Raw genomic sequence first — 288,358 nt, 5'->3', positions numbered from 1 at the left:
ACCTGCACCCTAACAAATTAGCACCCCTTTCATCAGATATGCTTTTCCTATTGTGGTTATCTCCTTAAATTAAATTTTCATCTGTATCATACCCATCACATCAAATTTGCTTGTGCCATATGTTCCTCAGTACTATAATCCAGACTGCAGATAACTTAGCACATGGGTTATCACCCTGATGTAGGTTAAACATCAACACGCCAAAATCTACGTTAGTCTAAAGTCAAAATTCAGTTTGGCATAACCATCATGAAATTTGTTCTTTTTGGAAATAAAGGGCCTGATTTAGTATATAACGGATGAGACACCAATTGTTAGGGTGGCCAAGGATATTACCTTTGCCATCTTGATGGACTACCCATCTGTACAATTCAGAGATGACCGTCATCCCAGGTAAATTAAAAGGAACTGCTGTCACTGAGATTGCTTTCATTCTGCATCTGGTGGATGGCTAGCATCACTTTTGATGGCCATTTACCAAACTTGTAATATTGTTTTGTTTTTCAGAAACAAACTCCCAAAGAGGGCATTGTGTCATAAAAACAAAAAACGAATGAACCCCACACTCTGGGATTTTTATACTGCGAGACCACACACGCAACCCATGACAAGCCGTGCATAACTGATTCCCACCCTATCTTTGAATGATGGCTGATACCACATGAGCTGTATACTGTGCATGAAATACCAAGACCACGTCCTTGAAGTGAGCTGCCACGTGACTTCTGCTGACAGCTGACAACAGCTCACGAGCAGCTGAGGCGACTCGGGGTGTAACGTAACTTAAAGGGGCACCCCTGCAAAGTACATGGATGACCCCCTCCAACCCAGTCACCGCCCGTGCACAGTGTACTGTGCTGAGAAGGCCCCTGGGGAGCCATGGGGGGGGATGCAGGAGCTAATGTTAGGGCACTGGATGTGACCTGTTAATCAGGCTCAATCCTAAATTAATAGAAAATACCTTCAGTCTTCTCCCAATCGTCTTTTCTTCCTCCTCTGCAATGATATGCAATACGCCAAATTGTTTCCTTTACCCCGCTTTTCTTCCTGAGCTGAGATATTTCATTAGGATGGTGAATATACAATCCATAACATGTGGCATGCTGCTCTACTGCTCAGGTTAAAGCAATTCTCGCCACGTGTTATAAAGTTTGCTCTCACTTCAAGAGAGAATTTAGATAATAGTCTATAGGTTAAAATGCAGCACCAGCAGAGCTAAGCCTGATTAACTGCTAAACAACACTTAAATGACACACAGAGCATCCTAGGGGTAAACCTCAGCAGAAAGGAAAATTCCTGTCAGCTACATGGTGCCTAAATGAACAGGTTAGAGAAACCATTGATCGACACATAATTACCAAATTAGAGAATTACCCTTGTTTGCTACTGTTATAGTAGGGCTATTTGGAAAGGCTCACAATGATTTAAGGGGTCCAACGCACTCTTGTCCACGGTTGGATAGAGGCAGTGGGGCAACCAATCCTGACACTGGTGCCCCAGGAGCAAAAAAGAGTCCAAATCACTGTAGCATCAAAATTGCTGTTACATGATAACAAGGGCTCTCATCAGATACTGAGAGCCAAGTGAGTAGAGTGGGATCACACTAGTAAGTGACAGTCCCACAGAACATATTTGGTTCAAAGCTGACTGGACAAGTGCAGCTGTTCCATCTTCTACCCTGCAGAGCCACACAAGGTGATGAGGACTACTTACTAAATAACTAGGGTGAAGTCTAACTCTTTTTAGAGGAACCACATCACTTCCGGAGTCTCTGTTTAGCAACTGGCTGAATCCCCCATCTCTGTTAATTAAGCTTTCATGTACACAACAGTCTGAATGCACACAAGAGCTCGCCAACAGCAGAGGTACCATGTGAGGATTCAGGAATGTAATATGTAGAGGTGTGCGAAATACACGTAATTTGCTTTTGTTTAATTATGCAAATTTCAGCAAAATATTGTGGAATTAAGTGAAATGCAAAACTAGCATTTGGTGCTTCATTTTAACACAAACGGCACCTGTGCGTCCACTTTGGACGTGAGTATGCCTTTTGCGATAAAATAACAGCACAAACAAAAGCACCACGGTTAACAGCTGCTCGCTCTGTCCTCCATGTTGATCTCATGCATTTGCTGTACATTTTTATTGCAAATGATTAATTAGCGATATTTGTTTACAGCAAATGGCGTGGAATTACGTGATGTGGTATAAAAGTGTAATTTCAGGAATTTCATGTAACAAGAGTAAGGAGAAATACCCGAGTTATGCTAATTACTCCAGTGCAGATCACGTTTTACCCAGGCCTAGTTAGTTGCGGTACTAAAGCCATAAAATGTTAACACTAAAAGGGATAATGCAGAGGCTGACCAGAATTCCCAAGCTGAAAACCAGGACACCCAAGGGGATGCTGGGAATGTCTGCCCTATTATGGCTGCAGGTGAGTGGGCCTTGCATTGCACCACTCCTGGTTCTTTCCTGTCTCAGGAGATGCGATTCTCCTCACAATTAATGACTGGGAAAAGGAAGAGGGCCTTAGAGGTAATGACTGAAAAGTGCCTTAGAACGGAGGAGATGCCTTTCCAATGGAACCCCAAATTTGATGCATGTCATGTTGGCTCGTGCCTAGTATGTACACCACAAGTACTCCTCCTCTCCTACAGTTACCAATGGTCGGTGTAACCTTTCTCTATTATAATGAAGCAGTGCTTAATTTGTAAATAAAAACGTGCCGGTGCACAAAGTCCCCCTCTTAAACACGTGACTGCTGCAATTAAATGTGGGAACCCGAATACTGAGGCGGCGTAATCCTGAAGCCATCTCGGACCTCTTTAATCTATATAAAGCAACTCCCTGCCCTTTCAGCTCACTTCTGCAGATTTCTGCTTTTTCCCTTTGTGATGCTTTTTTGTTTTTCTCTTCCTCCGTCTTTCCCATATGTGTCTTTTGCTCGCAGTAAATGCTTGAGGCAGAAGAATAAGCCCAGACCCTTAAAAATAGGTGCCGGTGCTCAGCACCGGAAACAACAAGCACAAATTAAGCACTGTTATGAAGACTAGTGGGTTTTGTTTTTACTGACATTTCACACAAAAATAGACGAGAACATTGTTTCCTTAGGTGTATTTTTTTCAAAACGGAAAAATAGGGAAAAAAAGCGTTTTTTTCAGTGACTATCCATCCATGCTGTCAATCATGGCCCCAAACAATGTCTGTGCAGATAAACCCGAAAGTTGGAAAAGGGATGAGATTATTTTATAGAGCGGCAGAAATGCACAAGTCTGTATTACAATGTGAATATTTCCAGAGAAGTACATTATTTTGGTACTTGAAGATGCTTTAAATACTAAACTTGGCAGGTACGTAAGCGCGAGTATGCATTGGTAAATCAAGAAATGCTGAAATATGCTAAAACCATCTTCATTTTTTCACACAAAGGGATTGAAAATGGATAACCAAGCGCTAGAGGTACAAAAGGATTACTGAAACGAAATCATTGAAATAATTACCAAGAAACAGAGATCCCTCGTTATGTTCTCTAAAGGTTACAGTTACATTTCTAGAAATAAAGTGTGTATTTCAGTGCTTACAAACGATCAGGGACGTAGTTATAAAACGTGCAGCAGGTATATATTCACCGGTGCCTGGAGGCCAGAGGGGGACACTGAATTCCGCCCATACAACGGTCTAGGGGCCCATTTTCCTTGCTTGCACTAGGGCCCGGGACCCTCTTACGCCACTGCTAGCGCAGATGACGTGGAAGGAGACGATCTTTTGAGTGGGGTCTGGAAACGTCTGCGTGAGCCGCTCTTTTTCGGGACCTGCACGACAGCCGGGGAGGGATGTCTGAGCAGGCTCTAGATTGTTCTTCACTATTCCCACGCCCCCAGGTCCCTGTACCAGCTGTTCTTATACCGCCTTGGGTTAGCAACAGGTGGGACCTGTCAATCAACTGCCAAACACAGTAGAAGCCTATGCAGTTTCAAGTCCCCTCACTCCTCCCCATTTGGCGGGCCCGCCCCACGTTTTCCTTGAAATTGACGCATTTCCTGATGTGGCATCGCACTATATCCATCCGGTACGGCGCACGTGAACGCGAATTTAAAGACAGACCGGCATGGCAGTCCAAACCATACGTAGCTCTGAGAGAAAACGTGTTTTGTCAGAGCAAGTGCAGCATTATTGAGAGCGATGCATGCATGCTGGAAGTAGGGGCGCGGGGTGATGCAATTCCCCCTCCCCGCCCCCCAAAAAATAACCATGCTGCAATTCATAAGATGAATGAGCAATAAAATGCCTTTACCTTTTGTGTTTATCTTCTCAGGTTTGCTTTGTGTTCACAGGCCAAGGTCATATGTCAGGCCATGTCTTCTGACAATTTGGAAACTGGTGTTTAGTGTGTTTTATCTGACTACAAAGTAGGGGGATTTGGTAAAACTCCCCTAGGTGACAATCTTCCTGGGGTACAGGAAGAAAAAGGAAAGGCTACAGAATGTCAATTTATTTAATACACAATAACATTTAAATAACTGTGATTGACGAACACACATAGTGTAAACTATATCAGCAATTAGGAAAGCACATATGAAGTAAACTTTTTTGTAATTCTGAAATGTGATGGAAACAAAGATTTTAATAGCATCAAAACACTTTCCTTAGTGAGGGGCACATGATAGTCACTGAAACACGATTTCCACATATCGTTTGTGCAGTATGTAGTTTTACCATTTAACCTGTGTGTCTATGCACATATAATGGTCACCTACGGAAAATGTACTGTCTGTAAATGACAGTGTGCTACTGTTCCAGTGCTTCAAAATACACCGCTAGCTACATTCTACACCCTTACCACTATTTGCTGAACTTGTATTTTTGTGACACTTTGATTTTTCAGAGTTCTATGACTTCAGTAATGTGACATTAATAGTAGCACCTCCACTGTGAAAATTATCCCAGCCGTACTAGCGCAATGTATTCTGAGGGGAGCTCTAGAGCTTTAAGTGGGGTGAAAAAAGTGAGTAGGGGGCTGTCTCTAAAAAATCTTGTAATTACCTATGTAATTAAGGGTGTGGCTTATATACTTATATAAAGGTGCATGTTTATGAAAAGTTCACGCAAAGCAGGGCTGCAAGAAAGCTGCTATGCTGCATTGCATTAACGGGAGACAGCTGACGAGCGCTGTACATACAAAGAAATGGCATTCTTCACCTACATACCTTTGTTGGCATGATGAGGCTGCGTAGCGCCAATACAGGCACCTTTTCATCATGGTTCAAGGCTCCTGCATGGTGCATTATGCATAGAAAAAGGAAGTAATTAGTAGAAATAAACATATTTCTCCTTGTTATGGTGTGGTTGGGGTGCATAAGATTTTTGGCGCGATCACAGGTTTACTGATATCAATAAATCTAGGATTGTGTCAGTTTCCTAGAATGGACTTACAGAAACGCCCACGCTCCAGCCGTGGAACGCCTACCACTGTGACATGTAATGCAATGCAGCGGAAGACGCTGCACTGTGTTACATTTCTTTACAAAGTCACATAAGGCAGCCCAAATCACCCCTTTCAGCGATCTCCATAGTGTGTCACCCAACCAGTATTTTGTGACTCCCTGAGCTTTCTATCACTGCATTCACATGTATAACGCTACAACTGACATACATCTAAAAGCTGGCCAGGACTATTGGCTTTGTCAATGGGTGTCGGCTCTTTAAGAAAATAAATAACAGCATTGATTTTGTTGTAAATAATTAATATTGAAAATGCTTTAATTTTGAAATTATGATGCTGAATTAAACATTATGGAGGCCTGGAGAAGGGGTAGTGGTGTTCAGAGTGTCTTAATCAGTCCCATTATGTTCACTCAAAGCTAACAATGTAGACCCTTTTACGATCCATATCTCCTCCATCCATATCTTACACCTTATCTTTTCCCTTCAGCACCCTGTTTTCATTCTCTCCTGAATTCACTTCCTCAAATCTCCTTCATTTCACTACCCCAAAAACACAACACACCCGATGTCCTTTAAGCATGGCATTGTCTTTTGCTTTCCTCTTGTCAATGTTTTGTCAACTGTGTACTTTCTTCACACACATTAACATAGATTAACTATTGCTCTGTGAGCTCAGCAGAGAGGCCAAGGACCAGATGACATTTTTTTGGGGAATACCTTTCTGACCCACTGATAGACACAGTGAGAAACTCACACTAACTACAGTTCAACTCCAGAGCTCTCAATCATGGCCTCTGTACACCTAAAGGTGACTCAATTCAAAGTATGCACTATGCTGTAGTAATAAGATACTCACAAAAAATCAGAAACACATCATCCTGGAAATATCAAACACTCAGAGAAAGCAAGATTACGTAAAACTAGTGCTGGAGCATTTCAGGTATGCTCTAAACAAGGTTGACGGGTCTTTCTACCCTAGCTAAGGGGTAAGAGAAAATTAACATCACATTTCAATCAACATTTTAAATTTAACATTATGACCGATTTGGCAAAGCCGAGAAGAGTTAAGATGGTTTTATTACAGATTCAGACTCAGGTTAATGTTGACAATTCTCAAGACAGGACTATAAATATATAAAATTACCATCTTATATCCAAGGTGTTGGAACAGCCGAAGCTTAATTAACAACCAACAAACAAAATATTCTATCAGTGCAATACAGAGCATAAGCATCCACCAGAACTTGATGTTCTGAGAAAAACCTATGAACATTTCTTCTAAGCATGAAGACAATCTAAAGCAATCTAATTTAGTTGACCAAGCAGAGAAAATCTATAAAAGTGGCAAGTCACTAACTGTCATGTGCTGGGCTACAAAACGTGGAACAAAAAGTAAAAAGAAATAATGTACAAAAATAATTTGGAACAACAACATCTGATGCAGGATTAAACTAACTAAAGTTGGTAAAACGTAGTAAAAAGGTAAGATGTCAGCATTTCAGAAGCGCATAATAGATTCTTCTCGTTGGGCCAGGAAAAATTCAAAGTCTTGTCTCAGCAGGCATTAGGAAAGTGAGGGGCAAGGGCCAAGAGGCCTATACAAAGTCCAATGGAAATCTGCTCAAAGTCCAAATGAGGTCTGTTGTAAATCCAACTGGGGATCAGTAAATTCAAGCCTAAAGTGAAGGATGATTTGTCCATTAATCACACAACATGGATCAGAAGTTTTAATTATCCAACCATAACGCATCATACGACAGGCACCATCAGCATCAGGAAAGATTCCCACTACTGTCATGCGAAGACATCCATGTTTGCTCTCCTGTATGACTTTGCAACAATTTAAAATGTTCATGTTCTCATTCAATTTCAGTTTCAAGATTACTTCCTCAGGCTCTCTATGAATAAGACAATAGGACATTTATTTCCAATGAATAATTTATGGGAACAATATCTGTAAAGGAATGACATGTTAGCAAAACAAAACAGTTTTTTTACGTTCCAAAAGTCTAAGGCCTAGCAAATTAATATGGCTATCTAAAGCAGAATAGAATTAAAATGCCACACTTTAGTCTTATTAATTGGAGCACATATGAACATTGCAATCGTAAGTTAATCAATAATAAGCTTTGTCAATATTCATGTTACAGTAAATTGCAGAATGAAACAACATGTTAATACTTTTCAGTAACTATATGGGGACCTAAATTTTTCAAAATTAACATACAACATTTAAAACACTTTTATAGAGAAATGCATTATTGTTTCACTGAAAACTATTTTTTAACATCATTAGGAAAGCTATGGAATCAATGCAAATGATTGTACTTAGATTAAAATAGCTTTACCACATCACATTAGATCACTAACCTACAGTGGATTATTCAGTATGGGTTTTCAGTGCACCTCTTCACAGTAAACGTATTACACATTATAATGCAAAACTTATCATATACAGATCATCATTGTAACACAAAAGCTTAACAGACAAATTTCAGCTGCACCAGCCCCCATTTTGATGGTGAATCTAGCTATCACATCATATTACAATCTTTCATATCAATGAGACAGCTCAAGATCAGAGTCGTACCAGGTAATATCTTCTGGACTCCTCCAACTGCTTAATATAATTGTAAAGATACTTCTATAGTCAAGCTCAAAAGCCTCTTTTCTTCTCCCTTTCTCTGTTCTCTTCACTTTAATTTCTTGTGCAGCTTGAAAGAACAAAAAACAGCTAAGGCACACAAGGCTATTATCAGCACAGGTCTCAAGATACTGCCAATAATTCCAGTACCTAGATTTCCCAACAACTTTCCAGCTGCTGAAAAACCATTCACTGTTGCTTCTAACTCCTTCAAATCTTCTTTCAGGTCAGTCATATTGTTAATGTACCTTCTTAGTTCCCTACTATTGTCGGGTATAAAAGTGCAACATTGTTAAACTTTCAGCATCTTGCAAACTCTGCCCTCTTTCTCAAGAAGGACCTCCAACGCAAGATGATTTTGCAAAACCATTTATCTTATGGAAACCATTTCAGTGTTGACTAAAAAGAAGACACCGGTTGTATCTGTAGACAACTTATCTGCAAAAGTTAATAACTTTCTTATCTTCAGATAATTTAGAATCACTCCTACAGATGGAATCATTGCACCAAAGATATCTATTACAATCTCTGAAGCAGTGGCACCTCTCTTGACCAGGACATTTGATTACTCATCCCACACAGGATCATCTTCTGAAAAAAACGAATCCGAAATAACGTACCATACCATTCTATCTGTAATCTAAAATAAGCTTGCTTTCCACAAATAAAATAAATTCCGGGATCTTTTCCATTCAACAAAAATGTCCAACTACTCTGAAATTGAAATACATGTCTGCACTCACTTGTTCCTACATATTTTGTTTCTGTCTTCAACATGGGTCAATATACACATACTTTCTCTACATGTTGCCAATTTAAAGTCAAGGTAGCCTTACTTCCTGCTGCTGTATGGGATCTTCTTTTTCCAAATTTTGTACAATTGCTTCTCTTTCTGGCTCTGTTTTCAGTGTTCTTCTTCTATCTTCAACGTGTCCTAAAATTTCATTTTCTAAAGGATTAAGAACACAGGTGAAATTATTTCTAGAGTCATAAACTGTACCAAACCTCAATTTAGACTCAAAGAAAGCTTCTAATGTCTCTATGTATTTTCCTTTGTCTACTTTATTCAGCGGTCTCATGATCAGTACTTCTGAAAAGACAAGATCATAATTTGAATAATAATACTGGAAATATTCCTGTTCATACAAAAGGCTCATCAACAAACTACATGAAATACCATATGTTAAGGGAAGACTGTGATATGTAATTCCCTCTCTTTACTGATGCAGGCAATTGTCTACAGACGTATCAGTTTTTAACATCCATTGTATCAACTAACTATTAAAGCAGTTTGTAATACGCATTTGAAGAAACATCTCCTCTTGAACTGTCTAAATGTAACTCCTTATCATCTAGTGTATGCATTCTATTATCTGTGGGCATTGTGGGACTCGGGACACTTGTTGATCTAATGTTCATGTTCTAGATGGTGTATGTAAGCTCAATCTGATAAACAATGCAATCATCAAAATAATTGTCACAATTAACACTTTTACCTAAAAGTATTTAAGTTTACTACTCAAGTTTCTAGTGGGCTCCATGAGTTCTCTAATCTCAGACCGATAATCAAAAATGAAAAATAAAATGCGAAAGGCTGCAGCAAAAATAGCTACTGTCTCTTTCAGTTCTTTCAGTCTTTTCGTTGTAAGCAAAGCAAATGACAAGCTATTGTCTGTCAACAAAGTTCAAATGTTAATTGCAAAAAATCTAATTTATATGCCTCTAATAAAAATGCAAATGTCTCTAATAAATATGCACCTCAAAATCACTAATAATCACATCCAGGGTGTACTATCTCAGTCTGTCTCAAAGTTCAGTTCCACCAGAAGAACAAATTCAAGTATGTCTAACTGTATATGTATTGTTAAAACAAAAGGTTGCAAACTCCTTCTCCCAGTCATTTGCTGCGAAGTATGTCCATTGAGGTGCTGCGTACTTTTGTCAAGGTACTCTTATTCTTATTGATCTTCGAGCTACGTGTCTGTCTGTATCACTGTCACTTGACCAGACTCTTCAGCTTCTGCTGGAACTGTTGGGGGCACTTGTACTACTGACGCAGTTTGTTCACTTAGCGCCATATGTACGAACACTTTTTCCCATAGACACAGATTGGGTAAAAACCTTTGCTACATCTAGCCCTTAGTCACTTACCTCCAGGCACAACTCTTTTTGCTTCAGCAGTAGGTCCTTCATCAGCATCCGAGTTTTGCATGGTCAATCATTTTTGTCTCGACCCTTCTGTACCAATCTGCTGCTGTTAACTCACTCCGTCCCCCACAGACCATATATATGCTGTTTTTGTTATTTGTACATCCCCAACAGCTTGACTAACCCGCTCCCTTCGTCTCACTGTAACTACTCCTACAGGGACTGGTGCTGTTTCATCAAGGGGGCCTGGAACTTTGTGAATGTGTGCTGCATGGATCCAATTAGGGAGACAAACACACTTCACAGCTGTCCTCGTCACCAGCACTACTTAAGGTTGCCCCTTCCACTGCGGTTCTAAGCAGGTCTTCCAGGTGTGCTTCTCGATCATAACATAGTCACCTGGACACAGGTCACGATGTAACTCCTGCTGTGGTTGGACTGTATCTTCTTCAACCTGATGAGACACAGACCGACCCACATTAGCCAGTCCTTTGCAATAATCAAGTACTGTGTCATCTGAAATGTTCTCAAGAACATTTGCAGGCACAGCTAGTAATCTCATGGTATGGCCAATGAGAATTTAATGTGGAGGCAATCCTGTTTCCCTGTCTGGTGTACTCCTCAAACTTATTAAAACATGAGGCAATGCATCAGGCTATTTCAATGAGGTGGAAGCACAAACTTTTGCCAGTCTGAACTTCAGAGTTTCATTAATTTGCTCAACAAATCCAGAAGCTTCCGGTCTGTAATTGCAATGGAGCATTCCTCATCTTGCAATGTTACACACAGTAATTTCAGAACCTCACTATTAAAGTGGGTCCCTTGATCTGACTCTAAAGAAGTTGGGAAGCCTAACCTGGGTATTAACTCCTTAAGCAACAGCTTTGCTACAGTAAGACTGTCATTTCACCTGGTCGGGTAAGCTTCAACCCAACAAGAGAAAATGCATACAATAACCAGGCTGCATCTCAGTCTATTTCACATGGGTAGCTCAATAAAATCAAACTTCATTCTGTTGAAAGGTACTCTTGATCTACCTATGTGACTCAGTGTAACTGCAATAGATTTGCTTACATTCATCTGTTGGTGTGACACACCTGTGACAAAGGGCTTCTGCCATCAATCTGAATCTGGGGTTAAACAAGGTTGCTGTAAAATTCTCACCCTAGCATCATGACCAGCATGGGCAGGACCATGGTAATGCATCGCCGTAGGTGGCAACAAACTGTTAGGCATCACAATTCTTCCATCACTTGAAACGCAAACCTCATCTTCATCTCTTTTGACACAACCTGCTCTAATCCAGTTCTGCTGTTCTTCCTCTAACACTTCTTCCTGCAATGTAATAACTTTCTCCCATGTGTCTCTAGCACTTAACAAAAAACTGTAATTTGTCTCATCATTTCCCTCATTTGTATATTTACCATTAAAGGCAGTACAACTTAAGGCACAGTATCTCAACATTTCATCGGCATAACTATTACAGAGGGTAACATAATCAGTGGCTTTGCAGTGTGCTGAACACTTCATGTCCACAATTTAGTCAGGTAACTGTAATAGATTTGATACGTTGTACACCTCTTCTCCATTCATAATAGATGATCCAGAAGAGGTTAAAAAGCCTCTCTGAGAACATAACTGCCCAAAATCGTTAACACCAAAATCGTACCGACTATCAGTGAAGATAGTCACCTTTAGCTGTTCAGAGACAGAGCAGGCTCTTGTAAGAGCAACTAGTTCAGCTATTTGGGCAGAAAAGACTCCTTGAAGTCAAGAGGCCTCGACTATACTTGAGACAGTGCAAACCACATAAGCAGCTCTCAGGCTTCCATCATGGTCTCTTAAACAGGAGCCATCAACAAACATCACATAATTTGATTCGGTAAGTGGAACATCTTGAATATCCGGTCTTGGCTTGGCGTGTAGCTCAGTGACATCTATACAGTCATGCTCAGTTTCATCAAAACAATCATTTAAATTTTTTTCATCAGCAGGAAGGGGCAATAATGTTGCAGGGTTAAAAGTAATACATTGCTTCAGTGTAATGTGTGGAGCAGCCAATATGACTTGCTCATAACAGGTGAGACGTGCACTAGTCATATGCTGAGATTTGGTATGGGTTGACAAAAACTTCAGCAGAATGGGGCACAAAACAGTCAGAGGATGACCCATGCCAATGCTTTTGCACTATTCTATGCCGACCCCGGTGCCAGCAACTGACTTAAAACATCTGGGCAACGCTGAAGCTACAAGATCAAGAGTGGCTGAAAAATATTCCACGGGCCTGTTCGCGTTTCTATGCAATTGAGTCAAAACTGAGAGAGCACATCCCTCCCTCTCACAGCAGCACAAAGTAAAACATTTATTATAATCAGGCATTCCCAGAGCAGGTGCACAACAGAGATGTTCTCTCAGCTCTGTGAAGGCATGTATGCAATTGTCATCCAATGGTACCAGATCAGACACATCTTTGTGTGTCAGCCTTTGTAAAGGCTTGGCCAAAAGGGAAAAGTTTGAAATCCACTGGCGACAGCAGCCAACCATTCTCAGGCACACCCTGACTTCTTTCTGAGCCTTTGGAAGATTGATTTTCATAATTGCTGAGATTCTTTTTTTGTGACACCTTTCGTGCACCTTTCTCAATGTGATGTCCTAAATACAAGACTTCTTTCTTTCAGTACTGTAATTTAGTCAGGTAAACTTTAGGTTCATTTTCAGCTAAGTGGTTCAACAGGGTAATTGTATCTCTTCTGCAAGCTTCCTGAGTAATGGATGCCACTATCAGATCTTCAATGCACTAAATCAGGACTGAGTGGTAGTGCATTTTAAGTGACTCCAGATTATCTTTCAAGATCTGATTAAAAATTTAGGAGCTCAGCACCATGCCAAAACACAACTGCCAAACCGAAACGCAAAGAGAAACTGGCTTTCCTCCTGCAAGAATATGGAGAAAAATACTTGGCACAGATCAATCATGGTGAACCACTCGGCTTCACATGGAATTTGAAATAAAATCACTGCTGGATTCAGAACTACATGATAACGAGGAATGACAGTCTCATTTACCTTTCTAAGCTCATGAACTCAGAGGTACTTTCCACTGGGTTTCCGCAATCCCATAATGGGAGAGTTACATGGACTTCCCACTGTTTTAAAATTCCCTGTTCTATCATGGACTCGATCACTGGGGTAATTCCTGCAATTATTTTGGGTGTTCATGATATATTGTGGTTTCCTTGAATACACACCATTCGGTTTCTCAGTTATCCTGACTGGCTGAACTCCTTTAATAAGTCCTAGCTTCTGTCCTGAAAAGTCCCACACTTCAGGAGACAGTGTCTTTCAAATCTGCTGGTAAATCATTACAGGTGAACATAGCGTATAATGTGACACTTGGGGTTTGATTCACAATTTTAAATGCTGCATCCTCATCATTTGCATGGATCTCAATTCCTCTTGATGTACAGCAAATGGAGCAGTTCAACTTGCATAGCAAGTCGTGTTCAAGCAAACTCATGGGACTCGAATCACACACTACAAATTGGTGCTCATCCTTGAATTAACCTATCTTCAAAGGGACAGCTTCTATCACAGTGTTGGGTAGTTGCTGATTTGCGACTCCTGCAACTTGAATTTCCTTTTCTGAAAGGGGCAAGTTTGGTACTTCTGCTAGTCTTACAGTAGAGTGAGTAATTCCTGTACCAACTAGAAAGGACACATGGTGACAATTCACATCACCATCTACATAGGGACCACGTTGATTCACTTCTAAGGATATGCCAAGTATGCACTCCTCTTCTTGCTTCAGATACCGTAATTTGAGTCTGAAAACTTCTCATTCTCTCAGATCAATCAAGGGAAACCGAGTTGTCAACTGGTCTGAATTTACATTTGTGACCTGGTTTAAATTTTGTCAAGAAACATTTGACTGTTGTTGGGGAATCAGAGCTTGTGAAACCTCCATCTGTTGTCTTTGGGACACATTTGAATTCTGAATATTGGGTCTCTGTACTCTCTGCATTTGAGCCTGAATATTTCTCTGTGTTTGCACAAATCCATCATTCTGAATTTGATCATTATTCACATTAAGGGGACACTCCCTCTTCCAATGGCCCAATTTGTTGCACATGTGACACAGATTTGTTCTCTTCAAAGTCGTCACATCCATCCTACAATCAGACCTGAAGCAACACATTGTCCTTTGCTTTGCTGCTGATAACAATTATTTCCCTGCATCACCTGGGCTCCCTGTTGATACACTCACTGCATTCCACCAATATTCCCTACAAACTGTGGATTCTGGTTCTTTGTGTAGCTTTCATTTGTATCACCATTAGCTTCTCTTTTAACTTTCTGATTTAAATCCAATTAGTCACAGCAGTATGACGCATATCATAGGATATTGTCAATCGGTTTGTTCTGCCAAACATGGTATTTACTTCTGGCTTTGATCTCTGAACAATTCTGAACACAAAATGACCCACATCTTTCGCTTCTATATTTTCAGTAACACTGAAATATTTGAAAGCCTGCAACTATTTCTCATAATATGAATGTATTGACTCCTTGGACTCGAGCCATTCTGCCAACTTACAGCTAATCAATTTCTTTGGGGGATGCTTTGTCTTTCAAAAATCCAATTACCTTCTGATACGTCTTCATTACCTTTTCCGACGGTACATTCATCACTGGATCTCTTGGAGGTTCACTGTCAGGCAAATAGACAAAAACTTTACATTCAGTCCACAAATCACTTGGTACCAGAATATCAATTCAAACTGTCCCACAAACATTTGGAAAGTTTCACAAATCTTTCAGTCTGCCTGTACCATTCTGCTGGATTCTCTCTAAATTGCGGGAAATCATTTTTGAATGACAAAATATCACTTCTACTCAAAGATACAAAAACGTGCCTCCATCAGGAACTTCTCTCATGGGATGCATCTCTACATTTCCCTCACTCTGACCTTTTTCAGAGAGAGGCAGTACTGTTCTCACTTTCTTCTGATCTCTTTTCTTTGCTTGTCGTCCTTCCCACTTGTCCTAAACCACCTCATTTTTGGATGTAACAAATTAGTTCTTTAATCTTCAATCTTATTCCTGGGGGTCTCATGTTCATGATATCCCTGCCACTAAATTCTAAATGATAGCTCCTTTTTAAAGGCTTCCATTTTTCTAAACTACCTCATATTTCCAGGCTAATTCAGCTAGTCTTTCATAAGTTTGTCCTACACGTTTTGTAATGTCCTTGCATATGAATCACAATTTGTCCTCTCTGTAGGTGTCTAATGGACAGTATCTAGGTTTCTCAGTATCCGCTCATTTAATTCTACTTTCAATCTGGGCACGTGTAATGGTATTTCTCCCTCTGGTCTTCCACTGCAATTTGTGTTTCCTTCTTTTGCACCTGCAGGACTCAAGTTATTGCTTCTCCTCTTGAAACCCTTAAATTTGCCTGATCTGGGGTATGCACAATAGACATGTCTTCTTAAGTGTTAAAGGGCACTATAAACAATGTGCATAGCAGGTTCAGATCTGGGCACAAAATATGGTGAGGATCTCTGAGGAAACCTCGCATCAGGAGTAAATTCTGTTTGACTTGTCGTTGGTGTTGGATCTGAAATGCATTTAGGGGTCAATGGTCTCAGAAGTGAAAGAATTATTTCTACCTCTGAACCACTTGGAATAACAAATACCTGAGCACTTGTCAACAAAGGAGCATTTGGAACAACTGGGGTATTTAGAATATTCAAGACATTTGAAATGTCTGTGACATTTGGAACATTTAATGCATGCGCATTATTTGCTTTCATACCCGGATCATATAAATGAACACTAGGACCTATTGCCACTGGAACTGTTAATGCGTCTGGATTAGCAAAATGTATAAAATTCGGTTGCATTGTCATCCCTACGCTCTGTCCTGTCCAATTCAGATTGAAATCTTGTCCTGTCTGATTTGAATTAACACTGTGTCACCGGATTTACATTTGGACTCATAGTATCTGATTAGGGCTCAGTAGGCATATGGAAAGTCACCTTTCTTGATGTTTCTCCTGACACTCCTATCTGTTCAGAATTGTATAGGGGGGGTGACAGTTGTATGAAATCATCATCCGAATCACTATCATATGTGTTAACTTTTTTCTCTGTCTCTGCTACCTATTCCTCCTTTTCTGTCTTTTTCTTACTCTTTGGTTTAGTATCTCCTTCTTCATTATTCCATCTTGCCTCTGTAACAGTTCCTATTCCTTTCTTCAATTCTACCCTCATAGTTATCTTTCTGTCTCTGGTGAGCTATGTGTTCCCAAGTATTTAGTGCTTCAAATTGTACTGGTGTAGAAGGTGTTCTCATCTCATATAACATTCACCTCAAATTCTCAATAATTCTCAAATTGAATGTTCCATACCGAGGAAATGCTAATGCACCTTCTTATGTCACTGCTCAAGCCACAAACATACATGAAGACCTACTGTGGACAATACATAATGACCTGGAGTACCTCTGGATGGTGTCTTTATTCCCTCTCTTACTGGGACAAATAAATCACTTTTCATCAAAAGTTTCAATGCTTTGAACAACTTTATTTTCAATCAAATCTCAATAAGTCACAATTTACTTTTCATTCAAATCAGGAAGTAACACTGTTCCCACAATCCTCTTTTTGAAGTTCACAACTAATAGCAGTGCAGCACTCTAAGCGTTAGTCCATCAATACCAGCCCCGCTTCACAGAAATGAACCTATGCCAGCGCTACTCACAATGACGTCAATCTCACTCCTTGCAGCAGCTCACTCTCCTTTACAATTTCTCTCACAATCACTCTTCACGCTAACCTAATGCAAAATAATGCAAGCAAAAACCAACAACAACTAACTACTCCTAAAGAATAGGGTAATCAAACACTTAAAATCAGTACAAAGATATGTTTTTCTGACTATGGCTTTCACAGTTACATAATGAATGAGATGTGACCAGTGGATCTTACTCTGATTGATACAGTTCTTCCATGTGCACTCATGATTCACTAATATCAACAACCCACACTCACTCAAGGAATACTATTGGCAGTGTTGACAATGTCTCACGGCCAGCACCTTATACTGCAGAAAATAAATTAACCCAGTTTCTTCTACACTTGTGCTTTATCCTGGGATCTTAGACCATGATCGACCTGTAAACCAACACAGCTTCCTAGCAGAATGCACCACATGCACACAATACCTTTGAAAACTCCACAAAACACTGCACAACACCACACTTCACTGCAATCTTTAGAAAAGGCAATGTAAGCACAAACCCCATTAATATTCACACATTTGCTGCAAAGGAATGACACTGAAACTCTATAGTCATATGAACCATGGGATCAGAATTTGGTGTGTTTGCACAAACTCATAATGGACACATCACTATGTCTGATTATTCTACCCCTTCGTGGGTGAAACCAGACCTCTGCTACCAGACTTGCAGGAGCATTTCAAGTATGCTCTAAATGAGGTTGATGGGTCTTACCCTAGCTAAGGGGTAAGAGAAAATTAACATCACAATTCAATCAGCGTTTTAAATTTCACAGTATTGCCAATTTGGCCACACAAGGAAAACCCAAGCAGAGAATAAAGTTAAAAGGGTTTTATTACAGACTCAGATTCAGGTTAATCTAGACAATTTTCAAGACAAGACTATAAAGATACAAAATTACTATCAAATGTCCAAGGTATTGGAACAACCAAAGCTTAATTAATAGCCAACAAACTAAACAATGTATCAGTGGAGTACAGAACTTAAGTGTAGGAGGCTGGCTCTCTACAGAGTAAACAAAAATTATGTGCACTGTGCAGAGAGTCCAAGCAACCCGACCTTGGTATCCAAAGGTAAAAAGCAGACCATCTAATGATCTGTTTTTGTGGTAGTGTGGGTGAGCAGTTAGGCTTATCTTGGAGATGTGCTAAACATTTGTTGTACTCACAATAAATGTGGACACACACTCAGAAGAATAACTGAAGATTAATTTACAAAAACACTTCAGATTTTCATAACACTTTTGAGACCAAGAGCATCAAAATCAGGTAAGTACTTTTTATGTTATAATTCTTTGAAGTTTAGAAAATGTTTGGGTTCTGTGCGTAATTATGCACCATAGGAATCAATGGTAAAAACTTTAAAATTGCATATAAAATCAGGCAATGCTCTCACAAGTGTCACCTTTTGTTCCTAGGTCAAGGTCAGTGAGGTGTCACATGGGCCAGCCAGAGAAGTTCGGGCATGTCCCAGTTTTGGCGGAAGCAGTGGCTGAAAGTCAGAGAAGGGGACCACTTGGAAACACACTGCACAGATGGACTTAAAGGTAAATATGGTTCAGGGCTCCAAAAATCTAGTCAACCACTGGCGCGTTTTATTTTATGAGGTCAAGCTATTTTTAGATTCCACTCTACCCTTCTGGCAAGTGGACAAAGAAGAGGTGTTCTGTTCAGTCAGAAACTGAATTAGCAATTAGGATGCCTTTAAATTTAATTCTTGTCACATTTGCTCTGTGTTCAAAGAGAGAGGTCAAAAGTCAGTTTGTCTTCTTGCAATGTAAATACTTTTCCTTGTGACTGCAGAGTTCCAGTTTTGTAAGGTGAACTATCTGACGGATGTGAAATGAAAGGCTTTTGGTATCAGGTGTTTCCTAACACACATTTTTATAACTAAGTCAACTTTACAAACATTTCAAAATATATTTCAGAAGCTGTGAAAGACCATTTTTTGTACTTCTGTGTGATGTGCAAACGATAAATCTTTTCAGAAACCTAATTTTCACAGATTATTGTTGATACACTACATAGTTTTATCAGTAAAGCTGCAAGTTAGTGGGAACGTTTTTGGACATTTCTTGGAAATTTTGGCCCAGATTTAAACTTTTTCACGCAAAACTGCGTTAGCGCAGTTTTGCTTGAAAAAGTAGAGCGCCAGCTAGCGTCATTCCAAGATGCCGGCCAGGCGCCATATTTATGGAATGGCACTAGCCGGCGCTAATTCACGGTTAGTGTCAAAATACATGACGCTAACCGGGTAGGGGAGGTCTAAGGAAAACTGGAGGTTGTGTGTGAAAGAATGGCACCAGTCAGGTTAGAGTAAAATAATAGCGTAATTTTTTTGACACACAACCCCCATGGACATGACTCCTGTCTTCGTAAAGACAGGAGTCATGCCCCCCAGCCCAATGGCCATGCCCAGGGGACTTTTGTCCCCTGGGCATGGCCATTGGGCACAGTGCCATGCAAGGGGGCCCAAGTTAGGCCTCCCCTAAGGCAATTTGAAAACAAATTAAAAATACCTACCTGGACTTACCTAGGATTGGTCCCCCCTCCTTAGGTGTCCTCCAGGTGTTGGTGTGGGTGGGTGGGAGTGTCCCTGGGGGCAGGGAAGGTGGTCTCTGACCATGGAAAAAGACTCACAGGTCGCCTAACGCCTTCCCATACCCAGGCGTTAAATAATGGAGTTACACATGCTTAGCATCATTATTTAAGTCCCTCCTCTTCCTGTGCGTGATTTTTGCACTGGAGGATAAACAAGGCGTTAGGGCCTTTGAGTCATTTTTTGCCCGGGAATGCCTACCTTGCATCTCATTGACGCAAGGTAGTTTTCCGCAGGCAAAAAATATTTAACTGCAATATTTTGGTGCTAGACATGTCTAGCGCCAAAATATAAATATGGAGTTGAATTTGCGGTGGATTTGCGTTAAAGAAATGGCGCAAATCCAGCGCAAACAGAAATATGGGCCTTACTGTCTGTAAATGACAGTGCATCATGCTTTAGTAATATATTTATTAAAAGTGAGTGTTTAAACATAAACTGAGAAACACTCCTGCTCTGATGGCAAAGCTATCAGTAAACTAAGAGGCAAGTCATGCATGGATCATGTGTAACCTATATGTGGGCTATTCTCCTATAAAGAGGATTTTTTGACAGCAGAAATGCTGAACACACATATTTGAAGGTGCACTCATATGTGAGAATGAAGAAAAAGGAGACTGTAAAATACAATATTTGCTTAGGATCACACAATTTGAGACCTGTTTCTGGGTCAAGTACATTACAGTTAGGTCAAGTAGATTATTCAAGCTACTCGACCTGCAGGTTTAGTAAAATGTTTATACTTTTTCGAGGCCTGGTGGGTCCCCTTGGAGTGTAGAGGCTACAAGGGGTTAGGGACCACTAGAGCACAGATGTTTTGTTGATGCAGGGGCCAGGGAGGCCGGGTGCAGCGTGGATAGGTCAACCAGGATTCTTGCGTCTTAGGGGCCTTGGAGCCAGGAGCAAGTCACATGGAGTGTTGCTTGCAGGTCAGCAGGGCTACTTGGGGGGTGGTTCTCTGGTGTACTGAGGCCCCTCGACTGGGGCTTGCCTCTGAGCTTTTGAGAGTCCGGAGTAGACTTTCCTTCTGGTTGTCCGACGTTGGGGGTCCAGGTATTAGAATGTATGAGGCCCTGGAAGTCGCAGTGGTACCAAAGTTGGCACACTGGTAGGTTTTTTCATTTGGGTCCATTGGGTAGATTTTGGTCAGGGTGCTGTGCTCGGTTCATTGGTCAGTGGCCGGTAAGTGAACTGGACATGGCTGTTTTTTTTCTTGCAGGTAGTGATGCCTTTACTCAGAGGGAGGTTCTTGGCACTTTAGTAGAAGGCTGGAGGTGCTCTGGGGTTTCGTAAAGTCCTTCAGTTGTCCAGTCGACCCCTCATATTCAATTGTCGAGTCCTGGGTGCAGCAGGCAGGGTGTGTCACCTTTTTCTTCTTGCAGCAGAGCTTCTGTTTTTGTGCCTCAGGTCTTCTTTGTCGCTGGTCTTATTGTGTTCTTCGAATCTGGTCTGTTGGTCTATGGATGCCTACTAAATACTGCATTTAGTGGGCGTTGGGTGGGTACCTGGTAGTGACCAATGGCCACCTACCTGTGGGAAGGGGTCACATTCCTAATCCTGATAGGGTATTTTCCTGCCATCCAAGATGGAGGAAAATGAAATGGAGTGGTCACCTCACCTGCCACACCAGAGAGGTGGTGCAGGCTGGGGGTGGCTATTCCTCCTACTCTGGCTAAGTTTTCCCGACGGTTTTCGTGCTCAACATGGGCGAGAAACCATTGGGCAGTCATCTACTGCTAGCAGCAGAGACATAAGTCAGATTTCAAAGGTGGTAAGGCCTTTGAAGCTGACGGCTGGTGCAGGGTGCCTGCCTGGGGGAGGAGCTGTAACACCTCCACCTAGGAATGGCTTTGTGTTCTGGCTCCTGAGAGCAAAGACTCTCATCCCATGAGTCAAGACTTTTGTCTGGTGGTGGCAGGATGGCTAAGACCAGTCAGCAACCATGCCAGAGCAGTTAGGTTTTGCAGGGGGCACCTCTAAGATACTAAGTTACAAATCCAACACTGGCATCAGCGTGGGTTTATTATTCGGAGTTGTTTGATAACAAACTAGCCAGTATTCAGAGACCATTATGTAGCTGGGGAACTCGTAATGACCAGTGACCAGCACATGTATTTATTACGGCTTGCCTGTACACTTACTATGTCTTAAGGTTTTGCAAAGGAACAGTAGGGGCATATTTGCTCATGCACCCATATACACCACAATAGATTATAGTGCACCCTGCCTTAGGGCTGTAAGGCCTGCCTGAGGGATGACTTACCAATTCTGCATGTTGTGTTAGTGAACATGGCACTCTTGTTGAGTGCCATGTTGAGTTTGCAACTTTTAAATACACCTGGTCATGCACTTGCAATGGCAGTCTATATGAGGCTGGTGTGGGCCCCTTATAGTGGCACAATTGGTGCTGCAGCTCCGGGGGACCCTCTTCAGTACCCATGCCATAGGTACCAGGAGTACAATTTACCAGGCACTTACAAGGGTGGTTGAAGTGCCAAACATAGTGCAGTTTTGGGGAAATATATCTGGCCCTGGGAACTTGTTTAGCAGGGACCCAGGGCACTTACAGTTTGAAACCACATCATTTTCCACGCAAAAAGTGGGGGACTAACAGTTCAAAAGAGGCCCTTTCTCACAATAAGCACCAGAACTTGATGTTCTGTGAAAAAAACTTTGAGCATTTCTTGAAAGCATGAAGACAATCTAAAGCAATCCAATTTAGTTGATTAAGCAAAGGAAATCCATAAAAGTGACACGTCACTAACTGTCATGTGCTGGGATACAAAACATAGGAACAATAAAAAGTTAAAAGGGAAGGTGTCAGATTTTCAGAAGCTCAGTAAAGAGTCTTCTCATTGGTCAGGAAAAACTATTGAGTCTTGTCTCAGCAGGCATCAGGAAAGTGAGGGGCAAGGGCAAAGAGGTCTATACCTTGCAAACTCCAATAGAAATCTGCTCAAAGTTTGAATGGGGTCTACTGCAAATACAATCAGATAGCGGTAAAGTCCAAAATAAAAGATGATTTGTCCATTAATTACACCACATGGCTCGGCAGGTTTAATTGTCCAATCATAACGCATCATACAACAAGCACCTGCAACATCAGGAAAGATTCCCATTACCGTAATGGGAAGGTATCCATCTTTGCTCTGCGGTACAACTTTGCAGCACTTTGAAACGTTCGTGTTCTCAGTCTTTTAGTTTTCCAACGTCAAGGTTACTTTCTCAGGCTCTCTATGATTAAGACAATATGACGTTTGTTTCCACCTAACATTTTATGGGAATGACATCTGTAGAGGGATGAGATGCTAGCAAAATAAAACAGCTTTTTGACTTACTGAAAGTTAAATGCCTAGCAAATCAATATGGCTACCTACAGCAGAATAGAATTAGAATAGCACACGTTAGTCTTATTAATTAAAGCACATCTGAACATTGCAATTGTAAATTCATTAGTAATAAGCTTTGTCAATATTCATGTTACAGCAAATTGCAGAATAAAATAACCTGTTAATACATTTCAGTAACTAAAATGAGTAACTATAATTTTCAACATTAAAATACGAGTTTTAAAACACCTTTATAGAGAAATTAATTATTGTTTTAGTGAAAACTACTTCTTGACATCATTAGGAAACACGTAAAGCAAATGATTATGCTTACATTAAAAAAGCTATACCGTATCACATTAAATCACTAGTCTACAAGGAATGCCCTTCAATATGGGTTTTCAGTGCACTACTTCACAGTTAACTTATTAGGGCTTCGCACATTATAATGCAAAACTTGTCACGTGTAGCTAATCTCTATGACACAAAAGGTAACAGCCAAATCTCAGCTGCACCAGTAGTGAAGCATAAACTGGAAGTAAATCTCTGACATGGGTTGCCTTAACTTTTTCACATTCAGTGTTCAGAAATCGATCAGTGTGTTTGTCTGTAAAGTTAAGGACGTGAACACAGGGCCCGTTTCAATTACTGTTTTTAATGACTACCGGGTCTGAGATGCTGGTGAGCCCAGTTAACCTGAGCAGACCTATGTTGTCTAGGGCCTTACTAAGAGATGTATAAACTGAGAGATGTCTTTGCTGGTTTTATGAAAGCAGTGTGTCTTGAGGGAAGGTTGTGCTGTGTAAGGGCTTGACTTAGAGGTACATAAAGTGATAGCTTATCTGACTAAAGTCATAATGAGAGCTGCGAATCCTGAGGGATATATATGTTTTTTCATTTCATTTCAACTTTATTTGGTTTATAAGTATAAACCATAAAAGGACACACTACTTAAAATGTTTAAAATATGCAATATGCAGGAGAATCTTATTCGTAATGTAAAATTCCATCATATAAACTGATTGATTGATGAAGGAAACTATAGAGTAACATACTTTGACAACCCCCTTATTGCTCAAACATAAAAAGGAGGTCTATGGCCAATAAAACTCTTTTAATTAATAATGGTTTTAAAAAATGTTTTGTTGAAAGTGCAATAAAATTTACAGAAAAATGCAAAGTGCCGTGTAGACTGCATTGTCTCCCATCACATGGACAGTGTGGTCCTTCTTTACTTCATTTATGCATCTTTGGAAAAACTGCTATGTGACGTACTACATCTAGCCTAAAGTGTGTCAATATATAGCGGTGCCTTGTGTTGTTTATGAAGGACAGATATTGGGGCAGGCATACCACCAACATGATGAAATAGCATATAGCATGTTAGACTGTTGGTTTCTGAGCTTCTATTACTCCTCTCTGCTCCTCTTTGAGATCCAAAAGCAAACATTTAAGTTATTTTTTCTGGAGTGACTGTATAGACTCCAGGTTTTCAAAAAAGAAGGTCAACCAAATGAAATTCAAAACATGTTCAAGGTCAAGACAACCCGTTATAAAATATCCCTAGTGAACAAAATCTCACGATCACATACCAAAGGAGAACAGTCTTTATATGAGTACTATCTCCAAGTATGGAATTCCTAAATTCATGTGGTTAGTAAAGGTTGAAATGGATTGGGGTAGAGATAAGAGTCTTTTTAGGAATATGTTCTCTTGACTTTGAAGAATAGCTATATCGGACATCCCCATATACCCGCCACATTGGTAATAGCAGAGAGGGGTCTGTTGTCTCATTCATTACTCAGTTAACTGGATGACTGCTCTCCTGCTTTGATGCTACTAAATGTTGTATAATCCATCCTTTAGGTCTGCTGCATAAGGCCTACTGAAACCCATATTTAGCTGGCCTTGCACTAAATCTTTGCAGAGTGACTACTTGCACAGGACAAGGCCTCACAGATGTGGTGAAAAGTTTGATATTTTTCTTGCATTCCCAGAGAAAAAAACTATTTTCAGTTCTTTTATTTCATGTTAAGGTAATGGATTAGATTAAGTGTATACTATAGAGATCACTATGCACTTTAAAGGCCACAGTTTTGAGGCACAGGAAGACCGCTTGGTGAGTCAATACACATGCCCCGAGGTCTATTTGTAACCCATAGGGTTTAGGCTTGAATCCCACAGGGGATAAGGAATGGCCTGCTTTTCCAATGTCAATAAAATGACTACTATTGGGTAATAATATTCTATTACAAGTGAGTTTGTGGTGTGCACTGTGCAAATGGTGATTGTTAAGCAAGTTAATACATGCTACAAGGAGGGAGAGATAGAACGTCTTTGTAGAACCTGAACAGTTATTAATGTCCGTTTTCATTCTTTCAGTCATCAACTATTTCATCTTGTTGGGACTCTAAAGGTCCACTGTAGAGGGCACACGCTTGTCTTGAGTTCCTTATTGTGAGCCGAATATTTTGATCCCCCCACATCAGCACACAAGACAATTATCCATGTGCATTGGAGGGAGTGTTTGTAATTGAATGAGACCCAGAGTAGGATTCTGTGGTATAGCAGGGCATACTATGTGCCCCATTTTATGTTCGAGAGTGGCTATCATCAGCTCACCAGGCTGTAGTGGACTCTCAGTGGTAGCAGCAACACCATTTCTAGTGGCAAGGAAGGCCTTTTCACCTGTCCATAGCAAGGAAAGTTGTCAACAGATGTCTCCAACTTTTGTAAATAGATTTACTAATCCCCTGTAACTGGATGTAGGACCTTAGCATTTGTGGAAGATTCATATAGAGCATGCATATAGCACACACTTTGCTATAGCAACCCTGAGTTCCTTTTTCTACCAAATAGCATTTTTCACATTTCACTAGAATCTAAGTTGGAGGATTGGAGAAAGCCCAGACAGAAGATGTGCATTGCAGGACAGCCCTCTAAATACTCCAGGGATCATTTATAGTGGGTCATAATCAAGAGTGGCAAGGAGGGAAAAAAACAAAAGACAGTCCCTCCCTGCCCTTTCCTGCTCCACAGTTCACTGGAAATGCCATCATTTCAGCCTGCAGATGAGTGGGACAGACTGCCCTTCTTTTGTGCCCTTGTGGTAGGTTTCCCCCGCTAAGGAGACTCCCAGCTCCACACCATCCTGCTTACATTTGGTCACAAAGACTTTGGTTGAACCAATCTGAATGGAAGAGGGAAAAGGGGAGAGAATTCAAGACTGTCTGAGTTCCAGCATTGCAATCAATCACCAAGATGCCGATAGGCGCTATACACAGGTGGGCTGTATTATCTGGAAATGAAGCAATGGTGTTGGAAGGGAACCACATCAAAGGAGGGGTCTGCAAGAATGGCTCACAATGCCAAGCAGGGATGGGTGCTTAGCTTGTTTGGGTTTGTGTCTGGACTGCAGAAAGGTCACATGCTGCAAGACCTGTGACCTTCAAGCATGGGGAGTCTACAGTAGCCTCCTGGGCTGGTGGTGGCACTTTGTATGCTCACCTGTGACATACTGCCAATACTGCAACTGCCACACGTACAGTGGCATAGCATAAGCCTCCACAGCCCACACAGTGTGGGGTGCCCTCGAGCTCCAGCGGGCCCCCTCAGCAAAGGTGGTAGGTGGTGGGACAGGCAGAAGGGGGGCACCTCTATGTATTTTGCAGGGCCCCCCTACATTTGCATTATGCCACTGCACACATGCACAAGCCAGTTGAACTGGGGTTAGGTTCCTGCTTCTCACGCTCTGTTGAACATGTCCCACAGAGCTACGTTGCCCATTGACACCACAGGAGCTGCCTGCTATAACCAATGAAGGGCAACATAAAGCTACTGTGTGACCCTGGAAGAACCCAGAAGAAGGGGTCAGAGCCTATACTAGCAAGGGGGTGGAATAAACAATTTATAGAAACCCTCAATGAGGCCAGTGGCCCCACTGAATACTACACATTTTACATCCCTGCAGAGGAGAGAATGCCATAGATGAAACAGTGTCAACGGTACCAGGAGTATTGGGGGTGGTGGCCCTACAGGAACAGCCTGGGGTGTACTCCACAGTAAATCATGAGGAGATGAGTATTTACCAACCTCATTTGTGATTCCATGCTATATTCTGCGCAATTTTATATTGTTGGTAAATTAAATAAAAAAATGCAATTTTTTCTAAATGAAAAGCCTTAACTGGACAGACTTATTGATCTGTATTAGTTGTCTTGTTGAAGCATGGGTCTCTAACCCTACCCCAGCTCTCTGAGTAAGCCTTGGACTTCACATCTTGACTTCCCTGAGACTCCAGTATTAAAAGGGTGTTCTTGGTGCTCATGTTTGAGCTCAATAATGGTGTTATGTCCCAGCTCAATAATGGTGAAAGGCTCTAAATGACACATTCCAAGTAACCCCTGACTACATTGGGACTTCTTATAAAAGTTCCTTCACATCTTTATTTTATACTAACAATCTTTTACTGTACTGTTTATCATAAACACTTGTAGTATAAGTGAGCCACACACAGTTGGGATGACATTTCACCCTTGTTATCAGCTTCAACAGAGAGGGTTATGACTGAATAGACTCTTATTCCTACCCAGCACCAACTCTCCTTAACGGTTATGATTTTCACCACCACTCAGTCTATTGACCAGATCGATTTGTGATTACAGCAACATAGCTTTAATTGTCCATTTACAAGAAAAATACCCACAAAATTGAGAGCAATAATCCCCTGCAAGGAACAGAAGCCTGCATACAAATCCCCTTCACATTCCATGACATAATTGTGTGATGTGAACAAGTTTCTGATATCATCGAGTCTAACCCATAAAAACATCACAGGTTTCCAAAAAACAATCTTTTACACTTTCTTTGCATGAAAGTACTTTTTGTGTTAGTCCTGAGTACTGATATTTAGTCTGATCTCTCTCACCATGCTCCTAATACCCTTGGCCCTATTTAGCCATGACTACATCCACATGGGACAGATAGCCAAGTGGGCTTTTCCTCTCTATAACAATTCAAATGGTGACACCCCTGTAGTAGAAAAAGGAGTAGTACTGTAGCCCCACAACACGTTTTACCCAGCTAACGTAGCTTTTTGTCTCTGCACCATGCCCATTGTATGCACTCCACCTTGTGATTTATTCTTTCATCCAACCATTAGCCTGAGGATGGTACAATGAGATGCATCTGTGCCATATGTACAGATTCTTTAAAAAAGCTCCAAATTCCTCTGCAACAAAGTAGGTCCCATTGTCTGACACTTTTCAGCACACTCTAACAAGCAAATACCTCCTCTAGGAACACTATGACATTCACTGTTGTCTGTATTGCAACAAACCTGATTTCTACTCAGTTGCCTATATAGTCCACCACTATTATGGCAAATATTTGGTGCATGGCAGATTATGAAAGGGTTCACAAATGGTCAATGTTTCTCACCAGATTTTCCAGATGGTCCAGGGCTTTCACTTGCTCTAGCTTGCTGTTGCCACAGTGGTTGCACATATAATAAACCCATGCACATACATATCAATATCTCTATCGATAGAAGACCACAAAAATTCTGCACTTGCTGTCTGTGTAATGAGTGTATATCTGAAATAGCCATCATGTAAAAACTCCAGAACTTTTTCATGTAACCATACCGGTGGTACAAAGCTGCCCTGTCACATCAAAAATCCCAATTTCACACACATTCAGAAATGACTGAATGTGTCCCTCCACATTTTTGCCTTTTGGCCACCCTTTGACCACAAATTCTGCAAACTTTTCATAACCTGCTCGATAACTTCATGCCACTGTATCTCCCAGATCACTCCCATCTCTCCCACCACACATTCAATAACACTCTCTTCATCATCATCTTCATAGTCCACATCTTCATATCATAGCTTGCATTGCCACCTCTTCACTAGCAGGTAACCTTGATAAACAAACTGCCATGGAGCTTTTAAGCCCTGGAATGTATTCCACATTGAAATTATACTGGACTGGTTTAGATGCAATGTGATTCTTCATCCTTCCCCCTTTCAAAGTTATAATTTGTGGTTAGTTTTCAACACAAAAATATTCTCAAATTGCAACTTTTTAATTTTTTTGTTGCTCACCAACAGCTCAGTAACTCCTTTCCTATCATACTCAGGTTCAGGATACATACCACAAGTTTACTTTCACACCTATGATTGTTTTGAGTAATCACTACCCTCAAACCATAAGTGGTTGCACCCGCTGTTGTGCAGCACAGTAATTCTGACATGTATGGTATAAGTGCTTTTGCTGAAAAAAACTTCTCTTTTACCCATATGAACACTTGACACTCATCGTACAAAGTATCATGTTTGTTCTTCACAAACCCTTCGAGATTCTGTTTTTGTCATAAAAATCTGTAAAATATTTTGTGTAGAATTCACACATGCCTTAAACAGACACTGCTTTCTCCTTGTTTAGTGGACACAGCACATGACCAAATGCTCTCACTAACCCCAGTCTTGGTTGAATGATCCCTTCTTTCATTACCACAGTCCCCAAATATCCCAGGTTCTCTCTTTTAAATTCCTTTTGCCTTTTCCCAAGACTCACCCGTTTCTTCATTATCTCCAATATCCATTTTAGGCAGCTTTCATGTTTCTCCGTATTAGGTACATATATGAGTATGTTATCTTGGAACATTTCTGCACCCTTCATTCTTACATAATGTCCTGACATATGGGATCCGCCAATGCTAACCCAAGTGGCATTCTGCAAAACTGGAATGTGCTGCATGAAATAAATGCCATTACGTACCTTTACCCAGGACCACATGAAAATATGCTAATGCCAGATACAGCTTAAAATAGTTTATATTCACCCATACTCTCAATCATATAATCTATGCACAGTAAAGGATGGCTCTCCCTCCAAATATCTCTCTTCAGACTTCTTAAATCCACACATACTTTCAACACACCCTCCTTTTTCTGAGCCAACACCAAAGGACTCAACTACAGAGTGGCGTCAACCATTTGTATTGCACATCTATGTTATCTTTTTCTCTAGTTCCTTCTACTGAATGTACACTGCATTTTGTGCTAAGTAGGAGCAACATGTTGTTATACTTTGAGCCTGTGTTTGAAACCACATATTCTGTCCAACTGTGCCTAAAATGTGCTGGCATACTCTTTATGTAATATAATTTCCTCTTCCTTGGCTCCAGCCATCAAAATCATCTTAAATACTCTTGACAAAACCATTCCAGAATGTTGAGCTCTTTTATCATCACATAGGTCACCCAAAAACGTTTCTTACTTTGCACCACATCCCTGCCTTAAAAAAACTCTCAATTCCATGTTGCTCTCCTCATAAAACTCTGGGGCACGATCAACAAGTTGCAACTTGATATCATCTCTCTTCACCTCAAACAATTCCAGTGTAATCATCAATCAATCAGAGATTTGTGAAGCGTGACTAATCACCCACAGGGCCTCAAGGCACTGTTTGTGGGCGTGCTGCTCAGTCGAAGAACCAGGTCTTGAGGTCCTTCCTGATCTGCCTCAGTGATGCGATCTGCCTGAGCTTGAGAAGTAGCATATTCCATGTCCGGGCTTCCAGGTAGGAGAAGGATCTTCCTTCTGTTGTGTTTTTCCAGATCTTGGGGACGGCTGCAAGGGCTAGCTGGGAGGATCGGACCTGTCTGTTGGGTACGTGGCAAGCGAGGCGGTGGTTGAGGAATGCCGGTCCTATGTTGTGCAGTACCTTGTAGGTGTGGATCAGGAGTTTGTATGTGATGCACTTGTTGACTGGGAGCCAGTGTAGGTCTCTGAGGTGGGAGGAAATGCGGATATGTGGGGGGATGTCCAGGATGAGTCTGGCTGCTGCATTCTGGCCTCTTTGTAGTCTTGATTGTATTTTTTTGGTGATGCCAGCATAGAGTGCGCAGTCGTAGTCAGGTTTACTGGGGACGAGTGTGTGGGTGACTGTCTTTCTCGTGTCTGAGGGGATCTACTTGAAAATCTTCCACAGGAGGCAGAGGGTCTGAAAACATGACGAGGAGACGGCGTTGACTTGGCGGGTCATGGAGCAAGAGGAGTCCAGGATGATGCCCAGGTTGCGTGCGTGGTCCGTGGGGGCTGGGGCGTTTCCCAGAGTTTCAACCACCAGGAATCGTTCCAGGCAGAAGGGTTGGAGCTGCTTACAAGGATCTCTGTATCGTCATTGTTGAGTTTGAGGCAGCTGGCCTCCATCCAGGTGGCGATTTCTGTCATCCCATTGTGGAAATTTCTCTTGCCATTTGCAGAGTCCTCGAACAGAGTGAGGATCAGATGGGTGCCATCGGCATAGGAGACTATGTTTAGCCCGTATTGTTTGATGACCTTGGCAAGCGGGCCTTGTAGATATTGAAGAGTGTTGGGCTGAGTGAAGATCCTTGGGGCACTCTGCAGCATGTGTCTTTGGGTACTGACGTAAACGGCGGTGGTCTGATAATCTGTGTTCTTCCAGGGTGAGGAAGGACCTGATCCAATCCAGTGTTTTATCTCGGGTATCAGTGTCCTGTAGCCTGTTGCAGAGGGTGGATTGGGAGATGGTGTCAAATGCAGTGGAGAGGTCAAGGAGGATGAGTGCGGCCGTGCCTTTGCGGTCCAGTATGATGCGTATGTCATCGGTATGTCGTCGGTGGCTGCTAAGAGTGCAGTTTCAGTGCTGTGGTTGCTTCTGTATCTGTTTTGGGATGGGTCCAGGATATGGTATGTCTCGAGGAATTTGGTGAGTTGCTGGTTGACAGGCTTCTCAGTTACCTTGGCTGGAAAAGGGAGCAGAGAGATGGGTCTGTAGTTCTTCTGCTTCCTAGAGTCGATGGTGACTTTCTTGAGTAGCGGGTTGATTTTGGCGTGCTTCCAGTCTGAGGGGAAGGTGGCAGTCTCGAAGGATTGGTTGATAGTTCAGCAGAGCTCTGGTGCTATGGTGGTGCTGGCCAGGTTGAAGATATGATGAGGGTATGGATCAGAGTGTGCTCCCGAGTGGATGGAGTTCATCAGTCTTTGGGTGTCCTCTTTGGTGATGGGGTCCAGGAATTCAGTATCTGGTGAGGTGCTAGGTCTGTGGTGGTGGGCGGTGTTGGTGGGTTTTGGTTCCTGAAGCCTTCGTAGATATCCTGGATATTTTGGTGAAAGAAGGCGGCAAGGTTGTTGCAGAGGTCTTGGGAGGGAGGGATGAATGAGGTGTCTGTCCTGGTGTTCGTGAACTCTTTGACAATGGTGAAGAGCTCTTTGCTGTTGTGAGTGCTGGTGTTGAGGAGTGCGTGAATGGTGGCTTTTCAGGTGGCTCTGATGTTCTGGTGGTGTGTGGAGACGGCATTCTTGGAGGCTGTGCAGTCTTCGGTTGATTTGCTGATCCTCCATTTCCATTCCAGGCATCTGCAGGAGCGATTGGATTCCTGTAGGTCTGCCATAAACCACTTTGGTGTTTTGCTCTGTTGATATCCTGATGATTTCCTTGGGGGGGCTCATTATAAATTTGCATCTGAATCAATTAATACGTTTAAGGTCACACCTTTCACACATATTTCTGCATAAGGCACTTAATAATCTCAACATAAAAGACAAACACCTTATCATTCATCTCACTTACTTCATGCTCTCCCCCTATTACCCTATAACTTTGGTACTGTCTGGTTTCAGCTAACTGTCCAAACTTGCCCCACGATCTACACATCACATTGTTTTCTGGACACGGTTTTACCCATGCACTTTAAAAGCCATACCTACTTCTAAATCATTTTTTTTTCCATTAAAAATGTTGGTGCATACACCCTCTTTACTATGCTTAGATATTCACAGATTTCTTCTTCCCAGTCTGATGTCTCATCTCGCTGTACAAATATTGTTCCCTTCTTTTCCCCATTTCAACTCTTTTGCTGGCATATAAGTTGGTATGCTCTTGGCAAAACTAATTGTTTCCTCCAATGATAGATCCTTTAGTTTTAATAGTCTTTAATAGTCTTTGCTGCACAACTAACTATTTCATCTTTCATTAATTGGTCAGTGTAATTATCAAACTGATCCGTAAAGATGCTACATACATATGTATAGATTCGCCTCATGGCATAACACCGCTAAACTGAGTGGAATGTCAAAATGTTTTTCCAACCTCTTCACTGTTATCTTATATTGATTCAAAACCTGCTCCATTAAAAAAAATAGGTATAGTAGATGTTTATGAATTGCTTGACCCTCAAGCCCAAACTGAGAAACAATAAACATTTCTTTCTTTCATCTTGATAACTTGTAATCCCAGTGGTTCCTAAGTACCAGTAAATGCATCAAACCATGGCCTCCACATGATGTGTGGGTTTCCTGGTGTTTCCATAAATAGTGGTGGTAGATTCACACTATGCATGTTTCCCTTGTAATTCCACTTCTTGATATCTACTGACCTAGTAAAACGTCAAACCTCAATGAAATAGCAAAATGTTACCCCTAGTTGGTCCCTTTGGTATGCATGCCAAACTGTTTGCACACTGCATGATAATATGAATATTACCTATGCATGATTATTCTTCCTTAGGGTCCTAATCCCTAGAAATGTTATGTGTTGGACACCCTATAATATTAACTTGCCTCACAATTTATTAATGGTATGTGCGTCTGGTGTGTGCATCACTGTAAACCTTTGGTAATCACTGTATGCCTTCAACCATCGATGACATAAACATAATTCAACTAGACTTTTGGGGCTGTATAACAGAAAGTGCCACGGCATGAGTGTCCGCTTTGTGCACCCACTGGGCACTTTGGTATTGCAAAATGGTCCGCAGATGCTTGTGCAGCCCCTTCTGTAAAACTGATAGCACTGGTGCACATGTAGTGCCAGGGCTATCATGAGAGGGCATTTCCTCATTTGCCTGTTGGTGTAGCCCCATGCAAAGTAATGGATTACTTTGCCACTCCACCCATGGTATATTATTGACTAAAGGCAGCCCTCTCGAAGGAAGAAAGTGGGTCCCATGAACCCCCCAGGAATCCCTTTGCAGCTGGCTGCAGTCACTCACTGCACCTGCCTGCAAGGGATCTCTCTCCCCTCTTGAATGGGCAGGCGGTTGGCGCCTGCTGTAATGAATCTCACCTGAGACTTTCTGCAGGAGCGAGACAAGACTACGAGGATATGTTCCCAACTTCCCAAACCCTGGCCGAGAGGCCCAATAATGGTCAAAGCCAGCTCTGGCAGCGGGAGATGAGGGGATGGAAGAGAAGACAATCTGGCGTTTAGGCTGTTCTGGTGAGGAGGCCTTTCTTCAGGGGAATTTCATCCAAGAGTCTCTTCCTAAGGACAAGTACAGGTTTAGTATTTAATTATATTACTTCTCACATCTCTAATCTTCACTCAAATTCTATTAAATGAAGGAATTCCTGAATTTCCCCCTCTCCCTTGGTAGATGGTGATTGTATGGTAATGGACAACTAAGAGATCAAAAACACATCACAGCATAAACCTTCTTATAGACAGGAGATCAATAAATCCTGGGTTTAGTCTCTTCCCATAGCATACCTTTAAATCTGCCAAAACATTTGAATCCTTCTAATAAATTGAGGAGAGACAAAACATAACTAACAACCAAATCAAAAGACAACCTAAACTGTCCACAAATACTAAAATGCATTACATCACGCATAATTGCAGATTGGCATTAATAACTTTAGTATCACAAGATTACCCAACTTTCTCTATGCCAAATCCCTATTATCATGAGTTAAATGCACATAGCATCAGTTTTCTTTTTGTACTTGAATGTAATATAACTTCTTATGTCTTTTCCCCAAAGGTTGTGTGATATGCCATAGTTCAAGAGCGAGAAGATAGGACAAAACCCTGAAGACACTAATAGAACAGAGTTCATGCAGAGTCAAATAAGTAGAGGAGCTTGTATACAGGGAGTGCAGAATTATTAGGCAAATGAGTATTTTGACCACATCATCCTCTTTATGCATGTTGTCTTACTCCAAGCTGTATAGGCTCGAAAGCCTACTACCAATTAAGCATATTAGGTGATGTGCATCTCTGTAATGAGAAGGGGTGTGGTCTAATGACATCAACACCCTATATCAGGTGTGCATAATTATTAGGCAACTTCCTTTCCTTTGGCAAAATGGGTCAAAAGAAGGACTTGACAGGCTCAGAAAAGTAAAAAATAGTGAGATATCTTGCAGAGGGATGCAGCACTCTTAAAATTGCAAAGCTTCTGAAGCGTGATCATCGAACAATCAAGCGTTTCATTCAAAATAGTCAACAGGGTCGCAAGAAGCGTGTGGAAAAACCAAGGCGCAAAATAACTGCCCATGAACTGAGAAAAGTTAAGCGTGCAGCTGCCACGATGCCACTTGCCACCAGTTTGGCCATATTTCAGAGCTGCAACATCACTGGAGTGCCCAAAAGCACAAGGTGTGCAATACTCAGAGACATGGCCAAGGTAAGAAAGGCTGAAAGACAACCACCACTGAACAAGACACACAAGCTGAAACGTCAAGACTGGGCCAAGAAATATCTCAAGACTGATTTTTCTAAGGTTTTATGGACTGATGAAATGAGAGTGAGTCTTGATGGGCCAGATGGATGGGCCCGTGGCTGGATTGGTAAAGGGCAGAGAGCTCCAGTCCGACTCAGACGCCAGCAAGGTGGAGGTGGAGTACTGGTTTGGGCGGGTATCATCAAAGATGAGCTTGTGGGGCCTTTTCGGGTTGGGGATGGAGTCAAGCTCAACTCCCAGTCCTACTGCCAGTTCCTGGAAGACACCTTCTTCAAGCAGTTGTACAGGAAGAAGTCTGCATCCTTCAAGAAAAACATGATTTTCATGCAGGACAATGCTCCATCACACGCGTCCAAGTACTCCACAGCGTGGCTGGCAAGAAAGGGTATAAAAGAAGGAAATCTAATGACATGGCCTCCTTGTTCACCTGATCTGAACCCCATTGAGAACCTGTGGTCCATCATCAAATGTGAGATTTACAAGGAGGGAAACAAGTACACCTCTCTGAACAGTGTCTGGGAGGCTGTGGTTGCTGCTGCACGCAATGTTGATGGTGAACAGATCAAAACACTGACAGAATCCATGGATGGCAGGCTTTTGAGTGTCCTTGCAAAGACAGGTGGCTATATTGGTCACTGATTTGTTTTTGTTTTGTTTTTGAATGTCAGAAATGTATATTTGTGAATGTTGAGATGTTATATTGGTTTCACTGGTAATAATAAATAATTGAAATGGGTATATATATTTTTTTGTTAAGTTGCCTAATAATTATGCACAGTAATAGTCACCTGCACACACAGATATCCCCCTAACATAGCTAAAACTAAAAACAAACTAAAAACTACTTCCAAATATATTCAGCTTTGATATTAATGAGTTTTTTGGGTTCATTGAGAACATGGTTGTTGTTCAATAATACAATTAATCCTCAAAAATACAACTTGCCTAATAATTCTGCACTCTCTGTACAGTAACTCAAGATCATCACACAGTAGTGGGTTACCCAATGAAAATAGTTCAACTATTCTTTTTTCTTTTCTTTTACAGGTACCACTGGATTTTACAACATCAAGCACCCGGACCTCAGCATCTTCCCAAGAACTGCGACAAGCATTAAAAAACACCCAGAGAATGAGATGTGGAAACGAGGCTGCATAGGGCACAGAATGAGAATTCAGATAGCAATTCCGACTAACAGGTAAGCCACAAGACTGGAGTAAGTGCATGCATGTAGGGGTTGGGAACCAAGAAAACACTAGAATGGCAAGCGGTTTGCCTAGGAGGGTAGAGTGCATCTCATAGACTGCATGCGCCACCTCTTGGCATACCAGGCAGGTGCCCCCCAGAGCAGTGCAACTTTGCAGCTGCCCTGAGGGCAGTGCATTCACCATAATAGGGCACACTTTCCCTGTTTGGGTCCGGCACACCTGTTTTAAGGTGAGAGGTTGCACAAATAGGGAACGTGCTCCCCTTTGGCATTATAGGCCCTGGTGTGAGCATCACTGACATTCAATTGTCATATATGATGTGTTTCAAAAAATAGGAAGTCAAAAGTTCCAGTCTCGCACTCATACCACAAGACACTGGCTCCACAATGATCCTGTGACAACTGCCAAACACAAACTGCTTTGGGAACTGAGACTCTGACTTCACTTTCCTTTTATAAGCTCTCAATCCAAGATGACCGTTGTGCCCAAAATCCCACTTTTCTTTGGTTTTAGTTTGGTTGTGGAGTTCAGCACTGTGCGTACCAGCTTTCATCCAAACCTGAATATCCTTACATCTAGCTTTCCAGTTGTGGACAGCTTTTAACACCTTTTAACAAACATCATTTTAACTTGTTATTACCTGCAACTCAATAATTAATAACACTGCTATTTGATGTAATCATGATACCAAACATCCCTCCAGAAGCCAGTAACTGGAATGCTAGGAAAGCAAAAACATGGGGTTCCTCTTCCCCTAGCCTATGAAGTATAGTGAGGGCCAAGAATAGGTAGATGCACAGGGGCTAGTGAACGTTTACTGACAGATCTCTTTTCCTTTCTCCAGACAAGTGAGGCTGAGCAGGGAAGGGAGAATGGTGCATAGCCTCAGAGAAGGCACAGGACTAGCGGAAGGTTCAAAATAGATTCATTTTCTTTTCTCTGGATATTTCAGGCATCACATCTCACAAGTAGACTATCATTACAAACCATTACTCAGAGAAAAAGGGGGGACATTGAAAAAGACATAACAAAAATATTTCAGCCAATGGTATGAAGTAATGTTCCAAAATATTCTCACGTTAAATAAAAGGCAACTCAAGCATAACCTGACTTTGGTGTATTGTCTTTAGAGATTTTCTCACTAATAGGTAAATGTGGGTTTCAATTTTAATATTAAACAAGGGCATGCTACCCATGTGTTTTATGAGAAAAATAAATGCATACATTGTTGTAACATTAAAGTTTTAAAACAGTCTATAACAGCGCTCTCTTAAATTCTGTAAAGTGCAAAGTACATGGAACATCAGAATAACAAAAAGAATAACAAGTCAAAAAAGCAAAATACAAAAGTTTATGAAAGAGGAAATAACGAAAGTGAAAATATATGTAAAAAAAATGAAAGTACTGCAATAAATATTAACCATGCATTAATAATATAGCATAGTAAATTGAAATATTAAAACAAATAATTCTTTAGTAGGATAATAGCATTCATATAAATTTCAGGAAAGTATATGAGGACCCGAAGAATAAAACATTGGGATTAAAGATGAGTCCCCATCAAGGTGGCTTAGGAGCTTCTTGGTAGCATCTTTTACTAAACGGACATGTATTACATGGTGTACATAAAGATGAAGCTAAGAGGGATCATAATACATTTCTTTTAACAGCCAGGTAAGAAAGAAACATACGGTCTATTGTGTCTCCATTTATAACATACACTTTTCCACTATGATTTATTTGATTCATTATTTGCATCTTTCCAAACTGAACAATTTTGCTGACAGTAGGTTTCCCCTCATAACTAAATCTTGCTAGTCCCCAAACTGCTCAATATTAAATTTGAAAATGATGAAGAAACATTTGTTTGGAAAACTGTAAGCTAGATTTGTTAACAGGAGGACCTTGGAAAACATTTGCATTAAAGTACCTTCTAGCAAAAGCATGTCCAACATCTATTACTATGTACTGTTCTCATTTTCTACAATGTACTGAGAGTTAAAAATAGTCAATTACATATGAAATAGTTCATAAGTGGTGCTGGTATTACAAGACATAGTTTGCATCTTAGACCAAATTCTATTCATAGTTCGAACAAACCTCAAAATATTCAATTAATTCTTATACTGAAATTCTACATTAGTTCTATTTATACAGATAATATTTATCAACTACGATCTATGTACAGTAGAGGTTTTAGGGACTTCAGTATATTGATTATTGATAAAGTTTTATTTATACAGATAATATTTTTATTAGTTTTATTTATACAGATAATATTTATGACCTATGATCTATGTACAGTAGAGGTTTGAGGGACTTCAGTATATTGATTATAAGTTACACAATTATAGTTCATACTATCCACAAAAAAATCAGATACATTAAATGAGACTAATTTTGTACACTGGCAATGAAATGTGTCAAAAAGATTAAGGGGGTCCTAAGACTGAGTGAAAGACCAGATGGTACTATGTTTAATAATCTATTTAATCTACAATGTTCCTAACACTTTTCAAATAGTCCAGTGAATAACCTTATTGTTAATCCAAGCTTTACCATTTTACCAAATGTTGTAATTAAGAAATTTGTGTTTTTCCGAAAGTATTTACAATGAACTTGGTTTCAATTGATGACAAGTATTTTTAAAAATATGAAGTAAAAATTAGGTTTTGTAATATATAATGTAATTCATTAAAAGAACATAAAGGCATGGGAGCATTTTCACCTTTTCTATATTTAGCCAAACATGTCTTGTCAACAAATTATGACCATCAATCCAGAGCCTAAAGCAGAAAGCTGAAAGGTAAGCAAAACAATGGGCAAATACCCTCATCTGTTGATTTGTCATGCCACATTGATCCTGCAAAACAAAGAAAATATATTCACCAGTGTAAAGGAGAGGTTATAGATACATCAAAACCTGGTTCTAGTTGAGTTGTTTACTCGAATTTCTGATAAACTGCATTGTAGACCTCTACGATTTTCATATGTTTCTTCATCACATGTACATTAATTTGCGTGGAGTATTTGTCTATACCCATGTATTTGAACACATTTATCCAATTAATCATTGTTGTTCTATCTACAGGTATGCCTTGTGCTTCTATTCTTGTTGGTATTAATTTAATGTGCTACTGTTGTGATCAAAGGAGATTGAGGATAGGTGTGTGGTTCTCATCATCCACATTGTTTTTCCTTATATTTTCTTATATATGACTTTCAGTCATGAACCATGAGTCACAAATCATCTGCTGCATTATAATTTGATGGAGCTCCTCTTATTATCTCTTCTTTTGTGATGTAAAATTGGTGTTGATTGTATTTTCACAATGGCAAAGTTCCATTTCATTTTAAAGTTTAGATTATTGAAATGTATTCTTGGAATGTATTCTGTTATTAGGAATGAAAGTTTAGGATAGTGACTTGTGAAGTCAAGGTCTTGGGAAATCCAGTAAAGATACAAAGAGTATTGTTGCAGTGTTCTAAACTGAAGGCCAACATAGCATTATTGCAAAGAAGTAATTTATCGTATAGTGAATATTTAAAACTTAAGGGGAATTGGGAAAGTGATGTTTTTGTATCCTAGCTATTGGAAGCAAGAATGGTACATTTATACTGTGTAATAAGTATTTAGCCTTTAAAATGACTGAAGAAGAACATGGTGTGGAGCGAAGATGTATCAGAATTAATACTATTCATTTATGTTTTCAATATTTATAGTCATATGTGAGTAAATGTGAAGTTTAGGTATTACATTGATTGTAATCGATGAACTGAACTAATGATAATTTAATTATGAACCAGAAGTAGTTATTAAATCCTGAACACTTTCAATGATATAAACTCCACATTAAAGAAAGTTCCAAATGTTATGCAAATCTCTTTCAAAACAGTAATTTCTGAGAATGCGTTGACCAAGTTGTGAAGAATATGCAACTGAGATATTTGTCAATATATTTTTTTATACTCTGGTACATTTTTCTCAGACTAGCTCTGAGTATATATTTATGAGGAAAATGTAACAGAAAATCTATTGCAGTCTGAGATTGGTACAATTCCGGTTTCAGACCATGCACTAGTTATTTCTGATATTGATTTTGTTCTACCTAATAACATTTCTACTAGATGGAGGCTAAATAGTTACTTGTTAAGGATAATAAAGTCATTTCAACATGTAAGGTCATTTGCTATTGATTTTATGTGAACAATACTTATTCGAGTAGTACTTAGGATACAAATAGGTCAGCTGCCACGCACTTTATGAGTAACCTTGTCTCTAAAAAAAAGAGAGAATTGCTGAAAAAGATTCCCAAGGAATATTTAAAACATTAATACTTTACAACTTATGCCGAAGATTCTCTTCATGAACTTGTGAGGCCAAAACTTGCTTTCTCTAAGAAATCTACTGAGAGAGCAGTTTGATTTTGGATTAAAGTAATGCCAGATGCCATGGAGGTCAAAATGCTTGCTCATTATTTAAACAAAAGGGACAGAAGTAAAAAAGGTAAACTATATTGAATGAAAACAATTGTAGAATTTTTCTTCTCTAGAAATTGCAAAGTACTTCATTAAATTTAAAAAAAGATTGTACCCCTGAAATGGATTCCTTTGCACATGAAAGTAAATATTTATTCTTATCAGTTCAAACAGTTTCATCTAGAAAATATTTGTCTTTAATACAAAATGATATAACCATCAATGACATTTCTCGGGTCATTAGTTCACACTTCAGGGGAAATGTGAAAATCCCCAGGGGCCTATGGGCTTCCTATATATTTTACTTAGAATTCTGCAAAGTTTTTATTTCGAAACTATTTACTTTTTACTTTCATTTTTATTCATAAAAAAATGCTGACAATACCTTCTTAGAAGTTATGCTTGATTAAAAATAGGCATGACTCTACTTTATTTAAATGTTTTACTAAAACTTCTCAGACATTGATTTTAGAGAATTTATATCAAGGCAGTGTATGAAATGGATCAGGAGCCTGTGAGAAACAATTAATTGATCAATTAATTCATTTTGTCATCTTTGTTACTCGCCATCTACTAACTATGATTACATAGTTCCCCTGTGGGTCCATTATAGCCTCCTGGAATTGAAAGGGAACTCCTGTTGTAATCCAAACTCTTTCTAGTGATTTGAACAGTTTGCTGTGTATACGTGACCTCTACACTTTTTACCCAAGTGGAGTACTTCAGCCCTTAGTAAGTTGGTCTCCTGAAGCATGGCAATCTGGACTCTATGCCTATAAGAGTAGGCTTGGGCAAAGCATTAAGCCCCTGCATGTTCCAGGTTACTAATGTTCTATGTAGGGCACCCATCCTGTGTATGGGGCACAGTACTGCTGAGTGCAAATGTCACTCAAACTATATCTAATTGAACCTCTCTAGTAGGGGAATACCCTTCAACCTGCCATGCTCCTGGTGTGCCTGGTCAAATGCCACATGCCAATACAGTTAACTCTAACATCCCTCCCCTAAACAGTACCACCTCCCAAGTCCCTTCCTCAGGACAAGTGCAAAACAATTGAACACAGCATTTGCTCAAGTGTGCTAAGTACACATCTCAGATTTCCATCATTAAACTTACAACCTCCATGTCTAAAAGTTTTGTTCATAAACAGTAAAATGCTTCATCACTGCTTTTCATCACCACAGTCTCAGGTGCTATGTCCATGGATTGTTCTGAAGAGTCTGCCAGCGACGCAGTTTCTTTAGATATTGTCTCATCGTCCCCTCTTATACTGCAATCATCCTGTACCAACAGCTGGGATGTGCAGTTTTCTCTGTTTAGGCATCATTTCTGGTGACTAAAGATCTTCAAAGTCCCTCTGGATATGCCCCTCTCCACCAAGACCTTCCAGGGGGCTCAATCATCAGGGCAAAGATTTGTCTTACCTTTCAAACCAGGTCTAAACCTCTTCTAGACTGTTGAAGAAATGACTCTTTCCCAGAGGTATTGCTTGGACACAATAACCAATTTAACATAACAGCAACCCACCCTTATTTACATTCTTCCTCAGGAAGTGAACGCTGAATGTCTATGTATAAAGGCCTAAGATACTTGTCAGTGTGCTATACTAATTTAAGCTTTTCATGTCAGTAAATTCATTATATGTCACAGACATTTACAAAAAAGATTTTTTCTTATTCATTTCTACCACTCCATGCTGGGTAGATGGCCTCTCCTCCCAATCTGTTCACATCTGCGTAGTCCTAACAGAACCAGAAATGTCTTAAATATTATTATAATAAATATACATTAACTTCCTTTACCTTTACCCAGCCTTAAACCCTAATCACCCTAACCTCCCTTTACCTCTACCCATCAGTAAACCCTATTACCTCCTTTACCACTGTTTACCTCTTACCCACTGCTATCCCTAAACTCACTCTTACCTCCCTTTACCTCCACCCACCCATAAACCCTAAAATCACCCTTACGTTCCTTTACCTCTACCCACCCTTAACCCCTAAGTCAATCTAACCTCCCTTTACCTCTAGCCACCTCTAACTCTTAAAATCACTCTAGCCCTTTACCTCTACCCACCCCTAAAAGCCTCAAATCAACTTTTTAAAAACTTACCTATGTTTTAAAGTACTGCATGGTAAGAGTAGAAATACTTACCTATGTGGTATTTACCTGCGTGGTAATGTATGCAAGGTAATGGATAAGTGGTAAAGGCTGTTTCCCCTCAATTATTATTGTAAAATAATTGCCAAAATACTGGCAGCAAAATTAAATACTTCCTTCAATACCTACTTTGATTGGGTTTGAACAGGTAACATTCAGATAATACTAGACCATTTATGAATATACTAAATAAAACCATTACACCCAAAATTGTCAATGGTGGCTATTATTCTGGATGCAGAAAAAACATTCATATGTGTATGAAGGGCTTTATGTCGATGTCTTTAAAATAACACAGGTTTGGACCTAAATGTATGAATTGGAAAAAGTTGGACATGATGCTAATATAAAATGTCTCAAATATGGAAATAATGAAATTAGTTCTCATAAAATAATTCATGTTATATCACAAGAACTGTGACACAGAGAGGACTAGTCCGGTTTCGGGGGGCAAATTAACCCCTAGAGATGATTTCTGGCTGAGGTAGTAAATGCAAAGAAAGAAAATGTATATAAGGAGAGATGATGTGGTGTAGTAGCTAAACACCATGGATTGGATATGGACTTCACTCCTTGTCCACAATGTGGGGGTCCGGAATACCATATCTCCCTGTGCCTCGCCATCTACCACCACTTGAAGCACTCATATGCAGCCTAAACACTGGCCGTACGTGCTAAATAAGAGCCAGACTTACTAGAATGTATTCACATGGACAATAAACTATCAGAGAGGGTCTGGCCTACCTTTGTAAACCACACCTTGCCACAGTATGCCTGAGTGCTTTCAGTGGTGCGACCTGGCAAAACATAAACATGCAGAGATCTTTACTTGACCATGGATCATCAACAAACCCCAGCATTAAAGATCGCAGACATCCTTGTTGGGCTTTAAGACACAAAGTACCATACTGTGACATCAGTAGATTTCAAGATTTCGTATGAATTTATGAATTGCAAAACATATAAGGAGCAAACAGTTTTATGGATCTGTGGGCTTCTGCAGACTACCTTGTGAACATGGCTAGCATTACTAACAGGTTGTCCTAAGGCCACCTGAACAAGATCAAATTGACGGAAAGAGTAAGGCCCAAATTTATGAAGGGCCTAGCACCAACTATTGCCACATTAACGTCATTTTTTTACGCTAATGTGGCGATAGTGTGGCAAAAACACTGCACCATATTTACAAAGTGGAGCAATGCTTGCATTGTGCCACTTTGTAAACCCTTGCTCCACATGTCTGCGCCAGGCATAATGCATGCAAGGGGGCCGTTTCTCCATTAGGAGGCCAGCACAAATGGTGCAGTGGAATCTAAGAGATTCCACTGCGCCATTTTAGCGGGATTTTTAACTTCTGCACAGAGCAGGCGTTAAAAGTAGGCACACCCTTATTTATAATGACCCTCCGTGTACTTCGCAGGATTAGCGCCATATTTTTTGGTGCTAATCCTGCAAAGTACAAAAATAGCATAAAAAATTATGACGCTATTGTCGCTAACATGCGCCATGGTGCACCACATGTTTAATACGGCGCACACATGGTGGCGTTGGGGGGAGAAGGGGGCCGTATGAAATGTGATGCTACATTACATGTAGCTCCACTTTTCTTAAATCTGGGCCTAAATGTCTGAGTGGTTATTCTTGTCTGTGCACCATTACCGTGAGTGTATACCTAGCTGTATATAACAGACACAAACATTTAGGAAACACAGAGTAAAACAAGACAATGAAAGAAAACTCAAAATACTATTAGTGATATAGGACAAAAGGTGCAGTGAATACGTGGTCAAGAGGGAATAATGTCTAAACAATTATGAAAAATAATTCAACAAGAAAGAAACACATGAAATGACTTGCTCAGGGTGGTCACAAATGGCCAAGAAGAGAAGGCGAGGTTGCAAGGCCTTCTAAATTCACAAACAGCACTATCATGCCATGTCTCTTTCAAACTGCCCCTCCTGATTTATATATTGGCAGTATGATGGACGAAGGTCCGTCAGGTCCTCAGCGTCATGGTCGTGTAGAGACTCCACCATCAATGAAGTGAAGAGCCGAAAAACGTCTGACCCATAACTCCGCCCCCTCCCAGTCACAATGTTGCTTTCCCTCGGCGTTGCCATGGTTGGTACACCTCCCCACCTGACCTGGCAGTTTCCATCTGATAAAAGGGGGTAAACTACCACTACAAACCCCTTGTACTGTTCCAGCCACAATGAACCTGCTTTTGGGAGGTGCTGCATATCTGCTTTTCAATCAGGATTATGACCCACCACGATGGTGCAGTCATAGGGGGTATATGTAGATACATGTATGTAATGTTAGAACTCATCATTATTGTGCTCATAAATATAAGAAACATACTCTGTTGATTTTTTGCTAAATCTCCTCCAGAATCTTTCAAAATAATGGCACAATTGTGATGGCTATAAAGCTATGAAATCTTATATGTAAAAATGAACCATACATTAGATATAGTGCATGTATGTGTAGAGACAGATCATAAAAGAATGATAATTCATGTCTGTGGTGTCGATGTCCATCACCATAAAGGTACTGCATGATAAAAATCAATTGTAGGTGGCAACTTGAACTCACTACTTTAATCAATACATACAAAATCTCCATCTATAAGACTCCTACACCAGTACATTTATGTCACATACACCTGACATTACATGTGCTCAAATGACTATCTCATACAAAGTAGATAACGCAAATGTACACACATATCTGGGTAGTTTATTCTAAGATAGAAATTTTTGTCTATATCAAAATTTCCTTTGGTCTCCTGAATGGTGATCACAAAAAATGCTTTCCTTTAGGTCTCGGGTCATCTTAACATGCCTGTCATATGTAAGTGATATTGTCCCTTTACCTATACAGTTATTTTTTAAATAATATGTTTAATAATTTAGGCTTACACCTTTCTGGCCACCCAATTCAGGATAAAATACCTGAAGGATATCAATATATAGAAATAGAGATGTCATCAAATCATGTGGTCATAAACACATAGGAGGCAAAATGTAAAAGCTAAATATCTTATTATTAGTTAGACATAAAACAACATGATTAGTCAACCCTGCTTATAAAACAAATGTTTATTGTACAATTTGATTGCTGGACACTAGAAGAAATCACAAGTAATGGAGAAAATTAAATTTATTACAAAAGGAGAGTCCTCGCTCACTTACAACATAAATAATGGTAAACAAATACAAACATAAAATCACAAATAAAAAGAAAATCTCAGAAACCGCAGTTCTGCTGCATGTTCCAATATAGGGACATTGCCTTCAAACTCAATGGCACACAGCTGACCTCCTACAAAAATAACATATGTCACTCCATATACATGATGGAATACAGGCACTTCTGTTGCCAATTGAGAGGATGGATGAACCTTTTTTGCAGGGGTTCGGGAGAAGTTTAGGTGATTGGGGAAGACGTAGGAAGGTTAAATGGGTTGGATGAAGGAGGTGTGTGGGAAGCAGAGGGCCTAGGAGCAGTAGTAGTGGTGATGGGTGGGTGTTGTTGTGCAGATGAGTACGTGTCTACTAGTATGGCATTGTGTGGTTGTGCGTTTGGGTGTGTGTTGTGCTGTTTGCCGCAACGTCGGTTAGTGTGATGTCAGTGTAGGTGGTAAATGTTGTGGCTGTTGCGGCTTTGGGTGTGTCCTTTGGGTGTATTTGTTTGGAGGATATTGTGTGCTTGTCTTTTGAGTGGTTTTAGTTTTGCTGATGTATTCTTGTCTGTGGGTGTGGCCTTTTGTGGTGTATGTGTTGAAGATGTGTGCTTGTCTGTGGGTTTATGTTTCTGTGGTGTATGTGTTGCAGATGTTGCATGCTTTACTGTGGATTTGTGTTTCTGTGGTGTTGATGTTTAATGTGATGGTGTTTCTTTTGAAGAACTAGTGTGTTTGAATGACGTGGTGGTGGTGAATGTGGTGGTGGATGTGGTGCTAGTTGTGGTGGTGATGTCTGTGGTTGTGGTTGTTGGTGTGCTGGTGGTTGAGGCTGTGATGGTAGTGTTGGTATGTTTATGGTTTAGTTTGTTGGTATGTTTTGCATGTTTAAGATTAGTGTCTCTGTGAGTGTCTGTGTGTTAGCCATAGTGTGTGAATGTGAGTGTGAATGCAGTGTATCAAAGACAAGCAGAGGTGGTTGGTGGTGTTATGGAGGAGGAGGAGTTGTTACAGAACAGGAACCATCTTGAAGGTGAAGGGGATGGTGGGTAGGAGGCAGTGAAGTCGGAAGAGGATCACAAATGTGCCATGCCCCTTTGTATGGCCACAGTGCACTGTGAATGCCATCCTGGAAGGCCAATAATTGTATCAACTGTTGACTGACCCCTGGAATGGTAACCAACAGTATAGTCTGCCAAACAGAAATATTGTGTAGCATGTCAAGAATCTCCTCAGTCATCACTGCTGGATGGACTAGGGCAGAAGCAGAGATATCTGGGGCAAAAGAGACCCCTGCCCTTTTAGGGGCTAGGTGTTCGCCAAGATAGAGGCGATTAGTAGGGAAGGTGTCGATCTTCTTAGTGATGGTAGTGGATGATGGTATAAGTACAGAAAAAGTGGTTGGGTCCACCACCACTTGGGGCTAGCTAGCCATGGATATCTCTGAGTCAGAGGAGAAGGAGTCCTCCTCCCCAACCCCATCACCCTCAATGCTGCTGAGTTCTTCTGTGTCAATTGTTGAATGTGTAAATTAATTTGCACATATAAGGAAAGGCATGAGGTGCATTGCATTTGTGACTGTTTGACCACACGTGTAGAGGTCACTGTCTTATTTATAACAGTGTCAATAATAGTGATTGAATTATGAACAGTTCTATACTTAACAAAAGCCTTAATATGTTTTTTGTAAAAGAAGTCCTTCTGGAAGGATATGTGCCAAACACAGTCATGAGCCATGGTAAACTTATAGGTGAGCTGGAATTTGCACAAAATATGTTACTTTCATATTGTATCCTTTCACATTTGTCAATGTTATACTTGTATACTTGTTTTGCAAGTATACATTTAAATTGGAACTTGTATTAGTTGTTACGTGCATTTCAGAAGCTTCACCATGTTACACACTATTAGGATCCAGTGGCAGTTCCACTGGATCTATACATCACCTTATAGTAAAAAAGGGAAATCATGGACATGCTTCCATACTGAGGTGAATATTTGGCGAAAATGTGAGTAGTCATCATATGTTTTGAGGACAATCCTATGTTTTTTGATATACACTGCATTCACATTTAGGCATCTGATAGGTTCATGTAACTGAACATCCACTGAGTAAAGTTCACCTTTTTGGAATAAGTGAATACTCAGAAATAGTTATATATATAAACAACACAATCACATATTATATACTTACTTCTCCATAATTAATTCAAACATCAATGTCACTCTCCCACTACATATACTTGACTGATGTAGTTGACCTACAAAAGAAAATGTTGAATCATACAATGGGCCATATTGTGAACAGCATATATACCCACCCTCTTGCTGCTCTCTGGCTTTCAGCTCCCCATCAAGGAGAGGATAGGCCACCAGCAGTATGCATTGGGGTGTCAGGATGTGTCACACCTGCTTCCTCTGCTGGGAGGACTACCCCAGCTGGACCTCTGCCACCATCTTGGTCGAGGGACATGGGTCCTCTCAATGCTGACAGCAGTGCAGGCTACAGCGCCTACTGACCATCCAATGTTCACACTTTAACGGCGATGGCCTTCCACATTTCCATTTTCAGATGAGGCTGACTTAAGATGTGGGAAAAACAAAATATGTACAAAAATGGTTAGATATCTGACCATTTGAACATTTCTAACTTAAAAACATCATTAGATTAGGCATTTACATTTTGAGAGTGGCAAAATAATTGTTCAGAAAACATATGCATTGTCCATTGTTAAACACATAATCATAGCTAGTTAATAAGTTTGGAATAATGCACATAATTATTTTTAGAAAAATGTTATTCTTCATGATCCATGTATCTAGGATGTGCGTATACACATATATCTACTTGTGGATATATGTGTATACATACACCTTATTTAAGTAATGTATGGGTTAGGAATCATATCAGAATCGCAAAGCACCTGCACATCTGACTAACTATTAGAAATTACACTTCGCTCCATGATTTGACATATATAATTTCTCAACATCAAATAACTAGTCCATCAATAAATATGTAAGTTGTTCTCCCGCAGCACGGGACTCTTACCGTCTGACTCGCTGCCCCCAGGGACACAGGGGGCGGCGCTTCGCAGCCCGAAGCCACACCAGACACCTTACTTAGCACTCCTGCAGCGCGGGCCGTGCCCGGGCAAAGCCCAGGCCAAGGGCGGACCCATCTGTGCCCGTCAGAGACCGACTGAGGCTGGGCTGGGCCACCCCCCTTGACCCTGAGGTAGGAACTGGCTTTGGATATATTTCTGTCTCTGCATTGTTGAGCTGTTGTTAGCTTTATAGCTGGAGGATGGGGAGGCGCAAGGGAAAAGGAAGTCCGGCAGTGGGCTCAGTGCAAACCAAAATCCCTAAGCTCCATCAAACTTCTCATACCCTGTCAAATTGTGTAACCAATGAAATTGATACAATGATTGAAGAAGTCGAATCTTTGCTGAAGAAAAAAGAGAAGCGTCCTCGGAAAGGGCCAAAAAGTGTTTCCCTTTCTCCCTTTTTTAAGGCCAGACTGCCTAGTAAGGAAAATATTGTCCCAAACGGCGACGCCTTGTTGGTATAGGTGGCTCAGGGAGAGGGCTTAAATGTAAAGGCCACGGGAAATAGTTCTTCACATCCAACTATAGAGAGTGCTCCATCACGTAGTGTAACAGTTCATGATATTCCTTGTACAAATTGTTTCTTGCCATTGGAGGGTCATGATCAATCCTTTGAACCAAGAAGATCTATTCCAAATTCACAACTTTCTAGTCATCAACCCATTGCAGTGCTCTCCCAGGAGGAAGTGGTTTCTCTCATCACTGACATAAAAGAAGAAGTGAGGGAGCAGAAACAAATAATGATGGAGGTACTTAACATCGTTCGACCTACTATCTTGACGAGGGACATTGTACCAATACAAAAGGAGTAGATGAACTCTACTATCTCTATTCCCCTAAAGCAGAGAAACACTAGGAGTGAGGGCTGCCCCAGCTCACCTGTTAGGTCTGCCCCTGGCAAAAGAGTATCCAGGCCAGTCCAATTATCCCCCTTAGGACCAAGGATCATTCTTGTGTTGTATCTACATCTTGCTTTTGTGCGACTTCACATCAAACCTCCCAATAGTGGTTATCCAATCTACATGTGTAAGGTACCTTCACTATCTCCCAATATACGTGAAGATAGTTCATCATTAAAAAATAAGGTCATCCATTGGATACGGCATGTTAGACAATGTGGTTCTATTGTCCATTCAGATATAATACCTGCCGAAATCTTACAGAGAAGGCATGGCGTTGGGATACTATTAAACTAATGCTATATAGCCTCAAGATGGTAAAAGGCTTGATATCCCTGGAGGCATGTAATGCTTTGCAAAATGGCTCAAATATTTGTTTTAAAGGTTGTTGGCCCGAGAATAGTGCCTTGATGAAGGAAACTCCCACCATCTTGAGCAATTGACTCCAAAATGCGGGAAGTGGGATTCCTGCTCCATCTGAAACGGTGCATCTTATGGCCTCCAAGAGGGAGCACACAAACTCGACTGAGAGGACCAACTCACAGGAGTTAACGCAAATAGATTTTCCCTCAGATACTGACTGACTGCACTTACCTTCAGCCCCCCGGATTAATAACACACTCTCTGTTGCAGACAATCTCCAGTCAGACACTGAACCAGATTTAGAATTGTCTTCCCCTAGGAATCTTGACTTAGCTAACAATCCAAATATGGCAAAAATCTACTAGGAGCCCCACTAGAACCCACATTCTTGAGTTCCCCCAGAGAGATCATATGGGTTCTGGGACTCCAACTCCAGACTTCATGTCATGGAATGTAGATGGAATTCGAAATAAGCTAGGTGATGTTGAATGGGGGCAGTATATTGACAACTTTAACATCTGTTTATTTCAGGAAACTTGGGCTACTTCAAAGTTTTATAGTCAGGTGTACAGCTCTTTCTGCAAGGAGGCTAGTCCGTCCTCTGCTGGAAGAGCAGGCGGGGGACTTATTACATGGATAAAAATCTCTGAGGTGGGTGAAATTAAGGAAATTTATATGGATTTGGTCGACATATTGGCTCTTTCAATACAGTTAAAGCAGGGTCCCTTGCACGTCAATATTTACAATAGACCAGGTCCTTCAAATCAAATGTCCAAAACTATCTGCCTGCTGAATGCCCTTGTGTTGGATTTTCTTTCTTCAAATTTTATTATTGTAGCCGGTGACTTTAATGTGTCCCTAGAGCCGTATTCTCTCTTTTCTGAGATTACGCAGGTAGAGGACTCAATATGGAGAATCCCTCCCTTCTCGTCTTTGAGAAAACAGTCCAAATCCAGCAATAGGGCCTTGCAGGTTATTGATTTCTTGATAAACCACGGTCTTCGCCCAGGAAACGGGCGCTTTCCCTCAGATATGCCAGCAAAACCTTCCTTTTTTAGAGGGTCCTATAGTAGTTTACTTGACGTTGTGCTTATTGATGTGAGGATCTGGCATGTCATTAAAGATCTTAGGTTGGGTAAACAATATAATAGTTACCACTCTCTAATTCTGGTAGCATACGACGGGCGTTTTTTGCGCCAAAAGAGATGCACAACAAAAGTACGAAGGCACGCTTCCCTTAGTGGTGTCAAATAATAAGTGTGCCATAAAATGAGAGTCCTTTACAAGCTAAAATAAATTAGTGGTGAAAATGCACGATTTAGTTTCAACCCACCAATCACCTGTTAGTCTCTGTACATACATACCAAACGAGATTATGGCCTTGCATGCAGATTTGTTTTCTTCTTTGAAAGAGATATTTTTCAGAACAGGGGGAATAAACAACCTAAAGTAGGAATTCACCGCAGGTGGTTTGATAAGACATGTACAGAAGCCAAGCGTAGTCTTTGAAAAGCAATAAAACTTAAAGAGAGATCTATGATAATCTCTGCAAAGCGTGAGTACACATTTGTAACGAAGACCAGCAAAATCCACTAAGAGATAACATGGCAGCAATTACTACTAGCAGCAAAGGATAGCAATTCAAACTGTTTTTGGTCTTTGGTGGCCAAAAAGGGGCAGAATGAGAACCCCAGACCTGATTGCCACATTCCCCCTGAAAATTGGATTGGCCATTTTTCTGAATTGTATAGACAGGAGTCTGTTTTTCATACTGGTAAAGACAGTGTAATAGTGTGTGCTTCTTGCTCTGTAGGCAGTCTTACACTGCATACTCTTAGGGATACTGAGATAGCCACTAAGGTCCAAAAATCAGGAAAGGCACCTGGATTAGATGGAATACCTTTTGATCTGTTTAAATTTGATCTTTACTATTGGGGCCCCAATGTCAACAGAGTGTCAAATGCCGTTCTGGCGGGCGGCAACTACCCCCGCTCTTGGAAAGCAGCAATAATTGTTCCCATCTAAAAAAAGGGAATATGATAGTCCCGGGTATTTACAGACCAATTAGTCTGTTAGATAACCTGCAAAAACTATTTTGCTATCAGGTCCTGAGCAGGCTCAAGGACTGGATAGAGGAAAATTAATCCCCTAGCCACCTTCAGGCGGGCTTTAGGCAGAAGACAAGTACAGTTGACCAGGTCTTCTGCTTCCTTACGATCAAATGGAAGACGGTGGACCTAGATGCAGGGAAACTCTTCTTCACCTTTGTGGATCTCAAATCTGCCTTTGATTGGGTCCCTCACCACAAATTGTGGGAGGTTCTGGACAGAGCTGGAGTCCCAGGATCTCCGCTAAATTTGGTTAAAGAACTGTATTCCGAGAGCTATGCCAGAATAAGGTGGGGAACAAATGGGGAATTAACAAGAGAGATTCCAATCCAAAAGAGGGTGTTAGAATACAGAGCATGAAAACTAGGTTGAAGGTGAATCATTAGGCTATGAGTAGTGAGGAAGTTAAACCCTAGTCACTCAAGGATTTAAATAAAAATGGATCAGGGAGACAGTATAGTAACCTTTAGAGGTAGAAAGTTCTGCAGTGTCATCTTAGATCCACTTTCAGATGACTTCAGCTGTTAGGCAAGACCTCATGTCGACACACAACACACTACACACCCGCCCGATCGAGGTGTCCGCCGTACTGCGGTCCTGTTTTGAATGTTAGTGTGGAGACAAGCGTATCTCCATGAAACTGAAGGGGTCACTTTTAGCGGATGTTCTGAATTCAGCTGTCCACCCCACTACACTGTGTCCTCTAAACATGTTATGTATGCCACATGTCCCTGCAATGGCTTTCACTATGAGCCTTTATACAGAGGCTCAGTTGGCACCCCACGTCTGAACACCTGGGGCGGACAGGCGAGAGTGCTGCAGGCACATGACCTTCTGTGTTCTCATCAAAGCCATGCAAAGAGTTGTTTTCATTCGTGCCAGTCAACTCTGGAATTTCATAAAGTAGAGAAGGCAGGGAAAAGGTATGAAATGCTCAGGGAGTACCTAACACACTTGCAGAGGTTAATTTATTTTATCATCGGCCTGGTAAGTCTAGCTCTTTAACTGCAGTCAACCATTATCACCCACTGCATTACATTAATTACAATGTGCCCGACAGGGTCCAGGCACTCCTGCGAAATAGATCTAAAGCAGGCGTAGCACCTTAAATATTGTTTTTCTTCCCTCATGTTACAGTTAGCTTCCTACTTATTTTTGTTGTAGGTACCCTGTGAACCTTTTATTTAGAATACATTTACAATAGTTTTTCAAAACTGAAGTTTTTTTAAGGCCTGCATGAAAAAATACTGCAGTCACCAGGGATGTGTGTTGGCTCCCACACTCTTTTTATTGTTTATAAATGCTTGTATTTCTTATTTATTTGACTGTGCTAATGATGCTCCCCAAGTAGGTTGGCCCAAGTCCCCATGTTTGTTGTTCGCTGATGACACCTTACTGCTATCGCAAACTGCTTCTGGTCTTGTTAACCTACTCGAGAAGTTTACGGGATTCTGTAGGGAGTATGGTTTACAAATAAATGCCACCAAAACTAAATATATGGTTTTTGGTGATATAAAACACAAAGCGAGGAAACAGATACTGTTGGATGGCAAAACATTAGAAAGAGTGTCCAACTACGAGTACTTGAGAGTCAGGTTGGAGGATTCACACAAATGGCCGGCCCAACTGTTGAAGTGCTCTATGAGTTTGAAACAAAAGTCAGGGGGTATCTTGAGATTTGTTGGCAGATCTCCCAGATTCTCTATCACTCCTGCGATGGAAATATACAAAAGGCAAGTTAGAGGGGGGGGTTATATAGTGCAGAGCAATGGGGTCATGGCAATTTGAAAGATCTAAAGAGAGCAGAGAATTTCTTTATAAAAGCTTTACTAAAAATACCTGTAAGCTCCCCACATTGCCTATTTGAATGGATTTAAATTTATATTCCATCTCAGACATAGCTGCTTTAAGACCATTGCTTTACTGGATTAGGATCTGGTCTACAGATACCCTGATCCCGTATAGAGCATGGCTGAGCACCTTGTTGGGTGCTTCCTCAATCAAAAAAATTGTGTGGTGCAGATACATTAAAAATACTTTTACCAAACTTGAGTTGGGTGTTATTGGTCAGATCCCTCCCATCTGACAAAAAATGCTACGCACATTGTAAAGGATGCATACTGGCTAAGCTTGCAAGTAGAAACGTTAGCAGCAGTTCCTTCTTCTAATATGACAGATAGTTTTTATCAGTAAAGTGCCAATATGAATTCGAGCATTACATGGATTTGATTACATCTCCTTCAGCACGTGCACTTTATATTAGAAATAGAATAGGATCTCTACCAGCACACGCTCTCACTTGCAGGTGGAACCAACCTGAAGGACACACAGACTTATGCCCAATGGGATGTGAAACCATTGAGTGCACTGCCCATGTTCTATTCCATTGTCTTGCCTATTGCAAGCAGAGGGCTCGCTGGATTATACCACTCTGCAGATCCTTGGGCCTTGGGAATCGGCTTCTGGCCCTTAGGAGCTGCGAAACGAACCCTCACTGGACTGTGGCATGCACATTGGCAAAATTTCTGGAGGCAATTTGGCACATTAGAGCAAAAACTTTGAGGGTCAATGTATAATGCATAGTATCAAAGCCTAAAATTGAGCATAAATTTGGGACTGTGAGGTACTGTATTGATGATAAGATACTCGTTGCCTCTATGAGGGTCTGTTTTTATCATTTAGTTTTACATTGAAATTTTGTGGTCTTGTATATATATATTATATTTTTATTTCCATTTTAGACTCCGTTTATGATGTATAATATTAATTTGGATGTTCCATCCCATTATTATGCAGAGGATTATATTCCTGTTCTTTTTACTCTCTATATTTATTAATAGCATTTTGTAAATTGTGCTTTTATGGTATTTTGTACCGAAAGAAAGCTGAATTGAATTGAATTGAATTGAATATGTAAGTATCATAATCATGCACTTCATAACTACTTTATCTTAAAAATTGTTTTTAAATGCTCCCCTTCATAAATGTATACCTATTCCTAGTGGACATTGCCTGTATGTTCTCTACTCTCTGTCAATGTGTATTTAGATTACATGATGTGTGGATAGTATCAGGAACTACTATATTGACACTTGAGAAATATAATTTTTTTTTGCCAGTTTAGTATGCATTCTGCATATGGTTACAACATAAATGGCTTCTGTTAAATCACATTTATGTGAATATGCAAGGTTCCAGAACCAATGCATTCCACGCCAGTATGCAAGTACATAACACATACAACACTGACAGAAATATGTTCTTGACTTGCCTGTTTAAAAAAAAGTCTAATACTCCCCAATAGAAGCAAGTACCAAGTGCAAAGCGAAAATAACGAGGAAAATGCGATATGAAATAACACAAACCACATCTTTTACACAATAAATATGTCATACCTGTTTCTCATAGACATTATCTTTCACATATAGACTATAGGACTATCTGTGAAATCTCAAAATTGTTAGATTAGTCAGAACATTAGTGGTATAATTTGCCTACCTGTTGATGTGGTATCTCATACAGCTGGCTATACTGGGACGGGATCTCAACGGTTAGAATTTCCAATTCATCTAGAGTAAAGTTTGGGGTCTTATCACCAGTACATTCCTCCATGGGCGTCAACAGCTCAGATGGAGCCGCAAAGTCACAGGAGGTCTGAAATGTACCTAATCTAGGAGGCAATTGAGAAGCCATTGGGAAAAAGAACATCACTAAGGTGTGTACATGCGTCAACATATTTCAAAATCATTGGACATTTTTTAAGCATTCGCCCCATGTTAACTAACATGTACAAGACTGACTATTTCCATTTGTCTTGACTCAGGCATCAGGCACTCAAGACTTGAAATGAAAATGCTAGAAAATCCAAACACAACTATGTAGCAACAACTGAAATGTCTACTTTTCTAAAATGGAAACCCATAATTCAATTCCACATATATTTGATATTCATGAACTTGTTATATGTGCAATGGCGGCAGTGGACTGTATATCTACACGGTATGTGGTACAAATTAAATCTCAATTGGTGGATCTCAAATTTGATTATTTAAAAAAAAAAAAATATATACATTTGATAGAAATATTTAATTAAAAACCTTTGCAGCTTCATGCTACATACACATTTCCAGTTTAGGAATACATGTGGCACTCGCAATATATGCTAACTGACTTGTTAACTGTCCATTGAGAGCAATGTTTGTTCTGAGCTTACACACACATATAGGTTGCTATTGTGTTGATATGTGTGTTGTCATGCAAGCTAATGCGCATAGGTTATCATTAAGTCTTCTAATGCAGAAATACTGTATGTGATTTGTTGTGTTTTGTATTTTGTGCAAATTGTCCCTTTATACTTAGGTTTTTACACATTGTCTTTTAGAAACATCCTTTAAACTGAAGACAACAATCTTGCAATGTTGTGTAGACGCCAACCTAGGAGGTTCCATACTTTCCCAGTCCTTGCCACCATGCAAGAGAGAGATCATAAACAAATACCTGCTAAACCGACAGACAATAAAGGATTTATGCCATCAATTTGAACCACTATTCATCATAACACAGAAGCCAACTGCCATCATGAGACCAATTGTGAAGACCAGGGCAGTTCTCTATTTGGCAGCCACTGAATCGTTCCAGCACACAGTATGTGATTGCAATGGAATGTTGAAAGCTACTTTTAGTGGTGTGCTATGGGAACTTGTGGAAGTAATGCTGTGTCACTGTAACAGCTTCAAACAATTCCCAAAGACTGGCATGGAAATAAACAATGTGAATGCTGATTGTTTTGGTTTGGGTGGCATTCCACATACCAGTGGTGCCATTGATGGCACCCACATTACCCTGGTGCCACTGCACAACAGAGAACAAGTTTACCGCAATTGGAAAAACTTTAATTCCATCAATGTACAAGTGGTGTGCCTACCTGATTTGCACATTGCTAGTGTGCGTGCGGTTCCATCCATGATTCTATTGTACTACGCAATAGCAGTATACAACAGCTAATGGCACAATTTGGGAATGCGAGGGCCTGGCTAGTTTGTAAATGTCATATTTCTATATATGTGAAACTGCATTAATATAGTGTTGTAAACAATGCAAACTTCCTACTCTAGTAGACCATGGCTCTTACCATCATTGAAAAATCCACCTACACTAGGGGAAGCCCGCTTCAAGAGGCAAATGGTAGAACCCATTGTCCTGTGAAGTGGGATTTTGGGCTCCTGAAAGTAAGCTTTCAGTGTTGTGATAAGTCCGGAAGAGCCCTCCTCTACTCTACTCCCAATGGCCAATACTCCTTTGTGAGTACATTAACGTTATGTAAAAAGAAATGTTATCCACCTACTATGATTTGCCCACACCTTCATTAATATGTGAGGAACATAACAGTATGTTTTTTTAACATGTATTAAATCAAGATCTCTTTAAGAAAATTTAGAGTGCATTACATTTCTTAAATCGTCTGTTTACACGTTGATCTGTTTGAGTATTTCAGCATGATTACTGACCTAAGACAGATTTTAAATTGATGCTGTCTACTTAGACAACATATTTTCACAAACCACAACTTAAGAAACAACAAATTACATGTAGAGACTGAAAATAGAGTATTCATGGAAACAATGAAATTGTTATTTCAAGTTGTGAACTGCTGAACAAAATAAACTGTGTTTAAACAGTGGTTTCATACACAAATACGATGTACATTATCGCGAGCACAGAATTGACAGCCATGGTGTTTGAGATTTTGAAAGTTCAAGGCTAAACTGTTTTGTGTAAATGTCCATTTCACGATTACTTCTCAAAGGCAAATGCAATATATGAATTGTCCCAAGAGTCAATGTTACAGCTGCACAGGAGAAAATCTCTCACTGGTCCTGACGATCAACCCCTCCCCAGGGTGACCAGTGGCTTAGCAGTTAAAGAGCTTCCTGTGATGGCAATTGGCTCCTGGGATTGCAGGGCCTCCTTTTCTGTGGAAGGAGGTGGTGTCTGGTCCACTGATGTTCGGGGTCCACAGAAAGGGGTAGGTGTTTCCCGTATAGCCCTACATATGCCCCTAAACACATCCTGTACCACCCCTGAAAAGGAGCACATGACAGATATATGCCTCTCCAGGTCATTGTGCTCCTATGCAAACTGCCTAATGTCAACCATAATTTTGTTGTTATCTTTGAGGAGCTTTACCACCTGGCCCATTTGCTCTTCATGCCAAGAGGGTGCTCTAATAATACTGAGACCCACAGTTTCCCCAACAATATGGGTATCAGTGGTTTCATTCTGCTCTGCAAATGCTGCTCTCCCTCAACCCACACTGCCTTATGGCCTTGGAGGAGATGCCACCATCTCACTGGATTTTGGCTCACCTGCAGATGTTGTGGTATCTGATGTGACTGCCAGCATAGGAGCCAGGATTGGGGTGTACAATGACAAAATAGTTATTTGCGATGGGCCACAGGGAGCAGTGCCTAATACTGCATGTTGCTAAGCGGGAGACACAACAAGGGGTGTAGCGTGAGATTCACCCTAGCAGTCTCCCCAAATACACCTGATAGACCTGGTTGCTCCTCATCCAGATCAGGACCAGCAGGAGCAGCATCCTCACTGATACTTTGGTAGGAGTTGGAGGAGTGGATTCATGACCTTCTGCTTTGGGAGCTGGTCCTACAATATGAGGTTACATGATGATCTTTGTTACATCTGTGTATAACGGTTTAAAAATTAGACTAAATAACTGAATTGGCCCAATCGTTATGCTTGCATACAAAATCTAATGTTGGAGCAACATTTTGCTTTACATGTTATTTTAAGGAATATTTAGGGACAGAAAGTTGACTTCAGCATTGGTGATGGCATCAATGTTCAATTTTATCTTCTTCCTCATACATATAAACTCCACAAATAAATGATGTACTTACATGTTCAATTTTGTTCAAAATCACACTTTTCAGTCATGCATCTGCAGCCCTTTCTCTTTTGGAGATCACTTTCTCAACCTGAGTTTACAATATGGATGCAATATTTCCATTTATGCAGCTAACTCATTATAATTTTACAAGCCACAAGACAGAAGCTGCACAACAAAGGAGGCTTATGTGAATTGTTCAAACTCTTACATACCGAAAAGGTCCCCTGGTAGCCATACAGTTTCAAAATGTCAAACCACAGTGACAAGTTACCCACACTAAATTTGATATGTGTTGCAGAGTATGCACATAGGTTATTTACAGATTCAGACATTCTATTCTATTCATTCTATTTATTCCTTTGATTCAGGTCCTGAGGACAGGATGAAGTAAGTAGCACTGTGTACAGGAATCTTCAGAGAGGTTTGACTACAACAGTTATGTCATGAGTTAACAACGTACTTACACTGAAATATTATTATTATTCTTTAGGAGACGTATGATTTGTAGAAGGCATGTGAAAAGAGGTTGAGATGCTTTGCATTAGTTTGCGTATCTGGAGATGATATACTGCTACAGAAAATAGATACTTGTCCTTTGATTTGTTTTAAACATTACACAGGAAGTACATTTTCATGGCAGTTTGGATACCATTCAGAAAAACAAAAATGGTTAATTTGTGTAGAAACTTCATGCTTTTTAAGATAGACTGGCCTATGCAGCGTGTTACCATTAGATGTGCTGTAGCTTTGCTGTATCTTTTACCAAATGCCTATCTTCATTTATTTTATGTTACAAGACACAATTCTAACTTCCTGGAGAATTGAAATATTGGTATTTATTTGCTGTCTACTTTGCTGTGCTTTTATTTATCTATTTGCATTCCATCTGGAATACCTGCAAACCCTTAAATGTGCAAGATCCACTATTCCCTTCCCTCCCATAGCAAGTAGTGCAATGCTCTGGCAGAGTCACCACCAGTCTGCTGGGCAGCCAGGTGTGCTTCGCAGGCCAGAGATGTTACCCTTCCCCGCAAATCATTCCATCGCCTTCTGATTTCCACCTGTGAACGTCTGCTGTTCGACACAGCACTCTCCCTTGAAACCATTCTGTACCACATTTGCCTTTTCTGAGTAATACTTGTATATTGGACAAGAGCTCCAAACAAGTGGGGCTCTACCCTAATGGTCTGATCCACCTTGAATGTCAATTCTGCATCTGTAAATCTGGGGTTTCTCTTCCCAGCCATACTTTACAAATCAAAAGGCTAATATAGTACGTAACAAAAGAACAAAAAATATAACAAGGGGATTTCAAGAAAAGATAGCACAGGAAAAACCAAATGATGTCAGCCCAAAATGGCTATCTGCTGCTGTTTACTTGTGAGAAAGGCAAAGGATCATGGTGTGGCATGGGCTGTGTTTTTATAGTTTGCTCAGCAGGTGTGATTACTTAGAACATTCTTTCAGGTGTGTGACTAGAGCATCCTTCATATACAATGCTATACCACAGAAAAACTGTTCCACAATGTATTTCCTCCAATCGTACTCCACTGCTGGCTCGCACCCCTGACACAGATATATATTTTGCGGGTGGAATCCCGCCACACCAACCCCAATGGAGGGTTTTCACATGGCAGAGGATTATTTGCTTTATTTGTGGTAGTCCTGCTACAACAACGGATCTTCCTCTTCTACAACAGGTGGCGGTTCTTCCATTTTGTATGTAAATTGGACAGCGTTTACTCTGCAAGGCCGGTGGGCAGAATTAAACCTCCATCATGAAAGATGGACAGCCCATCCACCAAGATATAAATCAGGACCTCAGTCTGCTATTCCATCCATTCCCAGACTACCAGTCCCCTCCCCCCTCACATTCTTAGTAGACGAAAATGAATGCTGAACATTCTTAAATGGACACCACTGGGTGTTGTTAATGGCACATTTCTGGTATCTATAATGTATTCTGCTGTGCTGAGGATGTTTTACAAATATACTATAAAATAAATTGCAGTCTGAAAAACTGGGCTTTCGCTTCAAACCCTTTTGTTACAATGAGTTCTTACTGACTTTAAACCACAGCTCAAAGGTCTGGCATGGTCTTCTCCTAAGGCTGTTGAAGAGGCTATTGAAGCACTACAGTTCTTTTTGCTATTCTTCTTGATAGTTCGCTGAATCCATTTAAATGAGCAATAGGCACTGATAATAGGAGTTCATTATGTGTCATCTTTGCAGAAGCTCCTCGGCCTGACATAATCTAGGCTTCTGCGTTCCTTCATGTCGGACTGCAGGCTGATCCACATGAAGGTTCCAAGCATTACTCAAGACCTAGCAGAATGAGGAAACCATGAAGAAATGTGGCATAATGTGCAGGGGGGTCTCCAGGAGCCCAAACCTTTCAGGGGGCCACATTCAGCCCAAGGTCAATGAATATCTGTGAGATAAGGAAGACTCATGGGCCCCTCTTCACATTCTGCAGTGGAGCCCTATCATTTTAGGTTACACCTATGGAGTGATCCCAGAGGTTAGAGAGACCTTTGAAGCCCAGGCCTCCTGATGTAGAACAATCTAACACACATACACTTATATTACATGCAACGATTTTGGACCCACATATCACTCAGGTTCAACAAAAGCTACTAGCATGGCTATTCCTAAGGTTACACTAGCATTACAGGGAGAGGATCTGGCCTAACAGCCAGAGCTTCAGACTTTGGCGTTGGGAACCCAGGTTCGAGCCTTGGCATCAGCTCTACATCCCTCCCAATTAACACTTCTGGATTTCTTTCCTCCTCCATTACTCCAGTCAATCTAAATAACAAACTCTCATGTCCGCGGCTCAAATTAACTCATAATAATACTAAAACTGTACTCATATTTCCAGATACTAATCAATCACTAATTCCTGTTGGGTTCCAGAGTAGCATGCTACTCACCGAAAAGCGCTTCGATGCCTCGTCAGGGGTAGTAAGCGCTATATAAATACTATTACAATACAATACAATACATCTTGTGATTCTGGGCAAATCATTTAATCTCCCTGCACCTACCAAAAATGAATGTATCTTTGTGTAATGTAACTGGTGTTCATGTAAAGCGCTCCAGTACATCTGGGATGAGTTTGTGCTATATAAAACCACAAAAAAAATACATGCTTAGGTTTCAGACAGCAGAGCTATTCCTCACATTTAACAGAACCTACAATGGCAGAAGGGCAGGTTGTGACATCTTACAACTCACAAGTCTGGCACTGAAACATCCCTCAAAATGCATAGTTCTTAAACGGTCAGAAGTATCCTTACAGCTATGTTTTCTGTATTTGTAAAGCGCACTATCACCCTTGAGGGCATCCTGGCGCTATATTCCACACAAAGGGGCATATTTAAGAGCCCCAAGCGCCGTTCTAACACCACACAAGCATCATTTTTTGACACTAATGTGGTGTTAGAAGGCCAAAAACGCCACGTCATATTTACAAAGTGGTGCAATGCATGCATTGTGCCACTTTGTAACCCTCTGTGTTACATTATGCCTGCATGCAATCTAAGAGATTTCCCTGCGCCATTTTTTTCGGCACTTTTAACGCCTGCTGAGAGCAGACGTTAAAAGGTGGCTTCCATTACTTACAGTGGGCCTCTTGGTGCTTTGCAGGATTAGCGTCAGAATTTTTGACGCTAATCCTACAGAGCGCCGCACTATCGTAGAAACTTCAGATGCTAATTCCCTAACTACCGCCATGGTGCACCTTATTTTAAATACGGCGCAAACATGGTGGTGTTAGGGGGACGCCAAGAGGCACAAGAAAAGTGGTGCTGCACTGTGTGCAGCACCACTTTTCTTAAATATGCCCTTTAGGCTTCAGAGAGAGCTACCAATCATGTTACAGAGATCAATCATCTTTCAGGCACTGGAGAACATAGTTATGTCTCTGACTACACAGTCCTTACACTCCAAGGTCTCCGAATGCAAAATAACTACACAGGCTCAGGCTTCGGAAAACAAAATCGTCTTTTACCTTAAGAGCAATCTCACTACCTCAAGACCCTTCAGGTTACAGGCTTATGACAGGTTCAGGCATCTGCCAGCATCTCCCTCCCTCGCATTACAGAGATGTTTCAGGCTCAGGCTTCAAGCAGCATAGTTCTATGAAGTTCTTTCAGGCTTCAGACAGCAAGCTTTTGGCACACATCTCACAGGTATAATTTAAGGAAACTAGCTACCAAAAAGAATTCCTAAATCCCAGAACAGTGGGCTATAAAAAGATCAAAACCGGAGCTGCCATCTAACTTCTAACACAGAAAGAGAGAGAGAGCGGGACTGAGAGAGTGAGACAGAGAGAGAGGGGCAGAAGAGCCATAGAACAGGTGTCAGGAATGTGGGCTTATCTCACACACAGAATACGTACCAGTAATGCAAGCTTTCCCAACACACCAGACTGGCTCAGCACTGGACAAGGACAGCTGCACTGTTCTTCACATACACCAGGCCCAGCACAGGCATCAGAACTGTAGGAACCTTTGATGGCAGTCGGACAATGCAGGGAGCCAGCAGTCAAGCATCCCCCACATAGCAACAGCTAATCAAGACCAACATTCCCTTACCCACAAAGCAGATAGCAGCAGGGCGAGTTTCAGTGACACGCAGACTGATACAACAGGGGCTGTGGCAAAGCAATCTTTTCTACAGAAACCCAAGTGTTGTCCCACAGGAGGCTAAATGCAACCTCACTTCACAGGCAGCAGCAGTTTCAGAGTCCCTAGTATAGGAGGCTGGCCTGGTTTATAGTGGTACCAAGGGGTACTTACACTCTGCACCAGGTCCAGTTATCCCTTATTAGTGTAGAAGAGGTGTCTAGCAGCTTAGGCTGATAGAAAAGGGTAGCTTAGCAGAGCAGCTTAGGCTGAACTAGGAGACATCCAAAGCTCCCACTATACCACTGGTGTCATATGCACAATATCATAAGAAAACACAATACACAAATATACTAAAAATAAAGGTACTTTATTTTTATGACAATTTGCCAAAAGTATCTCAGTGAGTACCCTCAGTATGAGGATAGCAAATATACACAAGATATATGTACACAATACAAAAAATATGCAGTAATAGCAATAGAAAGCAATGCAAGCAATGTATAGTCACAATAGATTGCAATGAGAGCACATAGGTAGAGGGGCAACACAAACCATATACTCTAGAAGTGGAATGCGAACCACGAATGGACCCCAAACCTATGTGAGCTTGTAGAGGGTCGCTGGGACTGTAAGAAAACAGTGAGGGTTAGAAAAATAGCCCACCCCAAGACCCTGAAAAGTAGGTGTAAAGTGCACCTAAGTTCCCCAGAGAGCACAGAAGTCCTGATAGGGGAATTCTGCAAGGAAGACCAACACCAGCAATGCAACAACGATGGATTTCCAGACGAGAGTACCTGTGGAACAAGGGGACCAAGTCCAAGAGTCACACTCAAGTCGGGAGTGGGCAGATGCCCAGGAAATGCCAGCTGTGGGTGCAAAGAAGCTTCCACTGGATGGTAGAAGCTGTGGATTCTGCAAGAACGAAGAGGACTAGGAACTTCCCCTTTGGAGGATGGATGTCCCACGTCGTGAAGAAGCTTGCAGAGGTATTCCCAGGCAGAAAGACCGCAAACAAGCCTTGCTAGCTGCAAGGGTCGCGGTTAGGGTTTTTGGATGCTGCTGTGGCCCAGGAGGGACCAGGATGTCGCCAATTGCGTGAGGAGACAGAGGGGGCGCCCAGCAAGACAAGGAGCCCACTCAGAAGCAAGCAGCATCCGCAGAAGTGCCGGAACAGGCACTACAAAGAAGAGTGAACCGGAGCTCACCCGAAGTCACAAAAGAAGGTCCCACGACGCCGGAGGACAACTCAGGAGGTCGTGCACTGCAGGTTAGAGTGTCGGGGACCCAGGGTTGGCTGTGCACAAAGGAAATCCTGGAAGAGTGCACAGGAGTCGTAGCAGCTGCAAATCACGCGGTACTCAGCAATGCAGTCTAGCGTGGGGAGGCAAGGACTTACCTCCACCAAACTTGAACTGAAGAGTCACTGGGAGAGAGTTGCTGAGTTCCAGGGACCACGCTCGTCGTGCTGAGAGGGGACCCAGAGGACCGGTGATGCAGTCTTTTGGTGCCTGCGGTTGCAGGGGGAAGATTCCGTCGACCCACGGGAGATTTCTTCGGAGCTTCTAGTGCAGAGAGGAGGCAGACTACCCCCACAGCATGTACCACCAGGAAAACAGTCGAGAAGGCGTCCGGATCAGCGATACAAGGTTGCAGTAGTCGTCTTAGCTACTTTGTTGCAGTTTTGCAGGTGTCCAGAGCAGTCAGCAGTCGATTCCTTGGCAGAAGGTGAAGAGAGAGATGCAGAGGAACTCTGATGAGCTCTGGCATTCGTTATCTAAAGAATTTCCCAAAGCAGAGACCCTAAATAGCCAGAAAAGGAGGTGTGGCTACCTAGGAAGGAGGATAGGCTAGCAACACAGGTAAGAGCCTATCAGAAGGAGTCTCTGACGTCACCTGCTGGCCCTGGCCACTCAGAGCAGTCCAGTGTGCCAGCAGCACCTCTGTTTCCAAGATGGCAGAGGTCTGGAGCACACTGGAGGAGCTCTGGGCACCTCCCAGGGGAGGTGCAGGTCAGGGGAGTGGTCACTCCCCTTTCCTTTGTCCAGTTTCGCGCCAGAGCAGGGCTGGGGGATCCCTGAACCGGTGTAGACTGGCTTATGCAGAGATGGGCACCATCTGTGCCCATCAAAGCATTTCCAGAGGCTGGGGGAGGCTACTCCTCCCCAGCCCTGACACCTTTTTCCAAAGGGAGAGGGTGTAACACCCTCTCTCTGAGGAAGTCCTTTGTTCTGCCTTTCTGGGCCAAGCCTGGCTGGACCCCAGGAGGGCAGAAACCTGTCTGAGGGGTTGGCAGCAGCAGCAGCTGCAGTGAAACCCCAGGAAAGGCAGTTTGGCAGTACCCGGGTTCTGTGCTAGAGACCCGGGGGATCATGGAATTGTCTCCCCAATGCCAGAAGGGCATTGGGGTGACAATTCCATGATCTTAGACATGTTACATGGCCATGTTCGGAGTTACCATTGTGACGCTATACATAGGTAGTGACCTATGTATAGTGCACGCGTGTAATGGTGTCCCCGCACTCACAAAGTCCGGGGAATTTGCCCTGAACAATGTGGGGGCACCTTGTCTAGTGCCAGGGTGCCCACACACTAAGTAACTTAGCACCCAACCTTTACCAGGTAAAGGTTAGACATATAGGTGACTTATAAGTTACTTAAGTGCAGTGGTAAATGGCTGTGAAATAACGTGGACGTTATTTCACTCAGGCTGCAGTGGCAGGCCTGTGTAAGAATTGTCAGAGCTCCCGATGGGTGGCAAAGGAAATGCTGCAGCCCATAGGGATCTCTTGGAACCCCAATACCCTGGGTACCTCAGTACCATATACTAGGGAATTATAAGGGTGTTCCAGTATGCCAATGTGAATTGGTGAATTGGTCACTAGCCTGTTAGTGCCAATTTGTAAAGAGAGAGCATAACCACTGAGGTTCTGGTTAGCAGAGCCTCAGTGAGACAGTTAGGCATCACACAGGGAACACATACATATAGGCCACAAACTTATGAGCACTGGGGTCCTGGCTAGCAGGGTCCCAGTGACACATAACAAACATACTGAAAACATAGGGTTTTCACTATGAGCACTGGGCCCTGTCTAGCAGGATCCCAGTGAGACAGTGAAAACACCCTGACATACACTCACAAACAGGCCAAAAGTGGGGGTAGCAAGGCTAGAAAGAGGCTACTTTCTCACACCTAGTGATAGTGCACACACAAAAGCAGACGCACATGCATGCACACACACAAGCACATGCACACCCTCGCAGAGCACACACAAGCACATGCACAGGCGTGCATGCACACACACATATGTGCAATTTGTAAGTGTCCTATCAAACAGAGTAGCCAGGTTCTGTACTAAAATAGGTACGCAGCTCCCGTACATGTTTATGCCTTGTGCATTAAGTACAAGTATGAATGCATGCAGAGAGGTGGGAAAGCCAACAAATTAACAAGGCGACATGAGCTAGAACCGAGCCAAGGGCATTGGCTGGCTCTAAGAGCCTGTGTATGAGCTGAGCCCTGAAAATTTTTCCATGTAAATCATGCAACAAACCTCATATAAGATATCATAAAGTCTCTTTAAAATTCTAAAAACATTATTTCTTTACTAAAACCAGTGCTTAATATGAGCCGGTGGTTTTCAAATTCAATATACATTAAAATGACTAATACCTGCTTCCAAAGCTATTCTTATAGTTTTTTAGGGCCTGGAACAGCCTTGATTGTCACACTTGTAGGAGTGCGATGGTTAGTTTTGGAATAAAGGGGTCCAAATAGATAGCTTCAAACGTTTATTAAGTAGAAAGGATGCAACCTCTGCCAGAACACAACGCAGCCCTCTCAGCCAGCATCCAGTCGCCAACTGACTGGAAGCCTGGCCCACAACAAAGATCCATAGAGATTCACTTTGGTTGCTAGGATACAACACATCTCTCCTTTTTAGGGTCGAGCCTGCGTTAGTAGATAGAAAAAGGCTCGGAGCCCTGTCCATGTTACGTCAGTGTCTTTCATTGGTTCGGGGGTTCGACTTTCAAAATCTGCTTGCTTTCATTAGTGGAAGGCACGCATATGTCATGCCTTTTCCGGTGGTTAGCCCTCCTCGAGCGCAGCGACCAAGTACTGAAAACATGTGAGGCTCGCTGTTTCCCGTCAGGTTTGTGGACTACTTTTTATCTTTGTTTCGCAGCGCGATCTCGCTTGGCAGAAGCCCAGCGCTTTGCATGACATCGACCCTGTTACATAGTTAATTGCACTTTTGCCGGTTACGTACATAATTGCACTTTTGCCAATAGGTTTCACTATGAGTGAACTGTAGCAGCGCGATCGCGCTCTTTTTTGCATTTTTTTTCTACCTGCATACCGTCTTCAACTGTCCGTACGAGTGAACTGTAGCAGCGCGATCGTGCTTTTTTTTCAATTTAATGTGGCAAGAAAAGTCCGGTTGGAAGTTTACAACTGCTAATAGCTTTAACTTGGAGAAATGTGAGACCCTATTGCATTGAAAATGCTTGTTTTTCTTTTACTCACATACTACACACACAAAATATATTGTTAACAAAAATGTCAAAGAACTTCACATTGTTACATACACTGAAAACTTCACATTGTTACCTATGACAAACCTAATATTCACTTGGTCCCAGCTGTAAAGTAACAAATCTGTTCTTTTCTTGCATAAATGAGGGTACTAACTATTTACAAATGTAATCTTTTAGCCACATCTGTCTAGTCGAAATTCGATAACTTCTTTTCGTATTATCATCGTTTATTTTCGTATTATCATCATTAATTCTCGATCTCTCCTCACAACTTATACTATGTTCTAAATCATTACACCGGGTTAATTTCCGTGCATTCCATTTTTTTCCATCGCTCAACCATACATTGTTACCAATCACATCTTCAACCTGTTTCGGCTTGGACCATTTAGACAAACCCTTCCTTTGACTATTCAACAAAAACGTTCTTACCCAATCACCGCATTTAAACTTATGTCTTATGTTCCTCACACAGTCATTGTGCCTTTTCACATACTTGCTTTGATAGTCCCCCTACCTTAACCATGATATCTTCTCTATTTATTTTTTTAACTCTTGATTTATCCATCCATACGGGTGTTAACTTAGTACCCGCCATCCTTCCCTTCAATAGACAAAAAGGAGTCTCTTTGGTGACAGAATGAGGAGTATTATGACAACTCCAAATCATCTCCTTGACAGCCTTTTTACAATCATATCCTTGTTCATCAGCCAATTGAACACTCCCCTTTAAATCTTCTCAAATCTACTTGTCCTGTAAAAAGATCTACTTGTCCCTTTGGTGCCATGTAGTGTGGCGACAAATTATGGCAGCAATCTCATTATGTAAGAGCTCCGATAATAGCCTCTCTGATTATGCCAGGGCTACTACCATAATAGGGCTTGAATACTTGCAGTTTCAATCCCTACTGTAGCAATTTCCTTATTTTGCCACCTTTCTGCAGATCTGCATACTGGGGCTGGAGGAAGCAGTAAGCAATAGTTCCAGGACTGGAATGCCTTTGAGTCTGCAAACCTACTAACCTACATGTTTTAAAGATTTTCACCAGCTTCTCTCTAATATTTTCCCATAATAAGAAAGGTTGGACATTTACTCCTGACAATGGCAGAATTAGAACTTCTTCCAGGGTTGGGAAGAAAGTGGCTGGAGGGAAAATCAACTTGCAAATGCTCAATAGATTTTCACATGAGCAAATCTACACATGCGTATTTACCCATGCTAAAATACAGTTCACAAATATTTTATAGGGGTACGACAGATACCATGGGTGCACTTTTGTGACTTTCTTTAAGAATTTGGGGCCACATGTAGGTAGGTTCAGATTTGCGACCTGCAAATTGCTAGTCAGAGCGACTCCCAATTTGCGAGTCGCAAATCCTAATGTAGGATGGTATCCCTGACACCATCTGTGATTCGCAAGGGCTTCGCAAATGTCCACCTCATGAATAATCATGAGGTGGGTCGCAATTTGCGACTCCCTTGCGAATGATGGCCCTCACAGGGATGGTGGTCTGCTGGAGACAGCAGACCACCATGCTGGTGACTGCTTTTCAATAAAGCAGTTGCAGCCCGTTTTCCTTAAAGGAAAACGAGATGCATTACAAAAACGAAAAATGAAACGTTTTCGTTTAATTTTTTCAGAGCAGGCAGTGGTCCGCACGACCACTGCCTGCTCTGAAAAAATGTTTACAATGACATTCACAATGGGGAAGGGGTCCTATGGGGACCCCTTCCCTTTTGCGAAAGTGTAAGCACCCATTTGAAATGGGTGCAAACTGCGATTGGTTTGTCCCCACGCTCGCGGTCACAAAACAATCCTACATTGCACTACGAGTCGCAATTAGGAAGGGAACACCCCTTCCTAATTGCGAGTCGCAAACCCATTTTACGATTCAGTAACCAGGTTACCGAATCGCAAAAATGGGTTTGTGCATCGCAGTGTGCTTTTTGCACGTCGCGAACAGAGAAAGTTGCTGTTTGCGACATGCAAAAAGCTACCTACATGTGGGTCTTGGTCCCTAATTAGGTCTGGTGTTAACAAAGACATTTTGTTTTTATTAGACTTCTATTTCTCTCTCTTTTGGCTGGCTTTACTGTGAGTGATCGCATTCTGCTCTTCTACAAGGAGCATATTGGCACACAAAGTAGTTTTGTTCAGTGTCGGGAACTACAGTGGCAATCAGTGACGCAACGAAACTGGAGGGTGCCCCTTTGCAAAGAACATGGAGGAGCCCCCTCTCCAGACTCACTCAGGAGGTGCTGTGCTGAAGGGGCCCCATGGAGGGCGGCTGCAGGGCCTTTATTATGCCACTGGTGGCAACGTGTGCTTTTAGAGTTAAAAAACTTTTTTTTTTTTTTTTGCCAGTGTTTGTTACAATGTTGAGGGCCTGGTAGCTCCCACAACAATAAAGTGTTACAAAAGCCATGTCAAAACAAGACACGCATTGATGAAACTAAAAGACTTATAAAAATATGTCAGATCAGTTGGCTTTGTCAGTGTTTGTTTATTTTCATGCTGTTGAAAATGGTTACACTGATTTTCGATTAGAAATATTTTTGGGAAATACTAGCATGCATCAACACATTTTACTAAATGACACTTCATTTGCATCTAATCAGAGAGCATTCTGGGAGCATTATACTTAGCCTCATTGCCTAAACTTTTCAAACATGTGTATACACGTTTTTTTTTTTGTACTGGAAGCAACGTCAGTAGTGAAGTGTGACCTTAAAACATTTATTTACAGCACTCACCCTAATAATGAAGGCTTTCAAATAATGAACCATAAATACAAGTTGGAACAGCATTATCTTTTGGAAACATTACCTCAACTGCAGAGAGTTCCACTCTCTGTAAACAAGCAGCCAAAGGGTTTGTGCTGCAGAGGGTTGGGCCTACTTGTCCCAAGGACAAAGTAAACATAAAAACTTGTTGCCCTTGACCCCAAACAAGATGTCCTGGGCATAGGAATTCCACATCCCTGCTTGAGCTCATTACCACTTTGACAGTGATTAAGATTGTAATGATGGATCCTTCAATTCTAAAAATGCTCCTGAATTTTACTATTGTTAGTTCTATTGATAAATTGGTCCGTTAATAATTCATCCTGCAACTGTTTGAATTTACAAGACACAGCCAATGTTCTTAATTCAGATATGTACTGTTCCACGGTTTCACCCGGAATTTGACTCTGGGAAAAAAACTTGTGCCTTTCCACTACTACACTAACTTTCTTACCATAGTTATCCTCCAAAGCTTTTATAGCCTTGCTATATTCATCTCCGTTAGCATTATCTGACACAGAATCATCATCACCCTCAACATTAGAAGATGCATTGCAAACTGTTCTAGGTAAAGTTTTTAAAACTCTTCTCCCTTCAACGCTCAAGTTGTGTCTCAAAATCGTTAACTTCCAAGAAGCATCAAGAGTATTTACCCCCTATCGCCTCGAGATAAGTCTTGAAGGCCTCACGCTAGTCTTCCCAGATCATAGATGGTGTACCAGGGCTTTGTAAAAATTTTGCGGGTGCTAAAATAGACGACATATCCATTGTGACAACCAAACCCCCCCACACAATATTATACTCAGTAATAAACACTTTCAGCGCACTTGGCTAAAACAACTATGCATTGTGTGTAAAATAACTGACTAAAATAAATAAAGGGTGGTCACCGTCGTCATTTCAGCATTCATGTGACATAGTCTCTCCGTGCTCAAAATGTAAATCACACAACTTGCTAATCTGTGTTGTTCTGTTGTGCCTTGTAATGTCGGTGGTCCCAGATCTGTAGGTATACACTCGTTGTTGTACAGACAACGAGCGTCCCAATGCACTCGGCGTCCTCCACCGATGATAATTTTCTGAGTTGACGTCAGTTCATCCGCTCAGCGTCCCTGTTGTCGTAGTAATCAACGTTGCATTCCGCTGTAACAGCGTGCGTCACGCTTGTACTCCACACCGCTCCCCCAATACTCTGCGCGCACAACTCTTGCTGACACGCTCGTGCTTCCACCGTAAGTGCCACTAGCGCATTTAGGGGCATATTTATACTCCGTTTGCGCCGGAATTGCGTCGTTTTTTTTTTACGCAAAACTAACTCCATATTTATACTTTGGCGTTAGACGCGTCTAGCGCCAAAGTCCATGGAGTTAGCGTCATTTTTTAGCGTGGACACCTACTTTGCGTTAATTATATGCAAGGTAGGCGTTCCCGTCTAAAAAATCGACTCCGAGGCATGTGCGTCGGATTTATACTCCCGGGCAAAATTCACGCCTGGGAGTGGGCGGGTAAAAAAAAATTACGTACGTCCGGTTTTGCGCCGTTTTTTTGCGCCTGCAAAAGGCAGGCGTTAAGGGACCTGTGGGCTCTGAAGGAGCCCAGAGGTGCCCTCCCATGCCCCCAGGGACCCCCCCTGTCACCCTTGCCCACCCCAGGAGGACACCCAAGGCTGGAGGGACCCATCCCAGGGACATTAAGGTAAGTTCAGGTAAGTGTTTTTCTTTTTTTTTTTGTGGCATAGGGGGGCCTGATTTGTGCCCCCCTACATGCCACTACGCCCAATGACCATGCCCAGGGGACAGACGTCCCCTGGGCATGGCCATTGGGCAAGGGGGCATGACTCCTGTCTTTGCTAAGACAGGAGTCATTTCTATGGGGGTTGGGAGTGAAAAAAAATGGCGCAAATCGGGTTGAGGCGAAAAAATTTCCCCAACCTGACTCGCCCCATTTCTTGACGCCCAAGCCCCATATCCCCCTACGCCGGCGCTGCCTGGTGTACGTTGTTCTTTTTACCGGCGGCTAACGTCATTCAATAAATACGGCGCCCGTATGGCGTTCAGAATGGCGTTAGCCAGCGCTAATTTTTTTGACGCAAAACTGCGTTAGCGCAGTTTTTCGTCAAAAAGTATAAATATGGGCCTTAGTTTAAATGTACACAATATGCGTCATTGACATAGTCATTGCTCATCGCACTCACCTGGTGCTAAACCATTGATTTGGTGCTCGACTTGATGCACGGCCTGGTGCTCGATTTGTGCTGGCAGTTTTTTTTCTTGACAACTGTGAAATAACACGTAATGAAGAATGTCCGATGACACTGCCCAAATCGCGGTTTCCCTTACCGATATCCCCAGTATTTAAATTATGCACATTTCGATATTCACGCTGGGTTCTCCTCCAGTCCTATGAGCCTTCACTCCGACAGGGGTTGATTTTTTCGAACACCCGAGATTTTCCACCATCCAAAACAACTTGCCTCCTTAAATAAGGTTACGTAGATATTCAGCATCCCATCCTTGTCACCAATCTTGGAATAAAGGGGTCCAAATAGATAGCTTCAAACGTTTATTAAGTAGAAATAATGCAACCCCTGCCAGAACACAACACAGCCCTCTCAGCCACCATCCAGTTGCTAACTGACTGGAATCCTGGCCCACAACAAAGATCCACAGAGATTCACTTTGGTTGCTAGGATAAAACAGTTAGTAGCTGTGATGGTACTGCAATTGACAGCGCTGGCAGGTGCAATGGGTGGTGCAGGTTTAGTGGTCTCCTGATGAACACCCTGGCATTTATGTTTTTTACAAACTAAGCACTGAATAAAACCAACAGCTTGCAAGGACTGAGAGCCCAACTTGGCAAAACTAACCAACCCACCTCAAAAGCAACAACCACTCACCCACCCGACACTTCCCCCAAAAAGCATCTGTCACTCTCAACCAAAACATGCATTGGCAAAGCCAATAGGTCTTGCCTATGCGAGACCTATTGGCTTTGACAATGTGTTTTAGCCATGCTGGGGCAATTTGGAGTGGAGTTAGGTAGATTGGAGTAGGGTAGATTGGGTGGATTATAGTAGGGTGGAATGGAATGGAGTGTGGGTAGATTGGGGTAGTTTGGAGTGAGGTAGATTGGAGTGTATTGTAGGGGAGTGAACTGGGGTGGGTTGGAGGAGTGGGGTAGATTTGAGTGGTGTGGGGAAGATTGGGATGGAGTACATTGGAGTCAGATAGAGTGGGGTAGATTGGCGTAGAGTGAGGTAGCATGGAGTGGAGTAGATTAGAGTGGGGTAGATTGTGGTAGATTGGAGTGGGGTAGATTGGGGTGGAGTGGAGTGGATGAGGGTGAAATAGGGTAGATTGGAGTGGAGTAGGGCAAATTAGGGAAGAATGGAGTGCAGTGGATTGGGTTAAATTGGAGAGGAATGGGGTAGATTGGAGTGGGGTCAAGAGTGTAGAGGCGTAGACTGGAAAATAGTAGGTAAGAGTGGGTGGGATAGTAGATAAGAGTGAGATAGTTTGGGTGGATTATGTTAGGGTAGATTGGAGTGAATTGGGGCAGATTGGAGTGGAGTGAGATTGGAGTGAGGTAGATAGGAGTGAGGTAGTTTGGATTGGGGTGGAATAGGTTGAAGTTTCTTTGGACAGAGTGGTGTGGGGTAGATTGAGATGGAGTGGGTAGACTGGAGTGGAGTACATTGGGTTAGGGTGGGCTAGACTGGAGTGAATCCGAGTAGTTTGGGGTAGACTGGAGTGGGGTAGATTGGAATGGGGTGGATTAGATGTGGTGGATTGGGGTAAGGTGGTTTGGGATGGCATGGGGTAGGGTAGATTACAGTGGGGTGGATTGAAGTGGAGTGGGTTAGATTGGACTGGAGTGGGGTAGATTTGAGAGGTATGTAGTAGTATGGAGTTAAGTGGAGTGGGTTAGGATGGGTGGGGTAGAATGCAGTGTGATAGATTGGCGTAGAGTGGAGTGGGGTAAATTGGGTGGATTGGAGTGAGTAAATTGGAGTGGAGTAGATTGGGGTAGAGTGGCGTGCAATAGAGTTGAGTGGAGTGCGGCGGAGTGGAGTTGGACAGATTGCAGTGGAGTTGAGATTGGAGCGGAGTGACACAGAGTGAGGAATCGTGGAATTTAGTAGGATAGGTCGGAGTGTAGGGTAGAGGGTTGATTAGGGTGGAGTGAGATAGAGTGGGTGTATTAGAGTGGGGTAGATTGGAATGGAGTGGGGTAGATTAGAGTGTGATAAATTGAAGAGGGAAGATTGGAGTAGGGTCGTTTGGAGTGGGGGAGATTAGAGTGGAGTGGGGTGAATTGGACTGGAGTGGGGCAGACCTGAGGAGGTATAGTGGGGTCGGGTAGATTGCACTGCAATGGGGTAGGCAGTCCTGTGCACCTCATTACCCGGCCCATTACTTAAATATAGGAGAGGGAATGCACAACCCCAATCCCAAGGACTTAATAGACCCTGGTGACCTCATCCCTTGGGGTCAAACACCATAAAAAGGGGAAGGGACTACCCCATTTGTTGGGACCAAACACCATGAAAAAGTAGAGGGGGCCATGCAGCCCCCTCACTATCATTATAGCTCATCAGAGAAGTTTAGCTTTGTCCTGACACAAAGGAGCACACAGTACAAGTCAAAACAAAAACCCTTTCGGGGTTAGAGTGGCACATAAATTATCTAAAAATGAAGAGAGAATGCTGGGTAGTTCCCATGTTTAGGTGGAGAGCAGCACCAGTAAGGAGTACCCTGCAACACTAGTGACATTCTAGATTTGCTCACCTCAAATGTCTATTTTTCTAGCAAAGTTTTTAAGCGTAGGATTAGCACAGTGCCATCCACGCCGAGCGAGAAAGGGACAAAGTATTTTGCTGTTTATACAGCAAAAGCTTTACGCATAGGATTGGCACAGTGCTATCCTCGCCGAGCTCTAAAATGACAAAAGCTTCCCACCACTCCAGGCACAGTATTACGCTTTGGATAGGTAAAATACCATTCAAGCCAACATGGAATGAGCAAAAGCAACCCCTGACATGTTTTGCTATCATTATAGTTCAGCAGAGAGGTTTAGCTTTGTCCAGACACAAGGGAACACCCAGTATAAGTCAAAACAAAACCCTTTCAGGGTTAGAGTGACGCATAAATTATCTAAAAAAGAACAGAGAACTCTGGTAGTTCCCAGGTTTAGGTGGAGAGCATCTCCAGTAAGAAGCACCCTGCAACACCTGCAACACTCTAGATTTGCTCACCTCAAATTTGTGTTTTTCTAGCAAGGTTGTTAAGCATAGGATTAGCACAGTGGCATCCACACAGAACTAGAAAGGAACAAAGTATTTTGCCCTTTGTACAGCAAATGCTTTAAGCATAGGATTGGCACAGTGCCACCCTTGCTGAGCTGTAAAATGACAAAAGCCTTTCACCTCTCCAGGCACAGTATTACAGCTTTGGATTGGTAAAATACAATCCAAGCCAACCTGGAAAGAGCAAAAGCAACCCCTGACACATGTTTCACTATCATTATAGCTAATCAGAGAGGTTTAGCTTTGTCCAGACACAAAGGAGCACCCAGTATAAGTCAAAACAAAGCCCTTTTATCATTAGAGTGATGCATAAATTATATGTTAATCCAACCACTGCCACGCATGGCCTTCTGTCGTGCCTGGCAGTGGTTGGCCACAGGGCCTGGCCTGCAACCACGCCCTGGGACCAACCCTTATAACCACCTAACCTTGCGCAGCGCATAGCCTTTGCCCATATGTGGTGTGGTTGGCCACAGGGCCTGGCCTGCAGCCAGTCCCTGCGGCCAACTCCCATAACCACGCAACCCCACACTGCGCACAGCCTTTGGCCATGTGCAGCGGGAGGTGACTGCAGGTCCGCGTGCCCCACCTGTCCCAGCCGATTTCGGCCCAGGGGCCCCATCCACTGGGGCCAGTCTTCTAAAATATTTTTTGAGGGGGAGAGGGCCATGTGGCCCGCCCTAGCCTGGGGCCTTGTGGTAATATATTTATTTTTGTGGAGGCATGGGACCATGTGCCCCCCCTCCCTGGGCTGACTCAGCCCTGGGGACCACATACCCCGGGCCTCGCCTTCTTTTGTTATTGGGAGGAGAGGGGCCACGCAGCCCCCCTTCCCAGGACGATCTCGGCCCTGGGGCCCCAGCCTAAACATTTTATTTTTGGGGGCCAAAGGGGCCGCTGCATCACCCCTTTCTCAGGCCCCGGGGACCTCACCCACCTGGGCCCAGCCATGTCATCTGGGTGGCCCTAGGGTAGCCAGTCAAAATGGTTGGGGACCGCAGGGGATACCTGATAGCACCCACGGTCCCATTTGGCTCTCCACCTCCTGGGGGAGCCAGCACTGCTGTCACAAAGAGGGAGCTGCTAAAGATGCAGCTCCCCCTCTGTGAGAGCAATATTTTCCTCTGTTTCACTGCCTGCATCTCGGTCCCCGCATAATCTAAAGTTTAGCCCCGGGGAGGTGGTGGTCTCCCTGGGACTTTAGAAAGCCCTTGGAGGGGGGCCCGTGTGCCCCCTCTATTTTTATATAATCAGCATGCCCCCGGGACCTAGTCCACCAAGGAGGTAAAATAACAACAAGCACAGCAGACTGCGCTTATTTTTATTTTTATTTTTTATTTTTTTTGGGCAGATCAGCAGATCCACTGCAGGTTTTGCCAAAAATGAAAGAAAATGCTTTTTTGACAGTGCTAGGGGGTTAGGGTATTCCTACCCAGCCCTCTTTTCCTTTTTTTTTTAACGTTCTCTTTTTGGACTCTGCTGAAGCTGACGCCGAGTCTCAAAATGGCTGCCAACATTGGTTGAAGTGTTGCAAGTCAATCAGATCTCAGCATCATACCTCTGGGATCTGCAGAGCCTCTGCATCCCTAGATATACAAATGTGGATTTCCTTTAATTTCTCGAAAACTACTCAATGGATTTACAAACAAAAAGGTTGCCTTTTGGACCTATAGCTACCTATCTGCCAAATTTAGTGTAATTCCGGCCAGGGGTTCAAGCTGTAGTCATGTCTTAAAACACTCCTTGGGAATTAACATGGGGAACACACTTTTTTTGCTCCCCACCCCCTTTTTCATAGCCCCCGCTTGAAGGATCACACTGAAACTTTCCATGTACAACAAAACCCTAGAAAATGTAGGAGGCTGGCCTTCTATGTAGTGTGCCAGGCGAGGCACACTGTGCAGGGGGTCCAGGCAACCCACTTTAGTTTACAGGGGGTAAAAACTAGATCACCTAATGCTCTAATTTTTAAAGTAGCTTGGTCGAGCAGTTAGGCCAGTCTTGGAGAAGTGAAATAACTCGAGACCAATTTATAAAAATACTTCAGACTTTTATGTAATTTCTAAGACCAAGATTATCAAAATTGGTTAAGTACTTTTCAAAATATGAATTTTTGAATTTTTAATAAATATAGGCCCTCATTATGACAATGGTGGTAAAAACTGCCTACTGCTGCGGCGACGGGCGATGAAAGACTGTCGCCGCTACCAGCCTTCTGCCGTATTATGACCACAGCCCGCTTCCTGCCACAAGAATGGCGTAAATGCAGGCAGATGGGGGTAAGGTGGCACTGCCGCCACCAGCAGCGCCACGCCAGTAGACCACTGCTAACCGTATAGTGAGAAATAATATGGCCTGGCGGTGTTCTGCTGGCGGGCGCTGCCGGCGGTAGCAGGGCCCTGTCACATCTCCTGCCGGAGGACCCCCTGAACACAGGTAAGTCGGGTCTCCGACAGGGGAGGGTGCTTTGGGTGTGCTCCAGCCAACCCGCCAATGTCATAATATGGCGGTAAGTACCGCCAACCTGTTGGCAGTACTTACCGCCATACTAACGCCGACCGCCGGGGTCGTAATGAACCCCATAGTTTTTTTGTGTGTAATTAAGCACCATAGAGATAAGTGGATTTAGGCCAGGAACCACTCTGCGCAACGAGCAGCTCCACCGGACTGCCCTCGTGCTGCTGACCCAGCCCTCACTGCTACCGCGAGTTCGAGGCCTCATCCCTGGTGTCTAGTGGTAGGCGTAGTATCGTGTGTAATCTTGTTTTCCTGTATTTTGTGTCTGCTTTATTGTGCCCATTTGCTGTTTTTGCTCCATTTTGCTCCGCTTTGCTCCGTTTTGCCCATTTTGCTTTGCCACTTGTCTCTGCCTTCTTTTCCGGCTCTTGCCAGTTCCCCGTCCCTGCGGCCCTGCGGCCCGCCCCCCTCGCGCCCCCATTCGCCACATCCTCTGCCTTCCAGCTGCTCCTCCCTCCCACCCCCCCTTTTTAATGGCGGCCGCTGCGCACTGCCCAGAGTGACCCCTGGCCTGATTTAGGCCAGGAACCACTCTGCGCAACGAGCAGCTCCACCGGACTGCCCTCATGCTGCTGACCCAGCCCTCACTGCTACCGCGAGTTCGAGGCCTCATCCCTGGTGTCTAGTGGTAGGCGTAGTATCGTGTGTAATCTTGTTTTCCTGTATTTTGTGTCTGCTTTATTGTGCCCATTTGCTGTTTTTGCTCCATTTTGCTCCGCTTTGATCCGTTTTGCCCATTTTGCTTTGCCACTTGTCTCTGCCTTCTTTTCCGGCTCTTGCCAGTTCCCCGTCCCTGCGGCCCTGCGGCCCGCCCCCCTCGCGCCCCCATTCGCCACATCCTCTGCCTTCCAGCTGCTCCTCCCTCCCACCCCCCCTTTTTAATGGCGGCCGCTGCGCACTGCCCAGAGTGACCCCTGGCCTGATTTAGGCCAGGAACCACTCTGCGCAACGAGCAGCTCCACCGGACTGCCCTCATGCTGCTGACCCAGCCCTCACTGCTACCGCGAGTTCGAGGCCTCATCCCTGGTGTCTAGTGGTAGGCGTAGTATCGTGTGTAATCTTGTTTTCCTGTATTTTGTGTCTACTTTATTGTGCACATTTGCTGTTTTTGCTCCATTTTGCTCCGCTTTGATCCGTTTTGCCCATTTTGCTTTGCCACTTGTCTCTGCCTTCTTTTCCGGCTCTTGCCAGTTTCCCCGTCCCTGCCGCTGCGGCCCCTGCGGCTCGCCCCCCTCGCGCCCCCATTTGCCACATCCTCTGCCTCCCAGCTGCTCCACCCCCCCCACCTCCCCTTCTTAATGGCAGCCGCTGCGCGCTGCCCAGAGTGACCCCTGGCCTGATTTAGGCCAGGAACCACTCTGCGCAACGAGCAGCTCCACCGGACTGCACTCGTGCTGCTGACCCCACCCTCGCTGCTGCTGCTAGTTTGAGGCCTCATTCCTGGTGTCTAGTAGTAGGCGTAGTAGCGTGTGTAATCTTGTTTTCCTGTATTTTGTGTCTGTTTTATTGTGCCTATTTGCTGTTTTTGCTCCATTTTGCTCCGCATTGCTCCGTTTTGCCCGTTTTGCCCATTTTGCTTTGCCACTTGTCTCTGCCTTCTTTTCCAGCTCTTGCCGGTTTCCCCGTCCCTGCCGCTGTGTCCCCTGGTGACTGGCTCACCTCCTTCCTCTCCGAAAAAACACAAAGAGTTCCGTTCCAGTCAAAGGCCACCAAGACCATATGCGGAGTCCCCCAGGGATCCTCAATCAGCCCCACCCTCTTCAATATCTACATGGATCCGCTCGCTAAGATCGTCCGACCCCACGACCTCAACATCATTTCCTACACTGACGACACCCAGCTCATCCTCTCCCTTACGAAGAACCCAGCAACTGCCAAGAGCAACCTCCACACCGGACTCCTCGCCATCGCTAACTGGATGACAGCAATCTACCTCAAGCTGAACTCAGAAAAAAACGAGATTATCATCTTCGGACCCAACAAGTCAGCATGGGACAACTCCTGGTGGCTGCCCACCCTGGGGCCGCCCCGACACCCACCACCCACGCACGCAACCTCAGCCTCATACTAGACTCTTGCCTCTCCATGACCCAGCAAGTCAACGTCATCTTGTCCGCATGCTTCAACACCCTTCGTATGCTCCACAAGACCTTCAAGTGGATTCCCATATAAACCAGAAAAACGGTCACCCACGCCCTCGTCAGCAGCAGACTGGACTATGGCAATGCCCTCTAGGTGGGAACCACAGCCAAACTAAAGAGAAAACTCCAGCGCATCCAGAATGCCTCAGCACATCTCATCCTCAACCTCCCTTGCCACTAACACATCTCCGCCCACCTCAGAACCCTACACTGGCTACCCTTCAACAAAAGGATCATCTTCAAAATCCTAATCCACGCTCACAAACCCCTCAACGACACCAGACCGGCCTACCTCAACGAACGACTTAACTTTCACATCCCGACACGCCAGCTCCACTCCACCGACCTCGCCCTCGCAACAGTCCCTGCACCCATCTTGCCGCCAAAACCTGAAACTCCCCTCCCCACCAACCTACGCAAGACCCAGGACCTCCTGTCCTTCAGAAAGCACCTCAAGACCTGGCTCTTTGAGCAGTAGCACCTCCCCCCAGCCCCCGTCTTGAAACCCTAGCGGGGGAGTAGCGCGCTCAACAAATAATTTGATTGATTGATTGATTGTATGGGAATCAAATGAAGGTCACCTGTAAAAATACATATAAAATCGTACAGTTGGTTTACCAAATTCTTGTTTTGCAGGATGGCCGAAGTCATTGATGGGCACACTGTACTAGCTGGAGATGTTCAGACAGCTCCCGGTTCCGGTCTCTGGAACTGGAGCTGGTGAAGGGCCACTGCGGGGGAGCACTTGGACAAGCACTGCACAGGAAGGTTTAAAGATGGTTCCTTTGGGTCCCATTGGAGTGGCGAGGTCACAAAGGGTGGGGAGGGGCCTTTAAGGCACAGCATGTTCTTCGGTGCAAAGCACAGGGCAGCAGGTGTAGAGCAAATCAGCGACCCAGGAGCTGTGCGCAAGGATGCCATCAGGAGCAGGAGGTAAGTTGGTTCAAGGGTCATTTGCAGGATAACAGGTGCACTCTGGTTGGAGGTCCAGGTTGTTCCTGAAGTCTCTTGACTGAGGCCTCCTCCTGGTCTTTTTTCAGCCCCAAGCAGGCTGGTTTGCTTGGTTTCTGACATTGGCTGACCAATACCCAGGGTATTGACACAATTTTACCACTGGAGGGTGCAGTGCCACTAAACTTGGCACACTTGAAGGGTTTGTCCTCGCAGTCGTCAGTGTGTCATTTGGTATAGATATGTTCAGGAGTTAGTGGCTGGTCAGTGAAGTGATGCTCACTGGCTTGCTGGTTTCTTGCAGTTGTAGAGCGGTACCTCCATTCTGGAGGGAGTTCTATGGTGATTTTTTAATCCTGTAGGTCCTCTGGGGTTCTTTAGAGTTTTTCTCATTGTTCAGCAGCTCCTTAGTGGCGATTGTCGGGTCCTGGGTGCAGCAGGCAGGGTTTGGCACCTTTTCTTTGTTAAAGCAGGTACACAGTTCTCATGCATTCGATCTTCTTGGTGCTGGTCTTCTTTTGTCCTTCGAATCTGATTTTCTGGTCTAGGGGTGCCCACTAAATATTGTATTTAATGGGTGTTTTAGGGGGAACCTGGTAGTGACCAATTGGTTATCTACCTTAGGGTGGCTACACCCACTAAGTGACCACTTCCTGTGTGGCAGGGTAATTTCCCTATACCTGGTGGGCTATTTTCCTTCCAGCCAAGATGGATGAAAACGAAATGGAGTGCCCCCCTCACAGGCAACACCTTAGGGGTTGTGCATGCTAGGTGAGGCCACTCTTCAATCAATCAATCAATCGAAGCATTTGTAAAGCACACTACTCACCCGTGAGGGTCTCAAGGTGCTGATGGGGGAGTTGCTACTGATCGAACAGCCAAGTCTTGAGGTGTCTCCTGAAGGTAAGTAGGTCCTGTGTCTGTCGCAGGTGGGTGGGAAGAGTGTTCCACGTCTTGGTAGCGAGGTGGGAGAACAATCTGCCACCTGCGGTCGCTCTGTGAATGCGTGGGACGGTGGCGAGGGCAAGGTCAGAGGAGTGAAGCTGTTGGGTCGGGGTGTGGAAGGAGAGCAGTCTGTTGAGGTATTCTGGTCCAGTGTTGTGCAGTGCCTTGTGAGCATGGGTGAGGAGTCTGAACATGATTCTCTTGTTGACAGAGAGCCAGTGCAGGTCTCTCAGGTGGGCTGTGATGTGGCTGTGGTGAGGGATGTCCAGGATGAGGTGTGCGGAGGGCGTTGCCATAATCCAGTTTGTTGCTTATGAGGGCTTGGGTGACCGTCCTTCTGGTTTCAGTGGGGGATCCATTTATAGATCTTCCAAAGCATGCGGAGGGTGATGAAGTAGGAGGAAGAGACGACGTTGACTTTCAGGGTCGTTGATAGTTATGAGTCCAGGATGAATCCCAGGTTGCGTGCGTTGTCAGTGGGTGTTGGTGCAGTTCCCAGTGTAGCAGGACACCAGGAGTCGTCCCAAGCGGAGGGGGTAGAGCCGAGGTGAGGACCTCAGTTTTGTCAGAATTCAGTTTCAGGCAGCTGTTCTTCATCCATTCGGCGATGGCCTTCATTCCTTCGTGAAGGTTGGTTTTGGTGGTGGCGGGGTCCTTGGTGAGGGAGAGGATCAGCTGGGTATCATCGGCGTATGATGGGATGTTGAGGTTGTGAGATCGGGCGATGTTTGTGAGCTGCGCCGTGTTGTAGACGTGTTGAAGAGGGTCGGGCTGAGGGACGATCACTGGGGTACTCTTCCTACCCTTTGTGTATTTTCCCACTGTTGCTCTAGCCAAAAGTGGGGGTTTGCAATTGGGGAGGCTGTTTGCTGCTAGCAGCAGGCTTGGGAGTGTAGTTTCAAGGGTGTTAAGCCCTTTGAAGCTCTAAGGCAGGGCTGTGCACATTCTTAGGGGGGGTAGGATAGCACCTCTTCCCAGGAAGGGCTTTGTCCTCTGGCCTTAGAGAGCAATGGCTCTCTCCCCAGTGGTCCAGGATCCTGTCTGGTGGTGGCAGGCTGTCTGGTGGTGGCACCTCTAAAGTGACCCTGTGTACATTTTATAATAAATCCAACAATGGTACCAGTTTGGATTTATCATTCTGAGTTTTTTGATACCAAACAACCCAGGTTTCATAGTTGCCATCATGTAGCTTTGAAACTCGTACTGACCAGGGTCTAGCACATGCATTTAAAATGGCTGCTCTGTTCACTCACTATGTCCCAGGTTTGGCAAGGACAGGTGGGGGCATATTGCTCATGCAGCTATGCCCTCAGATACAGTATAGTGCACCCGGACTTAGGGCTGGAAGGCCTGCCAGAGGCCAGAGTGGTGACTCATCTACATTGTATGCAGTAGGCAGTGGACAGGGCACACAGGCAGTGTGCCATGTCAAGTTGCATTTTAGGATTGCACCAGGACACTCAGCCTGCAATGGCAGTGCTGGGTGCATCTGAATGCATGACCCTAGAGGATGACACAATCAGTGCTGCTGCCCTCAGGGGCCTACCCTTAGTGCCCCGTGCCCTAGGTACCTAAATACCATTTACTAGGGACTTATAGTGGCAGCGAAAGGTATTGCCAATTACCTTTGCAATTTTTAGGGATAGAACTGGTTAGCAGGATCCCAGTGCACTCCAGTCCAAGTTGCATCCAGAAGCCAGGCAAAAAGTGGGAGGGTACTGCAACCATGTGCCAGTTTCCCACAGAGAGTACCAGTTTCCTCTATGTCCTTGCCTTCCAGGTTGAAGTGTTGCCAGTCAATCAGATCATAGCATGAGATCTCTGGGATCTGCGGAGCCTCTGCATCCCCAGATATACAAACTTGGATTCCCTTTAATTTCCCAAACACTACTGGACAGATTTAAACCAAATAACATAAAGGGCGCTTTCTCGACCAAGAACTACCTTTCTGCCAAATTCAGCTGCATCTTTTCTGTCAGGTTGCGACCAGTTAATCAGGGCCTTAGTTTTCACTAGGATTCACGAATCCGGAGCCGGATTCTCAGAGGATCTGCATCCCAATATAGATATATTTTTCTGTCCTTAAATTACTCTGAAACTACAGAATGGATTTGCACCAAATCAAAAAAAAGCATGATCTGTGGAACAGAATCTAGCTTTGTGCCAAATATGGTGTAAATTAGTTCAGCGGTCCGACTGTAGGCATGTCTAAAGGTCCTATGGAAAAAATAAATGGGGGAAATGTGTTTTGGACCCCACTTTTTCTCAGCCACTGCTTCACGGATATATAAATATGGGGGTCCCAAAATGCAAAATCCCCATGCATTTTCCAGACATCTTTAAGCATCTCTACGCCAAAACTGCTGAACAGAATTACACCAAATCTGGAAGGATGCTGTATCTTGTTCCGCAGATTGTGCTTTTTGTGATTTGGTATAAATCCATTCAGTAGATTTTTGAGAATTTCAGGTAAAAATTACTTGTATATCTGGACATCGGCGTTCGCAAGAGTCTCTTGAGAGTCTTGCGGGATCGCAAATTTTAAAATAGAGCATTCTCACTGGGTCAAGGAGCTTTTTTCACTTGGGCTATCACTCTCATGGGAGGCAGATGCCTGTGGGAGCAAGTGGTGTGATTGGCTGTCAGCAACATGAGAAAAATGTTGCTGGCAGCCATGACATGACTTGGTCAAAAGTACAAAACAAATCAGACATTTTTGCCACAATTCCACAGGACTCCTGCTGGGTATATTTAATGGGAGGAGGAAATGTATTCCTCCTCTCTGGGCCGTTTTTTCGGCCCCAGGGACCTCATACCCCAGGGCCAAATCTATGTTTTAAGGGGAAGGGACATGCAGTCCCTCTCCCAGAGCCATTTGCAGCCCCAGGGACCCCACGCCCCAGGGACCATTGTATTTTTAAGGCGTGCGGTCCCCCCTCCACGAGCCTTCAAATGCCCTGGGAACTGGTCCTCTAGGACCATTATTTTATACAAAAGGGAGAAAGCCATGCCCCCAAGCTTTTATTGGTCACAAGGACTCTAGCTCCCAAAGCCAGCTGACATGCTGTGGCCTGTGAGTCCCCCTGGGACAGAGTGGTTTCCCTGCCCGCAACTTGTGTTTGCTCTCATTTGGTGGGAGCATTTTAAAATCTCCTGCCAAAACAGAAGCAAAAACTTAGGAACTAATTTAGAGATTGGCAGATGGGTTACTTCGTCACAAACGTGATGGATATCCAATCTGCTGTATTACCATTTCAATAGGCTATTATGGGATTGTAATATGGCGGACGCAATATCTGTCAAGTTTGTGACGGAGTAACTCCTGCTGCAAAACTCAATTCCCAGTCGGCAGGAGCTTTAAAAACGCTCTTACCAGCTGGGAGTAGGCTTGAGATCTGTTTCCCTGCCTGTACTGATGCCAGCAGGGCAACAGAACAGATTGCTCCCACCCAGAAGGAGCAGCATAAAAAGCTGCTCCCTCTGGGCTGAAGCAAGGCGGACTCATGCACCATGCAGGGAGGCAGCCGGGTAGGGCTTCCCCATTACTCCTTTGGTGGGTACACTGGATGGGTACTGGGTCACCCATTTATTGCAAAGGCAGGCCCCGAGGAATGTGGTTCCCGGGGCCATGATAGGCTCAGGGAGTAGGACCATGCAACCCCTCCACCCTTTTTTGATATACATACAGCCCTTGGGGATGGGTTCCTCATGGTGTAATGAGACTTAGGGAGGCGGGGCACGTGATTTCCCCTCCCCTTTAGAATAAATGCAGCTCTGGGGTAATGAGGCTAGGAGAAAGGGACTGCATGCCCCACTCCCTTTATTTGAATAAATAAGGCCTCTGGGAATGGATTCCAGGGCCTACGAAGGTTTGGAGAAGGAGGCCACACACCCCCCTTCCATTTTTTATTGGTTTTGTTCAGGGGAATGGGATCCCTGGGGCCTAATAAGGTTCAGAGAGGGAGGGACGGCTGCAGACTCCCCTTCCTGGTAGATTTTGACCCTGAGATTGGGGTACAGTCATGGCCGATCCCCAAGTCCCTGCTGTGATGGCCAAAGGCTATGCACAGTGTTGGGTTGGCTGCCTGATGGGGTTTTGACCAAGGGCCAGGCCGAAGGCAGTGCATGGCAGGGGTTGGCTTTACATATGCTCATAAATTTACGTTAAAACCCCTAAAAATTCACTGAAGAAACAAAGGTTAAAGTAGCATTACTGGTAGACATGATAAAAAGTTCTGTTTTTGTTTTTTAAAAAAAAGCTCTAGAAATTTACTGAAAAAAAACAAAGTTTAAATTAACATTATAGTTAGGTGAGTATGTTGAATATGTCAATGACAACATTAAAGTTTTAAACTAAAAAAAAACACTGAAGCTAAATATAACTATATACCTCTGCCATGCACTGCTTTTGACCTCATATATTACATAACTCATGACATGTTCTTTCACATAACTTATGAAATCACTGATAAAATCTCAAATGACATCATTGATAATGTAACTGATGATATCACTGATGACATCATCCAAGCTTTTTTGTACAATTTCTCTATAAACTAAGGTAGCATTAGAGGACTGAAAGTAAGTGCAAAATAATATGAAGCATCATTAATGCCATCACAGATACATCTCCCTTAGGTGTAGGAAGCATGTTTTATGTGTAACACTGATCCTATACCATACACTTCACCGGTAGCTTAGTTCACATTAACAATGAACCACAGATATATGGGAAACTCTCAGTGTACAGTGTTCAATTTGTATAAAAGCCAAGGTCCTCAGGATGCTCAATATCTTTTTCAAAATGAATGCCCTACTACTGACAGCTTTTTTCTGAAAGAAACCCTTCACAGTCACTGAACCTACATTGGCAAATAAAGTTGATCTGAGTAGAAAATTGGGTACTGTAAACCATGTTCACTCTATAGAGAGAGTTTACACTGTACCACCGCTGTTTGCAGACAGTGAAATGCTCATGGGAAATTCACAAAGAGTATTCAAAAAGTATCTAATTAGAACAGTGTACACTCTATGCAATACTTGATCAAAAAAGAAACTATTTGCTCAAAATAACCAAGGTTTGAAGGTGCTAAAGATCATACTATCTGCAGCCTTCTACTGTGGTTAAAACTTTAGAGATAGCCCATCTTTTGAAGCTACATAAGCACATCCACATGGGTTAGTACCTGATACACACATTTGTCTATGTTATATAGAAATTGTCATGATACAGTGATTCTGTCTAATAACTCTAGGCTGTTTACAATACTTGGGGCCTCATTACGACTTCGGCGGTCTGGCGGTAAGACCGCTTCAGTGGCGGCCGCCAAAAGAATGCCATGTTGGTGGCAACACAACCGCTGTATAAAGAGTCACACTGAGAAGCCTGCCAACAAATAGCAAATTACTGAAACCACCAGGACATTGGAGGACAGAAATGAGGTGTCAGAAATCCACCCATCAGATTACAATCCACATATCACAACAGCTGTACTTCCATGGCAGAAAACCATTGGCAGTGCGAACCGCAGCAATCTCAACTCACAGCACAATGAACTCAGCACCACATTGAATAGTTTAAAACCCCACAGCTGACACACATCCCTACACACAACACACCTACACACTGCACTATATAATCCACCCCTACACAACCCACAATCCTTTGCAACCTAAACTCCACACACAGCCACAGACAAGTGAAACCTTACACAGGAGTAGGAAAACCAATATTAGGCATCCACATACATTTCACTACGCACACATCACACACCTGCGTAACATACACAACACACATTTTACTACCACACACAATCCACAACTCCCACCCACTCACATCAGAACACCTACACCTCACCACTTACTTTTTAATCCAGCCTTTCTCCTTTGAACACAACCACACTGTCTTCACCACCACTACCATGTCCCCACAAAAACACCCAGGATTCACAGGTGAGGAGTTGAGGGTCATGGTGGATGAAATTGTCAGGGTAGAGTCACACCTGTTTGGAGCACAGGTCCAGCAAATGTCAATTGCCAGGAAAATGGAGCTGTGGCAAAGAATAGTCGACAGGACCAATTCTGTAGGCAGCTATTCACACACAAGGGAGGACATCAGGAAGAGGTGGAACGACATCAGGGGAAAGGTACGTTCAATGGCCTCCCGGCACCAGCTGGTGGTACGCAAGAGTGAATGTGGGCCTCCATCTCCTCCCCTTACTTCACATCTTGGGAGGAGAAGGTCTTTTACATATTGCATCCTGAGAGCCAGGCAGGAATACCTGGGGGAGTGAAGTCTGGTAAGTTCCCACAAAATACGTCACCCATTTGTCATGTCCTGCAGGCTCCCTCACCACCTTAACCCACCCGAATTTACATAGCACCCACCACACCTCTGTCCAAATATTCCAATACCCCTCTCTGGCATGCCATATGTCCACTAAACTCACTTGGCTCCACAGCCCTAGGAAATGGCATGTGAAGTATTGGCAATTCATAGCACTACAATTCTTAGAATGCAATAACCCACCATCAGGAAAATCAGAACAGTGCACAAAATGTGAGATGTCATGCATGTGAAACTAACTACCAATATAGGCCATCTTGATTGTGCAAGTGTGTAACAGTGAATGGCAATGTCAGCAATGCAATGGCCCACTCCCACTATCATCAACAAGAAAACACAGCTATAGCTGAGTGCCGAATCATAATACCCATAGAATAAAGATACCTAAGATTAAAATGTACTCACCTGTTATGGAAATATTGATGTAAAAGTGGATGCATATGCAGTAGAACCGGTTACAGGTCAATGTCTATTGCATTCTCCCATACTGTATTACTACTCTGACACTACTGTGCATTGTACACCTCTTTGTGGTGCTATGTATCATGTCAGACACTTCAGAAGCCAAGATTGACCCTGTTGCCTGTCCTTAAAGCAAACTCCATTTTTCTATGGTACAAGGACAATGGATTTGTGTATCCATACGGTGTAGCAGCTACCCTCATAATTCCAGCCACCATGACTCAACCCTCCACTGTTTATATTGTGTGTTGCTAGGTACTGGTTACACATATTGTTTATCTGTTCACAATAAATCACACTTTAACACAGGTCCTGTGTATGTGTGATGAATCTACAATGTACAACTGTGTTGCATGGCAACGCTGCCATCAATATGTCCCTCTCTATTGTACAGCCTAGGTCATGACCATCACACGTGGACACTATCAGCATAAGACTTATCACATTACGATTCAAACAGGCATAGATTAAAAAACACCAGTATGCTACAGCTACACACATTTATTGGTAGAAATGCAAACAGCACATTGAGTATAACTGACAGTAACATAAGATATCTGCTAAAGTGGCGGACACTGCTAATCCACAGGAATCTGAAGTTAGGGACATACCAGTCTTCCCACAAACCAGAAGACATACAGAATGTTCCTTTGTATCACCTGGTAAAGCCTGATTACATGACCATACCTTTGCAACTCTAATGTAAATACCCCATGGTACAGACAGATATTAGAGCTGATGTCCCCAGTCCAGGGATCTTTCTCTTACATTGGTCACATACCTGTAGCGTTGCCACTTACCTATGTCAGCCCACAGACACATGCACATTGTTCTGCAAAGTAGGAACACACTAACAGCTAGGTCCAGGGTAGGTTAGATACAACAATAAACATTGTGATGGTAGAGGCGATGGTTCCACATTTTCATATGTGCCAGACACATATGGACACACCGATTGCACCATTTGTCCACCGATGTCCGCCGGCAGTGATGGTCCTGTATGTGGCTTACATGACCGCCATATTCTGTAGTATTGCTCACTTCACTCCTGACACTGCTGCCAGCAAGACCTCCACTACCTGAGCTGCTGTGTATGGCCTCTGGGAGCTATCATGCCACGTCCTGCAGGTGATAGGGCCCCAGCCTTCACCCCTGAAGAGCTGGAGAAGCTTGTGGAGGAGGTCCTATCCCTGTATGAACAGCTATATGGTGCACCAGGGGAGCAGGTGAGTCCAACAAACCTAAATTGTGAATCTGTCAATATCCTTCACAATGTTAAATACCTCAAATGAAGACACAATATATGGCATACCCATATAATGTGTGTTAGAAATGGGGTCTTTGGTTGACAGTCAGGTTACCCCATGTCCAAGCAAGGACCCTCACTCTAGTCAGGGCAAAGCAGAAAGATACCTGGTTCACCCCCACTTACCCCCTTGGTAGCTTGGCATGAGCAGGCAGGCTTAATTCAGAAGCAGTGTGTAAAGTATTTGTAGCAACACACACAGTAATACAGTGAAAACACTACAAAATGGACACTACATGAGTTTAAAAAAATAGGTAATATTTATCGAAATCAAACAAGACCAAAACGACAAAAATCCAAGATACACAAGTCACAATATGAATTTTCAGAATAATAAAAGTCTTACTTCATAGAAAGCAATGGAAATGTTGATTTTCCACAAAGTACCTGGTTTGCGTCAAAAATAAAGCTGCACGGGCGAGCGCACATCGGAAAAGTCACGATGAGTTGATTCCTTACTCGCAAGTGAGGCCGTGCATCGATTCTCCTCCGGGCAGGTCGGTGATGCATCGTTTTTCTCTCTCGCAAGAGAGCGATGTGTCGATTTCTGGATGGAGCACCTAGGATCCGCGCAGGTTCATGATGACTTTGACGCCCAGGGACAGTGCATGAAAAATTCGGTTAGAAAACCGTGCTGCATGGGGTTTGTGTCGTTATCAGCAGCCGCAAGCAGGTGTTGTGTCGTTTCTCCAGCCGCAATGCGGCAATCTACCAGCCGTGATGCAGGTGGAGCATCGAATTTAGCCGCAAAGCAGGTGGCTTGTCGTTTTTCAACTGCGCTGCAAGTGGAGCAACAAACATTTCCCTGCACGGTGTTCTGTGCGTGGATTTCAGTCCTTTTTCTGCCAACTTCACCTCTCAAGGCCCAGGGACTGGATAGGACACCACGTGGCAGGGCAGGAGTCTCAGCAGAGTCCAGGTGCTGGCAGAGGAAGTCTTTGATGGCCCTGAGACTTCAAAACAGGAGGCAACTCAGTTCAAGCCCCTGTAGATTCTTCTCAAGCAGGAATGCACAACAAAGTCCAGTCTTTGTCCCCTTTCACAGGCAGAAGCAGCAATGGCAGGGTAGCCCAAGAAAGCACAGTCACAGGCAGGGGCAGCACTTCTCCTCAGCTCTTCTCCTTGGCAGAAGTTCCTCTCGATCCCAGAAGTAATCTTGAAGAAATCTGAAGTCCAGGGTTTTGGGTCCACTACTTATACCCCTTTCTGCCTTTGATGTAGGCAAACTTCAAAGGAAAGCCTCTGTTGTTCACAAGATCCTGCCTTGCCCAGGCCAGGCCCCAGACACACACCAGGGGGTTGGGGACTGCATTGTGTGAGGGCAGGCACAGCCCATTCATGTGTAAGTGACCACTCCTCCCTCCATTCTAGCTCAGATGGCCCATCAGGCTATGCAGGCTACTTCCCAGCTCCCTTTGTCTCACTGTCTAAAGGGGAATTCACAAACAGCCCAACTGTCAGTCTGACCCAGACAAGGAATCCACAAACAGGCAGAGTCACAGAATGGTTTAAGCAGGAAAATGCCCACTTTTTAAAAGTGGCATTTTCAAACTGACAATTCAAAAAACAAACTTACCAAAAGATGTATTTTTAAATAGTAAGTTCAGAGATACTAAACTCCACATTTCTATCTGCTCCTAAAGGGAATCTGCACTTAAAAATTATTTAAAGGCAGCCCTCATGTTAACTTATGAGAGAGATAGGCCTTGCAACAATGAAAACCGAACTTGGCAGTACTTCACTGTTAGGACATGTAAACCACATCAGTAAACGTCCCACCTTTAACATACACTTCACCCTGCCCGTGGGGGTACCTAGGGCCTACCTTAGGGGTGCCTTACCTGTATAAAATGGGAATGTTTGGGCCTGGCAAGTGGGTACAGTTGCCAGGTCGAACTGGCAGGTTAAAACTGCACCCACAGACACTGCAGTTACAGGTCTGAGCCATGTTTACAGGGCTACTCATGTAGGTGGCAAAACCAGTGCTGCAGGCCCAATAGTGGCATTTGATTTACAGGCCCTGGGCACCTCTAGTGCACTTTACTGGGGGCTTACTAGAAAATCAGTTATGCCAATCAGGGATAAACCAATCACCAATACAATTTACACACAGAGCATATGCACTTTAGCACTGGTTAGCAGTGGTAAAGTGCCCAGAGTCCTAAAGCCAACAAAAACTGGTCAGACAAAAAATAGGAGAAAAATGGGATTGTGGGAAAGTCCCTTGTAATTAGAGTCTTTACAGAGGAAGTCCAAATACTTGAGATTTGATGAAAGGTATAGTAAACACGATTACTTCATGATTGGTCCACAAGTGGAAGGCATTCCACTTAGAGTCGGAGTTGCAAGATGGGTGCTTTACGTGATTATGATCTAACTCCACAGCTCGATTAAAACCAGTACGAATTTGAAAGGATGCATACAAGGCGTGCTCCAAAAAATGGAGAGGGTCCAAAACACTGTCTTCCTGTATGAGTGCCTGATTTGTGTGAACGAATAGTACGAAGGGACTTAGCCGGAGGACATGGACCCTAGTCCTCCTAAAGTACAAAAGTCGAAAAATGGGATTGTGGGAAAGTCCCTTGTAATTAGAGTCTTTACAGAGGAAGTCCAAATACTTGAGATTTGATGAAAGGTATAGTAAACATGATTACTTCATGATTGGTCCACAAGGTCCTTATTTATTAATATAGGTAGAACAAGAGGTTTCCAGCGTAGGTAACATCAGTAAAGAATCCTGAACAACAACATGTGAAACTTCAGCCAACACGTGTTTCGCCCCAGGGGCACGTAAGCCAGGGCTTTCTCAAGGCTGAAAAGAAAGGGGAAACAAAGTCCCACTCAGAGGAATACTCATAAAGGGGGTCTGATATTAAGACAAAGAAAGACTAATATAGAAACAACACCAAAGGGTGAGAAAGTGCTTAATTACGTGCTAAACATTAGTGTTCTCAGGTAAAGGTGATCCCAGAAAAGATACCCAGAAAGATCCAAAATAAAATGTAATTTAAAATTTAAGATAAAATTTACAAGACAACTAGTTAGTATCAATTTTTTTGTGTAGGTCAAAAGAGATAATATACACTAGATAGAGCATAGACACTAAGAAAGATAATCATCACAGTCGTAAATACCAAGAATATATGCATGAGGAGGAGGCAGTGTTTATAAGAAGTGTTAGAAAACAGTGGACTCCAATATAATGCCTAGAGGCAGATGCCAAGTGCAAAGGAGTGACCAAAAGTATGAAATAATAAGTGAAAATGAGTTATACAAGGGAGATAAACATTATAAGTAAACATACCATTCAGGTAAAGTAGAGCAAGTAGAGCAATACAGAACACTCTGCAATATATATAATCATGCGGTCTGTCCTTAATCTGCAAAAAATACACACAACTGTATACTATTCGATATACATGAAGAAAACAGAAAACAATGCTAGAACATTCCTAATCTTCTAATGTTATATCCTTGTGGTGATAATTATATTTGAGATGCTAGGAGTTATAACAACAGAAAAAAACATGAGCTTTTAATATCATTATAACATTATAAAACACTATAGAAAAGACTATAGCTAATATTTTCACTGTGTATTTTCCATTAGTCTCTCTACTTTAACACATTTCTATTTTTCCCATTTTTCCTATTTTTCTCCTTCTTCTTGTTCTCGAGGTCCATGGCACTTCTTTAAAGCTCATGTTTTTTCTGTTGTTATAACTCCTAGCATCTCAAATATAATTATCACCACAAGGATATAACATTAGAAGATTAGGAATGTTCTAGCATTGTTTAAGTTAGGGTTTTTTCTGTTTTCTTCATGTATATCAAATATACAGTTGTGTGTATTTTTTGCAGATTAAGGACAGACCGCATGATTATATATATCGCAGAGTGTTCTGTATTGCTCTACTTTACCTGAATGGTATGTTTACTTCTAATGTTTATCTCCCTTGTATAACTCATTTTCACTTATTATTTCATACTTTTGGTCACTCTTTTGCACTTGGCATCTGCCTCTAGGCATTATATTGGAGTCCACTGTTTTCTAACACTTCTTATAAACACTGCCTCCTCCTCATGCACATATTCTTGGTATTTATGACTGTGATGATTATCTTTCTTAGTGTCTATGCTCTATCTAGTGTATATTATCTCTTTTGACCTACACAAAAAAATTGATACTCACTAGTTGTCTTGTAAATTTTATCTTAAATTTTAAATTACATTTTATTTTGGATCTTTCTGGGTATCTTTCCTGGGATCACCTTTACCTGAGAACACTAATGTTTAGCATGTAATTAGGCACTTTCTCACCCTTTGGTGTTGTTTCTATATTAGTCTTTCTTTGTCTTAATATCAGACCCCCTTTATGAGTATTCCCCTGAGTGGGACTTTGTTTCCCCTTTCTTTTCAGCCTTGAGAAAGCCCTGGCTTACGTGCCCCTGGGGCGAAACACGTGTTGGCTGAAGTTTCACATGTTGTTGTTCAGGATTATTTACTGATGTTACCTACGCTGGAAACCTCTTGTTCTACCTATATTAATAAATAAGGAACTTGTGGACCAATCATGAAGTAATCGTGTTTACTATACCTTTCATCAAATCTCAAGTATTTGGACTTCCTCCGTAAAGACTCTAATTACAAGGGACTTTCCCACAATCCCATTTTTCTACTTTTGTACTTTAGGAGGACTATGGTCCATGTCCTCCGGCTAAGTCCCTTCGTACTATTCGTTCACATAAATCAGGCACTCATACAGGAAGCCAGTGTTTTGGACCCTCCCCATTTTTTGAAGCACGCCTTGTATGCAGAAAAAATAGGAGGAAGGAGACCAAAAGCTTAGGGATGACCCTGCAAAAAGGGCCAGGCCCAACAGCGTGTCTCACAAAAAGACGTAGCATGTAATTGAAACATCTATCTAAGTACTATAAAAAGGTCTCTAAAGAGTATCTGGACCCACTTGTCTAATTCATTGACACATAGGCAACATTTCAATGTCCTGCAATAGGGCCCTACTTAGCACACAGGATACAACCACAGACAACCACAGGGAGCATACCAACACCTCCAATACCATGGACACCAAACAATGTGCATGAAGGCCACAAACCATTGCACATACATGCGGATTAGAAACCTCTACATGACAACAATCTAAACACCTACATCACTAACAACTGTACAGACATGTGAATCCTGTTACTTAAGTCCAGAACTGATACTTTCATAACCAATTACTAATGTAACTATGAATGGCACATACACATAGAGTTAAGCTAAATAAATGACAACATTTACCATAAGACCAACATGTGCATGTCAAATGAAAGCCCTGCTACACTATTAGATCAGGAAGAAATGAGCAGATCCATTACTAGAACTGTCCAAACAGCCACAGATTAGCAAAGGTAAGTCTGGCAAAGATGAGGTCTCAACATAACAATATGCATGAAGTATCAATTGACACATGATGTAGCCACATAATAGTTTATGTTACACACATATAGGTATGGTACAGCCCTATGTAGCATGGACACTATCCATGGGTTAAGGGATCAGCAGCCTAGCCAGTTACCTGCTCAACACCAAATACATTTGAGTAAAAGTTATTTGAACACATGTATACACAGTATAAGTTGAATGTTTTGTCCAAACCAATCAGTTACTAGATAATATAAAGACTTTATTCAGAAAGCTTAGAAAGTTGGCAACGGTTGGTGGAAATTTAAATCAGAAATATAAATGATGTTGGTCAATAGACTGATATGGTATTGTGCAATAATTAACAACCTTTTATTATAAAAGAAAGTTTTTCATAAACGAGTATGTAATAGTGAATACTAGAGATGAATAATGACAATCAATGTGAGGTGTAAAAGAAATATAGTATGTTTACTATTTCTATTAAGTCTCCAAACATGTGGTGAAGTTGAACCAATCAGGGATTAGATAACAGAGATACCCTTTGAGCAAATTGAGAAGCACAGAGGTGATTGGTGGAGAATGGTGACACGTGAAAATTTAAAAGGGAGAGGCAATATGGCACCTCAATGGTTGAGAAAGGCCTGTGTTTGCCGAAACGCGTTCCTGAACTTTTCCTCTAGGATTAAACACTTTATTTTCTTGCATCCTGAGTGCTGTCCTTCTTTCAATTGTGCGGGGGAAAGTATTGTATGTTAGCCGCAGTGGTAAAGCGGCAGACAGTACCACTGGGGATTTGGTGCCGCAATACATCGCCGAAGCCGTTATCAGTGAATATATATTTTGATACTCCTAATAATAAGGAGAAAAAGGACACATTAATGACAGGCATATTATTTCAGTGCACTGTATGAGCAGTTGATGCACGGATTCATGGGAGACTCATAAATCATTAAAGATCAATAGGGGGCACTACCAATGTGAGTGCTGGACAATCCCAACTGAGACAATAAAAGCCCAATGGAATGCATGGAAATGTTTTATGTTCCAGATGTCATGAGTTGGAATTACAAATCATAACACTGTTTGTTACAAAGCACAGTGTACCTCCCCTGCACTCCATTACAGAACTTGGCTATATCTACATTAATAAAGGCTCCAAATCTAGAACTAAGAACACCAAGACTAGTAGGTGTAATAACAATTTGAATCACTTTCCATTAGTGGCTATCAAGTGTAAGAAAGATTAGTCTTACTAGCCACACAGGATTTTATGGGCCAATAGAAATTGAATTTTTAGAAAACCCTACCAATTGATTATAACTCTTTACCTTTCGTAGGTGGCATTGCAACTCCCATCAAGCATAGGTGGATCAGCTTAAGTGGAATATGGAAGAAAGACTAGCTAAACGCATTCAGAGAGCTGAATCAGTCTTTGAAATCACCAGCAATACTCGAAACCAGGGACAACCGTTAACAAGCGCAGGAACGGTTCGGAAAAATAATGTCAAACATCTGTTTTTGCAATTGGAACGTCTTATGAAAAAAGAAATTTCGAAAAGCTGGGAAATAATGACATTGCAAAAATACATACAAGTAGGGAGAGCCCCCAGAGGACTGAGGATTTTCATTTTGCCAAATCATTCAGATATAAGTCCTGAAATGCTTGAAGAATGGGGTATGAACACTATGGAATGTTCAAAATGCATAATGGAGATTTTAATAAAATATGCAAAACATGACATTGAAAAACTAAGACATAACATTAAAGAACTTGAAGAACAAATAGCGATGTTAGACCAAGAATTAGAAAAGGAAAAATGTAAAAAATCTATGAATACCTTCCTTGACAAATATGAAAATCAAATAGAGGAACGAAAAAAAAGTACGTTTTTAAGAGATGCTCAAGACTATGAATCAGGACGGATCTTAACCTTTGCAAAAAGATTTGACATACTGAAACAACAGCTTCATGCGGGACGGATAGATTTGGATCACACGAAGAATACAGAAACGAGTGGATCGGAAACAGATCTGAGTGAAGGTGAAGGCACAAGTAAAAATATAAGAAAAATGACTTTTTTAGACTAAATGAAATTGGTATACCTGGATCAAACAACACCGAGGAACATAGGAAGGGGAGGGAGAGGCAGAGGCCAGGGATGGCGAGACCCTACAGGAGTAGGAAAACGAGGAGGGGTAAAAGGAAAAGACTACATGCTACGCAGTCGGAAAGAACAATTAATTTACAGCTTCCACAGTCGGTAGTTGGGCAATCTGAAAATTTGATTGTCAATCTTTCAAATTAGGAACTAAACAAAGTAGAAACAGCAGTGTTATCAAAGGGTTTACGTTTTTGCCTGGAGAAACATCAGGATTTCGTCCAAACAAGAATTGACCTCTATATAAGTTTGTAAGGAAATTGAAACTGGCGAAATACTTCTCCAAACTAGGCTCTACTGTGACATCAGAAGTAGGCTCTGACATTGACAATCTAAATTTAAACATTGAACAAAGTACCGATTTAAAAACAATTTATGACTTGACTCACAATCTGAGAGATGAAGAGCTGACTGAAACAGAAATACTGGCCACATTGGGTATTGAGACAGATTTCAGTGTCAGAACGAAATTTAAACCTAAATCTAAATTTTGCCCCTCTTTCTCCCCAGGAAATAAAATTGACATTTTTCATGATCTGGTAGTGATTGATCTAGAAAACTTACAATCTCCTCAGAAACATGATAAGGAAAATCTGACAAAGGAACAAAGACAAGCGTTGAAAGGCTTGATGGATAACCAAACAATAGTGATTAATCCTGCAGATAAGGGGGGCAACACTGTAATTTTGAACAAGGATGACTGTGTAGAGGAAGCACTGAGACAATTGAACATGAATACAAATTATTGTAAATTGACGAAAAATCCCATCAATGACCTAATATGGGATCTGATTGAAAGATTAGAAAAATGGTACTCAGAAGGATTAATCAGTTATGATGAAAAATTATATATGATGAACAATAATCCAATTATGCCAACAATATATTTCTTGCCAAAAATCCATAAAACCTTAGATAAACCTCCTGGTAGGCCTATAATTTCAAGTATGGTTCATTATATGAAGGTATTTCGAACTATATTGATTACTGGCCGCAATGGTAAAAGGTTTGTTATACAAGATGTTGGAGGTTTTCTAAGAGCATTGGAATTTGTAGTATGGCAATCTGATTATTTGTTGGTTACAATAGATGTTGTGTCATTGTATACCTCCATTTCACATCAGGTGGGGATAAATGCAGTGAAATTTTTCTTGTGGCAAAAAAGTATTCATTTTCTGAAACATTCTGAGATGTTATTAGAAATGATAGAAATATGTCTCAACAATAATATTTTCCTGTTTAATCATCAGATCTACAAACAAATCTGTGGGACAGCGATGGGAATGACCTTCTCCCCGAGCTATGCGAATCTCACGATGGGGTGGTGGGAGATTTGCGTAGCTTGGGTACAAGAGAATGAGAGATACATGGACAAGGTGATCATGTGGCTTCATTACATAGATGACTTGTTCTTGATTTGGCACGGAACTGTGAAAGAATTTGAGGAATTCCTTAGCATACTGAATAACAACGATGTAGGACTACAGCTTACACACAAAATAAGTGATAGTTTGATTGAATTTCTAGATGTACAAGTGTATATTGCAGCAGGAGCATTACAAACTACATTATATAGGAAACCCACAGCAACCAATAGTATTCTACACGGCACTAGTTTTCACCCTAGGTCTTTGATTAGAAGTATCCCCTATGGTGAATTTATTCGTATTAAAAGGAATTGTTCGGATGAACAGGATATGAATGAGAAATTCAGTGAGACCAGACAAAGGTTCATGAATAGGGGATAGACATTGAAATCAATCAAGCAGGGAGAAATGAAGGCAAGGGAAAAAACCCGTGATCAGGTGATGGCCAACAAAAGAAATGTATTAGAACAGTTAGAATGGGAAAATAATGAAATTAGACTAATTTTGGATTATAGCAAAGAAAATCAACAAATTGTAAAAAAATAGAAAAAATATTGGCACCTGATTCAAAAAGATAATGATATTGGACATCGGGTGGGTACTTGTCCATCAATTACATATCGGAAAGTACCATCTTTAAAAGACATGTTAGTAAAGAGTCATTTTGAGATGCCCAAGACTTCTAATTGGTTATCAGGGGGTAACAGGGGTTTCTTCTGTTGTAGAAAATGCAAAGCATGCAAAATTGGCTGTGATGAAAAGTCCGTAACAGATTTCAGAGGTAGAGAAGTAGTGATCAAAGATAAAATTACATGTGAAACTTCCTTTGTTGTATGTGTCTCGGAATGTCGATGTGGTCTAAAATATGTGGGCAGTACTATATGTCCCCTAAAAAAGCATTCTAGAACACATAAGGGCAGTACAAAATGAGAATACCGCGTATGCTATTACGAAACACTTGAAAACTCACTCAGATTTGAATTGGTTGTCCATGAAATACTATGGTATTGCAACAATACAAAAACATGAACGAGGTTGTGATAGGGTTCAGAGACTAAGACGTTTGGAGTCCAAATATATTATCAAATTAAAAACTAAGATGCCATATAGGATTAATTACGATGAGGAGTTGTATTGTCATCTCTGATTTTGAATGTAAAAATAAGATTTCACTGCTTTTGTACAAATTTACAACCAAAATAATTTGTAACAATTTGAGGTTTGTTATAATAGGGATAAGTCTCCCTATGATGAAAGGAGGTACACATAGGTCGTGATTTTGATTAATAGTAATTATAATTTTGAAAGAAGTAAAAGCAATGACAGTAGGATATCATTACAAAGAATAATGAGGAACATAGTATGTATTGTAGTAGTTATAATCTTGTTTTTTGCTTATAATGTATTTGTATTTTGGGTGTACAAAAATGTATTTTTATTTTGTTATATTAGTAGCACGTTTGGGGATTTTTATGTTATTGATGGCTTGTTTCAGTACAACACACTTTGTAAAAAACTACATATTCCAGAATGCCACATAAAGGCATGGCTTAGTGGAAGAGTATAAGTAGTACATGGATTTGATTAATGATTTACCGTGATCAAGACCAGGAAGGGTGAACCGCGTTGGTGTTAGTTGGTGGGGTTTTTCTTATTTAATAAAAGAGGACTAATTAGAATCCTGTGAGTGCGGCATCTTTAACTTGAATGTTAAATTGGCAGAAAGATTTATGGGAATAGGTCCTTCCCTAATGCTGGCACTGACGTACTGAGCGTGCCTTCTTTGTGGACCTGATGGAGTTGAATATATGTATATATATATATATATATACATATATATATATATATATTTATGCATATAGAGTGGGAGAGACAGATAGATAGATAGATAGATAGATAGATAGATAGATAGATAGATAGATAGATAGATAGATAAATAGATAGATAGTCAGACTTCTGGAATGAGCTTCTGCAGGCCTTGTGCAGCATTTGAAACTTTGATGTTTTGAATTTACAATGAAAGACTCCCTGTCCTCCTAGACCTAAGCCAGCCCTGACTCCTGTTTCTTTTTGACATAGCTGTCTCTCTTTTAATTGGTTTTTTGACTTTTTGTTCCATACCTGGTGCCACAATCCCTCAGTGAATGTATGTTTAGTAAATGAATTAAATAACAACGACAATAATGATAATGATAATAATAATAACAATAATAATAATAATAATAATGACAATAATAATAATAATAATAATAATAATAATAATAATGATAATAATAATAATAAATAACACTAGTTCTTATTGTTGCTGTTGTTATTAGTATTCATATCACTATTATTCAGGAATGATTAACACAAGCTTCCAAAATAATTCAGCAAACTTCATTATGCAACATTATCACAAGAGCAACTGCTTTATAGTAAAGCTTAACAACACCACCCTTAACGCCTTTTCTGCTAAGCCTTTTCCCCCCCTTCTGTGCTAAACCTTGTTTTGGTTATTTGGGGTAATTTAGCGCATAGGCACTCATAACTTCTTGTCCACATAAGCTTTCCATGCCAAACTTGCGTTCTTTTTCTTCCAACATCTTGGGGATTCTAAAAGTACTTAGGGTTTGTTGAATCCCCTGGTGGGGACTGAGAAATTAGCCAACAAAGATCTATGATTTAGGGTTTTTGGGAAAAAATGGGAAAAAAGTGCTGCAGAAGAAAGCATCTGGTTTTTCTTCTCAGCTTTCAGGAACAGGCAGACCTGAATCAGAACACCAAATTTTTCCACACAGTTTTGGCATTTTACTGGGACATTATTTCTATTTTTGTGCTTTCAACCTTCTTCCAGTTAGTGGCGAAAATAGGTGTGAAACCATGGGTGGATCCCGGAAAGCTCTACATTTCTGACAGCTAGACAAAATTCTGAATTCAGCAAGGGCTCTTTTGTATACATCCTTCAAGGTTTTCCTATAGTAACAGTTGAAATAAAACAAATATTGATATTGAGTTGAAAAAAACTGCTATTTGTGTCTATGTTTTCATCTGTAAATTCTAATTATGGCAGATTTCCAACAGCAATATAGTGTTGCGTCTGTTGGATCCAGTGGCGTAATAAAGGCCCCTGCAGCCCCCCACAGTGCGGGGCCTATCTCCATGGGCCTCTCTCTGCACAGTACTCTTGCAGAGGCGACAGGCCCCTAACTGGGTCCAGGAGGGAGGGGCTCCTCTAGGGGTAATTTGCAGGGGGGCCCCCTTAAGTTTCATTATGCCACTGGCTGGACCCTTCTGGTAGCAGGGATATATTGTGCTTGTAGGTTCACTGAGAACCCTATGTTTTCCAGAGGCAATAACTGAGCCGCACCTGAATAATAGGTACCAAGGACACCTATGTATTTCCGACATGGACACAAGATATGGAGTTTAGAAGCAGTGGTTATTTGCACATCTCTGGATTTGGGGGTACCCATGTGAATTACAGGCCATTTGTCAAAATGACTTCTTTCTTACATTTGGAAGGTGCAAATGCAGACAAATACAATTGGTAATAACACGTGTTCTGCTATTCAGTATTCTCCAAAGACTCCTGATAAAAATGGTACCTCACTTGTGTGGGTAAGTCTAGTGCCCACAACAGGAAAAGCCCCAAAACGCAATGTGGACACATCACATTTTTCCACTGAAAACTGACTTGTTTTTCTCAAAGTGCCTAGATGCACTAACTCACCTGGCAAACCTGTACCCCAATAGTCCATGGTGCCTAGTAGGCTCTCCGCCCCTCAAGGGGGGGCAGAAAAACTGTGTCCATTGTTTTGGGGTGGGGGCATTGACGGGGCCATCATGGCCCTCCTCCACCCCTACACTAATTAAATTATTGATGTTCTAGTGGGCTTACTGCACTCCCTGGGGGCAGATCAGGGGCTATTGCTCCCATATGCCCCCAAAGGGGGGGGGCAGAAAGACTGTGCCCACTTTTTTTTGGGTGGGGACATTGACAAGGCCATCATGGCCTGCTCCCATCCCTACACTGATAATAAAAAAAATATTTCTTGGTGTGCTAGTGGGCTTTCTGGCACCCAGGGGGGCAGATCGGGGGCTATAACCCCCTTCAGCCCCCCCGAGGGGTGCAGAAATACTGTGCTCATTTTCTTTTGAGGTGGGGGGATTGATAGGGCCATCATGTCCTGCCCCCACCCCTACACTAACTAAACAAAAAAATGCCTTGTATCCTAATGGGCTTTCTGCCCCCGTGAGGGGGAAAGTTGGCGGCTAATTCCACCATCTACCCTGCCCCCAGGAAGCAAAAAGGCTGCGCTCTTTGTTTTGGAGGACATTGATAGGGTCATCATGGCCCGCCCCCACACTAAATAAACAAAAAAAACATGGCATCCTAGTGGGCTTTCTGCCCTCAAAGGAGAAGAACAAATTTTGGGAGATGGGGGCATTGACAGAGCCACCATGGCACGCCCCATCCCTAAAGTAAATAGACAAAAAAATCCCTGGTGATCTAGTGGGCTTGCTGCCCGCCCTAAGGATGGCAGATGGGGGACTATTGCCCCCATCTACCCCTTGGGGGCAGAAAGATTGACTATGCCCTAACTTATTAGGGGGAGCTAAAGCCCTTGCCCAAGGGGCTGCTACCTTCTCCCTGGTGCCTAGTGGGTGGTTCCCTGAGCACTGAGGCAGGGAAAGTGAAATGAGCTGATCGGTTCATTTTACTTTCACTTTCAGTAAAATTACGGCAGCACGACGTAAGCTGCTTGTCATTTCACTGAAAACCAAAAACAGCCTTGGAGGTGAGGAACTTGCTCCCCACCTTCCGAGGCTCAAGAGACTGTTTTTGCAGAAAGGAAATCCCTCTGGTGCCCACAACAGAGGGATTTCCTGCTTTTGTGCAGAACACAGAAATTGAGGTCGGCCATCCTCAACACAGAAGGGGTTAAAGATAACAGGAAAAAATATTTTAACCCATTGTATCTCAGTCTTCAAGGGTTTATCGTTGTTACAATGATTTTCTTGTAATGGAGGAAAGGAAGCGAGGAGCATAGAGAAACAATACTGGACATTTAACTGTTTCATGACATTACTCAGCGCTTTCACATTCCTCGAGTTGCTGTTAGATGTTAGAACGGGAAATCAAAATATCTAAATAGATTATGTTATAAATGTTTGTATGGTTATCTCGGAGAAACTATATAAAAAGATAAAAATCTGAAGCAGAATTCCAAAGAGAAGACGAATAAATGCAAGACTGAACAAGGATAGATCATGTAAAAACAGTAATAAGTAAAGAGAGAAAAAAGTCAACTAACGGGGCAGGGACTGTGAGCTTTTCTAGGTCTTCAAGAATAAAGAATTGCCACTGTGAGTAGGTACAAGGATGAATGAGACCATAATATTTGTTTCATTTCCTCATGAAAGGACTCATTGCCACAACCTGTTTCTTCCTGGCATGTTTAGTGCTTGATAAATGTTGAGACATAAATGGTATGTACTGACCTATTTAGTGTTTTCTTTTATTTTGCAGCTTTATTCACATACAGGATGTCAGTATTTTCCAGGCACAGCATTATAACCGCCCTTGGTTTGCTATATTCACTGAGGGTGTATATCTCTAGCCCATCTGTGAGCTCTCTGAGTATTTGGTTTAGGAGAAATCGTCAGACCTAACATGTTGGGTATGCGTTTCTTCATGAATGTTGGATTTCTTCACCTTCATCATCTTCTGGTAGTTCATACAACCTATGATTGTTTTTCTTATTTCACTTTTCCTCAGATATTTAATGTTTATGAAGTAGAAAAGTATTGTTCTCCAGTTAAGTTACTTTAACAGACATGTCTTAAGGTCACAGACCCACTGTTGCACGTTAATAATTCTATACTCCATGGCCACTTTTCATCAGTCAGTTTGAGTTTCTCACTAGTTTTTTTCATAAAATGTTGAAGTATTCCTACTTCAGCCAAAAGTTTTTCCAGGGTGGTGTTAGATTAAGAAGTAACAGGAGACAATGGGTCAATTTATAGGTTTTGCTCTGCTGAAACCTGTAGTATTTTTCACATTGATGGTGTTATTAGATGCCACTTTAAATGTCATTTTCGACTTTGGTTTCAAGCATTAGAGGAAGTTCTCTGTATGTCAAGTAAATTACAAAATGCCAGTTACTGTAGTATAAAGCAATATTCCAGTAATGGCAGAGATGTATATGATCTATAGAAGATCATTGTGAGAGAGACCAATAGATAAAATGAAACTGATAAAAAGAGTATAGAAATGCAACTGATTTTGAGGAATTATAACTGATGGTTGATATTTGAACACACTCTTAAATGAATAATCAGGCAAGTCCAATAATAACGAAATTTAAAATCTCGATAGACAATGGAAAAGAAACTGCAACCATGACAAGATTTGTTAAACAAATTATATCTTATACATGTGTTAGGCAAATGAAGAAATTGGGAGGCGGAGATGAAGAGACCACTATATAACCGTGCAATCTTTAAGAAGAAAATGCCAAGACAACTCAGTTAACAACCAAACTGCCCTGTGAGGACATCAAAATACTTACAAGATTGTGAGGAGCGAGACTATGTCAGAGCCTCAGAACATGTACCATGAAAATGATGCCTATTATAATGTAAAAAATTGTAGTATGAGGTCAGTGGATTATTCCACTATGACGTGCAATTGTAGAGCCACTCAGTAAATTAGCAAAAGTGTGATAACTACATGAATTTGTTCACTAACACATCACATTTTGAAGGTTTATCAGCCATCCTAGTCGGTCAAAAAGCAGGCTCCTGTAATACATTTGACAGACCCCTTCCCTCTTACCTGACACACTTATCCTTTCCAAAATGTAGAAGAAAAAGCACACTTCATTTCCATGGTTTTAACCTGTAAGCAACAGACTCCATCCATTTCCTGCATGGGCTCCCAATAGGTCATACCTTAAATTATAGAGAATAAGGCTTGGTGAATGGAAAGATTAATATGACTGCAGTATAATAAATGGTGCAACAAATTGGTCAACTTTTGCTTTCACTGACTTCAAGTGATTTTTTTCATGTCTTTGCAGCTTCATGAAATTCACAAAGGCCCAGATTTAAGAGGGCCTTGCGCCATTCTAACGCCAATTTAGCATCATTTTGTTTATGCTAATGTGGCATTAGAAGGCCAATGACGCTGCCCCATATTTACAAAATGACATAAAGCATGCAGTGTGCCACTTTGTAAACCTTTGCGCCACATTATGACTGCCCCAGGCATAATATATGCAAAGGGGCGTTCCCTCGTGGGGGTGGGGGGCGGGCAAAGAAATGGCATAAGGAAATCCAAGAGATTTCCTTGCTACATTTTTTTCGGCACTTTTAATGCCTGCTCACAGCAGGCGTAAAAAGGAGGCTTCCATTGGTTTCAATGGGCCTCTGGGTGCTTTTCAGGATTAGCATCCAATTTTTTGAGGCTAATCCTGCAAAGCGCTGGAGTAGTGCCAAAAATGATGATGCTAGTACCCCAGACTACCACCATGTTCCGCTGTATCTTAGATACGGCACACACATGGTGGGGTTAAGGGGTGCAAGAAAAGTGGTGCTGCAATGGGTGCAGCTCCACTTTTCATAAATCTGCCCAAAAGTTTTTTTTTTTTAAAAAACGCTTCTGAGTAGTCCTGAACAAACTAGTGTTTCGTGAGATGTCTGAAACTGAAAGATGATTTAATGCGAAATTTTGTCCTGTAAAAATAACTTTTTCTCGAAGCTTAGCCCAACAGTAGATTTGTGAAAAATCCTTAACAAGGACACTATTCAATTAGCTAAAAAGAAATGGCCACATACCCCTGTTGAAATACAACAGTTTTGTACAGCCCTTTCATCATTCCTCTAGATTGTTGGAAATCTGTACTATTGAACGTTTATTTCTATGCCCACTGCTGCATGCGGGGTCTTTGTAATTCCTTAGAGGAGAGTTTATTTTCTACCAGATGATCCTGTTGCTCAGCCTCCAAGGCCTTGGTCTTGTTATATGACTTTTTAAGAATGTATTTTTCCAATTTTACTTTTTAATGGATCTGTACTTTATAATGCTGCTAATATTGTTTATTTTTCTAAATACTAGAGGACCCCATAATTAGGCATCACCTACTGCAAAGTGAGGGAATGTTGTTCCTCTGTGCAAGATTCCCCAGAGAGCCTCCAAAGGACACTGACATGCAAGGTCACCTCTGGAGAAGATGTGTGAAGGCTGATTCAGCAGCCGGGACAGGGCCCTGTGGCATTTCATGGCAGCCGTTCCCTCCAGGAACAGCTTCCTGGTACCCCGCCCCAAAACAACCCATTTGTTAGTGTATCAGCAGGGCAGAAGCACCACGAGGGGGTGAGGTTCACCTTTAAGTGACTAGACAGAAACACTCACTCTGAAATGGTACACTTCGCATACAGTTCATAAGCAATTAAACAACACAGCATGGATTCTTGTATGTATTACCTAAAATTACACAGGTATTCATACAACGTGTCATAATAAAATCTTCACTTGATTTCAAGAGAAATACATCAATATGGGTCGGTTTCCGACGAAACGTAATTAAAAGAATAAACAAAAAAGCAGGTCACTGTGGCACTGGGTGTTTTTTTTAGTACAGGAGGGGCTGTGCCTTGAACAGCCCCAAACCTGTCTCTAGGAGACCCCCTGATGGCCACTGTTTATACCACCCAGTAGCACCACAATCTTGCTATGTTTCTGTGTAAAGCGCACACTCACTGCTGGGTTTGAAAAGTTACACTCATATTTGAGAGGTGGTGGCAGGGACCGCATTTGCATGGAGACTGTGAGAGCCCACAGTGTCTTTTGCTGACAGGAGCCACTACCACTCACCACTGTTCTTTGGAAAATCCGTGGTGCTGTCCACCCAGGAGGAGGCCGGATGCTGCTGGGGAGAAATTAACAAGTACTTTTGAAGGGTTTTTGTTTGACATGATTCGTATTGAAGCACAAATGGGTCTGGTTGAGTAGGAGTCATTTTGAGGCAAGTCATGGGGGTTTTTACGTCAACTGTTAGAGCTTGGAGTGGTCTCAGTTGGTTTGGAGGGAAATAATGCCATGCTCTGAATAAGAGTTTTTCTAGAAACTCAACCGGATTTGGCTCCAACAACGAAGAAACCCAAGCGGAGGCTCTTCTGTCCTACATACTAGTTGAGTTGCGGCGTGTATGGCTGTATTGGGAGGATCGGTGCTTAATTTGTGCTTGTGCACTCATTTTTGAGGGCCGGGGCTTATTCTTCATCCTCAAGCATTTCTGCGAGCAAAAGACACCTATGGGAAAGACGGACGAAGGGCAATACGAAAACGCGTCACAAAGGGAGAAAGTGGAAAGCTGCCAGAGTGAGCTGAAGGGGCAGGGAGTGGCTGTAAATGGATTGAAGAGGCCCGAGATGGCTTCAGGATTACGCCGCCTCAGTATTCCGTGTTCGCACATTTAAATACAGCAGCCCCGTGTTTAAGATGAGGGCTTTGGGCACCGGCACCTTTTTATTTACAAATTAAGCACTGGGGAGGATCCACTCTCTGTAGGCCTTGGTGGGAGGCAGGAGGCATGAGAAGTACGGACTTGCTTACTCAATTGTGACTGTATGAAGAGTACAAACGTTCTTAGTATCTCACATCAATTGTCTGTGATGTGGATTCACCGAACTCCCAAAAGATTTATAATGAACGCTTTCACCCAAATATTCAACGGCTGGAGTTACAGAGATCGTCTGAACTGTCCCAGAATATCACAGCAGAACTATTGCGAGATTTTTAGGTCTGTGCTGTGCAAAGTTACAAAACTTCCCGCCCACGCAGTTTGCAGACGTTCCCAGTCTGTGCACAGAGGTCGCGAGACAGACATTGTGTTGACTTGTTTGTCACCAAAATGAAACATCCTTAGAAGGTAAAGAATCTGCGAGAACATTTTCTAACAAACATGTATTGTTTCTGTTAAAAAGCGTTTGCCAGAAGCATATTTAGAAACGGAGCTCACGACGTCAGAAAGTTTTATGAAATAACCTTCCACTTGCGGAATCAAACCTTTTCCCGCGGCCAGTTTTGTTTTTAAACCCGAGGAGACGAACTTGTTCGGCAGTTTAAAAAGATGTGACCGAAATAAGCCCATGATTTTGGCATTTCTAAATAGCCAAAAAGGAATGTGTTCGTCTAAACCCGGGTCTGACTTTGCGGGTGAGATTGCAGGCAGGAAGCTCCCCCATCAGAGGCAGACCGACCTAGAACAACTGTGAGATACAAAGAAAAGCCTTTGGAAGGCCTGCGCCAGGCCGCCCCCGACATACTGCTGTCAGCCCCCAACACCAGCGCGTCAGGGGCACCAGCCTGACAGACGTGTCGAGATCCTTCTAGACCGCGTGCCAGGCATTCCGACCATGCCCTGCCAGACATTTACAAGCAACACTGCGGCCTATGGCGAAATCTCCATCTCCGTACACTTCTGTCTGCGGACGCGTGGCCGTGATGGGAGGCAGTGGATGTAGCCATCAGAGGCATAAATCTGGCGGCATGACTGTGCTGGAGCCGAGCATTGTCATATCTTTGTAGGGAAGCTTGGCCGGCCCTCCGCGTCCTGGTGCCAATTCCATTAATAGGAGGTGAGGCGGGCGCCTAAAAATAACCCTCCACCTTCTGATAAAGAGCTGCCCTTCCCAGAGTCCGGGGCAGTCACTCCGGACAGCAGCGAGAGCAGAGCACAGACCCCCCTCCACAGCCCAGTCATGTCAGAGCGTCGGATCCCCTTCACCTTCCTGCGCACCCCCAGCTGGGAGCCCTTCCGGGACTGGTACCAGGGCAGCCGCCTCTTCGACCAGTCCTTTGGTCTCCCCCAAATTCCAGAGGACTGGTACCGCTGGCCCAGCACCAGCTGGCCCGGCTATGTCCGGATGCTGCCCAACGCCACTGAGACGGTGCCCGTGGCCGCAGTCAGCCCCATTGCGGCCCCACCAGCCGCCATCCCCACCTACAGCCGCGCCCTGAGCCGCCAGCTCAGCAGCGGCATCTCGGAGATCCGCCAAACCTCCGACCGGTGGAAGATCAGCCTGGACGTCAACCACTTCGCGCCGGAGGAGCTGCTGGTGAAGACCAAGGATGGCATCGTGGAGATCACAGGTACGAAAGGGTGGGCCCTGGTCTGCCTCTCGGGAAGGTCAGGTGGTCCCAAGCATGCAGTGCTCACCATATTCCTTTTGACCAGATGGAACTGGTTTCAACTGTATCTTCTTGCAGCATGTGGGTTTTTGGACATTACCTGTGTCCAGAAGACAAGTAAAACAACCAGGGTGCTACTAGTTACAGCAATTACAAACTGAAAGCAGTAAACAGAATTTAATTGGTATTCTATTCCAAGCTATTAATGATATGTAAAAAAAAAACGCAGGCTACCTACTGTAGCCAGCAGAAATTATGTATTACAGGTCTAATGAAACTTCCAGCTGGGTGCAGTGGTTGTCTTAAAGGAATATGTCATGAATGATGGTCTCAAAGGCAAATAAAACGCCATAAAAAGAGACTTTATTGATCATTTATTTTATTTCAGTTTTACTTGCTTTTGTATAGTGTAGTCTTAACCCTTTGCACATTAACATAGCATATTAATGAATGCTAACGTTCATATTGGTATGGAGAAAATCGGTTGTGTATAATTAACTAACAGAAATGCCTAATAGCAACATTTAGTCCAGTGATAAGTGTTGCCAGTTTCGGCAAACATTGGAACTGAGGCTGAGGGAAATGTATAGATATCCCGGGAACCACACACTGTGGGCAAGCAGAAAAGACAAGCTGAGAATCCAGGACTAGTAGATCCAAGGTCAACAACTTATCCACTAGACCAGTTTTATTCGTCATGGTGCGCTCGCTGTGTGTGCAACCTACTAAACGTTTAATAATATTAGAATTCAGTGAAAAGTTCAAAGACCTCAGCCGCAGGGCTTTCTCGTGCTGACTAGACTCATGGAGATAACAGGATGAGCCAAGATCACCAAGAGGGCAAGAAAAGGACTGGAGACAAGACTTCAGGTCTCAAGCAACTGCATGAAAAGCAAGGATAGCATTCCATGGTGGATCAAATATTCTAGAAGTCAATCCACATAGTAAGCGCACACAAAAATAACAGTTCCTAGCAGATCTTCATATGACTATGAAAAATACGGATCCAGAACTGGATTTCTTGAGAACACATCCATAGGACCATTTGAACCACCACAAGGTTGTAACACTTTTGCCCTCTGCACTGAAACACTGGAATTCACACTCAGACTAAACTACAAAACCCACTTATTTTTCCCATGTCTGTCCCATAGCTCTCTGCACATTCTGTCAATGCATCCCTTGTTTCTCTATGACACTTTGTAACTGTGTGATCACTTGGCCACTGAGCACTACTACCTTGAAACCTTGCGTTTAAAAATGTGTGCAACTAGAGAGAATAAGTATCCTGTCTATTCCTTTGGATCTTTCTTCGTTAGTTACATTTAATGCTTCTTTGACCAGTAAAGCGTCATCAAGTTTCCATAAATGTTGAGTGAGTCCATAGTGAGCCACTGTTTGAAGAGATCATGGTGTACATAGTTGTCCTGCACAATGAAGACATTTTGGGCATGGTGCTGGAAGGCCAACCCTAAAGGATATGGGCCTTTCACTGGCATATCCAGTGGTACTCAGTCATCGGAAGAGCCAGTGCCAGCTCAGCCATCAGGAAAACAGAGCTTCCTCCAATTTTAAATGAGGCAGGAAACCTGGAGGCGGGTGCATGGAACATCCACTGTTTTTTTGGAGATGCCCCATCACGAGCCACCTGTAAATGAGGTCCTTAGACTCAGTGTTAGGTCCTGTAAGTCAGAGCCCGCGTAATCTGGAAGTCATTTGTTATGTTATGTTATAATGGTTTATATAGCGCCTAACTGCCCAGCGGCCTCGTAGCGCTTGTACTGCCATGGCGGTGACATACTGTTTATGTTTATACAGGAGATCTACATTTTTTTAAATAGCCAAGTCTTCAGATCCTTCCTAAACGACATCTCTTGAGGGTTTGCTCTCATTTTGAGAGGGAGATTATTCCAAAGCAAAGCACCTTGGTATGCTAGTGATCTTCCTCCCCATCTGGCTTTCCTCGCTATTGGGACTATTTGTAACTATTTGTAACTCAAGCCTACCCCATTCATGACATTGTCTGACCTTGGGCAAATCAGATTGTCTTCTGCTTCTTCACTTCCCTCATGTGCTGAAAATTGGCAGTAATGGTTATTAACGTGCAGAGAACTAATGGATTGTCAGACTTCCTAACAGGTTAGCCTTTCTGAGTCACTAGTAACGATGCTGCACAGCCAGCCACCTTCGGGCCTCTTCTGACATATAACTGAATCTGCTCCAGCCCTACCATCAGATCCCCCTGTAGCCCAGTCCTCACCTGGCTGACGTAGAACTCTTTGCCTGTCCCAGTACCCACCCCACTCTGGCACGGCCAAACTCTCTGTACTTCAGTGCCAGCCTCAATGTTACTGTGTCCTGCCCCAGGGGTGACCGTGAAAGAATACATGACGCCTCTCTGTGCAACAACCCTTCCGGCTGTACCCGCGCGCGAAGTCTGACACACCACTGCTGGAAATATTCCTCGAAGTGCTATGTTACACCGTCTAGAACCCGTTCCTGAACCTTGACACGGACTCGGAGGGATCTGGAGCAAGGGCCTAAAATAGGTCCCTGCAGTCCTTGCGGCGCACAGAGACCACAGCCCTTCAAGGGACCCCCATTCAGCCCAAGGCCAAATAATGTTTGGGAGATATGGGAGTCTCTGCGGGGCGGTGCGGGGGTAAATTTGCGTTAGCCACTGATTGGGAGCGGGCATTCAGCGGACTAGACTTTAAAATAGAAAGGCTTTGCTGCCGGCAGCAGGCGCTGGGGATGACACAAGCAGTAGGGATGACAGCTGTCCCGTTGAAAAAATGACTTTAATGTCATTGAAGAAGGGGGGCAGCCAATGGGTGTTGCAGAAGGGATGCTCAGCCTTCCATGGGAGAGCTTGAAGAACAGGAGCACAGAGAGCACGAGAAAGAACAAACAGAGGAATCAGACGGGTGGGATAAAGAGGGAGAAACGGATCGAGGCTACAAACTAGATAGCGCGCGGGAGTGAGAGAGGCAACGATGGGGGGGCAGAGAAAGAGTCGGAGTAGACAGAGTGGAAGGACTGGGCATTAAGGAAATGGCATTGGCAGTCATAGGGGCCTCCGTAAGCGAGCCTTTACCAGTCCTAAGAGAGCAGGAGAAAAAAGGGGTGCACAGAAAAACAAGCAGTGGCAAAGACAATAGATTTTGCCAATAAGAGCTGTTGTCTTTGGCAATGGTTTGTAGCCATGCTGTACAGCTGTTTAGGTGCTTTGCAGTGTGACTACAACTAATTTTAAAACCCCTATGAGGCATCCAGGGCTAATGCATATTTTTAAGTGCATTACCGATGGATGCATCATTGTCCTTTTCAGGGTCGAGCGCACCGTCCCTGTTGCAAACTCTCTTTGGGCTTGTAACCACGCCCATGTTATGCCTGTCGCTGTCATTAGTTCGTGGGCTTGCCTTTTAAAATCCGCTTGCTTTCATTAGTGAAAGGCATGCATATGTCACGCCTTTTCCGGTGTTTAGCCCTCCTCCAGCGCACCGGCCAACTACTGAAAACTTACGAGGCTCGATGTTTTCAGCCTGGTTTCTGCACTACTTTGTCTTTTTATTTTCCACGCAGTGGGATCGCGCTGGGTTTTACATAGCGCAATTGCGCACATTTTTTTTTTCTTTCTATATGTGTGGCGAGAAAAGTCCATTTAGGAGTTTCAACTCTAATAGCTCTAACTGGAGCAAATGTGAGACCCGTTGCATAGCAAATGCGAGACCGGCTGCATTGCAAATGCTTCTTTATCACTGTTTTTAGCCATGTTGCACAGCCGAAGTCGGCCGTGCTATACAGCACGAACAAAAGGCAATGGTATTGCCAATAGTCTCAAAGACAAGATCCATTGGCTTTGCCAGTGCTTGTCAGGTCTTGGCACAACACGCCTGTGCTTCTGAGCAAATCAGTTAATCTCCCCATGTTGGAAAAAAGAAAAAGATATGACATTTACAAATAATCCTATCACATAAAGAAAGCAATTTTGCTCATATCCAAGTCTTAGTGAGACACATTTGGAAATGGGTAACATTTGTTGTGATAATAAAAACAGATAATATCTGTTATCACAACAAACATCATTGTCAAAGGAGAATCTTCTTTGAAGTGGCGTGTGGCATAGTAAAACATACCTACAAGTGACAAGAGGTTCCACAAGGATGACACAAAAGAAGAAAAAATAAAAGTAGTACCTCAGTCACAGCATGATTAGCAGAAGGCCAGCAATCAAGCTGAAGCAACCAGTACTTAGTCCATGCTCCAGCCGAAAGAAGAGGAAGTGAAGCTAGCACACACGGGCCAACTAGAAGGCAGCCAATAAGACTGACAGTGAAGCCCATGAATGATAAGCAATTGGTGATCTGCAAGCCTCTTGTTGTATACATCTCTTGCAAGCGAAAGAGCATGCAGCCCATGCGCTGTTGTAGGCGAGACCTAAGAAGAAGAAGCTAGAAAGAGAGAAAGCACAAGAGCGACAGACACACAGACAGAGAGAAAGACAGGAGAAAAAGAATGGGCAAAGGAAGCCGCAGGACATAGGGGAATACCGAAAAGGAGAAAGAGGGAGAAGTAGTAAAGAAAGAGAAAGAGTGGGAATGAGGAAAAGAAAGAACAAGGGGTATAGGCAAGGGGGAAGGGAAGGAACGCTGGAAGCAAGAAGCAAAGGAGAAAATATTTGAGAAAAGGGAGAGGTAAAGAACAGGGTAGAGAGAGTGATAAAATGAAAGACAGAAGTGGGAGAGATAATTAGAGCACAAATTAATGGGGAACAATGAAGTGGCCTAGGGACAGAGTGACAGGGAGAAAGAGAGGTAGATACAGTGAGGGAAAGAGACAGAAGCTAAGAAGAAAAAAGTGTGGATGAAAGAGAGAAACCAGGATAAAGAGTGAGAGAAAAGAGAGCGAGAGAGAATGGCAGCGAAGAAGAGGAAGAAGCCGAGTGCCAAGGAAAACGGAGGAGAGACGTGGAGACAGTGAGAGAGGAGGGAGAAAGCGAAAACGAAGACAGAGAAAGTAGAGGAACATGTAGAGACGAGGGATGGCATAGGTGTTGTTTTAAGTACTTGTGCACTGAGGCAATTTGAAAATCACACACTCTACACACAGAGTGAGGCATCCTGGGAACAGTTGAGACTGACAGCGCTTCCTGAAGGGGCGGCCTGTGGCCCCTGTGCCAGACACAGGTCGGTGCCCTGGTGGGGGGCTCGTCGTGAGGGTAGGGTGACCAGGCGTCCCGGATTTGCCAGGACAGTCCCGGTTTTTCACCAGCTGCCCCGGCAGAGTTTGGGAAATTTAGCTCATGTTTCAGTTTTTAGAGAGGGTCGCCTGAAAACGGTGGGATGTTATTTTGTTTGTTTTCCACAGCTGAGATAGTTGGAAGCTGTTAACAGACATAACACTGGCTTTAAAAATTGCATTTATTTTATGTTATTAGTGCGTCTTCTGTCATTCTGCGCTGGTGAGCGCTGTCATTCTGTGCGCTCAGTTTAAGTAAAAGTGTAGTCCTTCTTTTATGTTTGTGAAATGTCCCGGCTGTTGGCATTACAATTCTGGTCACCCTATGTGAGGGAAACTTTGGAAAGATAGCTTCACTGGAAGGAATGTGAGGCAGGAACTTTGTACAGTAGTGGTATAAATATAGCCCAACCTCGGTGGCACAGGGCGCAGGGAGTCGGTGCTCCCTCACGAGGAAGGGGGCTGACTCACCGGAAGAAGGTTCTGCAAGGATCGAAGCAGTAGACAAGCAGAATCTTTTAACGCAGACCGTGGTCAGGAGTTTCTAACCTTTAGCACTTGAACGAGCAAAGTGGAGCACAGATAGCATCGATTAACTTTTCCACAGAAAATGATCTTTTGCGCTGAAAGGTGGCACACGCGCAGCACTGAAAGAGCATTGCACCGACTAGCACAAAACCTTTGAAATGATGGAAGAGAGTGGAACAGGGTGAGAACAGTGCAAACAACACCAGGGTTCCGCACTGCAGATCGACTAAAGTCATACACCTTTGTGTAGAACTCTAGCACCAAAAGATAAGAGGCGAAAACATTGGGAAAAGATGATTTTCCATGTGAAATTCGTGCAGTTTCGGCCAAAGTATACACGTTATGCATTTTACCCTTGAGAGGTTGTACGTGCTCAGAGATTTGTAAGGAAAGTAACTCACAACTTGCTCACCTTTGCACGAGGCACGACGGTAGCTCGTGATTAACACTGCAAAAATAAGACGTGTTTAGCACGAGCGTGCATCACAGGCGAGTGGTAACTATAACACTGTGGCCCAGATTTTCAAAACTCACAACGCAGAGCGGCACCCAAAGTTGCAACGCTGCGTTGCGTGACAGCAGCTGTCGAAGTGCATTTTAAAAAGTATGGGAACTGTGATGCTGCATGCAGGGGGATGGGGTCAGCAAACTTGGAGGTGGGGTCAAAGGTGCGGCTAAAAAAATAACATATTCTGTACGTTTTTATGGCCTTTCTCTGTCAAGTAACTACATTTAAAATAGCATGCAGCGTAAATGAATTTTTTTTTAAAAAACGTTGTTACTCATTGGGAAAGCACTGTAGAGGTCTATGTGTAACCATAAAAGGCTTCCACGTGACTCATGAAATAACAGCCACAGCAACAAAGTGCCCACTAGAACAGAAGAAATACCAACAGCTATAAATCTCCCAAAAAACAGATGAATTATAATTCAGACCGCAGCTTTAAATAAAAATATGTTTTGGAAATTCATTCATTTATTTTCCAAACATCACCCTACCACTATCTCAAATTACACCATTTTCTATCAAATATACCCTTGTCATTTGTTTATTAAAAACAATCCAAGGACACATTGTGTTTTTCACACACTGAATGACTGTTAGAGTAGGGCTTGCAAAATCACAAATCTCCATGTGACTTTGTAAATAGAGGGAGGAGACAGGTAATTATATTTCAAGTCCTGCAGGTTGTCCCAATGTGCAGTCTTATCGATGTATGCTGCTGCCTTCATCAGTGTGACTAGACTCTCTAAATTACATACTGTGCTGCACCTCAGGGAGCTTCTTCCAGGGTACTGGTGAGCTACTAGTAGCTCAAGAGCTACACTTTGGAGACCCCTGCGATAGACTGCTACAAAATTCACAAAATGTTTAAGATAAAATGGTACTTCCAAAATATAGATTTTAGTAATATTCTGAGTGTAAGTAATGCAATTTTGTTTACATTACTGTCCCTTTAACACCTCAAGGTGTAGTAAGCATGATATAAATACAATTACAATTAAAAGCAGGCACTTCACAGCCCAGTTGTTAACTCGTTGTACTACACTCGAAAATAATACATTTTTGTCATCACAAAACTTTGAGCGATACGGTCAATTAAAGCCGGTACCAGCTCCAAAGCATACTTTACAGTTGCAGATTAAGCAAGCAGGCGCCCTGGCAGGAAGGGTTGTTTACCTGTCTGCTTAGCTTTCATTTCACAGCACATGAGACCCACTGAATGATGTTTCAGCTGAGGAATTTAAACTGTTGGAATTAACCATCCCGGGATGGTTGTCTTTTTACAATAAGTAGGGGAACGGTGTTTCATAAATCATAAAAGTATGGGCACGTCGTGCCCCTCCGACCCCGCCCACTTCATCCACTGCATGACAGAAAGAGAGAGGGAAAGTGCCATAGCTTATATCTTTCAAGATATGGTAATATCCTTTTCTCCCATTAGCTCTGGCGCACAGTTAGGCTGCCGTGCGCGATACCCACAAGGCAAAACAAGCTTTGTGCTGGAAAGTAAATAAAAAAAATCATACACAGATTTACGTCACTTTGTTGCGCAAACCCAGTGCAAAATGTTTGTAAATCTACCCCTTGCTTTTTTTGCCATTGGCGCATCACAAGCACAGATGTCCTTACAACATTTCTTTGCATGAACCTCAGTAAATATGGAACTTGTGTAACCTTCGGCTTCCCACGGTGGGATCGGGACAGTGAGGGAAGGAACGAGGGGTGACGTTACATATTCACATAAAAGCAGCAGCTCTTAAGTCACTTTAATCTGGTTAACTGTACCCGCCTCAGAACAGCCAGGCTGCTGCGTTCATCTGGTTGCCTTATTGGACCTTTGGCAGTGAAGTAGGTTTACCATCCGCAGACCTATGCCCGGGACCCCATGTTAATGGGTGTAAATAAGATCTGACGGGGGAGGAGAAAAGGGAAAGGATTAGGAATATTCTAGAGAGCTGAACAATTCGGGATAGTTACAAGAGTACGAAGAGGCCTTCAGTTCTCTCTTCCAATGAGATCCACTGCTTTAATTTGTAAAAAAAATAAATATCTAAAAGCGCCCGTCCCCAGAGTATTTTTTTAGGAAGCTGCCACAGCTGGGTATCCATCTTGGCTGCAGCTCAGAGCGTGGATACCGCTGCAGTGCTGCTCTGTGCATACTAGGACCAGTGATCAAAATGGAAATATATTAGTGCTGGTATTCGCTACCTGTGTACGTTTCTTCTGAGAAATACTGCTATTCTCCCATTAAAAGTATTGCAGCTGTGATGAAGTGTTGGTAGGTACTCTCCCATTCAACTTAAGGAAATGCTGATACCCAGTACCTGTGCCCATTTACAGCACTGACTGAAGCGCTGAAGTTGAAGCTCACATGCACTGGCCAGCCTTTTTTCTGCCATCGTTAGCCTCAGCTGGAGTACAAAGGGTGACTTGAGCTCCCTGGTTAGGGGCCATCACATCTTTTTAAGAACAGAGCCCCATAGCTGCCAAGGTTTCAGTATGCTATGTGTGGCATTTTCATAATTTCAGTGTAATTATGAGTGACATTTCAGCGGCTATGAGTGACACTTTCTCGTGAACAAAATCAAGCAATGAAGCAGAGGGGACCATATACACATTTCAGAAAATACACCCATTTGAGCAACGAGAAACTGTTGGGGCTGGCAGTCGCACCCTGCTCTGCATCTTCCCACCTGCGGTCCGCATGGCAGGAGGAACACGGCATTTACTCCTGCCCACTGAAAGCAATGTCGCCTTTGATACCATGGATTGAGCAGTGGGTGTTTTTGTACGCTAATTAGGTGGGTGTGTGGTTTGGTGTTTAGGTCTTCAAATCTCTGTGGTTCGCTTTGCTGGGATATGAGTTTCTGTGATAGTGGGATATATATTTCTTGTAATATATAGAGAATCCTATACCTCCCGTTGTACAACAGCGCCACCTTGTGGCCTTTGATAAACAGTACTGGGAGCCTAGCTAGCAAAGTGAGAAACAAACGAGACAGTTTTATCGCACTTCAGGATACGATTCTTTTGCGTGACAATCTCAGGCATTGCGGTAATGTAGGAAAATGACGGAAAATGTGTTATTTTAATGCGAGATGCGATCCACTTAGCAGGGCTGGAGCCCAATAGCCCCCTGCAACAGAAAAGGCATTGCCTAGTGTCCCCAGCCAAGTTAACAGACTTAACTGATGCCATCATAGTGCGCATGATCGAGACCGGCGGCCAGCCCGGCCTCGGTGGATCAGAAGCTACAGTAGCTAAAGAATTGGCATTTTGCCGCACAGTATCAGCTTCCACTGGTGCTGATGATGACTGTACCTGGTGATCAGATCCCTGACTGAAGGGCCTTGCATGCCCTTCAATTCTAATATGGAGACAGTAGAAAGTTACTGATACCTGGACTGGGCATGACTAATAAGGCAGGCAGCACTTAGCTAGGTACATTTTCTTGTTGGGGATCAGGACTGATGTCCCGATCCAGGAATAATTACTGCAGATGGCAACACAGCAGGACCAAAGCCACAGACAGAGAGGTAAACTTTTTCACTCTCCTTTCCAATACACAGTAGCCCTCCTGTAACACAGCAGCTCAACAGAACACACAGGCACACTGTTCATACTCCCAGCAGCTTCCACCACATCTTGAGATTACTTATCACTATTTGTTTTTCCATATTTTGCCTTCGATATTGTGTACCATCGATATTCTGGGGTTGATATTCAGGTTGCACACCCTTCTTGATAACTCATGCAAGGGGTCATGGATTGGCTCTTGAGAGGACAGCTGGGGCTTCAAGAGGTGCCACTCGCCTCACAGGCTGTGAGCGTCACCTATAGCCTTGAAGTTGAAGGACAACTCCTCCAACACATCAGTCCCATTCTCAGCAAAACAAAGTAAAATACAGGATGCAATCATACAGGGTAAACCTTAGGAGCGAAGGACAATATAGAAGTACAGCAAATATTCAGCGAAATAACTTTACGTCCCACAGGACTCGGATCTTCCTCCATTCCACTCCATCTGATCAATCACATATCTCATGCAAACTTGTATCAGTCGAACAGCACACGCACATCAGTGATACATACTTGTCCTGGCATGAGGCACCCATTTTACTAATAGATGGTAATACTGTTTGAATATCTGGGGATAATTAAGGAACTACAAACTGATAGTTGGGTGAAAATTGTTCAGCTATGCATTTAGTGTCTAGTTATCAATGAACTAATTGCCAATTGATGGCAAAGCCCCAGTTTAACTAAATCTGCTAAGTTTATTATTAATTGAAGTTACATCTCTGTAGGGGTCTCCAAATAAAGAATATCTGTGAGTTGTCATTTCCCATTGTATCTCACTATGTTTGATAAAGTCATTAGTCCCCACATGTGACTTGTGCTTAGTGCAGGGTGACAGGATTTTGAAAAAGAAAAGCAGAGACATTTCACCAAAGTAGAAGAAGGACTACAATTATACATCAACCGAAGGGCACAGAATGACAGCACTCATCAACACAGAAACACCCACATGGAGGCACTATAAATGAAATGCAACCTTTAAACCCAATGTTATACCTGTTAATCTGATGGGAGCTGTTAACCCTTCCTGCTTGGAACACATAAAAACACGCCTCCATCCAGAAGCCTTTAAGTCACTCAGTATCTTAACAGTTTTGAATGTTGTGTCTTGTTCGATTTCATTAAAGGGTATTCCAAAACTGCAAGGCTTTCCCTGAAGTCAGCAGTGTGCAGTACTAGAAAGCAGAATGCATAATAACGTTCCAACATGGGGAGTACATGTTTTATCAGTGGAGAGTGAATATTGATTTACACGAACAAACAGTGCTTAATTTAAGCCAATGGTTTCCAGTGCTTGGCACTGGCTCTTAATTGTCAACACTGGCACCTATGACAGTCTGACAGGTGGTGGCGCTGTCTGCCTAATTTACAGATCGGATTACCAACAGTTGTTTATTAGTACAAAATACATTAAAAATTATTAATATCTGTGTCACAAACTATTTCCATAGGTTTGGGGGCCTGGAATATTCTGAATCGTCACACTTGTAGGAGTGTGATGGTTTTTAGTTGTGTTGGTACTGCCATTGGCAGCGATGTCAGGGGCAACGGGTGGTGCAGGCTTCCGCAGCCTCCTGACGGGACCCCTGGTACTCATGTTTTTACAAAGTAAGCTCTGTGCATAGAAGTTCACACACAGTACACAACAGAGAGAAGAGGTGGGTCTTGAACTTGAAATCTTTTTTTGAAGCTTTGTAAGGCAGCGTAAAGTGTTATGTATAGGATGGATAGGATTTGTTTCATTTCCTGGACCATAGACGGAAAACCAGGGCTCTATGTGCATACTTGATGGGGTTTTTGGGGCCATTAGAAGTGGGATGGAAAATTACTTGGTAGTCACCACCCCCTGAAGTACTAATACAATGGACATTGGTAACTCTGGGGGATCTGGGATTACCCCCACATGATTTTTGAGGGATAACATACCAGGACGGTATTACGCAAACTGCCCTGGGGAGGCACAAGTGGCATGTGCACCCGCGTTGCGTGCCCCCTGGCCACTTTAGTGTTACAAAATGGGCCACAGATGCTTGTGTGGTCCCTTTTGTAATACTGATATCGCTAGCACACCTGTATTGCCAAAGCTATTGTGAGAGAGCTTTCTTACCCTTTTATGGAGCATGTCGCTATGAAAATGAGGTAAGACGGCTGGAGGGGGAAAGGGACCCTGAGACATCCCCCTGCAGGCAAGAACCCCGTAGACATCCCCCTGCAGGCAGGTTCAGTCACTCACTACTCCCGCCTGTAGGGGGATCTCTGTGCCTCCTCAAAGACCAAGCATGTTGCCACCTGCACAGAGAAACATGGGGGTGCTGTAAACCAGCCTCTCTGTATTTCACCGAATGTGCTGTCCCCAGGGCGATGCAAGTTCATGGTTGCACTCGGAGCAGCACAATCATTATATTAAGGCACACTATCTTGGTCTGCGCCAGGTGCACCTTTAGTAAGTTTTGCCGTGGTGCCAACAGGGACAGTGCTCCCCATTAATACAGGCCCCAGAGTCAGAGTAGCTGTGCTGGGTCAGCATGTTTCCCCCCAGTATTTCGCAAAGACAACACTTTTGGGATTACAGGGACATTCGTAATGTGGGCCATAGTCTTTGGAGTCTAGCAAATGAGGAATTGTCCTCTGTGTGGGCTAAGTCGCGGAGTTTGCTCTTGCTTGCTACCAGGCAGTGTAGCTGACGTGTATGGAAGGTCCTGTAGATGTCACTTGTCATCAATGTCTAGACAGTGGAGTGAGTGAATACGGAAGACAGGCCCCCAGCGGTACGTTGGCGAGGGAGGCTAAACCACAACTGGATTCCAAGAGATGCTTGGCAGAGGTGAAGGAAAAGTCAATGTTCAAGTGTAGTCTCCATAGATGCCTACTGTTCCCTTGCACAAAGGTCACCTTTAGCACGTCCTAAGAGTACAGCTTGGTCCACGCTGCATGCTGGGACATCTAGGCCAAGACATTAAATACAACATGCAAAGCTCCAGGTCCAAGGATCCCTCATGTTGTGGCTGAATTTGCAGGACTGGCAGAAGACCACGCTTATGGCAAAGGGCGGGTTGGCAGCTATGAGGTGTGTGATTTGGTAGTTGGCCAGGAACGGGATAATCAATCAGTAAATCCGCGCTTGTCAACACCAAATTACATTATGCGCATTATGTGTGTCAGCCTTTGGCCTGCACAAAGGGGTACTCAACACTGCATCTAATCCTTCAGGTGGCCAGCTCTCCACCTCACGCCTCCAGATCCCATGGAGACCCCTGTGCTTGAGAGTCAAATGCTAATATCTTTAAAGTACAGGGAGCGATCGCAGGCCTTCTCAGATGGAGGGGACTTTTAGGTGGTTTAAATACATTTGTAATTTTCAGATGAGCATGTCCCTGGAGACCTATTATGTCTAGAGCTTGCATTCACTGGCCTCTGTCTCTCTTCAGGATTGCTCTCCAATGAACAATGAGCGCTCCTTTACAGTTTCGCTTGAAATTCGACTTTTTATGGACAGTTTTCTTGTCACACTCTGACTTTAAATAACCAAAACCGTGGCATTAAAAGGAAATTGCAGCCTCCATCTTGAAACAATTGTACCCAACTCTTTTCTTGGAGAAGCAGGGTTAAGCTCGGAAAATAATGATAAATAATATACTATTTAGGAAGCCAGAGCTCTCACTTCGTGTGTCACTTGGAAAGGGGGGGCTAAGATTGTGTTTCAGGGCTCACACAGCAGAATTCAATGTGAAATGGCGGATTAGTGACCTACCCTCTCTTCTCTTTGTCTTTCAGGCAAGCACGAGGAGAAGCAGGACGAACATGGGTTCATCTCGCGATGCTTCACCAGGAAATACACGTAAGTTCCAAAAACATGAATCCCTTCACGAATACAGTGGAGGACTTTACAAGGTGCCCAGTAACCTACAGAGGCAGGAATAGAGGAAATATTTGTCTGGGCCCCTGTCCGTGGCTAAGATATGTAAAGGCAGCCCCTCGGACATGTTTGCGGGAAGCAGTTTGCCAGGAATAGGAGCTCCTGAGCTCTGAGGGATCATGCAGGCTCACTACATTGAGCTCAGGTACAAGGGATGGTATGCTATCGAGAGAAGCTCCCAACCTCTGAGGGATACAGATTCACTCCATTGAGCTATGGTGCAGGGATGGTAAGTTAGCGAGACAAGCTCCCGACCTCTGAAGGATGCAGACTCACTGCATTGAGCTCTGGTGCAGGGATGGTAAGTTAGCGAGACAAGCTCCCGACCTCTGAAGGATGCAGACTCACTGCATTGAGCTCTGGTGCATGGATGGTATGTTAGAAGAGAAGCTCCTGACGTCTGAAGGATCCACTCACTGCATTGAGCTCTGGTGCATGGTTGGTATGTTAGAAGAGAAGCTCCTGACCTCTGAAGGATGCAGACTCACTGCATTGAGCTCTGGTGCATGGTTGGTATGTTAGAAGAGAAGCTCCTGACCTCTGAAGGATGCAGACTCACTGCATTGAGCTCTGGTGCATGGATGGTATGTTAGATGAGAAGCTCCTGACCTCTGAAGGATGCAGACTCACTGCATTGAGCTCTGGTGCATGGATGGTATGTTGGATGAGAAGCTCCTGACCTCTGAAGGATGCAGACTCACTGCATTGAACACTGGTGCATGGTTGGTATGTTAGATGAGAAGCTCCTGACGTCTGAAGGATCCACTCACTGCATTGAGCTCTGGTGCATGGTTGGTATGTTAGAAGAGAAGCTCCTGACGTCTGAAGGAGCCACTCACTGCATTGAGCTCTGGTGCATGGTTGGTATGTTAGATGAGAAGCTCCCGACCTCTGAAGGATGCAGATTCACTACATTGAGCTCTGGTGCAAGGGAGGTTATGTCAGCGAGAGAAGCTCCTTAGCATTGAGGGATGCTGACTCACTGCAGAACGCTCTTGTGCTCAGGATGGTATGTTAGCGAAATAATTGTAAAGTATATTTTCAAAGCATGTGTATGAAAACATGTTAGGTCATGAAGCCAGCATTCCCACTTTGTAAGCCAAGGCATGTTCTCTCCCCAGTCCACCACTGCTCCATCAAAGATAAGCCACCTGCTTTTCAGAGCAGTCTCACAAACTGGCCTCATCATAACACTAGTTTTCACATGTTAATATTTGATGTTTTCAAAGCTTTAGGAAGCCTCTAACAATATTCACAGATTCATAGGGCCAGATTTAAGAAAAGTGGCGCTGCACCCAGTGCAGCACCCAGTGCAGCGCCACTTTAATTGCACCCTTTAACACCCCCTAATGCCACCATGTGTGTGCCATATCTAAGATACATCAACATTTTTGACGCTAGTTCGGAGCTTTGCAGGATTAGCGTAAAGAATGTTGACGCTAATCCTCCAAAGCCCATTGAGGCTCATTGAAAACAATGGTGTGTCTCCTTTTAACGCCTGCTCTGAGCAGGTGTTAAAAGTGCCCCAAAAAATGACTTAGATTTCTTTGCGCCATTTTTCGGCCTCCCCCATACTTTATGCCTGCTGCAGGGATAAAGTAGTGCATTTGGTTAAGAAGAGGCCTAATGCATGCATTGCACCACTTTGTAAATTTGGCGCTGCGATTTTGGCCTCGTTGGACCACATTAGCGTAAAAAAAAGGTCGTTAATGTGGCACAAGGAAGCGCTAGAGGGTCTTAAATCTGCCCCATAGTAGTTTAAGACAACTCTATAGGGCGTTTTGGGGTCTCCCCCACCACCCACTGGAACAGCCCCATTTACAAAATGGGGACAGCATTATATTTTAAAATCATATTAGGCTGTAACATTGGGCAAGGCTTCCCTTCCAAGAAAGCTATGGACTATTTAAGGTGAATGCTGCAGTCAAAAGCATATTGAACTTGTAAGATTGTTCGAAAACTGAGAATGAGAATTGTCATTCGAGTAATGTTTGGAAAATGAAGGCACCATACATTACCCTGCCTTGCCTTCTTCCTCTTCCCCTCTCCCTCGTACCTCATACCAGCCCCTCGCCTCCTTACCTCACGCCTGTTTTCCTTTCTCCCACTCTCCGTGTTCCATCATTTCTCACTGTTTCTTTGCCCCGCCCTCCTTCCACTCTTCTCCTGTCCCCCACTTCTGCCCCATCTCCCCTGATTCGAAGTGTGGAGCCTGCATGCAGAGGCCCAGCCACATTGCACAGCAGAGGTCTGCCAAGGAATGGCCAAAAGTCACAAAGTTTGGATGTGTACCTGGGGAGAGACCTAACAAAGAGCCAGCACATGCTGGTTTGTTGTCTCTGCTGCCTCTCTGGCTTTCTCAGCCCCAGCCATACCTGGACTTCAGAGACAAGTCCTCCCTTGAATCATTCCAATGTCATAATAGGATAGTACAGTCCATCAAGTGGTCTCTACACGTAATTTTTTTTAAATAAAACACTTTATTTATTTTTCTCACACACCTCAGTAACCAATAGAACAGACATTAAGGAGTTATGGAGGTGGGCACCATCATGTTTACAGCATAGTGCATAAAGCAGAAACAGTCTAGTGACACAGTATAAAAACCCAGCCCCAACCACCTACCTCTTGACCCCCCACCACCACTGCTTCTCAGATGGGTATAGGTCCTACACAAGTCTGAACTTCATCATCTAGGGTCTGGGACTGGCAAGTGATCGCTACACGTGAAGTACCTCCTCACCTCTACTTACCCTTCTCTTTCTTACAGCCTGCCCCCTGGCGTTGATGCCACAGCTGTGGTATCTTCCCTCTCACCAGACGGAACCCTCACCGTGGAGGCCCCGCTGCCGAAGCCCGCTGTGGAGTCCGCAGAGGTCACCATCCCTGTCACCTTCGAGAGCCACGCCAAGATCCCGACATCAGAGGCCAAGAAACCAGAGGAGGCTGCTAAGAAGTAGCACGAAGGCCCGCTTGCTATTGTAGTAATGTCTCATAGTAATGTCCTTTTGCATGTGTGTACGCAATCTTTCTAAAATAAAGTAGAGAAAATAATCTGCCTGATTTTTTATTTTCTGAAATGCTAAATTCTTATTGTTTGGTTAATTTTTAGAATATATTTTAAAATTGTTCACACATAACAAGGTTGAGAGTTTCTTGGGATATCTGGTTCTAAAAGAATGTCTAAAAATTCATTTCAGGGCTACTTACCAGCACCCTTCACATCTGTTGGTTTAAGTATCATAGAATGGTGCACGCCATGATTCAAGGGTTGTGCTTCTAGGCGCTACAGCTATAAATAATGTAAGCACCAGTTCTTCCGCTATAAGACACCGGAGACGGGGTTAGGTGACCTGATATTTGGGAGGTTGTAATGCTAACAGATGACAAGCACCACTGTCCTTTTGCTTAAAAAAACAGATTTAAGTTATTTCCTTTAACAGCAAATTACCACAATTTTGTCAACATAAGTAGGTTAGTGTAAATTTAGTATTCTTAACTCCCCATTTATTTACTTTGACAATAGATACATTACCAATTATAGTCAATAGTAAAATAGAGGTAATAGCAGTAAATCTGCTCCTACCTATACTTGCTGTGAAGATATAGTGGTAGTTAGCATTCCGCAGACAATATTGCTGCAAATCTATATTTGCTACCTTTCTAGTCTAATGTTGATCTTTTTAAGACCTCCCATAATTTATTTACTTATTTTTAGCATTTGTAAACCGCATCTGTCACCTAAAAGGTATCCTGGCTCTGAAAGCCAAAAATAACCAGAACATCCTAGTACTATTCGATCACATAGAGGTCCTTAGGAAGACAGCAGGTTTTAAGAGCCCTTCTGAAGCAAAGGAGTTCAGATTGACGTCTGATACTAGCATGGAGCTGATTCCAGAGTTGGGCAGCCTTCACATGGAAGGCAGGTCCATTCTGTCTGATTTTTTTAAACTTGGCAATGTACAGAAGATTGGCTGAGGAAGAGCAGAGACATCTGCCGTGTGTGTATCTCTGGACGCTATTCTGGAAATACATGTAGCCAGAGCCTTGGGGAGCCTTGAACACCATACACAGTGCCTTGAAAATGACTCTGTGCCTGATCGGAAGCCGGTGGAGCTCCCTTAACGCTTCTGAGGCAGAGGATCGTCTGGACCTATCCAGTGCCAGCTTAGCAGCAACTACCTGAACTCCATGTAGTCTCTGCAATAGATAGTCAGGGGCTCCAAGAAGGAGGGCATTGCAGTAGTCGAACCTGCTCAAGGTCACACTACAAACAACCATAGATTTAGCAGATGTAGGCAGTAAGAGGAGAATTTTCCCCAAACCCTGTAGCAGTGAGAAGCAAGTTCCAGCTACTTTAGTGACATGTGCTTCCAGAGATAAATTATTACCAAATGTTACCCCTAGATTACGGACAATGTCCGAAGGGGAAAGCACAGCCTGAGTAGGTAGGGGGCACAACTTAGTTGGCAGATTGAAAGGAACTTTATTAGTTGAGCAACTTAAAATCTCTATTTTGTCACCATTAGTTTTCAGAGAATTGGTGTTAAGCTAGCTGGCAATATCCTTCATGCATTCTTGAAAAGTCGTGGTTTCAACCTGGTGGTTGCTATCCAGTTCCATGGTTAATTTTGTATCATCCGCATAGTTCACTATGAGGATATTATGAGATTTGAGAAGGGTCACCAGGGGTTTCATATAAAGATTGAACCAGACTGGTTTGAGAGCAGACCCTCGAGATACACCCTGCTTCACGTCTCTAAAAGCAGATCGAAAAGGAGGGAGAGCCACAGCCTGGCTACGTACTGACAAGAAGAATTGCAGCCAATTCAAAGCAACCCAATTTATTCCTGCTACAGTCTTTCTAAAAGAATATTATGATCTACCATATCGAAGGCGGCAGAGAGATCTAATAAAATCAGAATAGCTGATCTGCCATCATCGATTATTATACGGAGCTCATCTATATCCTTAAGGAGGGCTCTTTCGGGTCAGTGACCAGGCCAGACACCAAATTGATCCTCTTCTAGATGGGTATTATGCTCAAGGTGCTGAGACAGGATTTTGCTGATGTGCAGTTCCAATATTTTAACCAGGAAAGGCAGTAGGGAAATTGTTAGTTACCTGGAATAGCTGGATCTAATGAGGGCTTTTTTAAAATGGGGGACACAATAGCTTTGTTCCATGTTAATGGAACTGTACCAGTGTCAAGAGAATGAATACAAATCAGTCACAATAACAGGAAAGATTCTTCTGTTAGATCCTTCCAGGTCCTCTTGGGGCGCGGATGAAGGGGAGACCCTGAAGAGATGGAGTTAGCCAGGAAGAACCGCTCCTCCCAAAAAGGGCTCAAATTTCTCTACAACACTTCCAGGATTAACACACAGAGTATTGGAGACAATTTTGATTAATGGCCCTAATCTTACCAAAACACCCCATAAATGACCTACAATTGAAATAAGACACAAAAATAAACCAGAAGACGATATCTACCACTGTTTTTGAGTACTGGCCCTGGCAGGTATATCTGCAGTATCTGTTTTTACTCCACGTGTGGGCTCATAACTTGAACTCTAAAAGGCATAGGTACTTCTGTATTTTTCTGTGTGCTTTATAGTAATTTTTTATTATTTGTGTTGCAGGTTACAAAGTAAATACCTGTGATGCACAGAAGAAAACCAGAACACTCTAAAACTATTACAGAACAATGAGTCCAATCAGTGCATCTAGTTGGGTTTACCCACCTGTTTGAGGGTCTTAAGTCAAACTTGATCATTTGTATTCTGTGTTCCCTACTTCTAGATTGCACAGTTGCTGTAGCTAGATACCAACGCCCATATTTATACTTTGTAATGCCTCATTTGTGTCACTCTTTGATGCAAAAGCGGCGCAACCTTGCAAAATACAATTGTATTTTGTAAATTTGCGCCATTTTTGTGTCAAAATGTGGCGCAAATGCGGCGCTAAAAAAGTATAAATATGGGTGCAAATATTTATTTTACAATGTAAAACCTCTGACAGTCCAGGCTCACCTTTCCCACATTTACACTAAAGTGCAGGGCTGGGAGATCGAAACGTTTTAGATGTGTTGTTTGGACCTGTTAAGGGGCCTGACAGGTCAGTTTGTGGGCCAGTTTTTAGCAGTTTGTGAGCCTGTTGTATGGTCTGGTGGGCCGGTTTTTACTGCTGATTTCCATGATGTTTCCACAAACATTGCCTGCAGCAAACACAAATGCATGCAGTCAGGGTCGGATTGAGAATGCACAGTCGGGCATTGCCCGACGGGCTGGCTCCTAAGAGTCACCTGTGAGATGTTTGTTATAAGCCCTCTGCCTCCCGGCCCACAGAGCCTTGCTGTATTCACCAGCCCCCGTCGGGCTGCTGTAATGTAAGGCAGGCTGACTGTCAGGGCAGTGACTTGCGTCACTAGGCTTGCCACTGCAGACTTTAGCTTGGCCCCTGTGGCACTGCACGGACCCCCAAAATCAGTGTTCCTTTTCCCCTGTCGGGCTGTCAAACAGAGGTGGGGACGGGAAGTGTAAAGCAGCCTCGCTGGGGTGTTCGGTGTCTGGTGATATAGCCATTGGGCCATCTTCACTTCAGCCCCCATCACCCCATCCCACCTCCGAGAAGGCCCAGAAGCTTTTGTTCTTTGCTTCCTTCCACCTCTGCAAGCAGATTGCCCTGAGGCTATAGTGGGCTAGGGAGGGGGTGAGTGGGAAGTGACCTCCCTGGGGGCCAGTTGTTGCTCTTCCTCTAGGGCAGAGGTCTCCAAACTTTTTAATGCCGCGCCCCCCCAGTTGAAAAATAAAAATCACTGGGCCCCCCTCAGAATTTTTCACAACTATTTTATGAACATGGCAATGTTTAAATATGTCTAAACCTATTTAAACATTGCAGTTAAGTACTGTTACCTTTTTAAAACTGAAATAACATGCTTCTGCTTAAAACAAAGGCCTGTTATCTGTATAATATTTATTTTGGCCAGAGTCTGGGCCCCCCCCTGGGATCACTTCAGGGCCCCCGAGGGGGGCCCGCCCCCCAGTTTGAAGACCTCTGCTCTAGGGTCATTCTCACCTCGCCCCACCCCCGAGTTCGAACCAGCCCATAGGCACTGTCTTTCCTCTGGCCCCTCCCCCACTGGACCATCACATCACATTCAGGCATTGGTGGACAGGGAGGTATAAAGTATGCAGGGGCTGGGTTGGGGACCGGATGCTGTCACCTCAGCCTTAGTATCTTTCAGGGCTGGGTTTGAGGGGAGTGATGAGTAGGGGGCACCGGTGTGTTTGTACAGGCCTAGCTGTGAGGCTACCATGATCAGAGATGCCAACTTTGGAACTCAGGGACTATGTTGGAGCCCTGGCGTTAGCGCAACATCCTGTGATGCCGGGCAAATCACTTAATCTCCTCAGGCCTAAAATAAAAATAAATGTCATCTCCTCTAACGCAAGTGGTGCTCATGTAAATAGATCCAATGCCCTGCCAGCAGTTCACTCTATATAAAACTACAAGAAACATTTAAAACATATCCAGCCATGGTTCATGTTTTAATATTCTGCTAACACCAGAGCATGACAATTAGAGGTAAGTCTTTATATAAAATAAAAACCTAATTTATTTTTAACATGGCTCTTCTGCCTTTGTTAATTTGATGATCAGTCTCGAACTATTAAGGCAGCTTTAGAAATCAATGTAAAATGCATTCGTCTTACGTTTACTGTTTAAAATACATACTGATTAGGGGAAAAAATACCGGATTCGGGTGATTTTTATCTTTTTCGTACTGGCCAGGATATTAAAATACCAGTCAGATAAGGTGTTGTGGCCCTTGGATCATTATATTTCACCTTACCCGCCTGGCCAAACGCCCTGCTTCTAGTTTTTACCCACGTTACTGGCTCTATAAGCAATAAAATGTTAATGTTACCATACATTTCTATTAAGATGAGCCCAATCAATTGGTGTGGCATGAAAGGGCACGATCCGGGTATGTGGGGCTCTTTTTGAGGAGTGTCCGGGCCTAATTGTGATCCCAATCCGACCCAGCGTGCAGTCTCCCACACCTTCAAAATGACCACAGAAGTGTCTCTTTACAAGTACAAAACTGGCCCGATTTGCAAATGTGGGCCATTTTATTAGTCATCAGGTTCACTTTTCAGGTTATTTTAGTGCCTGGGCTTATTTTCTGTCCCAGTCCCACCCTTGCTGTGCATTAGCTGGGCTTCTTTGGTTTTACAATACAGGACCTAAAATACCGTCAGAAATGCCTGCTGAGTGTAACACGTGTGCAACAAGAGTATACAGGAGGCAGCACACAAACATGCAAGGTGCGTGCATGTGCACACAATACAAGTAGTGCTCACAGCAGGGTAACCAGTCAGCACTTAGGCAGTGCAAATCATAGAAGCCCACAAAACTAGTGAACGCACATGCAGTGCACACTGGCAGCAAACATTTAGCTAGTGCAGACACATTCCACATGCAAGCTTTGTACATACAGCAACTGCAAACATGAGCTGTGAATACACAGGGGCACTGTCCATAGGCCTTGCGCACACAAACATTGCACAGAACTTGAAACTGTAACCCTTTTTGGCTGTAAACCTTCTCTACGGCCAAAACAAGATTACAAGCTTCTAGTTACGTCTCGAAACAATCTATTGTAAACTCACAGTGGGTTTAGATCCCACCCATAGCTTACCATTGGTTGGCTTTATTGTCACTCTCATTTGCTAGGTTTTTATTTGTTAGTTTGTGTGAGCTTTTCTTCCTGTTCCTGTGCGTGTTCCTCCCTTGGACCATTCCCTTGTTACTTGTGGCCTTCCACTGCTTACTTTTCAGGCACTACTAAGCGTGTTTTCTAGCTGTCTTCCTCATGTACTTCTTTTCCCCCTCTGCCACACTCTCTGCTGCTCTCTCTGGCCTGTGTACCTCTCACTCCCTTGATGCTGCCCCCCCTCATGTGCGCCTCCTCTCCACCAGCGCTGCTTTCTTCCTTGTGTGCTTTTGTCTCGAGCACTGCTTCCCCCTCCTACCCGCCCGCTCCCTGTTGCTGTCCAATGGCGCACGCCCACTCCCACCCGCCCACTCCCTGTCGCTGTCCAATGCCACCAGCCCACCCCCTCTCGCTGTCCAATGCCACCCGCCCACCCCCTCTCGCTGTCCTCGGTCCCCACCCATCGTCTTTTTTTTCCTTTCTTTTTGTTGAGCACCAGGTAGCAAACTGCTGTCGGCCCGTCTGTCCTTGTGTTACTTCTATTTTTTTTTTTTATCTTACTGCTCCATCACTGACCGGCAAATTAGAAAAATAAAATAGAACCCATGTCATTTTTTAGGCGTGCATGCGTAGCAGAGCATGCAATATGATGTGGCTATGACTTTTAAGGAATTAGCACAGCCAATAGGTTCCAAAGGCAAGACCTATTGGCGTGGCCAATGCTCGTTTTTAGTGCGCCCGCGGTTCATGAGTGCGGTAAAGCCTAGACACACTTCCACCCACCAAAGCAGGTGCAATTTATGACCGGTAAATGTCCCGATAATGTCCGGAATATACTAAGGAACATGCGATCATTTCAAATTCTGCACGTTATGCTCCACTACCGGGTCTTTCCACAGAAATGGAGGGGTGCTGCCACACACGGTACCAGTAATTCCAGCGGGGAGTACCGCCGTACCACTCAACTCGTGAACGGCTCATATGAAGCTCTCACGCACGCCCATGTGCATCGCAAACATAGGCAGTCCCCACTGATGGTCACACGCACGCAGTCCAGGCGTCTCATTAGACACACGTAAGTAGCAAGCACGCATACACTGTTCTCACAGATAGAGCGCACAGATAGAGAGCTTTGTCTACCCACAGGCAGGACCGTCTTTAGGGCAGTGCGAGTGGTGCGGCTGCACCGGGTGCTGGCCTGGCTTGGGGGTGCTGACCTAAGGGGGCGCTCTTTTTATCAATAATGTAAGAAACGAGATCTAAAAGCACCTGCTGAAAAGTTCCTTTTGTGTCCAGTCTTCAGGAAACAATTAAAATGTCAAGACACCTCTTGTGATGAATGTTCCTGTTAGGGAGAGAAATTGGAGTTTTGTCTAGGGGCAGCTCTGACTCGCCATAAAGTAGCGCAGAGGGTTAATATGCCTGCTGCAAAAAACAGAACTATATTTTATGTGGATCGCTGAGTGTATTAGTAAAACCAGGCTTTGCAAGCGCTTTAAAACGAATGTATGTGAATGGGGGTCTATGGAGAAATGAGGAGCATATTTGCCAGCTGGTAGTGAGCGAATCCGAGGAACTGGTAACGGGGTTGGGGGGGGGTGCGCTAAAAAAGACTGTCACACAGGGGGCCACCAGGCACCAGCGCTAAAGCCAGCCCTGCCCACAGGCATGTCACACCTAGTTTGAGGGGGTGCACAAAGGCAGCGCAGACACATGCAGTACTCACTCATACAACATACATACACAGGCAGTGCCCTCAAAGGCTTTGCACACACACACAATGAACATGGGCAGTGCATACAGACACTGTACATTAAGCTACGCGCAGAGATGTCTCAGTGCTGGAGGCTTACACATCTATCACTCGATTCTGTGGGATGAGCCAATTCTGCAATCTAATGAAGACAGGTACCTCAGGGACAAGAAGCCGGTTTCCATAGCAACGGAGAAAGGCAGAGGAGCATCTGCATCACCCTCCCGGCACCTTACTGCAAAGCCGAGAGATGACCGAGTAGTGAGAAACCCCTGTGTGTTAGAGGCGGCAGCTACAGCCTAGAAAGAGAGTGTAGAGGGGGGCTGGGGGAAGAGAGGCGGTTGGGGAGTGAGGAGGGACTGGGAGAGGGTGGCAAAGAGACTGTACACCTGCTTGTCACCTTAAACACGAAATGACTAACATATACGGAGTGCCGTGTGATGTTCCATGTCTTTGTCCCCTCTTCGGTTGCATCATTGGTGCCAGGGGGCACGAGATGCTGATAGTGCCTTACATTGTGCTAGCAGACCTGTGCTCGCAGCTCCCCAAAACATACCCACTGATGCCTAGGCTTTGCCCAGCGCCCCAGTCCTTCAAGTGCAGCACTCCAAGTCATCCAGAGCTTCACCTAAGTCCTTCTAGGTTCGTACTGCAATCCTTCCACGGATGCACATCAGTCCCTCCAAAGCTGAGCTAAAATTCTTTCAGAGCTTCACCTCTTCTCTTACATCAATGCACCCCAATTCTCATAGACCAGGCCAGTCCTCGTGCAGCATGCAGCCCGACACATTTACATTTTTTTTTACTAATTTACAGACTTGAGTCCTAGCTGTTTAGGCAGGCTAACTAACCTTCCCCCTTCACAAGCTTGATTTATACCATTCTTGTACTTAGCGCCAAGAAACCGTTGGGTGTACTTGTGGTGCATAAGTGCATTCTAACATAACATATCATATAATTAAGAACTATACCCTGCCTCATCATTCCAGAGCTGCATCGTGGTCCTCCCAAAAATACTTCTGGAAGTGATCCAGTCCAGTATTGCATGAACTGCATCCCACACCTTCCACAGCTCGACAGTAAACCTTGTGGGGCTGCCCCGGGTTCTTTAGGAGCTGCCTCCATCAACCAAGAACAGTATAACTATTCCCAGTCCTTCAAGCGCTGCGCAGATCAACCAAGCCATGAGCCAAATTCTTCAAGAACTGCACCCCTCTCCTCAAGATCAGCACCCAGGCCAGGCGCAGCTGCACAGCTGTCCACCAGGAGTTGCATACCAGTCTGTACCGAGCTGCACGCCAAAGCCTCGAGACTTGCACCCCAAATCCCTTAGAGGTGCACAGAGATCCTTCAGGTGGTGCTGCCAAGCCCTTCATGAGCTGTAACTCACCCTTAGAGAAATGCACACCAATCCATGTGCTGACCACAGTCCTCTGAAAGCTGTACCCAAATCCACTGAGAGATGCACCCCGACTCTTCAAGACCCCAGTCCTTTGACAGCTGCAACAGCTGCCCCCCGTCTTTGAAAGCTGAACCCTTATCCAAGAGACGCACCCCACTTCGAGACCCAGTCCTTTATCCAGCTGCACCCACTCCTTTCAGAGCTGAACCCTTATCAATTGAGCAATGCTTTCCTATCCCTAGTCATTCAACAGCTGCACCCCCCCTTGAGAACTGAACCCGATCTCTGAGATCCAGTGCACTATGTTAAGACCCAAGTCCTTTGACGGCTGCACCCTCTTCTTTTAGAGCTGATCCCCTATCCATCAAGAGATGCACTCCATTTCTTCAAGACTCCCCTCCATCAGCAGCTGCACCCACCGACCTGAGAGCTGAATCCCTACCCATTGAGAGCGTTCCTATCCTTCGCGACCCCAGTCGTTGGACAATTGCACACTCCTTTGACAGCTGAACCCCCTTCTGCCTTGAAATGCATTCCACTCCTTCAAGGCCCCACTTGTTCAACATCTGCATCCACGCCTTTGAGAACCGGACTCTGTCCATCAAGATGCAGTCCACTATGTCAAGACCCAAGTCCGTGGACCACTACACCAACTTCTCTGAGTGCTGACGGCATATCCATTGAGGAATCAACTCCACTTCCTCAAGACCCCATTCCTTCAACAGCTGCAACCAATCCTTTGAGAGCTGAGCCTGTACCCATTGAGAGATGCACTCTGATCCATGAGGAGCTCAGTCCTTCAACAGCTGCACCCACTTCCTTGAGAGATGAAACCCTATCCATTGAGAGATGCACTCGGAACCATTAGGTGTTCAGTTCCTCGACAACTGCACCCACTTCCTTGCGAGATGAACCACTACCCATTGAGAGATGCACTCCTATCCATTGAGAGATGCACTCCTATCCATTGAGAGATGCACTCCTATCCATTGAGAGATGCACTCCTACCCATTGAGAGATGCACTCCTACCCACTGAGAGATGCACTCCTACCCATTGAGAGATGCACTCCTACCTATTGAGAGATGCACTCCTATCCATTGAGAGATGCGCTCCTACCCATTGAGAGATGCGCTCCTATCCATTGAGAGATGCACTCCTACCTATTGAGAGATGCACTCCTACCGATTGAGAGATGCACTCCTACCCATTGAGAGATGCACTCCTACCCATTGAGAGATGCACTCCTACCCATTGAGAGATGCACTCCTACCCACTGAGAGATGCACTCCTATCCATTGCGAGATGCACTCCGATCCATTGAGAGATGCACTCCTATCCATTGAGAGATGCACTCCTACCCATTGAGAGATGCACTCCTACCCACTGAGAGATGCACTCCTACCCATTGAGAGATGCACTCCTACCTATTGAGAGATGCACTCCTATCCATTGAGAGATGCGCTCCTACCCATTGAGAGATGCACTCCGATCCACTGAGAGATGCACTCCTACCCATTGAGAGATGCACTCCTATCCATTGAGAGATGCACTCCTACCCATTGAGAGATGCACTCCTATCCATTGAGAGATGCACTCCTACCCACTGAGAGATGCACTCCGATCCATTGAGAGATGCACCCCTACCCATTGAGAGATGCACTCCTATCCATTGAGAGATGCACTCCTGTCCATTGAGAGATGCACTCCTACCCACTGAGAGATGCACTCCGATCCATTGAGAGATGCACTCCTATCCATTGAGAGATGCACTCCTATCCACTGAGAGATGCACTCCGATCCATTGAGAGATGCACTCCTACCCACTGAGAGATGCACTCCTACCCATTGAGAGATGCACCCCTACCCATTGAGAGATGCTCTCCTATCCATTGAGAGATGCTCTCCTATCCATTGAGAGATGCACTCCTACCCACTGAGAGATGCACTCCTATCCATTGAGAGATGCACTCCTATCCATTGAGATGGACTCCTATCCATTGAGAGATGCACTCCTATCCATTGAGAGATGCACTCCTATCCATTGAGAGATGCACTCCGATCCATTGAGAGATGCACTCCTATCCATTGAGAGATGCACTCCTACCCATTGAGAGGTGCACTCCTATCCACTGAAAGATGCACTCCTACCAATTGAGAGATGCACTCCTATCCATTGAGAGATGCACTCCTGTCCATTGAGAGATGCACTCCTACCCACTGAGAGATGCACTCCGATCCATTGAGAGATGCACTCCTATCCATTGAGAGATGCACTCCTATCCATTGAGAGATGCACTCCTATCCACTGAGAGATGCACTCCGATCCATTGAGAGATGCACTCCTACCCACTGAGAGATGCACTCCTACCCATTGAGAGATGCACCCCTACCCATTGAGAGATGCACTCCTATCCATTGAGAGATGCACTCCTACATACTGAGAGATGTACTCCTACCCATTGAGAGATGCACCCCTACCCATTGAGAGATGCACTCCTATCCATTGAGAGATGCACTCCTACCCACTGAGAGATGCACTCCGATCCATTGAGAGATGCACTCCTACCCATTGAGAGATGCACTCCTACCCATTGAGAGATGCACTCCTATCCATTGAGAGATGCACTCCTATCCATTGAGAGATGCACTCCTATCCATTGAGTGATGCACTCCTATCCATTGAGAGATGCACTCCTACCCATTGAGAGATGCACTCCTATCCATTGAGAGATGCACTCCTACCCACTGAGAGATGCACTCCGATCCATTTGAGATGCACTCCTATCCATTGAGAGATGCACTCCGATCCATTGAGAGATGCACTCCTACCCACTGAGAGATGCACTCCTATCCATTGAGAGATGCACTCCTATCCATTGAGAGATGCACTCCTATCCATTGAGAGATGCACTCCGATCCATTGAGAGATGCACTCCTATCCATTGAGAGATGCACTCCTATCCATTGAGAGATGCACTCCTATCCACTGAGAGATGCACTCCTACCCACTGAGAGATGCACTCCTATCCATTGAGAGATGCACTCCTGTCCATTGAGAGATGCACTCCTACCCACTGAGAGATGCACTCCGATCCATTGAGAGATGCACTCCTACCCATTGAGAGATGCACTCCTATCCATTGACAGATGCACTCCGATCCATTGAGAGATGCACTCCTACCCATTGAGAGATGCACTCCGATCCATTGAGAGATGTACTCCTACCCATTGAGAGATGCACCCCTACCCATTGAGAGATGCACTCCTATCCATTGAGAGATGCACTCCTACCCATTGAGAGATGCACTCCTATCCATTGAGAGATGCACTCCTATCCATTGAGAGATGCACTCCTACCCATTGAGAGATGCACTCCGATCCATTGAGAGATGCACTCCTACCCATTGAGAGATGCACTCCTACCGACTGAGAGATGCACTCCGATCCATTGAGAGATGCACTCCTACCCATTGAGAGATGCACTCCTACCCATTGAGAGATGCACTCCGATCCATTGAGAGATGTACTCCTACCCATTGAGAGATGCACCCCTACCCATTGAGAGATGCACTCCTACCCATTGAGAGATGCACTCCTACCCACTGAGAGATGAACTCCGATCCATTAGGAGCTCAGTCCTTCAACAGCTGTACCGCTCCTTTGCGAGCTGAACCCCTATCCACTGAGAGATGTAGTCCAGTCATTCAATACCCAGTCCTTCAACTTCCACTCTTTTAAGGGATGAATTTCAATCCTTTGAGGGTTGAACCCAATACATTAAAAGATCCAGTTCAGCCCTCCAAAAGCTGCACACAATTCCTTGAGCGCGGCACTCCAGTGTTCCAGGAGCCGTACCTCAAGATTCCAAGAGCTCGCCTCCTGCTGCCAGGACCTCCAGCTCCTACATATCCTGATGACACAGAAATCTCAGGATTTTATTGATTCCCTATAATGTATTTATTTGAATTTATTTAATCGTAATTTAAGGCACACATACACTGTGAAAGAGTCTCTTTGCGCCATAGACAGAGAAGCATATGGAAATTCGAGCATTAAAAACTTTATTATTGGGTAAAGAAACGGGTTTACGTTCTTATCAGAACCTTAACATGATGTTTTGAGAAATGTATGGACAAAGGCATTTTGTCCCAGGCCCTGGCTCCTGCAACTCGTATCTACATCTTTCATATTTGAAGTCCGGGATATCAATAAGAAGTTGGTTCAGGAACCAGAAAAGACATTTCCGGGTATACTTTGTACATTTTGTCATCTGAAGTTTAGGACAAAGTGGGGGCAGATAATATGCCCCAAATCAGCAGTTAAAGTGATTCTTTTTGTGCAGGAAGCCAGTGCAACTCCCGCATAAGGTCAGACACTTATTCAGTCTTTTTCAGGATAAAAAGAATTCTCGCAGCATCATTCTGTATCTTTTGGCCTGTCTGTGTGTTTTTCTTAGACATCACGGAATAGGGTGCATTACAGAGATAAATACCGGAATGGATAAACGCATTGGTCACAACTATGTGATGAGGGAAGGACAACAAATGGATAACACGCTGTAGAATTGGAATATGGCGCATTCAAGATTTCATGGTAAGAGAAATTTCTTGGTCAAAGTCAAACCAGAATCTAAGCAGAAACCCAGATACCTGACTATAGTTATTGGGTCTGGGCAGCTTCCAAGGGAATCTGGCCACTGTTTGGCATCCCATCCGTTTTTCTTATTACAAGATTTCCAGCCTGAACGCATTTAACTTAAGGAAATGCTTGTTCTTCCCCAGTTGTGTGGTTTCCAATGCTGAAGGGAGGTGGTGTGAGGGCTGATCAGCTAAATTAAATATTACCCGTGTGCCATCTCCAGAATAATCTCCATTGAATTGATTTAGCCGATCCACTAATAGCTTCACACCGAGGTTAAAAAAGAGGGGGGGGGCGGGGCTGAAAGGTAGAGCACCCCCAGTGTAGATTGTCAGTTCGGAAGAGAAGTGACTGAGTTAAAACTATTAAGTCAGTGAAGTTCCATCAGTGTTGAGGTGATGTGGTCCTTTTTCTTCAAGGCCTTCAGGAACTGATAGGCTGAGTTAACATTAGGTCTTAAACTCAGGCACTGATAGATTTTTAGTTAAATTAGGATACTAGGACCAATGCACTCTCCTGCTGGAAACTAGAAAATGGTTTAATTAGAACTTCAAGTCCTTTTTGTGCCAGGTTACGTCCTGGCGAAGTCTTAATGTGTGAACAGTCACAGATGCTCTAGCGGAAGCATTTACTCCTTCTAACACGCACAATATGTTTCCCGCCGTGGCACAGAGCACTGATGTGACTCGTCAGCACCGGCACGCGACTCCACGTGCTCGCGCCAGTGGCTCGGCCTCCATGCGGCGCTGTTCTCTTTTTAGAGACCAGAATGAGTGAAAAGATGACTCCCAAGGCTGTGAGGTAGTTCAGCGGGATTTATTACAAGAAAAGATCAGCATATTTACAGGTATCTCTCAACAGCCTACGAGAACAGAACTTTAACATTAAACGTACAAGATATAGGATTCTCACATAGCGCACCGAACATAGAATTCCTAGAATCCCTCCACATTTAGAAAAAAACAACACTGAGGGAGGATGTACCAACATATCTTCTACATTCTGCTGGCCAACTTCACTGCACAGGATCAATGTTCTCAATCTCAACACGGCCGTGCTGGCCATTATGTCACACTCACTGCTTAATTTGAGCCGGTGGTTTCCGGTGCGGGGCACCGGGACTTATTTTTGAGGTCCGGCACTTATTTTTCTGTCTCAAGCGTTTACTGCGAGCAAAGACTCATATGGGAAAGACGGCGGAAGAGAAAAACGAAAAAGCTTTAAAAGGGAGAAAGCAGAAAGTTGCAAGAGTGACCTGAGTGGCTGTAAATGAATTAAATAGGCCTGGGATGGCTTCGAGATTACGCTGCCTCAGTCTTCCGTGATCACACATTTAAGTGCAGCAGCCACGTGCTTCAGAGGACAGCTGTGGGCACCGGCACGTTTTTATTTACAAATTAAGCATTGGTCACACTGGCATTTCCCCTGTAGGTTGCAAGCTAGCTGGGTGCTTTCAGGGCAGGATGGGGTCCCTTCTGCCCTCACAGACCATTCTATTTACAGCCTCCTACAGTGCAGAGCTTGTTTGAACAATTTTGCGACAGCTTATTTTGGTTTCCAGTCCAGTCCTGGGGTTGAAGTGTTCTAAAATTGTGTTCTCGGCCACTTAACTACCTGGTCAAGATGACTGAGTTATATATTCACTGATTCATTCATTACATGTGCGCTGCATCGTCAGACCTACACACTATTATTTACACAAGGATTACAACTGTTTGTGTAGCATATATGAGTAAGCAAGACTCACAATGTACACGCAGAAAATCTCAGTACAATTATGTCTGTTTGTGAACACTGCATTCTGAAAGGTGTGTTTATTGTTCACAAGTACTGGGATCTTATGAGGAATATAATATGACAAACAAACGAGTCCTTGGAACTGCTGTGTTTACTGCTTGGGGTACACTAGTGTCACTAGCACACATATCACACTGGCCCTCCTTCATGGCAGGAAACACTTCCCATACAGGTTACACTTTACCCTGCACCTACTCAGTATCATCTAAAGGATATCAGGGTTCACCCAAGGCAGGTGTTGGGGGCACTTGTCGGGAACAACTTCAAATTGTATCACCCATTTCCTACTAATTCAGGCCCACATAGCGCCAAACTATATTATGTTATATGTTACACTTTCAAAACTAGTGGCACACAAAAACAGTTGCAATGTGTGTTGCCCAGGACCACAAGAATCCCTGTGATGACACGGAGTAGAGAGGGAGTCAGAGGAGGAGGGCAGACAAAGGAGGAGAGGTTGAGATCATGAAATAGACAGAGCAGACAGAGATCCAGTGGTGAGCATGGTCACTACGCAGGGAGCCCTTGAAAGTTGGGGGTCCTGGGTAATTGCCCACATTACTATGCCTTAAGACGTCTTTGCACTTACTGCACACACATGTGCACCGGCCAACAAAGACTTTGGTCAAGGTAAGAGTGCTGAGAGGCCACACGCGTGCCGGCTGAGCTCTGTACACCTGGCATTGCTGTTGACAATATGGTCATAGTTTGTTGTTACATTTAAGTGCACTTGCACCTTGACTCTTTCTGTGAAAAGACAGCTGCAGAAGTCCCATTGGTGGTTCCTTCCAACGTCTTAGCTTGTTCTTTGCCACTCTGTGCTAGGTTTTGCTATAAGCAGTGGCGTAACAAAGGCCCCCGGAGCACCCTCGGTGCGGAGGGGGGAACCCCAGGGGCCCCCTCAGCACTGCACGTGGGCGGCAGGCCCCTGACTGGGTCCAGGGGGAGGGGGTCCCCTCAAGGTACTTTGCAAGTTTCGTTACGCCACTGGCTATAGGGTAGATAACATGATTGACAGCAACATTCAGTGTTAGTGTGAACAAACTACACTAGCTGTTCAGACATAAAACAGTCATTGCACAAAGTGAACAGGCTCCACTTGCCCACAGGTCTGAACTTTTGAAACCTTTATCCTACATTGTACCATGTACACTGCACCCCCTGTGCAGTCCGGAAACACACAGTGATTTCACACAACCCTGAATACAAATCAGCGTTAACGTTTGGTCCCTGCACACATCAGAATTACCTGCTGTACGATCATGATCGCACCCTCACACATGTGCCCTGACCTGCTCAGATGAACCAGGGATGAAACGGCCAGTAGAAAGGCACAACACGCGAGAGTACCGAGTCTCCATCTTATGACTCATTTCCAAGTTGAAACATCAGACCAGGAGGTATTTATCAAGCTCTGTAAATACCTGATGGCATTTACAGACATGGCAAAAACCTCACCACATTCCACATAACTTATAATCATATTATAGATGGGTGATTGTAATTTTCAGGTGGAATAGCAACATCCTTTTTTGCTCGAGGATTTCAGCAATGGGTTTGACTTCACCAAATTTGTGAAAGAAAAACCTTAGCAAAGCTTCACTTGTGGGTAAAAAAATCCATTAAAAAGTGTTTGCAGATGAATTTTTCTGCAAAAACGTTGTGCGAAGAAAAATCTGCCAAGAGTGAATTTATGCAGGCTCGGTTTTCTCAAAGGCTACTCTTACCGTATACTGTCGAGAAATTTAAAGCTCAAAGCATTCAACAAATTTCACAAAGTTTACAGACTGAGGGGCATATTTATACTCTGTTTGCGCCGGAATTGCGTCGTTTTTTTTTACACAATTCCGACGCAAAACTAACTCCATATTTATACTTTGGCGTTAGACCTGTCTAGCGCCAAAGATCTTGGAGTTTGCGTCATTTTTTAGCGTGGACACCTACCTTGCGTTAATGATATGCAAGGTAGGCGTTCCCGTCTAAAAAATGACTCCGAGGCATGTGCGCCGTATTTACACTCCCGGGCAAAAATGACGCCCGGGAGTGGGCGGGTCAAAAAAAATGACGTCCAGCCGTTTTAGCGTCATTTTTTAATGCCTGGTCAGGGCAGGCGTTAAGGGATCTGTGGGCTCGGAAGGAGCCCAGAGGTGCCCTCCCATGCCCCCAGGGACACCCCCTGCCACCCTTGCCCACCCCAGGAGGACACCAAGGATGGAGGGACCCATCCCAGGGAACTTAAGGTAAATTCAGGTAAGTATTTTTAAAAAAAAAAATTTGTGGCATAGGGGGGCCTGATTTGTGCCCCCCTACATGCCACTATGCCCAATGACCATGCCCAGGGGACAGAAGTCCCCTGGGCATGGCCATTGGGCAAGGGGGCATGACTCCTGTCTTTGCTAAGACAGGAGTCATTTCAATGGGGGTTGGGAGTAAAAAAAAATGGCGCTAATCGGGTTGAGGCGAAAATTTTGCCTCAGCCTGACTTGCCCCATTTTTTGGTGCCCAAGCTCCATTTTCCCCTACGCCGGCGCTGCCTGGTGTAAGTCATTTTTTTTTTACGCACACCAGGCAGCTCCGCCGGCTAACGTCATTCCATAAATACGGCACCCGCATGGTGCTTTGGAATGGCGTTAGCCGGCGTTAAATGTTTTGACGCACAACTGCGGTGGCGCAGTTGTGCGCCAAAAAGTATAAATACGGCCCTAAGTGTCTATTCCCTGCCCCCAAGGCCACAGCCACTCTTTTCACCAAGCTCATGAACATAAGTGAGTCTAAAGCCTTTGTCTTGTCTCTACACCACTATGTGTCATGTTTGCCAGGTTTGTATCCAGAAGAGGCAGTCTGCTCCTACACTCAAATCAAGGATGAACCACAAAGGAAACAGCGACTTGGAATAATTTTAACCTGGCCAATGAGGCTGATGGCACTACCAGCCGGAAGAGTTAATGTCATGTACAACCTGGTAGCCCCTCAGCACTGACCATCCATGATTCTGTTGCGATGTTTCTTACACCTGTTTATGCTGTTATACTGACACCTTGGTGCTTCAGGGAACTTTAGACCATGAAGAAGAAACAAATTTTGTCTGTTAGATCTTATCAACAAACACTAATGACTTCCAGAGTACAACCGAGCAAACTAAATCATTCTCACTGCTTCTAGGCTGCATGGTGGATTAAATAGTCCTGTGCCCCTCTTCTTCACCCTGCACTGCATCCTGTGAGAAGGGATGTGATTCTGTGGTCTTTGTCCTTCTGCATGACTGGATTTCCAGGCCCCACACTTTCATTATGGGATTTTGGCCTTTCACTCTAGTCCAGCCCTGATGTCCCCTCATACTGTGATATGGGGTGCCTTCTCTGAAGGGTTCTAGACACTCATGAGTGTAGGGGGCTGACTGGTGCTGATGCATTATACACAAACTTACACATGGTGGGTATCACTAATTGAAGGTCCTTGTATCTGTCTGACCTGTCTTGGACATCACTGGCCTCTGTACCATAGCATGTTTGGGTCATGCGCCCTCCTGGTCATTATGCGTTAGTTTAAAACACCACCTATTGTATACTACATCAAGGGATAGGTGCCACCACTATCAAGCAAGGTCCAGTTTTGGACCATCGACTTTGTGCCACATGGTGGGCAATGAGTGGCACTTGACTCTCCATCCTGGTACTCTCTGCCCATGCAACCTGCCCCGGCAGTAATCTATTGGCAAGTTACATCTTCCTTTTCCCCTGATGACGCTTTCGTGAATTTTATTTAAAATGTGCATTATTAATAGAGTGTAAAGCAATTAATCTATACTTAAATTCACATGGAGCTAACGTAGTTGAAACAAATTTGTTAGGACTTGCTACAGTGTGGTTTCGTGGCTCATGCTAACTAGGCTTCAGGTACGCCTGAATGCTTTCTTGTCTAAAATGGATGTCACAGTATCAAGTTTCCTGTTTCTGTTTCTGCTACACAGAGTCAAGTAAGATATGGATTTGTTAATTTCTGAATTACACTGCTCTCAAGGAAGGGCCTCAAACTTTGTTACATCATTTCAAGGATCTTTCACTTGCGAGCGATATTGCATTCAATCATAATGGTTCACTGTTGTTAATGTTACTAGTTTGTTCTGTCAACCTCCAGATAATGTTAGGTCAGAGGGGCTGAATCAATATTCATGTAGTAGGTTAGTGCTAAGGTGGAAGGGTTATGGACGCTTTAAAATTTGTAATTTGATTTGTTGAAAATGTAATTCTTTGCTCATATGATAATGAGTTTGCAGTTCTAATGCTTTTCTATTGAGAAAATGGCCATGTGAATCATTGTATTTTGGGGTGATCCAGAACTCCTTTGAGATCTTTCCTATGCTTTTAGGGATGTTGCCTGATTTTGGTCATTACGAGTTTGCCAGTCTTTTAGTAAGACCGCCGCAGTGACGACCGCCGAAAGATTACCATGGCAGTGAAAACGAGACTTCCGTATTACGAGTCATAAACGCAAAACAGCCCAAAAACAGCCACAAATCCAACACTGCCAGGCTGAACAACGGTGGAAGAGAGGCAGTCCCACCACCCACACCACCACACTGACAACATTCTGCCCTCCAAATTACGACCCACAAATCAGCACAGCGGTCTTTGCACTGCAGAAAATCATTGGGGGTGCGAACCGCAGTGGTCAAAATAGCACCTCCACTATAACACTACCCCACATTGGATAGTGCGAATACCCCACACCTGATACACATACACACATCACACACACACACACCACTATAAAACACACATCCACACATCCCAAAATCCTTTGCAACCACAACCACGATCTCACAGACAGCAAGGACCCAAGAAGCCAACACTTAGCACCCACATACCATAGGCACATTTACACTTCACACTCAGCACACACAACACACGTCACCATCTACAACACACACACATCACCACTGCACACAATCACAACACATCACCACACACAACCACCCACCCCACACATCCCATTAACCAAAAAACACTCAACCCTTTGCACCACCCACTCACAGCAACCACTACACTATCACCATGTACCCACAAAAACACCCACACTTCACCGATGAAGAGTTGAGGGTCATAGTAGATAAAATCGTCAAGGTTGAGCCACAGCTGTTCACAGCACAGGTCCAGCAAGAATCCAGAGCCAGGAAAAATTGAGTTATGGTGGAGGATCGTTGGCAGGGTAAGCTCAGTGGGAAACTATCTCCGCACAATGGAGGACATCAGGAAGAGGTGGAACGACCTACGGGGTAAGGTGCGTTCCATGGCATGACAACACTGGATTGCCAACCCCCTACCACCACAATTCACATCTTGGGAGGACAAGGTCTTGGCTATCCTGCACCCAGAGGGCCTGGCTGGAATACCGGAGGACTGGACACTGGTAAGTCATGTAAACTCCACTGGCACATTGTAGACCCGTACCGCAAGTGACCCCATCCCCCTTTCTCTGCCCACATCAGCTCATCCTACACTGATCCTCAACCCCCTAATCAGCTAAAACACTTTCCCTGCATATCCACACCACCCCACTAACACCATCCCAACCAAATCAGGATGTCTGGATTTGGATGACATACCTGGCCCATTTGGGACATCTGATCAATCACCCACAACCAGCCTCACCCAGCCCACTGCAGAGGACCCCACCCCTGTGGCCACAACACCTTCCCAAACCTGTGTCCCAAGGGCAGCTCAATTAGCAGTGTGCCCAACAGCACATGGACCTGAGTCTTCCCCTAACATCCAAAACAATTAAGGTCTTGGTGTCACTGGGAGTGGGCACACTGTGCCAGGGACACAGCCACAGGGGGTGTTCTGCTTTCCCTCTTATCTCATAACCGAGCTTACAGAATCTCTCTGGAATGCACTTCTGAGTTTAAAGAAGACATTTATTGTTATTAATTCCCCACCCACAAGTTCCTGAGAGACGAAATTAGTAGATTGGAAGCACACGTTCAAAAGCAGTCGCAGCAATGAAAGCAAAATATATCAAAGTACTTCTCTGTTGCAATGTACACAGCAAATATAGGTGATTATATTATAGTATAACTTCAAAGCAAAGCATAAAAGTCAAAATTCATCACCGTATGGGCAAGGCGGTAGGGCCTATACTCAGCTTCATCTTTCTGGGGTCTGCAAGTTGATGACTCCGGTCAACTGCGAGAAAGAGATTCTCTACCCAAACGGGAGGCAGGCAACTGACGTCTAGTTCCTGTCTGAAGTCAAGCAGATTTAAATCTAACTCTCTGTAGCCCAGAGTCATCCTTAAAAGCAAACTCAGTGTGAGAGCCCAAGAACCTTCGAGAGTGGCCAATTCTTCCGAGCCCCCGCTCTCAGACTGGATTGCGAGGTAAACACAAAATCTACGTGCTCTTATCAGCTAAGGTCTGGTGTGAAGAAAACAGCTTGGTCCATCTTGTGGAAAAACACATCTTGGAAAAACACAGCTCATCTGCAATGTCTCAACTGCAATGTCTAACCCACGTCAAAGCCAATAGGTGGCTAAACTGAATACAAAATGTAATGGCTAACTCCATGTTAAAGCCAATAGGCAGCTAAACTGAACAAAACATATAATGTGCTACTGGTGAACATTGAGCAACTAATATGCGCAGTGGTGAAACACAAAGTCATTGGTCAAACACAATTAATAGCATCACAGGGGGTTAGGGCCAGTGGGAGGGCACCTGTGGGCCAAGGGATGGGGCCACCGAGGAAAACGACTGGCCAGGAGGCCATCGCCCAAGTCCTGGGAGCATACCAGCAATCCCAAGACAGGATGGGCCAGATACTTGCCACATTGCAGGAGAACCAGAGGCTGCAGAGGGAACATCATCAGGAGGCCATGCAGCAGTGGCAGGCACTCATTGCCACCATGGCCTCCATTGCAGGGGTGCTGAAGAAACTACCCACCATCCTGCGTGAGTTGTCCACCCACCAGCAGGCCTCTTCCACTAGCCAGAGTCCAACACAGCCCTCAACATCTGCTTTAGCTAGTGGAATGGAGGCCCTGCCAGAGGACTCACAGGCCCTGGCACCCCTCCCTCTGTAGCTGAGGGCCCCCCGCAAACGTGGTCGCTGAGCCATACATCCTACAAGAAATGAAGGCAAGACCAATCCCACTGCCAGGAAGTGACCCTCTCCTGAACTGTCTCCCTTGTGTTTCACTGAGACACCCTATTGACTCTCCACTGTCATTGCCACATTTTCCATTGGCCCTTGGATACTGGCCCTGTACTACCCCCAGCTGTGCCTTCTTCTCTGATGATTTCAAACACCATGACCCCACTCTTCTCCACTTACAACTATATTGTCAGAATAAACACCATTGAGCACATATACTGTATACATGTACTTATTGAGTGGTATACCAATGTTTGTACTCTGAAATAAAAATGTCAAAAAATTTCAGACGAATGTATGTCACGGAAGGGGATGGAAGGTGGAGGAAAGTGCTAAAAAAATAGGTCTTCCTTGCACAAGATCTGGTGTCTTCTCCAAAGGCAGCAGACAGATGAGACAGGAAACTGAGTTAACACAACAACATTACTTGTAAATAGTGCAAGACAGTGAGAATAGACACATTAGGATGTCAATTTAGGTGGCCACTAAACATGCTGTGCTCTTACAAACTTACAAAATGGGATATGAATTACTCAATGTGGATGAATGGAACATTGCTTACAGTACATGACATCTGCCGCACTATAACATATGTCAGTACCTCACAGCTGACACATCCAAACAGTATCCAAAGTTACAATTTCAATGACTGCTTCTTAACATCCTGGGCTAGGAGTTCTGTCAGTGAGAGCCTTACAACTGAGGATATGTGTGTGTCAATAAGCCCAAATGGTAAATCCATGTGAAAAGACTGTAAACTGTTTCCAATAAAAGTTGTCACATAAGGTAGTGCAACACATAGCATAAACATGTTAGTAAGACAATATGTACTGCAACACTTGTGCTGAATGTATACATCATATCCCTCGATTTCTCATTGTGTACAAATAAGTCAATCACCATCTGCACAGTAGCCATAATACCAGTTAAGTGATATTTCATCAGCCACACTGCAGATCAGAACTGTTTCATATAACAGTTTTTGCATTCATACCTGACTGTCATTGGAAGTATTGGAGGATCAGCTGAGTTCTTGAGTGCATATCATCCTCATCGTCACGATCTTCATCACTGTCATTTGTACCTTCATCTGCCACCATTACAGCTGCCACCTCCTCCTCCTCCAGTAAAGGAACATGTCTTTTGAGGGCCAATTGTGTAGCATGCAGCAGGCATCAACTATCTGGCAGACCTTTTGCGGACATTAGAGCAGGGAACCTCCAGAGATGTGCAGACATCGGAATCTTGCTTTCAGTAAGCCAAATGTGCATTCAATCACCCTTCTTGTTCTGCCATAGGCCTAATTATAGCGATTTTTGCCTTCTGACCTGGGATATCTCACTGGTGTCAGCAGCCAGGATAGGTTAGGATACCCAGAGTCACATGTGTAGAAGACATTTGCACACACTACAATCTAGACGTGACATAAGGTAATCTGTAAAGAATGAATAGCTAATTGTGGAACAACAGAAGAATGGACCCACCAATGATCCAAGTCCGCTCGCTCTGTACTTGTGCCATCATGTGTGGGACATTGCTGTTCCTCAGAATGTAGGAGTCATGCACAGATCCAGGGAATTTGGCTGTCACTTGGGATATGCACTGATCAGCGAGCACATTAATAGAATGATCATTTTTCTGGTCCCTAAATACTTGTTCATTGATCCTGGGAGGGATCAAGGCAATGTGGGTGCCATCTATTGCAACTATCACATGAGGGATATGTACTACATCATAGAAGTCAGCCTTCACAGTGGGTAAGTCAGCACGTTGTGGGAACCTTATGTAGCTGTCCATGTCTTTCAGCAAAGCAGACTGTACATCTTCCAACACAAAACTAAACATGCGTTGCAACATACCTGCTGCCAAGCCTACTGTCACCTGAAAAGAGCCAGAGGCTAAGAAGTGGAGGCCTGATAACAGCTGTACTGTTGGAGGGATGGCATAGGGATTACATATGGCTGGCAGGAGAACCGGCTCCAACTGGGTACAGTTCCCTGATGGTCTGACGGTTCAGATGATACGTCTGTATAATGTGACTTTCTTCCATAGTAGCAAGGTCGACTAGGGGCCGGTAGACCGGTGCATTTCTCATTCTCCCGGTATCTAGGCATAGGATAGAACAAAATTCATGACAGCTCTTACACTGTCTTTACAAAAAGTACACCATAGAAGCAGCAAACAGAACAAGTCATGTAAGGTATTTGATAGCTGACACAAGGAAACAGTTATTCGAACACTACACAACTGTGACATCCTGGCTGTAAATACCATTGCTATACTTGTCACAGGGGTCTGTACAGAGATGGAAGTCAGAAATAGTAATATTGTCCATAAGTTGGATACAGTTATCAAACTTCCACACATTGAAAAGATGATACATTATACATATTAGCAGGTGATACTCACTTCACTAGTGAGTTCACATGAGTTGACCTTGTATATCAAGCAACTAGTGATTAACATCAAGCTATGATGCACTAGGATGACATAGAAATCATAAAAATATGTAAAATAGCAGCCGCCTGACCTGCATGCAAAGGACAGATGGAAGTGACCTCATTCCGCTGGCGTTAGTCGTCATGGCGGTAGGTGGTCGGAACCGCTGTGCAACTCCTCATTGGTTAATATTGGGGCCAATGATGATCACCGCCGGCGGTGACAGTCATGACCACAGCAGCAGTGACCGCCATTTTCTATAGCCCAGCTCACTTGACTCCTGACACTCGAGCAAGCATGACCTCCACTGCGAGAGTTGCTATGTTCTGTGTTTGGAAGCTACAATGGCACATACAGCAGGAGATAGGGCCCAAGCCTTCACCCAGGAGGAACTGGAGAAACTGGTGGAAGGGGTCCTACCCCTGTATGGACAGTTGTTTGGGGCTCCAGATAAACAGGTCAGTAGAATTTAGAATACTTATCAGCTAGGGTGGTGTTTGATGGCGAAAGTGTGTGAATACTGACATGGCAAGATTGACTGCTGGGGTTGTGTTGTACGATTAACAATGGCATAATATGGACTCGGAATGAGCATGTGCTGTGCATGCTCTTTGTAGGCCACCTCTGAAGGTGTACTGTAACTCTACATAATTATCTCCTTTTGTCTGTGTCTCCCATGCAGGTCAGCACCGATCAGAAAAAGGGGATATGGAGAGCCATCGCCAAACAAGGGCAGACACTGGGGGTCCATAGCCGGCAGAGCATCCACTACAGAAAGCGGTGGGAGGACCTGAGACGCTGGTCCCGGAAGACCGCGGAGGCCCAGCAGGGGACGTCCTCCTAACGAGGGAGGTGTGCCCGTATTAATGAGGTGTGTATACATAAGATAAGATTATAGTCTCTGGCTATTACTTCCACTGTTTAGAAGTGGTGTAAATTAGCTTTTCAACACTATGCAGGCAGTAATATGTTGGTGCTATACCTCCTTGTCCAGTTACTTTTAGACACACTCCTATGTTGAGTGATTCTCAAACCTCTATTCTCTATCCCTGAGTCTGCTTTAGATAGCCAATGCCATCTTGTCAGGGCTGATATTGGGTAATAAGTACTGTGAGTAGGTAACTTCCAATGTGAAATAATTGCATTGTTGTGAGAAAGTAGCCTCTTTCTAGCCTTGTTAACTCTATATGTCTAATGCCTAATGTCTATATGTCTATATGTCTAACCTTTACCTGGTAAAGGTTAGGTGCAAAGTTACTTAGTGTGAGGGCACCCTGGCACTAGCCAAGGTGCCCCCACATTGTTCAGGGCCAATTCCCCGGACTTTGTGAGTGCGGGGACACCATTACACGCGTGCACTACATATAGGTCACTACCTATATGTAGCTTCACAATGGTAACTCCGAATATGGCCATGTAACATGTCTATGATCATGGAATTGCCCCCTCTATGCCATCCTGGCATAGTTGGCACAATCCCATGATCCCAGTGGTCTGTAGCACAGACCCTGGTACTGCCAAACTGCCTTTCCTGGGGTTTCACTGCAGCTGCTGCTGCTGCTGCTGCCAACCCCTCAGACAGGCATTTGCCCTCCTGGGGTCCAGCCAGGCCTGGCCCAGGATGGCAGAACAAAGAACTTTCTCTGAGAGAGGGTGTTACACCCTCTCCCTTTGGAAAATGGTGTGAAGGCAGGGGAGGAGTAGCCTCCCCCAGCCTCTGGAAATGCTTTCTTGGGCACACAAGTGCCCAATTCTGCATAAGCCAGTCTACACCGGTTCAGGGGACCCCTTAGCCCTGCTCTGGCGCGAAACTGGACAAAGGAAAGGGGAGTGACCACTCCCCTGACCTGCACCTCCCCTGGGAGGTGTCCAGAGCTCCTCCAGTGTGCTCCAGACATCTGCCATCTTGGAAACAGAGGTGCTGCTGGCACACTGGACTGCTCTGAGTGGCCAGTGCCACCAGGTGACGTCAGAGACTCCTTCTGATAGGCTCCTTCAGGTGTTGCTAGCCTATCCTCTCTCCTAGGTAGCCAAACCCTCTTTTCTGGCTATTTAGGGTCTCTGTCTCTGGGGAAACTAACGAATGCAAGAGCTCATCCGAGTTCCTCTGCATCTCTCTCTTCACCTTCTGCCAAGGAATCGACTGCTGACCGCGCTGGAAGCCTGCAAAACTGCAACATAGTAGCAAAGACGACTACTGCAACTCTGTAACGCTGATCCTGCCGCCTTCTCGACTGTTTTCCTGGTGGTGCATGCTGTGGGGGTAGTCTGCCTCCTCTCTGCACTAGAAGCTCCGAAGAAATCTCCCGTGGGTCGACGGAATCTTCCCCCTGCAACCGCAGGCACCAAAAAGCTGCATTACCGGTCCCTTGGGTCTCCTCTCAGCACGACGAGCGAGGTCCCTCGAATCCAGCAACTCTGTCCAAGTGACTCCCACAGTCCACTGACTCTTCAGTCCAAGTTTGGTGGAGGTAAGTCCTTGCCTCCCCACGCCAGACTGCATTGCTGGTAACCGCGACTTTTGCAGCTACTCCGGCCTCCGTGCACTTCTGGTGGAAATCCTTTGTGCACAGTCCAGCCTGGGTCCACGGCACTCTAACCTGCATTGCACAACCTCCTAAGTTGTTCTCCGGTGACGTGGGACTCCTTTGTGCGACTTCGGGTGAGCACCGTTTCACGCATCCTTGTAGTGCCTGTTTCTGGCACTTCTCCGGGTGCTACCTGCTGCTAACAGGGCTCCTTGTCTTGCTCGACGTCCCCTCTACCTCCTGGTCCAATTTGCGACCTCCTGGTCCCTCCTGGGCTACAGCAGCATCCAAAAACGCTAACCGCACGATTTGCAGCTAGCAAGGCTTGTTGGCGTTCTTTCGGCGGGAAAACACTTCTGCACGACTCTCCACGGCGAGAGGGATCCGTCCACCAAAGGGGAAGTTTCTAGCCCTTTTCGTTTCTGCAGAAACCTCAGCTTCTTCTGTCCAGTAGAAGCTTCTTTGCACCCACAGCTGGCATTTCCTGGGCATCTGCCCATCTCCGACTTGCTTGTGACTTTTGGACTTGGTCCCCTTGTTCCACAGGTACCCTAGATTGGAAATCCATCGTTGTTGCATTGTTGGTTTGTGTCTTTCCTGCATTATTCCTCTATCACGACTTCTTTGTCTTCTGGGGAACTTTAGTGCACTTTGCACTCACTTTTCAGTGTCTTGGGGTGGGCTATTTTTCTAACCCTCACTATTCTCTAATAGTCCCAGCGACCCTCTACAAGGTCACATAGGTTTGGGGTCCATTCGTGGTTCACATTCCACTTTTGGAGTATATGGTTTGTGTTGCCCCTATCCCTATGTGTCCCCATTGCATCCTATTGTAACTATACATTGTTTGCACTGTTTTCTAAGACTATACTGCATATTTTTGGTATTGTGTACATATATCTTGTGTATATTTCCTATCCTCTCACTGAGGGTACACTCTAAGATACTTTGGCATATTGTCATAAAAATAAAGTACCTTTATTTTTAGTATAACTGTGTATTGTGTTTTCTTATGATATTGTGCATATGACACTAAGGGCCTGATTCTAACTTTGGAGGACGGTGTTAAACCGTCCCAAAAGTGGCGGATATACCACCTACCGTATTACGAGTCCATTATATCCTATGGAACTCGTAATACGGTAGGTGGTATATCCGCCACTTTTGGGACGGTTTAACACCGTCCTCCAAAGTTAGAATCAGGCCCTAAGTGGTACTGTAGTAGCTTCACACGTCTCCTAGTTCAGCCTAAGCTGCTCTGCTAAGCTACCATTATCTATCAGCCTAAATTGCTAGACACCCTATACACTAATAAGGGATAACTGGGCCTGGTGCAAGGTGCAAGTACCCCTTGGTACTCACTACAAGCCAGTCCAGCCTCCTACATTGGTTGTGCAGCGGTGGGATAAGTGCTTTGAGACTACTTACCACTCTTGTCATTGTACTTTTCATAAGAGAAAAATATACAAAACAAGTTCAGTGTGGGTACACATAGCTAAAAAGTTTTGCATTTCCTCTTTTCACTCTTTTCTAAGTGCTGAAAAGTACTTCTAACTTTCTAAAAAGTTTTAAAAGTTTTTTTTCTCTGTCTTTCTAAAAGCTCTGACAAACTTTTTTCACTTTTTCTATCACTTTAACTCTCTCTAAAAATGTCTGGCACAGGCCAAAATGTTGATCTGTCCAAACTTGCATATGATCACCTTAGCTGGAAAGGAGCAAGGAGTCTCTGCATAGAGAGAGGTTTGAGTGTAGGGAAGAATCCTTCCTTGGAACTGTTACTTAACATGCTTAGAGAACAAGATAAAGCCAGAAAGGCCCCATCTGTAGAAAAAGCAGATAATGGTTCCCAATCTGATCCAGGGACACCCCTAGGAAAAGATTTAGGAAAGAAAAATCAGAGCCTGCCCATTACTAGACAGTCTAGCATGGTTGGTACAGATGTAGAGTCACACCATACAGATAGTGTTGTCTCACATCATAGCAAGAGCATTCATTCTCACCACAGTAGAAGTGATGTTTCTGTTAACCAAGCTGTTAGGGTGCCTTCTGTAAGGGATAGCTCTCCTTCTGTCCATTCTCACCATACTTCTGTTTCAAGACATGTCCCTCCCACCCACCCTGATGACAGATTGTTAGAAAGGGAGCTCAATAGATTGAGAGTGGAACAAACCAGACTGAAGCTCAAGAAGCAACAGCTGGATTTGGATAGACAGACCTTAGAAGTAGAGAAGGAGAGACAGAAACTGGGTTTAGAAACCCATGGTGGCAGCAGCAGTATTCCCCATAGTCATCCTGCAAAAGAGCATGATTCCAGGAATCTGCACAAGATAGTTCCCCCTTATAAGGAGGGGGATGACATTAACAAGTGGTTTGCTGCACTTGAGAGGGCCTGTGCTGTACAGGATGTCCCTCAAAGGCAGTGGGCTGCTATCCTATGGCTATCATTTAGGGGAAAAGGTAGGGATAGGCTCCTTACTGTAAAAGAAAATGAAGCTAATGATTACAAAGTTCTTAAGAATGCACTCCTGGATGGTTATGGCTTAACCACTGAACAATACAGGATAAAGTTCAGAGAGACCAAAAAGGAGTCTTCACAAGACTGGGTTGATTTCATTGACCATTCAGTGAAGGCCTTGGAGGGGTGGTTACATGGCAGTAAAGTTACTGAGTATGACAGCCTGTATAACTTGATCCTGAGAGAGCATATTCTTAATAATTGTGTGTCTGATTTGTTGCACCAGTACTTGGTGGACTCTGATCTGACCTCTCCCCAAGAATTGGGAAAGAAGGCAGACAAATGGGTCAGAACAAGGGTGAACAGAAAAGTTCATACAGGGGGTGACAAAGAGAACAACAAGAAGAAAGATGGTGATAAATCTCAAGATAAGCATGGGGATAAGGGTAAAACCAAAGATCCCACTTCAAATCTTAAACACTCTTCAGGGGGTGGGGATAAAACAAATTCTTCCTCTTCTTCTCAACCTACACAATTTAAAAAGCCTTGGTGCTTTGTGTGTAAAAACAGAGGCCATAGGCCAGGGGATAAGTCTTGTCCAGGTAAACCCCCTGAGCCTACCACCACTAATACATCAAGCTCTAGTGCCCCTAGCAGTAGTGGTGCTAGTGGTGGGACTGCTGGCAACAGTCAAGTTAAGGGTGTAGTTGGGTTCACTTATGGGTCCATAGTAGAAACTGGGGTAGTCAGTCCCAAGACAGTTTCTGTCACACCTAGTGGCATTGGCCTTGCCACACTGGCTGCTTGTCCCCTTACAATGGATAAGTACAGGCAGACAGTTTCAATAAATGGTGTTGAGGCCTTGGCCTACAGGGACACAGGTGCCAGTATCACTTTGGTGACTGAAAACCTAGTGCACCCTGATCAACACATCATTGGACAACAGTATAAGATTATTGATGTCCATAACTCCACTAAGTTTCTTCCCTTAGCTATAATTCAGTCTAGTTGGGGTGGAGTTACTGGCCCTAAGCAGGTGGTGGTATCACCTAGCTTACCTGTAGACTGTCTCTTAGGTAATGACCTAGAGGCCTCAGGTTGGGCTGATGTAGAGTTTTATGCCCATGCAGCCATGCTGGGCATCCCAGAGGAATTGTTCCCTCTCATTTCTACTGAAATGAAAAAGCAAAGGAGAGAAGGCCTGAAAACTCAGGATCCCTCTCCATCAACAGATAAAAAAGGTATCACAGTATCCCCTAACCACCCTACCATTCAGGATACCATTCCTGTGGTGGGAGAAACCTCTCCTGGGGTGGCACCTGTTCCAAGGGAATCATCAGTTGGCAAAACTGTACTCCCTGAGGTGGAAGTACCTCTCTGTGGGATAACTAACATTGGTGAGAAAAAGAGCACCATTTTAGTTAACATGGAGCATCCCTCCAACCCTCCCAGAGAAACTTTAGTGCAGAAACTCTGCACTGCCTCACAACACTTAGGACAGCATCCCTGCCCTAGTGTGGAGCTCATAGGACAGCATCCCTGCCCTGCTCCAACCCAAGAGAAACAGCATCCCTGTTCTCTCTTCCAGCCATATGGACAAAGTTTTTGCCCAGCTATGGCTTTTCTGAGACAGCATCCCTGTCTGGAATTTCCATCACTACAAATAGGTTCAGTGGACAATTCCCACTGCTCTAAACTAAAACTTACTGATAGAAACTCTGAAAATACATCTTCACATTGTTGCTTAGCTAAAAAACTTCAAACAGGGTGGTTTACATCCCCACAGGGAAGTAACCATATAGTGGATGATAAAGGGAGTAACCAGTCTATTGCAGAGCTACTCTCTACTTATCACCACTTAGACAATAAAGTCTCAACTGGCCAAGGTTAGCCTTATTGTCCTTCGTTTGGGGGGGGGGTTGTGTGAGAAAGTAGCCTCTTTCTAGCCTTGTTACCCCCACTTTTGGCCTGTTTGTGAGTGTATGTCAGGGTGTTTTCACTGTCTCACTGGGATCCTGCTAGCCAGGGCCCAGTGCTCATAGTGAAAACCCTATGTTTTCAGTATGTTTGTTATGTGTCACTGGGACCCTGCTAGTCAGGACCCCAGTGCTCATAAGTTTGTGGCCTATATGTATGTGTTCCCTGTGTGGTGCCTAACTGTCTCACTGAGGCTCTCCTAACCAGAACCTCAGTGGTTATGCTCTCTCATTTCTTTCAAATTGTCACTAACAGGCTAGTGACCAATTTTACCAATTTATATTGGCTTACTGGAACACCCTTATAATTCCCTAGTATATGGTACTGAGGTACCCAGGGTATTGGGGTTCCAGGAGATCCCTATGGGCTGCAGCATTTCTTTTGCCACCAATAGGGAGCTCTGACAATTCTTACACAGGCCTGCCACTGCAGCCTGAGTGAAATAACGTCCACGTTATTTCACAGCCATTTTACACTGCACTTAATTAACTTATAAGTCACCTATATGTCTAACATTTACCTGGTAAAGGTTAGGTGCAAAGTTACTTAGTGTGAGGGCACCCTGGCACTAGCCAAGGTGCCCCCACATTGTTCAGGGCCAATTCCCCGGACTTTGTGAGTGCGGGGACACCATTACACGCGTGCACTACATATAGGTCACTACCTATATGTAGCTTCACAGTGGTAACTCCGAATATGGCCATGTAACATGTCTATGATCATGGAATTGCCCCCTCTATGCCATCCTGGAATAGTTGGCACAATCCCATGATCCCAGTGGTCTGTAGCACAGACCCTGGTACTGCCAAACTGCCTTTCCTGGGGTTTCACTGCAGCTGCTGCTGCTGCCAACCCCTCAGACAGGCATCTGCCCTCCTGGGGTCCAGCCAGGCCTGGCCCAGGATGGCAGAACAAAGAACTTCCTCTGAGAGAGGGTGTTACACCCTCTCCCTTTGGAAAATGGTGTGAAGGCAGGGGAGGAGTAGTCTCCCCCAGCCTCTGGAAATGCTTTCTTGGGCACAGATGTGCCCAATTCTGCATAAGCCAGTCTACACCGGTTCAGGGGACCCCTTAGCCCTGCTCTGGCGCGAAACTGGACAAAGGAACCTCCTGACCTGCACCTCCCCTGGGTGGTGTCCAGAGCTCCTCCAGTGTGCTCCAGACCTCTGCCATCTTGGAAACAGAGGTGCTGCTGGCACACTGGACTGCTCTGAGTGGCCTGTGCCACCAGGTGACGTCAGAGACTCCTTCTGATAGGCTCCTTCAGGTGTTGCTAGCCTATCCTCTCTCCTAGGTAGCCAAACCCTCTTTTCTGGCTATTTAGGGTCTCTGTCTCTGGGGAAACTTTAGATAACGAATGCAAGAGCTCATCCGAGTTCCTCTGCATCTCTCTCTTCACCTTCTGCCAAGGAATCGACTGCTGACCACGCTGGAAGCCTGCAAAACTGCAACATAGTAGCAAAGACGACTACTGCAACTCTGTAACGCTGATCCTGCCGCCTTCTCGACTGTTTTCCTGGTGGTGCATGCTGTGGGGGTAGTCTGCCTCCTCTCTGCACTAGAAACTCCGAAGAAATCTCCCGTGGGTCGATGGAATCTTCCCCCTGCAACCGCAGGCACCAAAAAGCTGCATTACCGGTCCCTTGGGTCTCCTCTCAGCACGACGAGCGAGGTCCCTCGAATCCAACAACTCTGTCCAAGTGACTCCCACAGTCCAGTGACTCTTCAGTCCAAGTTTGGTGGAGGAAAGTCCTTGCCTCCCCACGCCAGACTGCATTGCTGGGAACCGCGACTTTTGCAGCTACTCCGGCCTCCGTGCACTTCTGGCGGAAATCCTTTGTGCACAGTCCAGCCTGGGTCCACGGCACTCTAACCTGCATTGCACGACGTCCTAAGTTGTTCTCCGGCGACGTGGGACTCCTTTGTGCGACTTTGGGTGAGCACTGTTTCACGCATCCTCGTAGTGCCTGTTTCTGGCACTTCTCCGGGTGCTACCTGCTGCTAAGAGGGCTCCTTGTCTTGCTCGACGTTCCCTCTACCTCCTGGTCCAATTTGCGACCTCCTGGTCCCTACTGGGCCACAGCAGCATCCAAAAACGCTAACCGCACGATTTGCAGCTAGCAAGGCTTGTTGGCATTCTTTCGGCGGGAAAACACTTCTGCACAACTCTGCACGGCGAGAGGGACCCATCCACCAAAGGGGAAGTCTCTAGCCCTTTTCGTTCCTGCAGAAACCTCAGCTTCTTCTGTCCAGTAGAAGCTTCTTTGCACCCACAGCTGGCATTTCCTGGGCATCTGCCCATCTCCGACTTGCTTGTGACTTTTGGACTTGGTCCCCTTGTTCCACAGGTACCCTAGATTGGAAATCCATCGTTGTTGCATTGTTGGTTTGTGTCTTTCCTGCATTATTCCTCTATCACAACTTCTTTGTCTTCTGGGGAACTTTAGTGCACTTTGCACTCACTTTTCAGGGTCTTGGGGTGGGCTATTTTTCTAACCCTCACTATTCTCTAATAGTCCCATCGACCCTCTACAAGGTCACATAGGTTTGGGGTCCATTCGTGGTTCACATTCCACTTTTGGAGTATATGGTTTGTGTTTCTCCTATCCCTATGTGTCCCCATTGCATCCTATTGTAACTATACATTGTTTGCACTGTTTTCTAAGACTATACTGCATATTTTTGGTATTGTGTACATATATCTTGTGTATATTTCCTATCCTCTCACTGAGGGTACACTCTAAGATACTTTGGCATATTGTCATAAAAATAAAGTACCTTTATTTTTAGTATAACTGTGTATTGTGTTTTCTTATGATATTGTGCATATGACACTAAGTGGTACTGTAGTAGCTTCACACGTCTCCTAGTTCAGCCTAAGCTGCTCTGCTAAGCTACCATTATCTATCAGCCTAAACTGCTAGACACCCTATACACTAATAAGGGATAACTGGGCCTGGTGCAAGGTGCAAGTACCCCTTGGTACTCACTACAAGCCAGTCCAGCCTCCTACAATTGTCAATGGACTTATGTACATCATGAGTCCTTTACCTGCCTGTCCTATATTTTGTGTGCAATGTACTTATCTAGGACATTTTTTAAAAGTGTTAAAAGAGTCAGATTGGTACGTATATGTGGGTAGTTGGTAGTTATTACCATTGTAGAACGAATGATGACAGACTGCAGCATGTCCAAACTAGTTGTTTTGTGAAAATTAGGAGGGAGCAGCTTGAATATTAGGTTATGTCTACATGACCAATATGTGGGAAGAATGTATCATGGCCATTCCTTGCCATGCCAGAGGCCTCTTCTATCCTTGTGTGCATCAGCATCATCAGGTGAAGGAGAAGGGGCACCAGCGAGTGGGGAAGCTGAAGCCCACGGGACACAGGATGGAGAGTCCACCAACGCCGAAGGGGCCAGTGGGACAGAGGGCAAGGGGAGGACCATGGGGGAGACAGGTACAGCTACATAATCTTCAGATTCCTCCTCCAATGGAAGGTTCCCTGACAGTGGCAGACCCATCTGGGTCCATCCCAGCATCATCCTTGTCCACCACCCCCCTCACCAGCACCGCCCTCTCTGTGGCTTACCACCCAGCTGCCCGTGCCCACTCACCCAGGAGGGTAGGCATCTCCTTCGCCGCAGGCACCAGTGCCCCTGCCCCAGTCAACCCTACTGCCCTCAATGAGGAGGCTATTGACCTTCTGAGGTCCATCTCTGTTGGGCAGTCAACCAGTGGGAATGTCATCCGGGGACTGGCATCCCAGATGCAACAAAGTAATGCCTACCTGGAAGGCATTAACGGTGCCTTGGCTGGCCTGCAGAGATCGTTTCAGGCTCTGGCCTCCTCTTTGACGGCAGCCAGTGTCCTTTCATCTTCAGTCCCCTCTCCAGCTACCTGTGCCCAATCCTACACCCTCCCCCATTCAGAGCACACATTCAGACCAGCATTCACCCACTACAGCAGACAAGGTGTGCAAAGACAAACATAAGCATGCACACAGTCAACACACACCTGCAGACACAACAACAGACACTCCCTACACTGTCTCCCCCACCACCTCCTCCCTCACAGTCACATCATCGCTCACACCTGCTATCACTACACCAACCCACCCTGATCCTGCCACCAGTCATATCATACCCACAGACACCACAAGAGCAGACCTGCAGACATCCATCCCACACACCACATCCGCACTTACCACAACAACCTTAACAACCACATGCAGCACATCCACCTTACTTGCAGACACCACCCCAACATACACTCACACATCTTGCATCCCATCTCCCTTTATCTCTTCCCCCTCCTCCTAAAAAACATATACACCCACCAGACACAAGCACACATTGCATACACCTGCATCCACATCCAGCACACCAACACCTTCTACAACCAATCCCTCTACCTCCACTCCTAAACCTTTTATACATGACTGCCCTGTGTACCTAAAAAACGTTTTGACATGTTCCATGCTCCTGCCCACCCTGTGATGCCCCTAAGTGCCATGGCTCCCTGCCTCAACCCAGTGCTTCCACCTCCCTGCTCTCCCATGCCTTCCCCTCCCCCCAGTAGTGCCCATGCCTCTCCCCCTGCAAAGAAACCAAGCCCTTCAAAGACTAAGGTCTCTACTCTGATCCCAAGATCCACTCCACCACAATCAAAATCAAAGGCAACCCCCTCACAAACCTAAACCCAATTCCAAGCCCCCACCACCAACAACTCCTCCCACCCCTGAGGTGCCTGCCTGCCCCATTGATGCCCCTGCCATGTGGAGGCCAATTTGCAGTCAGGAATCATGTTGGGGCATGTGACTGTGTCCAATGCCCCTGGGACACTTGTGAGAATTGGACTGGCATGTAGGCCTAAGTTGTATATAGTTTTTAAAATTTATTAATTATTTCAATACATCTGCAACACTGAAATGTTGGTGACAAGGTTAAGAAATTGCCCTGGATTTCCTTCAACATGGTTGTGCTATATCTGTACAAAAACAAAGAGGGAGAAGGAGGTTGTGGGGCTGGGTCTGTCCTCCTCATAGCTTATATAACATTACAAAAGAGGCCCAGCTAAAAGAACTACTTCAGGATGGATAGGAAAAGGGATTTTCCTAATAGAAAAATCCTCACCCACAAGGGTTACCCCTTGGTGGCATGCTTCATCATTGGGTTTCTTCCCGGTCTGCTACAGAGCGGGGTGTGCTATGACCTACAGGACACGGGGAGCACTGATGTAGTCTTGTAAATGTGAATCACAAGAGGGATAGGTGTGGTGGGGTCTTGGTTGAGTTAAAAATACCTGTCTCCTAGTAATTCCTATGATTTAATAGATCTCTTGGAGGGGGTATGGTTAAAAAGGGGCTGCAGAAGTGGGGGATGTAATACACCTGACTTCCTAGTCTACATGTTTCGGAGCCTTACCCCTAGACTCCGCTTCAGTGCCAAGATTGACTCCTTGGTGCCACTCCTTGTTTGACTACCTCTAATAAAAGCATAAATAATACATGCTCTGTGATATCGTGCAATTCACCCAACTAATGTGGTATCATAAGATGATACCTATCGTTTATGGTGTCCGTCATTGATACCGTAGTAACCTGAGATGTGGATGGGCTATGACTAAAATGTCCACTCATTCACTTCAAAGAGAAAGCACTCACAGTGGAGGATTACTAGTGGGTTATTCCAGAACACCATAAAGAGATTAATTGTGAGTCCACGCTGTTTGAAAAAGAACGATGATGGGTCTATAAATTATGCACACACCAAATTGGCCTCAATGAGAACATACCTTGGAGCCTGCTAATGAAGTATTAACATCAAATTAATCATTAGTCGGATACACATCTCTTAAAATGAATGGTACACCTAGGCAGCGCAAAAGGTCCTATGTTCATCTCATTCCTTTACATTGCATAGTGTCACAAAGAGCAAAGACTCATCAATAAGTATTAGCCACTCACATATACATCACCATCGCTGGAAGAAGGGAACGAGTAACCCTTCATTAAACACAAAAAAGAAACTCCCAAATAATTATCAAAACGATATGGGAATCCCCAGTTTTGCCTCAGTAAGCCCATGAAGCCCCAATGACCTCCGTGCAATTACAGGCACCCACAAGGGATACCTACTTTTAGGGTCCTTCTGTAACCCCCTTCGTGTCATGAGAGGCCGCCATCTTGGGGAAGTTAGCGGTCTAGTGCTGCACGCCTCAGCATGCCGAGATGCAAGGGCTGCTGCTCATTTAAACTTGGCTCCCATGTGAGCTTTCAAGATTCAGACATCTTAGGTGAGCATTAGGTGAGCATTAGATAGAGAGCGGGGAGGTGAGCATTAGGTACAGAGCGGGAGTGTCACTTTGAGGAAGTAAGTGCCTTTGAACATTGATTACACCGCGCCACAGACACGATAAGAGGATTTGATCCTAAAACTTTGCCAAATCTTTAGAGTGTGACTACAAGCACACACCCCTCCCAAAGGAGCTATGATATGAGAGTCCAAATACTATCGAGTAGGTTACGCATGCACCAAGTGTGTGCTGTTGGTGTGTTTCACTTGTTTACATGTTTAAAAGTTTCAAATGTAGTATGTCTTGTATTGTTTATTGTGAGAGTACTTTGGTCTCTCATTCCTGATATTCATGAGTGCTGTTTCCCACGAGTGGGGTGCAGTTTGCAAATAGGTGGCACCACACCAACAAACAAAATATATAGCGACCCATTACAAATGATGGCTATGATAACTATGCCTCTCTTATATTTCCACAGGTATCAATGATGGACACCATAAACGATAGGTATCATCTTATGACATCACATTAGTTAGGTGAATTGCACAATATCACAGAGCATGTATTATTTATGCCTTCATTAGAGGTAGTCAAACAAGGAGTGGCACCAAGGTCCTGAAGAGGATCCTAGGGGTAAGGTTTGAAACATGTAGACTAGGAAGTCAGGTACATTACATTCTCTACTTCTGCAGACCCTTTTTAATCATATCGCTTCCAAGATATGTATTAAATCATTTTAATTACAAGGAGACAGGTATTTTTAACTCACCCAAGACCCCACCACTCCTATCCCTCCTGTGATTCACATTGACAAGACTACATCAGTGCTCCCATGTATCCCGTAGGTCGTAGCACGCCCGCTCTGTAGCAGAACGGGAAGAAACCCAATGATGAAGCATGCCACCAAGGGGTAACCCTGGTAGGTGAGGCTTTTTCTAACAGGAAAATTCTTTTTCCTATCCATCCTGTGGTAGTTCTTTTAGCTGGGACTCTTTTAAATGTGATATATCTGTATACATTAGTGTGTGTGTCGTATATGTATGGGATGTATCTATGTTGCTGCATGCGCTGGGTTGATGAATTGTGCCATGTGCTTGTTGCGATGTTTTGTTATGGTGGTGTGTGGCATTGTTTGGTAGTGGTGTGTACATCCGTGTATTAAGTGATGACTCTGTGATGTCCTTTGTATGTTAGTTGGTGGACATGGCATGTCACCTGAGGCCTTGTTTGGATGTCTGTACTATTTATTTGATTGTGTGTTGTTGCTACATATTGCCGCCAGTATGTGTTGTCAGGTGGAGTTGTTCAATGTGCCTTTCTGACAATGCATTTGTGTGTTTGTGATGTTGTTGTTGTGTGATTGTGGGGTGTTGTGTATGGATGTGTTTGACAGTGAAGGTGGTGTGGGTGTGCAGTGTGCATTGCACATGTCTCTTGGCTGTGCTGTGTGTATTTAGCAAATGTGTTTGTGTAGTTTGTGAGTGCGTGTGTGTCTGTAGATGTGTGTATTGATACAGGTGTTTGTTTGCGTGTGTGTGTGTGTGGCCGTCACTGCCCGTGCCCGGTGTTTGTGTTGTGTGTGGGTATGTAATACTGCCCTTCCCTCTGGTGTGTGCTAGGCGGGGGTACTTACGGTTTTCGTCTTTGTCGCTGGTCCTGGAGGTGTATGGCGAGATGCAGCAGTGGAAAGACTTACAGTTCCGGTCCCATGGCGGCCGCGGACGCGTCTGTGTACCTGGAGGTCAGTGTCTCCTTTTATACTGACCGTTTCCACCAGGCTTTTCGTGGAGGTCGGACTGCCCCAGAAATCCTGGTGGTCTGCTGACTCATAATATGGTGGGCGGTGAATTGGTCCCCTCCGGCCTGGAGGTGGCTACCGCTGTTGGCGGCACAGGCGGTACTGGCGGAAACTTGGCCGTGTTGCGGTGGGATCACCGCTGAGGTCGTAATCAGTGCTTTAAATGGGCCGATAGGGTCCGGTACTCAGTACCAGCACTTTTTTTATTTTGAGAACAAGAGTACCTGCCCTTCTCAAGGAAAACATAATACTTTAATTGGAGAGTACCAGCACTTCTCAGAAACAAGCAGGTACTCTGGTGCAGAGTACCTGCACTTAAATTTTTCCATTTCAAGCACTGGTCATAATATGGTAGTCTGCACCGCTGGCCTGGCAGCGGTGTGACCGCCACCACAGCCGTGACGGTCTGTGGCTGCCAAGCTCGTAATGAGGGCCTTTGCCTGTCATTGATTTTTCCTAATATTCTGCATTGTTCTGTTACTGAGAGCTTTCATGAAAATGATTTTGAGCATTTAAATGAAGCTTGCTGCATCTGCAGTTTACTATTTCTGCATAATACCCTTTTAAATTCTGTAATAAACCTTCATGTTTTTTCTACAAGTTCACCCTAGAACTCACTCATTGAGTCAGTCCTTTCTTTAATTGACTGTATTTAAAAATACTATTTTGCATCTTCTCTCTGGGACACATTGACTTGTGATTCGAGATTCTCACCATCCCCAGTCCACCCAACTCCTGGGCACACCATTGAACGGTACAATTTTGGGTACAGTGCTTTCACGGTGCATCCACACCTCCAATCCCTTGCTCACACTTCTCAGGTCCTCATGTGTTTCTTCTGTGCAGGCCACTGCAGGCCACCTTTTCACATATGTATCTTTTGTCTTCTCTTCCATACTCTTTTCACTGTGCTCTGCCTTACCTCCAATTCTAGTTCTTGTAAACTCATTCTTCTCCATTTGTCTCCCTAGTAACCTTTTGCTGCCCTTGAATCTCTGGTGAACTGCATCTTCTCTGTGGAACATATCTGGTACGCCAAAATCTGCGTCTACAACGCCTTGTTCTCATAGTTATCTCAAGGAGTTGTTAAACCCTACAGTTACAATCTTTAGTTAAAGAGCCATAATTCCTGGTGTTTTTTTCCCTTTGAGTAATTTTCCTAGAGTGTAATACTACTACGTCAAAATATCAACCTACAAAGATACTGCATACACTATATCAACCTTACACTACATCAATCTTGGACTGCTTTGATATTCTGCCTAATCTGCCCAATAAGCCTGTTTTATGCTTGTGTGCATTGCTCATTAGCAGCTGGTGCTGTTAGAAGGAAGATCAGCGGTTCTTCACCTGTGGTGCACAGACCCCTCTGGGGTCCTGACACCTACTCAGGGAGTTTGAACTGCTTAGGAAATTAAATATTATTAGCAGGTTAATATAGAACATATACATAAAAAAGCAAAATTGAAAGTTTAACAACGCTTTGAATTTGAACTGGGAAGCTGAATATTAAGTTGCTATTTTTACCTTAATTGGTGGGAGCAGCAGAAGTAGGGCAAACAGACTCAAGTGTGGATGATTAGTGGCCTCAATTGAAGCAGCATTGGTATGCGCCAATAAAAAAAAGAGCATGCGTTAGAAGCAAAAAAGCCAAAGTGATATGCAAGAGTATATCATATCGCATTGTCTTTTAGGATTAAAATTATATTTTGAAAATCCTCAACCTCGATGTTTGTTGAAATTCACATTTAGACTTTTGCATATTTTGTGTTTGTGATTTAAATACAATATTTCACAATTTATGTATGTGTTTAACATATACTTGTTTATAAAGCTTGTGTATTGTTTTTGAGGAAGTTCAAATTACAGAAATTACATTAGTTGGGGATTCATGGCTTTCAGCAGTGATCCAGGAATCACTTTGTGGGTAACTAGGGTTAAGGGGTGAAGGTTAGAGATGCAAAGGAAGGATAGGACAGCGGTCACTAGGAAATAATTGTATGTGACTAAATTGTGGTTGAATATAAACCTGCAAAAATATCACATCCGCTAAATCGTCTACCACTATATTATCAAGATACATATATATTTACTTTTTTCACTTTCACATCCACTTATCTAGACTTATCTTGCAATGTAGTACAGGGTTGGACTGGGACAGAATAAGGCCCAGGCACCAACATAAAAGTGACCCCTAGTAGAAATAAGTGTCCTACATTTACAAACTGGAACAGTTTTGGACTGTTACACACATGCTGTATACGTATGTGGGACCCCACATGCATTTATGCTTGCTGAAGGAAATGTTTGTGGTAATATCAGGGAAAGGACCATTAAACAAACCTACCACCAGACCACTAACTAGGACGACAAGCAGCCAAAAAACAAGCCACACATTGACTTGTCAGACCAGCCATTCTGGCACAGTCAGATTGCCCTATAAGCCAGCCAGGGGCATAGCTTCCACTGTGCACATGGTACAGGGGCATCAGGAGACCCAGGGCCCCAAGGGACCCACTGAACTATGATTAGTGCTGTATTTTGTAATTCAAACAACAGCCGGAGTCAATTTCCTTCCTTGCACTACACTGCACTACACTGTCTGCATTACTGGGCCAGTCCGACCTTGGCTAGTATCCGGAACACATGATTAAGCCTCAGTACCAGTTAGGTATCACCACAAACCGAATGAGAGTACGGTCTGCCATGTAAACATCAGAAGAATGCTGGAAAGTCGCGCAGAGAACTCAGGGGCGTAGATCGGTCAGTAAATTTGGGGGGAGGGAGAGAGGGTTTCAGATTTTCCGACAATCAGGCTGGCATACAATGTAAAAATACATTATATGACAAGAAGGGTGCATGGGAGGGGCACAAGGGGCAGTGGAAATAGAGAGGAAGGTGGATTGGTAGGGGTACTGAGAAAGGGAAAACACAATATTATGTAAAACAACCAGTTTTTTGATAACTTTAAAAACTGAGTGGGAGAGAGTGTGTGCGCTTTTGTCTGAATGAATGTACAAATTCCTGGTGGAATCCGAGAGACATCTCCCCATACTCCGCTGAAAGCATCTGTACCTAACTATTTATCAGACAATTCATTTATTAGCTGGGGAGGGGTACCCCTCTACAGCTAGCCCCTGAGAGAGCTCTGACCACAACAGGTTACACCAGTTGCAGAATACGTGTCCATTCCATAACGTGCAGAAATTAATATAAATGGTTCTGGCTGACGTTCAACTTTTTCGAAGAAACCCAGGAACATGGATACGAAAATGCTTTTCGAATGAACACCCAGTGTTAGTGAAAGGCGAAGAGAGGATTATCAAATTTAGGTCACGGTAATGCAGTACTCAGAAACCCAAGCTGCTCGACCGATGTTGATAAAGAGAGGGGCATAATTACGGTACATCTGACTTTCGTGGACCAGCTCCCCAATTGCCATGGCGCCATCTAGTGGCATTTACTAGGTACTACAGCGGACTAGTGCTCATGAATAAACCATCCCCACCCAAGCCCAGTTTTACAAAAATATGGCTTAGCAATAATTAGAATCGTTCATGTTGCAACCTGTAGCACTTTAATTCTCACATGAACACTGAACCTAGATGTGGGTTCAATTGTTAGCTAGACAGAATTGCAGTACGCCAGTTAAACACACAAGTAACTAATGTCTAATTTTGGAATTCATGGCATAATGGTCATTGTGCTAGCCTCAACATGAGGCCTTTTGCAGCGGATCGTGTTTACAATCTGAAGTAGGAGCTGTCTAGCCCTACCTAGATTTACCTGTGCCTGGGCCTCCGATCAGGCCTGGACCTTGCAGGTCCTGTGTGGTCTGACGCTTCCTTCGGGACACAGTCAGTGACGCAGTCTACTTACTGTAAAAGGCTATTTATTTAGGACAGGATTGCATCTTATACATAACATTTAACGTTGTCAAATAAATTCCAAATTTAGAAACCCCCACCCTTTTAGCTTCTCCTTGATCATCCTTTTCACTCATTTCTTCACTTTTCACTTCCATTCCCCCACACATCTCCCTTTTCCTTTCATGCCCTACCTGCTTTGGGCATCCCCCACACTCTCATCCTTCACCTGTTTCTTTTTCCCCCCTGGAAGGGTGGCCAGGCCCGCATCTGACTCTCCACCCTCCACCATCTACTGCCACCCAGCACAAACCCTTTTGGTGTTTTGCTGCCCCACCAGCGAAACCCACTGCAACATAACACCATTTAGACCTTCTCTCTTAGCCACATCCTTTCTCCCCACAAGTCGACCACAATTAACCTGAGCTCTATAAGATAATAAGTATTGCCCAACTCCGACAGATGCACACCATCAGCCCTGAACAGCCCCTCCTCACGTCTCAGAACCTTGATATTGTGTGCCCAACAGAAACCTCACGTCTCAGAACCTTGATATTGTGTGCCCAACAGAAAACCCACATCGCCCAATTGAGCTTTCTCCAAGCCCTTTCCATAGCTCCATGCTTCGTTGCCCCTCTCCATATCCGTCTAGGCACAAACTCCGTCCAGACCAAGCAAGTGCCGTGCAATTTTTGCCAGAGCAATTCCAAGTCCTGTTGCCTATGTTGCAATAAGGTGAGCCCTGACCGCCACACCAGATCATTCTCCCTAAGATGTATTAACAGAAGATCAGAACACCCCGATTTGGCATGATAGACGTTAGAAAAGGAAGCAAATTTCTCCACCTCATGCCACTCTTTCCCCACCAAAAAACTTCATGTTGGCTACTAGGCAGTCCTAAGGCGCGTCCATAAATCTGCCTCTCCGCAAATTTCGCAGCCCAATGGATAAACAAATGCCCAACCAGCCATGTGACAATTTTCTCGCTCCTGGGACCAGGCATGCAATCTTCAAAGAAAACAAACTGTAATATCACCTTTGACAAATCCCTAACTCTTGCATGCAAGATCCTGCTAACAACCCTACCCCTGGTCCCTGCTGACCGGCCGTCCAAGTCCTCACCTAGCACTCACAGCATCTAGAGCTCCACCTCCCAATCCTCTTAATCTGTGCCCAGTCCCATCCTAAATGTGCCGCAGCTGTAGCCGCCCCTATTCTGAAAGAATGCGTGCCATAACCTTGGCCTGCCTGCCTGTCCATCTCAAAGCCATCCGTAATACCTGTAACAACTGGAAGGCTGTGAGCTTTTTACAGTTGGAGTTGCTAAATACCCCTCCCTCAACTGTCGTCCTCTGTGCTTGAAAACCCAACCACTCCAGAACCGGGCAAGCTACTGCGTTCCCCCCCTTTTCCAACCATACCCACTTTCCTTTCCCTAGCTGACCACCTAGCCATATGCCCAAACGCTCCCCAGGCATACAAACTTCTTCCAATTTCACGCCCACTGATTTAACTATGCCTAAAAGTCAGACACCCGAAATGCCCCAAAAAACATCCACACCATGAATAAACAAAACAAGGCCAGCTCATATGCATCTGCACAACATACCGGTAAAACATGCAATAACTCCAATACTAACTCAAACGAAATCAGTTCCCTCACCACCTTAACTTGCCCTGCTCTGGCCCTTCCCCAACCTTTCAGCATTTTTCCCAACAGGTCATTCCTAGCCGAATCGCAATCAAAAAATAACTTTCAATAAAAAGACACACCTGCCAGCTTTCCCCCAATCGTGGCGGGTGACAAACCCCTCCGTATCAACAAAAGTACAATATGTAATGCGCGTAACTCAAGTGCCATGTTGTTCTGTAACCAGAATTCCCCCACAAAACGTTCAAATCTCTGAAATTCCAACCATGCCAGTCGGTAGCTCCTCCGAGTGGATTCCGCTAATGACATCTCCACCAGCCCAGTGATCATCATGCCCCCCACTCCCAAATGTCTGCCGGGACTGCTGTCTTGTTCTGTTCTGCTCCTGGTGCCAAACTGCGAAACCGTTGCCACTGTGAACGAGACAGGGAATCTGCAATTGCGTTGTACACCCCAGGTATGTGTGCAGCTTTGAAAATTTAATTCAAGGATAGACATCTATGCATAGAATGCCGCAACAAACGCAGCACTCTCAGATCTTTTGCCCTCTGTCTGTTCACCAGTTATACCACTATCATGTTGTAAACATAGAAAACTACGGTCCTGTTTGCCAGCTCATCCCCCACACTGTCAGCGCCATTAGCAGCAGAAAAAATAACAAAAGGCAATACTCCTGCCCTGCTGGAGCCATTTTCCCAGCCATGTCTCTGCAAACCACATTCCATCCCGAAAGAGCCCAAAACCAGCAGCCCCAGCTGCCACTAAAAATATCTGAACTTGACATATTGTGTCCTTCTCCCGGAAAAACATGGAAACCCTATTGAACTGTGTCAGAAAGGTCTCCCACACCCGGATGTTCTCTCTCATCAACCCCCGACACAAATCCTGTGGTGTGGGAGGGCAACTCCAGACATGGCTAAACCTAGACGCCTGCAAAATGTCCTGCCCCCTCCCCCCCGGAAATCCCTGCCTGCAAAGTTGAGGTAACCAAAAAGCTTCTTGCGTATGCGTCCCAGAAACTCCAAGATCTCATCCACCTTACCAGATGGTAATCTCGCCACTAAGGCTTCCGCGTCCAGTTCAATACCCAAGAATGTCAGCACGAAATTTGTGCCCTCCGTCTTTTCTGGGGCAAAAGAGGACCCCAACATCCTGTGCCAGCCTTTGGAAAAAATTCAGAGCCTGCCAGCAAGACCCAGATCCTGCCTTACCCACAAAAATGAAATCATCCAAGTAATGAGCCACCTCCCGATGCCCATTTGCTTTTACGCAAACCCATTGTAAGAAAGTATTAAAGGCTTCGAACAACGCACATGAAATGGTGCATCCCATCGGGAGTACTCTGTCAACATAGATTGCCCCATCCAGCTGCATCGCAAGTAATGCAAAGTTCTCTGGGTGTATGGGCACCAACCTAAAGGCCGATTGTATGTTACATTTTGCCATCTCTGATCCCCTGCCGCACCCACAAACGAGCCTAATGACGTCATCCACTGATGCGTATACCACCCGTGTGTCCTCCTGCGTGATGAAATCCTTCACCGACATCCCTTCCGGCCAGGACAAATGATGTATGAGGTGAAACTCACCACTTGTCTCTTTTGGTACCACACCTAGCTGGGAAATCATTAAGGCCCTCATTACAACCCTGGCGGTCGGTGATAAAGCGGCGGTAAAACCGCCAACAGGCCGGCGGTAAAACAAATTGAATTATGACCACGGCGGAAACCTCCAACACAGACGGCCACTTTAACACACCGACCGCCACAGTGGTAGCAACAAGCACCTCGGCGGTAACCACCAACAGCCAGGCGGAAGACAATGTACCTCCCACACTATTACAACAAGCCAATCCACCAGCTTTTCCGGGGCAGTACCAATGCCATCAAAAGCACGGCAGAAACAGGACACAAAAGGGAAACGACTCACCTCTGGACACTCAAGGAAGAACCACGACGCCATGGAGCCCGAACTACAGGTGTTTCCCATGCTGGTATACCTCCTCCTACACCAGGAACACGATCGGCAGCGAAGACGACCATGGTGAGTACCGCACCTAGCACACCAGGGAGGGGTGGAGGAAAAAGAGAGTGACACACACACGCAACACGCAACACCCCTACCCCAACAACATACACACAAACAGATGCAACAACATTAAATATCCACCCTGTTTCCCTTAGAAATAATGCAAGGACGAAAGGAAGTGAGTAAAGCCAGTGTAATAATATAAAGTTCAAGAAATACATCCTCAAAGCACAAAACAGTATCTACAATATATAAAAATGGGGAAACAATGCCCAGTCCAAAATGTCCATGGCCCACAGGGCCATAGCACATAGGCAAAGGCCACACTTGACTCCTGCCTCAATACGGAGAGAACACTGCTGGGGCATCAGGTCGTAAATACACAGGCACCTCAGGGGGAAGGGGAAAGGGAAGGGTGGGCACCACAGCTGGAAGATGGTACAACGCCACTGCTCCTGGAGAGGGCTACATGCCCTCTGCGATGTCCTGTGGAGTGCAAGGCCACAGTCTCTCTAGTGGGTGTTTTGCCCACTGCTTGGTCCAGGGGAGTGGAAGGCTACAGTCTCTCAACTTGGTGGTTTGCACACTGCTCGGTCCTGGGGAGTGCAAGGCCACAGTCTCTCAAGTGGGTGGTTTGCCCACTGCTCGGTCCTGGGGAGTGCAAGGCCACAGTCTCTCAAGTGGGTGGTTTGCCCACTGCTTGGTCCTGGGGAGTGCAAAGCCACAGTCTCTCACGTGGATGGCTTCTCCACTGGTTCTGGAGGGGGCCTTGTGCCCAGTGTGCTTCATCCTGCCAAGGAGGGGGTGAAGGTGGCCTTGGGCCCAGTGATGCAGATCTTGGAGGGTGCAAGGTCACAGTCTCTCACCTGGGTGTCACACCTACTGTTGTTGAAGAGTCCAGGACGCACTACAGGTCATGGAGGCACAACTACACACTGCCAGCCGGTGGTGACGCCTGTTCAGTGGTGGCAGTGGCGGGGCTGGCGGTGGTGCTGCCAGTGGTGGGTGAAGGCGCCAGCCCTTCTCCCGCAGCCTCGGACGGCTGCCTACTGGGGCTGCTGCTGCTGGCAGTGGTGCTGGTGGCAGTGCAGGTGGAGGTGCTGGCGGCAGTGCTGGTGGCGGTGCTGCTAGTGGTGGATGGAGACTCCAGCCCTTCCCCCGCAGCTTCGGACGGCCGCCCACTGGGGCTGCTGCTGCTGGCAGTGGTGCTGGTGGCTGTGCTGGCAACAGTGCTGGCGGCGGTGCTGCCAGTGGTGGGTGGAGGCTCCAGCCCTTTCCCTGCAGCCTCGGACGGCTGAAGTGCCATGGGTGGTGTTGTTTGCCCAGATGCTGCTTCAGCACCAGGCACCAGATCCATCCTGCCTGCGGCGTCTGTGCCTTTTTCATTGCCCTTGGCTGCTGGTGTTCCCTTCCTGCCCTTGGCAGTAGGTTTTGCCTCCTTGCTTCTGCCAGCTGGTGGTGCCTCCTTGCTTCTGCCAGCTGGTGCTCCCTTTTTGCCCTTGGCAGCGGGTGCAGGCACACTGGCTGTGTGGACGGGTCTCTTCACGGTGCCTCTCACAACTGCAGTAGCTGCAGAAACTGCAGCTGTAGACTGGGTGGCTGAGGTGCTAGCCTGGGTCCTGACCACCCTGGCCCAAAGTGAAAGACGGGGGGAGGGGCAGGGAATAGGTCAACAGTGGGAAAGAAAAGCTTTTTAGGGACACTGGGGCTGGAAGAGGGTGAATGTTTGGAGTGGAGGAAGAGGGAGTGGTGGTAAGAGGTGTCTGTCTGCTGTTTTTGGGTGCAGGTGCATGGGCTGGATGCTGTTGTGAGGTGGATGGCTGTTGGGTGTCTGAGTGCTTGCGTTTGTGTACTTTGGGAGGAGGGGGCACAGACACAGTGGGAGAGGACACATGGGACGTGTACATGGATGTGGGGGTGGTGACTGCCAGTGAGGGGCGTGTAGTGATAGGGGTGATTGTGATGGAGGTAGTGGATGAGGATTTAGTGCATGCAGGTGTGAGTGGAGACGCAACTGGGAGGGAGGTGGACGACGAGGAGGAGGGGGACACAGTAGAGGCAGTGGATGTTGGTGTGTCTGCATCTGGATGGTGCTTGTGTGAGTGCCTGTGGGATGAAGTGTGGTGCTTGTGTTTGCCTGAGCCACACTGTGTGTGTGTGTTGATTTGGGTGCATGCTGGTCTGAGGGGAATGGGACTGGGTAGAGGAAGTTGGAGGGGGGAGGCTAGAGACAGGGGCAATGGCTGCCATCAGGCAGTTGGCCAGAGCCTGGAACGATCTCTGTTGGGCCGCCATGCCAGAGTGAATGCCCTCCAGGAATGCATTTGTTTGTTGCAAATGCCCTGCCAGACCCTGGATGGCATTCACAATGGTTGACTGCTCAACAGAGATGGATCGCAGGAGGTTAACAGACTCCTCACTGAGGGCAGCAGGGCTGACTGGGGCAGGGCCTGAGGTGCCTGGGGCAAAGGAGATGCCCACCCTCTTGGGTGAGCGGGCACGGGAAACACGCTGAGGGGCTGCTGGGAGGGCGGTGCTGGTACGGGGTGGTGGCAGTACCTGTAGTTGGGGTGGCCACAGAGGTGTCCGCCACCACCAGAGAGCTTCCATCAGAGGAGGCGTCACTGTCCGAACTATCCCCTCTAGTCTCCGCTGTGGTGCTCCCCTTGCCTTCCTTCCCACTGGTGCCCTTCCCGTCGGTGGATTCGGCCTCATGGGCCATGTGGGATGCAGCTCCCTCCGTCGCCGGTGCCTCTGCTCCTCTGCCAGATGATGCTAATGCACACAAGGACAGGGTGACAAAACAAAAGGGGGGGGAAGAGACAGAGGATACACTTGGTCAATGCCAGCAACAACACCACAGTTGGCGTACACAACACACAGGGAACACCCCTATGCACTAAGCCATGCACTACCAGTTACAATGCTAGTCACCAGGCCATGGGGAACAATGCCTAACTCCAATAGCAGGACACCTGAAACCCACAGGACCCTGCCCAGTAGTAGATGCCCACTAGCATATTTGGGTTTGGAGTGCATCTGAGCCTGCCCATCATGGTACCTACCCTGCCATGTTCATCCTGGCCTAGGGGCACCCATAGACCCACATCCCCCACCCAGATAAGACCTCAACAGGTGCAATTTTCTGATTCTGAAACTGTACTCACCCCCTTGTGGCTTCTATGATGCCTTCAAGCACCCATCCAACTCCGGATAGGCCACCGCCAGGATGTGGAACATCAGGGGGGTCAGGGTACGACGTGCACCCCTTCCTCGTTGGGAGGCCATCCCCAGCTGGGCCTTCCTTGCCCAGCGGTGCAGGTCCTCCCACCGTTTGCGACAGTGGGTGCTCCTCCTGTCAAAGACCCCCAGGGTCTGTACGTCTTTGGCGACGGCACGCCAAATACCATTTTTGTGATGTGCACTGACCTGCAGAAAAAGATGCATAGAAAAAGGTATTAGTCATGCCTTCTGGCCTGTTACACTCATGGTCCACCATATCCCTCCCATCCCCTTACGCACAGACATTGCCCACCATACATGCAGCACTCTGCCCAGGACCCCTCAGCCACCCCCCCCACACGAGGCTTACACACATAGCACTCCATGCATTCATGCCCCGTGCATCGTGCTCACAGTGTACTCACCTGTTGGTCTGGAGGACCATAAAGTAAACGGTACTGGGGTAGGACCCCCATCCACTAGTTTCTCCAACTCCTCCGAAGTGCAGGCAAGGGCCCTTTCCCCAGACACTCGAGCCATGGTCAATTCCAGACACAAGTCACAGCAGCACTTGCAGTGTAGGTCCTCTCCTGTTGAAGGTCAGGTAGCAAGTGAGTGAACAGATAGAAAATGGCAGTCACGTCTGCGGCAGTGCGTATCGTCACCGCCGGCATTCATCACCATTGGCTACTGGAACCTATAGGCCCCAATGATAACCAATAAGGTGTTGCACGATGGTCATCGACCGGCTCCGGCAACAGTGCACAACGTCAGCGGAATTACCTCATTTCCACTTGTCCCTCCTCACAGGTCAGGCGGCCGCCATTTCAGGGGGGAACAGGCCATGGCACCTAACGTCTGCGTCACAGCAGACATAGGCACCATAACACACCTACACGTTCACATACTGTTTTTGTCACAAAATGCAAGGCATTTTACTCAGAGGATATCTTTGAATATGACCATCTGCTCACCGATTTTCACCCTAGAGTTCAACCGATGAGGATGAGTAGGAGTTGGAGACATATCCCCATGTACAGACCCCTGGTGGACCTGGCAACAATGGAGGACAGGCACATTATCCTAACCTACAGACTTGATAGGGCCACAATCCAAGAGCTGTGTGCCCAATTGAAGCCTGACCTGATCTCAGCTATCCGTCACCCCACTGGGATCCCCCCTCTTGTGCAAGTCCTATCAGTGCTCCATTTCTTGGCAAGTGGCTCCTTCCAAGCGACAGTGGCCATGGCAGCAGGGATGTCACAGCCTATGTTCTCAAACGTGCTGAGTGTTGTCTACCCTGATGAAACACATGCGCAGCTACATCGTATTCCCCTAGGTGGAGGATTTGGCCACAGTGAAGGCTGACTTCTATGCAATGGGACATATCCCCAACATCATTGGTGCTATTGATGGTACACATATTGACTTTGTTCCCCCCCCCCGGAGAAATGAACAGGTGTTCAGAAATCGAAAGAGCTTTCACTCTCTGAATGTGCAGATAGTGTGCCTGGCGGAACAGTACATCTCCCATGTCAATGTAAAGTATCCTGGGTCTGTGCATGAAGCCATTATCCTGAGGAATATCAGCATCCCATACGTGATGGCTCAACTCCAGAGGCACAGGGTGTGGCTGATAAGTGAGCCCATGGTCCCCACCCAGTGTCTGTTGGTATATGGGTGTGTGGGTTTGGTCCTAAGGGTGAGTGTCTGGCTAACAGGTTCCCTCGATATTTACAGGTGACTCTGGTTACCCCAACCTCTCATGGCTACTGACCCCAGTGAGGAATGCCAGGACAAGGGCAGAGGAACGTTACAATGAGGCACATGGGCGAACAAGGAGGATCATTGAGCGCACCTTTGGCCTCCTGAAGGCCAGATTCAGGTGCCTCCATCTGACAGGTGGATCCCTGTGCTACTCACCCAAAATGGTCTGCCAGATTATCGTTGCATGTTGAATGTTGCACAACATGGCCTTGAGACGCCAGGTGCCTTTTCTGCAGAAGGATGAGGCTGGAGATGGTCGTGTGGCAGCGGTGGAGCTTGTGGACAGTGACGAAGCGGAGGAAGAGGATGTGGACCACAGAACTATAATTCAACAGTGCTTCCAGTGACACAGAGGTAAAACACTGTAACTTCACCTTCCATTGCAGTTTTGTGTTGTATATTTTCACTGGCTGGCTGCTGTTCCCACTACTATGGCCACTTATTGTACCCTTTAACATGTCTATTTGCAGATATTTGTGTCCTCCTGTGGCTCCTGGTGTATTGACTGCAGCACATTACAGGTCATAACTATGTATACATCACTGTACAGTCTATTTGCAATGTCTACTGATTGTTAAACGACTCTTTTCCAACCCAACAAGCCAGTTTCAGCATAACTGACCTGTCAATAAATCTCCCAGCCCAGTGAAGGGCTTGAATGTGCCCTTGTATAATGTAACAGGTGTTCATGTAAAGCGTTCCAATACCTTCGAGTCAAGTTTGTGCTATATAAAACTGCAAAAAAACAAGCATTTGCAATGCAATAGATCTCACATTTGCTTGAGTTAGAGCTATTACACCTTAAATTCAGAACTGGACTTTTCTTGCCACATAAAATGGTCAACCCTGCCTCATAATTTCATCTTTTCCTGACATAGAATTCAAGTGGCCCTGCACATAACTAAACACTTTCATTTACCTTCTTCCTCTATCTGCAGCAAAAAATGAAAATGTTGCCATTTAGCGTCTGTGACGGGCCGCTTCAACAACAGGTGGGCCTGTCAGGGTGCGATGACCCGGCTTTTGCTGCCACTTCTGACTTGGAAGTGCAGCGTCCTTCCACCAATCCCCATCTGGGTCATGGGGAACAGAGAAAGAACTTTCGCGCCATGCCCCGGCTCCATAAAAAAAGACGTTTTGGAAGGCAAGGCGGCGGACGTGTGGCATCGGGGAAGCTGGAGACTTGCGGTGGAGAAAGAAGAAGACCAGGAAGACGGCGCTACAAGTCAGACCGAAGACCCGACCAGAAACCTCCTGGCAGCGTGGATCCACGAAACAGCGGCGCGGGAGGAACCCCAGCTCAGGCAGAGACTCAGTAAAAAGAAAAGGAGAGAACAGAGACAATACCATTATACCTGCAGAAAAGAACCATTCCATCCTCCTGATGATACACCCACTGCGGTATTGACAGCAGCCGGTAGCTTTCGACAGGCCCAAAGGGAAGATCCAATCCTGAAGCACGCCTGGCAACATGCCTTAGTTTTTCTCACGGGTAGAATTTCCCAAAGAAATCTTTACTGATCAAGGGACCCCTTTCATGTCTAGACTCATGCCTGAGATATGTCACACCATAGGAGTAAAACAGATCCGTACGTTGGTATACCATCCACAGACGGACGGTTTAGTCGAACGATACAATAAAACCATCAAGACATTGTAACGAAAAGTCATTAGTGAGTCGGGAAGGGACTGGGAAAATAAGTTACCCTTAGTCCTATATGCCTTGCGTACCCATATACAGTCCTCTACCGGTCACAGCCCCTTTGAGTTATTGTTCGGTAGACAACCTTGTACCCTACTCGAGATGTTAGCAGAACAGTGGGAGGAGTCTGAAGATGAGGAAAAGGATCTTTTATCCTATACTAAGGATCTTAGAGATAACCTATATTCTTTATGGGAAGAAGCCCACAGTACCTTAAGGGAAGCACAGGCCAAACAGAAAGCACACCACGACATACAAAGTACGTCTCAAAGACTAGAAGTAGGAGATAAAGTACTGGTATTATTACCTACCAGTGAGAATAAACTGTTGGCAGATTGGCAAGGTCCATATACGGTATTAGAACAGGTGAACCCAACCACCCATAAAATCAAGATACCAAGAGGAACAGGGAGAGAACAAATCTATCATATTAATTGTTAAAGAAATGTTAAAATCAGAGAGAATCACACACATCCATGTATATCACGACAGAAGGCGATCAGGAAATACCCTTGTATCATCTCCAGTATAGTGGTAGGGGGGACCAACCCATGCCCCAGATAAATACCACCTTAAAACCTGAGCAGCAGAAGCAGCTTGAAAACCTAGTTCAGTCCAACCTGGACGTATTCTCTAAAATACCCAGCCGAACTTCATTAATTCAACACCCCATTCGTACGATAGGTGATAAAGTAGTTCAACAATGGCCATATAGGATTCCTGAAGCCAAACGACAGGTGGTGAAAACCATGTTAGAGGCAGGTATAATTGAGCCATCATCCAGTCCCTGGTGTTCTCCTGTCGTCTTAGTGCCAAAACCGAATGGGAGCACCAGATAGATTCTGCATTGACTTTAGGCAAGTCAACACAGTGTCCCACTTCGACTTCTATCCTATACCCTGCATAGATGAACTCTTGGAAAGGCTAGGCCAGGCCACATATATGTCCACCCTTGATCTGACAAACGGGTATTGGCAAATTCCACTCAGAATGGAAGACCGGGAGAAGACAGCATTTTCCTCACCCTGCGGTCTTTATCAGTTTACCGTATTGCCTTTTGGACTTCATGCGGCGCCTGCCACCTTTCAGCGTCTCATTGATATGATCCTTAGACCATTCCAAAAGTATGCTGCTGCATATCTAGACGATATCGTAGTTTACAGCGCCACTTGGGAGGAACATCTTGCGCACTTACATCACGTGATACACGCATTACGGCACGCCAATCTCACTGCAAGCCCCGAAAAATTTAAATTGGGTCATACTACCATCAAATATCTAGGTTATATTATAGGGGAAGGGCGAGTTCATCCCCAAGTGGAGAAGGTTCAAGCTATTACCCACCTACCTCTTCCCCGTCATAAGAAAGACGTCCGAGCCTTCTTAGGCATGGTAGGGTATTACTGCAGATTTATTCCCCGGTTTTCCACTCTCGCTGGACCCCTCACTGACCTCTTAGGAAAAGCCAAACCGTTTGTCTAACCTCTCTCCCCAAGAAAAACAGAGTTTTGAAGTGATCAATTCCTTCCTAATCTCAGAACCGGTGCTCTGTTGTCCAGACTTCACTAAACCTTTTTGGGTTCAAACTGATGCCTCTGATGTTGGCCTGGGGATGTGCTGAGGCAGGCAGATGAGGAGGGGTCCCTGCATCCCGTTGTGTACATCAGTCGTAAGCTATTACCCAGGGAACGCCACTATCCTACACTTGAGAAGGAGTGTTTGGCAATCAAGTGGGCTGTGGAGACCCATTGCTATTACTTGGCCGGACTGGCTTTTACGTTAATCACAGACCATGCTCCTTTGACCTGGATGGGCCATCATAAAGACACTAATGCAAGGGTTCTCCGGTGGTTCCTCTCACTGCAGTCTTTCTCCTTCCAGGTTCTTCATTCTCCGGGATCGCTCCTCCTCAATGCAGATTACCTGTCCAGGTATCCTGGTGACGCATGGCTCTATCAGCCACTTCCTAGGGGGAGTGACTGTGACGGGCCGCTTCAACAACAGGCGGGCTCGTCAGGGTGCGATGACCCGGCTTCTGCTGCCACTTCTGACTCGGAAGTGCAGCGTCCTTCCACCAATACCCATCGGGTCATGGGGAACAGAGGAAGAACTTTCGTGCCATGCCCCAGCTCCATAAAAAATAAGTTTTGGAAGGCAAGGCGGCGGACGTGTGGCATCGGGAAAGCTGGAGACTCGCAGTGGAGAAAGAAGAAGACCAGGAAGACGGCACTACAAGTCGGACCGAAGACCCGACCGGAAACCTCCCGGCAGCGTTGATCCACGAACCAGCGGCACGGGAGGCGCCCAGCGCTGACTCCGGCCACGCTTGAGGAAAGCGTGGCCTCTGCACGTGCGTGCCTTTAAAAAGGGAAAACACGGGGAGGCGGGAAAAGGGGTGATTAGTGAGGAAAAAGGGGGGAAGAAGAAAGTATTGCTTAATGGATACTGGCATTATTTGATCATATAACCTTCAAGGTACATTTCTATATTTGCCATAATCCTGGGTAGCCACATCAAGAGAGAGACAACCAGGACAATACATACCCAATACTATATGAACTCCGGTGGGAGTTAAAGAGACAGAGGAGTACAGTAAGGTCATCCCATCCCGAAGAAAGGGCAGGAGACAGACAGAAGCAAAAAGGATAGAAAGATAGAGAGAAAGAGAATAAAAGAGGAAAAGATCAAAAGAAACCGGAAAAAAAAGAAGAAAAGAGACAGTGAAGACAAGAATCAGGAAATAAAGAAAAGAAGACAGGACCAGGGACAGGAGAAATAAAGGGGGGGGGGCAGAAAGGGACTAAAGGAAACTAAAGAGAGAGCAAATCACTTACCTGTGCCTTTTCACTCTTTCCCCGCATGTGCCTCCCGGGAGCCCTAAAAGAGAAGACGAAGGAGAAAGCCTCAGAAGGAACGTCAACCAACCCCAGAAGACCAACAAACTTTTTGTTGCTTAGTATTGTTTCATACCAAAATAAAGGAACTTACCAACGTATGCGACCACTGGCTATCTGTCCTCATTGTGCCACCCTGTCACAGCGTCCTAATTTAAATGTGCCTTGCTAATTACAATAGAATACCACTGTCACCACCCCACCATTAGAGTTGCTGGCTGGCTAACACAATTCCCCAAACAAAGACACAAGACAGCCACAGAGGAGAAATAAACTAGAAGGGTCACCCAAACATATCAAGAATGTTCAAACAGCCATAGTGTAATAAGGATGTTAAGTTGGCCTGAATTGTGTCCATAACTGTAATAAGGAGAGATTATGAAAACAAACACAATTATCATTTAACCCTTTATCAGAAATGAGATTGTATTGCTCAAAGCAGTCCCTAGAGGGAACCAAATCAAAAATATAATTTGTAAGAAACATGGTCATGAAACCATATTGTGAGCCCCCAGATAGCATAACCCCATGAAAAAGAACGGAGAAAGTAATGGAGTGTAACCCTAACCTACGCCCCTAGAGGATGCTTTTAGGGCTAGCAGACCTACTGCAATAATATTACAAAAAAGGCATTTAAAACAAAACTTTTCCTTACTGTTAAACAAAAGTTAACACCATGAGAAAGCTTAAAAGACATGGAATGGTGGGAGGGGTTATTATTTTGGAGTCCCCACTAACCTAGTGTTGGGATGCAAAAATGATGTAGACAGAAAGAGCATATTGTGGTCAATATTTTGATGGTGCTCCCATTGTCCTAGGACCACCAAAGGCTGAGTTAGTTATGAGCAAAAATGTTTTGTACAAGTACTGCCCTGCAAAGTATTATAGGTCAAGTTTTTGTCGCAAATAATGTAATATGTTGATATGACTGTAATGCTTTGAACAGCCCATAGAGGCCACCACAATGAAAATAGCATTTGTAAGAAACGTGGTCATGTAACTATATAGTTAGCCCCTAGGGGGCATAATCACACAAAAAATAGCAATACATAATTTAGAGTTATCATATATGTATCCCTTAGAGAGCATAGTGCATTACATAGTTTCAGGGGTAGAAAGACATAGCAATTATGTTACAAACAAGGCCCTTAAAACACAAGCTATTCCCAGCTGGAAAAGAAAAGCTCCAGCCATGAGAATACTTAAAAAGACACTGAAAGGTGGGAGGGGTTATTAATTTGGGGTCCCCTCTAACCTAGTTGGGGGACCCAGAGATGACCTAAACAGAAAGTTTGGGTGGTGGTCCCATTGTCCTAGGGCCACCACAGACTGAGTTATGGGCAAAAATGTTGTGAAAAACCATGCCTGCAAAACATTATGGGTCAGGTTTTCCCAGAGTGCAGTGAATATTGAAGTATTGGCTCTCCCACTGTACCAGGAGAGCTGCTTTCCCTTTGAGGATTTTTGCTTTATGTAAATCATTTACCAATTTCAAGTGTTTTAAGGGGAGAGACACAAGAAATTTCTCTGATAAGGTAACTGTGAACAATATGACTAGTGCTTCAATACCGCTGCCAGTCGAGTTCACGCTGTTGTGACTGTTCAGGCTCTCAGTGCCATGGCCGTCATGCAGCACGAAGGGGACAGACAAAAAAAATGGTTTGCCCACGCTGAAGTATATCAACAAATGTGCATTAACCCATGTAACAGGGGCAGTCTGCAAGGCGTGACAAAAGCAGTCTCAAGGCAGGACAAATGTAAAATAATTACCAATGACATCAAGTGATTTTTGAAAGCCAAGCCCAAGAAGGAGTGAAAGTGATGGGTGTGACATGGGTATGGTTAAAAGCCCACAATACTAACAACAGGTCAAAGTGTTTGTGCGCTCGACCTAAAAATTTCAATCCACTTGGAAAACATTACATTTTGTTACATTGTATACTTAGGAATGACCACAGGAGGGCGTGGCACCACCCAGGGAACGATGGCATAATTATTTAATACTCAAGGATAAAAACCTAGGGTAGGTGGCGGGGGGCACCAGGGATTCTGAGTTTACTTTCTTATTACTGCTCTACTAGCAGAGACAATATTCACTTCCCCGCTCCTAATGGATGTGACTGGGCATCCCGGCTGCAATTAGCTGGCCGGTTGCCTAGCAACTCACATCCGTGACAAGTAGCCCCGAGCGAAAATTGCTGAGACGCTCAACTGGGAACTCCGCCGTTTCCTGCAAGGAATGCTTGGGCAGCAGCTCAATCTATACTTCCGGTAATAGCTTTCCGCCAGGGGAGCCATACCAGTTGTGCTGGTGCTTTTAAAGCCTTTACTCAGAATACATTGCAGGAAACAATGGGGACGAGCTTCTAGTGGAAATGCGCCTTTAAAACAAGGGGGTCACGTATTGTGATAGGTGAAATCACAATGGTTGTCTGTATTTCCAATGTGCATCTGCCGCTGCAGGCTCATAGCGCTTGAAGTTCATTTTCCTAGTGTACAGGACAGCGTCAGAATGCCTTTCTGTTGCTATTGCAGCGGGTCAGCATGGCACAGCGGTGCAATCAGCGCTCTCTATGGAGTAACAATGTTGGAAGTGGAGAGGGCGTCTGTTAAGGAAGCGGAGCAGGGCGAAAGGTTGGCGAAATGATAGTAATTTATCTTTTTCGTTAGGCTCTATCACAAGCAGCAGCCTCATCGCCTACAGAGTATTCAATAGGACACATGGAACTCTGCTGTACATGAAATATAAATAGTGACACTGGAATTATGCGGCAGCGGGGTGCCAAATTATGCGGCACGGTAGCCACATTATGTGGCATAATGAGGCACAATTAGTAGACGTTTTATTTCGCCATTTTGCATTTTCAACTCACATCATTGCATGTGTGGGGAATGGTTTCACCTCTTTGGTAGCGGTTTAACGCCTGACTACAGAAATCAGCAACGAAAAGGCGATGAATTAACGTTTGCAAAGGGTCTGCCATTGAGGGGGACCACCTGTGGCGTTTCTCGCCAGTAACACGTTATCCATTTCTGCCAGAAACATACTTTTTTGTTCAAATCTACAAATTAAGCAGAAGGTGGTGGATGTGTTAAGTGAAAGTAAGTGCAGAATTATGTAAAAACGCCGCAAAATTCCGTAACTGAAGTGGTCCTGTGTGTAATACCTCGGGCCACACCCGATACTGCTGAGTGAAATAATATGCGTGCATACACGGATGTGGTCTCATGGGGAACTGCGTAAGCGCAGCCCCAGCTATATTATGTAACATCGGTTCCACGTTTTGTCTGGACACGCAGAACCGGTTACAACGTAAAGGAGAGTCCGGGTTGCTCTCTACACTGTGCACAATCCACATTGTTAGATAAACGACCACATGGTAGCTAGACTAGTGCTTTAAATGGGCCAGTACTGTCCGGTACTGAGTACCAGCACTTTTTTATTTTAGTAAGAAGAGTACCTGCACTTCTCAAGCAAAACGTAATACTTTTAATTGGAGGGTACCGGCACTTCTCAGAAACACAGTGTACCTGCACTTCTATTTTTCCATTTCAAGCACTGAACTAGACGTTAGCCCCCACGAAAGGTGGCAGTCTGCAGGGCCTAGAGCCTAAAGTGCCCTCTAGCGTTCTCCCATTGTCCATGCGCACATGCGCCTTACGCATCCTGTTCAGACACCCCCAAATTCTAAACCCCCGGGCCTGATTTAGAACTCGCCTGACGGGTTAGTCCATCACAACAGCGACAGATATCCCGTCCGCAGAAGGATATCTCGTCCACGGAAATCTAAATGCCATAATGTGCAATGGGATTTAGATTTCAGTGAACGAGATATCCGTCACTGTTGTGACAGAGTAACTCGACCCGAGCTCTAAATTAGGCCTTAAGAGTCCTACATTTCTTAGATATCAATCCACCCCAAAACCTTTTAACACTCAATCCATGTGCCCGTCTACACACAGTGTCTCAACATTCTCAACATCGCTGCTGGGCTGTGACCACCTTCTGCTCACACTGTTAATCCACCTGACTCAATCCGCAAACACTGCCTTGTGAGCTAAGTTCCCCAAGCTATGTGTTGCCGCTCCTCACTGTTCGCCCGTCACCACAAGCTCCCCGCTCTGCTGATATGAGCTCCCATTGGCCGTGTGGAGTTCTGCCTCCCTTCACTCTGTGCCCCAAAGTACTCACATCGGTTGTGCACATGTCCGCTGTACTTGTGCGTAAGCGCCTCTAGAACTCCAGTACACTGCTTATGTGAGTCTTGAACTTGCGCTTACGTGCTTACGTGGGGAGTGCCACCAGCCATCCGCTCCTAGTCATGAGAGTGAATACGTTGCAAAGTACAATACTTTACCCCGGTGCAAAGTTTCGTAGGTCCAGCACTTGCACTATTGACTCCTCCAGGCTTTTAATTCGTAAATAACTAAATAAGCTGAAGTGTGGATAGTAGTGTTGGCACGTTTTCTTTTTTTAATTTCAACTGCATTTTTAGTTTTCTTGCCAAAATGAATATTTATGTATTTACATTTTGTCAACGTTGTACATAAGCATTAACGTCTACTATCTCATGGGAGAGGTGGTGGGGTGGAAACCTGATCTCAGGGTCAGGGGCTCGGGAGTTCTACCCAAGTGTCAATCTGAACTCTGACCTGGGCTCCGGTCAGAGCTCCTTAACCCGGGACTGCAGGGCATCATCCTGGGCTCTGGGTAACACAGTGCCAGGACTCCCTTTCGCGGGAGTGACATGAACACGACAATGGTACCCAGCTTCCCTATGGACCAAGCAGACTCAAGAGGTTACGCCAGATCCACTGGGATTAAGGGTCGAACCTTGATCAGGACTAGATCTTCCCCGTGCGCTATTGGGTGTTCTCACGTGTCTGTCAAAAATGTAAGCACAGCCTTAGTGTGAAATACCTAGATAAACACTGTTCCCAATTTAGGTATGCAGAGCTATACTGGCTCCTGTATACTAAATAGTTATGCAATACTTCTTAAATAAATGCAAGAGAATTACTTCCGCAGGTAATATTCATGTATACATAGAATATAGAATGGTTCGCACTAACACCTACCTAAGTGCATAAGTATGAGTCTAGAAAATCAAGTATCGGGTCTTCGCTAAACACGTTTTCTAGGTTAATCAGTTCTCTTCTTCCTGTAATCATAATATGAAATACACTATCAATCTAGCTAAGAATCGTTCTGTGCTAATTGAATTTGTGCATGTAATGCAATACCTTACAATGAGTCCTTGATTACTTCTACACAACACTGCTGAAAACAACAACTAAATGTATTTTCTTATAAATGATTTGCGCAAACACAAAAATAAATGGTTAACTTCACCAACCCTTATCAGATAATTATACCTCTTATCTGTAGGTACATCTTGCCGGGGTGCAGACTGCTGCCTAAAATAATGTCTTTAGTGTTTTCTCTTTTGCAAGAATCTATGGAAGCGGAGAACAGATGCTGATCAAACAACAGAAGCCTCAATAAGGCAAGTAACTTTTAACTTGTAGTACTTTCAGAGATGTTACCTAATCCGCAGGTTGCCATTTTGAATAATGCCTTTGTTTTGTTTATCTCTGTCTCCAGGTTTTGCTTGCAAAAATGCAGAGGACAGGAGCAGGGGAACCCGGCGAGGACGACGAAAAAGAAAAAACTGCAGAGAAATGCTGAGGTGAGTGCTGGGAAAGGAACTGATGACGAGCAGTCGTCTGGATGCAGGGCGTAGTCTAAAAAGGCTACGTGCTTCATCTTAAAGAGCCCACAGCATTATGTGTGTGGCGTCAAACACATGGAGTGTTGGAGAACGAAGCCTAGATCAAGGGGCTTTAACCCATGGACCAGCTGGAGGTAGGATCCAGGGCCTGGTCAGAACTTCTTAAACTGACCAAGGAGAGGAGCCCTTGCGGTGCCTGTGGGACTCCATGAAAGACATTTTGCAACATGGCAGGATGGGTAATAGAGCCCCGGAGGGGGCTTCTATCCCAAGGCCAACCGGAGCTCTGACTCTAGGGTCCTCACCCAGGGCGTTCCTGAGCACTACTCATTCTTGTTATCTTTGCACACCGATTGACAGAGAAGGACATTCAAGAGATTGTGTCAAGTCTCCTGGAGCCCTGACTGGTTCAAATAGCCCTCATTGGGACTTCCATGGCTGATCTCAGGGTCACATTAAAGAAATGACATGTTTTGTTAATTTTAAGTACCAAACGCCAGAAGAGACATTGGCATGGAACATTTTGCACCACCCATGTAGGCATGGCTAATGTCTTATAGCTGTAATTACACACACCCCTAATTATAATTTTGCACACTTCTAATTATTATTCTGCAAAGTTAAGAGCAAATAAACAAACACATTCACAGACAGAATGAAGGTAAAAACAGTTGTTTACTGTGGAATTAATTTCTTATGTGGTCAGCCTGGATGTGACTGTTTGGTGTTGAAATGTTTTTCAACTGTAGATCCCTGGTGGATTTCAGGACAATTGCTCTTTGTAGTATTAGGTGTGTTCCAAATGTTGTAAGCCTTGTTATAAAATTCAATAATATTACCTTTGAGGAAAAAATATTGAATGCTTACAAAACTGTGTTATAACATTATACAGGATATACTTAAAAGTTTACAAACTTTGTGACTCCTAAAAAAAGAAAAAAACAATTATTTTGCAATAAAGTTCAGTAGTTATTTGTTGGCTCCATTATTTTCTATCGAAGTGTGTTGCATTACCAGTGGTTGGTTAATGTGTGGTGCTGGACCTATTCCATGTCTGAGCTAGAGAACATTACTACTGGTTTGGGTTATTTTTGGCTGTAGTAACTTTAGAAGTGCAGTTTCTGAATAGTCATGGGCTCATTATTTTGAGGGTGTGTGTTTGCCCATTCACTAAACCCCTACCACCCCTCCCGTAAAGTCTTACCCCTTCCTAAGCCCCTCCCATTGTAGTTAGTATTCCTAATTTTCTAGGCACTCCCCTCTCCCTCCCACATTCACTACAAAAACATATGGGTATGTGTTCGGAGAGCTCCACAGTTGAGGAGAAGCAGATAGGAGCACCCGAGGAACAGTCCCCAACACGTAGGTTTTAAAACAGTATTTTTAGTAAGTGAGTAGTACTTTTGTTGTGTTAGCATATGCACTATAAAGTGCATTTTGTGAATAGGGCCCTTAGACTAACCAAGCCAGGGTTGTAAATCTGTACAGGTATTTCACATCCTACCAATACACATTTTTCCTGGTAAAAATAAAGAACTGGCTTGGATGTTCACAACCATAAGAAAATGTTACGGCATAGGAAAAGGCAACTATTGTTTGGGTCAACCACAGGTCAAACACCCCAACATATGTTATGTTATGTATTGCATAGTTTAGAAAATGCTGCATGCACCCTTGTGAATGTCTAAGAGCGCAAAACCAAGCACACAATCACCTGCAAGTGTATCCTGGCACTGAGCAAATGAGTGTGTCTAGCCCCTCCTGTGGTAGGTGAGTTGACTGAAAAGGCAGGTCTTGAGCTTCTTGCATAATTCAAGAAGAGTGGAGTCTCTGATGTGGAGTGGGTATTTCGTTCAACGGTTTAGGAGCAATGTAAGAGAACGCCCATCCTCCCGAACTGGGTCTGTGTAGGAGTGGGATGTGTGTGAGTAGAGTCCTGCAGAGCACAGGTGTCTGGGTGGTTGATGGAAGGAGCTGCAACTGTTCAGGTAGCTGCAGCTGAGGTTGTGTGGTGTTCTGAATGTCTGTGAGGAGTTTGAAATGAGCATGCCTGTCAGGAGCCAGTGGAGCTCCCTCATGTGGTTTTTGTGTGGAAGATTGAGTATGCGTCTGGCTGCAGAGGTCTGGATGGTTTGTGTTCTTCTGGTGAGTTGCTTGGTGATGTTGAAGCAGTAGATAATTCTGATAGGACATAATAAGGTTCCTTAACAAAGTGTCATCTATGAGAGCTGCACAAACTTTCTGTCTTGAGAAACAGGCTGAAATGCTCATGATGTTTTGTTTTGTTGAGGACCAGATTGCAGATCCTTATAGAAGCATGAATCCACCTCAGAAAGTAATGAATCCTGTTACTACCCACCAAACTGATCATGAACTCGGAGGCATCTGAGGACCTGGGAAAATCCACCGGATAGACTTAAATGGCCACATTACCCCATTTCAGAGAGAGGAAGGGAGTCTAAAGCTGCTAAATGTAGACTTCCATGTACCACACAAACCATTCCTCCTCCCTTTCATGTGATCCCAGACATCTTCTTTATTTACTCCAAAAGAAGACGGTGGTCCACAATAAAAAGAGTGGCTCTCAAGTTCAAGAGAACCAGGAATGGCAACCAACAGAAAACACTAATAGGTTTTTCTTATATCCGGTGCCACAGATGTGGCACCACATGCCTGCCAGAAAGATTGGTAAATGTCTAGCAATGCTGGATCCTCTAGGTGATTCTTCACTTTGGATAGATAATGTTCTCTATCAGCCACCCCACAAATAAGTGATTCAGGATGGGATGAGCACTTACTGACCTTGTTAACCTTTGAAAAGATATCAGTGGTTACTATGGATGCTTCCTAGATAAATCCCCTAACTTCCTAGGACTATCAATCTTTGATCTGATGTCAGAAATTGTTATGGCTAAAAAAAAAGGCAAACTAGTGACTAAATACCCCCTGGACTAACTTTGAAATTCAGTGTTCAGTGGGATTGTTAAATTCTAAAGATTTTAAAATCTACTCTGGTACTGGTACTGATCAGCAACAGATATCTTTGTGACAAGTGGTTGACATTCTAAGAAACGTTGCTATTTTCTTTAAGCAGTAATTTCTCAATGTTTGCTTGTCTGTCAGTAATTCTGATTAAGGGCGAACAATTTATTCCATATGTATCATATTTCTGATTTTTATCTTTATTTTGTATGTACTGGAGAAACAGTATTAAAGACATTATTCCGAGAGAGGGCGGTGCTCCAATGGTTTGAAGGATGAATAATGTGGATTTAGTTAATTAACTTGCAAGGTGTACACCTTTTTTATCCCAACACATTGGTAACCACGCTATACAATTTCCTTGTGAATGTGGCGGGCTGCATACAAATGGTTGACTTTTATGTTCAGATGAGTTTGTAACACCTATGAAATCATTGTCTAACCAGGCAGAGTGAAAGAGAGCAATACTGAAGTTTAGTAGTATCCAGTGTAGATGACCTCGATGTTGGAAATGGAGACAACAGACTGATTTACAGTTTTGTGGGTGTGGGGCATCTGACAAAAACAGCAGATAGCCGTCCATAATATTTAAGATTTATACATGTCCAGGCACTGTAAAGAGGGTGGAATCGACATACGCTACTTTGTGGCAGATTTCCTGCACACATCAATTCAAAATCACCCCCAAAGTCTTCATACCCTTTCATGACTCCGCCAAGCATGTAGCTAGGTGGAACGACTCCTATACAGTGAAATCCCTCCTATAGGACTGATGAGGCAGATCCCCTTGAAAGTGGCACAGTGTACAGGTGGACTACAGATGGCACATACTGACAACTGGTTATTAAGATGCTGCTAAGAACTGAATGCTCCAATGACCTGTGTCAGTGTTTTTTTTACATCAAAAGGGCTAATTGATGGATCAGGCTAATTGTTTGTCTTTAAAGATGAGAGTCCTAAACACAAAATTGTAAACCCAGAGAAATTCCATAGGAAAATCCACACAGGAAAATCCACATGAGAGAAGGTTCAAAATGCAAGCCACAAAAGTTTATTCAAAACGAAAAATCAATACATAAAGGTGTGGTCAGTAAATCACTTCAAAAGGCCCATAATGCAAATAAATATACAATATAATTTGGCAGCAGAAACCGCCCCCTAATCTAATCAATAGCCAGAACCATTTATGGTCCAGCACAAGGCAAACGAGAATAAAGGAGCATTTGTCATATAGACTGGTCAGTTAGCAGGAGAGAAGAAGACACCTGTAAAAAATCTAAGTTCTGTTCAGATGAAAGCTGCGTCTGCCTCTAATGAGAGCAGGGGAAATCTCTGGCTCGTCTCCCTAACGGTGAGCCTTTATACACTTCTATACATTGAAACAGTACAGTCATTGTGGTCTGGCATAGAAAGTTACATATTACTATCAATAGTAAAACAGAAAACACACCACGTGACAGTAAGACTACTCTACTTCTTCTGAATATTCCTGTGTTATGCCGTACAAAAGAAACAGCACACTGAAGATATAAACATCATCTCTGTTCAGCTAAAGGAAGTGGCCTTTAATTGTGTATACACCTGTAAATGCGCTCTCTCCAGGAACATCAGGAAAAAATGAGCAGAAATTAAAACATTTTAAAAGTGTTACACTGCTATGAAAATCATAGAACTCATTACATCGCTTATATTTACCTGAATGGTCGAAGATCACAATGGATGCTCCTCGGTACACAAACAGAGTGAGAGAAAATAGACAGTGTCAGGCTGCACCTCCCACACACTCCCAATGTGCAATATGAAAACACGAGTAGGCCTAGTTTGGCCGATTTAATACTCTCATCATATTAAACACAGTTTAAGCATTGCATTTATCACTTTGTAGTATTGATTAGAACTCAAAATATTAATTGTGGAATCTACGTCCACACTTGTAACCAGGAATAGTCATCATGGCATGGCAACAAGACGAGACGATGGTGCAGTGTGGATGTTGTTGGGCATTGATTTGGGCAGAGACACAGAGCCAAGGTACCCATTCATTGGTTACTGCAGGAGGCCACTGCCTATTTGGGCAGAATGTAAGGCTTTGTGGCCTGGAAGCTGATCAGCCTTAACATGGGTATGCGAAAATACATTTCGTTGCTAATGATATGTCTGAAATGCACTGAAAAAACAAGCCCCAGATAGTTAATCATATATAATTAAATAATGAGTCTTCAGGCTAGTCTGGTTCCACGTTTCAGTAAGTGTGGGGTCCAACCAGCCATCATCCTCTACAATACCGGTTGCATAGCCTACCACTGTGTCTAGCTCATGGAGGGGGAAGGTGGAAATCACAGCTGTGCAGTGCTTAGTTTGTAAAAGAATGAGTGCCAGTGCCTAAAGCTCTGCTCAGTAGCCCACAGGCGGTAAATTAAATCAATGTGCCGAATACCAAGGCTGCATAGTCCGGAATACACTTCAGGTCTCTCTAATCCCCCACCAGACACTCATTGCCTCCTTATCTCACTCGTGCAGGTTCGAGCTTTCTGCATTTGTGACCTTCTTTCTGTCTTTCTCTTCCCATTTTGTAGCTTTGTTTGATTTCCCTCCCTTGCTCTTGGTAAATCTGTGATGACCCAAAAGAAGTGCTGGTACTCCACAGGCAACCACCGGCTCAAATTAAGCACTGCAGCTGTGTGGTCCCCAAATTTTATACACAAAGCCTATAGACCCAGTTTCAAGCCCCTTCGTGTTAAGAAAGGTGACACTTAGCCCAGCAATGTTGGGGGTCAGTATAACAGCTAAGGTCTATTTAAGGGAAATATGATTGATTTACGAAGTATGCCCAGAGCCTTTAAAAGGAATCCCAATAGCATAAAGGGTAGTTGTCAAATAGGAAGATCACTTTGTGGAAATCTGGAGAAAATTTCAAATAATTTAGAAATATTTTTTAAAATCTGTTTCGTCAGAGCTTTGAGCCACTTGATCTAACAGCAAGTTGAAACCTCCAGCGATGAGAAGTCTATATCAATAGAATAACCACAGGCAGGAAAGACAGCACATCCGCTTGGCAAGGATGGAAGCACTTTAAAGGCGCTGAAGGTAAGTGGGTCACAGCTTGACATTTTACAGATTATTTTATCTCTTGACTGGTGGGCAGTTTAACGGCGAGCCTTTCCAAATAAGTATGTACTCAGCTAGGTACAGTACTGCACATTCAGCAAAACACGTTGGCAAGTGGCATCCTGTGACTTATGTCCCCCGTGTGACACCCAGGAAAGAGGCAGCTTTTACCCTTAGGAAGTTGGCAGCATCATAGAACGTGACATCAAAGAAGTTTAAAAAACACTACAATAAATCCAAGGATACAAAGGGAGGTAGAGCATCCAGGGATACAAGGATCAGCAGTGCACCCAAGGACATAAGTGGCAGAAGTAGACACACATATATAAGCAATAACACTGCATACAAGAACGCAAAGGACAGCAGGACATCCAAATGAGGAAGGGAGAAAGTGTGTTCAAGGAAGCAAATGGCAGCAGAACATTCAAAATACAAAACGCAAAGGCATGTACAACATACAAGGAACAGTTCTGCATCCTCGGATACCAAGGGGAGCACATTACAAAGAGCCATAGCACATTAAAAAATGAAAGGGCAATAACTCGCCCAAGGATGTAAGATGCAGTAGCTAATCTGATTATTCAGAGAGTAACACCAGATTCAATGGCTAGAGGGGGTAGCAACCGATACAACAATGGCTACAGCTTATCTGAAGAATATCCAAGTCAGCTTGACATCCAGTGAATAAAAAGGGAGAAGTGCACCAAGTAGATACAAGGAGGAGGAGCACATCCAAGCAATAACAGGAGACAGGACAAACAGGTGGACAGGGGACATCAGATCTCCCGAGGATGCAAGTGATGCCAACCCATCCAAGGAGACAAGGAACAATAGTACATACTAGTATAGAGGGTACATTGCACCTTCAAGACTAGAAAGTGAAGAAACACAGATCCGGATCCCAGTAAAAGCATCACGTTCAAGGAAACAAGGATACAAAGGTCAGCAAAGCTTCCATGAATACAAAGAGCTGCAATCTATACAAGTGACAACGCACATCCTAGGATACGAAGGGCAGCCGCACATACATTTTACAGGGTGGAGCAGTGCATCAAAAGAGGTTTCATGTAATAAAAGTGCCTTTTAAAATGTTGACTACACTTCTTGAAATTGTTGAGGTAATAACGTAATGTCCCTCATTATTACCTACTACAATTGTAAAAATTTCAAACCTCAATGTCATTTATATTACATGGATTTTTTTTGTTTCACTATTTCTTTATTGGAACAAATCACAAATGCAATACATAGTACCACTAACGCCAAGAGAGTGAGATTCGTTACAGCTGTAGGAGGAACATTAGCTACATAGTGCATCCATGGTCCTCCGGTGTGCAGAGGAACACCCACACCTCTGTACCATGAAAAGGCTTGCTGCTCATCCCTGCTGTGGGGGCCTGGGGAAGACGGGCTGGCGAGAGGGGGAACAGACAGAAAAGGGGCGATGATACACCACCTATATAAGTCAAAGAGTCCCCATGCATGGAGGATGTGCACCCCACCAGCACAAAACTTTTCAGTTGGAATATGGGTTACAGGGCACTGAGTTCCAACAGTAAACAAATAAGACATCACGGCTAACGTGCCCGGGTACTGGCTTATGGAGCTGTGGAAGGAGCAAGGGGATAGGTCATGGTATTGCAAGCAGGGACCCGTAGGGGGGTAGTCGCCTCTTGAGGGTCTACCGGAGTGCTTGATATCTCTAGCAAATAATTTGTCGAGTACATGACATTGTTTTTACACTTGCCGAAACGCAGTGATTGCAGAGGAGGTAAGGGGATAGTGTGGAGGCTACAGATAGCTTGATCCTGTCGCAAGAAATACGAAGCTCCGGCTTCATAGACATGTCGAGATTGTGACTGGGGAAAAGAAAAGAATGAGAGTGCCATGAGGACAAAGATGAGGTAAATGAAAAGGGGCAGGATTAGACCAGGACAGGGATAGCGTTAAAGAGGGGTGGAGATGCTTAAGGAAGGGTGGGTAGCCACCTAAGCCACGGGGAGGGGGATATCGTCCAAGAACTCAGATAGAAGGGGTTGGATCCTTGGAGCATGACTTAGGGTGGGTGGGAGAGAAGAAAGGTGATTAGGGCCGGGAGGAGGTAACAAGGTAGGGGGGGGAAGGGGCCACATGTAGGGTCAAGGAAGAAGCAGTTATTGATGCAACAACTGGTGTTTCACTGGATGTCCACCTCAGCATGGAGAAAGGAAGCTCAAGTGTGGGAAAATACGTCCGCCTGATCCTGCATATTGTAAATGACCTGTTCATACGACAATGTTTGATAAATTGCCAACAGCCATTTCCCATGCGTGGGGAGTGCCGTAGCTCTCCAATGTCGGAGGATGCAGAGTTTGGCCGTGGCAAGTGCAGTGTGAAGAAGACGCATTTGGGGATGCGTCAGGTCCGGAGAACATGTAAAGTCAAGGAGCAGTAGTACCCCGTGCTGTAGTGGGATCGGTAGTGGCAGTGTTTCTCGCAGTGTGCGCCCCGCCGCATCCCAGTAGGTGGTAACCGACGGGCTGTCACAGAGGATATGGAGGAGATCGCAGAGGACATGGGGACAGCACCAGCAATGTGCATGAGGTAGGAGGCCTGCCGACCTTAATTTAACAGGCGTCCAGTACCAGTTGTGGAGAGTTTTAAAGAGGCAGAACTTCATCCGGGCTTCCCTCGTTCCACAATCGTGGGCTTCTAACATGTCTGCCCAATCTTCCTGGTCAATTCTATTTGGAGCTTCAACTGCCAGGAGGTACGGAGGTTGTGAACAAGGGGTATGGAGTAGAGGTGGCGGATCAAGTGTGCATGTATGCCGGACATCACGCAGCTGTAGCATCCCCATGCATGAAGATAAGAAGCAAACGGGGAGGGTGGCAAGAACCAGGGGTGCAGGCCCTGGCTGCCAGAAAGGCAGTGTTGTAATTGAGTATAGCGTCAGTCTTGCCGGGCGGGGAGACAGAATTCCTCTTACAGCGTAGTAAAGGATTTCAGGTCTCGATCTGGCAGGACATGTCCTATGTGTGTGATGCCAGCCGTTCGCCATACATTCCAGTCCAGCATCTTTCTTCCAATCCTCAGCTTTGTGTTACCCCATAACAGGGCTTGTTCATGGAGATGAGCATCCACCCCAAGGAGTTTGTGGGCGCGTTTCCTAGAACATATCTTGGCTTCCACCATGCGGTAGCAGGAAAGCATTCTAGCTGTCCCATCTTCATATATAGGGCTCGTACCCCTCGGACAATGCAGGAGGACTTGTTCAATTTGCGCCCACAGTGGTGGATCTACCTTCTCGGGAAGCATATACGCCATTTGGGAGAGGTGCAGCGACAGCACGTACATCTCTACTGATGGTAAGCCTAATCCCCCGCAAGAATGATGGGCTAGTAACTTGGCTTTGGTTAGACGGGGCGGGTAGATCCCCAAACGAAAGAGCGTATGATCTTGTCTGCTGAGAGCAGTAGAGGTAGGGGTGTCAGCAGGGGCAGCATACCCAGAACATAGGTAAAGCAGGGTAGTGTTACCATGCATACCACCTGGGCCCTCCTCCACAGTGAGAGGCTGAGCCTGGGCCACTTGTCAAAGTCTAATCGTGTTCGTGCAGTGAAGGGATCCATATTGTCCTAGACCATATGTTCCAGGCCTCTGCCGATAAGGATCCCCAAATATTTAAGATGGGGGAGGGGTGTCCAGCGGACTGGCAGGCCTGCAATGATCAACCTGTAGTGGATGGGAGATTGGTAATGCTTCGCTTTTGTCCCAGTTTACTTCATAGCCCGAGAGGGCTGCAAATTCCGTGAGGATGCCTTTTAGGCATGAAAGGGAGTGCGGAAGATCCGTAAGTATAAGGAGGATGACGTCTGTGTATAGATATAGCGTGGAAGTACTGCCTGGAACCAGGATTTCCAATATCTCCGGGGTTTGACGAATCTTGGCGTCTAAGGGTTCCATGGCCAAGAGGAACAATAGGGGGGATAGCAGGCAGCCCTGATGGGTCCCACGGTTGATGGGGAACAACTTCGATAGGAAGCCCCCGCAGTTCACCTGCGCAGTAGGCAAGTCATGGAGCCATCTGACCTCGACAATAAAATCATACCCTGAACCAAAGCGTATAAGGACTTCGAACAGATACCACCATTCAATCCTATCGAACGCTTCTTCAGCGTCCAAAGATAGGGAAGGGCCTCTTTCTGTAACTCTCTGGCTGACCATAAGTTATGTGCCATTGTGCGGAGGTGAATACGGGATCAGCAACCAAGTACAAATCCCAACTGGGTATGTGGATAAGAGAGGGGATGACTTTGCGTAATCAAGCCACCAGCACTCCCGCTAGGTTCTTGATGTCACCATTCAGAAGGGAGATGGGACGACAGCTTCTGCAGAGCAGGGGGTCCTTCCATTGGTTCGGAAGGACATTTATGAATGCCTTGTTAGAAATCAGACCCAAGGTACCAGTATGCGTTGTTTCCTTGAAGGCTTCATGCAAGGATGTAATTACATCCTCTCCCGCCCACTTATAAAATTCTGCAGGAAATCCATCTTCGCCTGGGGCTTTATGGTAGAATAGTCTAGAGATCGCCTGGGCAATCTTGTTCTTGCTTATTTCACCCTCCAGGAGGCTCCTGCCATCGCTGTTAAGACAGGGTAGGGGGACATCCATTAAAAAAGGCGGTTAGGGATTGGGTTCACTGTAGTTTCTGGCATATACAGAGAGCAAAAGGCTGCAGATTTGTTAACAATATCCTTGGGGTGCATGAGGGTAACACCAGTCGTAGAGCGTATGGCTGGTATGGCTAAGGCAGCTTTCTGCTGCCACAGCTGAGCCACCAACAAGCGGCCCACTTTCTCCCCCTACTCATATTGATGGCCCTTCATCATGCTGAGAGCATATTCCGCCTTGGTGGTAAAGAGAGTGTTGAGTTCCCTTTTGGCCTTTTCGAGTCAACAGCATAAAACAGAGGAGGGGATTGTAGCATATTGCTGCATGAGGGCCAGTATCGCCATCTCTAACTCTGTTTGTTGGATGCGTCTTTTAGCATTTGCTACAGCCACATCTTTCATCAGCTGGCCTCAAACAGTCCCCTTGGCTGCAGTCCACAGAACCCTCCTTGAGGTGACTAAGCCCCTATTGTGTTCCAGATAGGTGGCAACATGAGTTTTAGGTTGTTCATTGCCCTGTAGTGTGTGGTAGCACGAGATATTAAGATGCCATGGCTTTCGTCCTGGGCCCGGCTAGCCCCAGGTTGTGGGTGAGGAGGACGGGAAATTGGTCAGAAAGGGCAGCTGCCAAAATATGGGAGTCTGTAACGTGGGCCACCGTCCCTTGAGTTATCAGTAAAAAGTAAATTCGAGAATATATATCATGCACCGAAGACCGAAAAGTGTATTCCAGCTCCGCAGGATGTGCACGGCGCCAGTGATCCGTCAAGCCATGATCCAGAATGATATAATTCATCAGGGCTCTATCAGTTGCATTACAACGGTCTAAAGGACCCGTTCAATCCAGGATTGGGTCACGCACCACATTCCAGTCGCCTCCCAGCAGGAGGTGCACTTCCCCAATTTCTGTAAGGAGATGATCGAACTGTAGGAAGATGGCCCCAACCAGGGCATAGACAGATCCTACACATAGCTCATAGTTGCTGATCTTTAGTTTAACTAGTATGTAACGACCCTACAGATCCGTCCAAGTTTTAAAGATGGTGAAGGGTAAGGATCTGTGCATCAGGATCACCACACTACATTTCCGGGATACGCCTGAGGTCGGGGTCAGAAGGCTTGGGCAGCTGCTATGGACTACTCGTCCCACCTAGTTATGCCGCAACTTTACTTATTCAGAAGAGGAAAGGTGGGTTTCCTGTATAGGAGCTATGTTTACCTTCTGGGACTGTAAATAGTTAAGTACCTTTTTCCTTTTAATGTAATGAGTGTGGTCATTAACATTCCAAGACATCTGAGATAGTGTGGACATGATCATAAGCCCTCATGAGTATGTCCTTGGAGGTAAGTGCACGTGGGTCGATACCAACAATGGGAGATGCCCAAGCAAAAAGGTGGTGGGAGAGGGTCACAGGGGAGGGTAGGCTAAGTGGGAGACCCCCGGTCACAGGGGGGAGGGTACAGACGTCAACTGAGGTTGTGTGTGGGAAATGGGAGATGATGCTGTTAGCAGCTGAGAAGGGAAGGAGAAGAAGAGAAAAAGAATTGAAGGAGAAAGGGAGGTAAAGGGGAGGGGAAGAAGGGTCAAAAGGAGCCAAAAAACAAAACAACTCAGAGGCAGGACAGGGAGAGCCCTGACCAGAGTCCAAAAACGTTAAACTGCCGGTCTAAACTCGCTCTGCTCGTGCACCGGAGGTCCCCACCCACAACTTGGAATGGGCAGAGGGGACAGCAGGCGGCTTTTAACAGTACAACCAGCTATGACGGATTTGGAGGAGAGGAGGGGTGGTATATACTTGCAACCTGTATGTGAGGAGCTATATGGGTTGTGAAACATGGCAGGGGTGGACGGTAGCCATAGTGATCAGATAGACACACCCTCTTACATAGACATGGCCTGGGCCCGGCGGGTACGTATGGGATGTAACGTCACATTCCTAGCATCTGGACTTGAGGGAAGGATGGACTTTGCATAAGTAGAACTACTGTTAAGGGCACAGAGATTATAAGAAGCATCCTAGGGTCCTTGCAGAGGGACATTTGTGTAGCCCAGAGAAGGAGAGACCATATGGGAGGGCTGCTCGGTAAGTGGGATCACATGATGTAAACCTCAACAGAGGGGCAGGGGGAACCCCAACATTCTTACAAAATGAATAAACCATCCCAACAGTGTTATACCCCAACCATGAGGCATGCCCCTATAAGCAGGGCTTCCATGATTCGTAACAGAGCTTAAGGCTAGAAGGGGTGGTCCGGCCCGACTGCCAGCATTCTGCGGGGGCCTTGCGGCCATACCAAAGTTAGAGCGAGGCCCAATCGTCTCTCTCTGGTCACCCAAAATCAGGAAGGTAAGTGGAACAGGCCCACATAAAATGAACAAATACGCAGTAACATTAAACAGTAAGTAACAGAGTACTCAGCCAGCTGATGGGCAGCAGCCGCTGAATGACCCATCGCCGATGGACCCAACGGTGCAGACATGTGCAGGCTGAAACAAAGAGGGGGGTTAAAGTCAAGTTTCCGTAGTCAAGGGTTTTAGCGGTGATATGGATTTGTCTCTGCTCTGGTCTTGAGTAAGATATGCTAACGTCTGTATGGCAGTTGCTCTGTCCTACTGTGATCTATGTTGTCTGTCCATATGCCTTCACCTTTTCTGGCGCCCACCTGCGGTCCATTGGTCCTCAGCTGTAGATGTGGAGGAAGCACTCTCCAACGGATGCAGGCTGCCCTGAGGCCTCAATGTTGAATAGTCCATTGGTTGTGAATGGATATTGTCCAGGAAACTACACAGTGCAGTAGGATCCAAGAAGTCTCTGGATTGGCCCCCTTGGGTGATCCACACATGTCGAGTTGTCAGAGTTATGGCCGCAGGGCTAAAAAGGCTTTCAATCAAACAATCAATCAGTGCATTTATAGAGCGTGCTACTCACCCGAGAGGGTCTCAAGGCGCTGAGGGGGGGGAGTTACTGCTGCTCGAAAAGCCATGTCTTGAGGAGTTTCCTGAAGGCGAGATGGTCCTGGGTAGTTCTTAGGTGTGCAGGGAGGGAGTTCCATGCTTTGGCTGCCAGGTAGGTGAATGATCTTCCTCCGGCGGTGGTTCTGCGGATGCGTGGGACGGTGGCGAGAGCGAGACAGGCTGAGCGGAGCTGACGGGTGGGCATGTAAAACGAGAGGCGGCTGTTGAGGTATTCGGGGCCCATGTTGTGGAGTGCTTTGTGAGCGTGGGTGAGGAGCCTGAAGGTGATCCTCTTGTTGACGGGGAGCCAGTGCAGGTGTTTCAGGTGGGCAGATATGTGGCTGTGGCGAGGAATGTCGAGGATGAGGCGTGCGGAGGCGTTCTGTATGCGTTGTCGACGTTTCTGAAGCTTTGCGGTGGTGCCTGCGTATAGAGTATTTCCGTAGTCTAGTCGGCTTGTGACGAGGGCATGGGTAACTGTCTTTCTGGTTTCGGCGGGGATCCATTGGAAGATTTTTCGGAGCATGCGTAGGGTGTTGAAGCACGATGACGAGACGGCGTTGACTTGCTTGGTCATTGTGAGGAGGGGGTCCAGGATGAATCCGAGGTTGCGTGCTTGATCCGAGGGGGTTGGTGCTGTGCCCAGCGCCGTGGGCCACCAGGAGTCGTCCCAGGCGGAAGGGGATTGTCCGAGGATGAGTACCTCCGTCTTGTCTGAGTTCAGTTTTAGGCAGCTAAGCTTCATCCATTCCGCGACGTCTTTCATTCCTTCCTGTAGGTTGGTTTTGGCGGTAGTAGGGTCTTTGGTGAGGGAGAGTATCAGCTGGGTGTCGTCGGCGTAGGAGATGATGTTGATGTTGTGTTTGCGTGTGATGGCTGCGAGGGGGCTCATGTAGATATTGAAGAGGGTTGGGCTGAGCGAGGATCCTTGGGGTACGCCGCAGATGATCCCGGTGGGTTTCCGTTTCTTGTTTGTGTCCTGAGAAAAGTCAGGGGAGAGGCGCACTTCGTGACCCTCTTAGGTGTAGGGGCCATGTGTTCGGGCTGCAGTGAGAAGCTGCTGCGCCTGCTCATGCCTTTGGAAACAGGCTATCATCTGACGGGGTTTCCCGTGGGCTATCATCTGACGGGGTTTCCCACGGGCATCCATGTGCAGGGGCCCTATCCTGTACGCTCTCTGGAATTCCAGTAGAGGTGAAAATGAAAGGCCCGTGATGGTGGGAATAATATCCTGAAGGAAAGCTCTGGCATCTGTGCCTTCTGCTCGTTCTGGGACCCCGAAGAAGCAGACATTGTCCCTACAACTTCTATCTTCTAGGTCCATGAGTTTGTCTCTTAGGAACTGGGACGTAGCCGTCGGTTGGTTAAGCTTGTCATCGACTAGGGTAAGGCGTTGGTCGAGCCCTGTCACTCTGTCCTGGAATCCAGCTATATTAGTGCGGAGGGACCAGAATTCCAAGGTCAACTCTGATATCCTGGTGTCCATACCTTTGAAGCGTCTACCCACCACTGCTATTTCCTGCAGGATGCGTTCTATCATGGAATCTGGTTGCGCACCCAGGTGGGCGTCAAGTGCCTCTGCAATGGGGTCCTGAACGTTGGTGGGCAATGACCTCCGAGAAAAGCAACTGGCGGGCTGGTTTACCGGTGGGTTTGTCCGAGGGCATATGAGCTCGAGGGGAGTCACTTCCATTGTAGGAGGCTTTGCTGCTCTTGGGTCATCACAGCACTTAGGATTCCAAGCCTGTCCAGGCTGCAGGATATAATGTCTCTGCCCCAGTCGTGTCTTCATGCCCACTCTGATAGGCGATACGGACAGGGGAACCCAGAGGGTGTCTCACGTCATACCATGCAGTCAGCGGTATTCACTGCAGGTAGTGTGCAGGAAAATCCCCACACTACAGGCCTTCAGGTTGAAGAATGGCTAGGGACACAATGTCTTGTGATAAGGGCCAGGGATCCCACAGGAAAGGCACACACATCCCTACCCAGAGCGTCTGTTAAGATGTCCTTAGCATGTGTCGGATGGGCAGTGAGTGACAGCACACTGAGAAGGGGAAGCCAGGACAAATGCACATTGACAGTACTTCAGTCTCTCCTGTATGGGCTCACATAAAGAACGGCTGAATGGTGACCAAGCGGCAGGTAATGATCCCAGGGTTGGTAGGTTGCCTTGTTTCACTGTCCTGGACCACCTGAAAAATCGACTGGCGCCAAAGAGTGCCCCCCCCCAAGGGCCGTCCCTGCGCTCTCAGTCTCCAGTAGATTGTTACCCTTAGGGAGGTTTGTGTTATCTGTGTACTGGCCTGAATATGTAGGGCTCCTGGTCCCCCACTCTCTGTCTGGGGGGCATGCAGCGTGGGGTTGGTAGTGGTTCCGTAGCTGGCCAGCACCTCTTCAGCTTTCAGGGCCGGTCCATCTCCACGGGACCCGGGAGCCTTGATTTCCTTAAAGGGGGGGGCAGGGGGTGCAGTGTTCCCTTTACACCCCCATCCCCTCATATTACATATGAGGAGGGGGGAGGCTGTTATTTTCCAGCGTGCTGTTTGCCCCACCAGTGATGGCCGCTGGACGCTCCCGCCGTCACAGGCTGCCTAGGGCACATGGAAATCGAGCCCGAGGCTTCATCAGGCCAGCAGGCTGTGCTCTGGGGCCTCTGATTCTCGGACCTCAGCTCCACACCGATCCGCCACCCCCCGCGCCTGCGGGTTTTCAGGGTGCCACCACTGCCCTGGGGACGCAGTGGGAGGGGGTTACAGCGCCATCCCTGCTCCCTTAGCACCGGCTCCGGTCCCTCTTGGTCCTCCGGCACGCAGAGCTTCCTCAACGAGCGGCCACCTTGTTCGTGGCCAGACCTCGCCCCTGATCCTACATGCATTTTTTAACCTATCTAACTGCACCCTATTAAACCTGTTAGTTTCCATCAATGCTTCACATCCCAGAACTCTTAAAGCCACAAATTAACTACTCCCTAATGCTACTCTTCTGTGAACCCTAAAAAAGCTGTATTACCACTTAACCCTACACTTTACTGAACCTAAATACCCCGTATTTCCCTTTATTGTTACCCTTCCCTGCAGCTTTGAACACAGCTGTAGCTAGAAGTGTACGGGCCACCTTGCACAGTGAATCTGCAAGTACTACAAAAGTTCCCCTTCGTGCACTGAGACTGCAAGGTTGAGAAAATCTATTCCCAGTGTAAATGCATCATTTATTTAATTATACACTAGGGGCCAGATGTAGCAAAAAAGCAATTTGCAAGTCGCAAATTGCTATGCAGTACGGTGTCTCAGACACCGACTGCAACTCGCAATGGGGTCGCAATGACCCACCTCATGAATATTCATGAGGTGGGTCGCAAATTGCGGCAACCATTGCGAGTATAGGCATTCGCTAACATGGAGGCCTGCTGACGTCAGCAGACCTCCATGTTAGCGACCTGCTTTTAAATAAAGCAGTTTTCTTTTCTGAAATGTAGCCCGTTTTCCTTAAGCGAAAACGAGCTGCACTTAAAAAAAAAACGAAACCTGAAAAAATATTTTGGGGTCCAGTCACAAACTGGAAGGAGTCCCATGGGGACCCCTTCCAATTTGCGATTGGGTTACCATCCACTTGAAGTGGATGGTAACTGCGATGCCATTTGCGACCGCACGCAATGGTCCTTCCTTTATTAAAGAAAAATAACTCTGATCCGGAAATTTTCTCCAATTTTCGTCCAATTTCTCTCCTTCCTCTTTTTTCCAAAATTCTGGAAAAACATGTTAATTTTCAATTGACCCAGTTTGTAGAAACCAGTAATATCCTCCATCCTTCTCAATCTGGTTTTCGTGCCGGCTATTCAACGGAGGCAACTTTACTGGGTGTGACTGAAAATATCCGTCAACAAATTGATAAAGGAGAAACAGTAGCTCTCATCCTATTGGATTTAAGCGCAGCTTTTGATACTGTATCTCACTCTTCTCTTTTAAAAACTCTTAATATCAAGGGTATTGGCGGCAAAGCCCTCTTGTGGCTGTCCAGCTTTTTATCCAATAGGACTTTTCAGGTTTTTTCTCACACAGCTTCCTCTCTGATTCATGCATCTCCTTACGGAGTCCCTCATGGCTCCATTCTTAGTCCACTACTTTTTAATATATATGTCAGTCCTTTGGCAAGCATAGCAGAACAAGCTGGTCTAACTATCTATTCTTATGCTGATGATACTCAACTTATTTTTTCACTTTCTCCCAAAGAAACCTCTAACTCTTCCTCTTTGCAAATAGGACTATCTAAGATAGCCAATTGGATGCATTTTAATAAACTCAAACTTAATGGAGGAAAGACAGAACTCCTCATTTTTGGAAACAAAAAATCACTCTGGGGCCCCCAACATTGGCCCTCTGAGATGGGTGCCCCCCCAATCCCTTCTCTTTCTGCATGTAACCTGGGCATCATTATTGATGACCAGTTGACTATGAAACAGCAGGTGACCAAAGTAGCTTCTACCTGCTTTGCTATCCTGAAGTGGCTTCGTAAAATTCTCTGGATGCTTCCTGTGGCTGCTCAAAGAACCGTGGTCCAAGCGCTGGTTATTTCTAGACTGGACTACGGTAACGTGCTCTATTTGGGTGCAAATAAAGAAGTATTACACAAACTTCAAGTTGTTCAGAATTCTGCGGCCAGGCTTCTTTGTCAACTTCCCAGAATTGCTCCCACTTCTGGTGCACTTCGTGAACTACATTGGCTGAAAATTGAGAATCGCATCAAATTCAAAGCTCTATGCTATTTGCATAGAATTACTATGGGCCTAGCTCCCAACTATCTTAAAACTTTGGTCCAACTCTATCGGCCCTCTCGTTCTCTTCGATCCTCTAATCAACATAAATTCCAGGTGCCCAGATTCAGATGTACCAAAATGGGGGGACGTTCTTTTGCCTTCTTAGCTCCCTCTCTTTGGAACTCTCTTCCTCTTCATTTACGGCATGAAAGGGTGTTCATTAGATTCCGTAAGGAGCTTAAGACATGGCTTTTTAACCAGTAATCGCCCAAGTTGATCTCCTGACTCTGCCTTTTGTCTTGCATTGTCTTGGCGCCGGGAAACCTCCGGGTAGCTGTGCGCTATACAAATCCAATAAATAAATGGTATTGCATCCCAATGCGACTCGCAAATAGGAAGGGAACACCCCTTCCTATTTGCGAGTCGGAAATGCATATTGCGAGTCGGTAACGACTCGCAATATGCATTTCTGAATTGCAAACCCACGTTTGCGAGTCGCAAACGGCGATTTTCGCCGTTTGCGACTCGCAAACGGGTTGCTACATCTGGCCCTAGGTATCTTGAAAGATCCTGGCTGCCTTATTCCCATTCCCAGCGCTGCTAAGGGGTACAGCTAGCACTCAGGTATATATTATTTTTATTTTCTTCATGCCAGACTGGCAGTGACAAAAGAGAAGAAAACAGAGAGGGCATGAGCCCCCATGCCCTTGAATAAGAGCATCCCCTGTACTCCTAATCATCACCCTTCCCCAAACAGTAAAATCACTGTACTACCTTTAATGTTAACTATCAATGAACTTTAAAAATTCTGAACTGCCCCCGAATACTAACCCTCCCTGGGCCCTACAAAAATTATCTCTTAACGATACCGTTACCTGACCCAAAATAAAAACATACTTTCTCTCATTGCTAACATTTCCTGAGCCTTTACTACTCTTTAACACTACCCTTCTCACAATTCTTCGAATTCCTAACTACCCTTCAATGCTATCCATCCCTGAAACCTAATAATGTAGAGCCACCCTTTAATGCTACTCTTTCCCTAAAAGTACACAACTATCCTTGAACACTAGCAATCCCTGAATCCTACCAACCCTTTACTACTCCTTAATCCAAACCCTTCCCTAAATTCTAAAAAATCCTTACTAGTTCCCCACCCGCTTACCCACCTCACTGTAAATGTTCCTATTTTAGCAGGAGGAGAAACGATTCTCACTGCTCCGAGTACACTTACCTTCGCCCTATAAGGCCAAACATTGCTTGATTTATTTTGTAGCCATAACTTTTTTCATTCTATTTTTTAAGTAGACAAAATTTTTTATACTACTTTACAAAAGTCTACTTGTTTCACATGATATTTTAACTGCAAACATCAAAGGATAACAAGCATTATCACAGTCAACAGGACTGGCTTTTTTAACAGTGTAAATGTTTTTTTTTGTTGATTGGTGAGCTCATGTGTGTGATTGCATTGATGGGTAGATGTGTGAATTATTCACTAAATAGATTAATATTTGACTCAGTGAGAGCATGGATTCTTGAGTGAGTCGGATGTGTTTCAGCACCAGAAGACACATATTCCACAGTGATAATCTCTTTGTTTTCAGGCACATGCTTGTTCAAATCAATACGCACACCTCTCAAACACACAGTATGCCAATATATAACCCTCTTACCCGCTGCAGCCAGATAGACCATTCTGCCACTCTGCTAATTTCATGTTTGGTTGTAAAATAGGGGGCAGCTTTGACAGGAGGACAGGTTGCCATTCCCCCGTCATGTTCCAATAGCCCCATTCTAGTCGTAGCCTCCTGCAGTGTGGATAGAGTTTTACCAAGTCATATTCTGGATAGTTACTAAAAAAATTGTGGGCAAAGGGATATTTCTAAAGACTAAAATATGGACACAGCCCCAATTATACAGAAGGCAACACAATGTATGAAAATATCAAAATAAACAGATGATACAATGACACAGTTTACAGCACACCTATTCAAATATACCAAGGAAAAGACAATAAATCTTATAGGCAGTTTCGAAAGGGGAATATCACAGTTTATGTCAGGGTTTTCCGCAACACACCGAAGCATTATGCAGCCATATGCAATTTTTATGCCCACTTGAAAACTATGTGCCAGATACGCACATTGCAGCACTAACATTTGTCTACTGTACTCACTAAATTTCTAATACTAAGAATAAATAGGTTTGCAAGCAGTGGCGTCTGGTGAGGTTTGTGGTGGGGCTGGCCTTGGGGGTGGAGGGTGGGCAGAGGGGGGGTGGCGAGGGGGTATGCATTTTTTCAGGAGGTTAATCCCCATTTCGCCATTTATTCTTCAAATTCTATTGAACAAAATTGGGATACGTGTTTTTTAAAATAAAACAAAAAGGAATAGCTTTCATAGGCCTGACTTGGTAGGTAATTCTGACTTCCTTCTTTAGCGATGTGTGCAGCATCAAGACATTTTGGGGTTAGTATCTCCCTCACAACATGTTTGTAAAATTAGTTCTCTTATCTCCATGTGAAAACATCAGGCTGATGTACTGAGGATAAAAGGATAGGTAGGGGCTAATAATCACAATTTTAATGATTTTGCTGTTGCATAAATAAGTTGCAGCTGTCTATTGAGCCAGTGCATGCCAGAGATAAAAAGGCATTCAGGATGGTCCAACAGAGTCAATGCCTACTTAGTCCATAGACTAATATATAGTTAGTTTTCCTATAGTGAAATTCAAGATCATGCAAAAGGCAACTCACATAAACTAAAAAAAAAAAGAAACATTCAGAGGTACAGTATATACATGCAACACATTATTTCAAATTAGTGTCAAACAGCAGTGAAAACATTAGAACGTGCAGAGTTGTCGTCATGCCAACACCAAAATGATGAAAGGCTGAGCCTGCAATGCCAAGCTTAAAACCTATGACCTGTAGGCACATTTCACCATGAGCATTAACCCACCAAGCTATCCCTCCCCTACATCTCCAATGTCTTGTTGGTCATTTCTTCATAATTAAGTAATTGCACTGGGTGCGATTAGTATATATACCTTTCATGTGAGGAGGTAACCTGAACTGGACACAGTATTGCCCATGTGGTGTACTGGGACAGGACATGATAGCCCAGACACACTAGGCATGCCAACCTGGCAAAGTTACACCAGAAGAGCTTTCACGGTAGAGGATTCACACATCCAGGTGCAGTATATTAGATAGGCCACAATACTTTAGATGTCGCCTCCTGGACAGGCTACAATACCTCACAGCCTCCTGAGAGGCTACATTACTTCAGCCGGAGCCCACTGGAAAGGATACAATAATTAAGATGTGGCCTCCTGGACAGGCCACAATACTTCAGACCTGGCCTCCTGGACAGACTACAATACTTCAGACAGCCTTCTGGACATGCTACAACACTTACGATACAGCCTCCTAATCAGAGCGATGATCAATAAAATAATAAAGAACACCATGTCAGGTGCTTGTGCACCTTCACTGGGAGGGACACAATATAATGTCATTTACTTAATTTGCTACCAAAGACGAATGGCAGAAGCCCACAAAATGCTTTTAGGCCATGTGGCGATGGGGCCCCCTGGATCTCGCCTCCCCCTGCACAGCAGGGGCTGCAGGGCTCTTTGTTACGCCACTGGCCTTGACATCGATTTATCAAAGAGGAGTGATCTGCATGAGAGGGTTGGGGGTGGCACTGGGAGAAAGTAGAATAAAAACATGAAACAACCAGAGTAAGTTGTTCATGTTGGTTCTTATCTCATGCGCCACTGTATGTTTGATGGACATTTTTTTTTTTTTTTGCAGTTTAATATAGTGCAAACTCGACCGAAATGTATTGGAGCACTTGACATGAGCACAGTTACATTACACAAGGACACATTCATTTTTGTTAGGCACGGGTAGATTTGCCCAGAATCACAGATTTATGAGCCAACGCCGAGACTCAAACTTGTTTCCGCATCTCTTAAATGGGCAACTCTGGCTGTTAAGCCACATCACCTCTGGGAGAACGATGTTAATTTTAGATTTTTTACAATAAAAGATAGCTCGGTGGTTTAATGTGCCTACAGCAGAGGTCTGCAGTAAATGGTATGGCGGATTTGAACTTAGGCCTGTATTGACTCATCGTGTCATCCTTTTTAAGTCAATAAGAGAGACACTATCACATTCCATAATAAAATACGCATTACTTTAGGGGACAGTTGTTTACTACGAATCGATAAACATGTTCACAGATGTTGATACAATGAAAACAGCAGCTTGTGCACATGGCCCTATGGTCCTTTGGGGATTGTGTCCAATAAGTTTTTAAGGAACACGTTTAAGGAAAGAGCATTCCACTCAAGAAGTCCTGCTAGCGCCCTACTGCAGTGACTGCACATTCGAGGAACTAGTCCATGAAGAGCAGATGTGGCTGGTATAGACACAATCAGAACTACCCAGGTTTGGGCTCTTTAGAGGAAAACCGACCCACTATGCCCACCCCGCTCCTCCCCACAACCTCACCGGCATCACCCCAAAACCACCCAACTGAGTCCAGACCAGTGAAAATAAAATCACCATAGTTCACATTTAATTGGAACCTTACTCAGTCAATACTAATTGGGCGCATGTCATTAATTGGATCGCCAACTGGCAGGTGTTTTTATGGGAGTTTTATTCAGCCCTAGCTTGTTAGGCAAAACATTCTGAACGCTGGGACTTGCAGTTTTGATTTTCCATTGGGTTACAACTTTACACATTCCGATAAACAAACTGCTGTAGGCATAACAATCCCAAAATGGATAGTGTGCTTCTGCCACACGGGGCCAGGGAAAACACTAATATTACAGAGGCTAGAAGCACTGGCGTTTGACTTGTCTGTGGCAAAACATGGTTCTGTGACATGTAACATACTGAGCCCGGCAGCAGGTGCCTTGAAGTTGATATCTGGACTGGAACCAGTGGATAACAAGTCTGTGCAGCAGATGCATGACCTTTGAACCATTAGACAGGCACTGTAGCTTGGCATCTGCGCACATGAGTCTCAGGGATATCTGAGTGAGCTGTAAGCATGCAGGTTACACACATCTCTTTGAGGACAGTTCATTATTAATTAAGGAGACTCGTCAATCCGCAGTAGGCACACCGACCCGCAGAACTATCTGTCTAAGACTGACAACCACTGCAAGCAGGGAGCACGTGTTCCTGCAGCAGGTGCCAGGACTAACTGAGCCATCTCCCCTCAATCGGAACCAGAGGCCTGGCTCTCTTCAGTAGGCACACTGACCTGCAGAGCAGTGGTGTAACAAGAGGCCCCTCTGCAAAGAACACATAGGGGGGCCCCCTTCCGGTATCCTTCAGGCCAGGTGCTGTGCTGAGGGGGCCCCCTGGAGCTCAGGGGCCTTTGTTACGCCACTGAGTAGACCCTGAAACAGGCCCAACAGTTCTAACAAACCTAATGGGCCTGGGCCTGGGCCTGGCAGCTATGTTCTTTTACCTTACAAGTCTGCCCATCAACTCCTTCACACATGACGTCGAGTCACAACACTGTGCCCACACGAACCTGCAGTGTGCTATGCACAGGGGAACACACTAGCTGAGCTCTCTCAGCTCACTAGATAGCTGACGGCATGTCATGATGCCTCCAAACAGAGTCCGGACAGGAGCGAAAATGGCATCCAGCTCCAAATCACACGTGGGAAGCAGCCGATGAAGACTCAATTTGGCTTCCCGCCCAAGGTCCGTCTACCACACCCTTTCTCTGTGACGAGTTGGGAAAGGGTGGGGTGACAATGCTCTCCACTCCATGATTGACATGGAGCCTTAGCGATACAGGCCTTTCATCTGAAACGCCCAGGGTTAACTCTACTTCCACATCATCAAGGGGTGCAGACTGTGCCTTTGTGCTCAGTCTTTGCCAAGCTGATGACATCACAACACTCAGGGATGTGAGATTGTCAGCCCACCAGCAAAAGCCCAGGGGAGCAACACAAGAGCATGGTAAAAAAGCGCAGTGAGTCACATGACATGATATGTCTGCACTAGTCAGAGTCTGTTATCCATCAGCAACAACGATGCAGTGATGGTAAATGGGACAGACGTGCCCCAGTTCTAGCAACAACCCAAGTGTGTATTATTTTAATTAACCAGATTTAGCATTGCTGTAAATGTAAAGGGGGCTGAGTCCTGATGTCCTTTCACAGAAACCGCCGCTCTTTGCCAGTAGAATTTGTATGATATCCTCAAATTTTGTGCACACAGTTCTTACTAGTCTTTCAAGCTGACAGGAAACAAAATTCTAACAGAAATCCATAACTTAAGGTCTAATGCTGCCATTAAGAGACAAATAACTATTGTGTACAATTGGACTTTGGGGAAGGGGTGAAGAGTTGACGTGTCCTAGCCAGGAGGAGGTAGACTGGGCAGAAGGCACACATATACGGGCACCTAGTTTCAAATGTGAGGTGCGCACAGCGGAGGCCAGTCATAATAAAGAAATCGGAAGCCAGCTATCCTGTGCTGTGTCTTCATTCAGGGGCACACCCCTTCATGAAACGACAGCTTGCGATAAGGCAGCTGAACCTGCAGCTCTCTGATCAGCCAATGAAACCCTGCAGTGCAACTGACCCAGTGGCTCCCTGCAAGCCCGCACATGAAGCAAAGCCAGTATTGAGATCCACGAGACAGACTGGTGCTGTCCATTCGGTCTGCGCGCTGTACAGTGAGTCAGGTCCCAGAGACCACTCTAGCTCCATGAACATTACCTGGAGGGGGCCATCTTGAACTGGGCCGAGTCCACCAGTCCTCCTCACTCCAGTGTCGGCTAGCTTGGATTGGGCCAAGTCGGATTAATTATCTGAATGGCATAAGATATTTTAGATTGGGTTGTCACCTCCTGAGCAACAACCAATTGCAGCCAGGCCCAACACTTCCTGTCAGCGGCAGCCATCTTAGATTGGACAGATGGCCCAAAGCAGCACTTTTAGGCCTAAAGCAAACTGCACTGCAATCTGCACACCCCGGATCCCTGACTGGCCCACGATCAATATGTCTCAAGACAGCCAAGCCACATACAACACAGCTGTTTTCGTGAAGGTGTAACCACCTTTTGACATTACAAAAAATCACAATGTAGGTGCAAGATGAGCCGAATGGACTTAAAAATTCAACAACTTCATTGACGCCCTGGAGGAATCTGATGATGCAAAAGTCATTGATACCTTAAGAACCTTCCTGGTGATGGAGTCAAAGAAGTCATCAAGAAGATCCCGAAGGAAGAAGCCAACACAAAACACAAAGTAAAAGACGCACTTGCCAAGAAATTCGACACTGCCACAAACATTGATTATGAAAGATACACATTCAATAAGGCCCGACAACCTAGAGCAGTGATACTCAAAGTATGGCCCGGGGGCCGCATGCGGCCCTCCTGACATTGACATGCAGCCCACAGGTCAACAGCAGCACTGTGCTGCTGTTTATTCGACTTGGCACCAGCACTAAAAAATGTTAAATAAACGGGCAAGTATTTAATTGAAGGCTTATTGAAAAGACAGTAACTAGGGTGTCCTGGAACTCAACTTTAGTTCTGACATCAATGCGGCCCTCGGTCACCTCACAGACCAAACAGTGTGGCCCCTGGGAAAATGTTTGTGAGTACCCATGACCTAGAGAGACCATGGACGAATTTGTAGAGCACCTGGAAGCCCTCCTCAAGCACTGACATTTTAACGCATTCAATAATGAGGAAGCCATGTGGTTCAGGATCACTGATGAGTGTTAGTCAAACATTTCACAGACGCATGCTGAGAGAAATACAAAATGCTAGTAGCAGTATACACCAAAGAATGAGCTGAGAAACAGGCAGCCGCCATGGAAACTGAGATGTCCCAGAGCTAGACATGCAAAGTGGACACCAGTCCCGCACAGACAAGCACAGACCAGCACCTAGCGGGTCCCAGAAGACGTGCTACAGATTAAGTCATTCCTACTGAAATGCCTGGCCATAGGGCAGGTGTCTTAAGGGTTGCAGCAAAGAACAACACTTCATATCCGTGTATCAGGCTCAAGACAAGAAGGAGACATCTGACCATCACTGACCCCAGGATAAGAAAGAAGGGGGAGAAAATGCTGCCATAGATCGAGGGACACAGCAAAACACCACTACCGAGCATTGCATCCACATCCAGACAAAAGCCCTCCACATCATCCTCAGCACTGTCTTCTGCACCAACAGACAGCAACAGCAAGGAAGATGGATATCTCCTGATGCTGTCCACACACAGCCAAGGAGGTCAACAACCCTCTGTCACCCTCACAATAAGAGATTGCGAGGTGGATTTCATAGTGGACAGTGGTGCCACAGTCAACGTAATAAGCAAGATTTAGCGCCCCTCCCAAATCCTCCCCAGCCAGCTGAAACATGGAAAAAGAACTACTTGTGGGCCGAGAAGATGCCCCTGCACTGTACGGGAAAATTCACCATGACACAAGGAACAAGCCACAACTGCCAAAATCTACATACTCAGAAGACAGACATCCACACCAATACTGCTGTTCGCCTACTACTCAAAGACGTGCATGCAGAAGGAGAAACAGTCCAGCATGTGAAACTAAAAGGGCCAACAGCCAAATGGCCTGCTGTCCACCTGCAAGTAAACAAGCACACTAGAGACTTCATCACTGATAGTGGTGCGTCCATCAATGTGATGCCCTATGACCATTTCACGAGCTCACACCCACTCCAGACCTTACATGCTCAGACATTCAAGTCTACGTGTGGGCTGCATTCAAACCTCAATGCAGTCAAGGAGCTTTCATGGATACAGTAGCACACAGAGAGAGACTCACCAAAACTGCCATACATGTCCTACAGGACAAGACATCAGGAGCATACCTCCTTAGCTTCGCAACAGCCACAGAGATGGGCCTCATCTAATCAATTACTATGTACAGGCCAGCCACAGAGTTACCCAGAAATTCCACTCCATTTTCAGAGGCCTAGGAAAGCTAAAAGGGATACATGAACAGCTTCACATCAATGTTGCTGGTCTTCCAGTGTCGCAAAGACACCAGCAGGTGGCCTTCCACCTGCAGTAGGAGCACAGAAAGAGATTATCAATATCCTCCACTTCAACATAAAGGAGATGACCAAAGGCCACACCCCACGGATGTTCCCAACAGTGGTGGCACTGAAAAAGGACAAGAAGGGAGATGTGCGGGTCTGGGTTAATATGCGCCAGCTGAACAAAGCCATCGAGCGGTAGCACCACCCAGGTCCCCACATTGCAGACATGATCACCGAACTGAATGGTGCAAAACTGTTTTCCAAGCTCGATCTAAACAATGTGTACCACTAGATAGAGCTAGAGGAACAAAGTTGATACATCACTACCTTCGCCACGCATATGGGATTCTTCTGTTACAATCAACTGAATTTTGGAATCTCATCAGCTGCAGAGATTTTCCAAGATGTTATTCCCCCAAGTCATCCAACCGGTGCCCAACGCGTTTAATTACAGTGATGATATCCTGCTATTTGGAACCATGTATGCCAAACACAATGCAAAAGTGGACAAAACCTGTCACCTGCTCCAAGATGCAGGGTTCACACTCAATGCAGACCAATGCGAGGTCCACAAGATCAAAGTGAACTTTTTGGGCACATATTTTTGGAGCGAGGAATGATGGCTGGTTCAGACAAAATAGTGGCCCTCACCCCTGCCAGCCCACCACGAGATGTTACATGCACTTCAATCCTTCCTGGGGATGGTGAACTACTGTTCTAGATATCTACCGGACTATGCCATCATCAGCACTCCCCTGTGCCACTTCACAAGACAAAATGTGGTCTTCTGGTGGTCACCCGAGTGTGGCCAAAGTTTCCACCAAATAAAAGCGGCAATTAACAAGGCAACCATCATAGCCTACTTTAATCCAAAACTGGACATCGAAGTAACTGTTGATGCCAGTCCAGCTGGGCTTAAGGGCCATCCTGGCAGTGGACACCGGAGTACCTGCGACCCAGAGAATAGTGGTAGCCTATGCCAGCAGAAGCCTCCCTGACACTAAAAGCGCTTATTCCCAACCAGAGAAAGAGAGTCTGGAGGTACTCTGGGCTTGCAAATATTTCCACATATTCCTATATGGCAAGCGGTTCACCATTGTGACTGATCACCAGGCCCTCCACACAATTTTCTGAAACCCTACAGCAAAAATGCCACAAAGGATTGAAAGGTGGGGAATACGCATCCAGGAATATGACTATGTCATAGTCCACAAGCCTGGCAAGGACAACAATCACTCTGATTACTTTTCAAGGCACCCGGTGCAGCAGACAAACAACATAAGTCCATAGCTGAAGAACACCTCCACTTTCTTATTGACACAAACATACTCCCTGTTCTCTCACTTCCACAAATAGCTATTGCCACCATGGAAGACAGGGATCTTATGCCAGTCACTCATGTCATACAGACACGTACGTGGAAGCATAGCAAAGACTGGAGTGGTATCTCAGAAAAGATCAAGGCTTTTCACAATATCAAGAAAGATCTATCAGTAACTCAAGAGGGACTCATACAAAAGAGGGGGTGGGGGGGCGAATGAAAACAAGTCACTGACATTTCCCACAAAGGCCATCGGGGAATAGTCACCACCAAGAGGGCTGTGCGTGAGAGACTGTGGTTCCTGAAGCTAGATGCCATGGTAGAGGACGAACTGCAGGCCAACCAGCTTTGTAAGTGCCTGTCATCGAGGTCATAACAGCTGCCACTAGAGATGTCAGATCTTCGAGATGGTGCATGGGATCAGTTGGCGGTTGACTACTTCGGCCCATTCTCCACTGGCAAATACTTACTTGTGGTGATAGATGAATATTCCTGATTCCCGCTGTTCAAAATTATTTCATCCACTGTGGCTGCCAAGGAAATTTGAACCTTGAGCAACATCTTTGCAACTTGGGGAACTTCCAAAAATACTCAAGCCTGACAACGGACCCCATTCACCAGTAGAGACTTTAAGGACTTGGTAACTCTCATGGCAACTAAGCATCCCCAAATAACCCCATTGTGGCTTCAAGCCAATGGTGTGGTGGAAAGATTAATGGACAACCTCAAGAGGACAGTCCAGAGCCCTACCAAGGAAGGTCTGGTGCTTGAGAAGGCACTATTTCAGGTCCATTACACATACCACACCACCCCTCACTTGACAATGGGCAACAGCCCTGCCAATCTCATGTTTGGGCGAGCCATGTGAACCATGCAATGGACATCAACATGCTCTGTCGATCCTGACAAAGTCAAGACCATGGTCGGTAAGAAGAAATAGAAGATGAAAGTGAATGCTGACATCAAGGTGTGAGCACACACCATGATCCCTGAAATGGGTAACTGGGTGGTAATCAAGCAACAACAGAGGAGTAAGTCAGACACTTTATACAACATCGAATTGCTCCAGGGGACAGAGCAAACAGGAAACATGATCACCGTGACACGCAGGGGAAATCAATCACATGGAATGCCTCACATTTTGAGGTGACCTTCCTACATGCTAGGAAAGCACATGCAGTGGGAATGCCATGAAGTTCGAAGCACTGACAGAATCCTCTAGTGGGCTGAGGGTGAATGAGGTATCTCCATTTAAGAAGACCACTTGCTCTGCCCGCCACATGACCAAGCCATGAAGACTCATTGAGGAGATATAATCTAGGAAGCAGAGGACTGGGTTCATGTTTAAAACGGGGAGCAGTGTAGAGTTGGACTTAAAGCAGAGGGAAGAGGAAGTGACATGTCCCGGTTGTAGTGAGCCACCCAACCACTACCATACATTCTATATGGCATACACCTCAAGAGCCGGGCACGGCCCAAGGGCATAAATAAAGGGGCCCCTGCCCCTCGAAGGCAGAGCACATATCCACCAGTGATCCTCTGTATTGTGTCCCATTATTATAAAGCTACTAGGCCGTGACAGGTCCCAACACACCCAGTACCTCACCGTTCCAACACTGGAGAGGAGGAAGGCCCTCACCATGTGCCATCGATGTGTGAGTTTGCTCCAGGTGGAAAGAGTTGCGTGGATGAACAGAGCCGTGGAGTACTGTGAGTAGCATCGCGCAGAAAGGGAAAGTGAGGCCCAGAGGGACTGAGAAGCACTGTTGGGTGCATAGGAGCAGCCGATGCCTGCGTGAGAGCCACAGAGAGTGTGGCCACGCCCGAAGAGGCAGGTCGGCATAGTGCCCATGGTGCCTAAGAGGGCACACGTGTAGATTCCAGGCAGGAGGCCTTCGGCAGAAGGAATCCTGGCACAGGAACACGTGGTGTGACGTTAGCAGTCCAGGGAGGAGTGAGATCGAGGAATCAGTGAGGACTGGCCCCCGGCAACATCTGTTGTTTCAGGAAAAGTATACACATCTGCACCCCACACTGAACTGAGACAGACAACAGGAAAACATGATACAACATTAAAGGAGGTGCTGAGTGGTCAATACAGGCTGTAGTAAGAAGGATAGTAAAAGTCAAGTGTAACAAGTGTAGATCCAGAGAAGGGAGAAAGGTTAATGTGAGGCTGTGGCTAGCCTTCAATGAAATGGGAAGGCGACAAGACAGTTTAAGAGTGCAGTGGCGCAGAGTGAAGCAGCAAGCACAAAAGACAGTCAGAAGTTGTAGAAGAAGCAAAGCTGTTACCAGGAGAGATGTCAACATCTCGTCAAGAAGCAACAGCCCTGGTGACACCACAGTGTGCACATTCCTCAGTCATGGCGTTACCACCATTCAGTCAGTTGGCAGATCCCGCAACAGATGCACCACAGTGACGGAAGTGGATTGGAAAGTTGCAGCATTATTTTTGTGCCACCTGCGAGCGGACGGCGCTGTGAAGAGATCAATGATGCTACACATCGGGGGTAATGAGCAGTATGAACTATTTGAAGACTTGCCCAACAGAGGGGCTGATGATGACTTGGATGCTGCTGTAGCATCTCTGAGCAGGCATTTTGACCCCCAGCTCAAGCCGGACTATGGAAGATTAAAGTTAAGACAGGCAAGGCAAGCTGAACAGGAGTTGGTAGACACTTTCTTTGTGTGCCTATGCAAGTGGGCAGGCACGTGTACTGGCATTGATAAGCAAGGCAAGATCAGGGCACAGTTGACACAAGGGTGTCGCTTATCCAACCTGCATAAACTCATCCTAGGATAACCTGACATCTCGCTAGATAATATCTTAATACTGGCCCGCTCTCATGAGTTAGCTGACAGCTTGGCTGGGGAAATGGAATCAGCTCTGGCGCGCAGCACATTGGTGCAATCCTTGGCACAAGGGGTGAAGGTGAAAAAGGAGCAGGTTGTTGCAATACAGCGACAGCCGGTGGCAGAGAGAGCAACCCCCAATGTGAGGACTGGCGAAAAAGGGTATGGGAGCTGTGGAATCGTATACCATCTGCTGAGAGGGTGTCCAGGGCATGGAAAGCAATGCCCTAAATGCGGATTTCTAAATCACTTTGCTAAAGTGTGCCACACCCCTATTGCCGCCTTGGGGGCGAGTAAGAAGGGATGGAGGATTTCGAACATCTAACATTTACCGCTGGAGGGAGGAAATGGACACTAAGGCCCTCATTACAACCCTGGCGGTTGGTGATAACGTGGCGGTAATACCGCCAACAGGTTGGCGGTAATAAATATGAAATTATGACCACGGCGGAAACCGCTCAGACAGACACTTTAACACTTCGACCGCCAGGGCGAAATCAACAGGCACCACAGCGGTAACCGCCTAAAGCCAGGCGGAAGACAATGTTCTGCCCACTGTATAATGAGACACCAATCCGCCACCTTTTCCGGGCAGTACCAGTGACATCAAAAGCCTGGTGGAAACACTGCACAGAAAGGAAATGACTCACCACTGGACACTCAAGGAAGAACCACGCCGCAATGGAGCCCGAGTTGCATGTGTTCCCCATGATCTTCTACCTTCTGCTCCACTACGAACACCAATGCCGGCGAAGACGACCATGGTGAATACTGCCGTCTAGCACACATGGGAGGGGGGGGGAAGAGTGACACACACACACATGCAATACGCAACAGCCCCACCAACATACACACAAGCTGATGCACAAACATTACATATTCACTCCGTGCCCTCAGGAATAATGCAAGGACAAAATGAATTGATTGAAGTGAGTGTAACAAGATAAATATAGTAGTAATACATGCATCCAAATCAACAAGTAAATACATATTTACAAATGTAGGGACACTGTCCAGTCCTCAATGTCCGTGGGCCAAAGGGCCACATCACATAGTCCAAGGCCCCACCTCACTCCTGCAACAACATGGAGAGAATACTGCAGGAGCATCAGGTCAAAAATAGCCAGGCACCTCAGGGGGACAGGGAATGGGGGACACTTCAGCCGAAGATGGTACAACACAACTGGTCCTGGAGGGGGCAACATGCCCATCACTCTGTCCTGGGGTGTGCAAGACCACAGTCTCTCAAGTGGGTGACTTGCCCACTGGCTCTGGAGTGGGCAACATGCCCTGTGCTTGGTCCTGGGGAGTCCAAGGCCAGTCTCTCAAGTGGGTGACTTGCCCACTGGCTCTGGAGGGGGCAACATGCCCCATGCTTGGTCCTGGGGAGTGCAAGGCTACAGTCTCTCAAATGGGTGACTTGCCCACTGGTTCTGGAGGGGGCATTGTGCCCAGTGAGCTTCATCCTGGGGAGGATGGGGTGAGTGGATGGCTTCTTCCACTGGTTCTGGAGAGGGCATTGTGCCCAGTGAGCTTCATCCTGGGGAGGATGGGATAAGTGGATGGCTTCTTCCACTGGTTCTGGAGGGGGCATTGTGCCCAGTGAGCTTCATCCTGTGGAGGATGGGGTGAGTTGATGGCTTCTTCCACTGGTTCTGGAGGGGGCATTGTGCCCAGTGATGCAGATCTTGGGGCATGCAAGGCCACAGTCTCTCAGCTGGGTGTCAGACCCACAGGATTTGCTGGGGCCAGGCCGCACAACAGCCCATGGACACAGGACTAGACAATGCCCACCAGCGATGACGGCTGCCCAGTGGTGGTAGTGGTGGTGCTGCTGGAGCTGGCAGTGGTGGGTGGAGGCTCCAGCCCTTCCCCTGCAGCCTCGGACGGCTGCCCGCTGGGGCTGCTGCTGCTGGCAGTGGTGCTGGTGGCGGTGCAGGTGGCGGTGCTGGCAGTGGTGGGGGGAGCCTCCAGCCCTTCCCTTGCAGCCTCAGACAGCTGGCCACTGGGGCTGCTGCTGCTGGTGACGGTGTTGGTGGTGGTGCTGGTGGCGGTGCTGGCAGTGGTGGGGGAGGCTCCAGCCCTTCCCCTGCAGCCTCGGACGGCTGCACCACCATGGTTGGTGATGGGGGCTCCGACTGAGTCCCTGCACCAGGCCCCTTGTCCTTCCTGACTGCTGTTGCATGCCCCTTGCCCCTCCTTCCTGCAGTTGGGGCTGCCTCCTTGCCCTTCCTTCCTGCAGCTGGGGCTTCCTCCTTGCCCCTCTGTACTGCAGCTGGGGCTGACTCCTTGCCCTTCCGTCCTGCAGCTGGTGCTGCCTCCTTGCCCTTCCGTCCTGGAGCTGGGGCTGACTCCTTGCTCATCCTTGACGCACTTGGGGCTGGCACCCTGTCCATCTGCCTGGCTGGTGGCCGGGATCCTTTCCCACCTGGAGTAGTTGGGGACACTACTGTGCCCGTAGGCTGGGTGGCTGAGGTGCTTGCCTTGGTTTTGACTTGAGGGACAGGGGGAGGGGAAGAGGTCAACAGTGGAGAGGAGAAGCTTCTTAGGGACATTGGGGCGGGAAGAGGGAGATGGTTTGGGAGTGGAGGAAGAGAGAGTGGTGGTAGGAGGTGTCTGTCTGCTGTGCTTGGGTGCAGGTGCATGGGCTGGATGTTGTTGTGAGGTGGATGGCTGTTAGGTGTCTGAGCGCTTGCGTTTGTGTACTTTGGGAGGAGGGGGCACAGACACAGTGGGAGAGGACACAGGGGATGTGTGCATGGAAGTGGGAGTGGTGACTGTCAGTGAGGGGCGTGTGCTGTTAGGTGTGCTGGTGATGGGGGTAGTGGATGAGGATGTAGTGCATGCAGGTGTGAGTGGAAAGGAAACTGGGAGGGTGGTGGACGACGAGGAGGAGGGGGCCACAGTGGAGGCAGTGGATGTTGGTATGTCTGATTCTGGATGGTGTTTGTGTGAGTGCCTGTGGGATGAAGTGTGGTTCTTGTGTTTGCCATGTCTACTCTTGTGTGTTGACCTGGATGCATGCTGGTCTGATTGTGTGCTTGAGATAGGTTGGGGTTGAGGGGAATGGGATTGGGTAGAGGAAGTTGGAGGGGGGAGGCTGGAAACAGGGACAATGGCTGACATAAGAGAGGAGGCCAGAACATGGATTGATCTATGTTGGGCCGCCATGCCAGTGTGAATGCCCCCCAGGAATGCATTTGTCTGTTGCATTTGGGCTGCCAGCCCCCTGATGGGATTCACAATGGTTGACTGCCCAACAGAGACGGATCGCAGGAGGTCAATAGCCTCCTCACTCAGGGCAGCAGGGCTAACTGGGGCAGGGCCTGAAGTGCCTGGGGCGAAGGAGATGCCCACCCTCCTGGGTGAGTGGGCACAGGAAACTCACTGAGGGCCTGCTGGGAGGGCAGTGCTGGTACAGGGGGTGGCAGCTGTACCTGTAGCTGGGGTGGTCACAGAAGTGTCTGCCACCAACAGGGATCTCCCATCGGAGGAGGTATCCGTGTCCGAATTGTCCCCTCCTGGTTCTGCCGTGGTGCTCCCCTCGCCCTCCGTCCCACTGGTACCCTCACCGTCGGTGATGCAGCTCCCTCCGTCACTGGGGCCTCTGCTCCTCCGCCAGATGATGCTAATGCACATAAGGGCAGGGTGACAAAACAAAAAGGGGGGGGAGACACAAAGGATACACTTGGTCAATGGCGCCAACAACACCACCGTTGGCGTACACGACACACTCACACACAGGGAACAGTCCTATGCACTAGGTAATGCACTACCAGTGACAGTGCTAGTCACCAGGCCATGGATAGGGACACCTAACGCCAATTGCAGCACACCTGAGACCCACAGAACCCTGCCCAGTAGTGGATGCCTACTAGCTTGGTTGGAGTACTTTCACATCAGAACCTTGCCCAACATGGGACCAACCCTGCAATACCAGGCCTGGCCTAGGGGCACCCACAGGGCCCACACACCCCACCCGGATCCCACCCCACTAGGCACAAGTTGTATATTGGGGCACTGTAGTCACCCCCTTGTGGCTGCTGTGATGCCCCCAAGCGCCCATCCAGCTGCGGATAGGCCACCCTAAGTATGCGAGCCATCAGGGGGGTCAGGGTTCGACAGGGACCCCTTTCTCGTTGGGAGGCCATCCACAGCTGGGCCTACGCGGTCTTCCATGCCCAGAGTCTTAGGTCGTTCCACCGTTTCCGACAGTGGGTGCTCCGCCTGCCCCAGACCCCCAGGGTCCGCACGTCCTTGGCGATGGCACGCCATATACCCATCTTTTGATGGGTGCTGACCTGCAGGGAAATGGGCACAGGGAAAGGTATTAGTCCGACCGTCCTGCCTGTTACACTCATGGCCCACCATGACCCTTCCGATCCCCGTTAGCACAGACATGGCCCACCATACATGCTGAACGCTGCCCAAGGCCCATCCACCACCCACCCCCTATATGAGGCCTTCACACACAGTACTCCATCCATTCACGCACCATGCATCGTACTCACGGTGTACTCACCTGTTGGTCTGGAGGCCCATACAGCATTTGGTACTGGGGTAGGACCCCATCCACCAGTCTCTCCAACTCCGCCGAGGTGAAGGCAGGGGCCCTTTCCCCAGTTATACGAGCTATGGTCAGTTCCAGACACAGGTCACAGCAGCACATCCAGTGTAGGTCCTCTCCTGTTGAAGGTTGGGTAGCAAGTGAGTGAACAGATAGAAAATGGCGGTGACGTCCGCGGCGGTGCATACCGTCACCGCCTGGGTACATCACCATGGGCCACTGTACCCCATAGGGCCCAATGTTAACAAATGAAGACTTGCATGGCGGTTTTTGACCGCTTCCCGCACCAGCGCACAACGTCATATGAATTACCTCATTTCCACCTGTCCCTCCATACAGGACAGGCGGATGCCATTTCAGGGGGTGGGGCAGGCCATGGATCATAACTGCGTCACAGTACACATATGCACCATTTGGACATTTCCAACAAAATACTGTTACAATCACAACATGCATTAAACTGTAGTGGTTGAAATTAAAAGATAATGACCAGCTGCTCACTATTTTACCCCATAGTTTGTAACCGCTGCCGATGAATAGGAGATGGAGACATCCCTCTATGTACAGACCCCTGGTGGACTTGGCAACAATGGAGGACAGGCATAATATCCTCACCAATAGACGTCCCAGGGCCGCAATAACGGAGCTGTGTGCCCAATTGGAGCCTGACCTAATCTCTGCTATCCGTCACCCCACCAGTATCCCCCTCTTGTGCAAGTGCTATCAGTGCTCCATTTCCTGGCAACTGGCTCCTTCCAAGTGAGAGTGGGCTTGGCAGCAGGAATGTCTCAGACAATGTTCTCAATAGTGCTGACCAGAGTGTTGTCTGCCCTGATTAAACACATGTGCAGCTACATCGTATTTCCCCCGGTGGAAGATTTGTCCACAGTGAAAGCTGATTTCTATGCCATGGGACACATCCACAACATTATTGGGGCTACTGATGGAACATATATTGCATTTGTCCCCCCGGCAAAATGAACAGGTGTTCAGAAATGGAAAGAGCTTTCACTCCATGAATGTGCAGATGGTGTGCCTGGCGGACCAGTACATCTCCCACGTCAATGCAAAGTATCCTGGGTCTGTGCATGATGCCTTTATCCTGAGGAATAGCAGCATCCCAAAAGTGATGGCTCAACTCCAGAGGCACAGGGTGTGGCTAGTAGGTGAGCCCTGGTTCACACCCAGTGGGTGTTGGTGTATGGGTATGTTGTGGGCCATAAGGGTTAGTGTGTGGCTAACAGTTGTCCCTTGATATTTGCAGGTGACTCTGGTTATCCCAACCTATCATGGCTACTGACCCCTGTGAGGAATCCCAGGACAAGGGCAGAGGAACGTTACAATAAGGCACATGGGCGAACAAGAAGAATTATAGAGAGGACCTTTGGCCTCCTGAAGGCCAGGTTTCATTGCCTCCATCTAACAGGTGGATCCCTGTGCTACTTACCCAAGAAGGTCTGCCAGGTAAGCGTGGCATGCTGTATGTTGCACAACTTTGCCTTGCGTCGCCAGGTGCCTTTTCTGCAGGAGGAGGATGCTGAAGACGGACGTGTGGCAGCAGTGGACCCTGTGGACAGGGAAGATGAGGAGGCAGAGGATGAGGACAACAGAAGTGCAATAATTCGTCAGTACTTCCAATGACACACAGGTAAGACAGTGTAACTTCACATTTAATTGACAGTTTTGTGTTTAACATTGTCACTGGCAGGCTGTTTTCCCCACTTCTATGGCCACTCACTGTACCCTTTGGCATCTCTATTTGCAGATATTTGTGCCCCACTATCGCTCCTGGTGTGTTGACTGCAGCCAACTACAAGTCTTTCCTATTTATACATTACTGTACATTTGAATTGCAATGTTTAAACCTGGATAAACAAATACATACTTAAATCATTTGACATACTCCATACTTGTATTTTTTTCAAAGGGTGTTTATTTAAGTGCTAAGAAGTAGAAGGGTTAGTGGAATGGGCAGGGTTGATGATGGAGAAAAGTCCAGGATAGAGTCCAGTCTATTTGTATCACAGGTGCATTGTCCAAGGGAGCATAGGAAGGGGAGCAATGGCAGTTCAAGGTGGACAGGGTGACAAGAGTGGGACACAAGGGTGACAATCAGGAGAGTCTTATTTCCTGGCAGGGGTCTTGGCAATAGTCTCTGGCTTCTGCCTGGATCGCAGGGAACGTTTGCGGGGTGGTTCTCCTTCTGCAGGGGGAGGGGTGCTGGTGGTCTGTTGGTCCTGTGGCAGGACCTCCTGTCCACTAGTGGCAGCAGAGGTGGAAGGCCGTTCATTGGTTTGGCCAGTGTCAGGGGCCCTGTGGTGTGCCACTGCCTCCCTCATAGTGTTGGCTATGTCTGCCAGCACCCCAGCAATGGAGACCAGGGTGGTGTTGATGTCCTTCAAGTCCTCCCCGATCCCCAGGTACTGTCCTTCCTGCAACTGCATGTTCTCCTGCAACTTGTCCAGTATGTGGCCCAGCGTATCCTGGGAATGTTGGTATGCTCCCAGGATCGCAGTGAGTGCCTCCTGGAGAGTCGGATCCCTGGGTCTGTCATCCCCCTGTCGCACAGCAGTGCTCCCAGCTTCCCTGATGTCCTGTGCCTCTGTCCCCTGAACCGTGTGCCCAGTGCCACTGACCCCAGGTCCCTGATCGTCCTGTGTTTGTGGGGTGGCCTAGGGTCCCTGTAGTGGTGGACACACTGCTGATTGACATGTCCTTAGGACAGAGGTATGGGAACGCTGGGTGGGTGCTGTGGTGGTGTTTCCTGAGGGGGAGGCTCTGTGGTGGTGTGTGACTGTGCCTGGGTAACCGACTGTCCGGAGATCCCTGATGGGCCAGGTTGGTCATCCAGATCAAGGCGACCAGAGCTTCTATCATCACCGTGGGCCTCTTCTGTGGGGGACTGGATGTTGCTGGCACCTCTTCTCCGGTGACATTGGCTGGGGTACCTGTGGGGATGTGAATGCAGTGTTATTGTTTCTGCGTGCGACATATTGTGCATGGGTGTGTTGCCCTCTATGGTTGTTGTTGCCCTGGCAGATTTGCCTTTGTGTGAGTTGCTATTTGGTGGGCTAGGTGATTCTCTCCAGTGTGCATGCAGTGGTGATCGGGGTCCATGCAGGTCTGTGAGGAGTGTCCATGCATTGGTGTTGCATGCAGGGCTTGGTATTGGGATGAGTGTGTTGTGATGGTGGGGTATGTGGGAGGTGGTGAAGTGATGGAGTGAGGGTAAGAGTGGGGGTTTGTGATGGCATGCAGGTGGGGGAGGTGATAGTAATAGAGATTTGACTTACCAGAGTCCAGTCCTCCTCCTACTCCTGCCAGGCCCTCAGGATGCATGATTACCAATACTTGTTCCTCCCATATTGTTAGTTGTGGGGGAGGAAGTGGGGGTCCACCACCAGTCCTCTGTACAGCTAGTTGGTATCTTGCTGCCATGGAACACACCTTCCCCCGTAAGTCGTTCCACCTCTTCCTGATGTCATCCCTTGTTCTGGGGTGCTGTCCCACGGCATTGACCCTGTCTACGATTCTCCACCATAGCTCCATCTTCCTAGAAATGGATGTCGGCTGCACCTGTGATCCAAATAGCTGTGGCTCTACCCGGATGATTTCCTCCACCATGACACTTAGCTCCATCTCAGAGAACCTTGGGTGTCGTTGTGGTGCCATGGGTGTAGTGTGAGGGGTGAGGGTGTGTGGGTGATGTGTTGGGGTGTGCGATGTAAGGTGCATGAGTGGTGTATAGGTGATGGTGTTATGTAACTCTGGTTGTATGGGTGCTCTTGCTGTAACTCTCTCTTGTGGCAATTATTTCTAGTTGTAAAGGGATGTGGGTAGTGTGGGTGTGTGTTTTATAGTGGTGTGGGTATGTGGGTGTGGTGTGTGTATGGGTGTCAGGTGTGTGTCCAATGTGGTGTAGTTTTGTTTGAGTGTGTGTATTTTTAGAGCGGCGGTATATACCGCCAATGGTTTACCGCCATTGAATGTCTGCCGCGGTGATTCGTGGGTCATAATGTGATGGGCGTTGTTCTGTTAGCTTAACAGTGTGGGTTTGGATACCGCCAGTTTATCACTGACCTTTGGGCTGGCGGACTTGTGTGTGTGGCTGTATAGTGATGGATTGGTATGTGTGTGTCATAATATGGTTGGCGGTTATCCGCGGCGGCATTATGTTGGTGGCAGTCGGCATGGCGGTAAGTGGGATTTACCGCTAATGTCATAATGAGGGCCTAAATGCCGGTGAACAATGCCAACACTCAGGCTCAAGATGAAGAGGAGGAAGAAGACATGTTTACCACCTCCTTCACCGGAAGAGAAAAAGACCTCCTCCCATGTGTCAGGTGGACATTGGTGGAAACTTGATCACAGCGTTTAATAACACAGGGGCATCGGTGAATGTTATTGACGCTGGTCAGTTCAAGGGGCAGGACCCAAATCAGATATACTTCTAATACAAGCCAAAATATATACCTACAGGGGCACAGATCCCATCCAGCTGCAAGGGGTTATCGAAGTGGAGGTGGTACATGGAGATACTAAGACACATGCCAAGTTGCATGTGACCCGGGGTGACACAGGCACCCTGTTGGGTTGTCCCACAGCTGAGGACCTTGGCTTGGTATTCTTTGTGAAGCAGGTACACCACTCTCATGCGGATGACATTCTTGATGACTTCCCTGGACTACTCAAGGGCTTTGGGAATTTGAAAGATGTACAAATAAAGCTCCACATCGATAAAACAGTAAGGCGAAGGGTCCTGCGTCATTGGAGGGTGCAGTTTCATCTACGACCGTTGGTAGAAAGGGAACAAACTCAACCAACTTGAGCAAGCCAGAGTAATAGATAAGGTAACGTGGCCCACTCCGTGGGTGTCGCCATTGGTCATTCTCCCGAAAACCAAACAGCCAGGGGCCATAAGCCTGTGTTTCAACATGATATTACCCCTTTAGGCCAATAGAAGGGAGAGACATATTACTCCAGCAATCAACGAGATATTAGCTGACCTCAATGGGGCTTGATGGTTTTCTAAAATTGATCTCAACTGTGGATATCACCAGCTGATGCTAGAAGAGTCCAGTCAGTAAAAAACAACCTTTTCCACTGTAGGTCTGAGGACGTTCAAGCGTCTCAGTTCTGGCATCTCATCAGTGGTAGAGGTGTTTCAGGATGCCATAATGGAGGATCTGTCTGGATTGATGGGAGTCATCAACGTGAGTGAAGATATATAAACATTTTCAATACCCTTGAGGAACATCAAGTGTGACTGAGAGCAAGGTTGCTGAGACTGGAAGAAAGAGGGCTAACCTTGCATTGTCAGAAGTGTGCCTTTTACACTAATGAGGTGGAGTTCTTTGGGTACCAGTTTTCCAAAGAGGGGCTTCAAGTTGATCCACAGAAGACTGAAGCTTTCAGGTCGGCAGCCATAAATACTTTCATCTCTATCTGTGCCATCGGAAGTTTCAGGTTATTACAGATCACAAACCACTTGTACCGCTGTTTGCAGAAACTGCCATAAGAGGTCCTTCCAGGATCGAAAAATGTCCAGTTCAGCTCCAGCAATACTCCTTTGAAATTGCCTACAGGCTGGGTGTGAACAATTCGGCTGACCACCTATTGTGCCATCCTATGGTGATGGACCTCAGTGCACATAGAGAGGAAGACCACGGGGTCAAGGGGTTTGCGAAGATGGGAGTTGACGTGTCTAAGGGCACTGTCGTTGGAGGAAATTGTGAAGGAAACCGAAACCGATAGATGTCTTCTGAGGGTTAAGGAGGCCCTACAAGAACATCACTGGAGAAACTTTCTGGATGGCATTCAGTGTTTAACAGATGAAGAGCGTGAGGCCCGCACACAGCTGTGGAGATGTTGGTGTAAGTTGAGCGAAAGAAGAGAAGTATTCATACTAGGAGGTCATCAAATATTTATCCCTCGCAGTTTGTGGATGCAAAAAGTAGAATTGGCCCACCAAGGGCATCGCCAGCACGAAAGCTTGTATCAGGAAAAAAGTTTGGCCCCGGGGTGGACCGGATGGTGGAGGAAAAGGGGAAAAGTTGTCGATCCTGAATTCTATTGAGTGTGGAACTTCTATTAGCCTGTGATTTTGGAAGTTTTCTGGGTCAATGATTCACTTGAGTGATCATGGACAGTCACACTAAGGGGGTCATTATAACGGCAGTGGTGGCCAGACCGCCGACAGCGTGGCAGTGCAGGACCACCAAATTATGACAAGGGAAGTGAACTGGCTGCACTGCAGCCAGTTCACCACCTGTACCGCCAGGGGTGTAGGACCGCCTGGCCAAAGGTTGACCACCTTCAGCCTGGCAGTCCACTTAACATCGCCCGCGGTATTTTGAGTATTCTTACCGCCAGGGATTCCGTGGCATCAGCCCCGCTACGAAATCCTTGGCGGTAAGGATACTGGCGACAGGAATACTAATTCCTGTTGCCACTACAGGACTCCCCAACCCCTCCCTCCCTGTAGGAGCCTCCCTCACCTCTGACCCCATCAGGAGCACCCATCCCTCCAAGCAGCGACGCACCCTTTCCCCCTCTACTGACCCCCTCCCCACCGAGCCCCATACCGACCCCCCAATCCACACATGCACTCACTGCACATACATACACGCACACATCCCCCCTCTACATACATACACGCACACCTCCTCGCTCACTCATTCACACACACATGCACACACGGCCACAACACACCCGCCGCATACACGCATTCACACAAGCACAGAGACACTTGCACACACACAACAACCCCCTACACCTCTCCATTCACACACACACCTCCATGCACACACACAACACTCAACACCTCCCCTTGCCCCTGTCGGTCGATCACCTTACCTGGTGGTCGTCCGGGATGGAGCGGGGTCCATGGGTCTGCTTCGCCGGCACCGCCCTGTCACCACAACACCGCCATGCCAATTACAAAGTTGTAATACAGCGGGTGGTGTTGTGATGACGTCGCTATGCCAGTGGAGCAACCTCCACTAGACCGCCGACCGCCAGAATGGCTGCTGGCGGCTCTCCACCCAATTTATGGCAGAGAGCTGCGAGGAGTCCTAATATGGTGGTCTCAAGAGCGCCATCACTTGCGGTCTCCTGACGGGCGTGACTTCGGCAGTCAACTGTTTTGACTGCCGAAGTCATAATGAGGGCCTAAGTTTCTCATCGTGGAAATTGTAAGATCGGCATCCTCTGAGTATGCAAAGCGGGTTCTCGACCGAGTCTTCGCAATGCTGGGGCTACCAGAGGAAATCAAAAAGGTACAATAGTCTCCCTTTTCAACACCAAGAATTCCAGGATTACCTTAGGGTCTCCATATCCGGCATAGGAGGATAACCCCATAATGGCCCCAGGCAAATGGTGAAGTGGAGAGGTTTATGAGAACACTTAATAGGGCTCTCAGAATTAAGGTTGAAAAAGGTGAAAATCTGGAGTATTTACAATAGTTCTTAAGAGCATATCGGCAAACCCCACACAGCACGACTGGGTACCTGCCACCTGACCTCTTGATGAGGCGATCAGCGAGAGACATTCTGCCAGCGAGTTTCCAATGGGAACCAGCAGTGATTGATGTATTGGTCGCCCAAGAAAAATGAAGAGATAATAATGAGAGGGCGAGCCCCGACAGAGCGCAGTAGAACCCAACATCCAAGTAGGAGACAGAGTCATAATTCAAGATCGCCACCCCGGATGTAAATAACGCACCTCTTTTGAGAAGGAAGCCTGGGAGGTGGTAAGAGTGAACAGGACAATGATAACTGCCACGAGAGGAACAATGCAACTGTCCAGAATGAGTCATGGTTTAAACAAAGTATGGAAGTAGGAGCTGGCTTTGCGGAAGAGGGTGAGTAACAATGATCTGGATGTTAGAGCTGTACCAATGATTGTGGCAGAAGGAGTCCAGAGGGAATCTGCCAGAAATGAGTCCAGAGGAACACAACAATCACCATCGCAGGGGAGTGAGAAGATGGCAGGGCTCCAAAAAGTCAGCTGGGGTCATTCATATCAATTGAGAACCAATCCACGGCTCAGTCAGAGACTGAATGACTATTGGGGTCATTATGACCCTGGCGGTCCTACACCGCCAGGTTGGCGGTGGCAGCCAGTCCGCGGACAGCTGCGCAGTGCAGCCCAACACGAAATCCCTAGCGGTAAGGATATTGGCAACAGGAATTCTAATTCCTGTCGCCATTACTGGGCTCCCCAACCCACCCCCGACCCTATCAGGAGCCCCCCACACCCCTAAGCAGATGCCCCCTACCTCTGTACTAATCCCACTCCCCTCCCCCTGATCCCGTATCAACCCCCGATCCACATGACATACAGACATACATGCACACAGACATACACGCACACATACACAGTCTCCCCACCCCCCGCATAAACGCATTCACAGACACTTGCACACACACGCACACAAACAACACCCCCCACACCCTCTCCATTCACATACACCCCCATTAACGCACACAACCCTCAACACCTCCCCCTCCTCTGGTAGTCAATCACCTTACCTGGTGGTCTTCCAGGAGGAAATGGGGTCCATGGGGCCTGCTCCGCCGGCACCGCCCTGTCACCACAACATCGCCACGACGATCACAAAGTTGTAATACGGCAGGCAGTGTTGTGATGATGTGGCAGTGCCAGCGGAGCAACCTCCACTAGACCGTCAATATAGCTGCTGGCGGCTCTCCGTCCAATTTGTGGCGGAGAGTTGCCAGGAGTCATAATATGGCACTCTTAAGAGCGCCATCAAAGGTGGTCTCCTGGGGGGCGTGACTTCGGCGGTCAACTGCTTTGACCTCCAAAGTCATAATGAGGGGCTTTGTTTGCTAAGCACCAAGTCAAGAGCAAATGCATTTATTTTATTTTTTTAAGATTGTAAAGAATATAGTATAAGGGATGTAGTGAGCCATCCGGCCACTAGCATACATTGTATATGGCATAAAACCTTAGTGCTGGGCGCGGCCCGAGGGCATAAATGAAGGTGCAGAGCACGTAGCCACCAGTGACCCTGAGTACTGTGTCCCATTATTGTACAGCTGCTAGGCCCTGCCAGGCCCCAACACACCCATTACCTCACCGTTCCAACACTGGCCAGGGGATGGAGGTAGGTGGGGAGAGACACACACATGCGTACAGGCACCCAGGTTCAGATGTGAGGTGCGCATCGATCGCTCCCGACACGACACAGCAGGGGACAGTCATAATAAAGGTAGAGAAAACCTGCTATCCTGTGACATATTGTAAGGACAGAACCCCTAAATATTGACTGTCTCTGAAAAAGACCAACAAGAGCTCACTGTAAGAGTGGGGCCGATCTGACATTCTTCCCATTCTTGCTCCTGTTTAGGGTCGAGCTTGTGTTGCATGCGCTTGCGCATGTGTTTCGCTTGCAAGACACTTTACGAGTCAGAAAAGGGCTCGGAGCCACGTTCACGTCACGTCAGTTGTCTTTCATTGCTTTATGGGCTTGCCTATTAAAATCTGCTTGCTTTCATTAGCAGAAGGCCCGGATACGTCATGCCTTTTCCGGTGGTTAGCCCTCCTCGAGCACAGTGACCAAGAACAGAAAACATGCGAGGCTCGCCGCTTCCCGTCCAGTTTGTGGACTACTTTTTCTTTTATGTTTGCAGAGCAATCTCGCTTGGCAGAAGTCAAGCGCTTTGCATAACATCAACAATGTTACATAGTTAAATGCACTTTTGCCGGTTAAGTGGATAATTGCACTTTTGCACATAGGTTTCATTACAGAGAACTGTAGCAGCGCGATCGCGCTGTTTTTTCCTTTCATCGGGACATACAGGCGTGACACTCTTGTTGGTGTAAAAGGTCATTTATTAGAACAGGTTTTACACATCATTACTCAAAACTTTAACTATATTTCCTTTAAACAGCCTTTAACTTAAACCATTCCTTTTCCTTTATTTCCTCCTTAAAATATCTCCCTTCAATTTCCCTACCGTATCTACTCCCCTATTCTTCCCATGCCTTCCCTGCCTGTAGCCTACCCCTCCCCGTTCTGATCCTTCAAATCCTTGTTTTTCCCCCTGGAAGGGTGGACAAGCCCGCACCTGGCTCTCCACCCTCCCCCATCTCCTGCCATCCCTTCGAAATCACCTGTCCTAAATGACTATTAACCGCCCCCTACTTACCATTTACTACCTACCTACGATCTCCTCCTTCTGTCTTCCTAAGCTGGGCGGGTGGGTGGTCCTAACTAAATCTCCCTCGTACGCTAGCGTCGGCGGTAAAGAGGCCGACCCCACCCTCCACCCCCCTTATATTCCCTACCTAAAACCCACCCCCACCTACCTCTCGGCCAATGAGGCGCCTTGCGCGCCACTTCCCATCCCGAAAATGCCCGCGGAGAGACTAGACTGCGTCTCTTCCTCTCCGCGGGCCCCTCCATCGGGACATACAGGCGTGACACTCTTGTTGGTGTAAAAGGTCATTTATTAGAACAGGTTTTACACATCATTACTCAAAACTTTAACTATATTTCCTTTAAACAGCCTTTAACTTAAACCATTCCTTTTCCTTTATTTCCTCCTTAAAATATCTCCCTTCAATTTCCCTACCGTATCTACTCCCCTATTCTTCCCATGCCTTCCCTGCCTGTAGCCTACCCCTCCCCGCTCTGATCCTTCAAATCCTTGTTTTTCCCCCTGGAAGGGTGGACAAGCCCGCACCTGGCTCTCCACCCTCCCCCATCTCCTGCCAACCAGGGAAACCCGTGAGGCGTTTCGCTGCCCCACCCTCTCTTATTCCTTGGTACACAAATTTGTACCCCATGCGCTTTCTAACATCAGCCTCAATTCTGTAATATAATACACATTGCCCAGTTGTGATAAATGTACCCCATCATCGCGAAACAACTCTTTTTCTTGTTCTTTTATGTCCCCGTGTCTCAGCACTTTGATCCCCTGGGCCCAGCAGAAAACTCTCATAGCTCTGTTCAATTTTTTCCGAGCCCGCTCTATGGCTCCATGATTGATAGCCCCTCTCCAAGCCCTTCTTGGCACAAATTCCGTCCAAATCAAGCATGTTCCACATAGTTTGTGTTTTAAAAGTTCCAAATCCCTCTGCATCATTTGAATCAGTGTGAGCCCCGATAGTTTCACCAGATCATTCTCCCTCTAATGTATCAATAACAAATCGGGACACCCCCAATGCGGCAAGTTACTCGTGATAAAGGGAAGCAGGCTCCCCCACCTCATACCACTCTTGCCCCACCAGCGCACTTCATGGTTTCTGCTGGGCAGTCCCAATGATCTGCCGTACACTTGCTTCTCTGCAAATTTCGCCGCCCAATGTACAAACGAATGGCCGACCAACCATGTCGTCATCTTTCCCTTCTCTGGCCCAGCCACGCAACCTATAAAGAAAAAACATTGTAACTGCCTGGATATTCAAACCCCCCCCCCCTATTTTCCTCTCCAGTCTGTACCGTATTCCTCACGGCCTAACATATCTTTCACAGCACCTCGACTTCCATCTCCCTATGGCCTTGATTTTAGCCCAATCCCATCCCAGATGTGCTGCTTCTGTCGCCGCGCCAATCCTAAAAGAGTGCGTTCCATAATCTCCTGCGCGCCGCCCTACCCTTCCAAGTGTCATTCTCATAACTTGTAAAAGTTGGTAACTCGTTAGTTTCTTTCCTGTGGCATGCACGAAAACACCTGTTTCACCTGCCCTTGGCCATCTGTCTTTAAAACTAACCCATTCTTCGAACGGGCAAGCTAAAACCACACCCCCCTTTCTCAACCATATCTATTTGCCTTTCCCCAGTTGGTCAGTTTTTGACCGTCTTAACCATATCCCCAACCTATCTCTATGCACATGTACTTCTTTCCTCCTTACCCCGATTTCTTTCCCCACCCCCAACAACTCTGAAACTCTAAAAGCGCCAAAAAACATCCACAACATGCATAACCTAAACAAACCCACTTCGTATTCATCCCTACAACAAACTGGTAACACCTGTAACATCTCTAACAAAATTTCAAACGTAATGGGCTCCCTAGCTGGCTTGTCTCCACTCACTCTAACTTTGCTCCATCCCTTCAGCATTTTGCCCAATAGGTCATTACGCGCTGGATCATAGCCGAAAAACAATTTACCATAAAACGACACACCAGCCAGTTTCCCCCCGATAGTAACTGGAGATAAACCCTCCCCGATCAAAAACAGAACGAAACGTCTAGTCCTGGCTTCCAGCATTGGCAGGCTTTGTGCCCAGAAATTGCCCCAAAACCGTTCAAAAGATTGAAACTCCAACCATGCCATTCTGTAATTATGCCGCGTGGATACTGCTAATGACATCTCCACCAGCCCCGTGATCATCATGCCCCCCATTCCCAGATGACTGCCGGGACCACAGTCTTGTTCCGATCCGCTCCAGGTGCCAATTCGCGGAAACACCGCCACTGTGAACGAGATAGTGAGTCTGCAATCTCGTTGTAAATCCCCGGGATATGTGCAGCTTTAAAAATAACATTCAATGACAGGCATAACAACATGAACTGACGCAACAAGCGCAAAACTCTGAGGTCCCTTGCTCTCTGTCTATTGACCAATTCTACCACTACCATATTGTCTATCTGAAAAATCACTGTCCTGTTCGCTAATTCTTGGCCCCAAACTGCCAGTGCAACTAGAAGGGGAAAAAACTCCAAAAACGCAATGCTTCTCCATTGCTGCATCCACATTGCCGGCCATTTCTCCGCACACCACCTCCCGTCCCAATACAAACCAAAGCCTGACGCTCCTGCCGCATCTGAAAAAATGTGTATTTGCCATACGGTGTCCGACTCGCCAAAAGACATCGGCACTCCATTGAAATGTCTCAGAAAAATCTCCCACACCCTAATGTCCTCTAGTAACGACAATGATACTCGTATCCTGTGGTGCGGAAGCACCGCACCTGACATGGCAAGTCCCAAACGTCTACAAAAGGTTCTACCTCCCCTAACTACCCTGCACGCAAAATTAAGGTACCCTAACAGCCGCTGAGCCGTTCTCAGGTCCATCTTGCGTAGGGCGCGCACTTCCTCTAGGCAATCTAGCATTTCCTTCACCTTTGCCGCTGGCAACCTAGCGACCAAATTTTGTGTATCCAGTTCAATGCCCAAAAAGGTTAGAATCGACACTGGGCCTTCTGTTTTTTCTGGGGCCAAAGGCACACCTGCCTGTTGTGTCAGCTTTTGGAAAGCGTCCAGCGCCCGCCCACATGCCCCTGATGCCGCTGGCCCTATGAATAGGAAATCGTCTAGGTAATGCGTCACCCCCTTATGACCGCTCACCCTTATGAAAACCCATTGTAAAAAGGTGCTGAAAGTCTCAAAAAGGGCACATGATATCGAGCAGCCCATGGGCAGCACCCTGTCCACGTATATGTTGCCATCCAGCTGCATGCCCAAAAGGTCAAAATCTGCCGGGTGAATAGGGAGCAGTCTAAAGGCTGATTGAATGTCACATTTTGCCAATTCCGCCATCCTGCCACATTTTAAAACTAACTTTATCGCATCGTCAACTGATGCGTAGATTACTTTAGAGTCCTCTTGGGCAATAAAGTCGTTGACCGACGTCCCTTCCGGCCAAGATAAATGATGAATCAGCCGGAATTCGCCCTGTGCTTTCTTGGGTACCACACCCAAGGGGGATATCATAAGAGTGTCACTTGGCCACCCAGAGAATGGGCCTACTATTCTGCCCAAGGCTACCTCTTTTGCCAATTTATCATGCACTATCTGCGGGCGTTCTTTGGCTGACCGCAAATTGTCAGCCCATCTGCGTTGCCGAGGGCCTTGGTAACCTATTCTAAAACCTTCTCTAAAACCCCATTCGAGTAAACGCGCCTTATCCCTGTCTGGGTATCTATGCAACCACGGTAACAGAAAATCCAGTCTAACTGGTGTAGGCCCCTTTTGGCGTAGGAGTGCCATGCCCCCCTCTCCCTCTAGCAGCCCTCCACTGTTCGGCTGGGCTGGACAACGAGAAACATTGGGTGACTGGATGACGGCCCCCGCACTTGGAGCAGTCATGCTTGAATCTGCATTGTGCCCTGGAACAAAAACCTTTGTTAAAATTCCAACAGGCCCCTGCCGTTGTCCCTGTTGTCTTAATAGTATTGCCCGCCCCTCCCTGGGCGGGGCGAGCCTGAAAGGGCTTATAAGTCACTGGCAGGCCGCTCGCCGTGTGAGTGGACGCCGCTGTCTGCGCCAATGCCATCCATTGCATCCACAATTCGGGGTCCACGTCACCCCATGGTTTCTCCGGATTAACACTCACCCGGGCCCTGAATTCCTCATCATAACTGAGCCATGCAAAACCTCCAAAATGCATCTGTGCCTTTCTAATTATATCCATGTATTTGAAAAGAGCAATGGCCCTATCCGGGTATTTCTCGCAGTAGATACTGGCGAATATCAAAAAGGCCGATGTCCAGTTGTCCATTGTTATCGGCACCCGAGGTCTACGCGCTAGCTCCCATTCCTCCTCCTTGGACCCTTCCTTTGCCTGTATGTCCCTATGCAACAGTTTAAAAACGTCCACATATTCGTGTTTCCATATTTTGTTTTTTGTTTTCTCTGCTACATGCGAACCTAAAGGCATGGCTAAACCCATGTACGGCAGTCTCTTTCTGAGGCCTCCCCCTTCTTTTTCCTCTACCGTCTTTTCCCCCGTATCCTCCTTCCCCGTTGTATCCGTACCACCCTTGGCTGTGCCTTCTGTGTCCTTGTTCTCGCCCGTCTTCTGAATGTCGCTATCACTTGCCTTCGCTAAGACTGACCCGTCCCCTACCCCAATGGACCTTCTTGTGTTAGCCTCTTTTAGCATCCCACTCCCTTCGCCCCACACTGACCACCAGTTCTTACCTCCAGTGGTGTCTGCCAGACTCCTTGGTATTCTTTTTAGGTCTCTGCCTCGCGGCGTAGCTTGTCTACCGCCCACTGAGCCTTCCAGCGGAGCTGCCACCTGCAAAACAGACAACGAAGAGGTTGCGCCGCTCTTGCGCCCTCGCCCGCCCCCTTTGGTAATCGTATTCACCTCCCAATCTCGTATTTCGCCTTCCTCCCATTCATCCCCCTCCTCCTCATAGTCCAGTTCAAGTTCGTCGTCGCCTTCCCACTGGCCTTTGCGCTGGCCGAGATCCCTAGTATTGGTCGGTGTACTCGTACTTGCTTCCCCACCCGCATGGCGCGTGCCATCGGGACGGTATCCTTGGTCCCTCGTTGTGGAGAAGGCCGCTGCAGACCCCTCCAGAGCTTCGTGCCAACGCGTTTGGGCCGTATTGCGCCCAGTTGGCGTATTCCGTCTCCTGCCAACCTCTGCCGTTGGCGTTGATGCCCTTCTGCCCCCGTGACCGTCTGCGTCACTGGGTTTCACCGCGCCTACTGACCCTTCGGCCGCTCGAGCCTCTTGTCTCTGTTCCCCCCTTGTCTGAGGCACCCATACCCATGTTCCCCCTCCCTGCCCCGGTTGTTGTGGTCCCGCCTGTCCCTTGGCCTCTCTAAACTTTGGTGTTGTCTCATTGCGGGCCTGTGCCTCGTCCCTGTCCTTACAGAGCTGCGCCCATCTGGCCTCCGTTTCTGCCACTGCCTTACGCTGTTCCCTTATCCTCGCCTCTAAGTCCACTGTCTCTGCCTGGTCCCAGGCCACCTGCCTGTGCGGGCTCATATCCCCCACTGTCCCTGTTCCCTGTGCTGCCTTGGCTTTCCCCCCCCTGGCCTGGCGGGGCGCTGCCTTGGCCCTGCCCGGCCCGCCCCTGTGCCTTCCGGCATATTTTCCTCTTTTCTTGACGGGCGCCCCAAGAAAAACCGAGCTGTGGGCCTCCCCCCTGCGGTATGACAAATCTAGCGGGGCAAAATCCCCGCTGGGCCCCGCTGTGGGTTGCTCTGTCTCCTTATTCCGATTGTCGTCTCCTGCCTCCCCCGCATTGGGTCCCCCGGTGCCTGTTGGGTCCGCGCCTACTTGCGCGCTGGCTGGCGCTGCGTCCTGCGGCGCCTGGGTCTCCCCTCCAAACATCAGCGGGCTCTGCGTCCCGTGGAGAACTTGCCGCGCAGTCCCAGCCTGCCCAGGGGTTATCGCCTCGTCTCCATCCCCCTCCGAGTCCTGTGACTCGCATGCCGCTATTGCGGCCGCCACTCGCCCTGATGCCGCCCTGCTGGGGCGTGTCATCCCCACCCAGGCCTGATCTAAAACCCCTGGTCTAAGCAAGTCCGCCCTCCCTGCCTCACCTAGCACGCGTAGTGCGGCCCTTACCGCCTCGTGGCCGGTGGCCATGTTGTGGCCTGGACTTCGTTGGTTGCAACTCCCCCCAGGCGTATTGGTTGTGTATGTATATATATATATATATTTTTTTTTGCAGATTATTATTATTTTTTTTTTTGGCCCCACAAATGCCCGGCCCCGCTCTAAAGCGCCCCGCGTTGCCCCTTGCCCTTGAGGGGGGGTGTCAGCTGCTTATCTTAACTGCTGATAGAAATTGTGAGAGGCGAAAGAAATGTTTTTTTTTAAAAAAAATTTTTGGGCCCTTCCACGTGGCCTAGCGCTCGTTAATGTCCCCGGGGGCCCCGCGCGTCGATGCCGGCAAAGCCTGCCACTGCCGGTCTATCTCCCCGCTCCTCCGCTGTATTGCTGCCAAAAAAAACCCGGGGCCACCTCACGCGAGCGCGCGGCTCCGCGCTGTCTAAATAGTACAGAGGGGGTGGGGCCGCCCTTCTCCCGATCTCCGCTGGTTGCTGCCCAACGGAGCCGCTCCCCCCGTCACAACTAGCCGCCTGCACCTTACCGCCGGTGCCTGGATGCTGAAAACGAGGTAAAATTGCAAACAACGGCCCCGCGATGCGGGGCGCCTATATATTAACAAAATTCCCCGGCCTATGCCCTGTGGCCTAATTGGCCTACACAAAAACTCCTTACCTAGTCCTAACTAAATCTCCCTCCTACGCTAGCGTCGGCGGTAAAGAGGCCGACCCCACCCTCCACCCCCCGTATATTCCCTACCTAAAACCCACCCCCACCTACCTCTCGGCCAATGAGGCGCCTTGCGCGCCACTTCCCATCCCGAAAATGCCTGCGGAGAGACTAGGCTGCGTCTCTTCCTCTCCGCGGGCCCCTCCATTGTGGAAAGAAAAATCCGGTTGGGAGTTTACAACTGCTAATAGCTGTAACTCGGAGAAATGCGAGACCCTAGTGCATTGCAAATGCTTGTTTAGTTTGGATTCTGCCCCTGCTGCCCACTGCCCCCCAACGCTCTCAGAGTTCTGAGTAGGCGGTGGGCACCAGAGAGACCCAGTCATACCGTGGGCAGCAAATAGGGGACAGACCATGCGACTCAATTTCCATTAGAGATCTCTGAAAATGCCAGTGGCCATTTTACACATGTAGGAAGCAAAGAGCTGCTCTCCAGCTGTTTCTAAGAAATCAGAAGTACAAGCGAACATCTGATGTCAAGTGTTTTTGCGGAGCCGTCAGCGCGGTCTCCAGCCTGAGACAGAGGCGGCGTGCAGGCTGCATTCGGAATGAGAGTCGCGCTTTGTGCAGAGCCCCACAGCGTGTCCTCTGGCACGGGCGGTATTACAAAGCCTGGGCCCGGAGCCGTCTACCGCCACGCAGGCTCGTCTCTACCAGACACTGACGTAAGCCGGTGAGACGGGAGCGACGTGCTCTTACGTGCCTCCGTTGACTGCGGGCGTTCAGCGCGTCCCAGGACACTGTGCGTTGTCACGCTGCTCTGTCACCCAGCCAGAGACCACAGGCTCTCGACTGTCCCTGTTTTTTCAGGTGACGAATAGGGCTCAAATAATGAAATGAAAGTATCCTGAGACAATTTAAGCTTACAGAATTAAAAACAATATATAATAAAGTTCTGCCACTAGCATAACACGATGACCGTGCATTTGAGGGTGCTTGCATGTCAACATTTGGAAACAAGTGAATATGGATTTCTAAAAATCTAATCGGTGAGACTTATTTTCCCTAGCGAGTTGCTTTTAAGAGAGGACAGTTTTCGGCGTGAGACTGGAAAATTAAAACCATTTTTAGCTTTAAAAAGCAGGAGTCTACTGCCTGAAAGGGGGCTCTTGGCATATATGCAGACATGCAAATCCCAGTATATACAGATTCGGTCATATATTCACCGAGATGTGTGTTGTGTTCCACCCTATACCTGCTTGTATGTTGCCATGCATCCATCCACTCTACACCAGCCAGGTGTATGGGGTTAAGCAAAGAATACAGAGCGCACTGGATCAGGTACTGCCTATCACAAGGGTGCCTGTGTAGTTCTCTGTGCTGTGCCGGATTGGCCCCAAATAATCATTGTACTAGTGACTGCAGTAGTTCTTAAGACTGTGTGGCTACTTTGTTCCATTAGGCAGATGTCAACGAAGTTTAGGCCGCCACCAAGGCATTTGGTGTCAAGCACACCCCTGCACTCACGCCGCCAAGTCAGTGCAAAGCCATATTGCATTTGTCAACCACAGAAAGAAAAAAAATGAGCGCATCAGAATAAATGTGATACTGCAGATGTAGTGACTGCATAACTGCTAATCCCGAACTATTACACCCCCTTTAATACAAAGCAATGGAAATATGAGTAAAGAGAAACATGGAACAAGATAGAAACGTCAAGAAAAGAACAGATGGCTAGACATATATAATAGGGATCCAGCAACTGAATAACGATCAAATGAGGCCACAGGACGTCTGCTCGCTTCGAAGACCCATCAGCAACAACCCAAACACCCACCAACCAAGAGAAGCAAAAGACGTTTCTGACCACAGCAGTCCCAAACAATGATTATTCCACATGCAAGTGGCCAAACAAACTAGACAAAGACACATCTACCAATTAAACAATGCACCAAAATGAGCAGATCCACCCTCACAAGTTAACTGTAGGAGACAGCAACCAAGATAGCGTTATGTCCCTGCAGCAGTCTCAGTTCCTGAAGCACTGTAGGCAGATGGCAGTGGGAACCTGGGGCACGAGGCCCACTTTGCAAGAGCCATAGAAAACCACACTGAAGAGCCTTCAGTGAGCTAACTGCATCAGCCAGCAACTAAATGGCACATTTTGAGAGGAAAGTCAATATTTATTTAAAACTGACAAAAGACACAGATAACCTAGGAGAGCAATCCCTACTCCTGCAATATGCCGGGGATATTGTAAAAAGTTTTCAGAACCTCCTGAACCCCAGTGGTGAAAATGACCACAGTAGGACTGTGGCTACACAGGATGAACACTTCAGTCCACTGCTGAACCCAGATTTTCAGAGGCTTAAACTGAGTCAAGCACAGCAACAGGGAGGTGAGTTCAACAACTACCTTTAAACCAGATTCAGAGAACTCACAAGCAATTACATTGAAGATGACCCCAACAAAGAAATACGAATTATATAAGGGTGCCACTCCACAATGCTGCAATGACTAGTAGTTTCAAACTCTGGCACCACCCTGAATGTCATACTAACCTTGGATTGATCCCATAAACTGTTCAACACCTTGATTGCTCAGATGGAATGAGCCTTTGCCAAATGCTCAGTAAAGGCAGAACAAGAGTTGCCCTACATATCAAGATAGAGACGTGACATCATACAAGGATGCCAAACCCAATGAGGTGGCTCGAAGACACAGCAGATATTCACCAGAGAGAGAAAACTGTGGATACTAGTGTATGGAACCGCACACCACCTCTAATTACCTCGCACAGGGCAAAACTACAGCCAGGCATATCATTTTGCCAGAGTAGGCCAAGGTGGACGCTGCAGAACATGCCCCCAAATGCCAAACCTGACGTCCTGAAGCATGCAGATGGTATCAAGCACCTAAGAAGTTGATCTTAATTAGCCAGCTGGGACTTTTCCCAGGCATTGAGAATGAGGAGAAAGTGGTATTTCCCACCTCACTCTTAGACAACGCGTCTAGAAATAATAGACACCAGTTGAAATGTCCGGTCCAGATACAGGGACTGACAGTCATGGCTCCCATAGACACAGGTGCATTAGTGATTGTCGTGAACCAGGACCAATGCAGGAATTTGAAGCCTCAGCAGAGATTGACAAGTATGAAGATGAGAAAGTTTGCATACAGGAGGCTCACACTGCTGTCACGGATGCATTTGCGATCTCTATCAACCATGGCAACCTCACTAGATCAGCTGCGATCTACATGCCAGGAATATTGATCAGCTGTGCCACTGCAGGGTCTGTAACTTATCCCCTTCACCAAAATTCTTAATACAAATAGCGTGTATGAACTACTGCATGAATTTGACCTTGTCGTTCATGAACTTGGGTGTCTCAAAGCTGAACCAGTGAAACGCCAGATTGACAAAAGCATTAACCCCTCGTCAACAGGCTACCAGAGAGTGCCAACTGACAAAGTTTGAAGACATTTGGAGTACCTATGTTACTTAAAACAATGCACCCAGTAAGGGGACAATGTGCCACCTACGGATCCTGAAGAATGGCACAGAACATGAGGACAGTCATATTACAGACTTGGAACACCTAGACCATGAGCTACAGAGATACTCTTTGTAAAGGGTTTACCTATTTTTTATGGGGAACAATAGAAGCCTTGTATGTTTTTTCCACTGCTGCCTGTATTTTTTCTGTTTATAATTTGTATAATGCTGACAACATGCTTTGTATGTGCATATTATATGTACATTTTTTGTTTGATAATCTTCATTTAACATTTCATAAATATGTTCAAACAGAAGTATTTCGACCTGAGCAAGAAAACTGAAATGACTGTTGCCTGTTGGGTTAGGAGAAAGCCTGGTATCTTCTTTGGAACAGCTTTACATCCACCTCCCATCCCTTCACACCCACCGCCGCTTCAGGAATAAAAAGTGGTCTCTTCCCCTTAAAAAATACAGATTATCATTAGCTATCAGCCAGGTGTGTGTGTGCTGTCTAGCATATGATTTGTACTGAAAGATTATCCTCCCTTTACAAAATACTATGCATAGACAAAGTTAAACATTTTTCACACATGCAATGTTTAAAAAGTTAGGAGAAATTAAAAGATTTGTCCAATTTAACCTCAAGGAGATGTTATTTTTTGTTGAAAAGCAGTCTACCAATCTCAGAAGATAGGGCTGTGTGTCAAAAACCATCAGTGGTAGTGTGGTAACACGTGTGTACCACCCATGTGATGCCCTCTTGATGCAAAATAACACAAAGCAGTGCATAGTGCTATTTGTGTTATTGTATACCATCTTTCTAGCTCAAAAAAGTGGAAGGAGGGTGAAAGGTAGAAAGTAGTGGAACACAGGAGTAAAGCAGGAGGGAAGACTGCAGATACACAACGAAGAATGTAGAGATATGTGAAAAATTGTAAATGTGAAACACAACACTTTCAACCACTTTGCATCACTGTTAGTGACTTTGCTGAGGCACACAGAGTTGATATAGCATCCCCTCTTAGTGGTAACATGGATTTTAAGGTCCATGAAAGGTATAAAATGGACAATAAGATACAGGTCAGAACGATAAAAATTTGGGACCGGTGAATAGATGGGATAAAAAGGGGATAAAAAAGACTAGACTGATGCAGGAGAAAAAAGAGAGATATAAGAGGCTAGATATAGGGGGTTATTACAACTTTGGAGGAGGTGTTAATCCGTCCCAAAAGTGACGGTAAAGTGACGGATATACCACCAGCCGTATTACGAGTTCCATAGGATATAATGGACTCGTAATACGGCTGGTGGTATATCCGTCACTTCACCGTCACTTTTGGGACGGATTAACACCTCCTCCAAAGTTGTAATAACCCCCATAGTGTGCATTGGAAACATCACTGAGCAAGCCCTCCAGTATCAGGCCATCTCCAGCTCCCCCGCGCCGCAGTCAGTGCCTCCCTCTGCCACACTGCTGCTAGGCTGTCCCTGCCCTGTGCAAGTAAGTCCTGGCAGCCTACACTGTCAGCCAGCTTCCCCGTTAGCCAATGCTAAATTATTTTTTATTCCTTTTCCCCATACCATTTCTTGTTTGGCACTTGCTAGCCCTTGGCCGCTTGCGCCATTCTCTCCCGTTTTTCCTGCCACCCACTCCCACCACCCGCCTCCCAAGACCTATTTAATGGAGGCCACAGCAAGGCCGCAATGCCGGCGTGCCAAAGACAAGCCTGTCTGCGCCTGTCCGCACCTGGACCACGCCCAGCACCAGGAACCCTGGCCCTCCGGACACCCACAGGTACTCCGTCACAGAAGCCCTTGACCCCAGATGCCGCAACAACTGCTGCATTGCATCTCCTCGCCACACAGCAGGACCTTTCACATGCCACCAATGTTAGTTCACCTGCAGCCTCGGAGTGCCCACCCTCGCAGAAACTCACACCACTCCCACTCCGCCGGCCGATGCCAGCCGACGCACCATTAAACCACTCCAATGTCTCCTGATCAATACCAGATTGCTCTGCAAACATGCCACCAAAGTCTGGGACACCATCTCCACTGGTGTCCCGGATGTGACCTTCATCACAGAGACATGGCTCAACCCCTCTTCGGCCCCAGACATTGCCACTGCAACACCTAGTGGATACAAGATGAAACACTGGGACCGCACCAACAAACACAGAGGGGGCATTGCCATCATCCACAAAGAATCAATCTGCTACACCACCACCAAAGACGAAACTACACCTATCATGGAACACCTGAATTTCCAACTCTACGCCAATGACAATACAACCAAAAAAGGCACCCTCGCATGCAGACCCCCCAAGGACCACAAAACAGCCTCTGCAACACCATCATATACTTCATCGCCCCACTCTCCAACAAATCCAAGCAATTCATCTTCCTCGGGGACCTCAACTTCCACCTGGATTACCCCACAGAAACAAACTCTGCCAACCTCTTGGAACGAATGGACAATATTCGCTTCACCCAGTTAGTCCCAGACTCCACACACAGAGCAGGACACACATTGGACCCTATCTTCACGTCCAGCAACAAAGTCAAATACAGCCACACCACGGAACTCACCTGGACCGACCACTCCATCGTCCACTTCACCATCACAGCAACACTCTGCACCTCATCCAACCCTCCCAGCACCTCCTTCTGCAGCTGTAGCAAAGTATCACAACTCCACTTGCCGGACAACACCATCCAGCCTGATGCCACAACCAACCTGAATCAGGCAGTCAAGAACTTCAACACCTAGATCAGCAACGTCGCCGACTGAGTCACCTCCATCAAACCAGCCGCAGATCCACCAAACAAGCAAGCTGGTACGCTCCAGAACTCAGTTCAGTGAAATGCAGCACAAACAACTAGAAAGAAGATAGAGCACCAGTAGAGACGATACTGACAGAGCCACCTTCAAGTCAGTCCTCAGCAAATACCACCAACAACACAAAAATGTGAAAAAGGATGCCCTTGCTCACCGCATCAAGGCTACCACCAACCACTCCAAGGAACTCTTCACCATCATCAGAGAGTTCTCCTGCCCTACAGCCACCGAGAACACTCTCCTTCCCTCACGGGAACTCTGTGATGTTCTAGGAAATCACTTCCATGACAAGATATCCACCGCCTACAGGAACTTCGAACCCCAGCCCACCGATCTCCTCAGCCTCCCTTCCCCCATGGAAGCATTCCCCAACCAACATCTCACCGCATGAGAACAGCTCACCACACCGGACACCACACCCTTAATGAACTACATCCACCGAGGAGCACCCACTGATCCAGGCCCCCACCACCTCTTCAACCTAGGAAGCAACACGATCAGCCACCAGTTCACCACCATCCTGAACTCTTCCATCGCCACAGCCACCTTTCTCAATGCATGGAAACATGTAGCGGCTAGACCTCTCCTCAAGAAACCCTCAGCAGATCCCAGCGATCTCCAGAACTACTGCCCCATCTCACTGCTCCCGTTCCCCACCAAAGTCCTGTAGAAGGCCATCAGCTCATGGAACACCTGGAGAGAAACAACTTGCTAGACCCCTCTCAATCAGGATTCAGACCCAACCACAGTACCAAAACCACCCTGATTGCCGCCACAGATGACGTTTGCACCCTACTCGATAGGGGAGAATCATCTGCCTTGATCCTCCTCGACCTCTCCGCAGCCTTCAACACCATCTCCCACAGAACGCTTGTCAAGACACTGCACCAAGTAGGAATCAAAGAAGATGCACTCAGATGGACTGCATCATTCCTCATGGGATGTGTAGGAAAGTACCATCTTGCCCGGCATGTTACCCCCACATTTCACTGTATATATGTTGTTATAGTCTATGTGTCACTGGGACCCTACCAGGCAGGGCCCCAGTGCTCATAATTATGTGCCCTGTATGTGGTCCCTGTGTGATGCCTAACTGTCTCACTGAGGCTCTGCTAACCAGAACCTCAGTGGTTATGCTCTCTCTGCTTTCCAAATTTGTCACTAACAGGCTAGTGACTAAATTTACCAATTCACATTGGCATACTGGTACACCCATATAATTTCCTAGTATATGGTACTGAGGTACCCAGGGTATTGGGGTTCCAGGAGATCCCTATGAGCTGCAGCATTTCTTTTGCCACCCATAGGGAACTCTGACAATTCTTACACAGGCCTGCCAGTGCAGCCTTCGTGAAATAACGTCCACGTTATTTCACAGCCATTTACCACTGCACTTAAGTAACTTATAAGTCACCTATATGTCTAACCTTCACCTGGGTGCAAAGTTACTTAGTGTGTGGGCACCCTGGCACTAGCCAAGGTGCCCCCACATTGTTCAGGGCAAATTGCCCGGACTTTGTGAGTGTGGGGACACCATTACACGCGTGCACTATACATAGGTCACTACCTATGTATAGCGTCACAATGGTAACTCCGAACATGGCCATGTAATATGTCTAAGATCATGGAATTGTCACCCCAATACCATTCTGTTATTGGGGAACAATTCCATGATCCCCCGGGTCTCTAGCACAGTACCCGGGTACTGCCAAACTGCCTTTCCGAGGTCTCCACTGCAGCTGCTGCCAGCCCCTCAGACAGGTTTCTGCCCTCCTGGGGTCCAGGCAGCCCTGGCCCAGGAAGGCAGAACAAAGGACTTCCTCTGAGAGAGGGTGTAACACCCTCTCCCTTTGGAAATAGGTGTGAGGGCTGGGGAGGAGTAGCCTCCCCCAGCTCCTGGAAATGCTTTGATGGGCACAGATGGTGCCCATCTCTGCATAAGCCAGTCTACACCGGTTCAGGGATCCCCCAGCCCTGCCCTGGCACGAAACTGATTTCGAAGCGAAACCCCTAGGCACACAAAATCACATATACATACACACCATTACCCTTCAAATTCTTTCCCAAAATTAATTTGTAATCATAATTTAGCACATAAATATATTCATTTAATACAATTCATAACCCCCCACTCTATCATAGAAAAAGGAAAGACCGGTGTAAAAGACATAAAGTGCTCATGTGCAATAGTAAGAAAAGAAGAGGAAATGAAACCCTCAAACCATTCCAAGAATCAACTTTAAAAAAAAAAACACTTAAAAGACAAAAAGCCAGTTGGTTGAATTTTTCACCATACTGAATCAGCATATTACTTCTTCCAAAAACCAATTTTTTTTTACAAACATGGAGTCCCATCCCCCATTCTCAATTCTCTCCACAAAAATTATATATAAACCAATCCAGGCAAGAGCAATATCGTCGACGTTTCGACCCCTTAACGCTCCTGGGCCAATTCAATGCTCCATCAGGGTCTTCATCAGGACTGATACACAGGGGAGTCAAAAACCACCATAAATATTCATCTCCTTCTTGACTGAACAATCCTTCCAAAATTCAATATCCTCCATTCAAAAATGGAGACACATTTCCATATTTGTGGTGTCCATAATCCTTCTGTCAATCATTTTCCACTTTTTTAAAGGCTATCACTGCTCTTCCAAACTAGTCATCCTTATTGTTAAATAGCCAATTCCTTCACACGTCCAATTTTACAAATGAGGAAACTGGACAAAGGAAAGGGGAGTGACCACTCCCCTGACCTGCACCTCCCAGGGGAGGTGCCCAGAGCTCCTCCAGTATGTCCCAGACCTCTGCCATCTTGGAAACAGAGGAGTTGGGGGCACACTGGACTGCTCTGAGTGGCCAGTGCCATCAGGTGATGTCAGAGGCTCCTTCTGATAGGCTCTTACCTCTCTTGGTAGCCAATCCTCCTTCTTAGGTAGCCAAACCTCCTTTTCTGGCTATTTAGGGTCTCTGCTTTGGGGAATTCTTTAGATAACGAATGCAAGAGCTCCCCAGAGTTCCTCTGCATCTCCCTCTTCACCTTCTACCAAAGGATCAACCGCTGACTGCTCAGGACGCCTGCAAAACCGCAACAAAGTAGCAAGACGACTACTAGCAACCTTGTATCGCCTCATCCTGCCGGCTTTCTCGATTGTTTCCAGGTGGTGCATGCTCTGGGGGTAGCCTGCCTTCACCCTGCACCAGAAGCTCTGAAGAAATCTCCCATGGGTCGACGGAATTTTCCCCCTGCTAACGCAGGCACCAAAAGACTGCAACACTGGTCCTCTGGTTCCCCTCTCATCCTGACAAGCGTGGTCCCTGGAACTCAGCAACTCTGTCCAAGTGACTCCCACAGTCCAGTGACTCTAAAGTCCAAGTTTGGTGGAGGTAAGTCCTTGCCTCCCCACGCTAGACTGCATTGCTGGGTACTGCGTGATTTGCAGCTGCTCCGGCTCCTGTGCACTCTTCCAGGATTTCCTTTGTGCACAGCCAAGCCTGGGTCCCCGACACTCTTTCCTGCAGTGCACAACCTTCTGAGTTGTCCTCCGGCGTCGTGGGACTCCCTTTTGTGACTTCGCGTGGACTCCGGTTCACTTTCCTTCCAAGTGCCTGTTCAGGTACTTTTGCGTGTGCTGCCTGATTTTGTGAGGGCTCCCTGAGTTGCTGGGTGCCCCCTCTGTCTCCTCCTCCAAGTGGCGACATCCTGGTCCCTCCTGGGTCACAGCAACACCCAAAAACCTCTACAGCGACCCTTGCAGCTAGCAAGGCTTGTTTGCGGTCTTTCTGCGTGGGAACACCTCTGCAAGCTTCTTCGCGATGTGGGACATCCGTCTTCCAAAGGAGAAGTCCCTAGCTCTCTTCTTTCTTGCAGAACTCCAAGCTTCTTCCATCCGGTGGCAGCTTCCTTGCACACTCAGCTGGCATTTCCTAGGCTCCTGCCCACTCTCGACACTGTTGCGACTATTGGACTTGGTCCCCTTGTCTTAAAGGTGCTCAGGTCCGGAAATCCACTGTTGTTGCATTGCTGGTGTTTGTTCTTCCTGCAGAAACCCCCTATCACGACTTCTGTGCTCTCTGGGGGTAGTAGGTGCACTTTACACCTACTTTCCAGGGTCTTGGGGTGGGCTATTTTTCTAACCCTCACTGTTTTCTTACAGTTCCAGCGACCCTCTACAAGCTCACATAGGTTTGGGGTCCATTCGAGGTTCGCATTCCACTTTTGGAGTATATGGTTTGTGTTGCCCCTATACCTATGTGCTCCTATTGCAATCTACTGTAATTCTACACTGCTTGCATTACTTTTCTTGCTATTACTTACCTAATTTTGGTTTGTGTACATATATCTTGTGTATATATAACTTATCCTCATACTGAGGGTACTCACTGAGATAGTTTTGGCATATTGTCATAAAAATAAAGTACCTTTATTTTTAGTAATTCTGTGTATTGTGTTTTCTTATGATATTGTGCATATGACACCAGTGGTATAGTAGGAGCTTTACATGTCTCCTAGTTCAGCCTAAGCTGCTTTGCCATAGCTATCTTCTATCAGCCTAAGCTGCTAGAAACACCTCTTCTACACCAATAAGGGATAACTGGACCTGGCACAAGGTGTAAGTACCTCTGGTACCCACTACAAGCCAGACAAGCCTCCTACAGGATGCACACAGAGAATCTGTCTCCTACCCTTCACCTCACAACCCAAGGCTTATCCCTCAAATCCTCTTCAACATCTACTTGACACCTGTATCAGACATTGTCAGAACCCATGATATCAACATCATATCCTGAGCCAACAACACCCAGCTCATCCTCTCGCTCTCAGCAGACCCCCCCAGGACAACGAAAACCAATTTCCACAACTGCATGAAGAATGTCTCAGTCTGGATGAAAGACAACTGTCTGAAGCTCAACATGGACAAGACCGAACTGCTGATCTTTGGCAGCGATACCTCCCTTTTGAATGACACCTGGTGGCCCGCTACATTCGGGCCCACAGCCCACACCAAAAGAGCACGTTCACAACCTCTGCATCATCCTGGAAAGCAAACTCACCATGAAGCAACAGATCAACACAGTTACCTCGGCCTGCTTCCACACACTCTGCATGCTCCAAAGCATCGACAAATAGCTCCCCACAAGCACCAGGAAAATAGTCAAGTAAGCCCTAATCACTAGCAGTCTGTACTATGGCAACACACTGGGACCAATCATCAAATTCAAGAGAAGGCTGCAGACAATACACAATACAGCAGCCATACTGATCCTCAACCTGTGTAACAGACCCACAACACTCAACACCTGAGGAACCTCCACTGGCTCCCCTTCGAGAAAAGATGCCAATTCAAACTACTGACGCACCTAAAAAGCTCTCCATGGCCACGGACCAGTATATATGAATCACCGCTTGGACTTCTACCAGCCATCCAGAAAACTTTGCTCTGCCTGCCTCGCCCTGGCACAAACTCCGCGCATCTGCCATAACCACAGCGGAGGGTGCTCCTTCTCCCACCTCGCTGCCAAGTCCTGGAACGCCCTCCCCCTCCACCTTTGAACATCAACCTCGCTTATGGAGTTCAGGAAGAGACTCAAGATCTGGTTCTTTGACTAATCCCAGCACCCAGCACCTGGATACCCTTATAGGTGATAAGCCACCCTCTATAAGTAATGATTGATTGACTGACTGGAGAATGGAGAGAGGAAAGTGGTGAAATACAGGTGAAGACAGGGGAGAGTGAAAGGACAAAAGTAGTGAGAATGGAGGCAATCAGAGGAGGGTAGAGTGGATGCACAAGGACATATGTGGAAACACAAGAAGGATAAGATTGATTAGAGGAAAATGAAGGGAAACGGGACAGAGTGACAGCAGAGGCGTAAGACAAGGCCAGCAGCCCCTGTAGCGTAGGGGCCCCCCAAACTTTCAGAGGCTCCGTAGACCTTCAGGGGACCCCCATTCAGCCCGAAGCCAATTCACATCTCTGAGATATGGAAGGCTGAAAGGCCCCTCGTCTCATTATGCAGAGGAGGGCATCACTTTATGTTATGCCTTTGAGTGAAAGGGGCAAGAATGATGCAGCAGAAAATGGAGGTGGGTACTGTGGGTTTTATACCCATTAGTGAAGAATGGAATAGGAAAGTAGAAAGATACAAGGGGAGCAGAGAAGAGTGGAAGGCAAAATGTAATGAGGAACAGAGAAAAGGAAAAGTGGGCAAGGCTGGAAATATTCAGCGAATGTTTGTGTATGGCGGAATAAAAAAATACAGAAGCGCAGGAGATTAGCCATAATTAGTGCAGCAGGTGAAGTGGTGGCGGTGTTCAGTGCTGTGGCGGGCCCACTGCACCATAATGTATAGGAGCCCATTTTCTCTACTAACATTACGGTGCACGGCTGTCTTGCTATGGAACTCAGTGTACATTCATTTGCAGAGCATCAGTGACAGTGCCCTTAGTCGACGGCTTCACTTGGTGAGTACTTGGGCTTATTTTTCTCATTTAAAGCCCTGAAGAAGTCGCTAAGAAAGGAAAATGAAGTGGCATCACTGTCGCCCCCGTCTGACCCTCCCGTTCAAACCTGTCCTTTTAATTTCAGGTCTGAGCAGAAAACAAAGAACTATTCTTTTGGACGCGAAAGCATTGAGTGTTTGCCTGAGGACAAGGGGAGCTTCAAAGGGTGCCTGCTCAGCACAGAAGTGGCAGAGAAAGCAGGAGTTTATTTTACAAGGCAAATTCATTTTTAGGCTTGAAATCACACATTTGTAAAAGAAAGTTATTCCCCGTCTACCTCTCATATCTTTTACTCTCTGTCTCGAGTGCTAGAGACGAGAGAGAGAGAGAGACAACGGAAGGGAGGAAGAGAGACTGGCCCAGTGCTAGGTTTAAGACACTATACAGGTCTGTCAACGTCTGAATACGTTTCATCATGTGAGGAAAGCATGGGGCGTTGAGCAGACCACTGTCTCCCACCTCGCACACCAAAAACAGCTTCTGACGCCGCCCCGAATATCTTGGGAGAGTTATGTTATGGGATGCTCCATTGATAGGGGGGGAACCCCACACACTGAAGTTGATTCACCTTGTAACGAGGGGATAGTGGTATGCCCCTGACGTAAGGGGCAAGTTCATAAATCGGCAGCTTGGAGGCTAAGGCCACTACACAACAATAAACCCCGAGTCCGTGTCATTATTGCCACTACCTGAGGCCTTCCCAGCGACGCAACAGGGAGGTTTCACAGCCCAAAATGGATATGAAGGGGCCCGCGGGAAGCAAGAGCAAAGCTCTAGTCTTCCCGCGGGCCGGTTCGGGGAAGGAAGTGACGGCGGGACAGGGGATTGGAAGAAAGGTAAGTGGGGGTGGGTTTAAGGGTGGGAATAAAAGGGGTTGGGGGTGGAGGGACCGGCCTCTTTCCGCGCTGACCCATCGCGCGGTTAGTTTGGCCTCCCACCCACCCGGCAATTGGAAGAGGAGTTTGAAGGACGGAAGTTAGAGGTGTAGGGCAAAAGGGGGGGAGGTTTAGTTGTCAGTTAGGGCAGGTTGCAGCAGAGAGCGAGCAGTAGATGGGGGAGGGTGGTGAGTCAGATGCGGGCTTGGCCACCCTTCCAGGGAATAAACAAGCAGGTGAAGGCTCTGAGTGGGGGTACGCACGAACCAAATGGGGCATGAAAGGAAAAGGGGAGTGCGTAGGGGAATGGAAACGAAATAAGGGTTTGAAGGGGAAGGATGAGTGAGGAGATGTTAAAGGGAGGGCGTTAATAAAGTTACGGTTTACGTTAAAAAAGTTAAGGTTATTTTGCTTATGCAACCCTGTCCTAATAAATGACCTTTTACACTAAAAATACAGCTGTCACTGAGTTATTTCCCGATCGGCTGTGCAGAGCTTCCAAACACCAGCTGGAAACCCACTCTGTGCATGGGTTTAGAGCTCACTGTGATTTACCATGCAATATCGGCTCTTCCAGGCCTGCCAAGTACCATGCATCAGGTGTTACAGTAAAGCACTTCAGGGTGGTGGTTCGTATCACCGCACTAAAATGCAAAGGCATGCATTTATAGCACCTCCTCGGCTATCAGGCGGAAGCAGCAGCACAATAATTAGCATTGTGATTGAGCAAGAAAACTGGCAGCGCGTGGCTTGGGGGCTGGCTGAGCTCGCGCTGTGGCTACAATGTAACCCATTCACCCGACACCGAGGCATTCAGATTCACCCACTTCACAAGAGTCTGTCTGATTTTGCCCAATGACTCCTCCCAAGACAGTCAGAACAAACACTCATGTATCACACCCACACACCTGTAGGCGGGCCGCCCACGGCGTGAGCGGGCAGGCCCTGCACTGGCAGCGCAACTGTCCGTGGCACCACGATTGGTACTTCCGGAACCCCGACCTGGGCCACCGCTGGAGTGGGGGCTGGTGCACAGCTGAGCCTGTAATGCATCACGCAGTGCAGCCATGAATGCCAAGTGAGTCAGATGTATCCTGGACCGTAGTCGCTACTGGCCCACGTGGTGCTCGCTACAAGACACAGACTAGTAACTGTTACTGGCATCTTCTCCATCCTACTTTAATTCACTTTTGTGTGTGCAGTCTCACCCTCTCACTCTCCCGAGGCTTGCCAGGTGCTGCTGCAGGCTAGGCAGCCAGCTCTGAGTCTGCTGCCGTGACTGAGTAATTATCATAATTCATTAGCAAGCACCTGAGATTATCCGTGCTGGGACTTTTCACATCCTTTTAGGGAAGGTCGGGTTCCCACAATGCCTTTCCATTTCTGGTGCTTTGTAGTTTTAAGATCTTCTTGGAGTTTCTTGTTGCTCAACTTGGTGTAATTAATGATATTTATATGTTGCTTGATTTTCCTCACAAAAAAGTGTCACTCATAGTTGTTGCATGTCACTCATAATTACATGTAAATTAGGAAAATGTCACGCATAAGCAATCTGAAACCTTGGCAGCTATGCTCTTCACTGGGAGACTGTGTGAATGGTGTCGATATTATGTGGCACCGGGTGATTTGAAAACTGAGACTATTAGCAGGTGTCTTACAGCATGACTACAAAGACACAAGAAGGCACCAAATTGCTACACTATGTCTAAACAAGCTTTGGCAGTGCCAGTCAGTCTGGCTTGTAAGTGACTACAGTCATTGATGTGTTAAAGCACTCAATGATTCATCGTACAAGAACTCTGCAACTTTTACAAACCATGCATTGTGATTCCAAGAGGTCCATGCTTCTGGCCACTACAGCCTTTGTAGGCAAAATGTTAGTAGTAATGCAGCACCTATAGTTTTGCTTTCTCTTTTATAAGCATAGGCCTACAAGTTCCAGCATGGAAAGTGCTACTGGCTAGAAATGCAGAAATGTGAATAGACACCTCCATTTCCTTTTAAGTTACCAACAATCCTTAGTGACAATGACTTTTTAGCACTGTAATTGATTACAAAGCATGCTTGTCCCTTTAACTGCAGACATTTCCCATAGCTATATTAAAGGAAGCGATAATGGTTGGCAAGTGTATGCCAAAAAGAGATGAACATCTTCTCCACCCGTCTCTCTTCCAGTGTCTTCAGTGCTTGTAAAGCAGAAAACCGTCGTGAATTAGAAATGGATTATACAACAGTAAATGTGCAAGTATGCAAACTAGTGAGCCAGAGAGACAAATGCACAGGCTTGTCTCAATAGATTATATACCTAATATGTGACCAGTTCTGCGGTTGCCAGAGAGTGTTTCTGTGCTGTGGCAGAACAACAATTTTCTATATGCACTGTTTGAATCTCCCTTATTCAATAAAAATTAATGAGATGTGCAAAGCATAGCGGGGTGCGAAACATACCGGATGGGCACTATTTTAATGTCATATGCCCTCATCACATGGCTTGCTCAAGTTCTATTTAACATTAAAATCGTGGTTTATAATCAAAACTGTCAGAGTTTCTGTGGAAAATGTATGAAAGTAAACATGTGTGTAATGTTTTTTGGTATTTTTATGTTCCCTAAAGCAGCCAGACTGTTTGGCCGCCCAAACACACACTTTTTGACATATTTTCTGAGATTTCCAACATATAAATTAACTTGCTCTCACCTGCTAATTACCAGGGGACCTGGCTGCGGAAGAGCATCAGGCATTACAGGTCCTATTTAGATTTCATCTGCCCAGCGCTTGTGCTGTGGTTGAGAAGTCTTACGTTACTAAAAAAAATTCTTTAAAGGGATTAAGAGCCCGCCCATAATTCACCCGTTACTTACCTGAACTTCCAGTTTGTTCCTTCAAACATCACTCCAACGTCGCTTGAATTTACTTGCTTTTTATTGGCTAGCAAGTCACTTCATGCTCTTTTGCTCTGTTTCTGTTCTGCTTTTGCCACCGCTTGGAGTGTGGCCGAAGTGCACCTTCCAGTTTTTGGTGATTGGTTACTTGTTAGTCTTTATAACCAAAATGATGAACTGATCACAAGTCAGTTCATGTTGAAATGTGTGTAAACATGTCGGCCATCTTGCAATGGAGGATCGAGTGCAGATGTAAAGCAAGCAGTGAGTGGGCTCATTATGTTATATTTTTCACTAATTAGAAATTACATTTCTGATGAATAACAGTTGTAAATATTAAACTTATTTGTGTGTTTGTTTCTTAAATTACCTCTCAGTCAATTGTATAGAATTCATTTGTATAATTGGGAAATGTTTTATTTTGAATTGTTATTCTCTCAGTGACTTATTAACTGGCAGTCACAAGTGCAGTTATCTTGCAGGCACTAGGGTCATGATTTGAATGGTGCAGCAGGTGTAGTGGCACTGGGGCCACAGGGTTTCAGAACCCTCTTAAACACAGATTATTGCAAAATTTTACTACTAAACAGGCTGTCACAAGTGCAGTTGTCTAGTAGGCACTAAGGCAGTAATTTCAATGGTGCAGCAGGTGAGTGACACTGGTAACAAAAGCTCTAGGCACCCCACAAAACACTTATTGTTGCTATAATTTAGAACAAACCGGGTGTCACAAGTGCAGTTATCTTGTAGGCAATAGGGTCAAGATTTGAATGGTGGAGCAGATGTAGTGGCACCAGGGCTAAAAGTTGTCAGAATTCCTCTAATCAGCAATTATTGTTATATTTTAGTATTAAACAGGCAGTTACATGTGCAGCTACCTTGCAAGCTCGAGATGCAGTGACACTGGAGCCAAAAGCTCTTGGAATCCCGCTAAACACCAATTATTGCTATACTTTACTACTAAACAGGCAGACACAAGTGCAGTTACCTTGATGGAAATATAAATATGATTTGAATGGTGCAGTGGTACCAGAGCCAAAAGTTGTCCAAACTCCTCTAAACATCAATTAGTGCTATATTTTACTAGTAAGCAAGCAGTCACAAGGAAATAAAAATATGATTTGAAAGGTGCAGCAGGTGCAGTGGCACCAGAGTTAAAAGTTGCCAGAACTCCACTAAACACAAATTATTACTACATTTTACTTCTAAACAGACAGTTACAAGTGCAGTTATCTTGCAGGCATTAAGGTCATGATTTGAATGGTGCAGCAGGTTCAGTGGCACCAGGGCCAACATTTGTCATAGCTCCTCTAAACACCAAATATTGCTATATTTTACTACTAATCAGGGAGTCACAATTGCAGTTACCTTGAAGGCAATAGGAATATGATTTGAATGGTGCAGCAGGTGCAGTGGCACTGGAGGCAAAAGTTGTTAGAACTCCTGTAAACTCCAAGTATTGCTGCATTTTACTAATAAACAGGCAGTCACGAGTGCAGTTAGCATGCAGCTATTAGGGTCATTATTTGAATGGTGCAGCAGGTGCAGTGGCACCGTGCCCAAAAGCTCTGGGAACCCTTATAAACACAAAATATTACTAAATTGTACTTCTCAACAAGCAGTCACAAGTGCAGGTTTATTGCTGGCACTAGGGTTATAATTTTAATGATGCAGCAGGTGATGTGGTACAGGTAGCACAAGGTGTCAGAACACCTCTAAACACAGAATATTGCTAAATTTTACTACTAAACAGGCAGTCACAAGCACAGTTACCTTGCAGACAATAGGGTCATTATTTGAATGGTGCATCAGGTGCAGTGGCACTGGGGCCAAAACTTGTCAGAACTCCTCTAAGCACCAAACAGTACAATATTTTACTACTAAACAGGCAGTTACAAGTCCAGTTATCTTGCAGGCACTAGGGTCATTATTTCAACGGTACAGCAGGTGCAGTGGCACCAGGCCCAAAAGTTGTCAGAACTCCTCTAAATACCAAATATTGCTATATTTTACTACTAAACAGGCAGCAACACGTCAGTTGCCTTGCAGGTGCAAGGGTTAAGATTTTAGTGGTGCAGCAGATGCAGTGACACCGCATGCCAAAAGCTCTAGGAACCCCTCTAAGCACTAAATATTGCTATATTTTACTACCAAACAGGCAGTCACAAGTGCAGTTACCTTGAAGACAATAGGAATATGATTTGAATGGTGTGGGCGGTGCAGTGGCACAGAAGCCAAAAATTGTCAAAACTCCTCTAAACACCAAATATTGCTATACAGGCAGTCACACGTGCAGTTACCTTGCAGGCCTTAGGGTCATGATTTGAATGGTGCAGCAGGTGAAACGGCACCATTCCCAAAAGCTCTTGGACCCCCACTATTCACAAATTATTACTAAATTTGACTTATAAACAGAGTCACAAGTACAGTTACCTTGCAGGGACTAAGGTCGTGATTTTAATGGTGCAGCAGGTCCTGTGGCACCAATGCCACAAGGTGTCAGAACCCCTCTAAACACAGCAAATTGATATATTGAACTACTAAACAGACAGTCACAAGTACAGTTACCTTGCAGGGACTAAGGTCATGATTTTAATGGTGAAGCAGGTCCTGTGGCACCAATGCAACAAGGTGTCAGAACCCCTCTAAATACAGCAAATTGATATATTGAACTACTAAACAGGCAGTCACAAGCGCAGTTACCTTGCAGGCATCAAGGTCATGATTTGAATGATGCAGCAGGTGCAGTAGCAGCGTGTCCAAAAGGTCTAGGAGCCCCACTAAACACAAATCATTACTAAATGTAACATCTAATTCAGAGTCACAATTGCAGTTATGTTGCAGACACTAGGGTCATGATTTTAATGGTACAGCAGGTGCAGTGCCACAGGTGCCACAAGGTATCAACACCATCCTAAATAAAGATTGGAGGCCTTTGGAGCTTGCAACACCCATTGCCCCTACCAGCACTGCCAAGGACCGCACCACTATAACCATTAACCATCACACCTATACAGTAGTGATAATTCAGGTGATTCCAGGTCCCCAAAGCTATAAGAATGGCTTGGGTGGCAGGTATTAGTAATTTTTAATATATATTGGAATAATAAACAACTGTTGTTGTGCTCATCTCTCATTAAATAAACAGTATCACCATGTGGCAGACTGTCATGAGTGCCAGTGTTTACAATTAAGTGCTGTGCAGAGGACCGGAAACCACTGGCTCAAATTAAATACAGTGTCTCCCACAGAAGTACTAAGGAGCTCTGGCTTTGCTAAGTCTTGTTTTGAACCGTGTCAGGGACAGGGGTAGTGTCACTACTTCACCTGGAGGATTGAAACTTTGTTTTGACAAAATGTAAGGTCATGGGAAAGAAACAAGGTGGTTTCCTGATCAAAGCGAATTATCAGCATTGCCAGTAAAATGATAGTTTACATTTTTAGGCAACTTAAGTAAGAAGCAGCTTTCCCGCTGCATAGTCAATGACATTCCATTGTGAATGCCAACGCCACAAATAATCATCAGATCACAGTGACGATGGCACCATGGGGGTCATTACAACATTGGCGGGCAAGCTGTAACCGCCATGCGGCCACCAATGCGGCCGCACTCCCGCGGTGCCCATTACAACATCCTTGCTTGCAGCTCTGCCCTGGCGGATTATCACCGCCGGGTCTAAAAGGCGGGAAACCGCCGGCCCCGGCGGTGCGACCGCGGCGCTACCGCCGCGGTCGAAATATGGGTCTCCGTACCGCCAGCCTGTTGGCGGTACGGACGCCACTTTAGCCCTGGCGGTCTCAGACCGCCAGGGTCGTAATGACCACCCATGTTTTTTGCCATGGGCACTTTCATCCTGTGATTCTTGAGCCAATAATGTTTCTGATTCCCAGCCTGGTCCCTGTAGACAGCGTTTCCTGTTTAGTATAGGAAATGAGAGGGATCCAGCCAGATCCAGCAGCTACTATTGAGCCGGATTCAAGAGCCGACCGGTCCTCTGGAAATATGCAAAATGTGCCCCAGTCTAATTTGCCAGCACTGGGACACATCCAGCAGTGCCTGCATATTGTCTGCTTTCGTTGCGAGCAGCAACCTACAGGCGATGAGGGGGCTTTCTTATTTTCACTTCCTGCTGATTTAAGGGGCCCTCAGTCCTCCTTTTGTTCGAATATAATCCTGGCTGGGAGCTATCTGGAGCATAGCTACCAATGCAACGGAGAGAGACAAAGGCACACAGGTAGTTATCAATTCACAAATACTTCCGTGAAGCTATGACTTGGAGGCACAGTTTTGACTTTGTTCAACCTCTGTAGGGACGAGATGTGTGTGCACTATAAGAATGTGAGCTGTATCTGTATGAGTAATTATGAGTAATATACAAATAATTATTTAAATAGCACAAAGTATTTTTTTTAATGTAATTCTTTTATGGTGCTTCTTACCCTAATGTAGCATGTTAGGGCACTTTACATCACATACATATTTCACAAAGATAACAAATCATAAATGTGTGTAAATCAAAGTATGGGTAAAGTTACATATGAAAATGAGGGTTGCAAGGTGCTGGAGTCGTATACCATACTTATATGCATTATAGGTTATAAGTGCATACCTGGGAGAAAGACAAATTCGTGATTTAAGACATGAAGCAGTGAAGCAATGGTTGAAGTTGTCAGCACTAACAAGAATGTATTATCACCCAAAGGAACTGTTTTTAACAACCTTAGAATAATGACAGATTGGGGAAAAAACAAAAAGGTTCTAAAACTATGCCTTGCAGTGTGCATGACACTCCATGTTGCTAGTTCATAGTTCACCATGCTACTTTAAAAGGATTGCAATTTATGAACTGCAATTAACAAAAGGATCTCTGTGCCAAGGGCAGTAAGCTGCTTACCTATAGTCAAAAAATACACATCTGTAATCCCCATCTTACTCTATGTGCTTTGCAGCAGGAACGTTAACCTTTTATGCTACTGTATGAGTCAAAATTGTGATAAGACAAAACAAAAATCTTTCTAACAAGTGCATTAACCACCAGAGTTATCCGACCATTATTATCCCATGAACATTGATGGGCAGATGAACATCTCTGCATCAGGTACCTTAACCCTGTAAGACTTTCTATAATGCGGTCTCTTTGTGACCAATTAAGTAATCCAGAATAAATTTACTGTCATGTTTGTCCTTGTTTGTCATTGACACCAATTTGTTTACGGCAACGTTTACAAAAAAAAATAATGTATATGTTGACTGTCAGACTCTGTTTTTCATGACTCCACCCCTCTCTCCACTGCCATAAATTGACCCCAATGTATGGGTTCCCGGAGTATTTGTTTCCAAATGCAACACTAGCTAAAATATTCTTCCCAAGCCTCTCGTTCAGTAAAGAGCCTAACTGCTGTCCAGTGGGAGCACAACTGTTAGTGGAGTTTATGCATATTGAAACTATGACAAGCAAGAACAGATCCTACAGAGAAAGAAGGAATTGCCTCACCCCCAGCCTCCTGTCCCCCATCAAGTGCTCACTGCTGCTAGGTGGAGGCCAATTACCAGCCCCTCCTTCAGCAAGACAGGTACCTCGCCTTAGCCCGGTGCAGAACAAGTGCCTCGGCCTGAAGACCACAGTCCCATGAGCTGGATTTATTTGTGCTACTGAATGCCAAGGGCAGCATTTATGGCAAGCTGAGCAGCACACATTTTCAGTGGGAACAGCTGGGTGCAAAGGGCTCCTGAGCTCATTATTTAGTGCCTTGCACACACTGATTTTAAGACCTGTGAACGCTATACTGTGAAGGAGACGCACTTGGTACATAGCGATCTGACTGGAAAACTTGCAAAAAACCCAGAATGTGGCATGCCCAGGCCTTGCCTGCAGCTTCACTGGGATTCCAGACATGCTCTGTTCTGCCCACAAGGGGCAAGGGTGCTCCCCTCCTGCTTGTGTACAGTTGTGCACAGGGATCAAGGGAAGAGCCCCGCTAGCTCTGCCCAACATTTCAGTAAGGCGTGGAAGAGAAGTACAGGCTTCTATAGTCATGGCACCTTGATATGCCTCCGTAAAAAGAAAATGTGTCCAGAAATTTTCATTTTTGATTTGTTCTTTTGTATCATTAGAGAAGTAATTTAGCTTGGGTAGACGTTGCTAATCTGGGCCGATTTTTTCTGGGCGACATTTTTTTAAATGGCGGATGTGTTGCAATGATGATGTAATATTTCAGTAACCATGAGACATATATACTTCATTTTGGTGTCAAAACATAGGTTTTGGGGTTAAGTAGTCTTAAAGAGACAGAAAATCATTCCTCAGACCAAGCCTTCTGCCATTTTCCAAAATGGCGGCTCTATAATGACATGTTTTAACCATCATATTGATAATTTATTATAATATTGTTTTTCTTACAAGTTTTATGTTGATTCAAATTTTTAAACATGAGCAAAGCAGGTGGTAGCGCAGCATCTTTACCTCCTGACAGTGTTGATAACTGCAAAATCGGAGGACTCCTTCAACAAAGAAAAATGTGTCATGTGCCAAACTAATCAGAAAGAAAAGCTAACATCAACGGGAGCTGGACAGGAGAGTTTGAGATGCTGCGGAAATACGGCCGGACGAAGTTCACAAAAGATTGAAACTGATGGGTGAAGAGGATCAAATATTTTATCATTGTAACAAGTGCTACAAGTCTATACAATTGAAAAAGCATGGAAAAAAATATCAAAAAATAGCAGAAACCAGTGAATCACAACAAGAATCTGAGACTTCTCAGAAAGCGACAACAACCAAACCCAATGCATGTCCACTTAGAAGATTGATGGCTAACCCTCGTCCACCTCCAACAACTGATCAGAAAGCAGCGGATCTTCAATGTGTTATCTGTGGTTTATCCAGAACATGGGCCAAAGGGATTGATGAAAGAACAAAGTACAGAGTATGTGAGTCTCAGAGGGCAAACATGTTTTTGTCTGCAGCTAGTTTCTTCCAAGATGTAGTTTTCAGCCGAGTGGCTTTATGTAAACAGCGAGCTAAATTTATTTGCAGCTGATTTGTATGCCCACCCGAACTGCATGCATGTATTCATTCGAAAATATGAATGTACAATGAGCTCCCAACTGCAATGTAATCAGTTTAGTTTGCACTCTTTGAAAAAGTGAATAAAGTTTTAAAGCCACTCGAGTGCTGGCTATGGGTTCATACTCAGTGAGATCAGAAAAAATAAAGATCAACATTGATGAAACTGTATAGATCCATAATAATGAAATTAAGATTTTTCTGGTGAGAATGTACAATGATAGAATTTGTTTTTGTCAATCTAACAAAAAGAATGAGTCACTTATGGTGTTCTCAGCTGATTTAACTCTTGAAGTTCTTGCTGCCAAAAAAAGATCACAGGATACAGTAAAATCAGCAGGAGCTATTTTAAGAAACGTCCTGAAAGATTAAGATTTTGGACTTAATGACAAATTTTGTGCTGTCCATGAGCTGCGCAAATCATGGGAGTCAACAAGAATGACTGAAGTTGTCTTAGCATTTTTTATATCATTGTTTAATATCAGCAAAGCAAAACTGTTACAAACTAAAGTTCTTGAGTTTGGAACAGAAGCCAACAACATTGATGGTGGCTTTGAAGATATAAGAGAAGTGGAAGACAATTCCATCAACCGACAGGTTTATGCTGTGCAAATGTACTGTCTTTTCCAAATCATGTTTTATGAATTACATCACTGCAAAACGAAAACTCCACTACACACGATGATTGCCCACACAATCTATGACAAATGCAAAAGTAGAGAGTTAATCACTCCAATGAATAGGATTGGTGTATCAACAAGTTATAATGACATAGTATGGAGCAGGAACTTGTTAGCAGCTCAAGCTGTAAAATCTTATGAATTCAACAGCACACCACTTCCAAGTCACTTTAAGGGGAAAGGATTTTCAATTGCTGCTCTTGATAATTTTGATTTTCAAAACTGCTTTTCTTTGTCTGGAACATCCAACACACATGATACTGCCATAGTGCTATTTCAAAACGGTACCAATGAAGTAGCTGTCGGAAAACAAGCTGTGTCAGCTGTAGGCACAAACAAACACAGCTGCAAACTTATAACCTAACTGCCTTGCCATGTGCAAAATCACTACAAGCCGTCAATGCATCCAAGTCTACCAGAAGGTTTCCAAGTGGCTGAGTACACAGATCTTCTTCTACTTGATGCTACGGTCCGCAAGGCTGACTTAACTGAATTTATCAAATCGCTTATTCGGTGCAGACTGAAGGATGAAGAATGCCAGTTCCTCTGTGGGCTGTAATTCATGATCTGATCTCCCAGAATACCGTCCCACTGAAGAAGGTTGAGTTTTACCAGTAATACCATCTCCAGTCGCAAACTACGCAACAGGATATACAGCTCTAAAACATTTCTAAAATGAGCATGCTCAGCTTAAAGACCAGCTTACTCTGACAATTTTCTGCAATGAAGGTATTTTCCGTATTGTAGCTGACAGTTTTATGAGCAATCCAGTAGAATTTGATGATCTTTATCCGATGATGGGCATTTACCACATGATAAAAGTTGTGTTGTGATGTGCAGGTAGTCATCTAAGTGGAAGAGGCATAGACAATACACTTATTGAGACTGAAATCTTTAGAAGCAAAATTGTCCAGTCAGTATTGAGTGGAACTCATCATGTTACAATGTATGCTCATCATATCTGAGGCTAAAAAAACATTGCGTTGGAAAGCTTTCTGGAACAAGAATGACAAATTAGGTTTTGCATATCTTATCTCAGAAGTGAACAAGGCATACAGTGCACTTCATCCAAAAGACATAATGCAAAGCCAGGCAATGTTCAATACACTCAGTTCAAAATCGGAAAACCTGAAAACCAAGTTCATATAGTTTGTCAAAGAATGTGAAGAAAAATCTGAACTTTGCAAGGACTGGGGAAATGTTTTACAGATGATAGCTCTAGTGAAAAACTTGGTACGTGGAAGGTGATTGGGAGCTGCATGTGAAGACTGTGGAATCACTGATTACAGTGTTTCGTGAATTCGGCATAAAATACCTGAGATATAGGTGCTTGCATTTGGAAAGAGTGAAGAAGCTAGAGGTGGAAAAACCATACCTCTACAGAAAATGCATCCAAAGACATTTTGTGACGAAAACCAGAAATCACAGAGAACCTCCAAGGGAATTGTTGGTCATACACGTAAAAGTGAATATGTTGCTTAATGGCAGCTAGTTTTTCATGAAGCTCTTTCCATTTGCAATGTTTTCAGAGAGATGACAAATTTTAAATTAATGGACCACTGGGAAACTGGTCCTCACCACAAACTTGTGGGAAAGAAAGGGGAATGGTTTAATAAACATGTTGACAGCCTGCTTCATTTCATGCAGCAGCAGGGAAACCTCTTCGAAATTACTGAGCCTGTGTGACTACACAACTTTGTGACCAAAAAATATGTGGATAGTGATATAAAGACATATCTACTAGATGTCCTTGAACATGGATCGAAACTATACGCAGAAATGAAGCAGGAGAGATTTGTATTGAAAAAGAAAAAGGTGTTTGACATAATCACTAAAACTAAACTTCCACAGCCACAGTAAGAATTTTGTCCAACCAGCCACTACAAAACAGGTTACAAAAAACAACTTTCTTAATCACATAGAGAGATGGATGTAGCAAAAGAAAAGGGTGAATTTATCAACAACATTCTGTCGCAACAAAAGCACTATTTGATGGAGATGTTGCAACCAAACCAGTGAAGCATAAGCTCGTACATGAGCTCGAAAAAAAAACTTTCACCTGAAGAATTTCAATTCGAAAAGGTGTTGTCATTGAAAACCGCTGTTGCTGTGGACTATATGTCACTATTGCCAATGGTCAAGATTTCATCCATGTAAAATTTCGGCGAGGTCATTCAGACTGATCTTCAGATATCAAAGTCAGTGTGCAGCTTGGAAGAACTGCACATTGCCTTTGACAGTTATATTGAACTATCTGTCAAAGAATGTGAGAGAAGCAGACAAATGTCCACAAGTGGAACAATTGGCCTTGCCTGCATCAAAACGTCAACACCTATACCTGTACCACTTGATAAATTCTGGTCATCAACATCGAACACAATGAACTTGGAGATTTTAACTCACCAAAACATTGCTGATTCTTCAATAAACACTGAATTGCCAATTATTACAAGTGGAATGATTGTCAATAAGGAATTGGTGCCTTCAGAGATATATTCAAAAGGTACAGGCCATATTGTTCGAGAACCTAACAGCGAATTGTAGGAAGCTTACCTTCGTGTTTTGCCACATGTTGAGTGGGCTGTTCGAAATGGTTCCAATCGAGTCATTGCCACGTGGGTCCCTTGCTTGCTGTGCCACTGGATTCAAGCTAGTCCGGCTGATGAAGGGTGATACCCTGAAACCGGTCCCAGGATGCTTGAATCCTGTCCAGGGAGGATCTGGCTTGGCAGTTCGGGCTGGACAGCTCACATAGGAAGCAGGGTCAAGACTGATTTGCATATAGCTTGGTCTGAACTGGTGTGACGTGGCAAGCAAAATAACGATGGATTAAACCCAGATTTCAACACTCCGTCCATCATTTTATTTTGTGATATTGCAGGTGAGTGTCTCCATTTATGCTGTTTGTTTCCGCCACCTGCTATGTGGTGGGTGGACCGCTGCGGTCACATTGGCATTGTGCAACCTCTTCATAGGTCTGGCGGAAACATGGTCTCTCCTGGCTTGTTTGTGGCTCAGACAGACCGCAGCACTCTGTGCTGCGTGGTGATGGTGGCGGACCAATGGTGGTCTTCTTTTGCCTCCACCACTAAACTCATAATATGGCGGTCCGCTCCGACAGCCTGTTGTCAGTCAGACTGCCAACATGGCGATCCTCAGACTGCCAAACTCTTAATCAGCCCCTTAAACCTGCTTCATATTCTGTACAAGAAACTTGACCCAGAGATGCCTAGTGTTCTTATCAAGGCACATATTCGTACGGGTGATGACAGTATGAGCAAAATTGAAACAAAGCTTGGAGCTTTAACTGTTGGACCTGTGAAGTTTCTAAAACAATTTGTTGAGACAGAAGAAGAATGTGACTTTAAAGACATAGAAAAATACCTTGTGCGTGTGTGGAAAATGAGTTCTGACTGTCACACATTTGACAATCTTCGGTACAGTGAGTTCAAGAGATCAGTCCCGCTAAGTGACCTACCACCAACTTCATATTCTCTGCATGGACACATTAACCCCTTCGCTGCCAGGCCTTTTCCCTCTCAGGTGCCAGGCCTTTTTTGGGCTATTTGGGGCAGTTCGCACTCAGGCCCTCATAACCTTTGGTCTACATAAGCTACCCTCCCCAAATTTGCATCCTTTTCTCCCAACATCCTAGGGATTCTAGAGGTACCCAGAGTTTTTGGGTTTCTCTGAAGGAGACCAAGAAATTAGCCAAAATGGAGCAAACATTTCGATTTTTTAAAAGAATTGGAAAAAGGGCTGCAGAAGAAGGCTTGTGTTTTTTCCCCTAAAAATGGCATTAACAAAGGGTTTGCGGTGCTAAAATCACCATCTTCCCAGCTTTCAGGAACAGGCGGACTTGAATAAGAAAACCACATTTTTCAACACACTTTTGCCATTTTACTGGGACGTATCCCTTTTTCTCTATTATTTGTGCTTTTAGCCTCCTTCCAGATAGTGACAGAAATAGGTGTGAAACCAATGATAGATCCTAGAAACTAAACATTTCTAAAAAGTAGACAAAATTCTGAATTCACCAAGGGGTCATTTGTGTAGATCCTACAAGGGTTTCCACAGAGAAAAACAGCTAAAATAAAAAAATATTGAAATTGAGGTGAAAAAAACAGCCATTTTCTCCACGTTTTACTCTGTAACTTTTTCCTGTGAGGTCAGATTTTTGAAAGCAATATACTGTTACGTCTGCTGGACTCTTCTGGTTGCGGGAATATATAGGGCTTGTAGGTTCATCAAGAATCCTAGGTACCCAGAGCCAGTAAATGAGCTGCACCTGTCAATGGGTTTTCATTGTGTACCGGGTATACAGCAATTCATTTGGTGAAATATAAAGACTGAAAAATAGATATCAAGGAAACCTTTGTATTTCCAAAATGGGCACAAGATAAGGTGTTGAGAAGCAGTGCTTATTTGCACATCTCTGAATTCTGGGGTCCCCATACTAGCATGTGAATTACAGGTCATTTCTCAAATAGACGTCTTTTTTACATACCATCTTACATGTGGAAGGAAAAAATGCAGAAAAAGACAAAGGCCAATAACACTTTTTTTCCTATTCTGTGTTCCTCCAAGTCTCCAGATAAAAATGGTACCCCACTTGCATGGTTAGGCCTAATGCCTACGACAGGAAACGCAACATGGACACATCACATTTTTACATTGAAAACTGACGTGTTTTTTGGAACGTGCCTAGCTGTGGATTTTGATCTCTAGCTCAGCCGACACCTAGGAAAACCTACCAAACCTGTCCATTTTTTAAAACTAGACACCTAGGGTAATGCCAGATGGGGTGACTTGTGGGGCTCTCACCAGGTTCTGTTACCCAGAATTCTGTACAAACCTCACAATTTGGCAAAAAAAAACTTTTTCCACACATTTCGGTGACAGAAAGTTCTGAAATCTGAGTGGAGCCACATATTTCCTTCCTCCCAGTGTTCCCCCAAGTCTTCAGATAAAAATGGTACCTCACTTGTGTGGGTAGGCCTAGTGCCCGCGACAGGAAATGCCCTAAAACACAATGTGGACGCATCACATTTTCCCAGAGAAAACAGAGCTGTTTTTCGCAAAGTGCCTAGCTGTGGATTTTGGTCTCTAGCTCAGCCGATACCTAGGTAAACCTACCAAACCTGTGCATTTTTGAAAAATAGACACCTAGAGGAATCCAAGATGGGGTGACTTGTGGGTCTCTAACCAGGTTCTGTTACCCAAAATCCTTTGCAAACCTCAATATTTGGCTAATAAAACACTTTTTCCTCACATTTTGGTGACAGAAAGTTCTAGAATCTGAGAGGAGCCTCAAAGTTCCTTCCACCCAGCGTTCCGCCAAGTCTTCCGATAAAAATGGTGCCTCACTTGTGTGGGTAGGCCCAGTGCTCGCAACAGGAAATGCCCCAAAGACAACGTGTACACATCACATTTTCCCAAAGAAAACAGAGCAAAGTGCCAAATGTGGATTTTTTGTCCTCTAGCTCAGCCGGCATCTAGGGAAACCTACCAAACCTGTGTATTTTTAAAACTAGACACCTAGGGGAATGCAAGATGGGGTGACTTGTGGGGCTCTCACCAGGTGCCGTTACCCAGACTCCTTGGCAAACCTCAACATTTGGCTAAAAAAACACTTTTTCCTCACATTTTGGTGACAGAAAGTTCTGAAATCTGAGAGGAGCCACAAATTTCCTTCCACCCAGCGTTCCCCCAAGTCTCCTGATACAAATGGTACCTCCCTTGTGTGGGTAGGCCTAGTGCCTGAGAAAGGAAATGCCCCAAAACACTATGTGGACACATCAAAATTATCAAATACAAAACTACCTGTTTTTGCAGGGGGCACCTGCATTTTTGGTCCTAGGCTCAACAACCATATAGGGAAACCTATCAAACCCAAACATTTCTGAAAACTAGACACCTGAGGGAGTCCAGGGAGGTGTGACTTGCGTGGATCCCCCAGTGCTTTCTTACCCAGAATCCTCAGCAAACCTCAAAATTTGGCCAAAAAAACTGTTTTTTCTCACATTTCAGTGACAGAAAGTTCTGGAACCTGAGAGGAGCCACAAATGATTTCCTTCCACCCAGCATTCCCTAAAGTCTCCCGATAAAAATGATACCTCACTTGTGTGGGTGGCCCAGGTGCCTACACCAGAAAAATGCCAAAAATATGTAAAGATTGAGGGGATAGCACAGCGGAATATGACACTAAACCACTACTACCTAAACAACGACTACCTAAACAACGACTGCCCAACACCGAAAAAACCTACAATTTTTGTTTTTTTACAACGAAGTCTAAACAACGAAAAATAAGCATAAACTAAATTATTCTTAAACAACGACCACCTATTTAACGACTACGGGAACCACTAAAGCACGAATATTCCACTGAACCACTACTGACTAAACAACGACTAACTAAACAACGACTCCTCAAATAACTACTACCCAAACAACTACTATCCAAATAACGACTACCTAAATAACGACTCCCCAAACAACTACTACCCAAACAAACTACTACCCAAACAACGAATACCTAAACAACGACTCCTCAAATAACTACTAACCAAACAAACGAGTACCCAAACAACGAATACCCAAACAAATACTACCCAACACCGAAAACGCCTAAACAACTAATCTTTTTACAACGAACTCTAAACAACGAAAAATACGATTAATGTGCATCACACCTAAACAACAACGACTAATATACAAAATATTGGAACCACTACAGTACTACGTGAAAAAACCAGCGAAATCGAAAACAACAATATTTTTCCTAGATAAAACAAAGAAAACATCAGCAAAAAATCAAAAACATATAAACACTGTTTTAATTTAAAATAAATCATTTTAAAATAAATATAAAAAGGACACAACACAAAAAAAAAACCTATATAAAACGATAGTCCTACAACAGTTTCTACATCACCCAGGAAGTACTTCCTCTACTAAACAAACGATAACTAACATAGAAAAAAAATACAAACTACAAGATAAATATACTTCAAAATTATATATCCAACATCACAAACGAATTCAAATTAAAAAAACACGTCCAAAACAGATTCCATTTACAATTATAACAATACTTATAAAAACACATATAAATACCAATGACCTCCATCTTGTACTCATTACTACACCGAACAGCTTACAGAGAAGACGTGCATATCACTACGGAAAGAAATTAATCTATATTTATCCAACACCGCCATCTACTGAGATCACAAGGTAAAATATCCTTAAAATAAATATTAAGAAATATAGGAACCTATAACACAGCAAAAAAAATAAAAAATTAATCTTGCTTTTCGCTGTTCTATTACAGGCATAAATTTCAAGAAAGTGACCAAAAAATAAACACAACACCTTCACCATCAAAGGTAAACCATTATCATATTTCAAAAACCATTTCACTAAACCATTACCAATTAAATTCAAAAACTGTTAAATAATGAATATCATAATACTACTAAAATTAATTATAATATAAATAAAATATATATATAAAATATTCCAACTACAAATTAATAAAACAAAATGAATTCAGCTAGTAAATTTAAACAAAATCCAAAAATTACTAAACTCAAATTTCAAGGCTACTAAAAAAATTATTGCTAAATTAAGTAAAGTAAATCATTAATAAAACAAAATAATAAACTAAATAATACACTCTTTATTATTTTTTTCAGACTCCAAGGAACCAAAAAAACACCAGGAGACGTAATTTTTTTAAAATAAATCAATTTAAAAAAAAATAAGCTCAGAAAAAAAAAAAACTCAAAGTAAGTATAACATTTTTATTATAACATACAAGCAATTTTTCTAATTAAATAAAACTAAACAAACATTCATGATCAAATACCCCTTAGCCTCACACCAAACATACATAAAGTCAGTAAAATAAAAACACTTAAAAAACACAGTACATATACTGACAATATGCCCAAAACTTTTAAATAAACTTATCTTTACCACTAATTCTTCCAACACTAGCTCACATATACCATGCTTACTGACCACTATTCAACAAAGTACTAAAAAACTTGCTTTATTTCTCCTTAAATAACACAAACTACATATATACTCTACATAAAACCTAAAATATACTATTAAACCTCTACCCAAAAACTCACCTTAAAACAGAAACTGCACAAAACATACACTCAAAATTAATAATACAACTACTATAGATGCTTATATAATAAAATTACTATTACAAGTACACCAACTACTTACCTCAGACCAAATAGAAATATTAATTCAGCACATTGCAAATTAACCATTGCAAATACCCCACATCATCACATGATAGTATGTGCAGGATAATTACTGTAAGAAAATGTACTATTACTACTCCACCAAATACTAAACTCAAAGCAGGTGCTGGACACTATATAGAACTAAAATTATTATTCCAGCTCCACAAACTACTTACCTCAAAAGAGATTACACACATTAACTACACTACAAATTAATCATTGCAAATTCCCCACATACTTACATTACAGTATGTGCTGGACAGTGACTACAAAAGAAATTTACTATTACAACTTCACCAAATACTTACCTCACAGCAGGTGCTGCACGGTAAATAGCACTAAAATTACTATTCCAACTCCACCAATTACTTACCTCAGAGCACATTACAAATACTCAGGACATTCCAAAATAACCATACCAACTTAACTACATATTTACATGAACATAGGTGCTGGACAGTGACTATCAAATAATATACTATTACAACTCCACTAAGTACTTACCTCAGAACAAACACTAGTCACACAATAGACCCACGTTTACAAATCTAAAAGCAAAAATGACTTACCTCAACAGATAACACACAATCACCAAATGTAAAACTTAACAAGCCACCTACACCAAATACTTACAAAGAGCACACAGTATACATTAACTAACTTACTATTTTGTAAAGTAAATCCACCACGGATTTAAAAATAAAAACTGAAAGCTTCTTATAACCTATTTTTTTAATATTATTTACAGATATTTCACAAATGGCATCGCAAGGAGAAGCAAGTTACGTAACCTCAAGAACCGGACACCAGCTACTAAAGTATGAAGATTATCTTTATTGCAGAGACAAGGTTGTGAACCTCAGGAGTCATTGGAGATGTGTACAATTCTACTCTTCACATTGCAGAGGCAGAGCTGTTACTCTAGAAGACACCGTTGTTAAGATAACAGATCACAACCACTCTGCCTCTGCAATGGAAATTGAGATTAGAGAAAACATACAAAAAAATCAAAAATATTGCACACTCCTCCAATGACTCCTGCAGACAGGCTATAAGGGAGGTAGTACAAAATATTCCGGTACAGATTGCAGGTAGCATGCCTTCTATACCAAACCTTAGGCGAATATTTCAACGAGAAAAACTGGCAAGTAATCCCCAAGATATAACACCACAATCCTATGAAGATATTAACATCCCCCCAGAACTAACAATTACCTTCTCCAAAGAAACTTTCCTCATTCACGACAACGAAAACCCTCAAAACAGAATTTTAATATTTAGCACAACACACGACTTACTAATCCTACAAAATAGTGAAATTTGGATGAGAGATGGAACATTTAAATCTACACCCCATCCATTCACTCAAATTTACACTATACATGCCACAAAAAATAACACTACAGTCCCCCTAGTGTATGCATTATTGCCTGATAAACATTCCTCTACTTACACTAAATTTTCATCAACAGTCAAAAACAAAACATTAAATAAAACACCTAGAAAAGTAATACTAGATTTCAAATTATCAATGATAAACACAATACTGAAAATATATCCACAAACCCAAATTCAAGGATGCTTTTTCCACTTTTCACAAGCATATTGGCGTAGAATACAAAAATCATCCCTAACTAGAGAATATTTCTCAGACTGCATACTACAATTTGAATTTAAAAAATCTCACAGCATTATGCTTTGTACCACCTACAAAAGTAGATGAGTATTACACCACAATAACAGACTCTAACTATTATACAGTAAATGAAGACAAATTAGCACCCTTACTAAATTACTTTGAAGAAACCTGGATTGGACACCTAAACAGATCTGGTCGCAGACGAAAGCCAAGATTTCCAATAGAATGGTGGAACTGCTACCAAAACTGCTTAGAAGGTGGTGCAAAAACTAATAATGCCATAGAGGGATGGCACAACTCTTTCAATAAAGCAATAGGTAATCCCCACCCAAACCTGTATCATTTCATGGAAATTTTGAAAAAAGAGCAAAGTTTCCAAGAAATTAGACTTGCTCAATCACTCTCAGGTAGCCTGAACCCACGCACAAGTAAAAAAAGCAAAGAAATGAAAAAATACAACAATTTGATACAATAACTGCATCAGACTACCTCGACAGTCTAGCATATATTCTACATTATTAACAACCACTAACCTGCTAAAAAATTACTTGCCAGTTTAAAAAACACATAGACCACCAATTAAATTGGCATTTTTTAAATTATTTCACACTAAATTTATACAACCAAAATTGTTCCTACCTTTGAAGTTTTCATGTCTTTATCCAAACACATGTTGCTGAAGAAATCTTCTTCATTAATATAGAAGAAGCATCTCATACTTCAAAAAAGAAATAAATAAATATTAATCATCCAAAAAAAGAAAAAGGTAATACTAAATGGATGATAAAAAAACCAACTCTATATACGATAAAAACTATTAAAAAAATAAAATATAAAACTTTACCAAACCAGAAATTCGAAAAAAAACAAATATTAAATACACCACATAAACATTATTTAACAAAAAAAAAAAAATTAATCAGATACTTACCAAAGCAACATCATTAATAAAAATATTAACAATCAACAAAAAGACATGAAAACGAAATAAAGGACACTACTAATACAAAAGAAAAAAATATTTACGTAGGCTGTTACAATGAACCAATTATTTTTTTCATAAACCGAACAATTGCCTTCCTTATAAATCCCTAAAACAAAATTATCACAAGGAAAAGACAATTGTTTGCAACTATTACAAAAGCAGTACAATCATTGTAAACATAAAACCCCGCTAAACAAATTTGTTTCTTTTACGATACCACTATCGTAAACAAAACTGTACGAGAACAAAAAATTAAATATAAAAAACATTCCAAACATCGAAAATCTCCTACCTACCTTATAACTACCTCCGACAACTATTTCTGTAATAAAAATACCCTACAACATACTGTAAAAAAAAGTATAATCCCATTTACCTTAACGATGTCTCTGCTTCCGTCCTATCTTGACCGCGACGCTACTCCGACTGAAAACAGAAGACGTCAAACAATATAAACATGGAAGAGCACTAAAAATAGAAAACGGACTATTTCACTCATAGACTATAATAGGGAAAAGAATAAAATACCAGAAAAAATAGATAATTAAATGTAAAAAAAAAATTACAAAAATTCTACAAATCTGTAAATATTAAATAATAAATAAAAAAAATGTTTTTCATTTTTTAAACTTTATTATGTTGAAAATAAAAATTATTTAAAAAAAATAAATGGTGTTTTTATTATTTAAAAATTAAATTTGCATGAAAAAATGTATTATTACAAATGAAAAAATTCTAACACCTAAAAAATCAAAATATAAAAATATCTATGTATTTTCTAAAAAATATTAATTAAATAATACATTTAATAAAATAATATTAATACAATTTAATATATATATAAAATTATACATCCAAAAAAAGTAGTTAAAAAAAATAATATTAATTTTATCACATCAGAAAAAAATATTCCAAATAAATTTAAAAATATTTTATCAAATTTTAAAAATGACAAAAACAAATTACAATCAATCAAAAGAATATATATTTTAAGAAATAAACTTTAACATTATTACAATCCAAATTCTACTCTACCAAATACTATTATATTAAACATTCAAAAAGAAACTTTTTAAACATAACTATTTTAAAACAAAAAAATATATACACCTTTAACCAAAAAAATTAAAAAAACAATACAAAACCTAAAAAAAAATTTTTTTTTTTAAAATCACCTGTAATAAAAAATTATAAAATATCAATAAATTCCCAAATCATTATCCAGCAATAAACAAAATTCCAACCCTAAAAAAAAAATTAACACCAATATAAAAAATACCCAAAGGTATAAAAAAATACCTCATTATAAAAACACTTCCCCACCCATAAACCCTACATCCCCTATATCCCACCCCTAATTATGCTCATACTTTTAATAAAAAAAATTAAAAATTTACCCAAATACAATAAATAATACCTGAGTAGAAATATACTTCCCACCCATAACCCCTAGATCCCACATATCCCATCCATTACACCACAACACTTTTTTTTAATTACAAATTAATACCCAAAAACTAAAAAACTTCACCACCCATTACCCCTCCATTCAATATATCCCATGCCTTATACCACAAATGTTTTATTTTTTATTTTTTTTAAATTACCCAAATGTATAAAAAATACCCAAGTATTAATATACTTACCACCCATAACACCTACATCCCATATATCCCATCTATTATTCCACAACTTATTTTTGAAAACATAAATAAAAAAAGCAACTATACCAAATAATACCCAAATTACTAATACACTTCTCCACCCATAAAAACTACATCCCATATATCCCACCCATAATCCTGCAGCATATAATAAAAAATATATAAAAAATTACTCATCTATATCAATTAATACTTCAGTATTAATACACTTAACCACCCATAACCCCTGTATCCCATATATCCCACACCTAAATCCACAGCAAGTTTTCCACCAAAGAAATCCCAATACTACAAATGTATAACTCAGTATTACTAAACCTTCCAAGCCAGAACCCTTAAAACCAATTTATTCCATACCATACCTTACCCCATACAATATTTTTAAATATTTAATAAAAATCTACCAAATTATTTAAAATAATACCTAACTATTGATAAACGAGCCCACCCATAACCCCCCCATTTCATCTATCCCAATCCTAATCCCACAATCTCTTTTCCAAATAACAAACTAAAAATTAACCAACAGCATAAATTAATACCTAAATACTAATACAATTCACCACCCATAAAAAAGTACATACCATATATCCCACCCCTTACCAACATAAACTATAAAAATTTGAAAGAAAAAATTATCCCACATTATAAATTAATACCTGGGTATTAATACACTCCCCACCCATAACCCCTAAATACCAAATATCCAACCCCTAAATCCACAACATAAATTCCAAAATTTTCAAAAAACAACTGCAGAAATCAATACCTAAGTATTAACACACTTCCCCACCCATAACAAACACAAACCATACATTCCATACCTTAATCCACAACATATCCTTAAAAAAATACATAAAAATATACTCAAAGTCCTAACAAATTACCCAAGTATTAATACACAGTCCCACCCAGATCTCACCAAAAAAAATACCCAAGAATAAAAATTAATACCAAATTACTAATACACTTCCCCAACCATAACCCCTATATCCCACCCCTAAACCCACAACACAAATTACAACATTTTAAAAAATACAAGTACTTAAATTAATACCTGAGTATTAATATACTTCCCCACCCATAACACCCACAACCCATACATTCATTACTTAATCCACAGCATATCCTTAAAAAAAATTACAAAAATATACTCAAACTCCTAATAAAACACCCAAGTATTAATACACTGCCCAACTCAGATTTCAAAAAAGAAATTACCCAAGTATATAAATTAATACCCAATTACTAATACACTTCCCCACCCATAACCCCTACATCCCGTATATACCACCCCTAAACCCACAACATAAATTACAACATTTAAAAAAATATAAGTACTTAAATTAACACCTGAGTATTAATACACTTCCCCACCCATAACACCCACAACCCATACATTCCATTACTTAATCCACAGCATATCCTTAAAAAAATATAAAAAAATATACTCAAAGTCCTAATAAAATACCCAACTATTAATAAACTGCCCCACCCAGATTTCACATAATAAATAAAAAAAACATATATATAAACTAAAACCCAAATACTAATACACTTCCCCACCCATAACCCCTACATCCCATATATCCCGCCCCTAAACCCACAACACAAATTACAAAATTTTAAAAAATCCAAGTACTTAAATTAATACCTGAGTATTAATACACTTCCCCACCCATAACACCCGCAACCCATACATTCCATCCCTTAATCCACATCATAACATTAAAAACATACAAGAAAATATACTCAAAGTCCTAACAAAATACCCAAGTATTAATAAACTGCCCCACCCAAACTTCACACAAAAAAAATACCCAAATATATAAATAATACCCAATTACTAATACACTTCCCCACCCATAATCCCTACATCCCACATATCCCGTCCCTTAACCCACAGCATGCCACACCATAACAAAAATACTCAAATACAAATTGTAATACCTTAGTAATAATACCCAACCCTACTCATAACCCCTCCATCCCACATATATCACCCCTAAATCCACATAATAATTTAAATACATTTTAAAAAATGCACATATACAAATTAATATATACAAACACAAACAATAATACAAATAAGAAATATACATATATATAAAATTAAACATATAATAATTAAACCCTAAACAAATAAATAACAAAACACAAAACTTACCTTAAAATTTGTTTAAAAAAAATTCACTTACCTTAAAATTTGTTGTTCTGGCATTAGTTGTTAATGCAAAATCGTTGTTAAGGCAGTAGTTGTTCAAAACTTCGTTGTTAAGACATAGTAGTTCTTCAGGATTCGTTGTTAAGGCAAGTAGTAGTTCCAACGTAGTTGTTCAGGTTGTTTCCCAGCACAGCGAGTTGATAAGCACATATTTTTCTTATATACATTTTTAGGCTGACTCTGCTTTGGGGACCCACACAAGTAGGGTATCATTTTACTTGAGAGACTGAGGGGAATGCTGGGTGGTAGGAAATTTGAGCCGGAGCGGTGATCCTACAAAGAAAAGTGAGAAAAATATGTTTTTTTTTAGGTTTGCAGAGGAGTCTAGGTAATAAAATGTTGGGGGATCAACGCAAGCCACACCTCTCTGGACTCCATGAGGTGTCTAGTTTTAAAACATTTCTGGGTTTGGTAGGTTCCCCTAGATGAAGGCCGCACCCGGGACCAAAAACATAGGTGCCCCCCCAAAACACAGGTAGTTTTGTAATAGATCATTTTGATCTGTCCACGTACTTCTGTGATGTACCAAACACTAAAATTGTGATAAGAAACTCACTTAGGTTATGTTAAAAAGACCGCTCACCCACCAACCAATTTGGTGGCATGCTTCATTATCAGGGTCCCATCCGAGACACCTAGCGTGTCACAGGTGTGCTGCGACGCCTGATTACAGTGGAGCAGGTTTTGTCATTTGTACTGTTGGATTGGCACGAGGGTGAACGATGGTTCTGTAGATCGAATTTTATTAACAAGAGATTTCACAAAAATGAAATGCACTGTTAATAACTGAAAGGCAAAAAAACGGAACCAATGACTCACAACTCATGAGCTGTAAAGCCACGGCAAGGCACCAACCGCTTTACAGTCTATTCACACCTTTCATATATGACCTGCACAAGACCATTCATGCCGCCGGCCACGGGCCCAGCACATTACAACACTTGCATCGACAGACAGCAACACTCAAGAGCCCATCACTTACATACGCCCACATGCCTGATACAGCAATCACACCAGCTGATGGGAGTGTGTGGACTGACGTTTGGCTGGCACTGCCAACCAAGTGGCACTCCACGCACACCACCAGCCAAGCACCACCCCATGCACACCGCCAGCCAAGCACCACTCACTACACACTGCCAGCCAAGCACCACCCCACGCACACCGCCAGCCAAACACCACTCCATGCACACCGCCAGCCAAGCGCCACTCCACGCACACTGCCAGCCAAGCGCCACTCCAGGCACACCGTTAGCCAAGCGCCCCCCCATGCACACTGCCAGCCAAGTGACACCCCATGCACACTGCCAGCCAAGTGCCACCCCATGCACACTCCCAGCCAAGCGCCACTCCACACACACCTCCAGCCAAGCACCACTCCATGCACACCGCCATCACTTTTTTGTTGTTTTTAAACAACAAAGAAACTGCTAACTAATTATAAATAAGTACAAAACTACAAACACAAAAGCTGTAACTGAATACATGATAGAAATGCCAACCGTAAAACTGAACATATGAAAATATAAAACAGGCAGTTTACGCTCACAGTATTTCCCAGAAATTATTTTTGTTGTTGTAACTCCTGAAACAGCTGGCCACACACGGCAGTACATTCGGCTCTCCCTCCAGATACCTCTTCGGGCACAGACTCCACATTTCTTATTGGGCAAGTCTTTTTTGGGAGTGGGAGGAATGTGGTCAGGAAAGTGGCGATCTTTAAAAAAAAAATCATCCTTGACTCAGGGGAACAACCCTTGAATACAATTTAAGCATTAAAAGTTGCCAAATGAAATGAATGCATGGGCAACTTTTTATACCACATGTAAGACTTACGAAGAGTAAGCGATTCCCCTTCCATCCCTGACTGGGGGGAGTGGGAGGGAGGTCCACAGAGGGAGCTACCCCCCGTGGGCCCGGTGCAGGACGAGCTGGTCTCCTTCCCGGCACACAGGAACTGTGTAAGAGGACGAGACTGGCTCGCCCCAGGCTCTGTGGGGATTAAAAGACCGTTCTACTTGATCAGAAGATGTGTAAATGTTTTGGATCATGCATAAGTTGAGAAAGATCCGTGTGAATTTGTTTGGGACGATATTGATGGGGTGCTAAAACCTATGAAATTTCTTCAGCCTCTACCCACAGAACTTACACGTACATGTACTCGCAAAATCTGTGCTACAAAAAGATGTCCCTGTCAATATGCTCTTCTCAAATGTTCAACATTCTGCAAATATACCATGAGCGATTGCCAAAACAAATAAAGTGAACTATGAAATGAAAATTTGTCTAAATTTGTCTAAATAGGAGTGATAAACATTTCAGATCATAAACATTGTTTGGTGTATACATAAAAGGCTTAAAAAACATTATTATTTGTTTCATTTCTATATATGTCTCTTCTACCGCAGCTATTTTGGAAAATGGTGGAAGAGTTACGCTGAGGAGTTATTTTCTGTCTCTGTAGGACTACTTGACCCCCAAAACCTATGTTTTGATACCAAAATGAAGTATACAGTTCTCATGGTCCCTGAAATATTACATCATCACTGCAACACATCCGCCATTGCAGATCGGCAATGTCTACCCAAGCTCAATTACTTTTCTAATGATCCAAAAACACAAATCAAAAATGAAAATCTCTGGACAACAATTTGTTCATGGAGGTACTATGGCTGACTCCCAGGTCTTTCCTTGCGGTAACTGGGACACCGCTTTTCGCTATAGTGCTGTACTCCGGTTTGCCCAGCAAGGGCATGGCCCGCTGTTCCAGCTCTGTGCATGTCTGCACTGCAGATGACGATGGGGAGCAGGCGAGCTGACTGCCAAAAACCCATACGTTCAGGAATGACTGCCAGTCAGCCTGATACAATCCTATTAAAAGACTGCTGAACCTCATTATGGAAGGTTTTCCTTTTCGTGCCATAACGTCATTATGTTTAAACTGCCAGCCATATTTGGTGAAACACTTCAAAACCAAAAGGAGTGTGGTACAAGCACTCTTTTATGGAGGCGCTGAACTCTGCCCAATCAAATCCTGTACTCATGTCCATCAACATGTGGCAAGCCCAATTCCCTGTCTGTAGATCTTCTTAAAGCTCTTTATTGGTTGATCACATAAGGTCTAACAATAGCTGCGCTGCCAAGCTAGGCCTAAAAATGGTCTTGTTTCTGTGGGAAGAGTAGCGTCCATAGGCATACATGCCAACAGGCCCGATTCAGATAAGAGACTATTGATTTTTTAAGCCAACACATGGCTTTACTTAGCGGTCTCCCGTTTAAAATTGTCTCTGCTTTAATACATGCAAATAGAGAAAAGACATTCCCCAGAGTTTTTTCAAAATCTCCCACTTTCCAGTTCTAAAAGGATAGCATAGATGCAAATGGCACAATCTAACTACTAAAAAATCTTTACAATAGAGATCTACATCCCCCCATCCCTACAGGAATAGTTAAACCGGGGGCAACCAGTTGGAGTTTTCAGACGCAGTGTGCCTTTCACTGCCAAACGACAAGGACATTTTCAGACTTCCTTTTGCAAAATATGTTAATAATCCTGGAGCTAGTCACACACTGCCCTTGAGAGTGTATGGCTTGCTGCTAATGCAATTTGCGGGAACATTTATCTAATTGCATCAGTAGGAATAAGCTGCAGGCAAATGGCATGTTTGTGTTTTCCCTGAAGACTAAGACTGTATTAGGTTTTGACCAATTTTTCTGGCTTCATGCTTCTATAGAGGCACTATTAGACACTTTACAGAGGCAATCCCCGAGCGGGTTCCATTCCATTGCTAAATCTGAGCCAGTGGTTTCCAGTGCGAGACACCACCAGCACTTATTTTTGAGGGCCGGCACTTATTTTATTGCCTCAAGCATTTACTGTGAGCAAAAGACACATATGGGAAAGAAGTAGAAAGAGCAAAACCAGTGGCGGCCCGTAATTTAAGGAGGGAGGGGGGGCGGGCATGAAGCACACTTCACAAGACTCATCAACATTCAAACATACACGCACGCACCAAACATTCATTTAAAAAACACACACACAAACACTTACTGCAGCTCGGAGGTCCCAGGAGGGTTGGGACTGCTGCCTTCCCTCTCTGGCTGACCTTCGTCACAGAGTGGGATGGGGTCAGTGAGACTTCTGACCTTATCCCACTCTGTGACGAGGTGTCACTGATTGACACTCGCCCTGGGTGCTTCAGGGCTTAAACCTGAAGCGCCCAGGTCGAAGTCAATGGGTGACGCTTCCCCTTGTCACCGAGAGGGAGGACCTCGAGGCACCTTTGCTGAGCCGAGGAGGTCACGCCCATAGGAGCTGTGACCTCTTAAGCCCAGCAAAGTTCAGCTCAGGCAGCCAGGAGTCTGCGCAAATCACACACGTCTAGCTCCTGGCTACCTGAGCTGAACATGAAGAGACGGGCCGCGGCTGAGCAAAACAAAAAACGTCACAATGGGAGAAAGCAGAAAGCAGAAAGCTGCACGAGTGAGCTGAAGG

The 288,358-nt window shown here is 44.8% G+C and overlaps 1 protein-coding gene and 1 long non-coding RNA gene across 2 annotated transcripts; one reads left to right on the top strand and one right to left on the bottom strand.

Moving 5' to 3' along the window:
* Positions 1-46,448: 46,448 nt before the first annotated feature.
* On the bottom strand, positions 46,449-185,780 carry LOC138286748 (uncharacterized). The gene is made up of 4 exons (XR_011202049.1): positions 185,738-185,780; positions 107,583-107,698; positions 56,473-56,644; positions 46,449-49,079 (listed from the first exon to the last, which is right to left on the bottom strand). It is a non-coding gene; the product is annotated as an uncharacterized lncRNA (long non-coding RNA).
* On the top strand, positions 111,287-128,764 carry HSPB1 (heat shock protein family B (small) member 1). Its single transcript, XM_069226718.1, has 3 exons — positions 111,287-111,902; positions 125,569-125,632; positions 128,481-128,764. Exons 1-3 carry the CDS (start codon positions 111,512-111,514, stop codon positions 128,668-128,670), a joined length of 645 nt encoding a protein of 214 aa, XP_069082819.1. The 5' UTR covers positions 111,287-111,511; the 3' UTR covers positions 128,671-128,764.
* Positions 185,781-288,358: the final 102,578 nt, after the last annotated feature.

This window comes from Pleurodeles waltl, chromosome 3_2 (genome assembly GCF_031143425.1).
Source record: "Pleurodeles waltl isolate 20211129_DDA chromosome 3_2, aPleWal1.hap1.20221129, whole genome shotgun sequence".
NCBI lineage: Eukaryota > Metazoa > Chordata > Amphibia > Caudata > Salamandridae > Pleurodeles > Pleurodeles waltl.
This window is presented reverse-complemented; position numbering and strand designations above follow the sequence as displayed.

What these genes read in the sequence shown, in the direction of transcription:
- HSPB1 (XM_069226718.1), top strand. Translation starts at nt 111,512, where the DNA reads ATGTCAGAGCGTCGGATCCCCTTCACCTTCCTGCGCACCCCCAGCTGG. An exon ending in TGGCATCGTGGAGATCACAG is followed by an intron (nt 111,903 to 125,568) that starts GTACGAAAGGGT and finishes TTTGTCTTTCAG; the next exon opens with GCAAGCACGAGGAGAAGCAG. An exon ending in TGCTTCACCAGGAAATACAC is followed by an intron (nt 125,633 to 128,480) that starts GTAAGTTCCAAA and finishes TCTTTCTTACAG; the next exon opens with CCTGCCCCCTGGCGTTGATG.